General features: G+C 40.0%; 11 protein-coding genes across 13 annotated transcripts; 5 read left to right on the forward strand and 6 right to left on the reverse strand.

Moving 5' to 3' along the window:
* Window positions 1-19,591: 19,591 nt before the first annotated feature.
* Window positions 19,592-21,224, reverse strand: PDP2 (pyruvate dehydrogenase phosphatase catalytic subunit 2). The gene has a single exon (XM_009961322.2). The coding sequence runs from the start codon at window positions 21,194-21,196 to the stop codon at window positions 19,592-19,594; it is 1,605 nt and encodes a 534-aa protein (XP_009959624.1). The 5' UTR covers window positions 21,197-21,224.
* A 13,206-nt stretch (window positions 21,225-34,430) lies between these two features.
* CA7 (carbonic anhydrase 7) lies at window positions 34,431-43,540 on the reverse strand. Its single transcript, XM_009957270.2, has 7 exons — window positions 43,501-43,540; window positions 41,262-41,459; window positions 38,684-38,802; window positions 36,924-37,019; window positions 36,622-36,684; window positions 34,840-34,995; window positions 34,431-34,553 (listed from the first exon to the last, which is right to left on the reverse strand). Exons 1-7 carry the CDS (start codon window positions 43,538-43,540, stop codon window positions 34,431-34,433), a joined length of 795 nt encoding a protein of 264 aa, XP_009955572.1.
* Window positions 43,541-49,443: 5,903 nt separating this feature from the next.
* On the forward strand, window positions 49,444-64,597 carry NAE1 (NEDD8 activating enzyme E1 subunit 1). The gene is made up of 20 exons (XM_086469057.1): window positions 49,444-49,505; window positions 50,630-50,733; window positions 50,824-50,884; window positions 51,816-51,846; window positions 52,447-52,518; window positions 52,826-52,905; window positions 54,047-54,156; window positions 54,487-54,596; window positions 55,204-55,266; window positions 55,524-55,587; window positions 56,692-56,783; window positions 58,061-58,120; window positions 58,209-58,342; window positions 59,953-60,028; window positions 60,386-60,425; window positions 61,441-61,527; window positions 62,529-62,621; window positions 63,042-63,156; window positions 63,234-63,283; window positions 64,365-64,597. The coding sequence occupies exons 1-20, from the start codon at window positions 49,450-49,452 to the stop codon at window positions 64,472-64,474; spliced, it is 1,608 nt and encodes a 535-aa protein (XP_086325183.1). The 5' UTR covers window positions 49,444-49,449; the 3' UTR covers window positions 64,475-64,597.
* Window positions 64,598-66,946: 2,349 nt separating this feature from the next.
* On the forward strand, window positions 66,947-83,414 carry TERB1 (telomere repeat binding bouquet formation protein 1). Its single transcript, XM_086468829.1, is given in 17 exon segments — window positions 66,947-66,950; window positions 68,676-68,786; window positions 68,964-69,092; window positions 69,565-69,696; window positions 70,147-70,207; window positions 70,306-70,421; window positions 70,556-70,678; window positions 71,216-71,368; window positions 72,222-72,353; window positions 73,778-73,903; window positions 74,906-75,081; window positions 75,848-76,198; window positions 78,819-78,960; window positions 79,849-80,019; window positions 82,031-82,173; window positions 83,170-83,275; window positions 83,278-83,414. Coding segments are annotated over 17 exon segments (2,313 nt in total).
* A 3,109-nt stretch (window positions 83,415-86,523) lies between these two features.
* On the forward strand, window positions 86,524-113,678 carry DYNC1LI2 (dynein cytoplasmic 1 light intermediate chain 2). 3 transcript variants are annotated; one of them, XM_086468974.1, is made up of 13 exons: window positions 86,524-86,639; window positions 87,531-87,604; window positions 88,027-88,143; window positions 94,115-94,345; window positions 100,034-100,200; window positions 100,534-100,627; window positions 101,203-101,338; window positions 101,685-101,796; window positions 102,879-102,938; window positions 103,679-103,720; window positions 104,145-104,262; window positions 105,252-105,368; window positions 110,658-113,678. In XM_086468974.1, exons 1-13 carry the CDS (start codon window positions 86,545-86,547, stop codon window positions 110,762-110,764), a joined length of 1,470 nt encoding a protein of 489 aa, XP_086325100.1. In that variant the 5' UTR covers window positions 86,524-86,544; the 3' UTR covers window positions 110,765-113,678. The 3 variants fall into 3 exon arrangements, with proteins under 3 accessions (XP_086325100.1, XP_086325099.1, XP_086325098.1); XM_086468973.1 differs by lacking the exon at window positions 94,115-94,345 and having other exon boundaries at window positions 86,545-86,639; XM_086468972.1 differs by lacking the exon at window positions 88,027-88,143 and having other exon boundaries at window positions 86,545-86,639.
* Window positions 113,679-125,225: 11,547 nt separating this feature from the next.
* CMTM4 (CKLF like MARVEL transmembrane domain containing 4) lies at window positions 125,226-155,689 on the forward strand. The gene is made up of 4 exons (XM_086469410.1): window positions 125,226-125,411; window positions 143,402-143,578; window positions 154,478-154,576; window positions 155,516-155,689. The coding sequence occupies exons 1-4, from the start codon at window positions 125,226-125,228 to the stop codon at window positions 155,687-155,689; spliced, it is 636 nt and encodes a 211-aa protein (XP_086325536.1).
* A 14,464-nt stretch (window positions 155,690-170,153) lies between these two features.
* CMTM3 (CKLF like MARVEL transmembrane domain containing 3) lies at window positions 170,154-183,955 on the reverse strand. The gene is made up of 5 exons (XM_086469460.1): window positions 183,842-183,955; window positions 175,126-175,281; window positions 173,299-173,394; window positions 171,893-172,010; window positions 170,154-170,204 (listed from the first exon to the last, which is right to left on the reverse strand). Exons 1-5 carry the CDS (start codon window positions 183,953-183,955, stop codon window positions 170,176-170,178), a joined length of 513 nt encoding a protein of 170 aa, XP_086325586.1. The 3' UTR covers window positions 170,154-170,175.
* Window positions 183,956-184,776: 821 nt separating this feature from the next.
* Window positions 184,777-188,889, reverse strand: LOC147415017 (chemokine-like factor). Its single transcript, XM_086468977.1, has 4 exons — window positions 188,812-188,889; window positions 188,508-188,666; window positions 187,850-187,945; window positions 184,777-185,144 (listed from the first exon to the last, which is right to left on the reverse strand). Exons 1-4 carry the CDS (start codon window positions 188,878-188,880, stop codon window positions 185,040-185,042), a joined length of 429 nt encoding a protein of 142 aa, XP_086325103.1. The 5' UTR covers window positions 188,881-188,889; the 3' UTR covers window positions 184,777-185,039.
* A 169-nt stretch (window positions 188,890-189,058) lies between these two features.
* Window positions 189,059-203,661, forward strand: TK2 (thymidine kinase 2). The gene is made up of 10 exons (XM_086468975.1): window positions 189,059-189,215; window positions 190,105-190,142; window positions 190,960-191,034; window positions 192,438-192,491; window positions 194,005-194,094; window positions 195,591-195,664; window positions 201,053-201,141; window positions 201,450-201,529; window positions 202,795-202,875; window positions 203,262-203,661. The coding sequence occupies exons 1-10, from the start codon at window positions 189,059-189,061 to the stop codon at window positions 203,358-203,360; spliced, it is 837 nt and encodes a 278-aa protein (XP_086325101.1). The 3' UTR covers window positions 203,361-203,661.
* A 5,643-nt stretch (window positions 203,662-209,304) lies between these two features.
* On the reverse strand, window positions 209,305-215,496 carry LOC104343267 (uncharacterized). The gene is made up of 2 exons (XM_009947107.2): window positions 215,185-215,496; window positions 209,305-212,979 (listed from the first exon to the last, which is right to left on the reverse strand). Exons 1-2 carry the CDS (start codon window positions 215,494-215,496, stop codon window positions 211,474-211,476), a joined length of 1,818 nt encoding a protein of 605 aa, XP_009945409.2. The 3' UTR covers window positions 209,305-211,473.
* A 7,588-nt stretch (window positions 215,497-223,084) lies between these two features.
* BEAN1 (brain expressed associated with NEDD4 1) lies at window positions 223,085-270,293 on the reverse strand. Its single transcript, XM_009948284.2, has 4 exons — window positions 270,224-270,293; window positions 240,171-240,380; window positions 237,416-237,557; window positions 223,085-223,433 (listed from the first exon to the last, which is right to left on the reverse strand). The coding sequence occupies exons 1-4, from the start codon at window positions 270,246-270,248 to the stop codon at window positions 223,085-223,087; spliced, it is 726 nt and encodes a 241-aa protein (XP_009946586.2). The 5' UTR covers window positions 270,249-270,293.
* Window positions 270,294-287,666: the final 17,373 nt, after the last annotated feature.

A 287,666-nucleotide genomic window follows, 5' to 3' on the forward strand; every position in this document is an offset into this window, starting at 1 on the left:
TTTAGGGAGGCTTTCCTCATCCCCAGTTTGATGTGCTAGGTGGAAATGAGGACTCTGCTGACAGCAGGCCAGATGACTGATAAAATATACATCTAGCATTGAGTCAAATGCTCCACAACCCCAACATACACACTTGACAGAGACAGACATTTGTGTAATTAACATTTGGCAAGCGAGAGGCAGATAAGTACTCAGTAGGCGGTTTACCGAGAACAGAATAGTTCTAGTCATCTGTGCAATACATGCACCAGCTGTCAGTCAGAGCTGGGGGGTTTCTCTAGACTGACAGTCATGTGTATTCACTTTTTCTTAGCTCACAGAGGAAGAACCCTCCCTTTCCAGAATCAGACATAAATAGACTTTTCAGCAGATGTGAATGCAGTGTAGATTAGCAAATTTCTAAACACACAGAATAAGGATTGGGATCATAGTAAACTTCCCTAGTTTAAAGTATTTCTGTAGTCAGAGCTATGAAAGTCTAAAGAATCTGTACTAAAGAAAATAGATCCACTAGAAACACGTTTTTGGTACAAGTTCTCATTAAGCCTCCTTCCTTGTTTTCCCTTGTTGGAAATCAAGAGAAGTCCTGCAGGTGAAGCCCTCTCATAGCAAAGGGTGGAAAACCAGAACATTTTTACCTTTTCTTGAAGACTAGCATCTCTGAGTGCTGTACCTCTGCTCCTCTTACCTCCAGATTTCAACAGTAGATTTACTGCCTTTTTTCTGGAAGAGCTGTGATATTTTCACCATAAGGCAGACAATGCTCAGCATCATACTTCAAACAAGCTCTCTTGCCCACATGCTCTGAGTTGTGAGGCATCAAAGCAACCTGTTTGTTTCCTAAAGCAAAAATCTGGAAAGATGCCTTTGTTCCCAGACAGTGAGACTGCTTTCCTTTGATTAACACACAGAGTCTAGTAATTCTACCCACAATTGACAATGGTTCCTTCTTGTATTTAGATCAACTCCTCTGTTTCCTACATACACTCAGAAAAAAACCACAGCGTAAGGTGACTGATCTGGATCTGTCTTGCCTAAGTGGAACGGTAAAAAAGAATATATTCTTGCTCCTGAAACGCATTTGTTGAAGCATAGGCTGTCAGCCTATTAAATGCAGAACAGACACAAAAAATTATCCAAAATAGATAAATAAGTGATGCAATCACAAAAAGTTAGCCAAAATAGATAAGTGATGATATTGCATTTCATTTAGATTGTAGTGAAATGAGCTACCTACTTTGCTTTGCTGTGCAGTCACATGACTAAACCAGAACTGTTCTATTTCTCTTTAGATCAGTTTCTTAAGTATTCTAGCCAAATTTTGAGAGCCTAATTAAATTTGAACAGCTACTACTTCTACCCTTTTTTTTTTACCCCAATATTTGCATTGTAGACTCCAGTTCCAATACTGCTCCCTCTCTTAATACCCCATTTCCAGACAAATTTTGGGTATGGTTAGTCATAAGTGTGTCTCCATATCACAACACAACAATATGGTGTTGTAGTGCAAGACGTAGCTTTGCTACTACTGTAGAAATGCCAAAACTTGTGCGCAAACTAACTCTGGAGCCAGAATTCTGTTTGGACATATCCCATAGCTCAGGTATTAGCTACGTTAAAACTTGATACGACAAGTGCTGTTTCATACTGTGGGTATGATTCCATCTACTTGAGACTTTAAGAACTCTTTGGGAAGCTTGGTTAATAGTTCCAGCAGGGCACTGAAGCACTACTACTTTTATACTCAGAAGATAATTTTAGAATATCCATAGATCAAAAAAAAGTTCAGTCTTCAAGACTGAAGGTTGAAAGATACCTTTCAGTTTTTAAAAAGTATGGGAAGCTTTTACTGTGAAATTAGTTTAATAAAACAGTCTGTATTAACCACAGAGTCTATTCAAGTCGTCCTTGCTTTAAGAGGACCAGGTGCCTTTCTGTAAGATGGTTTATAGACTTGAGTAGAATTTCAGACATCTGTGGTAGCAGAGAATTTGTCTCTTCTCTTCAAAGGTGAAATCGGTGCAGACATGGGTAAGAAGAAATTCACACCAAAATGAAAGCATGCACTCTGCTCAGAGTCATTCTAGGTTTTATACCATCTCAGTGATTTTCAGTTACAATTTTGAAAACATACACAAGAAAAACTGTATGAAAATGGTTCATTGACAAATGTATCTTCCTACTATTGTCTGAAGTGGATAGAACTTTTAACTGGTACTTCTCCATGCATAGAGACCCCCCCAGTTCCAGAGTACAAATACATAGACTCAGCTAGAGTAAAGAAAAGCTCCAAGTGATGTGGATGTATAGCCGTTAGCAATAGAGATTACTGAAGCGTCCGAAAGCGTGTCGTCACTGGTCTTTTCAGAAAGACGTGCAAGTGAACTCAAAATAGCAGCCACAGACGATATTCCTCAGTTCACCAGTAAAACAGAGGTAATCCTGGGTACCATACAAAAGCCCTTACTAGAAAGTCAAATGCTTCAATGTGTGTCCTTAGCTGAGACTGTATCCCTGTTCCCCTGTCAAACCCAAAGTACCAAGTATAATTGGTCAGGCAGAGCAAGCAGTACAGTGTAGTTATTTGACAACTGTGTATTAAAACTAGTTCATATGCCTCCAGTTGTGTTTTTAACTGAAAACATGCCTTCTGAACGGTAAACAAATTATGTTCTATTTGTTCTATTCCCCTGTCTTTTTCTGGACAGCAGTTGGCTTGAAGCCGAGTTTTGAGTTAAGTATAATAAGAACAAAACAAAACCTATCATAGAATTAAGGTTTAAAATCCTTTGTACATTAGGTTAAAGGCAGTATTAGTGCATCTTAATACTTTGCCATTTCCAATGCCTTGTAAAAGATGAGATTACCTCATTAATCCTGTTGTGCTCCCTCTAAGGAGGTGAAACACTAGATAAAAGAACACAGAAATAAAGCAGTTGATAAGTGGTGTCTGATACTAGAGTATCAGAGCAAAGCTATGCGTACTGCCAAAGCATCTCAAAAAATACACATGAAAATTAGGGATCTTTACGTTCTGTATCTCTAAGCTAGACACAAACAATAAAAAAAGTTATTTTTGCCCAGTCTAAAGTATGGTAAAAACCAGTCATGTTTCATTCACTGCTGTAGTTGCTCTCTAACTTTGTCTGTAAACTGTCTGTAAACAATTCACAGTCCTTGGAGAAAACTGTGCCAAAAGAGAGCATTTTTTCCCCAATTCAAAGAAATATAACAATAAAAGATAGCTTAAAATATGTTTATATGTATAAACAGATATGAGCCCATTTTCTTTCCCACCCTCCTAATACTTCCATCTTGCCAGCAATTACTATTTCAGTAATGAAAGGTGAGACATCTTATATCAATTGGCTGTACCTATATTAAAAAATAAATGCATAGAGGTTTTGGGAAAAGCAAATCAAGTTAGAATTACATAGACTAGATTTTCATAGTTACTGTTAAATTGTGGGAACTCTGTAAAGTTGGAAAATGCTATATTCAGTCAGGGTTCCAGCAGTAGGAGGACAATACCGTGAAGAGACTCAGAAGTGGGTTTGGATGTTCAGAGGTCTTCAGCTGATTTCTGTTCATATAAATACAACTTTAGTCAGCCATATATACTGAACATAACTCATGGAAAAGTGTTGATTTTACAACCAAAAAAATGCCTTCACATGGAATGAATTTTTTCCTTAAGAAACTTGAATGATCATCATAGGAAAGAAATAACAAGGCCTGAAAGGTAAAAACACACGTGAAACAGAGTTGTCACCAGAATTGTAAAAAAAAACCCAAAACGTTATGAAAATCAAGTATCCCAAACGTTCACGAGGATATGAGGACTGAATGCCAGAGATGGAAGCTTCAGAGAGAACCTATGGAAGGTGACAGAGATAAAGCTTCCACACCGACGATAATGCTGGAAACCATCAATCCTTACCTGATACAAGTGGATTTTACTCAGCTAATTGAAGTCTTCTTCAGCTACTCAGTGGTACAAGAACAGAGATTTTTATATCTGAAGAGTGAGAGCAGAATCACATAGGTACATCAAAGAGTCATTGGCTTAAAGACTCCTCCATTTTCTACAAGTTCATGGTTAGCACCTTTTTAAGCTTGACTGTATGGACAGAAGTAGATCTTGACGACAGAGTATCCAAAAGCTTATAATGGATTTGCTTTCGCCCATAAAAACTCTGAGTTTTAACACTGTGTTTTCACACCCTCCCTTAAGAGGGAACAGTAATTTCCAACAATAATTTTTTAACAACAGGGAAAGCTTTCTGCCCCGGTGACCAGGACAAATCTGTTCTCACATATCTACTTTACAGTATCATTGGCATAAACTCCATCAGCTCAAAAGACAGTAACTTTTGCGAAGTTGCTCACAGCCTGTCTCAGCAGCCTCAGTCTCTGAAACAGACACATTCAGTAAGGGAGAACTGCTAGTTACTGCTTGCCGAAGACTAGCTGAAAGCTAAACAAAGCATTTTGCACCAAATTATAGGAATAATAAATGCTGAATGTCAGATTTGCTTTTACTATGACTTTTCTTATTATGAAAAAAAGTATCCCAAAACTAGTCAGTTTCTTTAATCTTGAAATGCCAAAGAACATTCACAATCTGGTGCCATTAGTTAGCTCAGCTCTCCCAGTAGCACGCTGGACCCCTGAAATTCTCAGGCAATTTAGTAAACTGTGCACTAACACATTAAAAACCAAACCAAACCAAAACACAGCCCCACAGAAAACAAAACACCTCACCATATGACTGCCAATCCAAGTCAGCCTCTATCTAGTGACCATTGATAAAGGGATTTGAAATGAGCACACTTTCAATAAGGAATAATCGAAATTTCTACTGTGCAGCAGCAGCATGTTTCAAATCCAGTTAGGGCACAAGTATCGAGTTTTTTCACAAGGTAAGATGAAACAAGTGTGGCCTTAAAGACTAACGGCACTGTATTGTCATGATTCAATCTGAATCGGTCTGCTCAAGTTATAGACAGTGGAACTTTAAAAATTAATACTTCATTTCATCTAAGCTGTTCCTGAATAATCCCTTTAACTTTAGAAAATGCCGATGGAAGTTCTGAGTTGCCTTTTTATAGAAAATTAAGGGTTTTCATCCCTTCCCTGAGGGAAAAAAAAAAAAAAGAAATAGAATTGCAGGGTTTATTTCCCTGTAATATTTTATTGACTACCTCCAAACATTCCAATTTTTATCCTGTGAAAATCAGTGTGACTGTTGTAAGAGTTGATCCAAAACCAGCAAATGAACCATCACAAGTCCACTGAGTGGACCATGACAACTGTCAAACGTATGAAACATTTCAGTGTAGCTAACCCAACAGAAAATCATTGCGTTTTTCATTTTAAAATGAAAACTAGAGTTCTATATGCTACTGAAAAAGCTGTGAATGCTTTTAAACACTTTTTTAAAGAAAAACTTTTTCATAAATTAAAAATCAACGCTTTAAATCACTTCCAGATAGAGATTGCACCAATGCTGTAGCTTGGCAGGTTGTAGGTTTTACAGACAAGCTATAAATCCTGCAAATAGACATCAATAATAGAAATAATTGCAGTCTTTATAAAGCAATAGGAACAATTATAATGCAATATAAAAACCTACTTCCACTATAACCACCAATGAATCAGATGCTCAGTAATGAATAAAGGTTGTGAATCATCATCTTTAAAAGATACAAGACTATGAAATGTAGCAGCTTCTTAAAATTTGCTCCCCAGCTTGTCTGTGTTAACGATTGCATGACCAGAGATGGTTAAGAAATAACTGGAGTTTTAGCTCAGTGAGCTAACCTCGATATTTGTCTGACAAGCACCGGCTCCAGTTGTTTTGGTATGGCTTTGAAATCAGCCAGCTCCCAAGGACACAGTCCTTCTTGTAGTACATCAGGAAAGTACTGTGCTCTCCCCCAGACTATACCACATCATACCTGTTGACAAGGCATTTTCTGGGACAATTCACTCATCCATCAATATCCAATTAAATGCAGTGTGAGTCAGACAGTAACATACTTATTGGCAGCTGATGACTAATAAGTCGGGTCAGCAGCTATATCTCTAACTACTTAGTGAAGTAATGGTGATTGGCAACTTTGATTAGAGACCATGACCGTGAGCACGGTATATATGTTTTAAGGATGTGTATTATTATATTTAATCCACTAACATAAGAAGGCGAGATACAGCATTAAGGCTTTCATATTGAATAATCCTTGTTTCATATTGCATGCTAATGTTTTGTATTTTATGATTTTTTTTTCCCCACTGTATCAAATACCGTTTTGCTGAGACTTGTCCTTATGTGAGGGAAGAATGTATCTAGTGCATATGCTTAAAAAAATTTCAGGCGATACATTATTTTTAACCTCGTTCTTTCCTAAGCATTGTACGCAATGTAAATGAACACACCCTTTGCAGGAAGGAACATAAGGTTTACAAATCCACAGAGGCCGAAGGAAAGAGACAAGCATGCAAGAAATACTTCAGTAATTTTTATGTGAGCATAGCAAATTTGTTTTTCAGGTCAGCACATGATTTTCTGTTACTTTGTTTTCCTTAATCATTCCTGGCTTACACTACCCTTAGTGTAATTAAGATCAGTAATTTAATCTGAAATTGAAATAGATTTTTTTTTAAAAGACAGTTTGTGCTTTCAACTGGGATCCTACATACAGAGCAAGTTCGCGGAAAGTGAGCATAGTAGGTCTGAACTGCGTATGCAGGTTTTTGCTACAGTCTCTGAGTCCTCTGAGCTTCACAAACACTAAAAAAAAATCTGCTTGGATAGACTGCCCATTCATACTTGTTCATGGAGCTTGGGATTTTTTTTAGTTTTTGAAGAAAGGACAAAAAAAATTGTAATCAGGCACAATTTAAAGAAGGATACAGTGATCTCTGAGCCTTGGTTTTCCTTAATCTGACTTCTGAACACACTAGTTACCTATTTTAATAGCTCTAGTTTTGCCACAAAATGCTTAGTCAAAGAAGGATACCTACACAGCTACATGAGAAACTTCCTGTTTTAGGGAAGTGAAAGAATGATTTTTAAAATAAGTGTCAAAAAACACAGGAGGAAAGACAGGCATCACTTTGAAGCTAGGTGTATTAACAATGCAAATGACAAGCACAAGAAAAAAGACAGGATTAATGCATTCATTCTTCTCATTCTTCTTGCCAGTTGAATTCAGATTAAGAGTATACGACTTCTCAATTTTTTTTTTTTTATTCATGCCTGTTCTTGCTTACTGGAAAATAAAAAGACTTCTTATAGTTATCTGTCCTTTACATAGAAGCACTTGCACAGACATTAAACAGCATGAGTTACGTGTTAGCCTTGCCTTTATGTCTAAGAACTGGCTTCAATCTAGATCACCACTTCATGTTACAGCCCTGTCCATGCCAGCAGTACTATGCTGTAGATAGCTGCTCCAGAGAAATAATGTGCATCCACAACTCAGCAAGCAGAGAATAGGGTGTACATACATATGCTAGACATGGTCCAGCTGCAGTCAGCTCTGACTATCCAAGCAAATTGTCCTCTTTTAGTGAGGCAAATCAATCCAGCAAAGTGCCAAATTACTACTATCTAGCGCTGGAGTTAGCTCAGGTACCTCTGCATTGTACTGCAGGCTCCACAGCATCACTGCGACTGGTCATGTATTCACGTTGCTGATGAGAGCGTGCCCCATACTCCATTAAATCCCATAAGCCATGCAAGCTGTGAATGCAGAGACTGACAATGCTTCATGTCTCCCTAAAAAAACCTGCACTGGGTAAGAAAAGGCAGCTTGTCAAGTCACAAACAAAAAACCTAACTGTAATTTCAGACACTGCGTGTTTCCTTCCCATTAGGTTTGTATGAGTGAGTTTACAAAAATATTTGCAGTTCTTTCTGTAAGTCCAGGAACCACCCTGATCACCCAAAAGACAGGTGAAAAAAACCAGTTGGGAAAATTAACCACCTGCCATGCCATTATTGATGCTTCTTTTCTTAATGCAGTATTGTAAACACAGCAAAGTCTTCTTAATCTTTCAGATACAAATGTTAAGTGTTGTTTTATTTCAAAAAAAGTGATTTGTAGTCAACACAATTTTTCAAAGTTAAAAGTGTCTTTTTAAATGGTCCACTGGAAAGACCAAATTCTTGGTATAACTAGATTAATTTTGCAGTTCTGGGTATGAACAGGAAAATACCTGATGTCAAAGACATTTATTATTCCCCACTCAGGAAGCGGGACTTCCTAAGACCTGTCTATGTCTGAGCTAAGAGCTGTGAACTAGCAGCAGGGGACAGCAGACTATCAGGATTCCCAGATTTTTTCTGCTCCTAAGATGATCTGATCTCAGCAAATTTTCACAGTTCTTCACCAGTTTCCTCTCTACCCTTTTTTACTTTTTAGGTATTTACAGTATATGTGCTTTCTTGTTCATTGCATATAGGGGACAGCAGGACAACCATGACAAGGGTCTCCAAGCTGCACGCTTCTGTACCAGTCACAAAGGGTTCTTAACAGCTGCTTTTCCCTGACTTTTAAATTATCAAAGCTATATGGTCTGCTGCCACTCAAAGATCCCATTCCATACCTGCATGTGTTTTATCTCCTTCCTATTTCACATGCCCTTTATTTAAAGCACAATGATTTAAAATATTTAAGTTAAAGAAAATCATGTCACCAGTTTCCTCTGTAAACTGTTGGATCTAGAGGCAACACATGGACTCACCAGGTTTCAGTATGCAGTAAAAAACCTAAAGTTAAGCTGTCCTATGAGGACAGTAGTAAACGGTGAGATAATGTAATTCTTAAATAGCAAATGTACGTATCGCACAAAAGTGACCTACAGCTCCTCCTCAGTTACTTGTTCTGTCTCAAGACACAGCAAGTTTTCTGGGTCTTCACCCTGCACAGTATGCTCTGTTTCTCAGTAAGGAAAGAGGAAGTAAAGACATTAGTTAGGATATTATTTCATGACAATAAAACTGACTTAGTTTGGCATCTAACCATATTTGAAGCCTGCCAGTAAGGGAAGAATTAGGGCAAAATCTCCATGTGTGCCCCAACACCGGAGTTTCAACTTCTGGAAGGCACTGTATGCCAGGCACTTATGCAGAGCAGAACGTGCACACTACAGTGTTCCCAGGGGACATATTTCTGGGCTGATGCAGTAAGCCTTTAGTCTTCCCTGACACTAGATAGTTTAGAGGATTCATGCATTTTCCATTAGTAATCCTACTTGAGATATTGAAAGTCATATATCCATAAATTTGCTTCAGCACGAAGTGTTGACAGAGGACACATATCTGCCTCTTACATATGAGGAAAATAGGCAGAGGTTAACAAGATTTTAATTTTATGTAAGCCTCACCTGAAGAAGATAGCTCAGAACAGAAGATAACAGAAGTCATTTGTTTATCCCACTGTAGACACTTCAGATATTTTCCTTAATATTAACTACCCTCGTTTTTTCTCCTTTCTCTCATTCCAGTATATGCTGCCTTGAATCTCTTTTCCAGATGGTTTGTATCACCCTTAACAGTAATATGAAAATAGCCCATTCGTAATTTAAAGATTCAGAAGCAATTAGCTAAGACTTTGCTTTCATTTCATCAGCTCAAAACTTCTGTGTATCAGATCACATTGATCCAGCTGAGATCCTAATGAGCTAGAATTTCTCATTTTGGCGGCCCCTAAATTCTATTTATAGAGTCATTTCCAACAATGAATTAATCTGTTCAGAAAACAAGGTCTGACTGTGCTCAAAAATAACTTATAATGAGCCATGTCAGCGAATACTAGATAAAGGTAGTGCTGAAAGAGGGAAATGAATACTTCAAGCTCATTTATGATTTATGAGTTCAGGGTTGAAATGGAAGTGGCACACAATAATAAACAATGGAAATACCTGTTGTTTGGCTAGTGAGGATGAATAGAACTTTGGGCTTGAATAGCTTATTAATAGGTTATTGATCTAACCACTTTCTGCTACAAAAAGAAGAGCAAAGGTTGAAAAATTGGTCAGCAATAAACAAAAATACACTCTATCAGCCACTAGACAAAATACTCTTGCATGGCCACGAGAATACAGATCTGTAACCATCAGCGTCATGGGTGTTGCACATCTAAAACTGCATCTCTTTTGCAGTTAGAATGTACACATCCAGGGGTTTCACACGCTTACTCCTTCCAAGTTTTTCAATTGGTTTTGGACCAAGTCCCAGGATGTTATGGTGGTGAAATCTTACGTGATCTCAAGGGAGAGCACGACAGTGAATTTTCTACTCCAGGCCAGGGAATCAAAAAACCTATGATTTTTAGACATGGACATTTGCTTACTTTCTCCTCTACCAGTTTCTTCCAGTGCCACAACTCAGAGGATAACGATCCTATTGACCAGTGCCTCAAGAGGTCTGACTTCAGAGGCAATGCCTACATCACTGGCATGTTTTGTTTTATTTCAACATCATCTTGAAAATCAGAGCCAGACTTCGACACGTTCCTAAGGAACGTTGTCAGAAACATGCAGTCATGCCTCTAAGTTCATGGGAAAGCTCTTGAAGCGGCTAAAATTCCATCTAGTCAAGTACAGAAAAACCTCTTTAGATAAAGATAAAGTCAATAAAAGAATCAATGCACATTCATGCCTATCCTTTCTCTTCACAGAGCATAAACCCCACAATTTCATATCACAGAAATATATTTCAAGAAGGAAGATCTTGTACTCATTACTATCTAGGACACTAGCTTGCCTACCGTTCTTGCTTTTCATCTGTAGACCAAATGATGGTTATAGATACACATATTTGTAATACATAAAGCTGCACAGATCAGTTGATCTGGTGAATACTACAACCCGTTTCAAATGTATTTAGTAATTTTGTTAAATTTTTATCTAGCTATGTAGGATCCCGCAACAATTTACATTTTTTTCAAAACAGTTGCAAAACACGACTTGAGGGAAACTGTTTCATTACAACTATTTTCCAGTTTTTAATAGAGAGGTATCAGCAATTAATCTGAGATTGTGCTGTCAACAGCATAAGTTAGCATTTTCCACCCAAGTGAGAAAAAAAGAATTATCACTTAGCTGGATTTCATTCAGTAGTATCTCTCCAAATTCTTATGTGAGCACACTCTTACCTTACATGGAAAGAAGAGAATCAGTATTGCGGGTGCTTCCCTTTTTCCATCAATACACATTGCCAGTTAATTTATTCTCAGCTCTCGTTCCCAAGACACAAAACTTCACAAGTAACAATTCTCTTGCCTGTTTGGTGCCGTAACACAAGTGTGCCAGTGTCCGAGGCATGAGGCCTTTAGGTACAGCTGCACCAACCCACACCTCTAAAGTTTTAAGGAAGTGTAAGGACACCCAGTTTTTATTTTGGTACAACATTGGCATTTGCAATAAGAACATAAAGTGCAGATTAACCTGTTGCTACATTTACTGGGCTTCATTCCCTCTGTTGCTCTAATTAAGCATTAGAACTTTACAATTCTTAACCACTTCACAAATGCGTAACAAAGTAGCAGAAAATTCTTGCACTAAACTGAAAAAGGATCTATTACATCCGTAACTGGAAAGTTTTTGAACTCTTTCAGCAACAGAAGTTTCACAGAGGATTGTTTTCATCAGGAGGATGAATAAAAGATGAGTTGGCAGGTGAATAAGGTAGAAATATTTATTACTAGTGTTCACTGAAAATAACACTAGAATGCCTCTAAAACCTGACTGGAAAAAAAAAAAAAACAAACCAACAAAAACTTGCATGCCAAAAAGGAAATGAAGATAACAGAGTATGCCTACTTTTATGTCAGGTGGTTGGAAAAACACTCAGAAATTGAAGTCCAAATGAATATGAAACCCCTTTTTATAATGTAGCTGTAAAAGGCCAATGTCGCACTGTTTTTGCAGTTTTTACAGAGGGTTCTACACTCTCTTCTGCATAATGTTGCCACAGAAACTTTCAACTATTGATTAGTGAGATGTGTTCTACTGTAGCCAAAGATTTCAAAGACACAGGGCTTACTATAAACAAAGTCATAATAAAAATAAATAAATAACCTTTTCAGCAGTGTTAGGCACATTGTTTGAAAGAGGATCAGGGTTGTTAGGGAATTTACTTTCTACTATTATTATGGTTTTAAAAATACAGCAATTACCTCTTATCCATAAATGCAGTTCTGAAAATGACAGGAAGGTCCTATGTACATGCCTTAGGAATTCACAGGGGATATCACAGCAAAGAAAACCACTGGCAAACAGCAAATTTCTTAATGCATAGCAACATGAAGAATTAGGGATGGACACATATCTTTTATTTGCTTTACATATGCTTGCAAACAGTAAGAGATAACTGTTTTGTTCCTTTCAAAGTAAGATGATGCAACATGAGCCCCAACCTTGGAAGATTTTAATCATGACCTAGTTTCTCTGAAAATCTAGCCAAATGACTAGATTTCACTTTTAATAGAGAGCACAGCAAAGATCTGGTTAGCGAATATATCAAGTGGGTTTGAGATCAGAACCTAGCCCAAGTCCATATGTGAAGCGAGTCTGTGGAGGAACAACTCTGTAACCCAAACACCCCAGCTTTACTCTGCCCCTCTACTACTCAGAATTTTAACCTTCCAGTTGAGTTGTATTGTCCAATTATTTTACTTTCATGGTAAGTATTTCAAAACAGAGACTCAAACTTATCTCAGGCTGAAGTTTGGGATTAAACAGAAGGTAAAGTTGGTCTATGAGGAGGATGCATTACTTTTGTCTGTGGTAACAAAGAGGACAAAGCAATCACGCTGTATCACCCAGCACTTCAGAGCTTTGTTATTTGCTGTACAATACTGCATTGCTGTAACAGCGCCAAACAGTTGAAAAAGCTTTTCTATAGGATTGTAAGATCACTCGCGTATGCACCTGGCTGAAAGCATGTCCTGTCACACTCTACAATTCCCTCACCTGCTGTCTGTGCAAGAAAGTCATGTCTCCCTTCTCACATTGCTCTAAAAAACCGCAATGTTGCCTCTTTTTCTTGAACCAGTTGCTCAGAACCATAAACAGAAAACAAAACACCATGGAGTAACAGGAAGAGGGGAGCGAAAGAGAGAAGTGGGGGGTGGAAAGAGCAACAGCAAGAATACATAAGATATGCAAGTTTTGATAAATTGCATCCAGAAGAAAGAACTGCAGATAAAGGGAAAAAAAAAAGTGGAGGAGGGCCAAAAAACCTCTACCACTAAACAAACTAAACACTGATTTATTTCTCAAACTCTCATCTTGCTCAAGAATCCCAGTTGACAACGAGGTTGAATCAAGATATTTCTGTTAACACCTAGACTGAACAGTAGATCTCCATCTCCTCACAGCAGCAAGCTCCTCCAGAAGCATTTCAATGGAATTTCCAGACTAGTTTTTCCAAACGAAAACAAATTAACCTAAGCCATAGCGTTGCTATTGGGCAGCTGTGGCCACCTGCAGCTTCTGAGCTGCATGACAGCCAGAGCTAGGCACTTGGTTAATGGTTGAGCAAAGGCTTCTTCAGCTTAGGAAGCATCTTCTCTTGTGCAATTGAAGGATCTTCAGGAAACTCAGACAGGTACCTCTTGGCTTCACGTTCATATTCGTGTACCTAGCACTGCCAGGACAAGGAGACTATTTTCCAGAAAGCTCAACTGTTTCAGGTACTTGAGCCATTCAAACTTGGTTTTGAGAAAGAATGAGCAAAAGTTGGACTAGCTTTAAGATTATCCAGTTCATAAGTTGCAAGTACTAACATATCACATAGAATTTTAAGATGTGTGTAGGTGATTGGTGGGAGGGGGTTTTACTCCATTTTTCAACAGCACCTGAAATTTACATTATGAACACATACATAATAGGCAAAGAGAGACAGAAGTCGTAACACAGCTCTCCTTTTGCAAAACTCAGATGACATCTTCTGGCCAACCTCGGTTCTGCAGGTATGAAATCAAAGTTATTCAGTAACGCACTGATATTGAAATCCTTTTTGTTAAGAAAAACACCACAGAACTGTGGAGCATGAAGTAGGGGTGTAAGAGTCACCTCAAAGCAACAAAGACCATTTCAGATAGCACGAAGAAAAGCACACTGAACACATATAGAAAAGAGCGTGCTGAAGGCTCCACCAGCAGAGCTCAGAACCCCCCTAAGATGACAGCTAATACACTTCCACAGCCTAAAGCCAGGAAGAACCATTTCTGCAGCCAGCATCTTTCGGCTGATTTGAGAGAAGGACGAAGTCAGTCTGAACTAACCAACCCACTCTGGAAGAAGTCCCTACAGGATTGGCTCCAAACTTTCAGCAGGGAGGCATGAGAAGTATGCTCTATGACCCACTTATCTGCCGCCTAGCATTCCAGTACCCTTTTAAGCATTGCTTGTTGACCACATTTTTCCCATCTGCATTGTTTCTAATTCAAAAAAATCTCGCCAGAAGGCAAAAAATTGTACTTTTTTCTCCCTTTAAGGGAAGTGCCCAGTTAAGTTTGCTTAACCCAAATAGAAACCATAATTACGCTTCCTTTCCACAATTGCTTGGCTCCCAGACATCCTTTTCCTTCAAGCTGTTAAAGAGCTTCAGTCAAAGCATTCTGAGAGCCTCCAATAGCACAGGCTCAAAGCAGCCAAAGTAGACGCCCCACCGCTTGTTAGCATGGTGCTGTAGTGCAGGCCAATGGGCTGTGAAGTCCCTGAGCAGTCATTAACTAATGCAGTAAGAAATGAGACTAACTCTTACCTGACCGACAACTGGAGAGATCCAACAGTAGCAGTTTGAGCCAGTTCTTCAAAAGAGTTAATAGAATTTCAAGTGTTTTATTTGACCATAATACCTCTTTGAAGGTTAACCTCTCCACAACAGATATAAAGAAAACCTTTTTTTTCATGTCACACTGTGCTTTTTAACCCCAAGAGAAACACATGCCTTGGATTCTTATTTTTCTACTTCCTACTGAAGTATTAAGCCTGTGGTAGTAAAGAGCACACATCAGCAGTGTGGCCAATAGCTATCTGACAAAACCATAAGGTGTGCACAGTTCTACTTCCAGTTCTCGGTACAATTATAACCCTGAACAGAGAACCTCTGACTAAAACAATGCCGAAAAACTCTTCCTCAAAGTTTAGACAAATACCTTCTTTTGGAAGAAAAAAAAAAAAAAAGAAAAAAAAGAAAAAAGAAAAAATGGGTCCCAAATAATTTTCTTCTCTCTTTACTCGCCTCCCCCCCCCGCCCCCCCCCCCCCCCAAAAAAAAAAAAAAAAAGAGAGACAAAACACTTGGAATTAATGGAAATAAAGTCAAACCTCAAAGACTAAGACATGAACACTTGCCTTGCTACCGGTCTATGTAACTCAAGGATTTAATCAATGTTTCTACAGATTTTGTATTTGCAGGGGTTTCTGCATTATTATTTTTAAGACAATTACAACACACACTCGATGTGAGTGTTACAATGACGTCTTAAACTGCTGATGAACACATATATGCATGATCCTATCAAAAGTTAAATTCATAGAACAGTTTGGAAGTGGCCTTAAAGGTCATCTTCTTCCAACCCCCCTGCCATGGGCAGGGACACCTTCCACTAGACCAGGTTGCTCCAAGCCCCATCCAGCCTGGCCTTGAACACTGCCAGGGAGGGGGCAGCCACAGCTTCTCTGGGCAGCCTGTGCCAGGGCCTCACCACCCTCACTCACAGTGAAGGATTTCTTCCTAAGACCTAATCTAAATCTACCCACTTTCAGTTTGAAACCATTACCCCTCATCCTATCACCACACTCCCTGATAAAGAGTCCCTCCCCATCTCTTCATATGGCAAGGCTGCTCTAAGGTCTATTGTAGATTGTCTACTGTAGATTGTCAAATTAACTAAAGCACAATTTGGGTATTTTGGCCAGTGAACTCGTGCTCCCTCTGCTGACTGGTTAATTTAGTGGAACTTCCACAGTATCAAGACGTCCTTCCTTTTATGCATTAACAATTTTTTCCGTTGTGGGAAAACTGCAGAGCTACAAACGCTAAATAAACTCACAACGCCTACTCAAACTATTTACTCTACAACCCCAGCTTGAATATTTGTGCTTTCTGACCTGGAATCTGACATCTTTTCTTATGAGCATTCAGCAGAAAGAGCCCCAGATTCCAGCACAGCAACCAAAACATTAAGTCTTTCATCCATTTAATAAAGATTAGTTTTAAGTGTGAAATCAGTATTTTTACCTACAAAAACAGTGGTCTCCCTCACTCTTTACAAAAAGGTTACCAAGAAAAAAAAAAAAAAGACCCACCAAGACTCCAGATACATTATGGAGTTTTGAATATTTAAATATAAATAAGCATCATAATTTAGGAACATGGACTAAGAGTTCTGGAGGAAAAAAAATAGTTGTATTTTTAACTCAAGGTTTAAGTTTTAGGGAATAAAATATTTTTATTTAGTATTTACATCAGTGCTTACCCTCAGATGTTTTACTTCAGTCATAATGCCCATAATACCACATTTCGAGACACAGAATTTGCGTGACTGTTTTTGACTATTGCTTCTCTGGACTGCTACAAACACAAAGAAAACAAACACCAAGCAGAACCAACCAACCTAAACCAAGCAGATTGCCTGTGAAGATGTTTGTTCCAACATGCTTTCAATATTGCAGGACTTGCATCTAAACATGCTATCAAACCTCCACATCATGGTGCTCGCAGGAGCAGATTAATGCATTTAGTTTGCTCATTTAAACGTTGTTGATTCTCCAAGTCACAAAATAATACTTTTATTAATGCCTATTAGCTGTGTCTGCAGCTAGAGATTAAAGAGTCTATGATCCAGTTCCAACAGGTAGAACCCTTACCTTCCTTACCACAAGTATGGACAAGTTGCTTTCACTAGCCTGCAACAAATTCCAGGGAACATGCTGTTAAATCCATGATTTGCATTTAAAAAAAAACCCCAAACCTCTAACCAGTTTAATGTTATCCTTTTCCACTGTAGGATAATTACAGCATTGCATGTTAAACTGAGCAAAACTAACAAGAAATTAGAAATAGTACCTTTCTTACTGTCAAACATGTTCCCCAAAACAATCATTATCAATTTGCAGTTACAACCACCTACACACAATAACGTATCCAGGAGCAACGCTTAGATGACATAGTGCCACAACGACTCTTTCAAAAGACAACCTAGATTTCACCACTGGGTGGAGAAAAGAACAAAACAGCTTATTTTTATTTTGTGACTATAAAATAGCTGGTTTGCTACATTAACTTTTGCAGTTGCAGGTTTGCCCCACATCAAGTTTTCTAGATTATCTTCATAAAAAATGTATCACTTCATATCAGCTCAAACAAGGCCAAGCCCCTTTGTTCCTCTAGCTACGCTAAGTAATTTCTCTATTAAGAGGTAGTCTAGAAACACATTCTTTTACTGCTTTGTGTCTAAATTTCAAGCAATGAAGCATGGAAGTACTCACACAGAAGTATTTGTAAGAGCAAATGGAAACAGCTCACTTAAAGCCAAAAGGGTTTAGGAATGCTGCTGAAGAGCTCTCCCCTCCTCACCCAATGGCCTTGTACATAGACCAGACCCCTCCCGAGGTTAACACAGCGCCTGACCTTCCCTGTTTGCCTTTTTCAGGCAGGTGAGATCCCTCTCCACAGTACCAACCTCAAGGAGGGCACACTTCAAAATAAGTTGGACCCAAGCAACACGAATTTCAGCGACCTCTGTAACATCTTGCACATACCTAAAGTCTTCCTGCAGTCCCTGTCACCAAGATCTAAGCATCAGGTTTCCTGAGGCAATCCTGTTTTGTTGATATCAAGGGGAACAGACTTACTCACTGTGTCTGAAAAACAGGGCTACCTGCCTCCAGGTTGAATTGCTGGACATACTCCAATACGTACCAGATGACAAAAAAAAGAGTAAATCAGATTTCCAGAACAGAGGGATTTTAGGACACATTCCGTGATTGCAATTGTAGCACTACAGGTCAATCATGAATAGTTAAAGGCATGAATATTTTTTAACTAGTTTTAGTTTCCTTCTAACCAATCTTCAAAACAGATCATTTAAATGTCTGAAAAAGCATTGAGAATTTTTATCTGGAGAAAACTGCTACCGGTTTATGTGCCAAGATTTATCTACTTGAGATCTTGAGAAAAATGTAAGTACTTTTTCATCTGCTAAACTGCAGAAGGATAATCCTTTTATTTTAAGTGAAATTCAGAAGAAAAAAAAAAAAAAGCAGTATTTTTATCTGCTCTGCTGCATCCACACGAGTTCTTACTCTGTAGCAACAGCAGTAAACAGTCCTATATTCCCAGTATGCACATTGTTGCAGGCAACAGCTACTGCTGTGCGTAAACAAGGAAAAGCCACTAGAGAACAGCATATGTAAAGCTTGAGAAAATACACCTAATTTGCAAGCTTGGATTGGCACTCTAGAAAGCACAACATAAAAAGAAAACCACTGTAAAATACACAAAAGTTCAGAGATTAGAACATACATTCATTAGAGAAAAGAACTCTCCACCTATGAGAAAAAGCTGATGCCCAAGGGCAAGAATAAGAGTAAAATAAATATTAAGCATGTTTTGGTGAAATATCAGCACTTATTTCTCTCTAAGTTAAATCCGAAGACAAAGGTGCTCCCTCTTTTGCTGTATTTACATTTAGATGAACTGTTGAACTTGCAGAGATGTCAAACTTTATTTAAATAACAGTTGCTGAATTTGACGCACAGCACTTCATAGATCAATACTTAATAAAAATGTATATTCTTTAAGCAAGTTAAACACTTAAATGCTTAAGTCTAGTACTGTTAATTCCTAAATGGGGAATTGTGAAGTCCTTCATGTGTGTTTGAGCTGTAAGTTGTCACAAAAATCCACACACAGAGTTAAGAGAATATGCATTTACACTTCAAAATAAACGTGGACGAAAACATGATTGTCTCCTAGATTGGGGGAAAAAAAAAATTAGGAAGAAAATGTCTGACAAACCCATGGCTCTTCCAACAGCCTTCTTGAGTGTCGTCTTCACATATACAAGGCAATTTTTTAAAGTATCTGACACTATTACATCAAATAAAGGTTTGGTAGTTTGTTTATTTATTTAATTCAATTACAGTGCTTCAGTAGGATGCTACTCATTTTCCACAAGAACAGAGCCTTTCTTACACTCCATGCAGCTACAGGTCCATCTCTCTATTCAATAGTACCAGTCTCCGTGAAATTTGTCTCATTTGCTCATTTGGAAAGTTTTACCAGTGGTTCCCATGGAATCAGAACTGGGTCGGCAATCTTTAGTTCAGTTACATTTCAGTCAACTTTTATCAAAACATTCTTCTTCAGCACATACAGACCTGGAAACCCAGGGAACTTTCACCACGCTTGCTTCTAGAAAGTTATTTTCAAGACTAGTAAGTAACAGAAAGATTTAGGAACTTCCAGACCATAACACTGGTAACAGCTTGACTGTCAGAGAAAACCAGTAATGGTTTCAGTACCAAAGCTGGCTAGTGGTATAGAACAGCAGCAGTGCAAGTCTCTATTCATTGTTTCTGTAGTAATTTTCAATTGTTTCTGAATTAAAATACACCACAGTAACTGTGATATCGTCTCTGTACATCCTCACAAGGTCTTCAGGCAGCGTCAGCATTGCAGCAAGTTTCTCTTGGTCCACCTCCCCATACTCATTACTTCCAATTGCATGCCTTATTAAATGAGTAGCTATGTTCTGGTCGAGTGAGGCAATGCCTCTGTTTTTCCTCTGAAGTAACAAGCTGTGCATATAACTCAAATTAACTGGTTTCTCAAAAGCCAGTTGCGGTTTCTGCACATTAAGCTCTGTAAGGTGTCCAGCAACAAGTTTTACAACCTTCTCATTACTTAGCATCTCCCACAGTCCATCCGAAGCAATAACTAGAAACTTATCCTTGCTTCTTAGTTTGTGGTATGTGACTTCAGGCTCTGCAGTTAAATAAGGGGGAGTATGGTAGTTTGGAGGAACATACTGATAAATATTTAAAGCCTCAACATCACAGCTATTCTCAAGAACGTTGTGTTGCAATTCTTTACTCCATTTTAATTGCACATCTCCAAAAGCTCTGGAGGGCATGAGAATCCCCAGTAATCTGTCATTCACAACTAGAGTTTTCTCCTCAGATCTCGGATGTTCTCTCTTCAGTCTTCTAATTTCAAATTCATCGAAGGCATTGTGGTCTCGGGTTAGAGGGAGAGTAGACCATGTTCCATCCTCTTCATGAACCCCTAAAATTGCTCTGCAATCACCGGTATTTGCAACGTGTAAGTGAACACCGTCAACATGAGCTACGCAGGCTGTTGCGCCAGAAAAAGCTACTTGAAGGGCAATATTTCTCATCAATTCGTTTTCCTGGGGAGCCTGAACTTCCAGCGATATGTCCGAGTCTAACCTTTTGAATGCACATATCATGGCTTCTTCTAAACCAAATCCTGCCTCGGTGTCTAGATCCAGTAAATGTTGCCAGTAAACCCGGAGGTTTTCAAAGTACTGTGAAGTTATTTCTCGATACTCTACATCATTTGGATGCTTGTGCCACTGCAGAATAGGCAGAACTGGTTTCATGCACTCCACAGCAAGCTCGATCTCTTCCAAGGTTTGCCGAGACATGAGAGAAACTGCTATATAATGAAGCAGTCTCTCACTTACCGCCTGAGCACACGCAGAACCTGCATGACCATCAAAGACTCCAAACATCATCCCTTTGGTCTGCAAACAAGTGGCTGCGCTTCTGCGGTCTTCAATAGGGGTGTTGGATGCCAATTGATTACTTTCAAACCTCAACACAGAATTCACATTTTTACCATTCAAATCCAGTATTTTATGGGATAATTCACCAGCTCTGAGTATATCATTGATCTGTGACGGAGACAACTGGAAAGAGAAATGTTCTTCTTCGGTGGAAGTGTGTCGGAATGCTTTTCTTAAGGAGAAAGTATTGTCTAAGCTGCAACTCCCAGCAGGGTAGAGACGTGTTTTGGAGAAAACAAGCTTCCATTTTATCTTGTTTCTATTTGGGATACAGATGGAGTACAAGCGTCCTTTTCCTTGTAAAACAGTGTTGCTTCTTGCTGAGCTTAAGATCCAGGACGATACAGTTCTTGACATCATAAGTCACTCCACAAACAGGAGCACCTTCCTTCAGTAACACAGAATGTCCTTACAGCCTGGAATGTAAGAATAGGAAAGGTATAAAATTTGGAAGGTTCACGAGAAGCTTTCTATGTAGCAATACAAAAGCAAGTCTAGAGCTCACAGAAACACTCAGAACTTTTTTCCAAAAGAGACCACTACAGACAGAGGCATTCTTAAAAGCAATACAAGTTCCATCACTTAATTATAATCTTAGGATATGACTTCCCCTCTCCAGTTAATGCATGAGAAATGCCTGGAAAATAAAAATAAGCTTGTTTTTCCTCACTGTGGCAAGGCTAAGAAGAAATTCCAACATTACAAGAAATGTTATCATAAACGGTACAGTGAAAAGCCTCATCTAACACAACACAGAACAAACTGATCCAACGAGTTAGAAAATAGGAACTTAAGTGACAATTGATGTGCAACTTTTAAAAGGCCTGCTGAAGTACAACTCTATTAATACACTAAATATCAAAACCAAGAGAATATCAGTACTCAAACCCTATGGAAAAACTAAAAGATGCAGCAAATTAATGATTTATATCAGTTGCCATGATCTTCACATCTAGAACAAGCTAGTCTACCTTTCCAATTCTGTTCCAGATTATAAGCTAGACTGTTCTTTTCTCTTTTTTTTACCTTATTTCTTAACCAGCCTTCATGCAGGTAGGATTTTCTGCGCAGCTGAAGGCAGATTCTACTGCTGGTTAATTAATGCACTTATCACATTGTGCACTTTGATACAGTGAAAGTTACAGCACAGGTATATTGACAACTTTTACAGGTTTACAATTTGGCTTGTTCATTTGGAGTGCAGTTAGAACAAGCAGCTGTGAAGAGCTCTGCTGACAAGAGCACTAAAACCTAGGGCACCTGAACAGCTGAAGTTCTTCAGTTGCATGGGGGGGGTGTGGGGGTGGGGTGGTGTCCATCATATTGTGTCCTACTTTAAATAAGGTATCCAAGCTGTGGGAAATTGCTAAGTACAACCAGATGCTTATTCCACAACAGAATTTTGCCCCATGGATTTCAAAAGCCAACTGATTAGTAGCACTACAAGTACAATTACTCCCAAAAGACCGTGCCAGCAGCCAGTTAGAACAATACAGTTTTCTGTGAGTTCAGAATCACTTTCAGGTGGCTTATAGCACCATGTGCTTTAGGTCCCAGGCCAAAGACACTACATACTACTGCAATATTGTTTTTTTTTAGCAGGGCACTTTGTGAGAAATAACAAGCAGCCAGCCCAGCCAGTTGCATGAAAATATTTCTAAGAAATCAGCAGGAGCTAAAAACAAACTTGAACTATTCTAAACAAAAGGCCTACTGATAGAACCCAAGGACTTCACTGAAATTCCATTTGGAAAACAAAAGCAACGTGTCACAAAACATTTCTGAACTGTACTGCCCATGCTTGACAGCAGAAAAGAGCAGACAAGCCATTCCAACAAGGGTCCCACCACTATAATTCTGGGGACCCTACAAGGACAGCCAAAGACACAGCATAATTTTATTGCTGATGTCAGGAGAACAGATGGAAAAGGCAATGCAGGTTCATTGCTGGAGGCTTGCCCACAGTCTCCTGGGACACAGGCATCTCCCAACACAACCAACACCTTTTGTTGTACTGCAGAAAGAACATAACCAATATGAAGCTAATAGGAAGACAGCTTCAAGATAACTCCAGCATCAGCTAAACCCAGCAAGCACCAACAGTGCAAGACAAGCTTTTGTGTTTGCCAGCTTTTCCCAGGCCATTCCCCATCCTATTTTTCCTCTTTTTTCCCCCCACCCTTCTAAGCCAAATGGGATTGAAACAGTGATGACTTTCACGTTCTTGACACAAAGAGATGATAGAAACAGTGTTTTAATCAACCTTACCCTGTTCGCATCAGCTGGCTGACAGACACAGTAAGGTGGTGGATTTTTTTCCTAGCAGCAGAGTTGCCTAATACTATTCAGATACGCGTTCGCCTAAGGTCAGGTGGCATCGATCAGTCCTGGAGCACGTTTCTGAACCACCCCTACTCACTGCCAGTAACTACAGTTGTCACAGCCTCAGGTTCCTGCCCAGCCGCAGTGTGCAGACTCCGCTGCTTCTGCCCAGGACACCCACCCGCACCCCTGAGCCACTCCAGCACAAGCCACGTTAAAACACACTAGGAGCGCTAATAAAAGCAATGTGCTAAAGCCCATTATGTAAGACCCAATTACATAAACCTCACACTCCCTGCATGGCACACCTACCACTTCGGCACCAAACGCGGCACTTCCTCATCAGGTCAATTAGCGTGGTCATTGAAACCCAAGCTGCCGCCACAGCACAGCCCACTTGCTGCTGGTAAGCCACCGTATGCACAGGGAGCTCACAGAAAAGCCCACTTTTTCCGATAAAATAACGGATATCCATTACATTTAGTTTCACAGCCCCTACAGGGCCCCCCACATACAGCTCCCCACAGCCCCCCACTCCCCTCACGCACGCTCCCGACACCGCCCACACACCCTCTACACACCCCCTGCACCAACCCCTACCCCAACACCGCCCCAGGCCCTACCCCGCACCGCCCCCTCACTGACCCCACACGCAGGCCCCCGCACTCCCCATCCCACACGCAAGCTCCCAGCCCCTACCCCCCACCCCCCACCCCCCCCCCGCCCCGCGGGCCCTTCCCCCGCAGAGCCGCCCCACAGCCTTCCTGCCCCCACGGCTCCATCCTCCAGCTGCCGCGAAGGCTGCCCCTTCAGCGGACTCCTCAAGTCAGGCCCGCGCCGCGCCCTCTGCCCCACGGCATCGCCCCCTGCCCGGCTCAGCCGGTGCCACGACAGAAGGGCCGGCGGCCGCCGCCCAGGCGAGCCCCCACGGCGCGGCGCTCCGCGGCGCGGCTCACCGGGAGGCGTCTGAAGGGCCGGTCTGGCGGCGGCAGCGCTTTCTTCCCCCCCCGCACCCGGCTCCGGCCGCTGCCCGCCCCCGCCCCGCGCCCGGGCGCACCCACCGCCCGCAGCAGCCGCCACGCGACCTCCGCCGCCTTGCAGGTTCCGGGCTCGCCGGCTCGGCGCGGGCGGGGGGCGCTGACTGACTGACAGCCCCACCGCCCAACCCGCACCTCCGACGCCGGAGCCGCCCTCGGCGCCCCGCCCCGAGTAACCGCCGCGCCGGAGGGCGGCGCGCGGGTTCCTGTCAGGACGCGGCGGGACGAGTGAAGCGCGCGGAGCCGGGCCCGGCCTCCCTCCCTCCCTCCCGCCCTCCCTCCCTCCCGCTCCTCCGCCATGTTCTCCTCGGCGGCAGCTCCTCCGCCGGCTGGCTCGGGCACCGCTGCGGAGCGGCGAGGTGCAGCTCGTTCCGGAGCTGCCGCCAGGCCCGGAGTGAGGGGGTCCCCGGGGCGCGGCCCGCAGCCTCCCGTCGCCTCCGCTGCCCGCGCTCGATCGGTAGCGCCGTGCCCTGGGCTGCCTCACGGCGCGGGCGGTGCCGAGGGAGGGCCCGCCAACCTGGCCCTGCACTTCTTGCTTTCCGGCGTGTTTTTAAGCAGGATAATAACGTGAGCAATAAAAGCAAGCAGATGAGATGTGTTGGCGAGGAGAAAGCATTAGCGAGATTCCCCCCCCCCCCCCCCCCCCCCCAATCAATAAAGTTCAAAAAAACGTTATTCTTTTGAGGGAGGGTCCTTAGGTTTTCTGTTTTGTTGTGGTTTTTTTTAAACACCACTTGCTCTCTAGTGCTGAGGCCACCAGCTGACTGGGCTCAAAAATCACAAAGCACTTTTGAAAATTAGGTTACGGAGAACAAAAATGAAGGGCTCATTTAGCAAGCTCCCTGGGGTTTTTTGTTTCCTATTCCTGCTTGTCTTGGTTAAAATTTCTACTGAGTGGTTTTATACTATGTAGCAAGACAAGGAATGGGCCCGAAGTGCACAGTGGTTAGTAAGTTGTTATAGCATGTTATGACTTGGTTACTAAGTAGTCCTTGCTTTAACCTGTAATAGTGATTTTGCAAAAAAAACAGACACAAGTCATAAGAGGCTTTGATATTACCAGTGCGTTTTTTATTCTCCTGGCTTCTCATACTAAAGCATTTTTTGTTTAAATAATGTGTTGCAGGTATCCTAGAAGAGATAAATATGTTGCCAGGTTATCTCAAGTGGAAGGATGTGCTATCATCTTCGTGAGTCAGCTTTCATTTTTTTCTTGTTTTTATTAATGAAATGAAACAGTTTCATGTCAAATGGAAGCCCAAACCAATAAAAAAAAAAAACCCAACAGGTCACCTTAAAGAAAACTTTCAGGATGATATTTTAACACACATTAAAAAACTATCTTAAGTTTGACATAATTTTTTGTCTGACAAATCAGCTGAACTGAAAGAGGTCGCTCACAGCATCCCGTATCTGTATCTCTCTGCTTTGCTCCTCTGCTTTGGTATACCAATTGGAGTTTCTGGGTATCAAGGTACCCTTCATTCTGACCTACCATTTTTTTTCAGCTTTTGTACCATTTACAACAGTGATAAAACCTCATACGGCAGCCTGGAAACTAGCTTGACTGCTCCGAGTTTCTTGTGTTTAACTGCTTCACTTCAGCTGAAAGCTATTACTTATTGCTCACATGTTCATGCAATAATTTCTTAAACTAATATGCATAAGATGAAGTGATTACGGAAATGTGTAGATGAAGGTGAAACAATTAATAGTCCTGCAGAAAGGTGTTGCCTTCATTCAATACTTTCTAAGCACAAGAAGGAACACTATGCTGAAGGCTTCTAAGAAACTTTGTGGTTTTCAGTGTTAATATCAGGCACTTGACAGGACAGGACTGGGCATTAAGTTGAATTGAGATTTAGATTCTGCTTTCGAGTGTTTAGTTATGCTAATGAACCAGAGTGACATATAGCTATAGTTTAAAAAAGTAGAAATGCTATTCTTTGATATGATTTGAGGAAAGAAACTGTATTGCTCAGGCTTGCAGTATTTTTGCCTTCAGGAATAACTAATTAAAATGGCAAATTTCTGTGGCAACAGTGGCTTGGTTGCCATAGCGCTCTATCTTGTAATTTGCATTGAAAAAAACACAACTTAAGTTTGTTTAAATAAAACTAAGGTTCGGGTTTTTCTTCCCTGTTTATAGCTGTGCTAACGTTTAGTAACAAATGTCCTGTGCCAGGAGAAAGATTTTACCAGTATTTATAAGCAAACGAGTCAAATTCCAGGGGCATTGTGTTAAGGTGCAGTGATAGGTTAAAATGTAGCAAATGCTATATTTAGATTTTTTCAAGGTATAATTTTATCTGTTGACTTGTACAGTCAGCAACTCTGATTTTCTTTGCAAATACACTATTGTGCTCATTTCTGTGTTGCTTGTTCAGGCCATGATCCAGCTCCTGTTAAAGTCAATGACAGTTTCATCAGACTTCAATAGGTTTCAGATAAAGCTAAATGTTTATTTGAGCCTGAAAGGTCAGTTTGAGAAAGGCCATTGCATGAAATAGGTTGCGATGAGGCCAATCAAGCACATGGCATCTTTACTTCTGATTTGAAGTTACTACTTCAGGAGTTGCTAAGTAGACAAATCCTGGCAGGTATTTGAGACAGGAGTACTTTGCTTAAGTTAGTTCAGCCAGTCTGTGTGTTCATATGAATGCAGAAGTGTGAGACTATGAAAGAGACTTAATTAGTTTCACTGTGTGTTGCAGCTGATCTAATGACTGGATGCTGTTTAGAGATGTCGTCCTATTCTCTCCCAGAACTCAGCTCTTCTGTCAGATTTAGCTATCACACGACCCTACAGCAAGTCAGGCTGTCATCAGATCCGATAAAATAATAATTTTTCAGGGGGCCTTGTGACCCAGTTTCCTTCAGGGTAATGTGGTCGTTATATTAAATGTAGGGAAATGTGGAGTGGGGAGGGACACTGCTGAATTGGGCACTGTCCCTCAGTTAGTTTGGATGGATGACACTTGAACTGTATCCTTAGGCTGCATGTTTCTGGGTATGGGGTACAAAGGATGGGAAGCTAGTGCTTCCTTCTTCTCCCGTGGTGTGTCTTAGCAAACTTTTGCTTATTGGAGAATTAGGGTTCCAAGACTGAAGGAAGGGAAGATGGATTTTTGGTAAGCACTTTGGGGGATTACCAAAATATTGACAAATTACTTTGTTTCTGCTTATATTGCATACTTCCCATTATATAAAGGGACTTGAAATAAGCTTGGGTTTACTGTTTCATAATCTTTTATGCCTTGATTTAACTTTACATTCTATGATGATCTTATTATTAAGGCAAAAATGACTGCTATTATTCATTATCTTAGCTATATTAAGTTTCTTAGCAAAGCATTAAAAATGATCTGAGGAGAAAAACTAACTCAAGATTAAATTACAATATATTCAAGATGCTGACACCATCACAGAAACAATTGCATTTGTTCTACTTCATCAATTCACAAAATCTGTTTATGAAGATGAAAGTAAGTAACTTTGTGCAGCCTTTGCAAAGCAGACATATTTTAGCAGTCTGGTCTGAATTTCAAACATTTGTTCCAAAATATTAATCAAGTATAATAGAAGATGCACAATCTTATATACCTGGAGTAGTTCAAGTAAGTTAATACAGAAGTACCTGAATTATTCAGTTGTAAGAGGGAATATTTGCACAGTGAAGATTTTCTTGCACAAAACTGGAGGTAGATGTCTGCAAAACTGATAAGACAAACTGGCTTCTTTGGAGAGAGTGTGGGGAGGTGTCCCACAGGTGGTAAAATTTGCTTGAGGGTTTTAACAGTTAGTATTCTTTGAAAAGAGCAGCAGCCAACTCAACTCTGGGAACATCTATGTTGCTGAAAGAATTCTAGTTAACTGAAGTCCAGATAATGGTGCTTCCACAGTAACTGGACTCCTAACAGCACTATATCACCCTTTCACTCTGAAAATCCAACACTGTCTAGAAGAACTGAAAAATTTAGGAGGCAAAAGACGTCATATATATGCATCACTTGGAAATGGCATATGAAAGTATACTTGTTATAGCTTTGACAGTTTGGGATCATGAGGTCTTTAGTTGAAATTAAGAAACAGCCAGAATGTGTCTAGGAGTTGGAAGAACAGCTGGTTTCTAATTTTTCGTGTCTTTTTATAAAAGGAGTCACATTCTGTGACTAACTGGACAGGGAAACTTGAAGTTTTCTGACTTTCCTTACACTGATACTGTACTATTTGGGGTTTCCTTTGTTGCCATGGAACATTACTTTTTTTTCTCTCCTTTGTTTGGGCAACTGGCTGTGGCTAATTTGGTGCAATATATACACCTTCCGCTTCCAGAAGCTGCAAAGGGATGCCCTTCAGTTAGTTACCACTGCCTTCACAGCAAGCGCTATGATGGATTACTTTCCGCTAATTGATCTTATGAAAGGCATGTAAACACTTTTTGTTATGGGGACACACGAAAAACAGAAAGAGCAAATAAGCCTGATGTTCCTAAGAAAGCAAGTTAAGAATTAGAATAATATTTCTAATTAATAACTAATCCTTTTCCAAAAAGCTGACTAGTAACAAACACAATTTGAATTCAAAGGAGTTTACTAGAAGTTTTCCTGAAATGGAGAGAAAGACTCAGTCTAGTGATACACATCAGAAAACAGCCATAGAGCTAAACCCTTTGGAAACTTATGAATGGCCTCGTGCAGAGGAAGGTAGGTCCTTTGAATGAATTGACTCTCTGGTCCACCTCAGAGAATACTGATTGATTGGAACTTGCCTTTGCGCAAAAAGCACAACAGTCTAGCTAACCAGCTTTTTGAAAGGAAACAAATACAACACCATTCCACGAAACACTTGGATACCTTCCTGCTGAGAGCCTTTAAAAATATCAGCTGTTTACTGTATGTATGTATTTTGCCCTGTGAATAGTGCCATATATTTCTTTTGCCGTATATCATATGTTGAATTTTCACAAAAGGCAAATTAGCACATTAGATGCAGAGATCTATTCTTATAAACAAACAAACAAAAAGAATTAGACTGGAAAAAAGTCTGTTAAAGCAATTGCATTTTCCTAGTTTGGTTACAGCAAATTCCAGTCTTTAATATTCTTATATAATCTAAAACAAATACTCAAATGCTAGGAAAGCAAACAAGCCGCAAGAAATGTTGATGAAAAGAGGTAAACACAACGAACAACTGTAGGAAAAAATGCCATTCCAACTCTCTGACTTCATTTAACCTCCACTGTTACAGCAGAGGCCAAGCAGCGTGTCTCTATGAGAAGCTGCAGGGGTTAAACTGAAGATCCAGATAAAGTTAATGTAATTGGACTGGTGCAAAGGCCTATCTGGTTGCTGTAATGGGATCTGAACTCCACATACATAATTTTTACCAGACGTTGCTTACAAACTGGTTCGAGTTAAACTGAAATACATGTTCAGTTAAGCTTCTATACTGCTCTTTACATTTCTTGGGGACAGTTTACAAGGGCAGGGAAGTCTTCTGGCTTGGTATGAAGTACTTATGTGTAGAAAAGTAATTATGTTCCTTTCCTCCCCCTCCTCCTTCCACCTTCTTCCCCTCCAACAGATGAAGAGGCTGAGCTGACCCCTGAATTGCTGCATTTAATATTCCAATATATTAATGTGAAATTAAATGAAATGACAGTTTGCATTACTATGTTGATGTTCACAACCTGGAGTGAGCACCTGAAATTTTACTAAAATTCAAACGTAACACAAGTATCAGTATAAATGGAACATCAGAGGTATAAACATTCTCTGCCTTACAGCCATGTAAATTGGGAATAGTTTGGTTAAAGTCAGTCAGGTTTCATCAGTATACTGCAGTTTCCTCAGGGTAAGTGAGAGAAAACTTGAGATGTCCACTCTTACAGGCAGCGTAGAGCAACATGCCTCAATACACTGTGTCTTTACTAAATGGCCACTTTTGCATGCAGAAGGAATTCAGAGAGGAAAACAGCTAACCTGAGGTATAAGAGAACTTCTCATTTTTTTCAGACTTATCTGCTTTTTTCCTGAAATACTCCCCTTTTTATCTTTCTGACCTTTGGACGCCACCAAAAGCATCATCTAGTGACAAGGTACCTTGCAACACTTTCCCCCTGATGTTTATATCTGGGTTAAATTACACTTGGCATGAAATTTATCATTATAAATCACCACTAGATCATATCAACTATATCACTGAAACTGCCTAAAATTTGCGGTGGATGGGGAAAAAAAACCCTGAGTTGAACCTTAACTATAGCTATTAAAGTTAAAAAGTTAAAGTTAAGATAGCATGAGGTTTACCAGGGAGAGTATATCTCCGCTCTATCAGCGAAAACAGGAACGAAAAATTGTAACTGATTTATTGAGTTTCTTGTGTAAGATTGATCGTTATCTGATAAAGGAGTTTCAAGGACTGTGTATGTAGAGCCAACACAGGGATTTCAGTTACACCCACCCATACCTTTAAAAATAATTGCTTATGAGTACATAAGCAATTATAAGTTACATTCTCTCATCTGTTATATTTTGACTGAATTTGCCTTAAAAATAGTTTTAAGCACTGTAGTACCAAATGGAAACAGCCAGCCACTAGATGGCATTTTCAGTCTAGCTTTTACAGCTGTGCAATTTCAGCCACTGTCCTAAATATAAAGCTTGTCATGTTCTCTCACGACAACTGTGATCCTGTTACGAGTTAAGCTACGTCTTGCTGGAGCAGTTAGATTCAACTGCTATTTTCCCTTCAATGTAGTTGGTAGAAGATAAGGATAGCACATGTTCTAGAATTGGAATGACCTTGATGGAGGAGCTTTGCGAGTAATGTTTGTGTGCAGAGGAAGACAGCTCAGAAGGAAAACTGAGAAAATTAAGTTTCTGCAAATCCTCAAAAAGTACCGAAGCAAAACACAGGTATTTGGCCCTATGAATTGCCTTTGAGGGGGGCATTTGTACCAGAGGAGCTAGCTAGAATACTGTTAGGAGTTCAGACAAGTAAACTGGTAATAGTGGCTTGATTCCTATGGTCTTACAAAATGTAGCACTTCTGAAATTGATGGTCACGTCTGTATGTGTAAGTACTAAAACATAGCTCTGATCAAAAGTGGAATTATTAAATGACAGAAGTTTGTATTGTTATAGTTAGTACCTTCTGAGAGTCTCAAAGCATGCTCTAAATATAGTACAGTCCTTGGATTTGATTATCTCACAGGTAACAAGATAAAATAATGTTAGTAAAAGAAATAAAGGAGTTCTTGGTATAAGGCTCTCAAATTAACTGTATTTCAACCAATACATTAACAAGTCAAGAATCTGTACAAGGGTTACAAATGAACATGGTTCCTTGTACCCCAAAATATTGTTACAAGGGGAGCTTTGCTAAATGAGAAAGAAGCATCAGTGAAACTCTTCACACTACCCCTTCTGAAAAATCACCCTTAGGTTGGTGATTTTATGTCTTTTGGTTGGGAACAATCAGTTTTATTGTTATTATTTTTGCTGTGTAACCCTGGTGGACTATATTTTCCATTGCAGGGAACAGATGGTACAGCAAAGCTTAATCTAACTGAATACTATACCTTCATCATACTGATTGCCTTATTCATTGAGTATACAGTGAAATTCACTATTGCATATAATGTTTGCTATTTCTCCTTACAGTTTGATTTTATAATCTCAAAATAAATGAAGTGCATTAAATTGTGGAATGTAGTTTATAGCTTTAAAACTATATAAAAATTAAATATTTGTGCTTTTTTATTGGATGACCAGGGTTTCAAGCAACAAAGAATATAAAAGGCTTCTTTTTGTATTTTGCTTCACCATGGTAAAAATAAATTATGTTCTTTAATTCAGTAACTAAAAAAAAAGAAGATAAAATTTATGTCTGAAGGAAGGTATAGTTCAGTTTCTCTCAGAAACTGAACACCTTGGAGGATGCAGCATTCAAAGCTCTTTACAGTAACTAAGCCTTTACAATAACCTTGTGAGCTAAACATTATCCTTCTGTTGTTCATGAGTAAACCGCCCTTAAAGAAGCTTAAGTACTGTGTTCAAGGTCACAGAATGGACACATGCTGTGGATAAATAAGCTTTTTATTATTTGGGCTATCAAATATGTAAGGTTCTTTCAAAAGACTTTTTACATCCTAAAATTAGTCTCTATGTAGATTTTAATATTAACAGGGACATAAGATTCATGTCAAAGATAATTTAACTCTGAGCAAGAAGTCATTCAAGATGCACAAAATATATCAGAATGGCTTAAGAGGATTAAGCTGAAGGAGAAACACTTAGTCCCAAAAGATGGAAAGAATTGTGATATAGACTAAAAATAGTTTTTAAACAGAAGTAGACTTTCTAAAACTTCAAAAAACCCCAGAAACTTGGGAGCAATAACTCTTATCTGTACTAAGATTATTGTACTATAGCACAATCAAGATTTGTACAAAATGGAAGGTAAACAATCAAAGTATTCCTTGATCTGAAATAGATGCATCAGTTGACGATATCAAACAGCATTTCTGTTAATGAAAGTCCAAGAAAAACTGTAAGCAGGGAGAGGGAGATCTATTCAAAATGAAGGATAAAGATGCACACTTGATTTTAAGGTCTCCTTTATTTCACTTGTTAAGGAAATTAAGATACATTAAATAGATTTTCTGCAATACCATTTTGCATTACTAGCAAAGTTACATTCATAATAGCTAAAAACATTGATTTTGTAATGATTTTCTGTTTCCTTTAGCATCTGTTATATAAGAATCTCACATCTAAAACAATGCTGAATTAGCCCTCACAACATCCCTGTGAGGTAGGTCAGTTACCCTCATTTTATATAAGAGAAAACTGAGGAACAGAAGGTTTTAGGTCAGTGTACCAGAAAAACTGTAGGAGTGTTAGGTCTAGAATTCTAGTCTTCGGTTCCTTGTACTGTGCTTCACATCTAGTGTCCCTCTCCTTTTCTGAAAGAGGAGAATAGACCATAGCAGCTGTTCTTTTCCCCCTTGCTTTCCTTTACATTGTACATCTTGAATGAATTCTCCATGTAAGCTGATGATAATTGATAAACATCAGCAATTTCTATTTGAACTATACAAATGAACTAGCACATTTGAAGCTCAGTATCTAACCGAAAACAGACTGTGGGTAGTTACAGATAACATCACTGTATCTAGCACTTGAGACACAAGCAGTAGTACTAACACGTGGCTTTCCTAAAGCCACTTTCTTTTGAAGAGGTGAAAGGACTCAGGACTGATGAACCTCATATCTGCAGGGAGTATCCCTGATAGACTGCCAGAATGAGGGGATGATTCGTGCAGCAATGCACATTCAGTGCAGTCAAGGTCTACCCATGTTAGGTCCCTAAAGTAAACAAAATATCTATTTTTAGGGCAGACAACGAAGGAGGTTGTATTGCAGAGCAAATTGCTTAACTGAGGTAGAATTTGAACAATTGAGAACAATAACACACATACCTGAATTGCTATAGATATTCTTTTCAACAAAACTGACAAGGGCGTTACAGTTACATATGCTGCATGGGCTAAAAAAGCAAATGTCTAAACCACACTGTGCAGTAAAATGGCCTGCTTTTAAATGCAGCATTTACATTGTAATTTTTAATTAGTTATAAAATAGCATCTTGGAACAGTAGCTTCAAAATATGAGTTTCCATACCAGTGCCTACTTGAGGTGAGTAAAGAACGTTTTTCTAGTGCTGCTCACGTGCACGGTATGTGTCAGACAGCAAAAATACAGTGAAAGCAATCTTTAAATTGGACAGAGCTTAGCAAATGCTAACGAGATCAGTAAGGAAAATTTAAGTCTAATTTATCCAAAATTCTTGACTACTGTTTCATTATATATTAAATGAGACAATTAGAAGTTGTGGCCATCAGTACTAGTAGATCACTACATAATTTCCCATTTTATATTAAGTGGGATTCTAATTTAATCTTCATTTTTAGAGTTTCAGGTCTTGGAGAACACTCTAGTTTACTCACTATCCCTTATATTAAAAATTCCTGGGTAAAAAGATACTATTTCTCAAAAGAAGGAGCAATTCAAATACAATATAAAATCAGAAGATTGTCCCCCTCCACGTAGAGTGTTCTTGGAAATGGCACTCATGTGCTCCATGAGTGACCTGAAAACAAGAATTTCTGTTTATAGTATCAGAGATGTGGAAGCTCTTGGATATCTCATGGCCATTATCAGTTTTCTTCAGGCCTTGAAGGAAGCTCGAACTACTCTCCCCTTAAGAGGCTGAGGGGGGCGAAAATTATTCACCATTTGGATCCTCTGGTCTTCCTCACTGGTGAAGAGGAGCATGCGGAATTTCTCCAGCTGTAAATTCAGGTGAAATAATTTACTGCTTAAGAGGGCAATCGGTATTAATATTCTTTAAAAAAAGACCAAGGGAAAGTATTCAGTACATTTTAATCTGTTAATAGAACTAGTTCAAGCAAAGATCCTAGAGAGTATTAACAGGAAAAAACAGAAGCCCTGATTATTGAACAGGCTGATTATTCACAGGCTAATGGTCTTTTAGCTCCATTGCAAAACAAAACAGTCACTGCCTGTTTATCCAGTGTTGAATCCTATAGGAACTGAGAGAGTATCAAAAGTTTACCTGTTTCTCAGAAATTCTGATAGGTTCTTTCAGTACTATCCATGTTACACTCTCATTAAGGGGTGGTGTTGTCAAAGACCCAAGGTATGTCCAATAATCTAGACTTAAAGGCAGGAGACATTTGGGGTTGAAGCTTCTAAATTGAGCTTTTGTTCCCTGGAAAAAAGATTGATACTGGAAATTTATCTTTTTACTTTTAAGTGCAGGTTTAAAAAACTTTTTGCAAGAAAAATGCTAAAGTAATATTAAAAAAGTAGGGGAAAGGAAAAATCTATAAAGGTTTTGTTGCCTTATAACAACTGTTATCCAAGAGTAGTATGGCAAGTATGCTTGCTGCTGCCTTACTGGACTTCAAGTTCTTGCCCCATTGCCTCTACCGAAGTTCAGCTCCTGTCACAAAAGGTCTAAAAAAAGTGTATTTTGTATATGGTGTTCAGTGTGAGCTATAGACAATATCAAGGCAGAACTCCTTGTCTCATTACTTGCTATTTCCTATGCTTCCCATCTATTTCAGTAGAAAATTTAAACTACGGAAAACTGGGCCCCAAACAGTCATTGTCTGCTAGGGCAAATATTGGTTTCAAAAATCAAATGTTCAAGTCTAAAATTAGAGGAAGGTAGATTAACCAAAAGATTAGTAGAAACAGAAGGAGGTGCTGCCCAAGTAGTGATTACCTTAACTACCACAGTCTAGGGCAAGATTTTTCTGCCTGTAGGAGTATCTGAAAGGTATGTAGTCACTCAGAAAGCACTGTCCAATTGTTTGCAAAATTGCTTATAAGGAACAGAATGAGCAGCTTATCCTCAGTGGCAAACTTGCAGACTTTCCATCACTACAACTCAGGGAAAACTATTTTTTCCTGCAGGTAGAAGAAATCACTGAAAGTAATTTTTAGTGTGTCTGCAGTCAACATGTTGCTGTGTAACTGCCTTCATTTCTTGTCTTTCACAAGGATATACAGAGGGCTGAGAAAATATGCCCACTCAAGTATTAGATATAGTTTATTTTGCATATTGGAACTTATTGCATGTTATAGAATGCATTAACCTCATGTAAATCCATAAAGGATAACATTTGTAGTTGTCTAATCAGTCTGTACTTGAGAAAGTGCAGTAGGTACCAGCCTTCTGCAAAGCTCTCAGATACATCTGGTTAAAGACCACCTTCAGGTATCGCTCTAAGATTAGACTAGCTCAGGACTTCATTAAGATTGATCCCTGACAGAGCTTTGCAGCAGAAGATAAACAGCCAGCTTTGACTTGTTCCAGGCTAGGATCAATGGAAAAGTATTATTCTGCTGAGTGTAAGAGCTGAGCCTGAAGGGTCGTGGAGCTTTTGATTTTAGATGTTCTGGAAAAGGTAGAATCTCCAAATGACCCATGGGGTCAGCATAGCCTTGGGAGGCACCTGAGATTGGGCAAAAAAGAGTGGTAAGACACTGGCACAGGCTGCCCAGAGAAGCTGTGGCTGCCCCCTCTCTGGCAGTGCTCAAGGCCAGGCTGGATGGGGCTTAGAGCAACCTGGTCTAGTGGAAGGTGTCCCTGCCCACGGCAGGGGTGTGGAACTAGATTATTTTTGAAGTCCCTTCCAACCCAAACTGTTCTATGATTCTATTCTAAATAAGATGAATGTCAGAGGGGAAGAGGAGAATACAATTATAGTGATGTTCCAACAACAAGATGATTTGTGGTGGATGATTTTCCATTTTTGTCTCAAACATGTAGATGAGCTTGATTTTTAAAGGATATCCCAGAAACAAATTTCAAGTACTTAAGACTTACTTTAAATTTTACCATGTACAAAGCATCAGTGAGTCTGTTCATATTGGCATGTTCTTTCCCAATCTAAAATAATGGAATAGACAGGTTAAATAAGAATGATAATTATGCTTTGAATAGGTGTTGTTTTCTTATTTGAATCTCAACATTGCCACTGAAGTAAGTTTAACAGCAATTTGCCATGAGTTACTGCTTCCAATAAGTCATCTGTATTCCTTAAGCACTTAAATATGTGGCTTGGTTCTCAAACACTTGACAGCATAATGCTTTTCATCATGTAAACATGCTATTTTTGTGATTCTTACCTCCAAGAAAACACCAACTACTGCCAAGCCATCTGGAGCTGCTGCTGCTTCTCCAAATGTCGCATATTTTCTAGCATTCCAGTGAACTAAGTGGAGCTTTAAAGAGAAATAACAAATAGTGAGAGAAGCCATGAACATAGGTTGTCTCACATTAACAGATAGTAAGTCGTTCATAACAGAATGTAGGTTTTGCTTCAAAAGCATCTTTTGAAAGATGAGCAAGTTCAATCTTTTGGACCAGTCCATAAGCATGGACAGACACTAAACAATTTCTTTACATCAGCCTGTATTGGGTTGGCATGGCAAGGTTTTGGTAGCAGGGTGCTACAGGGGTGGCTTCTGTGAGAAGCTGCTAGAAGCTTCCCCTGTGTCTGAGAGAGCCAACGCCAGCCAGCTCCAAGATGGACCCACCGCTGCCTAAGGCCAAGCCCATCAGTGGCGGTGGTAGCACTTCTGTGATAACACACTTAAGGAAGAAAAAAAAACAACTGTGCAACTGCAGCCAGAGAGGAGTGACAGTATGTGAGAGAAACAACCCTGCAGATGCCAAGGTCAGCAAAGGAGGAGGAAGTGCTCCAGGCACCAGAGCAGCCATTCCCCTGCAGCCCATGGTGAAGATCATGGTGAGGCAGGCTGGCCCCCTGCAGCCCATGGAGGTTAATGGTGGAGCAGATATCCACCTGCAGCCCGTGGAGGACCCCACACCAGAGCAGGTGGATGCCCAAAGGGGGCTGTGACCCCATGGGAAGCGCATGCTGGAACAGGCTCCTGGCAGGACCTGTGGACCCATGAGAGAGACAAGCCCACACTGGAGCAGGTTTGCTGTTGGGACTTGTGACCCTGCAGGAGACCCACACTGGAACAGTCAGTTCCTGAAGGACTGCAACCTGTGGAAGAGAACTATGCTGGAGCAGTCCATGAAGAACTGTAGCCCATGGGAAGGACTCACATTGGAGAAGTTCATGGAGGACTGTCTCCCATGCTGGAGCAGGGGAAGAGTATGAGGAGTCCTTTCCCTGAGGAGGAAGGAGCAGCAGAAACAAGGAGTGATGAACTGACCACAACCCCTATTCTGTGTCCCCTGTGCTGCTGGCAGGGACGAGGTAGAAAAATCAGGAATAAAGTTAAGCCTGGAAAGAAGGGAAGGTTAGGGTGCAGGTATGTTTAAGATTTATATTTATTTCTCATTATCCTACTCTGATTTGATTCGTAATAAATTAAATTCCTCCCAAGTCGAGTCTGTTTTGCCTATGACAGCAACTGATGAGTGATCTCCTTGTCTTATCTTGATCCACAAGCCTTTTGTTAATATTTTCTCTCCCTCCTCCAGTTGAGGAAGGGAGTTGTAGAGGGGCTTTGGCGGGCACCTGGTATCCAGCCAGGGTCAACCCACCACACAGCTGTAATTTGAAATAAATCAGGCATTAACCTGTGGCAAAACCTCCCAGGTATAGGCCTTCATTCCATGAAGCACTATGCTCCAGTACTCACTGGTAGACTTCTCTAGTATTTCGGATAGATTGTATAGGGATAGGCCTGCCTATCTTTGCAAGACTTTCTCAAGAGTCCCCAGATGAAGCCATTTCTAAGCTATGGATAGCACCAGCATGGTTGTTTCATTCTCATTAAAGTCTGTGCTGACCTAATCATGGTGAGTAACCAATCAGAATCCTAAGGGATATCCAGTCCCCATTGCAGGTGAAGTCATTTGTCAACAGCATTTGCATGAATTAATCCCATCTGTAAAAACACATCATTACCTCACAGGGAAAAGGTTTGCCATCAATTGTATGCTCCGATCCCTGGCTGTGCTTTGTACCCCAGTGAAAGTGGAACTGTTTTAGCCGAAATGGATTCTCAAAGGGACCACCACTGATTGCTAGGCAAAAAAAAAAAAAAAAAGAGGAAAAAGCTTAAGCATTCTGGCTTTTTTAGCTTCCTGTTGGTAAAAACTGAACACTGTTGGTACAATGATGCATCTCCCAGTTGCCAATATGAAAGAGATGCATCAACAAGACATTTAGAAGGGTTGGATTTCTTAATAGAAAGGATCTGAATTAATGTAAAAATTTAAATTGAAAGCATAGAGTGGCTACTTGTACAGAGTTTTGTAGCTTTTTTGAAGGAGTATGAGACATGACGATGTGGTAGCCATTGTTATGGTTATGACTTTCCTGTTAAACACAATAAATCCAAGTTGAATATTAAAAAATAAATTGCAGTTTGAAACACATACCTAAATATTTGACAGTGCTACTTGACATTTTGTGCAAAATAGTGTAGATACCTTGAGTATCAGGTAGACCATTCAGCTAAGTGTTTCCTCTTTAGAGTGTCCTTACTTTCAGTGGATATTCTGTATGCCGTTTCCTTTAAATACCTGATCCCATAAAAGGAGTAATGCAATGGCTTGTACTTTACATGACACCATTCAGAATCTCAAATCACTCTATAAAGGTGAGGACATGCTACAGAGAAACTTCATACATCATGTAGAAATGACACTTAACAGAAGACTGTTTAAGATGCTACCTGTAAGAGACACTAATAGCATCAGTAAACCTCCTGTAATTTTATATGACACTATATCAAATAAATTTTTCCTAGACATGAAAACCTAATCAAAGTCTTATATTAAGAAAATTAAAACTACATTTAGTATCTGTAAAGCACTTATATACCTCAGTGCAGTCCATAACATTTTATATGAAAAAATTAAAGCTGGGGCTTACAAAGTGCTACCACATGTGAATAGTTCCAGCTGACTTATGCAGTAAACTGGCCTTGCCAAAGCAAAGGTTTTAGCATTAATTAGGAACATAAATATCTCGTAATATGTTTTTCTGAACTTTGCAATGGAATGCATCACCTATCTCAAATATTATTTTAAGAAATCTAGCTATGATGGCTACTGCCTAAATTCTCTTGTGCCATTTATGCAGAGCTGTGAGTCACTATATTTCAACACAACTAAACACTTTAAACCACGTTTTCCACTTCTAGCAGTCTTCTTCCTTGAGTGTGTTATTAAAACAAGGCACATGCTTAGTGTAGAAAGGGTGGAGGTCTTCATTCCTGCATGTGCTCTGAGTCTGTACCTCTAAATGCAGATTAATAGATGATGTTCTTAAACTTCTAATGTTGGATAGAGTTCACTTGTGTAGATATAGTTCAGCTTAGAATTGCATGAAAGTAGTTAGCAAGCTCAGATAATACATCCAGATGTATTTTACAAATTCTCTTTGTAGGGTGACATGCTTAATCGATCTGTGTAGTAATATTTTTGGCAAACGCACATCCAATCTTCCTTTCAGATTCAGTGAAGATGCTTGAAAACCTGACCATTCAGTCGGGCAGTTTCTTAGATTCATTCCAGAAGAGAAATTTTAAGACAAAGTGGCTGGAATTTTAAACCCCAGCCCTTATTTCAAAGGGTTACCAGCAGACAAGTCACTTCACAGAAATATCTAGGATATCCTATTTAGCTAGAATCAATAAAACACACCCAAATGGAAGACAAAAATCAGCTGATAGGATTAAAAACTGTTTAGTGTGTCTTTTTGACATGCACTCTTCCCATTTATCAGCTACTTTATACTGCCCATTTGAATGCTCTTTGCTACCCCCCAGATGTAAAAGCAAGGTCTACCATGGAAGTAGAATTAACAGAAGTAGTCAATGACTTAGAGCATTTATATTCTCTGCCAAGAGCTAAGAGACAAGAATAATGTACAACTGCAGATTGTCTAACAAGATGCTACCAACTCAAAATTACCTGAAAATTTTATGATTTCTGAAGAAACCCAACTGCTATGAAGCAGGGAGGGAAGAAGAAAATAATGCAAAGTAACAGTGATTGGTCCAGCCACAACTTAGTGTAGTGACTATGGTTATGACTATGCTGTATGACCTGATCTCTGCTAATCCTCTTCTCTTCCCTACCCCTGTGGAAGGGAAGTGGGCAGTGAGCCAGACAGAACCGGCAGCAGTGTGCATACCTACTCTGCATGCTGGATGTGGTCTAGGAATGCATGGACTCCCTGCCTAGCAAACTGACAATCCCCACTTAAAAAGAAAACAGTGGGAACAAACTTCTGATTTTTCAGATGCAAGAGCTTTTCCTAATGCAGAGAAACTACCCTGCTGTGCAATATTGCATTGCTAGAGAAATTCAGACAAATGTCAGGCTCAAGAAATGTCAGCCACTCTGGTCATATGCCTTGCTCTAAACTGAAATTATACATCATATAAAATATACTATACAGGATGTACTTAATTGTTTCCCTCACTAAGTCACAAAATGGTATTCCAAGTTAATTGGCTGTGTGTTTGTCTCACCTGTCTTGTCATCAGTGTCTTCAAACTCAACCATAACTGAATGGCCATTGTTGGAGATGTTGAGAGATGTACATGATTCATAGGAGATAATAAGTGGCTTCAGATTAGGGTCATAAACAGCTCTTGCAGAAACTATATCAATAGGCGACTGTCGGTTTCCTTGGGCAATAGGATAAAATTTGTGCCACTCTGAAGGTCCTTCAAAGAAAAAAAAAAGGAAAGTACCATTATTTTCTTCCTACTATACACAAAATAATCATTACATGTTTTCATGAGCCTTGAAGTAAAGCTTGCTGAGCAGGAGTTACTTAAAAGTTTGGCATCTGAGAAGTTCACTTAAATTCTAAGCTGGTGTGGTTTTAATAGCACAAACAGGCTGCAACAAGGTGGGGGATTTGTACAAAACACTGAGGAAATCACAGCAGATCAATAGACAGCTGTATCTTCAGTTACATGTGCCACTAATTTTCTGTGGAGTTTGTAATTACATTGCAAAGGTATCTGAAAACCTTCCAAGGTGGGTGCAGGTGTAAACACACTTGCATGCACACATACACTCCCCCAAAAAAACAGCATTTAATTCTTCCTGGGAAAGACAGTGTAAAAGCTCCAGTGATTCAAATTAGATGCAGATGAGTCAATCTCTTAGCTACTGACTCTGCAGTTATTTTTAAAACCATTTTATGACTGCAGCAAATCTTTGAGAAGCTTCATTCTTCACTCATGCCCATTATGGCATCCCTCTACCCTCAGTGAAGGGTACAGTGTGATAATTAACATTTCTGGATTTCTGACCCAAATAGAGTGGGGAGGAAGACCAATTTAATAACACAGCTCTTCACTGCCAGAGCTGGAACATTCTTATGCTGTTTGAGATAACAAAACCTTATCTGTATCAAAGAATTTCTTACTCTTACAACTTTTTCTACTTCAGCATGGTAGTGCAAGAAGCAATAAAAATTCTTCTATTGCTTATGTTCATCAAGCATTAACAGTAATAATCTTGCTTTCAGATTCCCAAGAAGCATATTTTTAACAGTAGCATTCTCACATACTTTCACAAGTGGAAACTTTTTAAATCAAGCAGCACAGGTATTACCCTGCTTGAGTTTATATAACAAAAACAGTGATCTATTATACTCTTATTTGTCTTCAGCATTTTCTGAAAAGCTAATCTTAGAAAATAATATATTTTCTCAGCCTGCCTATAAAGCAGATTTAGGATTTAAATGCTGTTACACAAGCTTAGGCAATGTGATTTGTCTCTTACAAGCTTTGTAAGACTATACATGGCTTTATTACTATTACTATATACTATATCATGCCTATATGCCCAAACACATAACACTGTCTACTAGCACTAACCAGCTTCATTTAGCATTCAAACTTGCTCTTGTACTCACAGGAACTAAAATAATTGCTGTTAAGACAGAGACTGGCTCCTGAAGGTTATGCAAAAGAGCCTTGTGGACACTTAGCAGCTAAAATAATTGTCATCAAAAGAAAGGGACTCCAGAAAGTTATGCAAAAGACTGTCTTATTGGACAAGATCAGTCACTCATCCATCCTTCTCTGTAAAGGTTACAGGTGCTATGAAACACTATCGTAAGAACCTTTCAGTAGCTTCACATATCCTCTAACTCTGGTGACACACATTCTTGGAGGTGGGAAGCAAAGGAAGACAGCTAAATTAAAAACTGTCAAATCAGAAAGCACGAGTTGTTCTGTAAGAGATCTCCAATACCAATTTGTACAGTTTATCAATATTCTAGAAACATGTAACATATACCTTATTTAATTCACTTCTATAGAAGCCTGGATATCACATTTCAGCAACTGCACAAGATCAGAAGATCTATTACTGCTCTACTAAATCTTCTCTACTTAAAAGAATTGCTTTTGGAAAGGCATATGCAGTTAATCCTTTTCATAACAGCTTTTTGGAAAGGGACCCATCTGTAATATCTGCAGCCTGAAAAAACCCCACTCAGTACTGCTTCCCTCAGCCTAGGAACATCAATCACAGCAATGAAAGGCAGCAGGTGTAAGTTTGTGCATCTTTCGGTGACACTTTCTGGGTGCTATTTATTATCAATAAAGTAATTCATTACCTGCTGTATATACTTGAAGCTTGCAGACATCGAAATGCAGGCAGATCTGCAGGGCTCAGGCACCAGTTCTAGAAAGAAAACGAGTGGGGGAAGACAGAGAGATGCCGCACGGAAATGCTATCACCTACCGTCATCCTGCCCATATCCCCAACTGCGGTGGCCAGTCATTATAGGGGAGCTGCACCCTGCTCTGCTCTCAGCTCTGCTCGGGGCACTGCTGCTTACCTGCCTTTATAGCGGCTCACCGTGAGGTAGGGTCAGCCCCTTAAAGATACAGAGCAACCAAAGCAATTCCTGCAGGACAGGGAAAGCACCCGCCTTCCCCCTGCTCCCAACTTTTCTGCTCCTGCTCCCGCTCCTGCTCCTGCTCCCTCTATTCGCTAATTCAGCACGGGAGAAGGAAAATGTAAAACAGATAACTGAAGTGCCAGGACTTAGAGAGGAACCGAGACAGTCCAGGTGGCACGGGGATCAAATTTAGGAAAAAGGAGTAGTATTTTCCCACTCTACACCACAAGGAAACAAGAGCCATGATCTGCTCTGAGCATCAGGGCACAACAACGTGTGCAGATCGTGACGGGAACTGCCCTTCTCACTTTTATGTTCTGCAGGGGGAAACATCATCTAGTTACTGCCTCTCTTTTCTTAAACAGTCTTTCCAGCTGCAAAAAATGAATGACACTTCCACCTGATTTGTAATTAAAATTTCAGAATCAGTGCTTAGATGAGATGGAGAACATTCTCATCTCAGAAAAAGTTACTTGTGCTACTTTAAAACAAGGTAAAAATCACAGCAATTAAGGATAAATTGGCAATCTGATTTTTTTTTTCCCCTTTGTGACTCTAAAGAAACTTTCTAAAAAGACAAAAATAAAAGTGTGGTTATTAGGGAAAAGAACACAGCAGACCCTAGAAAAAGGACCTGATCTGTGAAGCCTCAGTCATCTGGTATGGTCTAGTAGTTGCCTGCGCCCTGCTAAACCCATGAAGAGGCTACAATAAGACACCAAATCTGCAGATGTAAAATGGCTTAAGACATCTTTGTGGTAAGAACAATGGCTCCTTGGTAGTAATTTTGTTAGATCTGAGGAAATGCCATCTGTTAAGGCTACATTTTATAAACATATTGATTTTCACAAAGATAATAGCATACAGAAATAGGGATTCTTCTATTATGCAATCAAGAAAATGGAAGAAAAAATCAATGAAATCATTTTATGCAACTTCCATGTGTGGTACTGCCTTGTAAGAATTATTTTCCTTTTTCAGGAGCTTTCCATAGGATCCAGCTATAAAACCTTTGAGAGTGGTAGGTGCGTAAAGGGTAGATTTCTCCAATGCTGAGCTAAAAGTGAAGTACTCGTGATTTCCACAAATTTCTCGTGGGCTTTGACTACATCTCAAAAGTGTCTGCTTAGCAGTGAATGACAGGAAGATGTAGTTCCATCCAGTACAGCAAAACATTTCAAGCTGCCTTAAAGAATAATCCTGTCTTCCTCAGTCTTCATACGTCCAGTTTTATTCTTCTTTGACAGTAGGGATGAGTGAACAGAGCAGCAGCCGAGGACAAATACATGGGTTCTTCTTCTGAACCTGTCACTATGTTGTGATACTGAAATAACAAACGCTTCAGTTTTCCCATTGCTATATATAGAATATATATATCCTTATGAGCTAATTTGAGCTTCTTTTATTAAAATTGCTACATAAGAACTAACCATTACGGTTAGAAAGCTCCAAGTAAGATTGGAATGCCAAACAGAAGTTGAACATATTAAGCTTTGCAGGTTTGAGGAATTCGGATTTTTGAATCTCTAAGGCAAATTGTGTCTGTGGTACAGATCTGGAGTCATTGGGAGGTATTCGCACAAGAGACTGCACCACTTGAGGCTGATGCTTTTGGTCTATATTACTGCATCACTGTGGAGGGGCAGAGCTGCATTTTAGGAGACGTGAAACGAAAGAATAGTTATTTGGTTCCAAGGTGAAGAGCTGAATGGCACTCTAAGTGTATTTGCTTAAGTAACTTGGCAATTATCTTTGCTGAGCATCCTTAATAATGGCGACATACATTTGAATGAGGTGTCATGTGCCTTCTTTATTTAATGCAGATGAGTGTGTCTGATGTGTCATTGCCTATTAACAAAAATATGGCAGAAATACAGTCAGTTTGGGTACAGGCTGCTCATTCTAGAGCCTTTGAAGTACGATAGGTAGGAGCAGATTAAATGTTAAAACATTCATCACTCCAGAGCTTGCCTACACCTCAGGTTCTTGAAAGAGTATCTTGTTTATCCAGGCAGCTCATCTCTCTTCTTACATTGCATTACTAATGCTTGCAGTTTCCACATGGGAGTTATACCAACGTGACATCTGCTCTTTATGTCTGCGTTAAAATAATTTATAATGAGCCCAGAAACTGCACAAAAATATTTCACACGGTAAATATAAACAGGAGGATGTACTGCCAACACTGAAAACTAAAAAGCAGAATAATTCCAGATTTATTTTTCATTTTTTAATATTTCGTTTCAAAAGTGACTACCTACACTTGTTGATTGACAACAGAAATTTCAAATTTTATATTCTCAAGTTTTTCTTTGCAAACGCAAAAACATGATGACTGTGTATTGAGATTCTCATGCACCCAGTGTAACTTCAGGAGCTGAAAATGGTAATCCTTCTCCCACAGCTACATCGTGAGATTCATGAGATTTCTCAGAGAAAGAACTCAACATTTATTTACTGGGAATCTCTTCCTGGCATAAAGGGCCTGGGGTCAGTGTTTGTGTTTGTCCTTAAGTAAAGAAGGTACTGGGAAGAAAATTACCATAAGGACATGCATAAAATTAAGAGACATTTTTGCTAGAGAAAAAACTTGAATGAAATATGGGCCAAGAGGGCCAAGAGGAAAGAAGAAATTTATTTGGGACATTCTTGGGAAAGTGAGGCAGAAAAGAGGAACTGCGTACCTGGCTGCCTAGGAGTTTCCCAGCCTTCACATGCCTTTTTTTATTATTACTTGTCTTTGAATTTTAAAGCTATACACACTTGGCTGCTTTACACCAGAAATGAGGATTACATTTTGGAACCAAGTCTGAAATAATAATTCTTATAATTTATCGTTTGTCCAGTTGAAACTGTGTAATTGTAGCAGATAACAAGAACAGAACGAGACTTTTGATTTCAGTGAACAGAACATCCCTACAAATATTGCAACAGTCACTGAAATTTCAACTGAAGCAAGGATTTACTGGGACAGAGCAAACACAAAGCCTGAGAAAAATGAACTTTGGGGGAGATACTGTATATGGGAAAACAAAAGAGGAAGCAGTATATTTTATTACAATGTCACCTGCAAGGTATAAAACAATAAATTATAGTTGCACTGTTGTATACTTCAGCAGATATATAGCAAATTAAATTTACTGAAGAGAAGCAGATTAAAAGGATAACAGAATACCCTTTTATGGGCTAACAAATCAGCTGGAACCATTCTAGGACCTCTCTTTTGTTGCTGAAATTTAGCGCCAGAGACACTGGCTGAAAGTTTTAAAGACATGAAAGATTTTCTCTATTTTTGTACAGTTTCACAGCACAACCTATATTGATCCTATACGGAAGGATTTTCATAACAGAAATACATAGATGCCACAAATTTCAGATTTTGTTCTCTCAGTACAAAATAGAAATAATTGTAAAACATACACCATCACTGCAAAATATATCTAACCTGATTCTTCTGAATGCAGATCATAGAATTATCATAGAATCATAGAACACCCGGTTGGGAGGGGCCTCAAGGATCATCTGGTCCAACCTTTCTCGGCAAAAACACGGTCTAGGCAAGAGGGCCCAGCAGCCTGTCCAGCTGAATCTTAAAAGCGTCCCATGCTGGGGAACCCACCACTTCCCTGGGGAGATTATTCCAATGGCTGACTTCCCATTGTGAAAAATTTTCCTCTTGTGTCCAATCGGAATCTCCCCAGGGGTAACTTGTACTCATTACCCCTCATCTTTTCTGTGTTACTCCTTCTAAAAGGGGAGTCTCCATCTTCTTTGTAGCCACCCTTTAAATACTGGAACACGGTGATAAGGTCTGCCCTAAGCCTTCTTTTCTCAAGGCTGAACAACCCAGTTCTCTCAGCCTTTCCTCACACAGCAGGCTTCTCAGTGCTTTGATCATCTTTGTGGCCCTTCTCTAGACCCTCTCCAGCCTGCCCACCCCTTTTTTGTATAGCAGGGACCAAAACTGAACACTTTATTCCAGGTGCAGCCTGACAAGCGCTGAGCAGAGTGGGATAATGACTTCTCTGTCTATGCTGGTGTTGCCCTTGTTGATGCAACCAGCACCCTGTTGGGTTGCTTTGCTGCTGCAGCACACTGTTCACTCATGGTGAGCTTGTTGTCCACCACGACCCCCAGGAATGCTTCCACAGAGCTGGTCTGCAGCCAGGTAGATCCCAGCCTGTGCTGCACTCCTAGATTATGTTTTCCCAGGTGCAAGACCTTACACTTGTCCTGGTTGAACTTCATAAGGTTCTTGTTAGCCCACTCTTCCAGGCCGTCCAGGTCTTCCTCCAGTGTCCACTTCCCCACTCAGTTTGGTATCATCAGCAAACTTCATCAGGGTACACTTGATCCCATCATCCAGGTCACTTATGAAGATATTAAACAGCATTTGGCCCAGTATCAATCCCTGAGGGACCAGACTTGTGACAGGTTTCCAGTTTGAAAAAGAGCTGCTTACCACTACCCTCTGGGCGTGGCCTGTCAGCCAACTCCCGACCCACTGCATGGACCACTTGTCTAGACCGTGATGCATCAGTTTCTCTAGGAGGAGGCTGTGGGGAACCGTATCAAAAGCCTTGGAAAAATCCAGATAGGCAACGTCCACCGCTCGCCCCACATCAGCCAAGCAGGTTGCTTTGTCATAGAAGGCGATCAGGTTTGTCAAGCACAATTTGCCCTCGGTGAATCTGCGCTGGCTTTTCCCCATCATGTGCTTCATTTGACTTGTGACAGTCCCCAGGAGGACTCATCCCATGACTTTCCCAGGGATTGAAACAAGACTGATAGGATTTAACTATTTTTTCCCGCTTTTCCCTCTCTGGTATGCTTCTCTTTCGGTTTTGAGTAGGCTCAGAAGCTCGCAGTTAAGCCAAGGGGGTCTCTTGCTTCACCTGCTTCCCTTACCGTTAAAGGGGATGAACTGTTTCTGTGCTCCCAGGAGAGCAGGGCTTGACTCAGACGGCTGTGAAATGCTTCAAAACTTCATACCAGAAAGTGGGCTGACAGATGAAGAGAAATACTCATTTTGAACATAAACTCTGGGAATGGCATCATATTTTTTGAAACGTACTCCTGAAGGGAACAGCATCCTGTGTTTCTATGCTCGTGACTCCCACCGACTTCAGCGTTCCCCAACAACTGCAAGCCCTGCCTTGCCAGCACAATCTCTTTCTACCGTTTTCCACACTGCCATCGCAAATTCCACTGAACAATGATGGCAGCTCTTCTCATATCCCTGCCGGATTTGGTAAAATCTCCGTGTCACACCTATTTACACCAGACTGAAGCAACGCCCGTGACTCCCCACAGGAGCCACGGGACGGACCCCGCAGCCCCGCCTAAGGTAACCCACGGCACCGGCCGGAAACCTCAGGCCCTCGGGTCCTATACTCGGGCCCAGCTGGCAGCACGCAGGCAGCCCCAGGACGCTTTTAGCGGAGCCGGCCGCGACGGAGGGCGAGGAGGCGCCCGTGTTCGAGCGCGCCGCGTGGGGCGCAGCCCGCAAGCACCGCGCGTCTCCCCAGGGACCACCCGGCCCAGGCAGGGGCCCGCAGCGCGGCGCCTGAGCCCCGCGGGCGCTCCCCGGCCCCGAGGAGGAGGAACGGCCGTAGCACCACCGGCCGCCGCTCCGCGGAGGCCGCCCGCTCCCCCGGGGACGCGCCTCCCCGGTCCCGCAGCCCCCCGCCTCCGCCTCCCGCCCCGGCGGCCCCACGGCGCGCTCCCACGGCCCCGCGCATGCGCCCGCCCGCGCCTGCGCAGCGCCCGCCGCGGGGGAGCGTGCGGCAATGGCGCAGGCGGGCAGGGCCAGCCTGAAGGAGCAGCGATACGACCGGCAGCTGAGGTAGCGCGGCGGGGGCTGCGGCGTACCCCGGCCCCGAGCTGCTGGCGGCCGCCCGGTGCTGCGCGGGGCCGCCGCCGTGCTGCCGGGGCGGAGAGCGGGCCGCCGCGGCGTCTGGTCCAGGCCTCTCGCTGCAGGCCGGGCCGCGGACCGCGCTCCCGCGGCTGTGGTTGCCCCTTCAAGCGACGGGCCGCCCCGCCGGGGGCTGCGCTTTGCGGGCAGGGCCGCTCGCCGCCGCCCGTTGAGTCCCCTGGCGGGCGGCAGCCGCCGGCTCCGGCCGCCCGGGCCGGGCCGTGCCCTGCGGGGCACGGGAGGAGCCCGTGGAGGGCAGGGGGCTGTGCCCGAAGTAGTCGGTCTGTTCTGGGCCGGTCGCTTACCGGGTTCGCCGAGCAGCTGTGTGAATGTTTGTGCCGGCATAGGGGAAAAAAGCAGAAAAGAGCATAGTGAAAATGAGTTGTGTTCGACCCAGCCGGTGTTTGGAGAACGGCTTGCATCCGTTTGGAAGTGTTAGTAGTAGTGACGATGCTTTGCGTGTCTCAGTAGCTTTTCTGCAGCTGAAGAGAGTAAAATTACGGCCCGTGTGGAATCATTGGGGCGTTTATGGCTGGGTACAGTCAAGTCCCGGTTTCGGCCTGAGTGTCATTTTATAGATGTCTTAAATACATCACCAAACTCATTAAGACTGATTCTGTCTGCTTGTAATTTTCACTGTCTTGTATTATAAAAAATATAAAAACATATTATTTATAATAAAGCTTGCTAAAAAGAGAACAGTCAGTTTTAGGATGAAATTGTGTAAGGAGTGTTTTGACCCATGCTGTTTTTAAAAAGTTAAATATGTTACCACAGAAGAAGGTGTGCGCATTCATACAGTGTAGAGTATAAAGATGGAGGATATTAAATGCCAGTGAAATTGGGTTGTTCTTTAGAAAGTTTCAAATTTGTCAGTAGCTTTTCTTAAAGAAAGCTTATTTTGGTTAGTGCTATTTAGCCCCTCTTACCAGTGAATGAGAAGTAGTATGCCAGCCTCCATTTGTGATTGGTTAATTTTTTTTCATTTCTTTGTGTTGAGTTTACAATCTGAAATGAAATAATTTCATGATGTTTTGGTTTCCATCCCAATATAGGTTGTGGGGTGACCACGGACAAGAAGCTTTAGAATCTGCCCATGTTTGTGTGATAAATGCAACAGCAACAGGAACCGAAATACTCAAAAACTTAGTGCTGCCAGGTAAGTAGCTATCTCTTCTGTGTTTTCTTTGTAATCTATCTGATAATTTTATAATGCCTAGTTAATCATGGTAATTTTTTTTCCCCCAAGGTATTGGTTCATTTACAATTGTTGATGGGAATCGGGTCTCTGGAGAAGATGTTGGAAATAAGTAGGTTTGTTACTAGTTTCTGATACAAATTGGGAAGGAATAGGGTTTCATTAGTTCTATCATTATACTCGTTAAGAAATCCTATAACATTCTTGGTAATTTTAAAAGCCTCTGTATGTTTCTCCAAGTCGTTTGTGGTTTTGGATATTTGTGACACATACAGCATGTGTCATCATTTTGATATTAGCTGCTAAATTTTATGTAGTTTTAGTTGCTGGTTTTGTTTCTTACAGGTGTATTTGCTTCACGTATCAAGTTTATAAAGACAAAGGCCTAATCAATATAAAAATATTTTAAAATAACTTGTTTTCTGTAATCTTGAGATATGACGATGCAAGATTTCTTTGTGTTTCAGCACAGCTAAATGTATTTTCTGTAATTTTGGTGATGAAAATAACTTACTGGTTTATCATTGTGAAACTGTGACTGATAGCCATTTATTAGCTTTCATAGCTTTGAAAGGCTGTATGTAGAAGGGGAAAGGGTAAGAAACTCTGCAAATCCTAAAAATAATTTGTTTACTAATTCTAGATCGCATTCTCTTATGGTTCAGGTAGATACCTACAAGTATCTCTCTCCTTACAGGGGTTATATAAGGGGAAAGGATATTCCGTTACATGAAGAAATGAGTACTAATGGGCCTTTAATTAGACCAGTGAAAAAGAATCTGCAGTGATCCTGGCTTCTAGAGGAGTTTGGTGTGTCTTTATTTTTCAGATTTGTGGCTCAGGCATTGAAAAGTTTCCTTAAGAAACTGATCATGAGGAAAATATAACAGTAGTGGGGAGAAAAAGAGCAGATTTAAGGGGGAACTTGGTTTGTTGTGTATGAGAGTCAGCAAAATATTCTGCACTACAAAATGTAGCTTTCATGTTGTTTTTATTCAAAATAAAACTTCTCATGTAAGTAATTTTTCTTGTCTCCTTTTCAGTTTCTTTCTACAGAAAAGCCATATTGGTCAGGTAAGGTGATAACAAATGTCACTTTAGGCGTATTAAAAGCATGAAAGTATTGAGTAAGTACTCAAATGTAGTATTATGAGTAATGTTAAAAACATGTATGCGTAGGTTAAAATCTCTATGCTTTGACAAAATTCCCCTTGCTTATTTTTTAGTTGCTCATAAGTGAGAAGATAAGCTCAATTCTGGCAAGCTTGAATGGAAAAAATGAACAGGATATGGTTAAGAAAACCTTTGGAAGGATAAGATGGAAGAGAATTGTGGTTGAAGGAGTAAAGCTAAGAGTAGGGAGGTGGATGGGGGAAAAAAATCACAAATGAGAGTACAAAAGGCATAGGTAACTCATGGAAATTAATAAATAGCTGTCGCATGATTCTTGCTTTTGAAATGGTATTACTGAAAATGGTCTCAAACAAGTGCCTGCTCTTAAGGGATTTATTTTTTTCTTCAGATACGCAAGGCTTGGAATAAGAAATCCTAGCTTATGAAGAAGTTTGGGGGTTTTTCCCTTTTTTATTTGAAGCACGTAACATATGTACTACTGATATACCATATAAATTACATTTCAAGAGATTAAACCTTGTTTTGATTGTTCTGAAACAGAATCGTGCCCAGAGTGCCACTGAGCTCTTGCAAGAGTTGAATAATGATGTTTCTGGAAACTTTGTTGAAGAGGTATGTTTTCCTAAATTAGCTGTATGTTTTTTGTTATACAGCGTGATAAAAGTCTGAAATAATAGCTGTGTGTTGTCTTTGTAATGTTGCAGTTTAAGTAGCTTCCTGATAAAACAATGTTTGAAGAAGACAATCTTAAGTTATTTTACAAAGACAATTTATGTATTTTAAACATTATTTTATAACTTCAGCATAATTTTATAGCTTTCATTTAACACTTTACATTGAATGTTGAACAGACTTGCTGTGTTCAGAAATTTTCACAGCATTTTCTGACATAGATTTTTTTTTTTTCCCTGCTATTTAGAGTCCAGAGCAACTTCTAGACAATGACCCTTCCTTTTTTAATCGGTTTAACTTGGTGGTTGCAACACAGCTACCAGAAAGGTAAAGAATCATCTACAGTTGTCTGTTTTCATTCGGCTGTAAAAGCAGGTTTCAACTGCAGGCATATTCTTGCAGGGAAACTTGTGCAAAACAGGACTCTCATTGTGAAGGAAGCTTGCAGTAAATGATGGCATTTTTCTGTGGACTTTTTTCTGTATTAATACATAGTTTAAAATAACTTTCAGGTCCATGCCTGACTCCTAGGTGCTGTGTCCAGGTGTATTTGTCAGTCAGGTACACTTTTTTTGTAGTGACAATTGTTTCTGGTCCAGAATTGCCATAGCAAGTGTTGTTCTTATATAAACCCTAACAGATAATAAGATCTGTGATACCTTTAGATTTTTGCAAATATATTTTATCCTTCATGTAGCGCTTTCCATTTTACCCATGGATGCAATTATATTGCACATATAAACCTCTGGTCCTTGGTTTTTTTTTTAACCTATTCCTGCTGAGAGGCCTCTTGCATGCTGCCTTCCGGTAAACAGTTCAGATGAAAAGTGACAGCTCTGAGTATTGAGAAACCTGTGGGAGAAGAGCGTGCTTCTGTTTTGGTAGACAGACTGCCTCCCCAGAGGCAAGAGGTTGCTGGATAGATGAATAGTTAAATCTTGTTTTTGTGAGACAGTGGCTGTTCATTCTTTATATATTTTCTCCTTCCCCCTGCTTACAGAGGAGCTAGAGATACTGCCTCTTGCAGAAATAAGAGCCAGCTTGCCTCTTTGACGTGGTGACTCCCTTGCAGACATTTGTGAATAGAGTATTTCTTAAGTGCTGTTCAAAAAACCTCTGATTGGAATCGCCCCTACTGGAAGTTTCGTTTTTGCAACACACAGATCTAATTCTTTTTTTTTTTTTTTTTTCTTTCACAACTCATTGACGTTTTTTGTTTGATTGATATTTCAAGCATTCGGGAGGATTGAGTTAAATATAAGTAAGCTAGTGGATAAATATTTTTTTAACCTAGTGTAAATTCACATATGAAATTAGTGACCCTATATGGCTTAGAATCATGATAATAATAGAGTTCTCTCATAGAAAACTTCTTTCACAAGTGACTTGTGCAGAGTTAAATTTATAGTTAACTGTTGTCCTCTTGTACATTTGAAAAAAAAAACCCAAGTGTTTTTTTTCCTTACAGTACGTTGCTGCGCTTGGCTGAGCTGCTCTGGAATTCTAACATTCCTCTGCTGGTCTGCAGGACTTATGGACTGGTTGGTTATATGAGAGTCATTATTAAAGAACATACAGGTTAGAGGGTTTTCTCAGATAAAGACTTTTCTAAAAGGTTTAAAGCTTCACTGTGTAATGTTGCAATTATTTTTTTTTTTTTATCTTATGATGTATTTAGTATTAGTTAAGTTTTACATAGTTTGCACTTCGTCACCAGGAGCATTCTTTGAGGATTGTCTAGAAATTATGGAGCAGAACAAATAGTAAAATTGGAGATTATCCTGACGTTAAAGTGAACTTACACAAACACTTATTTTGAGAATGAAGCAGTTAATCGAGCAGGTGATGCACTGCATTTTGAAGGCTGGACATAAAACTGTGAAATGCACTGTGTAATTTTTCTCACAGTTGTTGAATCTCATCCTGACAATATGTTAGAAGATCTGAGACTGGACAAGCCATTTCCAGAACTGAGGGAACATGTTCAGTCTTATGACTTGGACAACATGGACAAAAAGGTTGGTATGTGGTTTGCACGATGTGCTCTAAGACAGGTGCAGACAGAGAACAGGGATTCTGTGAAAATGACTCTTGGCAGATGACTTTTTTTTTTTTTTTTTTTTTGGTGCCGAGTCTCATCCAAGCAGAGGCAACTGTAGAATCAGTCACGAGGCACTATTTTTGGCCTCTGTCCCAAATATGACACTCTGTATTTAAGTCTTGAGCAATTGGGGGTCTTGGGAAGTAAGGAATATTTTTGGACAATTTGATCTTTTTTTTAGGTTGATTCCCTCTCAACCCCTCCTTCTTTATTTTTATTTTTATGATTATTTACTGCTGCAGAGCTTTGCAGTGTGGGTATTTGTGCATAATGTAAGTTCCACTCCAGAAAAATATTAGAGAACTTGGCTCAGCCACTCTTCTTCTAAGTAGAAGAATAATAGTTTAATGATTTGTTTTATAGTAATTAGAGAATGTTATTTCTGAATCAAACTGTAACATGTCCTGTGTTTTTACAATAGTGGAAGGAATGGTAGGAGTTTACATTTAAAATAGGTTTTTAATTTGTCTCCCGTTTTAATCTTTTCTCAACTTGACAAGGATTTCTCTGCTGTTCAATTACAGGACCATAGCCACACTCCATGGATTGTGATTGTAGCCAAGTATCTGACAAAATGGTTCAATGAGGTATATTGCAAAACTGGAGAAGTCATCAGTCTATTATTGTTATTGCTACTACTTTAGATACGTCTTTTCTAAACTAGATTATTATTTTGGCAATGTGTAACAAATAAAGAAAACAAGGTGGAATAATAAAATAATTTCTAATTGAAATACAAGTGAATGTATATGCACAATGGCAAACGAGACTTGAGCAGTCTGAGCACAATGAGGTTGGTAATAGATATTTTAAAGACAAAATGTTTTTGTGTTTTTAAATTTAGAAAAGTGAAGAGTTGCCTAAGAGTTACAAAGAAAAAGAAGCCTTCAGACAACTGATTCGGCAAGGTAATATATGTTCTAGGAGTCACTTACTCATACTGGCAGAAATATATAAAGCAGTATCTGAAAAATAATCAGAAGTTCTCAGGATTAAGTTATGAAAATCTGCTGGTGTACACAGTACGATTCTTCTGCTTAGTGATTGTTTTATATAGGTGGATCGTAAGAGCCCAGATTTGCTTATAACTGCAGTTCGGCAGTGTTTCTTACTGTTTGCTGTTTAAGATCAAGAGTCTGTTTTGATTTGGATGGGAGGAGAGGCCTTAAGAGAACACCATGTAAAAAATGTTGATGTTTAGCGTAGAAAATGTGACAAAGAGGAAAGCAAATGGCTTTTGACACTGAAGTTGTTATTAACTGCAAGTATTTGAATGGTCGGTTGACCCACGGGGATGTTGGTAATCATTGCAGCTTGAGAGAGAGAGAGAAAAGGGACTGTGCAGCAACTGAATACACTGTAAACAGTGTGTGAACAGAGCTCATTTTTGCAGATGTTTCAAATCTCGTACCTTTTGTGGGTGCTAAAAGTAAGGAGGCATTTTTAAGATCTAGAAATACGTTATCTTAAATGATTGTAGAATAAAATAAAAACAGTAACTGAATTTTTGGTATTTCTTCATTTGACGCTGGCCTTTTTGCAAATCACTGAGTGGTTTTGTCATCCCTATCCCCAGGCTGGGTGAGGGAACTGATCTGATCTGTAGTAATTACCTTTGGTTAAATTAGATTCTTAGTGGAGCCTGTTTCTTGGCCTGGCGTGCTGTGTGGCTTCATAAGTATTTGCCAAGTTTGAGCAAAAGAAACCCCCAACACAACATGACCGGGGACTGGAAAGAGAGTTGACTTAACTTTTTACCTCCATCTACATTAATGTAGTGATAATGAAACTTTACTTTCTTTCTCACACAAATAAACTGGTATTTTTGTGATAAGTAACTTCTGTTTAACGTCACAGGAAAATTAATCAAATGTTTTATCAGTATGTCTTCTTGCTAATTAATTTTTTATGCCACAAATACAACCAAAGCCAGTCTGTTCTGTTGGTAAGACCTGAATGATGAGATGTAATTCAGGGGATTGTGTATTTTTAATTTTTTTTTTTTCAATAAGGTATCTTAAAGAATGAAAATGGGACCCCAGAAGATGAGGAAAACTTTGAAGAAGCTGTAAAAAATGTGAACACAGCATTAAATACCACACAGGTAAAATTAACGCTTACATGGCAAAATTGAAGAAATTTCAACTACCTCATTTTTTCAGAACATATTATACACTTTTAGGACAGAAATTCCATTTTCAACATTTAGGTAAAATAGGATTAGTATAATTTTTAAAATTTAAATTATGTGTAGTAAAGTAGACCTAGACTAGGTGGCACTGTGATTTATGGAAATTCTTTTATTTCCTTGCTTATGCAAGGAGCTGCGTTTCCTTCCTGAAGACTTGAATTCGAATGAGTCAGTAACCAGAGTTCATTAGTAGTGTATTCCTGCCTTAGACTTTATCAGGTTTTCTTTTACAGATTAAACTTGGTACAGTTATAAAGAATTAGCGGTCACCAGTATGGATGATGTCTGATTTAGATACATTACTAGGAGAGAGACTCGGAAACATTTGTTGAAATCGTGCTGTACTGAAGCCGCTTGCTATAGTATTTATTCTGTATAGAAGTGTAGTGCTGCGAGGGACCTTTGACTCAGAAAAGTCGGTACTTTCCTCTTGAAGAAACACGTTACGAAATTGCTTTCATAAACTGATCAAGCTTAAAAACATTAGAAGTGAAGTTTTCGTTGTTTTCAAGTAATGTTGAAGTAGTAACTTTTGTGGTTTGGAATGGAGCTCTGATTTCCTTCATCTCTCATCTGTGGTAAGTTGCAAAAGCTGCATGAGGTAAAAGCACATTCTGGGATTCTCTCTAGATGGCACTCCATTTTTATTTGAGCTGTGCTGGTCCCTGCTTGGACAGTCACGTTAAATCTCCCAAGAAAGCAGAAGGTAAAACTTGGTGCTGCCATCTGAGCTGCTACAAGCTGTGTCCCAGGCTATTAGTGATTTATTTCAGCTTATCTGCCAAACCGAGCTGCAGCAGTGAAGGAGTCCGAGACTTTCACTGTTGCAGTGCCTCTGCACTTCCCCGGCCTTTTCAGTCTGTGCCTCTAGCAGGCAGGATGGGCAGCTGGGACTGGTAGTACCTTTTGCTGATGCCGCTACCAGGTTTTTTTAAAATCTTCCATGTAGAAGATGGAAATAAGGTGAGATTTTGTTTGTAACATTCATCTTGATCAGAAGCATGGGCCTTGTTCGCAGACGGTGCTGCTATTTGAAACATCTGAGAAGCAGTGCCTGTATAAGGTTCAGAAGAGATTTTGGTGTGAAACTCTGGAGTCACTTAGAGTTGGCTCACCTATGTGATGAGTGTTGAGATAATTCAGGAAATCAAAAGTCAAGTAAATACAGACCAAATTTGTTTTTTTCATAGATTCCAAGATGCATTGAAGAGATTTTTAGTGACGATTGCTGCATAAATCTCACAGAGCAGGTAATGAGTAATTAAGGATAAGACTTAAATGTAGAAAAAGCATCACAGATGTAATCTGTGTACATGACTGTCTCTTCTGTGTTTGCAGTCATCCTCCTTCTGGATTTTGGCTCGAGCTGTAAAGGAATTTGTGGCAAATGAGGGGCAAGGAAGCTTGCCTGTCCGGGGCACTATTCCTGATATGATAGCAGACTCGAATAAATTTATCAAATTGCAAAATGTGTAAGTAAACGATTTTTTTCTTTAATAGTTACTGATGGTAGTAAATGGTGATGACTTCAGGCTTCTCAAAGTGCATGAAGTCCTGTATTTAAAAAACCAAAGTGGTTATGTGGGACTGGGATGAGGAGGGGTGTGGGCAGCATGGCAGCCTGAGGCTATCTGCTCTGCTGCATTGATAGTATCTGCTGTTTGGAACCAGGGCCTAAGCCTTCAGGGCATCCCAGTTTGCTGAGGTTGGGTAGTAAGTGATCATTCTTAGTTTCAGATCAAGCAAAGACCTTCCTATAGACAGTAGATTCCCATAGCCCGGCTACTCCTGTCCAAACCAAACTGTTTCTTAAACACAGCCTTTGATTTTTTGCCTCAGTATGTATCTCGGTCTGGTTACAGAAGTTCTAGTTTCCTAGATATTCAATTGTAAATACTTAATTCTAATGCAAGCCCTTTGAAGGGATTGCTTGATAGGTGAGGAAGAGTGTGAATGAACGTTAACTGCAAATTCTAAAGAGCGTCAGTGTGGATCAAGATTTTACAAAGGCCGTGTTTGAATGCATGTAGCCGCAACATGAACTTACTGTTCCTGACCATCCTGGGCATGATGCAAATTGTCGGTCCAAAAAGAACTTCTTGCAGTGTTAGCACGTTTTCTTTGCAGTTGACTGCTTCTTCCTCCCTTTTTATCTTTAAACTGAAGGGATATCTTGCAGAAGACTGTTAAATTTACTGTCTGTGCACTTGTACTGTTGAATTGTTCAAATAGGGAAGTATTATTTCTAATAGATACTGATAATTTCTCCATAGATTCTGAAACACAACCTCTGCTGGAAAAGGATTGTGTGCCTGAATAGTGTTTACCAATCAAAATGAAATCTCTAATTTTAGAGTGCATTCCTCAGAACAAAGACAAATAACATTAAAAAGATGGATATAAAAATATAAGTCTGACTAAAATAATTGATTTGCTGTTGCTTCATAGAAGTTACTCTGTACAATGACAGTAAAACCAAGAGCTTGTATAATTATTTTGCTGAATGAAACGGTAATTGCTTGAATTTGCAGATACCCTGATTTGTAAATCCGAACTCTGTAAGCATCAGTCCTGAATTTCCAGATCGTTGTGTACTTCAATTCTCAATTACAATAAGCATTACAGGGTTTTAATTTGCAGATAGAGCAATTACAGTTCCTTAAAATGAGCTCTTACATTTTTTGTTAAATACTGTGTTGTTGGGATGTCTGCGTTGTCCTAGGTCTTAGCAGAACTAATACACTATGGCTACAAATACTAAAATACAGAAATTAATGAATGAAATATTAGAAGCCCAATGAAGGACATAAAGCTGTTTTTTGAAACTACATAATATTCTTCCTCTGACTGTTCGTAGTAATATTAATTTTAACTGGTCTCTAAGCCCCCTGTTTATTGAATGGCTCAGCCATACTGAACAGTCTCACAGGAGGTAATAAGTGCCTTCGTGGCCTTGAAGTAGCTCACTTCTGTTCATGTGGCTTGTGTTTTGTCTTTATAATGTAAACCAAAAGGAAATGGTATTCACTGTGAGGTTGATGGCTTTATGCTGTAGTTATTAAGACTTCTGTATTATTAACAGATACCGTGAAAAAGCAAAGAAGGATATTGCTGCTGTGGGTAACCATGCTGCTAAGTTGTTGCAATCCCTAGGCAAGGTAATTACAAATGTACAACCGTTCTGACAGGATAAAAACGCTTTTACCCTGATGTTCTGTACAGAAATAAGTCATAGGAGACAGATACAGAAAGAGAAGGCTTAATTACCTCGTTCTCTTCAAGTGGCTTAAGTGAGTTCTAATGAAAGTTAGTATCTGTGGGCTGTTTTATTTATCCCTTTTGGTTTGGTCATACGAAAGTAAAAGGTGTACAGGGATATATTATTTACAATTTAAGATTGCTGGTTATTTACAATTTAAGAATAACTGGTTATTTCACAATGAATATATGAATCTCTGAAAACATAAAATCTCTGGCCATTGTATGTACTGGAATGAGTTTATTCTCTCTTTCAGGCACCTGAATCTATTTCAGAGAGAGAATTAAAACTGCTTTGTGAGTATGCTTGAATTCTGTTGCTATATTCACACAAATGATCAATCAGTCAAGAACACTTGAATGATAGTATTAGTAATTGGTAACTCAATATTTGAATTTTTCAAATAAGTGCTTAGCCGTTAACATCCCTCATCTTCAGTGGAGGTAACAGATGTTCAGCATCTCTTAACAGTGAGTCTATAAAGGTTGGCTTTTAAAAGTTAAGATTTTTTGTCAGATCCAAACAACAGGTAGCGGCTGTTCCCTACTTGCTGTGATTAGTACTTAATCACTCTTGCCTATGATACTGACTTCAGAGAGCAAGCTCTGTAAACTTCTGGTAGTCTGAAAAGTAAAACCAGTGATGCAGTGAGCAGTACTGTTGATGGATTTTAGGTTTTGTCTGCTCTGGATGTATATCCACGTCCATGCAGCAGCCTGACTTAGTATCCCTGCACCTGGAAAATTTTCCTGTGAGCACTTAGCCAAGAGCACGCTGCCTCTGCGTTGATATAGTTGGGAGTTTTGAGAACCTTGGAGCTCCTAATTTTTGAGTGCTACGTAATTGCTGCACATTGGGGTGTTTCATAGCAATGATACTGGAGAGGAACCTTTCCCTCCTCATAGCTGTGGTGTTAGAATATTAGTTGAGAATACGTGAGACATCGGAAGATGGAGAGAACCCATGTTCATCTGCAGCATGGAAGAGGAAAACATGAAGTTGGATGGCTGTGATTGGTGAATTGCTGTAGAAGAGCTACACATGTTGAGAGCTGTCACATGAACGTGGCAAATCTGTTTAGATTCTAGAAGTAAATAAGCACAAGGTATTTCACTAAAATTTCATTTGTGATCATAGACCTAAATATGGTTTAATAGATTTTTATTACTGCAAGCTACCAGAAGAAACAGAAGAATGTTAAATTATATGAGAAATTTTAGTCTTTCGTGTTTAACACATTGGAGATGCAGACTTAGTAATTGGCGACGCATTCAAGTAGGTAACGCTCCCCTTTCTGCGCTCTCTCCTTAGGCAGCAACTCGGCTTTTCTCAGAGTGGTGCGATGTAGATCTCTGTCTGAAGAATACGGTCTAAACACTTTTAACAAGGATGAAATCAGTAAGTACTCCTTTTTGGCACATACTTTAGTTGCGTTTTCAACTTGAAATGGTTTTGTGACCAAGAATTGCGTGTTGCATGTTCTATTTCATGATGCCACTTTATAACTTGGCATCAACTGGAAGTATGTTTTGTCTAGAATCTGGAATTCAATTTGATTTTGAAAGTTCAAAAATGACCTACGGATAGATGCACGTTTCAGTTTTTTGTTGCAGATTTTATTTTTGATAGCACATAAAGAAAACATTGCTTTCTTCAGACTTTTCTGTACCTCAGTTATTTCTGACAGAGCTGGAAAGGTGCTTTCACCTGACCAAAGATATGGGAATAATTGTCTTGGCTCCTTTCAGCTTACCTTTTCAGTATGTAAACTAGCAAGCTCGTTATGTAATATTGCATTTCATTTTTTGAACCGGCGTAAATTAAAAAAAAAAAAAAGCTGGAAATAGTTTTTATCAAAGTTTGTTCAAGTTTATACAAGTCCTCTGTTTTGGTCAAAATGGATGTACAAAGAATACACATTTTGTGTATACATATGGTTTGTAATGTTTATAATTTAAGTGAAAGCTAATTAGTTGGTAATATGCAATGTGATTTAAGTAGTAGTTAGTATTTAGAAAGACTACTTAGCTGTATGTTAAGGAATTTAAGACCTACTTTATTATTACAGTGAAATACATGAAGCATGTATTTCAAATCCCAAAGTTATGACTAAGGAATATCCCATTCAGTGTTACAGCAGCTGTCAGAGTTGAAACGTGAATATCTTAACTGAATAGTTTATATCAAATACATACAATATGGTTTTGTTACACACTCTGCAGTCAAAATGCTGTGTATTTGACAGTTGACTCATTGAGATTCTCAGTTGCAGGTTGTTTTCATTAACTGCAGATTTTACAGTTTCACTGTGAATACACAATACTTGATTTTGAGTTATTCAAAACCTTTCTTTCTCCATTTCATCTCTACCAGCTAACCAGTTCTCTTGCTGTTTTCAGTTTCCCATATGGATAACCCAGACAGTGAAGTAGTGCTGTACTTGATGCTACGGGCTGTAGATCGATTTTACAAGCAGCATGGTAGATATCCAGGTATGTTAATACCAGAGTTGCTTAATGTCACCAAAAGAAATACAAAGATCCTATAGTTACTATAATACTAGTTACAAACTACAAATATAGCATTGGTTGTGGTTTCATTTCCATATTAATATAACTTCAAGAATGTGAAAATTAAAGTGAGACATTTTTCTCTTTGGGAACTTGAGGAATTTGTTTGAATTGATACCACTGAAATGAGTTGCGTGGATTATGAGTCGGTTCAGCTATGCAGTAATTTGTCATGATCTTGACTAGCAACAGAATATTCAGTTTTAATTAGTCTAGCGTTAATAATATGTTAATCGACTTAGAATCTTTTCAGAAAAATAAAAGGCGCTGCCATTTAAACCCATTAACTTTGAATATGGTGTTACAGTTCTGTGATGATGAAACAGTTAACTTATTTTCCAGGTGTCTACAACTATCAGGTAGAAGATGATATTGGAAAACTAAAATCATGCCTTACTGGTTTCTTACAAGAACATGGGTTGTCTGTGGTGGTAAAAGATGACTATGTTCATGAGTTGTAAGTATTATATATCTTAAGTGTCACTTTGTTGGTAAAACTGACCTGAAAATACTAACTGTTACTTTGCTGTCCAGTTGTCGCTATGGAGCTGCTGAGCCACATGCTGTTGCTGCCTTCATGGGAGGTAAGGGTGTCACTGTATTTCTGAGGTCCTTACAGACAAACTAGTCTGCTGTAGTACATACTTGAGTCAGAATCTCCACTGGTTTAATTACTTTGTGTTGTCGGAGCAAAGACTCTGATCACAGACTGTAGTCAAAGGTAGTATGAGAACAAAATCCTCCCTCTTCGTTCTCCAGATGGGACCTCCTGTGGTGTATAGAAGAAGTGGACACAGCAAGGGTTTAAAGTCAGTGAAACAAACTGAAGAAAGTTAGAAAATAATAAATTCTAGTAGCTTAAAAATTTGTTTAAAAATAAAATGCGTGAAAGAGGCTTTGAGTTTAAAACACAAAGGAAAGGAATAATTGGAGCAATATTAAAATGGACATAGTACACATCTTCCTTTAACACAATACACTCATGTTAAGTATCTGTTAAATATAAATAGCCTTGACTGCTTACCTTAATTCAACCTATGGGGATTATCACAACTAAATACATTTTAATGGATGCTCAAAATCGAGATATCAGTTAACTTGGCTTCTTTATTTGGCTTCATGTGGTGCTGAAGGTAATTAAATGTTAAATACTCTGTGGATGTAGGATTTTTTTCTGATTAAGTGAAACTTGGTATGTGCAGTGCTTTAGAAAAATATATAAAGATAACTTTTGAAGAAATTACAGAATATTTCATACTACAGGAGAACACAAAGGGATCACAGTGAAGTGACCCTTCAATTTATATGAAGTTTAACTCTACATAATTTTTTTCAATTGAACTTCTCAGTTTCATTTAGAGACATCACAACTTGCATGGGTCTGTCTGCTCAGACATTTTTGCTCTGTGTGTGTGTCTGTACATGGAGAGAGAAGGTATATACAGCAAAGTGTATGCAAAGCTGACTTTTGAAGTAACAGCTTTCTGAACTTCTTTTATACTGGGAATACTGAAAGGCATTTTTTCCTCCTAGGAGCTGTATCAGGTGCTTTTGAAATAATTCCAGTGTAGTGAGTTCTAGATAAATAACATTCTTTTACTGATTTTTAAGTATGACCTGCTACCTACCTTCTGTTTTATAAATTACTATTTTTTTCTTTTACAGGAGCTGCTGCACAGGAGGTTATCAAAGTCATTACAGGGCAGTTTGTAATTTTTAATAACACCTATATTTACAGTGGAATGTCACAGACTTCAGCGACATTCCAGCTGTAGGGTAATGATCTTGCGTTTGTTGCCACCAAGCGCTGCTGCTGTCCTGTAAATACAGTGATGTTCTGCCACTGACTGGACTGTTCTGTATTACCTGCGAATTAAAGTTTATTTGTAATGATTTTATCTTTTTTTTTTTTTTTTTTTTCCTGAGGACAAATAAAATCATACCAAATACTGAATTTTTTTTTTAAATCTAGAGTTTTCTGATTCATCTTTGAAAGAAAAAGGCAGCAGCTGTTCTTTGGCCCGGTAGGTTGTGTTTACAAATTGGCTTACCTGGTTTGCAGCAGAGCTGAATTTTTTCATAAAACCTGCTTTTCACATTGAGGGGGAAGGACTCGCGAAAGGCTAACGTAACTATGGTGGTCTGAGGAGCTAACTGGGAGGAGAGCTGAGGAAAGCTGTAGTACTTTCTCTTGAGTTCAGCAACATGAGAGAAAGGGAGCTTGTGCCTGAAAGCTTGGTGCTGTCAGCTGTATTCAGCCAGTAAAGCGTTCTTGCTGCTGCAGCCGCTGTGCCTGGCAACTCAGGTGAGGGCTAGCTGGGTTTTGGGGCGGTGTGGTAGTTCCAACGGGCAGGGTCTGGAAACTGGGCTGCGTTGAAAACCGAGTGATTTCCCCCACGCCCGGTTCGGACAGTGCTCGGAGCAGAGTAACGGGGATCTCCCGGTGCGCCAGCGCAGCCGCGTCTGGCGGCGCCTCCTGGCCCCGCTCCTCCGGCGCTGGTTGCGAGCGACCCCTGAGGGGGGCTGGGGCCGCGCGGCGGGGCGGGAAAGGCGCGCGGCTGAGGGCGGCCCGGCGGCGGCCCGCTCGCCTCAGGCCGGCGGGCAGGGCCCGGTACCGCGGTGGCGGCCCGGTGCCAGGGTGGCGGCCCCGCGCGGCAGGAGAGGCCCGCAGTCACCTCCGTGGCTGACTGGAACCGCTCCCGTTGCCGAACCGAGAGGTAGCTAATCTGTGCCCTACTTCCCGTCCTCTTGATATTCCCCACTCCTCCCAAAAGCGGGCGGAAGAATGCTTTTGCTGTTTCATCTTTAGACTGTTGGCCCTTTTTTTTTTTTTCTTTAAATCTTTTGTACATTCTTTCCTTTTTATATTTGGGATGATCTGGAGTACTTGTTAAGACTTCTACTTCAAAGTCGAGCTCTGATAATGAGCTATAAATCATACACAGCTCATTTGAGAGGGAGGAGGGATGGGATGAACGCTAAAATAGCACTGGAAGACTTCAAAGGTCTGTTACACTGAACAGTGTTTCTCAAAATTAATGGACGCATCCTCGGCTGCGGGTGTGAATTTTGATTTCAACAGGACACCAACAATCTGTATCTCTTCCAACGTGCAGGATTTGACCACTAGCTGTTAAAAAGGAAAAGCACCCCTGAGGCTGGCTGTTTGTATCCTGGTGTGGCTGCGCGGGGGCGAGTCTGGCAGCCCAGGCCTCGACTGACTGGGGACGTTCCCACCAGCCTCCATGTGAGCTCCCCAACCTCCCTTGTCCGTCTTTCTGGATGTTGAAGCTGTGTGCTCTAATGCTGCTGAACACACAGATGAATATATATGTACTCTTTTTCTTTTTTTTTTTTTAAGACGTTTTTTGAAGTTCGAAGGGATGTTACTGGGTTATTTTCCATAACTGATGAGAAGAGTTAATCTATTTTCTTCTATATGCAACATTTGCCAGAAGTCTCTTGCAGTAAATCCTGTTACTTGTCTTTTCATCTCTGCCCTGTGATGCAACAACAGAGTGGAGCTATTTGCTTTTTAATGTAAGCTGGCTTGTAAGTATTATTTAGTGTATCTTCTGTATGTTGCAAAAGAAGATAATCCAGTTAAGGTCAAGACATCTCTTTCTATAGCATTTTAAAAAACTTGTGCTTTTATATTAAGGGCTCTTCAAATAATGTAAATGTGTATTTAATTAAACTTTACTGAAATGAAATTAGCTCCAAAGTGAGCTCATTTTTACAGCTTTTCTTCTGTTAAGGAATATGTAGGTAGTTTTTGTTTTCTCTTAGGCTAGCAGGGTGGTATCGGTAGGGGCAGAAAGAGCTGAGGAAGACTTGAAAGCTTTCAGCTATTGTGGCAGAGTTAGATCTGCAAGAAAATTAAATGCATGTATGTTTTCACTTCTGAAAGGGTAAAGGAAGATGAACTCTAAACTTTCCTTCTCAAAACACGCATTTCACCGATGCTCCTGTAAGGATATGTATGGAGCGTTTGAACTGATGGAAGCAGCAAAGGAATGGGAACAACCATTAACTCTAAATGGAAAGCAGGGCTAGCCCTCTCCATTAAGATGACAGTGACGTTTCTTAGAGAATTTGCTCTACTTTGAGGGAGGGTAACTAATTCATTATTAAGCTGGATTTATCACTGGCTTAAAGATTCTGCCTGAGCTAAATAACTTTTGAGAGGTTGAAATAGGTTACTGTGATGCTTGCACCAACCTTTCTTTGTGTTTGGGACTTGGGCCATGGGTAAGGGACCATCTTTCTACTTCCAAGCCCGAATTTCACTTTGACTGCTGCTCAACTAACTCTCAGATGATGGCGTGTTAGGTTTGTGTGGAATCAATGCTGTGGGGTTTTCTGGTTTACATGGTTCATGTAATGTGGTAGTTTCTTTGGTGAACTCAAATAAATTCTTAGTTTAAGAAATAATGTCTCAGTTCATGTTCATTGTCTTTGGTTTTGATCAATACTGATCAAACAACATAGTTACAGTTTGGTGGCTCACTGGGTAGCAGGAGGAGGCTGAATGTTTAATAGTGGATGTCAGACACACTTGATCCTCCACAGAACATTACTTGATGGTCTTACGGCCAGTTGTTGTCTGATGACAAAGTTGGCGACCTGTTATAAGGAAATTTGTCACAGTGATATTTACTGTGATAAATGGCACAGAGCTAGGGTATGTTTTTTGTAACAGGGACGTTTTGGTGCCCCACAGTGGTAGCATGGAATCACCTGATTTCTGCAAAATGTTAACTTCCAAAACAACAACAGAGTAGTTACAAATGCAGTGTTACTATAAAATACTCTTTCCAAAGAAAATATTTGCCATGCAAAAGCATATGAAATTCTGTGTGTGTCAGACCATGGTGTAAAACCAGAAAGTTGGAGTGTATTTTAATAAAAATTATTTAATTTATGCTGCGTATGATATTATGAACACTGCTAATCTAAGTGGAAAAGAAAATATTTTTTCCTTGCCATTATAGAACAAGAACAGGATACAACCAAAAATGGAAAATCAAAAGGTGCAGAAAAAACAGTGTGGTAAGATACCTAACGTAATCTGTCATTTATTATCTGCATCAATTTTACAAAGTTTTGTTAGGCTGTGGTAGGTCCATCATGGGGTGGTCAGCTGTTGGGGAAATGTTCTTTTTCCTTGTTGCCAGCGATTTGGATTCTGTATTGGATAGCTAAAGGGCAAATCTAATGACAAACTTTCAAACAGTAACTAATACCACCACAGTGTCACCTTTTTTTGCTAATATTTACCCACATTGTTATGGTATTTTAACTTCAAGAAACTCAAAACCTTACAAGTGCTTAAAATACACAGTATCTACAGTTACTGTTGCAAATAATTATCAAATAAGTACTTTTATTATACCCAAAAGACTAAGAAACAGATTTTCAAAGTGGTTTACCTTCCTAGGGTTGTATGTAGGTGCCCAGGAAATGCTTTGTGTTACTAGCTTGCTAACCTAACAACCTTGAGCTGCTGTGGTAAGCGATGAAGTCTTCTGTAACTAAATCTCCTATAGGAAGCCTTGCGTTGTTGGATTCTTTCCCTAATCAGTCTGTAGATTTTCAATTGTATTTTCACTCTGAATATTTTCATGGTTCTATATTATTCACTAAAGACACTTAATGCACCTTGCAATTGCAAACGTAATGCTTAGTAATTTGTATCACATTTACTAATAGTTACTAGTAATTAAAGGCCAGTAATATTTAAGGAGGTTGTTACTTTAACAAAGGAAATCATGCTCAAATAACAAACTATGGAAAGGAATATTTTTAGGTTAAGTATGTTTGTTATTTATAGATGGATAGAAGTGGTGTAGCTCCATTTTTGCTCACTGTTTGGTTTTTTTAATTAATTTTTGGGCAGGTTTATTGTAATACTAAATAGATTAATAGAAAGAAAAGATAACAATTTACATGAAGGTTTTTTATGTTTGTTCTTAGATATGAAAACAGATCTGAACTTACTGCTTGAATGCCTTAAATATCAGATGGACTGCCCTGTATCTCAGAAAGAGGCTTTGATGACTATTTATTCAATTTGTCAACAGAACAGTAAGAAGTGTTTTTCCTTAGAAACCACACAATTTACATTAAGAAGCTGGTTGTCACTGTAAAAAAAAAAATCTAAATGATATAAGGCTTGAGAAGTTATAAAATCTTGGAAAGTTTTCATTTTAGAGAGAAACAAAAGCAGTTTAATTTTTGTTTTTTTTTTTTTTTCTGTTATAGGTGAAGCAAGTGAATATTTTCGAGAAATTGGTGGTTTGATGTTTATAAATGATCTTGCAAAGTCAAGTGTTCATTGCATAGTAAAGGAAGCAGCTCTATTTACATTAGGAGTTATAATAGAGAGTAATGGTAATAATAAGTAATATTATTTGTGTTTCCGGGTGAGTTATGATCCCATGTTATTACTTCAGCTTGTGCTTTGTCTCTGGTTTTTTTGGTCTCAAAATCTCAGATGACAAGATCATCAGCTCGAGTGAGGGGCAGTAAAGGTGCCACTGTTTCACTGTCCATCCCTAGATTTGGAGAAATCACTTGCTGATTTGTGTAAACAGCATGTCTTTATGCCACCAGACAGCTGTACTACTTCTCTTCCTCAGCAACAAGTGTTAAATGACTCATAGATTATTCCAAAGTTTGCCTAGGTCCTGGTTGGTTTAGAACTGACTGCGGGGGGAAGGCCTCAGTCACTTTATTGCCCTGTTTTGTCTCCACTCACCACATGTTGGATGCAACTGAGACTCTAGTTACTGTACTACAAAAATAATTTAGGATGATGAATGACTTGCTTTAGGACTTAATGGTTTTTATTTTCTGGTTTCAGTTTATTGTCAACAAACTTTGTGTACTTCTGCACTGTTCGAAGACCTCATTTTGTTTTTAATTAATAAGGATTCTGGTGTGAACTTGAAAAGAATGTCTGTTTATGTCATCTTGGTACTGGTTTCAAATAATAGTAAGTTGGGGTTTTTTTCTGTGTTATAACACCATTTTTTTTCCAGTTGTCAATCTGCAGTACAGAAATTTGGAACACTCAATAAGTAATGTTTTGGTAAAGTTAATTTATAAAGATGAATGGTTGCATGTTGCTGAACCTGAAGTATGCAAGTAGATCATAGATCACTGGGATTTCCTTAGATAGCAGAAAGTGGTTTAGATCTAAAAATGAATTTTATTTTTTTTTTTTTTAAATATAATGCAGAGTTTCTGACAATGTATAGAAAAAATAGATGTAGAAAGAAATGGAATGTTTTTGCCAATGTGTTGTTATGGTTTTGTATTTGGGTTTTTGGGGGATATATGCTTAGGAAATGGAAATAGAAAGTACATATGTAAATTAAACTTGACATTGGGATTTGTCTCAAGTGGCATGTCTCTTCAGAGTCTTGTCTGTGTTCTTTTTTAGAAAGTGGGCAAACCTATGTAAGAGATACAGGCTGCATTGGACTTCTGCTGCAGTTATTCAGGTAAACCAACAGTCGCAATTCAAACAGGGAAAATGATGGACTATTTCACGCTTACGTTTGCTTGACTGTTTTGGACTTGTTTGCATTGTTCTTAACAGAACAACTCTTTCCACATCTGAGATGAATATGTCAGATGAAAATACTAACCAGTGCTACCAGCTGTGGTCTTCAGTCTGCAGTACTCTCTGTGCCTGTGTTAACAATCCTCAGAATGGTAAGTGTTGCTGTTGAAATTGGGAAAAAAGTATTTCTACAAAGTGACAACAGGTTTTTTTTTTTCATTTTTACACTTCAACTGAAATTTCATATTACATTTTGATTTGGGGTTATTTGTTTTTACTTTTCCAGAAGATAATCAAAACATTTGCTGTTCAGTTTTTCCGTATGCCAAAGAGTGGCTTGAATATTGCACAGAGCCTGAGATAGTTCGTCCTATTTGTTCATTTGTTGGTCTCACAGTTGCAAATAACTGTAAGTGTAGCTCAAGCTTTAAATAGTTTTTCTTTTATAAAAGTAAGTTTAATTCAATAGTTAAATGTTTGATTTCTTTTTGTTGATTTCTACAAATTCATTTGCTATTCTTCCAACTTTTACTCTGAAAACTGTGTTCCACCATCTTTGCTTACACTGCATTGTGCTTAGGTCCACAAATAGCCACCGACTGGCAACATTTAGTAAGGTCAGTAGAAACCGTTTGGAACCTGTTTTGATTAAAAGTATTTTACAAATACAAGTCATTATTACATCTCTGAAAACAATGACTTAGGTAGAACTCAGGCCTAATGTTTGTTGGTTGTATGTGTGTATTAGGGCCATGTGTTTCCTGTAACTATTTTATAAGACAGTTACTGCGTTTCTCAAGATTAATGTGTATCCAACTTCAGTTCTGTTGTATGGGTGGAAATGTAATGATTAATACATGCACAGAAGGATTGTGATGACTGACAAAATGTGAAAACAATTGGCAACTTGTATTTTTTTACGACAATTTTTTTTTTTTCCACTAAGCGTATGTGCAGAAATATTTTGTTTCTATTGGAGGATTGGATACATTAGCTAAAGTTCTCGTCAAACTGATGCATGATTCCTGTGCGAGTCACTCAAGCACAAAACTTGCGGTAGTGGTAACAAAGACTCTGGATGCCTGCATTGCTAATGCCTGTGAGTGAAAAGACGGCTACCATTTTTTATATATGGTAATTTTAAAATCTGGTTTCAGTGGAAAAATGATACAAATGCTTGCCAAAAGGCAATTAAGTTATTATACATCCCAGGTTGTATTGCAGATTTTTAAAAATTCAAACGTGTATGTGGGGAATGATTCAGTTCATCTGAGGTGGGTTGTCCCAATGTGAGGTCTTTGTGTATTCCATCAGAAGATTTTGAGATACCTGTAAGCCTGATGAATCTGTGCTGTCAGCCATGATTATTATGCCTGACACTTCTGCCATAAATGCTTGCTAGCGGAAGTTCAAAAAAGTTTAAAAGCATGTACTGCACTAGTTTTGAGCCTAGTTTCAAAGAAGTTGGTGTGTGACGGGATTAGGTTTCAGCGTGTATGTATTAGCAGTGGTGTTCCCAGTTTCAGGAGGAGGTTGCCCTTTACCAGAATCATTCCTAGCTCTTCTTGTGGCAGATAGACTATGTGTCAGACCTTATTCTACTCTTTCTTGCTCTGTTCTGAAACTGATAAAGGATGTGGAGAAACTCAGCAGAGGCCTACAAAACTTGCACCTGGCAAAGCCCTTGTTTATCACATCTTCTGCCACATCTCTGTACAGCGCAGTCTGGGAGGAAGGGCAGTGTCAGATATGGGGAGCAGCACGGGCAGAATTACTGCACTAGGAAGGATGTGGTAATTGGAAGTGTTAAAAGGAAAGAGAGTTAAGAGAAGGACTGTGCAGGCCCAAGGCTTTTAGAGGTCTGAAGAGGTCCCCTGGACAACAGCATTTTATGCTTGGATGATTCCTTACTATATGGTTTACTTTGCTTCAAATTATTTTCAATATAATAGCTGCCACGGGTGTTATCTTGACGAAGTATCACACTGTGTCAGAGCTACTGAAGCTGCTGTCCAATGACGCTCTGGATACTGGAGAAAAAACTAGTATTATCCTAACAATTGGACACTGTACTGAAGTTTGTGGTAAGATTTTTTTTTTTTTTTCTTTTTTTCTTTCTGTCAGTTTCTACTAAATTCTCATACAGTAACTACTTCAGTGGTGGTGTTTCATCAAGACTGGAACATGAGGGCAAGATCTATTAAATGATGTAATAGTAACATTCATTAAAAATGTTTGCTATAATGTTCCATCTTTAAATTTTAAAACCTGTTGACAGATAGTATATTTAAGAGCTTCAAAAAAGTAGACTGTTATGCAAGGATTCAGAGCTGGGCTTAGGTATCACAGGGTATAATTCATCCAGACCTGAAAACTACTACAATACATACATACCAAATAACCCTTTTTGAGCTCTGTTTTAATGGCTCTTGATATCTACAGCTCCTGTCCAGTGTTTACATACCTATGAACTTCTTTAAAAGCAATATAACAGTATTATTTTTGAAATAACATAAGCAGTAGGTAACCCTGAAATGTTTTTGCTAGGCTCCTCGGGGCTTTCCCAAGTGAAAACAGAACACTTACATTGGTATTTTGTGGCAGTACAAGCAAACAGAATGGAAAGCTCTGCCATGCTGATCATTGTTTATTTATACTACTGTTTTTTCTTATGTATGTTCAGAAATGCAAGAAAAAGGGATTATGTTAAAAAATCCTGATTGTTTATCATCCTCTAAATGTCAATAACAAGTTCAATAATTAGTTCAGTAGGTCATAAATCTGGTATTTTAAGGCACTTTTTGATTAAGAATTAATTGAAACAAAGCTTAATGGAAAATGCCTTTCAAATAGAAATATGATTAAACCAACAGAATAAAAGTTTCTCATAAAGTGTCAACACTGACAAATAATCATATTTAATCTTTTGTTGATTCCTTTGTTTTATCAAGTTTAGATGACAAAGAACTATTTTTAGAAAGTTGTCATTTTTGTAAATACCTACTGCAAATGAGATCACTATAAAAAAGTTCAGCTAATTATATAATTAATGAGGAGGAACAAATTAGCCAAACCAGGATTAAACTACTAATTTTATTAATTTTGCTAATTACAAACATTAAGCTTTTGATATTTCTGCATCTCAAGGCTTACATAGATGTAACATACATACTTCAGGAGTGCATACCAGAGGAAAGGAAATACAGAAGCCATAATTCAAATATTTAGGTGAAAGTTAAATGAGTTTGGAGCTCTGTCATATAATTTGTCTCAGTCCTCCTTCAGTTTTCTTACAAGAACAAGCTCTAGTCAAACCATCCTGTGTGATCTAGAGCGCTCCTGCTGCAACCCCGGGAGTAGGTCATTATAGCAGGCTTGGATCCTTAATGAAAATCTCTCTTTTGGAATTTTTCTGAAAGTTACTAGTATTAGTTTCTAAAATTACTGTAAGATTAACTGTGTATGAGGCTGAAACCAACCTATTTTCCTTCACAATGTCCTGTTTTAGAAGAAAACCAGTGTGAACTGCTCCAGAACAATGGTCTTACACTTATGATTCAGGTATTAACTGAGTCTCAGGATGAGGAATTAAACAAAGCTGCTACTTTTGTGCTGCAAAACTGCAAACAAATGAGTAAGATTACTGTCTTTGCTTTAAAAATTACAGAGATTATTTCCATCTTTAAGTTCTGTTGACTTTCTAAATTATTGTAACTGTAGCAGCTCTGTAATTCTGTGTACAAGAGATGTTTGTTTTCTGCAGAGAAGTTGTGTATTTGCCACTGGGACTGATTGTGGCATTTAGGCAGAAAGAATAAAAGTAAGAATTCCGATGATGCTGCAATAATGCATTTGTGAAACCTATATAAGTATGGCCAGGCCAGTCCTCAAAGCTTTCCCATCTATAAATTACGTGCAAAATATTAACATTGACATTTAACATGCAATAGGCACTCTATGCTGGGCATGTACCATTGCATATAGAGACTAAACCAGTAGATAATGAAGCCTGAAACCACCATGACTACAATTATTCTGCAATATTAAAAAAATCTTGATCTTTATTTTTAAAGTAGAGTGTATTTTGAAATATCCTGTTTAGTTGTTGTGTTTTTTTTAATGACTGTATAATACTACCAATGAAACAGAAAGACACCTTGTCCTTTAATCTCTAAAGCATGGAAGGTATTGTGCAATTGATAATTATTAAAAAGCATGTATCTACATTTTTGTACTGAAAACATAACCAAGAGTTTTGTTTAAGATGGAGGAGGGGTGGTGAGTTTCAGTGTCCATTAATATGGAGTTTTTATTTGAGAGACGTGTACTGATAAACGATATATAGATTAAGGATTAAGTCCATGATAAAGTCATTTTTTAGAGCGCAGCATCATTGTGTAAACAGCTTATAGTGATAGTAATTGCAAGCTCACCTCTTGTAACTGCAATTTGTATTTGAAGTGTATTAATATTTATGTGTAAATTTAAATTAAGTTGTAAAAAAATTATTATTAAGAGGTTATATTTTGCATTACAGTATTGAACTGTCCCTCAGCATACTAAAGCATAATAAAAACTTATTAAGGTATTCACTGATAAAATTTGGAATATTAATATTGTTTTGTCTTTCATAAAGCTGAACAGTTGTCTCTGAAAATAAACAGTAATTCATTAAATGTGAACAATGCAGAAGAGCCGGATGTGCAAGTCAGAAGAAGAAGTCTACAAGACTACTGGAAGAAAGCAAAAGAAATTTTACACAGAATAAACTTCACTGAAAAAGAACATGATGAGGTTGGCCTGTTTACCAAAGTAGGATAAAACTAAGCAAATCTTTCCAGAGTTTAGGGAGAAATGGAAAGTAAACCCTTAAGATAACTTCAGTGTGAGCTAGAAAAGTAGGGAAAACATTGGATGTGTGTGAAACTGCAACCTGCAACTTTTACCGTTACTGTGTATCCTACAAAGTTAGAAATATGGAAGGCAATCGGAGAATGCAGGCACTTATATTCTTATGAAGCATTTTAGTTTATTATAAAACCAGATTTTCTACAAAATTGAGATCGTTTAGGTTGGAGAAGCAAGAGTTGGATTTATTTTTAATAGCAAATCACTTGAACCTATAATTTTAGTATTTGCATGCATGAAACGCCCATGATTGCACAGCTACAAAGGGATTAGATGATAATGGAAGATTGAACATAAACTGAAATTACAGTTGTTTCATATTTTCCTTTTGCTGTATAACTACTTGGTATCTCTGGGTGTGGAACAGCAAGTTTTTGAGTTATTTAGCTGGATCTTAAGTTAATTAAATCTTTTATTTCTTCAAGTGCCTTGTTTTAGTAGCAAATCCATTGCTCCAGTCTGGAATTATCACTTAATAACTACCCCTTCGACACCTTCAGCAGCAGTGCTGTCTTGTTGGCTCTCCACTCAGTCAGGGATTTTTGAAGCTTCTCTGGAATTTGCTTTACCTTCAAAGTTAGACTGGTCCGTCCTAGTTTATCTTGTTACTAGATTTATTTAATATTTTTATAGAGCTCATATAGTCACTAAGTAGTATTTTTCAATACAGGAAAGAGTGCAAGGAAGAGTATTTGTAGACAGATCAGAAGCCAATATTGAAGCATCAAAATACCATGAAGTGAATCCTGCTGATCCAAAAACTTACATAGAAAGAACACATAAAGAAGTACGTTGTCCACAGCTGACCTCTGAGTTGGATGATCAGGCTCTTGCTCCACCTGTACGTTCTTCTCGACTGAAAAATGAAGTAGTGAACACTGTGGATCCAGTAAATGCTTCTACTAGACAAAGTGAACAGAGTAATATTCCACATGCAGTTAATGAGCAGACAGACAGTGTACTTCAGAGTCACAGTATAAATGAAAAAACCGCTCGTGTAAAAAATCAGTCTGTTCTTCAAGTAAGGTAAGTGTGTTATACTTAAGCAGAAATAGTAGGTTGCTTTTCTTTAGTGATTTCCAAATTGAATGTCAGCCTTTTAGATTTTCTGGTTTTCTTCTCGTGAAAAGACATAGCCTTTTGGTGGCTCACTAGGGAATATTCTGTGGTGTTCTTGACATCACAGGTCCAAGGTTATAGACATTGTAGTAATAAAAGCTTCTGATCTTCTTCTCTGAATGGTAGGCTTCTGACAGATTGTGTAGAGAGCCTGTTACCGGCCGTGTTCTGATGCCCTCAACGTAATGAGGAAAAAGCATCCATAGTTTTTTGCCTCAAAATTCTCACTAGTTCGGTAGAACACGATTTGACCCATTGGTTTGGCTGAAACCATAAAGAATTCTCTAATAGGCACTTAGTAGGAAGATGGCGTTACAGAACTGCTCTGCAAAAATTGAAACTGGAGTGCCTACAAACTAGTGAAAAAAACTCCCCCCGGCCTTTCTCCCCTTGTACTCAATTGCTTCCCTGCATGGGAAGAGAAGGATACAGCCTTGTTTAGTCATTCACTGTTCTCTTGCTCGTTGCTCTCGCACAAATTCTTATTTTCCTCTTTTTTTTTTTTTTTCTTTTGCTTCTTGTGGTTATCTTTTCTAAACAAAAAAATAATTGTAGGCAACTTGCAAGGATAAATACAGATTCCATTATCTTAAATTTGTATCTGGAATATCCCTTGAGACAGGCAATGGCAGAGTATGAACAAAAATACATTTCTCCTTTTTTTGAGTTTCACATTTTTATTGTGCTTTTTTGATGTGGCTGGCTGGACTCTGCTTCTATGCAGTTTCCCTTCATGCATTATATTGTAACTTTGCAACTACCACAGAAATTATCAAAAACCTAGGATATTTTCCATGGTTCATTCAGGTAAATTTTGCTTTGCTACTGATTAGCATAATTTCACACAGCTGGTTTATTTGTTGTTCTGACCCCTGAAGCACAAAACTATTAAGTAATTAATTTTTTTGGGGGGGAAAAAGCTCTCTCCTTGCACATGTATTTGTGTGAAAACAGGAGTTACCCAAGCATAACCATGAATTTGGCTCCTTTCTCCTGCAGCATTGGGAGGAGGTAGTCAATGACAGAAAAATGCATGATCACCACATCACAGGAGCATGTTGGTTGCATAAAAGTTAATCAATGTAAGAAAAAAAGAAAATCAATTATTTCTTAGAGCAATTGCTACATCTGGTGAAGGCTACAGTATTTTGAAGACTTTGTGAAAGTTTTATGTGTACTATGTAATCTTTACGTGACTCAGAATTGCAAAGGGCTCTGGAAACCAGCATCTTTTGAAAGCTCTGCACTCCGAACGCTGGGACAGACACGCTGAACTGCACCGCAAGGAATGCTAATCACAGATCTCCCGTAACCAGGTTTCTAACCCACAGTGATTACACGCTGGATACTACAAGCCCAGTAACTTGGGATGATTAGAGTGATTTTTTGAGAGTTCTATCTTTTAAATATATAATGTGGTTTTTGCTTTGCTTTTGGAACGTGCGTATTAATTTACAGGTAAATGTATGTTGTGACGTTTTTTGGGGTTTTAATTTTTTTCACATTTTGATCTTCCCAGTGAACACTTATTTAAACAACCAGCAAAGACTGTTAAAAATATGAAACAAACATGCAGACCAGGTACAAATAGCTAAACATATTCCTTTCTTAGATAATTTTGTTCTCAATGAGATTTTGATTAGTTTTGTGCACGTTATTCACTACTTTTTATCAGATGTTATGTATCATTAGATGACAGGGTACATTATATATAATATCCGTTAATTGTTTCCATAGTTTTGGATTTTTATGTTGTATACTATTTTACCAGGAGAATATTTATTCTACTTTCCTTCTAATACATATTTTAGCTTTTAAAAATTGATTTTAACTATTCAAATGAATGTATCACAGATAAATGTTTTAAGTTTAGTCCGAATGCAATCTGTACTGAACAATGAAAGCCATTAACGCAAAAGGAGTAAGGATGCTGGTTTGGGGATGGAACCTACCTGTGTAGTGACTTTTATCTGAAGCTATTCCTGTATGTTGAACATGTGTTTAAGATAAATGTTTTTAAGATTTGCATTGATCTTCTTAGTCTGATACATTTATTTCAGAATTGGATCTATTCAATCAAATCTTTATTAATAATTTAGTTTACTGTTACTTTATGAAATTTATAATTATTCATTAGATTAGTATTTGCCAGAGTGGTAGCTTTCAGGTGACCAAGTTGATTTCCAGGTTATACCTGTTTAAACTGAGAATAAGTATTATTCCAGTATATCGCATTTTTCAGCATCTGATTCTGAATAGAAATAGAGTTTACAGGGCTTAATTAAGCAACGTAAGTTTACAGGGTTATTTTGCTATGTTCAAGTTGAAGTAAAATGCTTTGGGAGAGTGATGAAAAATCACTTAATTGTAGTTATTCTGGATTTACAAAAATGTAAATGTGATCCATTTAACTTCAGGAGTTTAATTTGGATTTTCTGCTGTTATGTAAATTAAACTTTAATAATCTACAAATAGAAAAGACAATTGAATATAGGTACATTGATGCATGATTACCATGGCAGAAGACAGACTGCATTTCCTTTGTGGTTTTTCTTTTCCTTCCTAATTTAGATCAACATTTATTCTACTCGGAGATAACCAAGGAAGAAAAAAGTACTTCAACTACATCTGCATCCCATAAAATGGCAGATTTAAGGTGTTTAGGTAAATGTTATCTTAGATCTTTCTTTCTTGAGTCCGTAACAGAAGCCTTAAAGAGTCAGCGATGCAGTAAGTGAACTGACATTACAGAGATTTTAACACATCTATTGGATTACCTATTATGTACTTCTTTGCTGCTGGTAGTCAGGATTTGTAAGTGGATTTGTAATCAACCCAACCAACCAACAACAACAACAAAACAAACCCCAAAAACCTTCACCAGAAGCGGGGGGGGGGGGGGGGGGAAGCACACAACCCACCTTTTAACATCGTTTAGGTGTATGAATCCAAGTTGTCAAACTAAATTGAACCTGAGCTTTAGCACTGCTTTATCTTAGGCAGGAATACTGCAGATACCAGTACCAGTGCCCTTCTTACAGTTCCTCACAGTGCAGAAGTTCTCCTTCAGCTGACGTAACTAACTGTGAGAACATCCAATAACTAAACCATAAATTACCCCAGGAATGTCCTCAAAAACAAACAGGAAGACTTCCTGTGAGGAAGTTCATACCTAAGCTAGACTTCTCATTTGTTCAGGTTGATACAGGTAACTGTTACAACACAGAGAAGGTTTCAAATTGTAGCAAAGGCATCTTTTATGTTTTGTCTCCTGGATAAATGTGCAAAGGGAACTGAGGCCCCTTTCTTCCCATCCCACTAATATTCTTACTTCTGGAGAGGATCCGTGCCTCATTTGGTACTTCTGGAGTTGAAGTGCAGTATAACTTAGTCCCATAGGTCATGTTGAAGCGTAACCTCTTTTGAGATGTGTATACTGGAAACTGGAGGTCAAATTGTGGATCATAGTGAGCAAAATAAAACACTGGACTCTGTGATGGCTTCTATAGCATTTGTGCTTGCTGTTTCTGCAATATCCTATTTTTTTTCCAGGTTGTGCAGCAGGAGGACTGCCCTTCAATAGTAAAACCTTTACCAAGATGTTGCAAAGTTGTCCATACCAGTGTGACCGTCACAAAGTCATTCTGGAAGCTGAAGAAAGATATAAAAAGGAACGCTGCAAATTGGCTGTTTGTAACAACAGTAGATATGCAACTCACAAGAGTAATTATTATTTTTTTTAGTTGTAACTATTGTTTTAAATCTTCTTCAATCTTCCTTAAAAATTCTGAACTTTTTTTGGTCTGATTCTGATTGTCCAGCTCTTGTAAACTCATTTAATTTGATTTACTGAGGATTTGTACTAAGATCAGAACTAGCCACTTCGTTTTTGATGATCTTGTGTATTTCTTGGCAGTGGTGATATATCCTCATTATAGGCTTTGATGAGACTCTGTCCCGTTTGCCAGTTAGTCAAGTACTAATAGAAGGGAATATATTAAGTTGAAATGTGTGAATGGATGTAGGACATCGTAACAAGGTCATTTCATTCTAACATTACATACTTATGGATGATAGGGGCTTATAATTCCTAATGAATTAAATAAAAACACATCCTGTATTTTTCTGGTTTTATGGAGCCATTTTGAAAATTAATCAGTTATTACTTACTGGCATTTGTACCGGTGTCCATCTTCTATTTTCCAGAAATACTGCTGACCCCAGTGAAGAAAGACAGACTGCATACAGAAATATCAACTTGTGGGAGCAAAAAGGATAGTTTCCAAAGTGAGGGCTTGGTTTGGAAATTAATGCAAAAAGCTTTTACTGACTAAGTAATTCTTTTGCAGGACTTACCATGGGAGGCTGTGGATAGCAAATTATGTGGGGTTTTTTTTTCTGTGGATTCTGTGAAAAATCTGTATGTTAATAGGCCAGAAAGTGCATATTCTATAATCAGGAAATGGTGTTGTGCACATGAGTTCACAACGAAGTTACCTCGCGCTTGCTTTGTATGTTCAAAGCTGACTGCTTTGAATCCTGTCAGGGTTACTTCCATGCCATCTGCTCTTTTTCAGTTTCGTGGCACTGATTTTTAAAATGGAGAGGTATAGGCAGGGTCAGGACGCAGTGCAGTTGCCTGTTCCTGGATTTGGCATCACCCTGTTATACAGTTAGAGCCGTGTTATCCTGTTACACCTGCTTCTCTGCCTGCTTGGAGCTCTGCTAAGGACTTGGGTCTCTGCGTGCTAAACAGCTAAAAGGGTCAACCGTAACGTATGCAACAATACTAGAGCAAGTAACTGAGAATTAAGTACAGGAGATCAGTTTACCTGTCCTATATTGTGAGGTGTTGAATAAGATGTTATTAACAAGGTAGAGATGGAAACATGACTGTAAGTTCCATTAGTTTCTGCAGTGCAGTTTAGGAACCCTGTATTTACATAAAATGGTATTTTTTTGTAATACACAACAACTGTCCATTTGTAAATAGCAGAGTACACCTCTTTTACACCATTTTATTCTGTAATATAGCAAAAAATTTAGTGGTTAAATTTTTTCCCCTTACTCTGCAGATACATATTTTTTACATAATTCACAAGGAATTTTCTTCAGAATGTGGTGTTTGTGGGTACATCCTGCAGAGCTCCAACTACAGTCATACATTACTACATTCATCAACTAGTAACCAATACTGATTCTCATGATTGATGACCAGAAATTTTCAAGTAGGCTGAAGCAGCTCTCTAAATCAGTACTTAAATTCTAAAACATTAATATTATTTTAAGAAACATTCCCTTTTGAAAAAACAGCCCACCCGTCTGGACTTCATTTTTAGTCTCCTATTTCCAAAAACCTTGTTTACATCATTATTTTAATTAATTATTTTTTGGTAAAATCTAGTAGATTGACTTTTAAGTTTTTTTCCCCCTTCCAGATTCAGAAAATAATTAACTTGTCTGTGATAGCTATGGAGGTATTTTAAAATTTAAAAACACCTCCAACTTTATTTTGTCTCAAGAGCCCATTACACTAATATATTACCTTTAGCAAGTAAACATTTTCTGAAGTAAATGGAATTTCCCAGTCTTTCTTCCAAGACCAGATAGTAGCATGGCTCAAAAAATGGTTCTCTTAAATTTGAATTCTTAAAACGTTACCTGTGTTTCCTGGTTTGGTTTGGTTTTGTTTTTAAGAAAGATGCATAATGTTTTACTGTTTGGATTTTTTAAGGTATTCTTTTGACTCCGATTAGAAAAAACAAATCTAATACTTCAAATAGAGATGGACATAGTAAAAATACTAGGTTGACTGATGACTATAACTTGATACCTACGTATGCAAACTGTGAGTATTACCAGAAAATTAATTCTGTTGTAAGTGTAACTGACTAGTTACAGGTTTTGCCTTCAGATCAGGGCATTGAGAAAAGCACCTGTGCTTGCTATTGGAGACAAGTGGCTAAGAATTTCAATAGGTACGTTCTTGTACCTTCAGTCATAGTATTATTGACATTTGATTTAATTCCTATTATTTGCTAGTTGTTTCCAATGCATAAATAATCTTCATGTATTAATGATGAGAAAAAGAGCTAATGAAAATTAGATATTACTAATAAAGCAACATTTACATATTAAAGTTCATCAGAAGAACTGTTCCTTTACAACACTATATTCAGTTTTACGGTAGATTTCAGTTAGTTCAAAGTAACTAAGAGATGGCCTTGTTCACCATTCCATAGCTTTCCAAAAAACCCAAGATGCTAACTGGAAGAGACGAACAGTCAAAGAAATGTGCAACCAGCAATGTCAGCACTTAAAAGAAAATTGCATATATTCACTTGACAAAGATGAGGTTAGTTATGCAAAGCCTGATCATACACTTGCGTATTTATACATGTCCAAATAAAATCACTATGACTTGCATAATTTCTTTTTAAGTCACCTTTAACAGGAGCCCAGTAGCAAAGTGAACCTTATTAAAAAGATATTTCTCTGTTGATTCTACTCCAGTCACACTGATTTATCCCTGAAATGAGTTAAGCATTTCTCAGCTGCCTTCTGAATAATGGGTATGGAGGTGTGCTTCTTCCTGCGCTAATGAAAATTTGTGGGGTATAGGAATAATAGAAACCCAAAGGAATAAACATACTAAAGGTATAAACTATGTAGGCATGACAGAAATGAAGGTAAAGGTGATGGAAAAATGCTGTATTTCAGTAAGTGGGTGACAGTGAAGAAACCTTGAAGATAACCTGGTTATCTTGACAAAGTGATCATTTCTTTAGAACGACTTAAGATCATATTGTCAGTAACAATGCATTACTTCCAAATGCAGAACCGTGTGTAAATTTACATAATTTTTAATTACACCAAAATAAATATTTGCAGAACAATGAAATATGTTCCCTGGACATGACCACAAGACCTTTAAAGAAAAGAAGAAGAACCCGAAAAGATTTCACGACTGAAGAAATTAACTGTCTTTTGATGGAGTAAAAAAAATGGGTAATCACTGGAATTCAATTTTGTGGTCTTACCCATTTCAGAAAGGACGGATAAGTGTTGATCTTTCCAAGAAATACTACAGGTTACAGTTGCAAGTAATCATACTTTGATTTTCTACTGATCATATATGCTGTCAGCTCAGTTTTCAGCTTTTGCATCTGAACAAACTTGCCAAGAAAAGAGACAGGCTGTCAGAATTTGTGACCCGTGGGACTGTGCTTTGTGTCAGTTCAGTGCTAGGTGCGCCAGGCGTTAGGGTGGTCTCCGATGTAATGCAATTGGGGCTTGTGCTTGGAGGGAGAGAACTAAACTGGGAAAATACTAGAGAACCTTTGAACTGTCCAGGAGCACATGACAGGATACAAAGAGGATAAGAATTTAAGCTAAAGACTCTAATGAATCCCTACGTTTATTAGGAAGTTGATCTTTTCTCTGTTCGGTCTCTTTTCTGATGATGGTTTGTGAAATTCTCTCTGGCAGGTTGCCCCACGTTCAGTATGTGCAGTCCTTACACAGAGATGCTGTCCGTGGGCGGGGTAGATGGCATTTCTGCTGGGCTTTGGGTAGTGCGGGAGTGCTTAGTGGGAAGCGTTTTTCTACTGAAATGTTTTCTAAAATTGTGCAGTTTTGTGTCAACGTTTGCCTTGATATTTTCCTTTTTATCTCCATTTATAGAGGCAAGAAAAAAACAAAGATCATCAATAACATGTTTCGAGAGTATTTTCGATTTTGTTGCAGAACGTTGAACAGGAGCATTTTTAACAGTGAGGTATTTTCACAACAATATGAGGCCTTGGAGACTTCAGATTGGCTTGGACTCGTGTTTTTCAGTGATAACATTCACTGACAGAGTTGTTATGCTTTGTAAATTTCAATTACATGTAACGATAAGTTTTGGTGTGTGGGTGGTTTTTTTTTTTTAAATAATGCTAACAATATTAGTAAAATTTATGGCTTTTTAAAAAATGATTTAACTTTCTTGAACATTTGATTTATGTGACATTTGATTTGGCTTTTTGTTTTAATTTTTTTTAATAATTTGCTTTATACCATTTGTAAGAAAAGGCTATATTGCTAAAAAAGGAGTATTTTGTCAGGAACTGGTAAGTGTTAATGTTATTGTGTCCAAATTTGTTTCCTCTTAATCAGAGAAATATTTCAAGCAGATAAAATATTTTGTCATATGTTTAATGTGCTGCATGTGCAGAAAAATACACCTATGACAGAAAACACCAAATGTATCATTAAACACTGCTGCATGTGTTAGGCAAATCTTATGTCAGTAGAGCAAGTAAATTGGAATAGAAAGCTTGTGGAAATGTCAGAACTTCTGGGTAGAAGATTTAGTGTGTGGTTCAGCTGCAATATTTCTTGACGGATATTAATGGCTGGGATAACATTCCTGGACCGTGTACATTAAATATTTCAATGTTGAAGTATGTAGAATGCAGGTACTGGCAAACTTTGGCTTCTGTTTACAGCTGGACATTTTTTGGTGTATTATTCAAGTGAGCAGAACCATCATTTCTGCTAATTACACAGGTTTTTATAGAAAGCTTTAGTGAAAGTCTTAGTAACTTGATTTTTCTGTGGTAGTGTTAATATTTAGTTTGTATTTTTTATCAATTGTGATAAAGGAATGATTAACCGATAGTTAATTTGTTATGGAAAAAGTTCAGTTCTCTTCTTAGAGCTAGGTTTTCACTGTGATGTAGCTTAAATGCTTAAAACAAGCAAGATAACTGAAGTGAAAGACTTTGAGTAAAGATGTCATGATATAATAAATAGCTCTTCTAATATTTTCAGCTGTTGCGATTTGGGTTTTGTGTTATTAAAATATCCAGGCATCTATAAAAGATGTCGTGGAATGGAGCTGTTCAAAGCGGCGTAGTTAAACATTGGCAGAGGTATTTGCAGACCATGAGCTGGAAGGGCTGCCGTGGAGTGGTACGCACCCCAAGGAGGTTGAGGTCTGTCGCACACCCTACGATTTTCCAGAGATTCAAAAGCTTGTCTGGACAAGCCGCTATTTCATCTGCTGACTGAGTGTGCATTAGTAATCCGTAGGGTTATGGCCTGAACACATTTCAAGTGGAGAAAATATGTAAGGCATAAATCTTTATTTGACACAAAGTTAGAATATCCCAATACTGACAATTTACCTAATCTTAGGTATAGTGTAGGTTGGAAAGGACCTCTGGAGTCCATGATCTAATCTCCTTCTTGGAGCTGGGCTCGCTTCAGAGTTAGTCAAGTTGCTCAGTGCCTTGGCAAGTTGTGAAAACCTTCCAGGATGAAATTCCCACAACCTCTTCTGAGGCTTCAGCTACTCTTGTAGCGCAAATTGCTGGAAAAGACATCATCCAAACATTCTTGTATAATCCAGAAGGGAAGAGTCATGGACTAGAAGCAAGCAGAAACCTGTTGTGTGAATCTGTACAAGCCAGTTACTCTTTTTCTTTCCTTTTGATTGACTGTATAATCTTGATAATCTTATTTTCTTGCATAAAATGCTTTGAAATCCACACATAACGGGCATCATGAAACTATAACTGCTTAAGAATAATTAATGTAATTTTCAGGCTGCTTAAGCTACCTAGCCTAGTGCTTTGAAAAGCTGACTTGACTGACAAAGCAGGAAGGGAAGCATGTTTACAGCAAAACCTGAACTTGCTTTGTAGTTCTAGTAGAAGAACCGAGATTAAGAACCCGGGTGGTAATTAAAGCTTGCTTTAGCAGGAGATCGCTTAGCCCATGTCGCCCGCACGGATGAATCAGCTCGTCCCCCACGCTACGCACGGCACGGCAGCGCAGCAGGGCCGCGCAGCACCTGGGGCCGGGGCCGTGCCAGCAGCTCGCTGACAGGTCGCGTTCCCGGACGGCGGCGGCTGCACGACCAGTTACCGGGGGCACCCGTCACCTACCGGCCGGGCCCCGCCGCAGGGAGCGGCGGCCAGCGCCTCGCCAGCACCGGGGGGCGCTGCCGGCGGCGGCCCCACCCGCCGCGGGAGGCACCGCCCAGGGCGGGGAGCGCTGCCGGGGCTGCCCGGGCGCCGCCTGATCGGAAAGCGGCGCGGCCGCGGCTGGGAGCGGCGGTGCGGCCGCGGGGGGCAGGGGGCGGCGGCGAGCCGCGGCGGGGCCGGCAGCGCGGGGCGCCCGCACGGGCGGGCCGGGGAGAGGGAGGAGCGGGGTCCTCGGCGGGCCCGGGTGAGGTCACTCTTTGTGGCTGCAGTTGGCAAGATGGCGCCGGTGCTGGTGGAGAAGAAGCTGCTGGGGCCGGACGGGCCCGGCGGCGCCGAGCTCCCCAGCGAGGAGGAGGAGGGGCAGAACCTCTGGTGAGCGCGGGGGTGTCGAGGGGGGCGCCTCCCGGGCCGCGGCACCGCGGCGGCGGAGGCGAGCGGCTGCTCTCGGGCGTTCCGTGCCTGTCACGGCGGGGTCTCCCTGCTCTGCCGAGCCGCCCCGGCCCTCCCGCGGCGGGCGTGAGCCCCCTGCCTCGGCCGGCCTGCGTGAAGCGTGCGCCCCGGGGCCGGGCCGGCGGTGGCGGTGGGCGCCGGCTGCGGGGCCGCGCTTGGGCCCCGCTGACAGGAGCGGCGGGTGGCGGCGCCGCGGCACGCAGCTGCCTGCGGCGGGGGCCGGCCCGCCCGGCGGCTGAGGCGCCGGGGCTGGTGAGGAATGCTGTCCTTCCCGGGTCGGGGGTGCTCCCGGCGGGCGTGGGGGGAGCCCCGCACCCGCCCGGAGACGGCCAGCGTCGCTGCGAGGGCGAGGGAGAGCAGGCGTGCGGAGCCGAGACGTTCGGCTCTGCGGGCCAGGCTCCAGCTCTTGTTTTACCGTTGCTTGTCTGCGAGTAACGTTCTTAAACGTACTAATAACGGCAGAAAACGCTGCGTATAAAATACAGTAATGCATTGTGGGAAGAGGTGGACGTCAGTTGAAAGCAATTTTTTGCAGTAATGTGGCCTCCTATAAGGGAGTAAAAATGTTACTGTACGTGTTTTAGAAATTCTGAAAGCTTTCCTCAAAAGGGTGGGATACTTTTGTTCTTTTAAAATGGATTTGGATCTTCAACTGTAACATCATATCTAGTTTGTAAATAGAATGAACGTAACTGGATTGGTCCGTGCTGATCTGCTGAGCTCATCAGTGCTGTCAAATGGGCAACGTGTGAGTTGTGTTTTGTGTGTGTGCATGCATATGTCAGTCTAACAAGAGTGATCCTGTTTTTCTAGGTCCTCAATACTCAGTGAAGTTTCTACCCGGTCAAGATCTAAATTGCCATCAGGCAAGAATATTCTTGTTTTTGGTAAGTAACATATGCAAGCATATGGGTGGTTGGAGTTTTTTGTAGAAACAAAGCACGTTTAAAACAACGATGTGAACAAACTGACACCTCTGTTAAAATTAGGTTATGTGATGTGATGTGATCTACGGTATTACTGTCTTCAGGCTGGTAGATTTATTTTCTTTATGGTTTACACTGTTAGACGTATAACATATTTAAGCAAATGGAATGTAACAGGGAATAACTTAAGTGCTTCATTCTTGTTATCATGGTATGAGCCAATGGATTTAGCTGCAATACTTGAAAGAAGACAACAAATGATCCAAAAATGTACAACGATACTTCTGATTACTTAAACATGTTTTGAAAAATCTTTTCTGTGAAGTTAAAATTAATTCTGAATGTCTTTTTTTTTTTTTTTCCTTGTAAAAACTTGCTGGCAGGTGATGATGGTTCAGGTAAAACCACACTTATGGCTAAAATACAGGGAGCAGAGCATGGCAAGAAAGGAAGAGGGCTGGAATACTTGTATCTAAATATTCACGATGAAGACAGGGATGGTAAGTTCATTTTATATGTAATCTCTGTAATTAAGTAGCTGACATGCTTTTTTAATAACTGTAGTTTCATCAGTGTATTTTGGGTTGTACCCAGGTCACTGGTTCCAGCACTGTTCTGTATGTTTTAGAAGCTATATCAGTTTCTTAAAAGTGAAATGCATTTTACATTCAGTGTACATTCTCCCTCTTGCCCTTCTTGCAGCTTGACCTCTGTGTGAGGAGAAAAAGTACACTTGAGCAGGTCTCGGGATCCATTTACTTTTAGGGTCGATACATTTGCTGATGTTGACTTACCAGCTACCAGCAGATGTATTGTCATTTGGTATGACTGCTTGGTAACTATAGAAAGTAAGTGATACATCTGTGAGAATTTAATTTTCAGTATGGATTTCTCGGGGTGGGGGCTGTGTGTGGAATTTTGGTTAACTATAACTGGGATGTTTTGTTAAGAGTTGAGTGAGTGAAGAACAGAACTTAAAGTCCAAATTAGTATTTCCTTTTGTCAGATCGGAGCTTGTCTCTTTGCCCCTTTCTGTTTGTTGTTGTTGATTGCTCTTCTCTGCTATGTGGGAGGGGGATGACGACAAGAGGCTGTTTAAAAGCAGATCTAATGCTCAGAATGCTATTTTTAGGAAGGTTAAGGACAGGAAGAGATGGAGAGTGAGTTCGTTATCCTTGCTCCTAAATCTGCCTCTGCTTGTCTCTTTTTGGGCAAACTGCTGGACCTCTTTGCATTAGTTACTGTCTTCAAAAATGGGGAATGACAGTCTTCCTATTCATGACTTCCTTTTGAGTTTTTGGTTCAGAAGAGGGAAGCAATGATGGTGGTTCATCCATATTCCTGAAAATAAATGAACTAGGAAGATCCTATAATGGTATTTTGGAAATGGAAATGTACTGAAGGCTTGCACGAGTGATTAAGTACCATATGTGACTCGTTGTTATGGAGATTGGTTCTGGGCTCACATGGCAGTAAACTGTCTTTGGATACTAAGTTAGGCATAATGAAAGGATGGGTACGTTGCCCGTGTCTTCAGTGGCTGCCTAATCTTGTAGTTCCTAAAAATCTTTTGTGCTGTAGTTTTAAGGGCTGAGCCATTCTTGGCTTCTTGAGGTTCTTGATGTAAGTGCTTTCTCACCATGCACAATCTTTAGTACTGCATAAATACTTAAGAGGGGAAAAACTCCTGCGATTAAGACAGCCTGTGACATCAGGCTTCTTGCAACATCAAAGGAGGTGGTGTTATAAGCAGAAAAATGTTTGGTGTGCTATTTTTCCTGGTGCTGTCTATCATACCTTAAGTATGTCCCTACTTTGGAAAAATTTTGGGGCTATGCCTAAGTATCTGGAAGTTATAAGTATTTAAGGTGATTAGGAGAAGCCTGTCATAAGAACTCAGGCAGCACTAGCTGGAAAAAAAAGACCTTTTTGACTGCCAGACTCAGCTGGAGAATTCAGGTCTTCATGCATCCCTCTAATGGATGTGTTAGGATCTAATAATACATGCCTCTTCCCTTTCTGTCTCATTAGTGTCATCAGCAAGCAAAATAAGTAGCAAAGTGGGTCAGGACCTCCCAGCAGGCAAAGATAATACTCTTCCTTCTCTAGGACAGGTTTGAGTTTGTTTCTTTAAACTCTGTGTGTGCTTTAGATGTGTGTAAGCTCCCATACAGATTTGGGAACAAAGCCTTTATAATTGACCCACAATTCTTGGAAACCATAAAGAAACTCAAGATAGGCATTCAGGAGCTGACTATCACATACTCATTTTTGAGGGTATCTGCTTTTTATTGTACTCCAACCTATTCAAGACTAGCAAACCACAAGGATTTCCTGGGGTGTCAAATCAACACTGGAAACTGAAACTGTGTAGTGGAGTGAGATCTTCTCAGCTTCTTTCCCAGGTGCTAGAAGATTTCTTTCCTGTCTTTGCCTTTTTCTTCTTCATTTCGGAAGAGTTTATTCTGTCCAGGAGAAATATTTTGGTCATAGTGCTGAGTCATTATCTACCTCCCACCTTCCTTTGGAAATCTTAAAGAAAATCTGTGTTGCTTCTTATCCCCACCCCCACCCGCCCCTTCCTCCTTTAAGGGGCTCCTCCTACATTTGAAGTAGGCTTACTCTAGATTGCTAGGTACATATCTTAGTTTACAGTTAATTTTGTCTTTTCCCCGTAAGATTAGATCAGTGATTAAATTGTTCTTTTTTTGGTAGGAAAGTTAAACAGATGCATAGAAAGCACCTTTCTTTTGAAGGACCCCCGTGGCTAATACAGGTGCCCACTAACTTTTTGGTTTTCACTGTTACCTGCTTGTTTCTTGGCAGTGGCTGATGCCTAGCTTGGATGGCAAGATGCGCATCACCACCGCGTTGGTAATGAGCAGGTCCAGTTCTGTTAGGTGTCAGTCGTTCAATGTAGCACGCAGTACTTTTCTCCCCAGGTCTCAGGATAACTTAGAGTAAGTCTGCTACTGAATCTCTACCTGAGAAATCTCCTTCCTAGGGTACTGTCCCAAATTCTGCCTAGGCTAATGCGTTTGTTCAGGAAGAGGTTTGGGGGTGCCCGAGAAGCAGTCCTGAGAGAGAGAGGATCCTCCTAGATCGTTAGCCCCAGGTACAATATCCTTGGAGCATATGGCTGCTTCTGCGTACATGACGCCGTAGTTCATCTGGATGAAAGCGCTTACAGCACTGGCTGTAGAGCTAACTGGGAATGTTACAGGACCTAGGAGCTCAGGCCCGAGAGTCCTCTGTTGGTGGAATTTCTCAGCGAGTGTGGCCAGTTTTAATTTGTTGCCTTTCTTTGTGCTGAGCAGAGGTTTTGTGTCGATGCTGGTTAGCCTGCTTTTGAGAGCTGAGAATTTTTGCTCGTAGGAGGGAGAAGAGAGGCTCTGCGTAATTTTCTAAAGGATGTGTATTTCTAGAGTAGCTTTCAGAGTCTTTTGCAGTGATGGGGCAGAGTTTAAGTGAGGGCGTGCAGCAAGACAGTGAGACAAACTACATCGACTGGTTTTCTAGCGGTACTGTATGGGTTAGCTGGCGATTACGAACACCATGGAGAACTTCCAGGTGAACTGCCTCAGATTACAAATGCAATACAGTTGTCTGGACTGCGCCAAATGTGCCAGTGAAGTAGAGCCATTCTGTTGCTGTGTTGTTACCTGTAACAAAACCAAGTAGTCTTGGTGTTTTGCCTCAGGTTTGGACTGGCCACAGTCATATCATATGCATATTCCAGTTGAACTGGTTGTTCCAGATTGAGCCGAGTGCTGCTGGTATTCTGGTTTCTAATGGGAAAATTGTCTTTTTGTCAACATCTTTAAAGTAATTCTCTTGAATATTATTTTTTCATTTTGCTTCTCTTCACAGCTTGTAATTACCACTGATACCTTTTGAATAAATGCAGGAGATGTAGTCGCAGTTCACAGAATCAACCATCTGCAGTAAAGTTCATCAAAGCTGGAAAATCTTTTTCATGGCTAAAGGGATAACGAAATACTGACAGGATTTAGAAATGTAGTTTTAGCAGCTATTGTAATTGTCTTTAATAAGTAGCACCTCCTTTTCCAACAGGATCTGGTGATTGTTTGCTCTGTTTTGGTGTCTCATGTCATAGCCACTGTGAAAGGCGCGGTTAACATTCACATCATATGACTAACGAGGAGCTTGATGTGGTGCTGACAACGTTGAATTTGCCATCAAGTCCTTGCCAAATTGTGAACAACTAGTACTGTATTTTTAAGTGTGTAGCAAATGTAAATCACAAGCCATGCCTCTTTACTGTAAGAAGAGAGGAAAACCTTTCATTTCATACAATGTTATTTCTTCCTTTTAAAGTACATTTTAATGTGAGGCTTCCAGTCTTCCTAGCAGATTGATTCTGTTTGAGTGATAGTTCCAACTGCATTCTCGTTCCCCTTCTATTCTAGTTCCAGTGTGTATTCTAGATATTAAGCAGAAACGAATCCTTAAGTAGGGCAAAGGTGTTTAGGAAGCAAAACCTTTGTAACCTTTAGATACTGGCTTAAAAAAGTGACTTGGAAGCAGTGAATTAAGATACCTGTCAATTTTTGTTACTTGCTGAGGTGTGAAAGACTTCTGTGATCAAAGCTCTCACTACAGCAGGATCTATGAAAATGCTGATGAGAGTTGTAAACTTTCATAGAGTATAGGTAGACTTAAGTTAGGTTTTTAAAACTTGCTTCCTTTCTGTTTTTTCAAACTTTTACCAGACTTTCCTTCTGTCCTTAGAGGTCTTCCAAGAGCTTTAGGTTTGTACATTCAGTGGTGTAAGAATCCTGTGTGATATCAGTGAGACGGTGTCCTGAAGTGGGGGGGAGTGAGGGAGGAAACAATGAATATGCAAAGGTGCATTTCTTAGATACACAGCGATTATCGTAACTGTTTACTGCAAAGGATGGATCTGAGATGTGCGGTTGGAAGAGGAAGGTCTTTAAGTTAAAAGTGTAACTGTTGGCCCATTTGCATGATGACTGATGTTTGGATGTCTTATGACAACCTAACTGTACTTAAGTAGGAGCATAACAAATGCTAAATGAAGACTGCCCTCGTATAGCATCATGATGTAATCTGTCTGTAACTTGGCTGTTCAGTAATTTCATCTAAGACCTGATGAGAAGGGTAGTGTGTGTACCTCTGTACTCTTTTCTCCTTCCAACTTCCTTGATGAAGTTTTTGCCCTTTTCTAGAGCCAGCGTTTTTGATCCTGATGGATTTTTTCCTAGAGTGAAGTTACAATAGCCACAGCAACTGGATTTGTTTTGTGAAGTTAAAAGATTTGAAGCACAGAGCAGGGAAATATAGTGAGGCAGAGTAATTATGAAGCTCAGTAGCTGTTTTGAAAATTTGGGCTCTGCAGTGATTGGTTTGTTGATGCATGTATTTCAGAATTCGTGTATCTTGAATGTGCTACCTGTGGAGACCCACTGTTCCCTCTGGGCAGCTGTAGTAGAATAAGGAATACTTTGGAAGAGGTGCTAGGAAGAGTCTAAAGGTAGAAACAAATGGCGTTGTTTCTTTTCAGGAGGAAGTTCTGAGGATAATGCAATTATTTTCTTTTTTTTTTTTTTTCTTTAATTTGGACAGAATTAGTTGTTCAGAGTACCTGGATGATACTCCAGTTTCAGTTTCTTCTGTTCTTGCCAAAGTTCAGGTTTGGGGTAGAACTTCTCATGCTAGCTGTCTGTCCCAGCTGATTCCCCCACCCCCCCGCCCCCCCCCCGCCTTGCATTTCAGCAAAAAATGTCCGGTTGCTATCAAAACACTATGGTGGGAGAAACACAAAAACTAAAATACCAAGTTGTTTGTCCAGTACTCATTTAGTAAGCAGCCTGCAAGTAGGAGCCAATGTTAAGTCAGTGTGAATTAAGAGCAGGTAGCACAACCTTAGAGTTCGGTAGGTTGTAATTTTATCCTGTGTCTGCTCCTCCTGCTGTGCTAGAAACGTAAGCTACTTATTGCTTGTATCTTATTTGCAGCTTATTTCTGTTGTGAGATGACTTTAGTATGTTAAACCAGCTTATGTGTCTGAAGGACACCTAAGGCTTCCCTGCTGGACTCAGCTACAACCACCCCCTTTTGAACTTGGGAGTTACGTGTGTGTCACATGTATTCTGGTTTTACTTGGAATATACATATTTCAAATTCAGGAGTGTTGTATGGTATCTAAAAACTGTTGTGTCAGCTGTCATTAGTAAAAGCCAAAAACCAGAAGTTATTTTTTTAAATTAAAAGATTCTGAACCAAGAAAAAAATCCTGTTGAATGAAATCATCTGCCGAGTAATGTAGACGTTCGCACATGCACCTGTCTTGAAAAGAAATAGGCAAGATCTGTTTGTAGCTGGGCTTTGGTCTTCTATTTAACAGTAGTGTACTTGTCTGTTTACTGGTAGACTAGCAAAGCAAAAAGTCGGCATCTGTTGAGTTACGACTGTACCTTTTCCTTTCAGATCACACTCGCTGTAATGTTTGGATTCTGGATGGAGACTTATACCATAAAGGGCTGTTGAAGTTTGCAGTTTCTGCAGAATCCCTGCAAGACACCATTGTAGTCTTTGTTGCAGATATGTCTAGACCTTGGACTGTTATGGAGTCTTTACAGAAATGGGCCAGTGTCTTGCAAGAACATATTGATAAGATGAAAATTCCTCCAGAAGAGATGAGAGACATGGAACAGAAGTGTAAGTCCTTGTGCATCCATACATTTCTGAGCTTTTTTTTTTTTTTCACTAGTTCTTGCAGCTTTCTTTTGTAATGATAAATTTCTTCAGGTTAGTGTTTTGAGAATGGCTTGGATAACAATTACTTTGAAGTTGTGATTTCAACTCTAATTCAGATAGACTGTATTGGGCTTTGAAACAACTCTTTCAGTTTTGCTGTGCTAACAAAACATAAGGTGAATTGGTCGTCTAAATCCCTTGCAATAATGAGGTTTTGATAATTTGATTTTTTTAAAAGGCCAGTTTTTAAAAGATAAATTCATACAGAGTCATTTTTAAAAATAGTGACAAAATTCAGTAACGAAGTGAGCTTTCTCTGGTTGAGTTTGTGTTTCAGTAGGTCTCTTTGCCGTTGTTTTCCGTGAGGCTCAGACTGTGATCCTGGTACATCTAATCGTCTGTCACTAAAGCCATTCCTGCCCTGTGACTTTAGGAACGTTGTATAAATTAACTGTCTTTCCTGGCATGTCTGTGGCAGGAAAGAATCTGGCACTGCCAAGCACTCATCTCTGCACTGTTGTTTCTTGCAGCTTCGCTTCTTTCCTAGTTTTGAATGTTTCTTGGGAGTTTTTTCTGCTTTCATATTGAATTACTCCAAAATAAATTCCTTCTGTGGAAAAGACCTTAGCAACATGCATTCCTTTTCAGCTGAAATATAGATTCAGACTGATCGTTCTTGGTTGCTGCTTTTGTTCTGCTTGTTGTTGCTGCTGTACTGGAGTGTTTAAACCATGCAAGTACTGTCTGGTAGCTTCCTTAGATTCACTTTAGGGAAGAGAGTAATCTCTTTGGCCTGGGAGCATTCAGATATATTTGTATAGCTGATTTCCTTTATGAATACTAAATACTACTTTTACAAAAGGCTTGTGCCTATAGCAGACTAGCTAGAGTTTAAATTTAGTGACTGAAACCATCTGGGTTTAATCCTCAGGTTATATTAAAAATTGTCAATTTTACTTTTTTTTAAGGGAAAATGCTTTTTTGTGGGTATGTGTGAAAGATTTTGGGGGGAATGAGAGATGGAAAGGCAGTTCTAGTCTCAAAATACAGCAGCAAATCTGATTTTCACTTTTCTGAGACACACCAAATTTTATTTTTTATTAATATTATTATATATTTATTATCCAAATAAATACGGAGTTTGTGCACTTAAATTCTGTTTTTGAAGAGAGAAGTGTTTTCAGCCTTCACTAAGAGTGTACTGTGTGGAGGCGCCAGTTACAGCTATGGCAAAGCTTTAGCACCGTGTTTGGGGAACTTAGAAGACATTCCCGTAGTATTGTCTTAGGGATTTCTAAGTTAAAGTACCACAGAAATTCGTAGTTTCTTCTTGCACTTTAATAGAATCGAGGGGAAAGGAAAATTTGTGAGCTGCTAATTCACACGCTTGCAGGACTCTGCTGCCATCCTATGGCTGAGCGGTGAACCTCGGGCCAGTGTCAGCATGCAGGTGAAACAGGGGCCTTCATGTCTCCACTCCCAACTTCCATCTCACTCCTTTTCTCAGTCACTGTGTAGAACACTTGTGTCATCTCAGGTACTTGTCTTCTGACTTCCTGCAGACTGTCCTTAAGACCAGGTCCATGCTCAAAACTTTGGCCACCGTAGCTTAACAGCAAATTGTGCTAAAAGAAATTCCTGTTACACCTGTGGCTGTATTAGTGTAACTGCTTAGACAATATAGAGTCTGAATAATGCCTTGTGACTACAGTCCATTAATAAAGCTACACCAGCAAAGTTTTCCGTACTAAAATCCCACTGCAAATGCTTCCCGAGATAAGCTGCCACTTAGAAAATGGAGAATCACTGTGTTGCAAGAGGCTGGAGATGAACAAAACGGGGATGATAAAGCCGTCTGCAAAGCAGGCAGTTGAAACGTAGGAACAGGGTGCAGAGAGAAGAGACGTGCTAAATTCATTCCAGTAAAGCCCCGCTGCAGCATAACACCACGTGGGTATAGATGTGTCTTGACTTCAGCTTGCAGAACCGTATTCCCTTACACTTGCTTCTAGATACTAGCTGGGGCGTGTGGGCCAGGCTGAACGTCCACAGTGCTTTGCCTGGCTGTTACACTCAGTACCAGTAACCAGTACTTACCGTTGACCCTGGGGAAACGTTTTCTAGTATTACCCCATTAGCACCCATTTAAAGTGCTGCTAGGTGATTCTTTCTCCATGACTAAGATCTTATTACCAGCTTCCAGAAATCCTTTTGTTAGCTCACCATTCTCAATGGAATTGAACTTTGGAATGCTTGTCTTTGCTTTCAAGGTTTCCATGGCCTTTCTCCACCCAGCCTTTTGTCTTGTGTTTGCTGTTTGAGATACTGAGTCTTGGCTTTACTGGGTGGATGATGCTAGGCTCCATCTGGTATAGGAGAAGCTTTCCTTTTGTGTTCAAGAGCTTCCAGAATGGGAGGCAGGACACACATATGGAAGCAACAGGCTGCTTTGAAAGAAATTGAATTATTCAGAGTATATCAAGACCATTGTTTGTCTGTACTCCTATCACTGAGCTGCTCTAGAAATTCCTTGCTAAAAGCTTGGCTAGTGTGGATTCAGATAAGTAATGTCAGTTCAAATGTTCTATTTTAATTCAGGCTCAATTATGATAAATCATTGTTTAAATAATACACATTTGAATAATTATTTCAGGGAAGATCTAAATTTTGCCTCCCTGTTTATGACAGCAAAGCAGAAAAGAAGATTGTCAAGAATCAAGAAATGCAGAAAGGAAGTATACTGGTAAAATGGCTATTATATTAATGTCCTCTGGAGCATTTGAAGCTAAAGACTTGAAACACAATAACATATTTTTCTGAAAATTAAGTGTCCCATTTAAGCTGAATCCGTTTCAGGCTCTCTGGTATTTGGGCACATGATGAACTTTGTCCATTAAAAGTTTGAGAGTGGAGATCAAGTAAGAAATAGATATGAGAGGTAAGGAAAAAGTATTATATTGCTGTGTGACAAAGAAACTTTAACTGAATTGAGCTGCTTTATTAGCTGCTTAGAATGCAGTTTGTTCATAAGAGGTAGTCTGAGAGCACCTGTGATACAAGTTTACTTGGATTTAACGAGTAAATTTTGAATGGGAATGGGGGTTGAATGAGAGTGTTTGAAAAGTGTTTAAAAGCCTATCACTAACAGGCACTTAAACCACTTTAATTCAGAAGCAAATGTATCTGTGTTCAGGATAGGGTAGTTAGAAGTTCTTAGTATAGCTTTTACCTTCTTCTAACCCTAGTAGTTACTTGTTCAGCAGATGCTTATGTTAACTGAAGCTGAGTGTTTTTGTAGCATTTCACAGTCTCTGGTCAGGGATTGATGCCAGACCATGTGCATTATTAACAGTCTGCAACAACAGTTCATCTCCACAGGGAAGATTTTTTCCTCTCTCCGTGCGTGGATCAACCAGAGTGAGATACGGCCTTGTTGATCACTGGTCTGGGATGCAGTGCGTTTGGTGCTGCTTACTCCTAGGGAGAGGGAGGAGTTGGGAATCTCAGCTCTCTAGATTGTGGTCTTCATTCCCATTCAGCAGAAATTCATGAGGATGTGCCATCAGATTTCTGAAGTTTCTGTGTTGCATTTGCTATTCTTTATATTAGTAAAATTCTTGGGATATCTAGAATAATGATTTGTATTGTGTTGTCGGAGTTTTAATGTTTTCAAGAGTTTTTTCTTTCCCTAATTTGAGGGGCTTTATACTAATAGATATGTCAGTAAAGAAAAGATTTTTCTGCTTTGATATGAACGAAACGTAGGAAACTAGTATTGTCTGATTATAATGCTGTAGTAAATTGAAAGCAGTATTGTCAAATATTCTTTTACATCTGATTAAGTCAGAGAGGCTTATCTGAATGATTGTAGTGGATATAAATGGTATTCTTTTAACTGCTGTAATACACTTGTCTTCAATAGGGTTTTTTTCTATTCTGAGCTAGTAAGAGTCTGAGTAATTAAATAAATACTTTTTAAAAACCCTCTTCTAGTTAAATGCTCTGGAATTAATTTGCTTTCTGTGACATAGACAGTAAACATATTTAATGTGCAGAATCTATGATGGAATTTTGATTTCCAGTTGCTGAATATGAACAGTGCTTGAGGAAAGCAGCTCTTTGAAAGCATTGTTGTTTCCTCTCCACCAGAAGGCACTGTCTCCCCAAGTTTAAAAGCAGCTGTGTTCAAATTTTTTTTTTATTTTCCTGGACCTTGGCATATATTGAATAGGTGATTGGAAGTCTTATCTGTATTTAATGTAGATTTTTTCTAAGCTTTTCTCTTGTTTTCCACAAGAATGCATCAATTTATAATTCAAATAAAAATTGTAGATTGTGCAGCTTTGAACAGAAGTGTTTTTCTGATTTGTTCTTCCTTCCACATGCCCATTCCATTACAGGAATGGTTCCTATTTTTGAGAAGGTCCATTGACTTCATTTTGCAAGGTTTGTATTATAAACTTTTCTGAGGTTTTACCACTTCCTAAACCTCAGAAGTATCAGATGACCTGCAGTACAGTTGCGGTTCCTTCCCTGTCACATGGATGGATGTACTGAACAACACTCTCTTTGTGACTGTGCTGGAGATTGGGAGCTTTTTTGAAGAGCTTTCCTTACTGTGTGTACAGTCAGCCTGCTCCCACTGTTTCTAAAATAAAAGACACCTTCATAAGAGTAAATCACGGAGCTTTGCTTGCCTCTTTCCTGGAGGCTCCTCGTGGCTGAGCGAGGAGGAGGCTTCAGGTGGGATTGACATGTGAGGGAGAGCCCTGGGCCTTCGGGAAGTGCTGTGCCTGGGAACAGATGCATCCAGCAGGCAGACTTATCTGCTGTGTGGCTTTCATCCTGAAAAAAGACATAAAAGCTGTTAAGTTTCAGCCCAGTTTTGATAAAGCGTGCTTGGGGTCACAGTGCGCTTCCAAAATGGTGTTAATACTATTTCTTAGGCACTTCAGTAGTTGATTGTATTCAGTATTATTGGAACACTCTTCATTGCCATAAAATTGAAGCATTGAAAACACAGAAAGCATCTAGTGTCCTCTGGACTCCATTGTAGTTTTCCAGAATATAACTGGGTCTCTTCAGATAACATTTAGAAGTCCTTGAGTCTGTATTTCTGCAGGGTTTTTTTTTTTTATATTTCTAGCATTGGACTCGTGCAACAGAAATGGAGAGCAATAGAAACTTAAATTGAGTAACAGTTTATAAGGAAGAGTGGCCGTTTCAGCTTGGTGTTTCTATGTCCATTTACATTTTTGCCATGCTTTCTTCCAAAACTAGGTACAAATTGCCCTGAATATAGGCCATGTTGCTAAAGTACATTTATGTTTTCTGTTTTCAGCTCCCCTATAATGAAATGCATCGAGTTGAGGAATGTGCATTTGTGCATACTATAGCTCTTGCAGCTAGTTTTGATTATTTGTAATGGCTCCAAATTGCACTTGATTGAGCTTGCCATATATTTTGGTGGAGGAGGATTGTTGTGTCTGAAGGGGCAACAAGGCTTAAGCTTGTGTTTTGTTCTCGTATAGTGCCTCATTATAAAAGGAAAAAGAAAATTGAGATTTCTAGTTAGTTATAGATTAATTATGGTTTAAAAAGAATAACTAGTTCCTTTGTTATACCTTAAGAAGATCTCTCTCTTAATAGTTATAAAGGAGTTTCAAGAGTATGTAGAACCTGAAGAAGGCTACCAAGGATCACCGCAGAGAAGAGGCCCTTCTTCTGGCCAAGAGGATGAACATGTTTCTTTGCCACTTGGAGAAAATGTGCTGACTCACAACCTTGGTATTCCTGTGCTGGTAGTTTGTACAAAAGTGAGTTTCTGGTTCTGTTTGCTACTATGGAAAAGTTTAGTTACTTTTCTTTTAGAAGGCATGCTTTATACAGATGTGCATAATGAATTCTGATTAATAGTGAAGGGAATTATTTTAAAAGTAAGCTTCTGCCATCAGTGTCAATTTTTAATTTTGCAGAAGGGTAGTAACCTTCTCAATCGTATGTTAATTACTTTTATCATTTGATTTATTGGTGGCATTTTAAAACCAAAGGCTCAAAGTAAATTTGGTGTATGTGTAATATTGAGGAAGATATTTTAGGATGTGCTGGGATTAAATGCCTGGTTTTTTGTTTTTCTCCCTTTATTCCAGTGCGATGCCGTGAGTGTACTAGAGAAGGAGCATGATTACAGAGAAGAACACTTCGACTTCATTCAATCACACATTCGTAGATTCTGCTTACAGTGTATCCTTTCCTGCGCTGAAGGGATTTGCTGTAATCTGGAAGCAAGAAAATAACTTTTTTGTGTTGAATTGCACACAAAGTTAATCTGAGAAATTTCACTTCAAGATTGCTTGGTATTTAGTTATTTACTGTGTAGCATTTGTTGTTTTGAAAATGTTGAGAGATGTATAAAAACTTCTTACAGTTTTTAAATTGCACATCAGATTTGGAGCTTTTGTTCGCTTTCACAGGATTTGTCTTGCATTTTGTGGGGTGGTTTTTCTTGGTTTTCCCCTCAGAACTTGTAATTTCCATGTCAACCTGAGATCTCAGCTGTCTTAAGTTTTTGACTTTTTCAAAGTTAAGTGCCTGGGAGGGTAGGTAACTTTTGTGTATGTCAAAGAAAAGTATCATGAGTCTTCTCCTGTTACACCCCCCTCCTTTCCCTGAATACTAAATGGCTGTAGCTTTTGCCTTGAACTACTTCTCAAAATTAGGTCTAGTAAGTGTATATCCATTAGGAGCTCCTGTTTTGAAATTCTTACTATAATTTTAACAACTATGTCTTAGGTAATTTTCCTTAAATAAATAATCAGATGGGGCTGCCTTGATTTATACATCAGTTAAGGAGGAAAAGAACCTTGATCTGTTGTATAAGTACATTGTACATAAAACATATGGTTTTCAGTTTACCACACCTGCCTTAGTGGTAGAAAAGGATGCAGTTTTTATGTAAGTTAGTTGTATAAGCAGCATGGTTTCAAATTGTTTTCTGTTAAGCACTACACTTAATATAACATATATATATATAAAAATAACTTTAATGGTTTGTGTCATTCAAAAGTTTAGTATGTGAGTCTTTTGAAATCCTGAATTAAAAAAACAGCTTAGTGTATGTTGCTTGGGTTACTTGACTGAGAGCATACCATTCCAAGCTTTTAGTATCTTTGGAATTTAGCTGAGAATTAGGACTGACCTATAGAAAAATTGCCTTATTCGGGTAGAAGACAGTAGATAAATGGTCTATGTAGAAGTGCTTTTTGTGACTGAGAAGGCAAAGCTTTCCTTCTTTTTATAGACCTGCCGGTTGGGACAATGAAAAGAAAATTGCCATTTTACATGAAAACTTCACAACAGTGAAACCAGAAGATGCATATGAGGACTTCATTGTAAAACCTCCTGTAAGAAAGGTAAAAAGGGGTAAACTCTTCCCTGCCCCACCACAAATAAGTGCAGTTTGCTTGAATGACTGCTAACTATTGATATTGAGGAACTCCAAATCTAAATAAAATTTTTTTTTGTATCCAAATGTGTGAAATATCAGGCTTTCATTTTCCAGTTGTTTAAAATAGTGCAAGCAAACATAGAAATCATTCACCTTGGTGAATGAAGGGCAGTCCAAAAGTAACCATTTCACATGAACCTTTTTGCATGTGTGGGGCAAAAATGCTTTTCAAAAATAGAGAATATTGTTGTAGGACTTCAACAATTTGCATATATACACACATGGCATTGAGGTTACCATGTAAAGGCGAATCTTGTAAAACAAGGCAGTATATCACTATTGCATTGCATACAGTTAATGACAGATTTCTTCATGTAAGGCAAGAACAGTAAATAATCCATATAAATTCTGTATATTGCTGATTTTGTGAGTATAGGCACAAAGGAAATAGTATATGTATAAAATGGATAATATGGAAAATTGTAAAATGGAATTGAATTCTGGTCTGTGTTGGAAAGCTGCTTTTACAACTTTCTCACTTAATGTGTATTTGGAAAGTATTTGAAAAAGGGAAGAGCTGTTTGAAGCTTTCATGTAAGGGAAGGGTTTAATCCTGGCACCTATAGGAAATAGTCATTGCCTAATAGCAGTGTTATGACTGATAAGAGCTAGTGTAGTGCTTTTGGGGGCTGAGGGATTGCCTGTGGTGTCTTACGGAGTAAGGTAGTCTCAGGTCTTTGAAGAGATGCTGATGAGATTAATAGCTAAACTTAAAAAGATGAATATGGCTACTTGCCAAGTACTCATCTTTCTAGGAGAATGCTCATGGGCTGGCATCAATGCTAGTCTACTCCATTCACTTACAATTTTTTTTAATGACAACTTTTTTGATGTTACTACTCTTTTAAACGTGAAAGAAGCATGTTTTTTTTTTAAAAAAAGAAAAGAATAGTATTAAAGATTTGCCTCTTCTTTTGATCAACAACACAAAAACAGTTACAGTAATTGCAGTTTTTACTTCTAATAATGAAATATTTTGTTCAACAGTTAGTGCATGATAAAGAGCTGGCAGCAGAAGATGAACAAGTATTTCTGATGAAGCAGCAGGTAAGAATGGAAGAATGAAAATAAGTCCTTAAATAAGATTTCACTTTAAGCTCTCCATTGTTAATGCCTTCAGTTTTTCATTCCTCATTTAAATCACTAGATAGCCACTTTTCAGCTTTGCAAATTCAGATGTAATTATGAAACAAGACTTTTTCTTATTTTAGCAAATACGAGTAGAATATACGGGCACTTATCTTGGTGACCTGAAAGGGAAAGATGCTGAGCATGGAAATAATTTACGTTTCAAAGGAGAAGAGCAAGAAGATAATTTAAAATTGTACAACATAGATGTATTAATCTGCAAAATAGAAATACTTTTAAAACAACATCTTAGCATTGCTGTTTTCTTACAGCCAGAGGCTTGAAAGGCTTCAAGGTGTCAAATTTAGCTATGCTGTATCTTGTTATTTTCTTTACTGCTCTATTATTTAAAAAACCTAATAATACTTTCCTGTAGAATTGACTATAAATATCGTATAGGTTACAGACTTGAGTACTCGTCTATGGTTCTGGCTTATAGTTCTGGAACGGCTATGTAAGACAAAAGGACTGAAGCTTATTTACTCATTTTAACTCTGTCCTCTAGTGGTAAAGGCTGGAAGTATATAAATATCAAAGAGGAAGCCTGTAAATATCAGGAAAAAAAATCAAACAAATTAATGGTTAGTCAGCTTCACTGTCTTTTATTCCTTTATATTTGCTGAAATATATTTAATATTCTTCATATGTTGTTTTTGCAGTCATTCCTTGCCAAACAGCCAGCAACGCCTACAAGAGCATCAGTAAGTAGGTCCAAGAGAAGAGTAGGAGGTGTTTTGTTTCCTTCTAGGGAAGCTGAAGAGGTTCATTTGTAAATATAAATGTAAAACACATGGTCTGCCCTAACTACAGGAAGTAAATTAAAAAAAAAAAAAAAAAGGCAATATTTTAAAATGTTGCTTACAAATTACTTCATTCTAATTCACTGTGGAAACATAGAAATATTTGATGGTTATTGAACTGAAGATTCATTTTTTCTTTTAGTGGAGGCACATGCCCAAAATAACTGGTGCTGCTTTGTTTGGGGTGTTTTTTCACCAGTGTGTGTACACTACAGTGCTAATATAAAGGTTTAAAAAGTAATTTGTATGTAATGTTACATTTGATTTATATAACTAATCCATTTAATTTCTTCCCTGATTTGTGTGATTTGGATTTTTTTTAAAGGAATCTCCTGCAAGAGGCCCTGCAGGTTCCCCAAGAACTCAAGGCAGAGCTGGTCCCGCCAATGTACCCAGTGCCTCACCAATCACATCAGTTAAGAAACCAGATCCAAATATTAAAAGTATGAATAAGCATTTTACTGTTTTTTATCATGTGTTATTACACTTTAAAAAAAAATCCTCTTTTGTAGAAAAATTTTGGAATTTATTAACTAATGGTGTAGTTAGTTTAAGAACAAGAATGAATTTATGACATAGCTTCAGGTTTGATTTTCTTCTTTTTGTCATTCATATGACTTGAAGTAGAGATCTGTTATTGCCAAGCAGTCAGAGTTCAAAACCATTATTTCCTTAAGTTGCCTAAATGAATTTATTATGCATCAGGTGGATTATTTGCATGGGGACTTCTTTAAAATACACACAGTTTTATACCTCGTATCATCACTTCCTCTGGAATCCACAATGCAACCTGTTATAAGCCCTCTCTAGAATGTAATTTTCTATAGTACATGAAGTAGCTTGGAAGGTACACCCATTCCCCTCCCTCAGCCCTAAGATGGAGCTCCACGTTGTTGAGTGGTTTCTTTCCTCTCTGTGCATTCAGAAAGTTGGTAGGGTTTTTAATTATGCACTGTGGTGCCACACCTCACTTACAGTGGAGAAAACATTCATGCGGTTCTGGATCTTGTCTCGTTGCTGTATATCCAAGTTCTGATTTATGAAAAGTAGAATGGCATGAAAGACTGCACTAAAACGTCTGTGTGGTTTGTTAATGGACTTGGAAATCTCTGAATTGCACATCCATCCTTAATACTTTTGTTTCTTGGCTTCTACGCTTACAAAAAAACAAAAGCATACAAATATTTAGATTAAAATTTTGTGACCACCCCATTCCAGGACAGCAGTAATGTGCTTTCAGTCATCTCTGATTTTGCTAAAGAATGTAGAGGACTAGTGTCTTTAAATTGAGGAAAGAGAGACTCTCATATTTGACGTTTATTTCCTTGATTGGTAGGAGAGTTATGTATGTATATGAAAAATAACTTCTATCATTTACCAGCAATAACTCTTCTGTGATATATATATATATATATATTTGTTTTTTATTTAGATAATGCTGCAAGTGAAGGTGTCTTGGCTAGTTTTTTTAACAGTCTCTTGAGCAAAAAGACTGGCTCTCCTGGGAGTCCTGGTGCTGGAGGAGTGCAAAGTACAGCCAAGAAATCAGGTATTGGACTTGTTGTTACAGGCCGTTCTGCATATTTTTAGTATTTTATTTGGCCCACATTGGTTTAACTGCGTGTTATCTTTTAAAGTGAAGTGCCAGAGCTTGACAGATGACAGTGCCAAAACGTGCAGTCTTTAAAAAAGACCTAAACTACTGCAACTTCACAACTCCAAGGCTTTTATTAAGCCTGCTGTAACGTGATTCTTCGAGTGACGTTTTACTGCTGGGATATAAATAACATTTGAGTCTTGGTCATATTCAGAAAGTGCTAATTTATTTTTTACTTTAGAATTCCTTCCTTTATTGACACTTAACTGTTGCTTGAAGGAAATGCAGTTTATTGCATTTGGACTGAAGTTTCCACTCAAACTATTTAAGTCTGTCAGGAGTTCAAGTTTAAATGAGTTACTTCTTATGACAGCTTGAAGTTATTATCTCATTAATTATTTAGTATTTTATTGTGATCCAACACAGCTGATCATGTGGATTCATTCTGTCTGTGTGCCTGTGACTGCGTTGTATGAGATATTTGCTGATAAGTGATTGCACTAGTTTAGATGAAAATAAAAGAAACCTGTCAGAATACTTGGTACCTATGCAAAACTCAGTGTTGTGAAACACCTGGGCGTTCCACACGGTATTAGAAATTTACTGCTTTGATTATTTAACTGTTTCTTTCTGTTATTGGCATTCCCATCACACATTCAGGAGCTTTCCTTCCAGAAGTAATTGCACTACTGAATTATTGATAGATATTCTACCTCTGATCCCAGACTTGTGAAGTCATGTAAAATATAATGGTGATGCCAAACCCACGGTTTCTGATGCTTAGAGGAGAGTGTAAGGCCCAGACATTCTGAACTGGAAAAGAAAAATATTTGATGCTAGTCACAACGATGATATTGCTAGTAAGAGAACCAGAGCAGTTGTTGGAGTGTGGGTATTTGAACTGAAACTGTCCCTGGAGAGGGGAAGTAAGGATTTTTATTTTTATTTTAATTGGGAAGGGTTTTATATGACATTCCATGCTCCTAAAGCTCAAAAATGGTTAGAAATTGACTTAATGGCAAGTCAGTATTTTGTTTTGTTTTGTGGGTTTTTTTGGTTTAGCATGATAAATTCTGTAATTTATCTTTATTAAATTTATTTATTATAAAGATAACAATAAAATAATTATTTGTATTATATATTATTTGCATAATATGATATTAGCTACACTGTGAAAATATTTAATTAATTCTTTCCTAATCCGGAATGAAGTTAAACACTGAAAGGTGTCCCCTGCTTCGTCAAGTGCAGCCTCGTGCTATTACTGACCACAATGTCAAATTAACTTTTTATAGAAATAGGACTAGAAATAATTTTTAGGGATTATTTCATCCATGCTCTTCATCTAAGGCAGAATCAGTTAGGGAGTTCCTGGTTAGTGATTAAAAAGCGAACAAGCTCTGAAATAAAAGATGTAATGTCATCTCTCCAGGAAGCCTATTGTAATACTTAATTTCTTAGTTATTTTTTCTCTTGTACAGTCAGTATTTCTTAATCCCAGTATTATTTGTCTTGTTCGAATAGAGAGAGAGAGATCACTGTAGCCCTTTTGTCTTTGCAGCAGTCTTCTGCATATTTGAAAGCTATTACCCTTTTGCCCGTGACTTTTGTCTGGGCTACAAAAATACACTTCTGTGGGCCTTTCCTCACAGGACAGTGTTTTTATGGCTCTGATAATTCTTACTGTTGTCCTTCAGACACTCTAGTCAGATGACCTGTTTCTTTTGGTGCTCAGAAATGAATGCAGGACATCAGACGAGGCTTTGACTGCCCTAAGTAGGGGTTACTTGATCTGTGTTACGTATTGTGCTTCTGTTTAGACATCTCGATGTGATGCTAGGTGTTTTGCATCTGTATGATGTTGATCGGGATTTGTTGTAACAATACAGCCAGTTCAATACAATTTCTGCCTCCTAGTAGGAGGTTTTTTTAGTTTGTATCAAATTACCTTAGTATTTCAAAAGGTCATACAGTTGCTTAATCGGTGTTTTCCATTCTGTTATTATGCACCACTTTGATAATTTATATAAATAACTTTTTATCTCCAATCCTGTCTTTCAAAATCCTTTGTAGTCCCTTCAAGCAGGCTTGCCTACAGATCTGGTATCTTCAACAATTGGACAGGGTAGACTGCTGAATAAAAATATTGACTAGTACTGTGGATTACTAAGGGGTAATTTTATGAATTACAATACATGCATTTTTCTGAACTATGAAGTCTATTCTTTCTAGTTTATTTATATGAAGGTTAGGTGAGTTGTGATATTGGCCACTTCTGCTTTCCCCAGGGGACTGTTACCCTCTCATAGAAGGAGATTTGGTTGGCTTGGCACAACTTGTTGGTAACAGATCTGTTTTGATTGTTGTGCTGGTAGGCTGTTTGTAAGCACCTAAAACATAATTGCAATTTCTGGAAAAATACTAGAGTGAAAACTACCTAGTCTGTAGTGGGCTCTAGTCATTCCTCTTTCAGTGTTCTAGAACATTGTGTGCCTTTCAGGAGTTTTCAAAGATAACAAATGGCTCTGTGTACCTTTTTTTTTTTCCCTTGTGTCAGCATTAACTTCTAATTTAAATAGATCATTTCTCTCCTGAAACATCTAGAGACAGTGGTCATACGTCCTTTCTTAACTTTCTTGTTTTGTTAGACTAAATTAAAAAGTTTTCTTCTAGACTTCTGTTAGAGGTTGAGCTCTTCATTCGTTCCCATCATTGGCTTATCTTTTCTTGAACGTGAGTGGTTACAATTGTATGCAGCACTGCAGATGTAGCTCATTGTAGTGCCTGGTACAGCAGTGCTCTTTCTTCGGTGGAAGTGCTTCTCCTGAGTGATCTCAAGATCACAGTTGGCTTTTCTTGGCAACTCATACTCATTCCCTGACTTTTGGAACAGAACAATCGGCTTTCACTCACAAGAGAATATGACTGTTCCTTGTCAGCTGATGTGCTCACGTCATATTCAGCCAATATAAGATTAAACTTTCCTGAGAAGGTAAAGGCTCCTAACATGGGTATCTAAAAAGCTCTTCTTGAGTTTATAAGGTAGCTGGTGATAACAAAGAAGATTACTTGCTCTTTTGTGGAAGAGTTGAGAATATCTTGGAGAAAGTGTTACTTACAGCAGCATCCTCTGTGTGAGTAAATGTGCTAAAATGATCTTTGCAGGCATTTTAATTGTCTAATCTAAACTGTGTAAAGAGCCCTAAGTTTTCAGAAGGTTGACAGTAAAAATATTTAGCTTTAAAGAGACCATCTGTTTCTCCCACAGCTATGAATATCCTGTGGTTGAAATGTTGAGATTCTGTCACAGGATGAGGGAGACATTGTGGATCTCAGCCTACTGGTCAGCCTAATTGATTAATTGGTTTCTGCTATGTTAACTCTTACTCTCTCATCTGGGCAGATGCTGCAATGTCATGCCCATTTTTCACGCTGTGTAATTCCTCACCCATCTTATTTGCCTTCATGTTTCTGGAGTGTCTTTCTTCCGCATGTGTAGACTGTGATATTTCAAAGAACTTCAGTTGGTGGTTTCTGTGGTGGATTATTTCTCTTTGCATGGACTTCTAGACTTAAGCAGTTATTTCATATATATTCACAAGAAGATTCTTGCAGATTCTAAGATTTACCTTCACCCTTCTATTCCTGTGCAATAGATAAAGAACTAGGGTTCCCTGCTCTCGCTCTAATCTAGAAAGTAGGTTACATATGATTGTATAGAACACATCTAATTGACTAACGGCGTTACTGGCCTTGACAGTATTTTTGTAGGGAAACTGAAAGCAAGTATCAATTTAATTTATAATGGAGGGGAAATTTTTACTTTCTCCCATACAGCTCCTTGTATTTCTTCTCCTTTGAAAGATGCTCACCTACGGTGGTGGGAAAAGGGAGTATGTGTAAACCTACATATCACTGAATAGCTCAGCAATGTTTTTGCTATCCAGTGAGGTAGTTGCAGGAGACAACTGCTTGATATTATTTTGGAGGCTTAAGGATCCAGTTCATCTAGCATAAAAAAAACCCACAGTTTTTGTTTAGACCTACTTTTGTTTGAGCAAGAATTTTGTGTGGGTTTTATTGTTTTAGGTTTTTTAAACTCCAAGGTACCATTAGTCTACATGTAAAGTGTTTTGTATTGTTAAGTTATATTACAGTTAATGTACTAATTTTTAAATTTTGTTTAAATACTTCTGCTTTGAATAGATGCTATTAAGAGTACTGTGGCTTATGACTAAAACCTTTATAGTGATTAAAGGTAACCTTTTAACTTGGTTGTCTTTGGGAAAAAAACACTTAAATCTCTAACAGTCAAATCTTGCGTTCTTAATGTTTTCAGCATGTACCCTGGAAAAAATCCACCTAATATTTCACACACATTTGAGCTGGAAAACAGATGCTTGTTAAATTCTTTGGCTATGTCAGGAAGCTGTACATGGTTATATAATCTACTTCTTGTCTAAAAATACAGCTTTTTAATCTTAAATGCTTGTATGCTCTAAGCATTAGAATATATTGTTCCAATTTCAGCAATTAATTTGTGGGTTTATAATTTTCAGAATGAGAATTAAACTGATGGTTCAGTTAGAGAATTGTTAAAAAGTTCTGAGTCTAATATAAAAATGTAAGATACGCCTCTCCATGAAATACTTCAGTGTGTCTGTTTCCAATTGAAGAAGTCCTTTGAAATGACTGCTCTGAGATATTACATGAATATGCAATTCATGTCCCCTTTTTTAAGGGAAGCATTGTCTGCAGACATAAAAGAGTTCTTCCTGTTTGCTGTGTTTTAATATTAAAACACAGCAAATATGTGACCAACCAAATGTGATTTTTGTAGCAGGTGTCCTACATACCTTGGAAACCTTGTGGTTAAAATCTGTGTTTAAACTGCTTGCTCTCGATACTAATAATAGAATTGTGTACAGTTGATTTTTATAGAAACTTCTAAATGTGGTTGTTTTTAAAATGTTGGTTGCTGTAAGATATATCACAGATATTTTTGTGCTTTATGCTGCAGCGTTTTATCTCTTTAAGGTGAATCAAACCTTAGTATTCATTGGTCTTTACATAGACGTTACCTTGCATTGTGTCAGGCCCTGAATTCTTGGGTAGGTGGCAAAATAATGAGAAACTAAATAATATATTGTCATATAAAAGTGATCTTATGAATACTTGCACTCTATTGGTTAAAACATTTCATTGAAATTAGATCTCTAACTTTGTCCTTTTTCGTTTTAGGACAAAAAACAGTTTTGACAAACGTTCAAGAGGAATTGGATAGGATGACTCGCAAGCCAGACTCTATGGTAACAACAAACTCTCCTCCAACAGAGAACGAAGCTTGATAGCGTATAAAAAATTGCATATGTAAATGACCAAATAACTATGTATATTGATCTGATAAGACCAGGAATTTTCTGCTATGGCAGATGCTATCAGTTTTCTTGGGGCAGGGGAAATGAGCTTACTACATCATTGCCTTGTCCCAGTAAAAAGTGCACATTCAGGAAGTTTGCATATAAAATCCCTCTGTATAAGATAACCATTTAGAGTTTATATAGGGCAATTCTTTTGGTTTTGGAGGTAAGCAGGTGCAGCTGCATTTCCTGTTGTGAAGAACATAGAGAAGCAAAATGGAGAATTCTTACTAAAATACTACTACTGACTGCACACAAGGCAAGAAAGAGAAACGAACTCCTATTTCAGAGTTACTGGAATTGGCTACTTGTATGTTTGCAAATGCGTTATATTCTTGGAAAGGTGGTGGTGATGGTGGTGGTGTAACAGAGCATTAATGAGGTGAAAGAAGCCTAGGTAGGGAGTGGAGCCCTAAATGGGGAAGCAGATTTGGGACAGTGAGAAACTAGAATGTTGGATTGACTGGAGAGGAGCAATGTTGTTAAATCCTGTGTTTCACATAGGGTAAATAATCACTGTTTTAAAAAGACTACTTTACATTGGAGAATTCCAGGCCAAACACTAAGCATCATGGGAATTTATTCTTGTTATAAATCTTGTTTTAGTTTTTAAAAAGAAGTCTAAGAGTGTGGATGCCCTTTCTGGTGTAGCTGACAAAGGGAGAAATTATAACTTGTTTAGATCCAAGTGCCTGGCACAGTGTGTGATGTGTCTTTAGAAGGTGCTTGAACTTATTGTGCACTGTAGTACAAACAGTCACTGTTTGGTTTTATTTTAAAATCAGTAGTTTGGCAATTTGTATTTAATTTTAAATCCTGTTTTCTGATAGCTTCTGCCTTTTTTTATGCCAAGAGGCTAGCCTATGAAGAATGGTGGGTGACGTATCATTTTCCCATAATGAAATGTGCTACAGAACATTCTCAGTATTTTTTTTTCTTACTTTTTGTAACTAAATATTAGCTACCAAGCTAAAATTGATTCCTGCCTTACACCTGTGGAAGTTTTTAAAAGAAACTTTCAAGGCCCTAGTTCCAGCCACATCTGCTGCAGGTGCAGCCAACTCCAATTCTGAAGGTAATCTAAAAAGTATGAATGTGTACATGATGAACATACTCAGTAACTTGTTCTGTATTTTCTTTAATGTAGCATTTCATTTGGAAAGATGGGTTGTGGTTGTCCCCGTTGCTGTAACGGAGCTCTGTCCGTGGTCACATAAAACCATCATTCTGTAAAAGCAAACAAAACTGCTACGGTTATTGAAATGGCACTTTGATTTTATATATGGTATGCTTGTTTTACATGTACACACTACCGTAAATTAAAAATACCAAGCATATTCTGTGCTCTAATGCTGAAGGGAAAAACCACAATTTGAATTATGCAGAGTTTACTTTTTATTGATATGAACTTGTTGTACTAAATCTGATGTCTGGATATAACTTCCCTAATATATATTGTTACTTAAATACACAGAATTAGATTGACCACTAACACAGTACTGGATGTTAACTTCAAATCCTATGTTACATCAAGAGGCTGTTCTTGTAAGTCTGTCTAAACATTACCTAGAAAGCTAAGAGTATTTACTTGCCTCTTTGACAAACATTAACGTATGTTATTTGTGCCAGTTTTTTTGTTGAAAATACTATATTTTTCTTCATTTTTTACTTTTTTTTTTTAAATAAACGGTATGACCTGAAGTTACACAGTTGTCTAGATAACAGATTAAGACTGTGGATGGCTGATGGGTAATGTGTATGTACTTCCTGGTGCAGTGGGTGCCAGTTGCAAGTTACCACACCGGAAGAAGTAATTACACACTGTCCTCCTGACACTGAGAATTCAGATTAGAGACTAAAACATCAAAAACTCAACAGGAAAATTGAAAAAGTGTGTGATCGTAATGGGATATAGTTTGAAAACCTCAGTCTGAAACTGCATTTTTTTTGGTCATCTAACCTGATAAGCACTTTCTCTAGCAAAATGGCTAAAACTTAAAATTGAAGTACTTTTCCAGTTCTATAAAAATGTTAAATATACTAAAATGGATTGAAACTGATAATGTATGATAACTTAACCAGCTTTGCAGAAAGATGCTTCTGACAAAACAGAAACAGATTTCCGGTTTCTAATTGCAAGTGAATGCTCCTAGTTTATTGACAGAAAGTTGTAAGTAATGTAGCATCCTGTGGTTGCCAAAGTCTGTCAACTTTGGCGAGCTGCACAGTTGTTATTCTGGTGTCTTCAAGCATTGGAACCAAAGGCCAAATTGCAAACAGCCTTTACATTTTCAAGTGAAACTTCATTTTATTTGCAGATACACTTGTATGGTAGACTGTTTAAACTGTTATATGACTATATTTATATGCATTATAGTGACTGCATCTACTGTTCACGTTTAAACTAAGAAAACAAAAGATCAAAGCATTCAACTTGAAGCAAATGGAAAAGTTTAAAGATTGGCCCTCCATAAAAATGTTGTGGTTATGCTGCTTGATTTTAAGTTTGCACTTTTTTTATTGGCATTTTAAAAAACTGTTTAAACTGAACAGAATTTCGTATTTTATTTAATTTAACTACGTTGAAAGTGACTGCTCTGTACATCATGAACTTAACAATATACATGCTGTAAATGAAAGTTCACTGTCCTGTATACTAAGTTTATTGGGTTTTTTTCCAACTTACAATTAGGACTGCAAATGTATGAAACAAACCTTAGTCCAGTTGTATGGCTTTAACCAGGTGCAGTATGCAGTCATGTGGAATCTTGCTTTCTAGTGCTGGCAAAATGAGGACGTCTTTAATTACTGGCTTCAATAAACACGAATCCAGACTGCTTTATGCTGTGCTGCTTTGTTGTTGTTTTTAAGATCCCCCTTCTAGAGCGGTTTCTGCAGGAGCAGAATATTGGTGAGTTCTGTGAACAGGAGAAGTAAGTTGGCTTGTACAGTGGTGGACCGTAAGGACAACTTCCTTCTTAGGAGTTCTTGTACCAGCCTTTGCTAATGCAACCCCTCTCTGGAGTTTAGAGCATGCACCTTGTGTAAGTAAAGCAAAGTTGTAAGTTAGCTACCTTTGCAGAGAGGTGTGCTTGCGATAGTTTACACATAAACTGTTACGTCAGCAAAGTAATATATTTCCTGAGAATGGGGAAACAGTTGTATATTTTCCCAGGTTAAGATGTATAGCTTCTGATAGATTTTGTGGAATACTGTATCCAAGGAGAGCACTGGTCCTAAATTTGCAGGATTAAAATCCAGGTCATGAGAAGTTTAAGGAGTAAATTGCCTGAGTGGTACAAATGCCTCTTCTCTGCCAATAGCAAACCTAAGTTTTATCCCTTCGGTGGGTGTAACAAGTTCTTCCTAGTAAGCATAGAAAGAGTAGACTGATTTAATTAGGATTCTACTTGTTTACTTGTTACTTTAACTGGATGCCTATATATTCCCCTGCATAGACTGAAGTTTTAGTTATTAATGTTTCTTGAGTCACCCTGCCTCTGAAATATAAATCAACTAAGCTTTTGTTTTCTAAAATACAGTCTTTCTAGAAGTGAGTTCTTATAAGGCCATGAAACAATTTTCATTTTAGAATTTCTATAATGCTTTATGCTTTAATGGGTTCATTAATGTGAAGAATTAGTTTTAGTCCTTTAAGGTGGGATTTAGAAAATATTTTTGAATATATTAAGAGAATTATCTGTTACGTTAATTTGGGATGTACTGAAGTTGAAAGTGACTTTTTTCAGAAAGACTGTAACAGGGCATCAAAATGGAAGAATACCTTCGTAACTCTTATGTTTACTTTGCTGTTGTTCAATTCTAATTTTTTTTTTGAAAGCAAAATGTCTCCAAATTTAAAAATAATTGGGATAATAAGGTTTTGGTGTGGGAGACATCTTGCTGGACGCTCTAAGCTACTCTTGCAAGATGAGTCTTTCACTGCCTGTACTGTTCCAGCTGGTGGTGTTAACCCCTCTGGCTTCACAGCCATGGCAGGATTTTGTTAGGGAATGAACTTCTCAGATTAGAACCTTTGCTTGAATAAAATAATCAGGTTTTGAGCCTTTGTAGTTCAAATACGTACAAGGGAAAGGCTGTAGATTATTAGGTTGTTACTGATGGCCTAAACCAGACTCTGGTTGTCTGGGTCTGTATGTAGACCTGCATGGAATATTTAAATTGAATATTTAGTACGAAAAGCAGAACTTGTCTGTTATTTGATCTTTTTTAATTAAAAAAAAAAAAAATTATGTTCATAGGGTAGAGGCAGTTTAATTCCAAAAGAACGTTTTGGCTGGAATTCACTTTCCCCTTCAAGGAAGCATTGACATAAAACTTACAGCTTGTTCTACTACAGCCTTCATAATAACTACTTACTTCTCTGATCCACTGAGATTGTGTGGAGAAGATAATGTAAGCACAAATGATTAAGAAAGCCAACAGTCTGAACGAATGCTTTGGGACACGACGTGGCTCTGGTTTCACAAATATTGGAGATTCTGCAGTCAAATGTAACTGTAGCTTATAAACCACCATTCCATGCAACGGGAGTTACAGAAGTGCAGGTGAGGGCAGAATCTGATCTAGCATGCTTTCGTTTCTCTGGAAAGGTGAAACGAAGTAAGCTCTGACTTGCACATCTACATCAATGCCTCTTGAAATTCGTATGCTTAAAAAAAACTCTAGGAAGTTAATTTTCTCAAATGAAGTGCTTTACATGTGGTAGTATAAATGTGTTACAACGCTTCAAAATCATGCCTGTCTCCATAAATCTTAAGAATAGGGCACCTAAATGTGCTTTAAACTATCTTTAAAAAGTGATTAGTAGTATTAGCACCACAGAGATTTCTTTTGCTAAATAGAGCAATGCACCTAAGAGCGTGGTGCTGACATTATTAGAAATGACTGATGCGAAAGATTTGACTTGTCAGTGTAAGTTGATATGTAGCGCTGTTGCCCTCTGAAATAGCTATGTAATCACTTTGGTTATGTTCAGTATTCATAGTCAGAGACTTCGAGTTAGAGAGGTTATATTGAAACCACACTAACAGTTACATGGAAGAGGTCTGTAAGATAATGTTGTAAACAAGGGAAGCAGTTAAGTTTCTCTGTTGCCTTTGTTTGCAGTCTTACTGTGTGGTAGAATCAACATTGCTAGTTGTAACCTCTTGCCAGAAGAAAAAGATCCTTGACCTCCCCTCTCCCTTGACAATTAATTATCATTATGTTTTGCTGAAGGTTTCTGGAGATGAATGTTCCAAGTCCAGAAGGTGGCAGACCTAGGATCAATGCCTGTCAGTAATGCTGCTTAACGTGCCACTGCAAGATCCTATGATGTGTGGCTTGTGATGTTCCCTTAATAATTCTTGTTTGGCAAATTTAGTGGTTTCTAGGCTAAGTATCTTTCAAAGTGAATTGCTGATTTTTTTTCCCCAAACAAAAGCAGTTTCATTCAGTTCTAAGAATTTTGTTAATATGAGTTAAGCTTTTTTCTTTCTAATTTTGAGTTGTCTTAATTAAGACACTCTGGTTCCTTTCTTTCAGAACAAAAGCTGAAATAGCAGTGTCCAGCACTAAAAGAAAACAGTTGCATCTGTGCACAAGAGAGCTGAATTAGGTTGCACAAGCTGCCTTTGAAAAGTGTTTGATTTTTCAGTATGAATATTCACTAATGAAACTGTTGGTACTTGTTTGTATGTAACACTCAGTGTAACTTTGACGCATGTAAAAATGTCATCCTTGTCTCAGACTTGCCAAATGCTTAAAACCAAAAAAAATCCTTCAAAATATGCCAGAAACGTGGTTGCAACTAGAAGGTGCTAGGAATAGTCTTGCATGAATATTCACAAGAATGTGCAGTGAAATATTGAAGTCCTTGAGAAAAGGAACATGCAATTGTAAATCTCTGGCACTCAGCTTACCAGATTGACAGCATTCCAAAAACCAGTGACTTCCTTTCAGAGAGGGAATTAAATGACAGCATAGACCACTGAACAGATAATGCATGGAGGTGGCTGCTGAAGCTTGGACCAGATAACTGTACATATCGTTCACTGGACTTAGAGTCTGAGGGAGTAGAGGACAGAGTGCTCTACTCTGTCACTGGCATGTGTTGGCCCAAATGACCAGCTGCAATTTTTGTCTTGCCCTATGTTGCCCATTTCCCTCTGTGAAAGAGCCCAGCCAAGTTTTTGGTCTGACACCAGCCTTTTGACTGTCCTGCAAGGCAGTCTGGGATAGCCTGAGCCAGGTACAGCGAAGTCACAACATGGTCACAGTGCAAACAGGAATAGTGGGCACACGTTGCAGGAGGGTAATGCACGTCTCTGTCTGAACACACACTTAACGCATGTTTTGGTTGCAGAGCAAGCTTGGATGTTGCGCTCAGGTTTAACTGACCAGATTGGTCAGGTAGGTCTTAAATGGTAGGATAAAAGTGGAGATGAGTGCTACTTGCTGTGGTTGGTTGATAAAAACTGTTTTACATTGATGATAAATCACTAAGTACTATCAAATTAAACCCTCTCTTTTCCAGAGGAATTAAATTATTATCCATGAAGGACTTGGTATACTGACTGCTTTGGAGGTTATTAGAAAGTGCAGATGTTCAAAGTTTTCAGGTGGTCTCAAAGACTTAAAAGTACTGTGCCTGTAGGCAGAGAGGGAGAGGTAGGGAAAAAAATCATTTTATTAAAGATCAGTCACTGACTGCACAGAAAAATCTTGTAAATCCAAAACAAAGGCAAAAGCTACGGGGAGAGCTCTTGGTGCTTCCAACCAAACCCAGAACTGGATTTTTCTAGCTTAGTTGTGGAGGTCAGCAAGAGAATGATAGAGACTTCCATCATCTGTGCTGTAACCTCACTGCATGATTCAACTCACAAATGCTCAACAGCTGTCAACTGACAATATCCTTTGGTAATAATTGTTAGTTCCTGTTGTAGTGGGCTGGGTTTGAAATAAACAAGTGGTATATTAGCGTTTGATTATACGTAAGAGATTTGTATTATTGAATTAATACTGAAATTTGTATATGTTCTAAACCTGAATTGTTACGCACAGGTTTATTTTCCCGTGAAAAGCACAGATGCCTGAGAAAAACACTGGATTGTCAGCAGGCAACTGTTTAACTAGCTGTATTATGTTTTGACTTGATACCTTGCAATGCTGTTTTGCTGGGCTGAGAAACTGCCAGTGAAATTGGCAGGATCTGAAATACTTCAAATTTAGCAAAAGCCTGTTGAAATCTCTCAGTCACCCTTTAGCTGAACAGAAGTACAACACAACTATTAAGAGAAGGCTGTCATATTTAAAATATTTTTTATCACAGTCTCCTCTGGTTTTGCATTTGTGCTCTGTCCTGCTCTACTCCCTCTTCAAAAATAACACAAGTCTTTTGGTCAGCTTCAGTAATGAGGCAGATCTTGCAGATAGCTGACTTAGTACCAGTTGCATGAAAATTAGTGGCTTGGTGCAGACAATAAATCCAAAGACTTCCTCTGCCTTAGGTAGGGATTGCCAAGTAAGTTTGGCTAGTTCGTAGGCGAGACAGGCCAAACAAAAATTCATCAGTCTGCACACATGGAACCTGGCACAGCACTTGCTTCCTTTTGCTCAAGCAGTAGTTTGAGGACATAAATAGGAGCTAAGCCTGCTGTGTGTGAAAAGGGACCCTCGGGAGGGTGCTGGGCCATTGGGCTCAGTGGGAGGGGTGAGGTGGGGAAGGTAGGAAGAGAAGACATAAGTCTGCAAGGAATCAGGATTTATTAGTTCCGCTATGTATGGCTTTGTAGAGTTTGGGCCATATCCCTGCCTTGTGTTTATGGCCAGTGATGGAAGACTTGAAATTATTTTTCCTGTTTCAAAACTGAAAGAAATAAATAAAGAAAAAAAAAAAGCGCCAAAATTCCCTTGCATGTAAGTGACCTGTGTAACTAAAGAAATACTCTGCAAGGGAATGAGCCAAATTAACTGAATACAAAGTTTGGTCCTATGGAAGAATTAAGTGATGTTGGTAAAAAAGGAATATTCTTTGAACTGTTGTCATATTAGCTGACATTAGCAATACACTGCAGTTTAGCTGAGAGTAAAACGAATTCAGAAGGATAATTTAAAAATGAACGTTTAACATTTGCAGTTCCCCACCAGAAGTGCAGGGACTGATTGGTTTGGTTACGTAACAACAAACACAGTGTTAAAGCAGTTGAGGTCAGTTGTTTTCGCTGGCCCATTTCATCCATGGAAAGAAAGAATGTAGTAAGTGTACTTCATTTTTTTTTTTTTTTTAAGCTTGCTAAGGGACCTTTAAAACTTTGCTTATAAAACATGGTTTATACAAGTTTTTCATCCACCCTTTCAGCTTCCCACCTCCTCAAAAAATAAAAATCATCTCTTTCCCTCCAAAGGGCTGCTGTACCCTACACCCTCCATCTCTTGCTATAAAAACACTGGGTAACACAGGGGCAGCATGACCATGCCCACACAGTCAGAGGGAACTAGTGTTTTCTGACCTTTTATTCTAGGCCTGTGTGGTTTTATGGTATAATTGGAAGAAGACTACCTTTTTTCCTTGGTTCAGGGCATTTTTTCCTCTGTTCCCTGAATAAATGTAGTGCCATGGATAAAATAAACACTGCTGTCAGTCTCTTTGCATATTTTTCAGTGTGCTTCATTATACAGGATTCTTTCAAAAAGAAATAAAACCCACAGTCTTGGCTGGTTCCCAGCACCATTAAAGGTCTACTGGCACTTTTCTTAAGAATATGAGGTTTTGCTTCTATTTTTTATAGAAATTAATTTCACCTCCCTGCTATGTAGAATGTCGGCTGCCCTGCAGCCCAGCTGTGGCTGCAAGGTAACCCCTCTCTGGCACTTGCAGATTGCAGATGTCCTTTAAGATTTTGGAGGTGAAGGGAGTCAGTGACTACTTCATCACGGATGAAGGCAGGGGGAAAAAACCCAAACTTGGACCAGTAGACAATACTGAAGGAGAGGTCAATCTCTAATCCTGGAGTAAAAAAAAAAAAAAAAAAAAAAAAGGTGCTCTATGAATGGCTCATTGTTGATAGCATAGAAAGTTGTGTTCATAGGTCTGCAAAGTAAGGGTCTAACTGATTTTATTGGCAATGTTGCCCTTCTTGGTTTTGTTTTATGGGGGATTTTTTCTTTTGGTTGGTTTGTTTTTGAAGGGGAAATGATGGTGAAATTCCAGGAGTGACACACTTTTACCCGTCCCCTTAAGATCTGAAGCCAACCCCACACAGCTCCTTGGGCCAGGTCCTGTGATTTCCAGCAGCCACTGCCTTCTGGTCCCACTGAGAGACCTGACAGCTGCCCCATGGTGCTCATAATTGGAGGACGCTTTCACACAAGCGTATGAGGCCCGTAGGGCCTTCCAGGGCAGCTCTGTTTAGTTTCCAAAGCATAAGGGCTGGAATGCAGGTGAAGGGGTTGAAAGTATGCATGGGCTAATGTTGTACTATAACTGCAGCACAGGAATAGGGGTCAATAACACCGTCTGTTACTAGAGCTGCTCTTTTTTAACCAGACGAAAAGCCAAGTGAGTCACTCGCTGTGCTGTGTCAGTATGTGCCTAAAGCGCCCTCACCAAACCATCAGATTTGAGAAGTAGGCACTGTGCTATCAGCCTGGATGTTCAGTGGAAGAAGCTTTTATAGGTTGCCTTTCAAATCAGTTTCTTTCTGTTCTCCTCTCTGCTTCTTTTGGTGCTTTCATCAGTTGATGCGATTGTGTTTGGACTCCTAGCTGAGGAATTTGGTTCTTGCTATTGTTCCTGAGGTGCCTTTATGCTGAGTGGTCTTGCCCTGGGAGGTTGCACAGTGCTACTTCAGCTGTGGTTGGACACGGTGAAGGAGGAATCATCGCACCATTCAGCAGGAGTTACTTTCTACCTGTTAGAGATAACTGACCACATGACTCATCACCATTCTATCCGTTTTTTTCTTCTGCTTAAAGTCCATGTCAGAACTTGCAACTTTTTCATGTTGTATTAATTCCTAACTCTGACTCAGCAAAATTATTTGTCTGCTTCCCATGCTGCTCATGGCTACAGAATCAAAGTGTGCATGCCACACTCCCACACTGTGAAAACGGACAATTTACTGAACTAAGGCACTTAAAACTACCAGATGTTTTCCTAAAGCAAGTTCTTTATTTGCTTATTAGGGTGGGGTGGGGTTTGGGTTTTTTTTTCCCCCAACTAAAAAGTTAAGAAAAAGCTTCAGTGTTTTTTTATATTGAGAAATTCAAGAGGAAAAAAGCCTCTCTGATGCCAGAGTTAAACTCTAATCACTGCTCAGCTCTCTTGGAATTTGGCAGCATACCAGTGCTCTTTCCCTTTGGTAGGTCATGTGGAAATACCAGAGCATTTTCTTAAAGAACCTCTCAGCTCTTTTCAGGTACTTGCATAGATGTAACTTTCCTGTTAGGATTCTAATTCCTTTCACACTCTTAACTACGTTTAAGCACCATTCGTAGTAAGCACCATTCAGATCTACAAAATTTTATGTACATACATTAAAATACTTTAAAGTGTGTTAATACTACATAAATGCAGCTTTAAAAATCTGGTTGTAAGTTGATATTCCTATTCAGTTGCAATAGAATCACACGCTTTAATCTTGAAAATAAATGTGCTTAATGAACCCACAAGAAGTTCACAAGTTTATTAAAGGCCGTTTATTAAAGGCTGTATGAATAGCTGAGATGAAAATTGAGAAATGAGGATTGTTTTTTTCAGTTTGATCAGTAACAATATTCAAGATTCTCGTTCCACTGCCTTTTACACCTACATCACCAGTTGGTTTTAATTTATCACCACTGTCCTGGAGATATTTTCTGACGGGGAATTTTAAATTCTGTCAAAGCTGGCTGAACCATGTAAAAATACAGATCTTTGATCATTTAACTATAGTGTCTATGAATAGCATACTTGGATGTCCTCCCCTCTGTGCTGTTTCTTCCTTGTTTTCACTATTTTATCTGGATATGAAGTCCTCTGATGAATTCCATGATCTGATTAGCTTGATACTATGGTGGTGTCTTCAGTGCTGACCATTGACCTGGTTCCCCGTTTTCCTAGTCTTGGTATGCAGCCACACAACGAAATGGCAGGCTGTGCTTGAAAAGCTTATGAACTTGTAAAAACAAAGTTACCTGAAAGCAATGTGATCTGCCTTGGATGAATGCAATGACCTTTTTACTGGATCAGTACTTTTATTTACATATTGAACGTAGACATTTTTTTCCTTCAAGTGCTACAGAGCAGGCTGAAAAGGTGCCGTATCAAGCAAGAATGTGTGTAAAGGATTCCTTTGTTAAATGTTGGCAGCAACCACACAAGCCCTTGCCAAGTCTGTCCAGCCCACCCACCCGTCCAGGAGGATGCCAGAAAATCCCCCAGTATGGCTTGGTATTGGCACTGTGCCATTTGTAGCAAGGGGGACACTGGCTGTGCAGACCACGGTGCCGAAAGGGGCACCATGGCTGTGGATGGTGATGCTGATACCCTGCTGCCGTAGGAGCTGCCTGGAATGTCTGAAACCACGGTCAGGGACGCTGTCAACACCCTCGCTGAAAACATGCCTCACGATTGTTCAAATAACGCTTTGGATAGAGCAGAGAGAACTCTTACTGTGCTTTCACTACGTAGGCAATTAGCTCACTAAAGAACAGAGGGGTTTCGGTGTGTCTGTACTTTGTGTCATTCTCAAGATGCTCTAATGATTTTAAATACATTTAAACTTTACATCATTCACTGTATAGGAAAAACTAAGCTATTAAGAAGTTTGCTGAAGGCTGTGCAGGAGGCAGTGGCTATGCCAAGAACCAGAATCAAGATCTCTTATCGCCTCGCCTTTTTCTTAAATCACCCAACCATTTCTCCCTTTGTCCTTCATTTGCCTCCTGCAATACCACCTTCTGATTCTCCTTCAACATACTGATGTGTTTTGGTTAGAACTGCAAAAGTTTCATCAAAATAATGTTCATTGGTTGTTTCAAAAGTATTTTCATTATTTTGTGCGGGACAGTTTTCTAGAACCACCACAGCAGTCCCTCAAAACAAACGTTAAATGTCTCTGTAGGTAAGTGTGGAAATCCTGGGTTCCTGAAACAGCTGTGGAGCCTTAAGTTAAAAAGAGTCCACAGAAGCGCTCAGAAGTGCCAACCACCTACCCATGATATTTCCTGCAAGAAAAGGAGCTTTGCGAGACTTCTGATTTCCCTGGAGTTATACAAGAACTGAAATAAGAAGCTGTAAAAACCTATTAGTCCATCATGGCCAGCCCTGTGCCAATGCAGGATTTTCCCCTTACATTTAGGGTTTTGTAGTGTTAGGCTAGTTTCATGAGACGCAAGCAACAGAGTTTCCATCCTTCTCTATGCCTTGCTTATGGTTTTTTTGTAATTTTTTTTCTTTTCCTGCCATTTGCCCTTCACCAAAGGGCAGTGTTTTTATTTTCTTAAGCATGTCTCCTAAGTACTCGTCTTGTTTGAGAATATCAGCTTCTTCCTGCACCAGGGTGTACCAGAGAAGCTATGAAAAGACTTCTGTTGGCTGTATACTGTCAATGGTCTCCAGTTAACCAAGCAAGGACTGTTAATGGTAGACAAAACCCCAACTCCTCCTCCATCCAGGGTTCCTGGTGTGCTCTCTGAGTCTGTCTCTTTGGCCTGAATTCTTAGGGTCTACTTAGACAGAGGACAGAGAAAAGAAGAAAATCTCTGAAACTAAAAATCATGTGGTATTTGGCAGAACATTCTAAAAGAAAAAGGATTAAAGGGGCTTCAGGAGAAATGAAAGGGAGAGATGAAGCAAAACACAACAATAACTGGACAGGAAATCACAAGGCTGATAATCTATAGCATTCATAGAAAACAGAAAAACTGTGGTGGTAAGAAAGACTCTTGGAGGCGAGAGGAAGATGCTAGAAAAAAATAGTACATGTAGAAGTCCTGTATTAGTAACGTGAAAAAAGAGCAGATGGTTTAGACTGTCAGTGACAAGAACAAGAGTAGGGATGTGACTGATAAAGATGGCAGATCACAGGATGCAGCGCTGAACACCTTGAATTTCAGCTTGGTCTGTGGTACGCAGCAGTCCGGCTGCCTCCGTGTTAAAAAACACTTCTTCGGCTGCATATGATACACCTGTATTTGCCAGATTATGTTGCAATTTCTTCTTATTTATGTGACACAGCAAAAGAAAAAGTGTCTCCAAAAAGTGATTCAGAGCTTGTCAAAAGTAAATGTTTACTTGGAAAACTCTGCTATTTAAAATCACACTTCAGAATGTTTCTGCCATTCGCAGAACACCCTGAAGGTTTCCAGTACTCGAACTACTGCGAGTACCGTGTCGTAACAGCTTGGAAGTGCGATTCTGAGCAGCGTGAACTGCGTCATGTACCTCGAAGGATTAGCTCCAAGGTGTGAGCACAATTTAAGATGTCAGTGTCGTTGGCTTTCTCCGTGTCAGCATCGACATCAGTGCATTTTAAACCCCCAAAGTCAAGAAGCCGTTAACGCGATACACCGCCAAAGCCTCCAGAACGCCCGAAACCGCCCGGAGACAACACCAGCCACCCCCAAACGACCCCCGCCGCGCCAGGTGACCCGCCGGCCCCCGGCGAGGCTCGGCGCCGGCCGCGGGGCAGGGCAGACGCCGGCGGGCCGGGGGCAGGTGCCTGCCCCTCCCCTGCCCGACGGCTCCGCGGGCGGCGGGCGGGCCGTCCCGGGGGCGGGGACGCGGCCGGGGGCAGGTGCCGGCCGCGGGGGCGGGGCGGGCGGACGGCCGAGGGCCGGTGGAGGCACCGCCCGGCCGCGGCGCGCCCTCCGGGGCGGGCTCTCTCCGCCCTTTCCGCTGAGCGCAGGGGGAGGAGCGGCGGCGGCGGCGGTTGCAGCGTCCCCGCTCGGAGCTGAGCTGCCCTGCTGGGACCGGGGGAGGGAGCGAGCTGCGGGGTGGCCGCGCCGCCGGAGGGGCTGAGGGAGCCCCGGTGGTCTCGTCCCAGCCAGGGCCCGGGCCGGGCGCACCGCGGTGGCCCCGGGCACGGCGGCTGCCCGCGCCCCTGTGTGGGGCCAGGGCGCCCCCGAGCGGCGGGGCGCTGAGCGGCGCTGAGGGCTGCCCGCGCGCCGCCGCTCTCCTCCTCCTTCTCCCTCTACTCCCGCGCGGGGCCGGAGCCGGGGCCGGGGCTGAGGCGGCGGCCGCCGGGCCGAGGCACAGCACGATGCTGCCGTCGCTCCCCCCGCGCCGCTCCGCCTGACGGGGGACGGGGACAGCCATGCAGCCGGCGCTCCGCTAGGCGAGCGCGGCACAGCTCGGGCCGGAGCTCCGCCGCCAGCCCCTCAGCAGAGCGGCGGCACCGGCACCATGAGGAACGGCGATGACCTGGAGGGCTTCGACGGCGAGGCGTCCAGCACCTCCATGATCTCGGGGGCCAGCAGTCCCTACCAGCCCACCACGGAGCCCGTCAGCCAGCGCCGCGGGCTGGGCGGCCTCCGCTGCGACCTGGACTACCTGCGGGGCACCTTCGGCAGGATCAAGCTGGCCGAGGTGGTAGGTACCGCCGGCGGGGAGCGGGCCCGCGGCCGCCCGCGCTCGGGAGAGCCCCCCCGTATCCGCCCCGGTGGGCTTCTTCCCCCGTAGCGGTGCGGCGGGGGAGCGGAGGAAGGCGCCCTCGTCCTGCTGGCCCGGCGGCGAGGTGCGTACCTGCGGGCGCGGCGCCTGGCGGCGGCCCAACCGTCCTCCATTTCAGGCGGCCGGGAAGCCCGGAGCGGGCCGGGAGCCGCCGCAGCCGGGCCGGGAGCGCCGTGTCACCCGCCGCTGCCGGGCTTTCTCACCTCCGCTGGGTGTGGGGGGGAGACTGGGAGCGGCGGGAGCTGCCCTCCCGGCTGCTGCCGTGCCGCCCCGTTGCCGTCCCCGGCCGCTGGAGGGAACGCTGCTGGGTTTGGGGGTGCTGGAGGTACGGGCGGGCTTGCTCCCGTCAGGTGGTGCGGCTTCCCCTCGCAGCGGGAAACGGCCCGGCTTAGGCCTCCATTACGGTGGGTGCTGCAGGGGTCTTTAGTTGTGCCGGCTGATTTTAGTAAAAGGTTTTGCCTCCGTGTGTATGCCAGGGCCTGCCCTTGCCCTCAGGTCACCGCCGTATTAAAAGAACTCCACCGCTACAGGTTTTGTATAGGTTAAAGAACGGGGGCGAACTTCTCGGTGCATAAATACTTCAGTGTAAATATTAAATCTCACGTTGGTGAGAGGTGTTGGAGCGGCGTGGCTGTGGCTGGAGGCACGGCCGGTCCTGGCCAGGCCGGGCTGCCCCGGCCGGAGCGCTGCCTGCCCCGGTGTCCCCGGGCTGCCCCGCCAGGCGTGGCGTGCGTGTGTCGTGGTCCTGTGCCCATGGGTGAGAGCCGCATGGTGGGTGGGAGCTACCTAACGTGTCTAGGTGAGGGGCTGCAGGCGTGGGTTGTCCCTGGGGGTCGAGTTGAGTGCCTGCAAAGTACTCCCGTGCTTGCCTTTAACGGGCTGAAGTTAAGCTCACAGAGTAAAGGAAAAGAAATCCTGGAAACCCGCCCCCCCAGCCCCCCTCCCTCAACCCCAGGTTTTTCCGTTCTGAAATAAAATGTAAGCTGTATTTGTGTATTTTGAACAGTTAAACTGTTTAGTTTGACGGAGTCCGCGCGGGTCTTGGAACAGCACAGCAGCTGAAGGTGTAATTACACCTAAGTGTTTGGTCAGTTTTTGTCTGTTGATGAGGCTGATGTTTGTCTTCATCTGATCTGCTCTCAAAGTCACTTTGATATTAATGTTTTTAAATCAACAAATGTGTTTTTAAGGATATGTTAAAGTAAGTGTATTATGAAAATGGCAGTAAGCTTGAAATAAATTTTTAAGTAGTTTCTTATAGGGTACTACAAATTGTTTTCCCTTAAAATGGGTGAGTTCTTTGAGGACTGTGATGGCAGCAACATTTTAATATTTCAGCATTTAAAACGAGTGCTGCTTAGTACAAGACAAAGCTTGCACGTACAGGTTTCATGTAAAATACATTAAAAGTATCCTAGGTTCAACAATGATACAAGTTTATAGATGATTGCAGTGATCAATCTATGATCATTTTTTATGAATACCCAGTAAAATCCAGGATTTGGAAGTGTAATTTGTTTTCTTCTCATCTCCTTGGAGCAGAATCTGTGGTCTGCAACTGGTAGCAATGAGCGTGTCACCCGAGTACTCTAACAACAAGAAATAGCTGCATTTGCCTTATGTGTTCTCAGGACTGAAGCCAAAGAATCTGTCATCACTGTGCAACATCTACCTGTCTTTGAACTGTTAAAAACTGTCCGTGTGGTAGAAATCCTGGGGTGGTGCTGCCTAATACGCTGAAATAATCTGCCCTCGGGATTTTTGTTTCTGTTCCTACTGCTGATCCTTTCTATAGTGCACTAATAACTGTGGCAAGTCATGTTAAAAGCTTGTAATTAAAGTGAATGATAGTGATTGTGAGTAAGTGAATCCTTTATTATTAAACTCTGATTTGTTTGGAACAAGTTACAAAGTTACACCTCTTAATTTTTTAAGTCTTATAAAAAAGACAGATTGGGGGGGGGGGAACAATGTTCTGCTGGAGTTACAGATAGGGGAGTTCTCTTGTCTGTTGAACAAAGATGTTGCTACTTCCAGTACATCGTTAGGAAGACGTATGTGTGCAGATTAGTATCTCCAGAAGAACTGAGTAATGTTTTGTGCCTTTTTAATAAGAGTGGTCTGAGCTATTGTGCATGGTTCCTATGGAGTGTCGGAAGTATAGGGTGGAAGCCTATGTACCATCTTGACACATCTGGTTTCTGCACGATTGTACTCAAAAGAAGCTCTGTCTAGTTCATGGCAACGACTGGAGAGCAGACTACCGAATTTTGCAAACCAAAGGGAAAAGGGAAATTGAGCAGTTTTGGAAAAGAAAGAAAAGACATACCTTCCACAGTGCACTTAATTTCTTATTTGCCAAGTTGTAATTATTTTAATTACAATGTTTAGTTATACCTTTACAAAAATACTGTGGGAACTAAAATGTATCAAAGTCAATAGTATAGAACTCTAGCTCTTAAAAATGAGGAATCCCCTTTATTGCACACAAGAAAACCTAAAAAAAAAAAGAACCCCCCCCCCCCAAACACACAAAAAACCAAGTGTTGGTTAAGATAAAAGGTCTCTAAATATATTCTAGTGAAAAGGATGCTACAGGAAAGATTACAATGCATGTGCTTCATTTAGCATCAGGATTTGTCTTAAAATACATATGTAATTGCCAGACAAATTATCAGCTCTGCACAAACGTTGTTTTTTCTAATCATCAGTTGAAGGACTTTCCGCAAATTGGTTCTTAATGCTGTATATGAAGGATAACTGTTGGGTATTGTGGCTTAAATGGCTTTTTTTTTTTCAAATGCTCATTTCTGATTGTCAAAAGCAGAAGGGACAGAGACTGGGGAAAAAAAAAAAAAACAACAAACAAGTCACTGAAAACAGGTGATTGTAGGGCTCTATTATTTTGTTGTAATTTGTCTTTATTGATTCAAAACATTGTTACAGGAGTTGGTACAAGATGGAAAGCAGTATGATGTTTTAGGCATATGGAGTAATTTAAGTGCTGCTGGAGGGGAGAATAGTTTTAACTCACATTTATTAATATTTCAAGAGAATATGCCCTAAAATGCCCTTTAAAGGGGCACTGACATACTGGGTTATGATAATGATTCACATATAGTATTGTGCAGCTTATTTCTGAGTCTTATTTTGGCTTTCTTTCCCTTGACTCTCAGAAAAGCATTATGGTTTTTTGTTAATTTTAAATTTGGTATGCAAACTTAAGAAAACTGTATTTTACTATTTAGGGCTTCTTATTAATATTTAAGGCTAAGCTGAACAGTTATGTAGTACATACGTGTGCCTGCTAATGGTCAGTAATATTCAGTATGAAGAATAGTGAGGAAGTAGTAAAAAGGATCCATATGGAACAACTTGCTGTTGAACTGATTTTCCTCTTTTTGAGAGTTAGGTAGGTGAGCTTTTCAGAAAGTAGCTCTTTTGCCTGTATCTTATTGTTCTGTGGGAATAGTTGCGTGTGTGTTTATTTGGGTCTGTGAGGCAGCATCTGCTGTGACTGAGGCTGGAGCTGTAAGCCTCTTAAAGAAGAAGCTTGAAGGAAGGTGGTGAGTGTTGGACTGTGTCAGGAAAAGAGTTTTCAGGGCTGCTGGGGTGGCTGAGAGACCTGATAGACTGTCATCAGGCAGATTGGAAGTAAATAGTGTGAAGGGAAATGAGTGGCGGTGGGAAGACTTAAAGTAGTATGGAGCTCTCAGGTTTGATTTGGTGCCTTTTTCTTTTTTTAAAAAAAAAATGAGGGTTTGAACTTGAAATGGAAATCAGGGAGAAGCCAGTACGCTTGTGTACTAACCAAAGAAATGTTTTTCCTTTGGGGAAGTTGAAATCTAGGTGGAAATTGTCTTGGCTGACTTTCCAGCCTTTAGATTGAGCAGTACCTTGCCATACGGCACATTGAGAGATTAGATAGCTGTCCTTGGAGGATAGAGCAGAAAAGCTCTTTAGAGTTTATTTTCATTACTTTCTGGCATGGTTTAATGTTTCTCATGCTTTTGGGGGCTTTAATATTTCCCATGGAGATTGTTGTACAGTAATCAAATATATCCCTGGAAAACTTTCCTATGGACAACCTCAAGTGATTTGTTTCACTTCAGTACTTCTTCCCCAGTCCCTTGAGAGTCTCTCATTTTTCTTTGTGTGGTTGCTGAAGGATATGTGAGGAATCAGGAGGAGCCCATTGCTGTCATCCAGAAGAGATGGGCTGGTTAGCAGGTACCACCTCTTTGCTGGAAATTGTTTCACTTTAGGTTGCCTGCTCTCCCTCCCACCCTCCCTGCTTTATTTTTCTCTTCAGCTTTTCTAGATGCATGATGATTTTTCCTTGATTGTTATAATTCTGCACCTTCAAGGATCTTACTATGATTAAAGTTGGGAAGAAACATATTTCCCACTGAAATTCCCATGATGAATCATGACTGCCTGGTGTATACTGCTTGATTTCTTTGGGAACTGTAGCTCCAGGTGAGCTGTTCATCAAGCCGCCAGGTGAGTTATGAGGAAACCAGGCAGGATCCTGTTGGGAGCCTCATTGGTTCTCACTGGGATCCTGCCAGGTTTTCCCAGGCACTTACTTGATTTAAAATAACTTATGTCACCTTTAACAGTTGGGACAATTGATGTGAAGAATTGTGCCTGGCCAGTTCTTGTGACACTGGCAGTAGATAGGAATAGCTCAGCTGGAGCAGTGAGATCACAGAGCCACCTTCTGATGGAAGTAGCAAGTGTCAGAAGATCCTTACCATGTGCTAGCTTAAAAGAGGATGGCATTTGTGGTGGTTAGTGATGGCCTTTGTGGCTCAGATAGCCCTAGACTTTCTTTTCTTCATTTGTCTGTTCCAAGTGCTACAAAAATCCATCAGAGTCTCCTTTTAAAGAAGATAATACTTCTGCTTGGGAGGTCTCTGAGCTACAAGCTGCTGATGAGTGTATTGGGAAGTATCACTGCATGCTTGCTCTCGTCTTGTTCTCTATAGCATATGCTGTTGCCCGTCAGTGAAGGCAAGATTTTGAGCTAAATGAAATCTGCTGGGAATAGCAGTTCATATGTTCACAATTTTCAGAATAAAAAGTTCCGTCTTCATTGGTGGAGAGTAGTTGAACGTTGGAAAAAGTTGTTTTGTGGCTTACTGTCATTCTATATTCCCAGATCCAGAAACTGGTTAAGGCCAGGACTACAGTAAAATTCTTTGCTATCAAGATCTATTGCAATGAAGAAAAGAAAATTTGAAAAGCCTGTAATACATGCCTACATGGGTAATAAGACTATCGAGAATTCTCATTGTTAATTATATTAAAAAAAGTTGCAGTAATAATGTTTATGTTCCATGGAGTAAGCTAATTGCTAACTATTAGTATCCCATGGAAAACTATTATGAAGTGTTCAGTAATCTCATATTTAATTATTGCTGCCTTCTTGTGCCTTCAGCTCAGCATCTCATTCTGATCACTTCTGGAGGGGACAGTCTGGTGTGTCACATCTTATGGCATGTCTAACTCTTCCCCACTCCTTTCTCCCTGGGTCTCTGCAGTGCTCCTGTGCAGCTGCACAGCAGTGTGATTCCTGATCTGCTTTGTTTATGGGTTGTTAGAGCGGGGAGCCATGTGCTTTACAGGCAGTTGTCATTCTGTAAATCGTAGAAGTTACCAGTTGGCCACTAAATGCAATGTGAATAAATAGAGATTTTTTTCACATCAGTTATTGTAAAGTTTGGCTTTATGTAAATGGGGTGTTAACTAAGCTATGGAAAATTAGACTGTACCTAATAGAGGTCAGTAGATGACGTTCTTTGCATGGTAAGGTCATTCTTCAGTGTCATCGGTCATTGGTCCTGAGGTAAAGCATTCAGTGGTCTTGGTGAGAAGCAGAGCACTGCAGGAGATATCTGAGCTTTCTAAGGCAGCTTTGGTGTCACAGGCAGCCCTGTACCTGACTGTTTTTTCCGTAAGTGATAGTTTCACCCTAAAGTTAGCTTTTGTTCATTTGTTCTGCACTTTGGAGGTATAGAAACCTTCCTTATTTGTGGTGCGAACTTAATTTAGCAAATTTATAGCCATTTGTTCTTGCATTAACATGGCCGCTTTCCATAACTACTCCTTACTCCTTCGTGCACTTCGAAACAGCTGTCTGCACTTGGCCAGCCTTCATCTTGCTGCACAAGGCAAGACAAAATTGTTTTGGACTCTGCTCGTAAGAGGGGATCTCTGGTCTTGGGACTGTGGGGCAGCCCTTCCTTGCACCACTATCTGACTGACTATAGTTAACCTTTGAAGTGTGTCTTACCAGGGTGTATGATGACATGTTGCTTTTCAAGCCTCTGCTGGAGATACCTCTCCTGTTGTGTCCTAGGATTGCATTGGTAATTTATAGTGTTTCTGTGCTTAACTGTATCTTCCATCGTTTATTCTCTTATAATTTCCAAACAATAAGTGTGCGTTTATGTAAGAAATCCTTGTGACTTTGTGTGTTGTATATTGAGCTTTGATTCTCAGTGGTATTTGTAGCTGCCTGTTCAGAAGATGTTAAGTATGACAGCAGCTACTGGTGATCTTTGGCATTTGGTCTTAGAAAAAGACTGTCATAATACCGTGTTCAAAGGATCAAATTTGTAGTACGCAGCTATGCTTAGAAATCCTCTTTATGTAAACCATGTCTCTTCAGTGTCTCTGCTACTCTTGATTTCTCTTTGGAAAGTTTTCTCTTTAAAGGTTGTAGATCTGCATTGCCGTGTGGTGATGCTTTTATACTGACATTTACCATAGAAGGAAGAATGATGAGATAACTCTGTTTAGCTTTGCTTTTTATTGTTTCTGTGTGCCAACTAAAGACAAGACTCTGCTTCTCTTCCCACAGAAAGGTGAATGGGTTTTGGTCTCTTTCACGATCTCTCTCAACTGCTGTCTGGCCATGGGCTGGTGTCCTACTGTCAGTAAAACTCCAAATTCCTGTTACAAATTCATCTCTAAGATGGTGGATAGTTTTAAATTCTGCTTTCAGAAGGAATTACTATAATCTCTGTAATAACTATGCTATATTTTTTTCCTCCCATTATGAACCTGTATAATAGTAGTAGATACGCTATACTAGTTGTAGATGCTACAGTAAGAAATGTAGTTCTAATGGTATTATCGTTTGGAAAGCTACCTTCTTTTCTTGTAATCGTTCTGGTAATGTCTTTTGTTGTCGAGCCTCCCTAGTCATTTAATTATCATTTTGAGATAAGACAAGGAGGACTAGAAACCAAACTGAGAAACCCATACAGCACGCAACAGCATGAATCAGTAGTGCAGTCTTACAGTGACAGGTCTCAAACATTGTTTTGTTTAGTAGATGTCGAGGATGAAATCTGCACTCACGCTGCAGCATGTTACTAGAATGGCATAATGCCTGAAATGTGTTTTCAGGTAAGCAGAGTAACTTTCAGTGTTTTAATCTGACTGCGTGCAAATTAAACTTGGAACTATAACTCCAAGTTTCACATTTCTGACTATTTGATTTAATTAATTGTAATTAAGGCCTTAGCTTGTGGAAGAATATGGTGCATTTTTACACAAATGTCTTCAGCATTGCCTGCAGTTAACTTTTTTTTTTAGTATGTACCTTGATATTCAGGTATAGATGCTTGAATAATGTCTTAACGAGACACTTCTTTACATTTTCTTTAGCTTATATTTATGTTCACAAAGTGTTCTGCTTGCAAGTGTTTGTGATAGTTCCCTTCAGTACAGTATAGCTTAGGAGCACAGCAACCATGTGCCCAGTATGTACAAATATGTCCTGTGCTTAGAGCTGGAGTTGCATACAGTGATACTTCTGCTGTAACTGTCACTTCAGCTAAACGATGTTATTTTCAGATGCTATAAATCTGCCAGTGATACAACACTACCCGTAACAGTTCTGGCAAATTTTTGTGACATTATTTTGTGGATCAACTACAAGCATTTCTATATTAGTAATTTTCTGTACTTTTGTACATTTTAAACTGAAATGTTCATGCAAGAAAGCACAGGCATGATTGTGAATATTATTAAATACTTAAGTTCTGCAAGCAAAATTATTTTCATGCTAGGAACTGATTTTGCCACTTGACTGTTGTGAATAAATGAATTAGTTGTTTGATAGTATACTCTTCTAAAAGAAACTAATTGTTGCATTTAATGCTTGGAAACTTTTTATCTGATGTAGATGAAACCTTTTCTTAAACGTTGGGATCTTTTAATTTTGTATGATGTTATCACTTAGTAACATTTTTAAAGTATTTTGGAAAAAGTGCTCTTCCAGAATTATAGGATAGTCTTCTAAGTCTTTGGGATGTTCAGTATGTTTAGTTCATGGTGGCAGTACAGTAAGAGTCGTGACCGAGAAGGCGAAGGCATTGTTGCCAGAGTCTTAGGGCTTTTGTGTTGTTAACAACATTTTATAGTCTTCTGCTTGCAGCGTGCCAAGTTTGTTTGCAGTCTTTAGGCAGATCTGTTCTTGAGTTATAAAATCACAAGTAGGTGGATTTGCAGTTATGCAATGAAAGTTTGTGGGCTCTTTTCTATTTTGGATGAGATACTACTGTATAACGCTTTTAAGACAGTCTAAACAGCAAGACAGGCTTGAAGGTTTCATGCATTCCCCAGTACAGCTGGCAGAGCTCTTTAATGTTCTGGCCTACATCTATTTTTTTAGTGTTCTGTTTTACCAGTATGTCTAGACTCTTTTTGCCTTTTAAGGCATGGCATCTAAGGGGGCCTTCAGATTGCAATCTTGGGAACGTTGGGATTGCAAGGACATTTTGCACCATTTCCTTTAAACAAAAACAACCCCCCAAAACTTTAATGGATTCCTTAGGGCTGCTTTAAGTTCTTGCTTGTTTTCTCATTAAAATTCCTTTCTTGTTTTAGTATTTGTGGGATGTTTGATGTTTACTCATAATTGGGATTAAATGGAGTTTTAAAGGATACAGACTGATTCTGATAGTCTTAAAATAGAACTTTCACTTTTAAAAATAGCCTAACAGGCTAGTTAAACAGGAGACTGTGCAGATCAAATACTTGACAAATTTTATGACTACACCTTTACTTCTTAAAATCAATTAATTTATCCTGCTATTTGTTACTGATTTACAGTACTGTGTTTTAATATTGTTTCGACTAGCCAGGTTTCCAACACAGGTTGGCCTATGAATGTGAATAGGAACACAAAGCCAGGTTGAAAGTGTTGATTTTTCTCTTTTTTTTTTTTTTTTTTTAAGAGCTGAGTAGAGAATTCTCATAAGTGAAGCAATAGCCAAATTTTTTTTACTTTGTTTAAAAATCATACAAACACAGTCTCCGTAACTTGCTGTGTTCAGCAGAGAACGTGTGTGTGTACCATACACGACATGGTGTGCAGCCTGAAGACAAAAACAGGGTAACGTATTTATCCATTCTGTTTAAATAGCAAAGATAGGATAAGTTATGAGTTCTTACAGCTTGACTTAATAGAAAATACTCGGAGATGGACTGGAGAGGACACTGTAGTTTTATTAGGAAGGTAGTTGTATTTTAATTGGGTGCAAGTAAATAAGACGAACTTGCAGTCAGGTCTGCAAATTCCATGAAGTGTAGGAACAAGCAGCTTTTTACAGGTGTCAGAATAACAGTGGATGAGATACCGATGGAGATGGGGCCGAGAGTGGGGGTTGTGAGGTGACTCTTCCAGTCCCAATGGGGTGCACCCCTACTGCCAGAAGGCCATGATGTGATGTGAGGGGCCACCTGGGCAGAGACCTTGCTCTTAGAGGGAGAAAGGGGAGGTGGTGGCAGCCACGGCCATGTCTGATGCTGCAGCACTGACACCTCTAGCATGAGCCGCATGGGACTTGTGCAAACCAGGGCTTTGCAATGGTCTGCAAGTTCAATTATTAGTTCAGATGCTAAAATGGATTTGCTTTGAGGACAATATAAATGTATGGTGAAAAAATAAATCTTAGATTATTTAGCAGTAAGAGGAAGAACCGTGTTTGGTTTTCCTTTTGAAAAACCCCCAAATATAAAATATTTCTGTAAAATATTATTCATTTAATAGTATTTGAACTGGAATTTATCTAGCAGATAAGAATGTTTGTTGTATAGGTGTGACCAGGCAATAAGCAAACACTGTCCTAATGCATAGTTAGCAGGAAATAAGTCACTATTTCAGGTCTACAGCTTTTTTTTTTCATTCTAGACTCCTTATGATGAAGTTCACATTTAAAATTGATGCATTTCTATTTTAGCCAGTTGAGAATCTTTTCTGTTTGCCTTAGTTCAGTCCAGTTAACTATTTTTAGTCTATTTAGAATGTCTTAGTTTTGATGTGTTTAATGTTTCAAAACAACTATTGTTCTGTTGTTAATATTGAGTATTGATTACCCTTGTTCTTAAATATGACTCTTTCTCATGATATGCCATCAAAATGTTTCTGGCCTCAGAAATATGTTCTAGATTTAGAATTGGTCTTTTGCCTAAGTTGAGAAAGGGAAGTCAGCAGTAGCTGAATCTTTCAAGGATTGTAGAAAACTGCTGGAGGTGGCAAAAGATCAGCTGATTTAATAAAGATTCCACAATATTTAATGTGCTGAAGTCTTGCCACATTATGTCTAGAAGTGAACTAAGAAATAATGAAAACTTAAGGATTTCAACTACATGTAAAACCCTAGAGGTGCAGTGAAGATCTGAAATTGTAATATTCTGATACTATTTCTGTCACTGCCACCAAAACCATATCAGAGTTGAATTCAAAGGTCTGGTTGAGTCCCTCTGGATTTGTTCAGTGTTTGAGTTTGTGCCATTAGAGCACAATTTGGTTTATCCAGGGTGCTGAATCACTGGTGCTTCTTAAGCTTCCCTCTCTGGTAAGCATCGTTTTCCTACATTTTCTGTCTTGTAAGAAAAGTTTAATACTCATTTGTGATTTAAGGCTCCTTGCAGTCCAATTATGAGTTAATAACACGTTTCTTTTAGTCTTAAGGATGCAGACTAGGAACAGAGGCTGGAAATCAGTCATTCTTCTGCTTAGGGTAAAAGATGGTTTCCTGCTGGAGAAGCAGGACTGTGTTTAAGCCATATGATCCCAAATATTTGTATCTGTGCCAGCTGTTTTAGATGTGGGAAATGCATGTGCTTTGCAAGGAATGAGACCCACTTGGTTTCATACATTAAGTTGGGACTGCTGGGCCAAGTAAATGAGAACAATAAATCTAGATTTTAATTCAGGAAAGTTTAATGTCTTCAGTTACTTTAAGTGGTGTAAAAGCAATTTATTTCTTCTCTATTTTGTGCATATATATTCTGCTGTACCATTAATTTAAACAGTCTGGATGTAAAAATGTCTTGGTGGTGTGACATTCTTACTAAAATTCTGTGGGTTTTTTTCAGGCAGAAAAAATGCTGGCCATTTTGTGGTTTTTTGGAAATCATGCGTAATTATGTCATTTAACCACACAATAAGGCTTTCTGTGGTAATGTTTTAGATAAACAGGAAAACTCTTTTTTTTTACTTTGTTTTCATTGCAGAACTGTCTTTTTTATTTTTAGTGCAAAGTTGTTTGATTATTTTCTTCAAAAATAAAACACAATGTGTTCTGACAGGAAAAATACACCATTAGTAACCTCCTAAAAGCTCTCTTTCGGCATTGGTGCCTGTCGTAGCACATTTTCTCCATTTTGGGGAAATACAGTGTTTCATGTCTGATGTGCCTGTGTTGCCAAGAAAGTGATGTAAATATAAGACATTTACATAGCCCTAAGGCAGATGATTTCTTCATTAAGGGCCCTTCTCCAGGGGAACTTACAGGAAAGTTGAGATGAATACAATAATGGTAGGAGGCGAATGTGGCTACAGTAAAGGACATTGGATCCTGGTATAGAGGCTCTCTTTCAGGAGTTAAATGGCCCTAAATTGTGGTTGCTTCATCCCCTTCCAGTGAGGGGCTGCTTTACTCTGAATGGAGCCTTTCTGTGGGGGTTCAGTGCTGTTTAATAGAAGTGCAATAGCCTTGCACTGTACATAAGTTATCTTAGCGGTCTAAGTGTCCCAAACTATAAAATTGGGTAACAGTTTGCCAGTTTATTCAAGATAAAAAGCGAAAAAAAATCGTTATTGGAAAATACATCTCACATTTAATCCTCTACTTGGAGATTTTTTTCTTCTGCCTTTGCTTTATGTAGCGGTGGGGGGTGATAAGGGATGAAGGGCAGGGGGATGTTTGTTCCATCACAGTTAGAGCTGTATTGCACACATTGGGCTACAAGTCTGGGCAGATCCAGACCTTTTCTCAGCTTACCCTGAAGCTCATTCTTGTTGACCTGCTTTGTTGACCAGACTCTTGTATCTTTGTTCAAGAAAAGGGTGGTATTGCAGGTGGCCTAGGATGCCTCTGCATGGACCTGAGCATCCAGTAGAATAAGCAGATGTTCCTTCCCATCATGACAAAGTTGCGTATCAACACAGTATCCACTGTATTTGACTTCAGTAAGAGTGGAAATAGAAGGGAAAGCAAAAGCCACTGTTAAAAAAGAGAAAGATAGAAATAAGAGCTAGACAAATCTTAGGGCATTGGAGGAATTAGGGTGGAATAGAAAACTCTCCAAAGTACTCAGTGCAGAGAAAAACAGATTAAAATGTTTGTTTCGTCCATCAGAGGAAACTTTCTCTATTGACTCCTCCCAAGAAAGCTGTAGCTGAGTCATTTATGGAAGAGAGCGGTAATTCATCTGAGAGATGATCACCACCATGTTCAACTTCTCGTTTTTCCTTAGTAAACCAACCTTGAAACTTCTGCTTGTGTAAAAACTTGTCAAAACTTGTCACCCTAAACCACAAGAAGAGGCATGACTCGAAAGTGAGGGTTGCCTACTGTGTTGGACAAATGGCAGTGTGCATTTTGTTGGCTGAGACCTGTGCTCTGATACAATGATGCGTTTTGGTGTGAGTTTTTTTTTTTAGCTAGTTCTGTAACTGCACTCATGGGAGGCAGCCCTCCATGACTTCTCCAACATGAGTCTTCCCACGGGTTCAGTTCTTCATGAATCCAGCATGGGTCTCCTCCATGGTGTGCAGCCCTTCAGGAACCAACCCCCCCTCACGGGGTCTCTGGCAGCAAACCTGCCCAGCGTGGGCTTCTCTCTCTCCATGGGCCACAGGTCCTGCCAGGAGCCTGCTCCGGTGTAGGCTTCCCACGGGGTCACAGCTTCCTTCAGGCATCCACCTACTCCGACGTGAGGGCCCTCCACGGGGTGTAGGCAGTCATCTGCTCCACCGCCCATGGGCTGCAGGGGGACAGCCTGCCTCACCATGGTCTTCACCACAGGCCACAGAGGAATCGCTGCTCCGGCACCTGGAGCATCTCCTCCCCCCCTTCTTCACTGACCTTGGTGTCTGCAGGATGTTTCTCTCACATATTCTCACTCCTTTCACTCGCAGCAATTACTGCTGCGCAACAACTGTTTCACTCTCTTAAATACGTTATCACAGAGGCGAAAAATGCTGTCGCTGATGGGCTCGGCCTTGGCCAGCAGCGGGTCCGTCTTAAAGCCGGCTGGCGTTGGCTGTATCTGACATAGGGGAAACTTCTAGCAGCTTTGTACAGAAGCCACCCCTGTAACCCCCCCGCTACCAAAACTTTGCCACGCAGACCCGTTACACAGACGCAGGCCTAGATAGATCCTGTTTCCTGGCTTTCCAGTGTAGTGTTGGTGACTTGTGTTGCAGAGCAAAAACAAGGCTTTAGCAGCTGGTGAGTGAGGGTTTTTCTTTGCTGCAGCTTTGCACCTCGGTCCCCTGGGGCAGTGTGAGTCTATGCACCCTCAAATGGTGTTGGGATGGAGCATGGAGGCTTCCCAGGAGGGCTGGAGGGTCTTTGTCCTTCCTCGCTCTTCCCAACAGAGTGTGTATAGCCAAGGTGGTAAGGCAAGGCACCAGTTTTATCTTGGATGTGTGGTGTGGCAGACGGAAGAGCGTAGAAGCTCTGGAGAAGTGACTTTTTAAGAAGATGTTATGATAGTTATAGAGCCCTGTGAGAGAACAGGAGAAAATGGTTAGCACTAAACCTTCACTGAAGTCCCTCAGAAAATAAGCTGGGTAGCTGAGATCAAGACTAACTTTAGGTCTGTCTGCAGTGGGAGGCTCTGGGGCCATGCCTATGATCACAGCAATCTATGGCAATGTCAGTCAATTGGTGTTCTGGGTGTTAAAATTGTACTAATTCACTACGTAAATTATATAGCATGTCTCTCAAATTATTTCATAAATTAAAAAATGCAGAGAAATGGAAGCATTTTTCTTACAATGTTAACATGTTGGTTTTTTTAAATGAACTTGATCACTGGATGAACCATGGCCTTTGGCAAGCTGCTTTGGCTCACGTTGCAACATTTACACAATACTTTTAAGAAATGTAGCTGAGTAGATCATGGGTTTGATTCTATAAAGTATTTAATTTCCATTTCATGTGTTCAGAGTAGTTTGGTTTCTTTTATTAAAAATAAAATTAGATTAATCTCTGAGTGGAATGGCCAGTGAAAGCATCACTACCACTAGGGTGGTTTTGTAGAAGATTCACATTACTTGTAATTCATTGGAAGGATGCTTCTGGCAAGTTTATAAATGTGTAGGAGGACAAGATTACCCTGATGTTTCAAAGAGAAAATATTTCATATTAAAGACTGAGATTTATATTGTGTTTATGAAAAGGAAAGTTTCTGTATGGGTATAGCTTTTTCTCATGTGGTGATTAATTAAGATTTATTTTTTTTGTCATAGCATTTATTGTGAGACAAATAATGGTCAGTTAACAGGAAGGTATTATCTGTAGCACTGGCAGGATGGATCATCTTTGAGAAGGATGAAATATGTTTTTATTGCAAGAAAAATAGTAACACATTTAGTTGGACTATTACTTGAAGTACAAAAGTGTTACAAATAAATTGTATGCCTGGGAGTGTTCTCCCTTCTCTGTCCCCCCAACCAGCAAGTGTTCAGGTGTCCCGATCCACTCTGTGATAATATTCCTGTTAATAGTCAGTTACTGTGCATGTTTCCAAAACATAGCCTCTGCTTTGTGGCCAGAATCTCCATTGTAAATGGAAGCAGTTGAGGTTTTCTCCCAGCCTTTCTAATAAACGTATCAATAGACTTGGGCTGCCACAACCCAGACCACTGTACGCTAATGCCGCTGCACATTACTTAGACTGATGGCACATCTTTACTTGCATTTGAAATGGTTTGGGTTGGGTCAAACCTAAGTGTACACAACTAACTTTTTTTTTTTTCCTTATAGGGGTGTGTCACAGGTAAATGTACCTTATAATCTCTTAAGGGATAAAATGGAGTGTTAAGGTAGAATTGCTCTGAAGTTTGTTAATTATTAATGCTGAGCTTGGGAGTATATAAGTAACACGTGATGATTAGAATTCATTGCTCCAAGTGCCTCTTCAGTACATAATTTATTTCTAATGCTATATGCAAGGAACTCTTTCATCTTTTTTGAGCTTTGACTGCTCAGATGGGTACGTTAGCCTGGAAGAAGGCTATCATTATGGAGAAGAGTCAGAGTAAGATTTTTATCAGCAAAACAGCAGAGACTCCATATGCCAAGTAGCAGTTGCCCAGTGTAGTGACTGGTGTGCCAGAGGTTTTTGGCTCCTTCAGCCTAATCTTGGTGGCACAATACAGAGCTGTTCATAATTTTAGAAAATGAACATAATATAGTTTGCCCTTGTGCTACAGTATTTCTAGAGATTAATGCAGAACCATTTCTTTTAAAAGAATAACAATTTTAGAAGTGTCGTCATAGATCAAAAACAGTGGCAACTTAATTATATTGGAACATCTAAAAATTGAAGCTTTGCCAGCTAACATTTAATGTTAATACTTGATATTGATCCTGCTTGAAATGGCTAAGACTTTTTTTAGAGCTTGTTTTTTTTTAGATTATATTCAATATTATCCTCTGTTGTGAGGCTTGTGTTCACAGAAAAGTTGGACTTCATTACAAGCTAATACTGTAAAACAAAGCTGTGTTCTGGACAGTATGTTTTTGTGTGTGTCATTGCCGAAATCAGAGTTTGATTCTGGTTTTCTGAATGTTCCATTTCACCACATATTCTTTTTTGCTTTTTTTTTTTTTTTCCCCAAAGCAATTCAATGTGAAAGATAAAATCTGAAGTTAAGCGTTTAGTCACTGAGTATCCATTCAGAATTTGTTCGATGTGAATTGGCCTGCTCTATTAGCTGGCAAAAATTAGTATGCTCTCTTAAAGAGAACGTGCTAAGCAAGCTGTGAGAGTCTTTCTACCCAAGCATGAATTTTTTGGTTAAAACAGTTTTCCTTTGTTTTAATCCATTTTTAAACTTAAATTAGCTACTGTATTTTGAAGTACGTGGCAAATGAAGCATGCGGTGTATTGTCCTTTACTTAGAATTACTGCTGATGTTAGTGACAAAACGGTAACTTCTTTCAAAATCCTTTTTCTTCATTTTGCTAGTTTTCTTATAAGAGGTAAAGACAAATTAATGGATGAAGCATAAAAAGTGCTAGAAAAGTGTATCTGCAAAACATTATTGAAATTGGCAAAGAAGGATTTAGCAGAAGTTGGTTTGTATTGTGGCTTCTGTCAGTCTTTTAAACTTAGGTTTTGTTTCTGCAAAACCTTCAAATTATGGAATATTTAGCTCTGAGGAGGCTATCTTCCTGCGTTCTTCATCCTCAAATTGAAGTGACTTGCTATGGTCTCATTAGAATTTTGCAGCAGAGCAAAAAAGTTAATTCTTTCTGGAAAATGTAAGTGTGTGGGTGGGGGGATTATTGTCTTGAAGACAAAGCAAAACACTCTTAAGGCCTTCCTTGCTTGACATGGAAAATTAAAAACCAAACAAACAACAAAACAAAAGTGTTCATGCAACTGTTTTTCTTTTACCAGTTATATTTAAAGAGGAATCAGTTTGAAACATAGACGTACATATGTAAGTTGTATACTCTGTGGTAGCTAATCAGTGGTATGTAATGGTATCTAAGTGGTATCTATCAGTGGTAGCTAATACTGGTGTATGGTTTTTATATATTTTAGTTTTGTCCATTGGGCAGATTTTTTTAAGTATCGTGAGTTTCATTGTTTTATCCTAAATAGTAAATGAAACTCTTGTCTTGCAAAAGTCTGCATTTGTGTTGTCTATCAAGATATCTTCTGAATTTAGTGTGACTTAACCATTATCCTGGTTAGATGTATGTGTTTGCAGCACTAGGAGTTTTTCCCTCATCTATTTTCCTTCATCTGCTTGTTTTATGAGGGAATTATAAAGTGTGTTTTTATATGAACTATAGCATATTGATGATAAAAACCATAAAAAAGGCAGGCATTTTTGGAGGCTGGTAGAGGTCCTGGATCTATTCTGTTTTGAATTGATTTAGATCTCAAGTTGGTAGCAAATATTAAATAGTAGCTTTATTGAAATGTCTTTTACAGTCACACTATATTAATACTACATAATTGAGCTTGAGGTTGGCCCAATAGAAGGCATTCCATTTTCAAGTTTTGGAATAGCATATCATGAGTGAAAAATGAAATAAGGTGTTTTGAGGTGCCATTTGTGTATTAAGCCAATGGCCTGAAGCAATTTCGTGCCTTTCTGGGTGTCTTAAGTAATTTTGATGTTAGACTCCTTCTACTTTTGTTAAGATACAATTTGTTGAACAGGAGATATCCAGAAAATCTTGCATTAATTTGCTTTTGTTTTTGCTCTTTAGACAGTGCCCTGTTATAAACTAAAATCACACATTCCTGAGTGTAAACTGATCATGTTCCCAATGGAAATTTCAGGAATATTTGTGGCTACTTTCAAAATGTGGAAATCTATTTATATTTTTTCCACTTGTTTTTCTTCCTAGGTTTTGGCACTGATTGCATTCATCTGCATAGAGACCATCATGGAATGCTCCCCATGCGAAGGCCTTTATTTCTTCGAGTTTGTGAGCTGTAGTGCATTGGTGGTTACTGGAGTTCTGTTGCTTATGTTCAGTCTAAATCTTCACACAAGAATACCGCAGATCAACTGGAATCTTACTGTAAGTTCATACAAATCGTCACTCTGTTAAAAATAGCTGCAAATCTGTTTTTAAATTTGGTCTTTGAACTTTACTTTCTGCTGTTGTTTAAGATTGTGTATGAGTGTTCTTGATGGTAAGTAAAGTATACATTTTACTTATATTTATTTTGAACGCTAACAGCAGAACGAGCTTTGAAATATAGTGAGATTAAACTACGTTAAATAGAACTAAAATTATCTTCTGGTAGATTCTCTTTGGAAAGAAAAACTTCTTGCTAATGCCAGTGATTACTGTTTGTGGATGAAGTGGATAAAAAAAATGCAGCCTGTAGTTACTTAGCTTTGACAGATGCTATATTTACAGTAGCCTGTTGTTCTCCTAATCTGTTTTTTTATTACTAGAACAGCCGTGCTACGTATATTTTCTTATACAGTTTAATACAATTATTGTGTAGTAGTGTACAAAATTGTGCTTTCTGTGAAAATCAAGTGTTTTGAATTGCTTACACACATAACTGTTCAATGTTGACTGGCAGTGCTTAATTTGCTCTTAAATATGAGGAGTTTTAGGAAGAGAACTGCTGGCAGTGCACATTCCTTTTGTACAAGTCTCTATTTCCATGCTGTATTATGAGTTAAACTTTCAGATTGGGTTGCATAAACACAGGTCACAAAACCAACATGTTAAGTCACTAGCAAAAGATCTGTCAGCTTCGAGGACACTATTTATAACTTCTTTGGACAGTACAGATACATATGTGTGTATGTTCTGTTTTATTTTATAACAGTAATTTTGTAAGTACTGTTGGAGACCAGTCCCAGAGGTTTTTAGGCTTCTGTGTGATTTTTTTTTGTTGTTGTTGTTGTTTTAAATGTAATTTGTTAATGTTGCAATTTGCATGTTTGCAGTAACTCTTTATAAGCCTAAATGACTTGTCTAAAATGAGACTGGAATGTGGAATTAGATGATCATTTGTACCCTGGGGATGCATGGTCTTTTGAGGAACTCTTCCTAAGAGTACTTGGTAGATAGATTAGATGGACTGAGAACTGTGACTGGTAACTGTAGGTGGGGGAGATCCACATAGCTTGCAAAACAAAACCAGTGGAACCACTGGAATGTTACTGGGTTGTCTTGCCTTTACTCCTTTTGTCTCTGCCAGTATTGTCACCACTTATGTTTGTGGCAAGCTGAAAAGCAGCAGCTGCAGAGAGAAGGTACTCTCTCTGTTGCCAGCTTCGTTATTTAGTGATCATCACAATAGCTTGACAGCCGAAAACAGCAATTGAAGACCAACTCTTTATACAACACAGTTCTGCACATGCTAGTGGGATGTACAAGAGCGTGATAACAAGTGTGTAGCAGTGCATGTGTCATGTAAACTACATGATGGTTTTGCTGGTGTGATACGTGTGGTTTCACAGTGAGTACTAGATCTAGCTTATGTTCAAAGTAAGTTTGACCCAGACTTTTTATCAAGAGACCAGAGTGGTATGCATGGTGTCGATGACTGAGCTGAAGTTGTGTCTCTGACAGAGTCAGTTAATGACTTTGCATACCCTGGGTTCTGTGTGCCTATACCTTTTGTTCTCTTGTTGAGCCCTGCGCACACTTTTACTGCCTACCAAAACCCTTTGACAATATGTTGAACATATGTAAGTACAGAAGCCTAAATACAGCTCTCTGCCTCCCTGCCCCCCCCCCCCCAATAACACAGTAAATACCAGTGTGTAACTGGTAGGTCCTTTCAGCCACTTTGACTTAGGTGTTTGAACGACAAGAATTGCTGCTTTGAGTGCAGTGTTACTTGCCTCTGCGTAGCACTCTGTCAAGAGATCTTTAGAGGAAAGAGGGCTTAAAAATCCAGCCAGTTGTGGTGTGGTCTTTTGTTTGTTTTGGTTGGTTGTTTTTTTTAAAAGCGAAGTATTTTGGGTTTTAGGGCAATGGTTACACTCTGAACCTTTTATCCAAACAGCATGGAGCAACATGACATGGTCAGAGTTCAACCTGAAAGGCAGGTGGAATATTCCTCAAATGCTTTTTCTTTAGTTCATATTGCCAGATCAACACAGTAGAAGTAAATTGTCATGATCTCACGAGTCTCATTCTTTTAATTATGTCCTGAAGATGAAATGCTTCTTCCATCATTATACCAAAGATCTCTAACAGAAGTGAAAAGAGAACTGGAAGCTTCTGACTTCTGTTAACTGATAGGACCATCCTTCTTCCTGGTATTGCTTACTGATTTTAACAATCATTAGTCTGATGGGACTGTTACTCTGAGAGTAGTGTGGGAGTATCTTCGTTACTCATATAGCTGTAGTCTGCTGTTGCATGTATAGAGAGAGATCAAAGGCTGCTGATAAAAAAACCAAAACCAAACCCTATGGGAGATTACTTTGGAAAAGTTAGTAGGAAATTTAAGAATGTGGAGTTGTGGTTGAATGTTTTTTTGGCTTATTTTGGCATTTTATTCTTTACAGTTTAGGTGTATATTCATACATTATTTGCCTCTTTCAATATTTGGTACTTTCCAATGTTTTGATGGTTATTTTGGTAATTTTGCAGTCTCTGTATATGACACAGTTGTCACAGGAGTTGCTTCTTAAACAACAGGCTTTCACACTCCTGAATGCTTTAGGAGGAAGTCACTCCTGCTTATGTATAAATTCATTAATATACATGCTTTAACCCCCCCGACTTTGTAATGGGTATTTCCCTTGTGAAAAGTCTGAGACTTTGCTTGTAGAACCTGTGAGAGAAATAGAGGCTGTTACACTGCTTGAAAGAATTTGGTAGTCTTAAATTTAGGAAGAAGCCTTTCTTTAAACACGACATCGCACAAACTTCGTAGGAACCGTTTGAAACCATCTGCTTTCAAATGATCCTGGGTATTAGAAAGTACTGGGCTATCAGCTGCTCTTGTCCAATACAGGATTGTTTCCTTTAGTACTTCATTAAAATTAGTCTTCTTTCTCATGTGTTGTGGATATTGTCTGATGTCCCCTATTCCTGGTTGGAATGAAAATGTGGATGGGTATATACTAGCATCTAACAGATAGCAAATTGGCAAATTTTTTTTTCATATATATTTTTAGCCATTTGAGGAAAAGAGCTCTGCTTTGATCCTAATTAGAGACTTGCCAATCATTTTCACATTTTCCTGAGATAAACATGAAAGAAACATGGAGATGGTGAGGCCGGAAAAGAGCCTTGCCTGGGTGTGTTGGAGACAGGTAAGTCTGTTACAGTAAGATGAAAGAACACTCGCTTGTCTGTATTGCGCAGCACTATCAATATTATGCAAAAATGCAAAAGCTGGGGAACCTGTCAGTGGAAATTTCCATTTCCTTTATGTTTCACAGCTCAAAGGGAGTCTATTCTGCAAGGAAACTAGCAAGTGGCGTAGGGGAATGAAGAGCACACCACAGCAGAGATTCCTGCTTAACTGATGAGCTGCTGCTTTGAAATGTTTGTTTTCAGACTTAGCTAATAACTGAATGTTTGCTATAATTTTGTGTTTGGCTAAATTATCCTTTTTTTAATTCATTTGAATCTCATGTGATCTACAGGGAGAGCTTAAGATCTTGCAGCCAAACTGTGTGCGTGACATGGCCCCCTGGAAGTAGGGACAGGGTACGCAAGTTAACAGGAGTGTTTGTAGTAACTTTGGTGTTCTGGTGAATTTGCATGTGGTTTGCCAGGCTTTCTGACACCACTGCCACTGCAGAGTGGATCCACTGTAATGCTGCAGTACCTTTTTTTCGGGGCGAACAACTGAGATGACTTTGGGAGTGGGAGAAGCAAATAGCTGAGACTACTGGAATTTGACAGTGTCTCTTGGATGAGTGTCTGTATGATGAGAGAAATCAGAGTCATTACGGATGTAAATAATTGCATAATCAGCCAGCAGAATGGACTATTTATGTCTGTGTGTAGGGGGGGAAAAATCTTCCAATAGATTTTGACCATTGATTTTAAAAAAAAAATTTTTTTTTTTATTTTAAACATCCAGTGCAGCTCTGGTACTGTGTTTCATGTGTGTGTGCAGTTCTGAATGCAGAGTTTTTCAGCCTAGAGCAACGTCAAAGATGAGGCACAGAACTGAGCATAGCACAAACATTAGAGTTCCACTGGGCTTGTTAGCCTGGACTCAGTCTCAGGGAAGCACTGCTACAGGGAGGAAACTTGAGGAGTCAGGTGTGTGTCTCAGAAGACATAGATCAGTGGTTGTATTTTGTGCTGCCTGAAAACTTATTTCATCATCTTTGCAGGGCTGGGTTTTTTTTTCAGTTGTTGCAGCAATGAAAGCTTGTGTGCAAGCAACTGACACTTGAAGTAGTTGCAGAAAATTTGATGCAGTGCCAGAATGACAAACCGTCTTATGCTAGCCTTGCTGTGAAGAGTTTAGTTACAAAGCTGTAGTTCAAAGGCCTTCACAGGGCAATCATAATTTTTTTTTTTCAATTTTTTTTCCTCCCCTCTGTTTTGAAAAAAAAATTTGTTTTTCTTTGGCTTGCTTAGCTGTTGAATGAGAAATTAAATAAGTCATCCTTCAATTCTATGTTTGCTGCTGTCAAAATAGCAATACCTATTAAGGATAAAAATGAGTATTTTATAAACTTCAAAAAAAATCAGAATTAATTTCCTCTGGGTTAGTGTTTTTCGTGGACAGTTCTCATTTGTTGCAGCATGATGTAAACAATGCATTATTCTGTAAGAAATAAAGCACAAATTTTAAATATGAGAAATATTATGTGGTTTGGTAGTTACTGCTAGTAAGGTCTGTTGCTTTATGACAGTAACTGGTGGCCCTTTCTGTGTGTAGGACTGCTTATTGGAAAAACGCATAGGGAAAGCAGTGAGGAGCAGCTAAGAAAGAATTGAGAGGTGATTTTCAAGAAACCAAAATGAAATGGGGATTGTAGAAGCATTCATTCAGGAATGTTTTGTCATTTGCAGCAGAGTTACTACATATAACAGAGCTTGTATTCCAACTCAAAAATAGTTAGAAATAAGAATAAAATCATATGAATCTTGGTTTTGAGGCTACTTCATCATAGCTTGTCCCTGACCTTTTGGAGAGCTGGCTAAGGTTTTTGAAAGTCACTTGTGTTAATTCAGGGTTTTTTTACATACTTTGCTTGAGATGTTGGAAGTAGAACTGGCAAGTGCCAGACCCCTGGGACCAGATTGAAGTGGCTGAACAGGAGAAGCTGCAGATGAATGCTAGTGACCTTTGGGGGCTGCTGTATGTGACATGGGACCCACGGGGACCTTCAGCCCTGCTCAGGGGCTAGGCAGCATAGCCCTACACTGTGAGATGGGCACTAAGATACCTCTGCACAGTATGAATCCAGCCCTCTGGGTCACTAACATACTTCTGAAACTGTTGGTCACAGACTGTTTTATCAAGGGGAAGCAATGCTTATGTGAATCTTGGAGTAGCATAAGCTAGTGTTTGAATAAAGGCTCCCATACCTGTGTAAGCCTAAATAAATGATAAAAAAAGAGATGGGAATTAATGCTTATACAGTTTGGTTCTTTCTACCTAGGACTTTTGCTTGAGAAACCATGTTTCCCTTTTTAACTGTGGTGCAAAAAATACTCATACAGTGTCTAATAATATGATTAGAGTAAAATTACGGGAGTTTGACCAGAGGTGTTTGGTTTAAAGGACTGACTGATATGTTTGTAAGCTTCAAATTGATAGCTTCATATAGAAACAAGAGGAAAAGTTCCCAAACCTTGCAAGTAAAATACTAGTTGGAGGAAAAAATAGGGGCGTTGTAAAAAAAAAAAAAAAAAAAAAAAAAATCAGTAACTGCACTCCCCTTCCCTTCCCCACCAACTGAAAAATAAACCACCAAACTCCAAACAGAGCTAAAAGGAAATGTTACTTTGAGCACTCTTTTTTTGTGGAAAATAAACTGGACAGCATCAGGTCACTAACTCTTGTCACCTTTTGTGACAAAGTCAAGCTGATGAAATGTGCAGGCTTCTTTTCCAGATTACATTTATTTATCTACTTTAAACTCCATCTAAATGTAAACTTCTGAATTTCAGAAAGCAAATGACAAAAGCAACCACTGGTATAAAGGTCATATTTTTGTTCATACAAATTACGATTGCAATATGGCACTAAATAGTACCTGGTCACTTGTGCAGCTTCTTACTTCACCATGAAAGACAGGATGGTAAGGCAGTGCATGTATTTTGATTGAATGCGTCTTAGAAGTTTGCATGTGTAAAGTCATGGAGAGCAATGGATAAAGGCACGTGGATGTTACTGATGCCTCTGGGGTCAGAGCCAGCTCCTGGTAATGTACCAGACTGGAGGACTAAACAGTAGCTTTCGAAGTTACTAAACAGAAGCTTCAGGAGTTACTTAATGGGAGTTTTCCGGTCTATTAACAGACCTCTCATTCATAGCGCCAATTCAGCTTTTCCATCCTCATTAATCCAGGAACCGTACCTGCCCAAACCCTTAAAAGTGGAAAATTGTAGGATGCTGTCCACTTTTCTAGAGTTTCCCACCTTTACAGCAGAATCAGCAGAACAAAAGCCTCGTCCTTTTTAGTATAAAATGCTATCTTGGCATAAACCCATCGTCATCCACAAGTTCAGATGCCTCCTCTGCCTTATGCTCCTTCTGAGTGGAACAGATAGCTGGGCATGGCAGTAGCAAAAACATGTCCTTGGATACTCTCCTTTGGACTATTGGACCATTGGTGACTGAATTTGCAAATAACTAGCAAGTGACCAGAAGTCAGTCCTTCATTTTAAATCATTTTGAAAAGGAGAAAGGGAGCGGCAGCAGTCTAGAGTGGATTTTATTCAGCTCATAGATTTTATTCTCTGTTATGGATGGCAGCTTTGTACAGTATTTTATGGCACAGCATACTGTCTCATGAGGTTGCTGTAATTTCAGCAGAAATTCTTCTATCTGTGTGATGTGGTTTTTACTTTGTCTATAAATATAATAGCAAGAACTTCAGCTACATCATGGCCAGATTTGAAATGGCTCATCTTTTTTCAATTAGTTTATTCTTTTTATTGTCACGATTATTCATTTTCTCTTACGTGGAAAAAAGCTGCATTATTTTAGGGAGTGTCCTTTACTTCTCAAATTCTTCCTGTAGTTCATTCTCTTTTGTTTCTGCTCTGACTTAGTTCAAAACCATTGTATTTTTTTCTTTTCTTATCTTTCTGCTTTAAGTAGTATGTACCAAATTTTGGATTAAAAACCTCCACTGATATTTGCATCTGTGATGTTACCATTATATAGCTGTATGACAATGTTATTGATAAATGTCATTGCTCCTTAAGCTCCAAACAATCAGCTCTTTGGATACGAAAGATTGTGTTAGTTTTAGCTTAAGTAATCAGCCTTACTGTATGAATGTGAATCAATTATTAATTGCATTATAAGGTTTTGACCTAAACAGGGAAAATGGAGTTGCAGAAACGAATAAATTGGAGCCTCAAGATGGAATAAATTTTTAGATTTGAATTGTTAGATTCTTTGCAAGGACAAACTTGATGTTCTGTGTAAAGAATACAATTTAAAAAATGCCAGTGACGATGACAAAGTCTCTAATGCACTTAAGTCTTTGATATCCTGGAAAAATCATGACAAAGGCACCAGTGGTCTAATTTCAGCAGTATTTAATGTTCTGCAGTATCTCAAACTACTTACAAGAAGCCTTCAAGGCAGTTTATAGCATGGAGATAGATGATAATGTCTGTCATGTTGTGGATAGGTCTAGCTATCTTGCTTGTACTATTCTCCTTTGGAAAGATGATCAAGCTGACGGATTCAAAAAGTCAGAGATCAGTGGGATTAATAAGCACATCTGACCCCATAAATCATAGAGCATTATGTGTCATCCACTTAGTCTTTAAGTATGGTGCTAAGGAAGTACAAAATGTGTGTCTGAAAAAACACAATCTGGATTATAAGTGTAAAGGTGGAATATTAGGTTTGTTCTGATGGTTGGCTCCCTTACAATTAAAACTTACTTCATTTTGAATAGATTTTTGTCTTAACTTTGCAGATGTTAATTTTGTTGTACTATTAATTTTATTGTGCTTTTCTATGTTAAACTTTTAAAACCTCAGTTTTTTTATTATTTGAACATTGGAGTCCTCAAGTATACACTCAATCTTTTTAATATTCGAAGCAGTTTAGGTTCTTTGATTCATACTGTGAGAAATTTTCTCATCCTTTCAAATAACTTCTGTGGCTCTTCTCTGTGCCTTGTCCAATTTTTCAACATACTTTTAAAAATGTGGCTACCGGAACAGGATGCAGCATTCCAGTGTCCCTTGCAAAGGTAAGATTAACACCTTCCGCCTATCGTGTCCATATGTCCAAAGTAATGTATAAGTGCTTTTTCTCCCTTTTTTTTTTTGTCATGGCATCACATCTTGAGATGCTTACCTACTGTAATTACTAAGTTCTTCCAAGTTATTTCTTTTAGGATTTCGTCTCTGTCATGTAGGTCGTTCCTGTTGGTGGCAAATGTACTCTGGTATTAAAATACACAACTTGACCTTGGGTTTAATGATTTTTTTTTTTTAATTATTTAGGAGCATAGCTGCCCTCTCCTTAGTATTTAGTTTCAGCATTCTTGGTGACATACATATGTTTACTCTAGAGACTTGATGAAAATGTTGAATACTGTTGTCTGGTACCTGTTGTCACGTATAGGGAGACTTCCCCTCTAGTGAGAAAAGGTTTGTGCAGATGAGAACCACAGCTCTTATTGGCAACCCCAGAAGCACAGCTGGAGCTGCAAAACTCCAACTATCCTTCTCTCCATCTTTGAGAAATTGTGACATGCCATTTATTTTCTAATACCTCTATTTCTTAACTTAATCTCTGCAAAACAAGAAGTTATGTAATTAAAACTGCAATAATGATTTAAAAAAAATCCCAATTTTGTTTGCTGTAAGTACTAGATGACATCTGTTTTGGTAACCTTGAACAGAGATAAAAAGTATCTCTAATTACACACTGGCAGGTGAAAAGATGGTAGGAGTTTGAGACCCACAATTCGCTTTTGTTTCCTTACTATTTGGCAAGACAGTTTGGGTCTTACTGGGCTCATGAAAGCTGAACATGTCAGTGGAAATAGCAATGAGCAATGGAAGCCTCGGATTTCTTGGGAAGGTCCCTCTTTTAGATGAGAGTCAGGCAACAGTGAGACATCATACAATTTATCCCCAGGTACGCTTAATTTTGATAACCAGCTGTTGCTGAGTCAGTACCTTTAGAATAGATAGTTTTCCCTGTGAACCACACAGCACCAGAAACTTTTGTTTTTACATTACTTTCTAAGCATTCTCCAATCATGGCTAGGAAAACAGATGTTTTTAGGGGTGGTTGGATGACGATGGCCTTTCCAAAGTTTTTGTGCTATGTAGCTGGAGCATAGTCGTGGGATTCATACCCAGGGAATAAGTTTAGATATCTTCAGTTTTCTAAGCCTAACTTCTTACGGCACTTCACAAGATGCGCTTTGGGGAAAAGTAAAGTAAAATTTAAAAAACTTCTACTCATAGCAAGTGGAGGAACAGGAACAGGAATTGAGCCTGGTTTATGTGTGAAAGAAGAGACGGGTAGAACAAGAGTGGTGATGGAGTTTTTTAATGGTGGGAGTTGTCATGGTCAGTGGTTTTGTTGTTTGTTGTTTTTTTTTTTTTTCTTTAACTCAAAACTATAAGTTGCACAGAAAACTTGTCTGCAGGTTTTCTTTCCATCACTTTTTACTGTGATAGTATTAACCTTTCACTGATTTCTTGTTCCTTCAGGATTTGTATGGAAATGCTATTCCCCGATTCCTCCACACCCCTCCTTGCTCCCTGACTTCACCTATTCGTTCAGTTATGATCGTCTGTTATGTCTTACATCTCTGTAGTGTATATATAGTGCAGTGTACATACATACTGTGTTGTAAAAAAAAATTTAAAGATGCCCTGAGTAACATACTGAACAGCCAGTCCCTAATGAATCTAGCACTTTCTTTCTTCTATTATTTCAAAGTCCCAACTTTTGACTTTTTTTTCCCCTCAAGTCTGATCAGATAGTCTTGTATTGACGTAATTGTTTTTGTGCTAATAGCTGCCATTCAGAATTCTTACTTGTGTTCCAGTGATATGTTAATGACCCTGCTTTATGTAAGGCATGGCAGCATAATCATCTGAACACTGACATACGCAGCATAACTGAATTGCATGTTGCGTGCCATTTTTCTGTGCTTGGAGCAAAGCAAGACTTTTCCCTGAACGCAGGTACCCCTGGGGTGTTGCTGTGCGTATGTTCTAAAATGTCTACTTGAAACATCAATTTTACGCAATAAGTACATAAAAATATGTGTATTCTTACAATACAGGCAGCTGTTATTTATAGAAATAGCATAGGGTGTGTAGTTTTCTACAATGAAGGCCTTAAAGAATTTGTAGAAAAATTCATTACTCTTTCCTGGGCAGTGCATGGAGCACTGTTGTGATGTGAAAGGCAATAAGAGGTTCCTGGAGTGCTAAAGTGATATTCAGGTTACTTCGGCATCGGCTGAGGTAGAACATCTTTACTCATTGTTTATGCTGACAGTACTTTTCTAATAAACCCAGTAGTAATTGAGGTAATGCATCGAGAATCTGCACTGGTGCTTTATGTGTACGTGCTGTTTGACTTTGGTTGACAGACTAATGCGCACACATGCTAAGTTTCCTGTATAATAATCTTTTGTGTAAGCGATAAACTTTTGTGTAATAATCTTTTGTCTGAGTGATAAACTGTATAGAAAGTGGGAAAGTATTGCTATAGTTCTTGTTCTAACCTTCTTCTGTTTCATCACTTAAAAGCAAGCAAAGAATCATTGTTTAGTAATGCTAATGAATTTATTTTTTTAGGATCTGGTCAACACTGGACTCAGCACTTTCTTCTTTTTCATTGCCTCTGTAGTACTTGCTGCTTTAAACCATAAAACTGGAGCAGAAATTGCTGCTGTGGTAAGAATTTGAACTTCTTTATCTATGACTCTTATCTTCTATTAAAACTAATAATAACTTTTCTCTTGTGTTCATTGAATACTCCTGTTGCCTTTGCCATCACCATTTTCTTCTGATTTTACAGCTGGCTATAAGCTAATTCTGATTTTAAAAGTATGGATGTCCTTAGAGTTGTTTGTCTTAAGGCTTGAGGCAAAAACAAACGGAAAAATGGCTTGCAGAGAACACTCTTAAGAGTTGAACTTGCCTTGCTTCTTTCTCTGTAGCTAACTTAGATGATACTGCTCTATATTGCAAGCCTACAGAAAAGATAGAGCCAAAAATTCACAAGAAGTTGGAGCTGCTTACACATAATTTGCTGAATTCTTCTTGCTCATTACAGATAATTTTTATTCTGTGGAGTGAGTGTAGTAGTACTTCAAGATTTTAAATCTAGAACAGTGAGGTCAAGCAAATTGATTTTGTGCTTGAGTTGGAACTTTTTTTTCTTTTTTCTTTCAAACCTGGACATTGAAAATCATACAACAGTTCTGCAGAAGCATACAGGAAGAACTGCAGATTAGGTCCTTCTCCAGGCTGATGGTCTGGACTGATCATCTGTTCTCTTGTCATTCATTCACTGTTATGGGCGTCCTGAGGAATGAACTGATGGATGAAGAGCTGTATTCCTCTTTACAAGAGGTTCTTCCATTGAAGTTACATTGCAGGATTTAACTGTCATGTTTGCAGACAGAGAACTTTGTTTGCCGGGATCATTTATCTTAGTCACTTTTGCAGGTTCTCTAGGTCATTGAAGAAGAAAAACATCAATTTGACGGGCCATGATGATATGTCAGTGCAAATAAAGTAGAAAACTAAGCTTCTGAGGAATTTGTTGTGAAACTACTGTTGTTCTTGTTTTCAAAAATTGTCTTTGACAATTCTTTCTACTTCTTGTAGATATTTGGTTTCTTGGCAATGGCAGTGTATGCTGTGAACACATATTTAGCTATTAAAAAGTGGCGAATGAACAGCAGACAACAAAATAGTCGACAGACCAGTGATTACATACGTGCTCGGACAGAATCCAGAGAAGTAGACCATCGCCCTGAGATTCAGCGTCTGGATGCATGAAAGCGACATTCAAATGGGACTGCAAAGGGAAAAGAAGTGCTTAAGTCCCTCATGGAATAAAGGGTTTTTTCTTTATTTAAGGAAGAAAAGGAAGATCAGATGGTGGCAAAGAATGCCCAGCCCTGTGTATGTGCAGAGATGCATTGAGTCAGAAGCTGTTGTCGTGAAGGCAGTAGCTGTTGGTCATTCAAAAGCAAGATCTGTTTAAGATGTTCACATATATATACACATATATTATATAGTTTATATAATATATAATATATATATGTTTTGAAGTATGTTATTGTTTTGGATTAACTGCACAAACTTTCCTTCCTTCTCCCAAGTGCAAGCTCTGAATATACATGTTCTGCCACTGTTTCTTTGTCTGTCATAGACACTAAGACCACCACTACATTGGTTGGTTAATATAGGAAAGAAATCCACCAAAAGTAAATTTAATACACGCAAAGTGAGGACAAATAGCAATAACTTTAGCCATGTATCGTGTCCAACAAAGTTTCTGTATCCATCCTCACGCAGCCTTGGCAGTGCAGCTCAGTTCTCATCTGCAAGATCTCCTGCAGTTTTGCTGTTAGTGCACTTATGTAGCTGAAATGGACAACCATTTCACATTTTTTTATTTGATGGATATAGCGTTGAGGTAGTTACCCTATGGGTTACTCTGAAATTGCCGTATTCAGTTCATGCATGACCTTGGCCAGATCTGTTGTGTGCAAAGTTAGCATGTTTACTGACTGGTCACCATAATGCATCAAGTGCAAGCATGTGGTTTTTTGGTAATGTTGGGATGCATTCTGTTTTTCATTCTAAAATGGGAAAATAAATATGCTTGGGAGGCAGGGTGGAGAAAAGGGGATTGAGGGGCACGGTAGAGAAAGAAGGGGGTGTCGTCCAATAGACTTGCATTCCAGTCATGACTTGCTGCTTCTTTTTTTTTTAAGGTTCAACCTTTCTGAGAAGCCTAAGTTAAGCAAAAACTAGCAAAAAATCATGATGTGCTTCTAAAGTGTTTCTAAGTTTGCAATATTGTGATTCATGTAAGATAAATATTTTTGGTTTTGGAAGGTTGGTTGTTTCTCCTCAAATTAAAACTGTTGGTACTAGGTAAAACATTTTCTAAAATTTTCTTTTTATTGGGTGTTTCTGCAATTTTTTTTCCCCTAATATTTCTTTGGAAAATGAGTTTAGATAATTGGAGGATAATATGGTTGTATTGATTTGTTTAGAGATAGTTTTACCTAGACGAAGTTTTCTTATTTTAATTGTACTTCCAGTGAAGAGAAGGCCATTTACTCAAAGCTCAAATTCTGCAGTAATCAGTTAGACAGTATCATAATGTTATTAGGAAGATGTCCCTTGATATTTTTCTGATTTTTTTGATTGGTGTTTTTAATCTGATGTAATCCATTATTTGGCATATGCATGCCTGCATGTTACATTAAGGAAATGTATGGGGGAGAAGATCCCTAGAGATTAATTTCTTTCTGCTGCAAGTTGATGAAATCTTTGAAGTTAGCAAACTGTATGCCATGTATGCCTGAATTAATCTCACATTTGACTTGAACACTTTTTGCATTGTGTTCTTCTTAGCTGTACTCTTAAGCGGATGAATGCAGTTAACCGGTGTCTTCAGAACAAATGGCAATACATTGTAGATAGGTCACTTTTAAACATGAAAAACAGGTTATACCAAACAGAAGATCAATAGAAGTGCCTAGGCTTTTTTCATACTGGAGGGAACTGGGTTAGTGACAGGTGTGGTCCTAATGCTGCAATGTTTGAATCGAGCAACAGGAATTATTTTGATGTGTGAGAAACTGATGACAAAACTGATGTCTTTTCATTTACAATTTACTGGTGTCTACAGTGCATTTCACCTTGGCTAAGATGGAGATTAAAATTCACAAAGAGTTACTAATGAGGTTAAAGAAAATTTGCATTTTCTTTAGTAACTGGTAAACCATTACTGGTTTAGTAACATTTTATTGTGTTTCATTGAAAGTTAATGCCAGAGGGAACACCAGTTTAAAAGAAGATGGAACCGTATAAGCCAACCTCTAGTGTTGGATTTGGACATTTTATTGAGGTGGTGTCTTGCCAGGATTACTGTGCATTTCCTGAAGAGTAAATGACAGCTCCATGTTCAGTGTGAAATAACGAAGTTTGTTATTGCCCGTACAGTTGTTACAGCCCTGCTGTTTTTCAGCACTCTGCCTAGTATTTGCAAAATTTGCGAGGAGAGTTTGTTGATAATGTCAATTATTAAAAGAACCTTTTAAAAAGTAGCACAAGCATACCTAGACTGGAATTGTAAACTGGCACTAAAGCAGTTTGTATAAAGATGGTAAAAAATAAGTAAACCCCAAAAAACCCCCAAACACACAAAAAAAGCCCCAACCCTCCTCCTCAGATACAGAATATTGTCCTCAAAGATTCATGCTTTTAGAGTGGAACTCTTATCTGAAATCAAGAATCAGAAGTTAGGTGATGCATAGCAAAGGCTTTTCATTAGGAGTGTGTCCTGTTTGCTGGTTAGTGACAAGGACTGAAATGGTGTGTACGTAAGAGAATGCCCCCCTGATCCTCTCCTGTACTCCCTGTGCTGATTCTGGTTTTTCAGCAGTGTGGGAGGTCTTGTAAGTTTATGAATTTGGTATCTTTCAAGTCCTCACACCTTTCCTTACCTAGAAAAAGGATAACTTCAGCAAGCTTCTTCCAGAGTGAGATCATGAAAAGCTCTTGTTATCTTTTAGCTGGAATGACAAATGCAGAATGATACAGTAATACTTCTAATACAGTGTAATACTTCATGTACTATACCATACCTGAAGGACCTTGAGTGCTTTTACATGTGAAATAAGTTTTCTTGAGCTGAGAAGAGTATGTCATTATTTATTAATTACATCATGACTTGAGCTTAGCACAGCTTTCAGGATAGAATTCAAAAAGACTATTAATTTAAAAAAATCTGATACACTTTGTAATACAGAAAAAACAAATTTAAATTTGTAATGTCCTTGTTTTGGGGACCAAATATGATTTTAGTATTGTACAGTATATACTTTCGAAAAATCTAAGTTAAGCATTTATTACTCTACAGAGACATTATTTACTATGTGGATAATTTAGAAGGGAAATAAAGTAGCTGTGAGAGACAACTAAACTTGAAGCATTAACATCATATGATATATACATGGTTGATTCTCACACACATGCACACACACACACTTAATATACGTTGTATTGAAGAGGTGGTAATATTTTAAGACTGTTATCCAAACTGCAGTTGTCATAAAAAAAGCTCTGAAGGAAGAGAATAGGGTAGAAAGTTTATTTTTTTTTTAATTTGCTTAGAAAAGTGACATCAAATTGTTTCTCCCAGCCAGTTAGTCTTGCTTGCAATTACTCAGCATATAAGGATAATTTCTTGTAGTCCTTAAGAGTGCTGTTTAGCTTCATAAAGGGACTCAAAACCCACTGTAAATCAAACTAAATTAAAGCTAAACATTGAACCTTGTAGGAGTGGGATGCTTGAAACGAATCGTTCTGATTAGTCCTCTTTCGTTAATCTAAGCCCTCGGATATGCAATCTCCATGTATTACTGCACGTAGAACTGACAGTAAATTTTGCAACCTATGTACAGACATCAAAAGATTAATTAAAGCATAAGATACAATTGGAGCAACAGCATAACTATTGTATAGTGTTGTAAGAATCTGTTTTCCTTTTAATGCTATGTATGCTCAGTTTTGTCAGCCTTAGTTGATCATACATTCTTGTAATGGTGTGCAAATTGCCTGGAATAGAAGTTTCTGAAACCATAATTAAGAACAGATTTGACAGTTTTCTCGCTTCTTGGTAAAGTTGAGTCCTTCTTACTCTCCACTTGTTCCTTTCATTTCGTATATTCATGCCTCATCTATTTTACATTTTAATATTTAATTTGTGTTAAACCTTCTTCATTGATCTGTATGGTGTCCGCTTCAATATAAGGAAGACAGAATACTGCGTAAAATGCCCTTTTGCTTAAGTATGGTACTCTCCCCTTATATGAAAGCTTATGGTGTTTGGGCTGGATGTGCCATGGGGAAACTTTATTCTTTCCCCTAGGACTTTGGAAGCTAGTTGGCATGCTGCATGTGCTTCTGTGACAGCTTTCTGGTAGGAGCCATGTGCATAGAGGTTGAGAGGATTAGAGATTAATCTACCTCTGCCCTTTTTTAGAGACAAGGTACTAACTCCAGAGGTTTGATGCCTATATTTTAGTCTGTGCTATTCATCGTGGGCTTTGTATTCAGAAGCATGGCATCAGTAACAAGCTGTGCCTTGGAAGCAGCTTCTCATCTTTTGCTTATAAGATCTCTTATGTGTGAATTTAAATAAAATCAATGACGTGGGGTGCTTCTTCATAGGCTTTGTCACGTGTTTCACTGCGCAGCTCATGACACAGTCTGTAATTTTGTCTGGGTTTATTTCATGTTGATTGTAGAAAGAGGGGAAAACTGGGAAAAGTATCCAATCATCCCTAAGATAATGCTATTTTGCCTTTTTTTTTTTTTATGTTTCCCTGTGTTTTATTTTGTACCATATGATGATTGCCCCTTCCTAACACAGCAGACTTACTGGTTCTTAAAAGTGCTATGGAACACAGCAGGAGAATTGATCTGCCACAAGCTGCATGCAGACTGTTATAAGTGAATTAACCACTAGCTTTCCATGAACTTTAAGGTCCATAAACAAATTTGATATTTGTTGCCTTTGTGCTATTCTGGGGATGTGCAGGCACAGCAAATACTTATCTAATACGTGGTTTATTAACAAACCCTTCCCCCGCCCCTCTTCCTTAGTCCTTGTTCTATATGTTATTTTCTTGTCTCATGACAACTTTGTAAACATTCCTACTTGTTCTCTTTTGTGGAAAAAAACCCAATAAACCAACCAACCAAAAAATCCACAAAACCAAACCAAAACTGAACCCAGCAACCCAAAATAAACAGAGTAATGTTTTTAGGGCATAATTTTAAAAGCCCCAAACTTTATAGCAATTCAAATAATGTAGAAAATAATATCCCCTCTCCTACTGAGATGAGATACTGAACAACTTTGTACATAAAAATCGGAGCATAAAGAACAGGTCTTACACTGAAAGCTCTGGAGCAAAATACCTTCAGCAGCTGTTTAGGATAAATAAAGGCAGGCACAATCTGATCATGAATTTGAGATGTGATAAAGGGTGAGAAGAAGAGAGAAACTCAAACTTGATGCTTAATGATCCAGTGATTTCAAAATTATATGTGAACATTAATAACCCCCAACTGCAGAAGGGAAGATTGCTTCTGCACTTCATAGCACAGGAGAGAGAGACACCTTGAATCAGTAGTAAAAGCAGGTGTAGAAGTGTTTCTGTGTTCCTAACTCGGGGGGCCATGCTGGCTGCGTAATGCAGTTGGAGAGATTCTACATCAATGTTGTTAATGATGCATGTTGAAACCTGAGGTATGTTGACAAATTGGTAACTTCTGCTCAGCTGAAGTGTAGTAGTTGGTTCACAGAGTCCTGTGGGACGTAGAGGATTGCATCAGAATGGCTATGTGGGTCTACAAGAAAGGATAATTTTAGACTAATTTCTCCTCAGTCCCACTGAAAGGAGTAAAGCCGTCATGTAGAATTTCTGAAAATTGCATACTTGGTTCTTGTTTATAGCATAAAATAATGGATTGGTTGGAGGGCAAACGAAGCTCAAAAAGACTGTGCAGTTAGAGATGTCATGTGTATGAATTTTAGTGGCAACAAAATAAAAATTTAAAAATGAAACTGAAATAGGTACAAAACCCAGCAGAATGTTTGAAAATACTTTATAGAAATTATGCTATATTCCTCTCTTTAACAGAGGGAGTTGGTTAAAAATGAGTTTATATAGATACTCAGGAAATCTTTGAATGCCACTTCAGAGTTTTCCTGGTACATTGTTTTCCCTGTTAGCCACTTGGCCACCTGGATAGAACTGCTTGACAGTGCAGAGTGGTGCTGTCCAACCTGAAAGGGTTTCTTTGTTGTTTTGGTCTTATTTTTGCATTGTCTTTTTTTTAAAGCTGTCTGTAATTTTACCATTTGTATTCTAAAAATAATCTTTAAAAAAATTGCTTACACTGTGATTTATGATAGCCTTTAATTTAGAGTATACAACACAATCTAATTTTCTTTTGGGATATGCAGCTTTCAGAAGTGTTCTTATATATGCCCAGAAATGAAAGTTGTCTATTTATCATGAGAATGTGATTAGATAAAGTTACCTATCCAGAATCCCAGTGCCACTCTTTTGGATGTACTGGATGGATGAGTTAGTGAAATTGCCTTTTAATCTCTATGGGTTAATAAATATTTTTTTATAACTAGCCACAGATATTCCTTTTTAAATTATACTTGGCAAACAGAAGATATTTAATTTTATATACAATATACATAGTTACCTTGATTGACATATTTATAACATAGAGCTTTGTGTTTACTATGAAGGTTTTATCTGTATACCATGGACTAGGTGGGTAAAATTTTAAAAAGCCAGTTAGCATATATGGAAGCTATCTTCATGAATTCAGAATGAGGACATAAGAGCATTTAAAAAAGCAATAGCCAGATTGTATTAACAGAGTATCTGGGTTTTTTCTTACTCTTTCTTTGGGGCTGGTCCCTACAGCTATTTTAATAACAACTGGATGTGAGTAACAGAATGAAATATGACCATCTGGCTCTTCTGACTGTCATGGACTGTTGTCTAGAAAATGGGAAATTTCAGGGTATTGTATTTGTTTTGCTTTGGACAGATGTCTCAATAGATATATTTAATTAAAACCTTCATGTGTTTGAAAGAAAATACCCTCTCAACTAGGCTGATTTATCACTTTTGGAAACCTTTTAATCCCAAAAGTATTATTGTCTAAATATTTTTAGTAATGTTACATTTATCCTGTTGTCTACAGGTTAAAGTGATTCTGGCTAGCACCCTTTTATTGTAACAGTTGCTACCTTCATTTTTCTACTGTTTATACTTTAGTCTTGAATGTTTACCGGTTTCTACTTGTTGGATATTGTGGAGGGAGAGTGTATCTTAGCACTACAGTTCATCCAGCTTTAACTCATACATCACAGTTCTGGAGTAAGAAGATTTTTGATTTATATATTGCGGCCAATTTATTGCATTTTAAAATTATTTCTATGCTTAAGACACAACATTTATGACATAATATAACGAATGACGTAGCTAATCATTATATCTGTCTAGACTTACTCTTTTCTGTGTTAGTGTAATTTTGAAACTATATGTATATGTTGAAGTTTGTAAGGGTTCAGGAACCCACAATAAAATAGTAAAGTATGTATTTATTTCTCATTATAATGCTCAATTTTGATTTGAAAGTGGACACTTTGTATGTCTTTTCACAGAATTGTAAACAAATACCGAAAAACTGCTTCACCTAGGGTGCCTTCCATGTGTGGTAACACTTGTCATTCACAAAAATAGAGATGTACATTTATTAAACCTGTAAACACTATTTTTGTAATATGAGTCACTAACGCATCTCTGGCTTCACTGTGCTTTGTTTCCAGTAACACCAGTTACATGGCTACTGCAGTCATTGACTTCCCTTTGTGCACTAAATGGTAAATCTGATCTCGTGGCAAATCAAAAGATTGTATCACTTTTGCCCTGCTCTGCCTTCAGCTGCTACCTGAAAGATGGAGATAAAGCACATTGCTGACGTGAGCTAGAAGGCACTCCAAGTTTCTTTCCTTGAGACTTGTGTCAAGAGATGCTCAGTGTGGGACATCTGTATCCTCGGTGCTGATTCTGGGTCCTGTAGAAAAACATGGCAGGCATAATATAAACATTCCGGTTCTAGCTTATAACTTGTGATTGATGGAGTCCGAGGAAGGAGCATCCAGGCCTGACTGAAAGACTTTATCCTTCGGGGGTATAAGTCCTGTGCTGACAGATTTGTAATTGTGAACAGCTCAGAGGTATTAGTTGAAATAGTGGGTTAGAATTCCATCTTGGGCTGCGCAAAGGGGATGCACTTTTCCTTTTATCATATGAGCACAAGTCTGCTGTGTAATACCCTTGGTATTTTGCTTTTGAACTAAGAAAATTTGTCGTGTTTTGCCAAGGAAAATCTTGCAAACATACTCTGTGTGAATGCAGAACCTGACTGTTGTCCTTACTCAGGCAAAATTCCCCATTGACATAGGGGACTGCAGATCAGGTACCCATTTATCACCAAATCCTGATTGAGGATTTGAAGAACATTACAAATTAGCAAATGTTCATATAGAGACAATTTACAGCCTTGAAGCAATTTCACATTATTTTCGTAAGTGTTCTTGAATTTGTCGCACTGCACACAAGGCCAGCTGATAGAATAGATGTTTTCCGTAGCCGTACCTACCAGCTGTGGTCACAGTCTTCTCAGTGTTGACAGGTGTAACTTACAGGTGTAAGTGTAGCATCTTCCAGCTCTGTATGCGAGTTGTGCTGTTAATGCTTGACCAATTTCAAAGGCAAGGTAACTCTACAAGAAAATGTAACCCCCAACTTGTTCTTACACCAGTAGTAATTTTTCAGTATGTTGTGTGCTTCTTTTCTGTCGGTGTTCATGCTAAACAAAAAACAAGCTGAAGAACTGTAATGTCTTGCAATACGGAAAGCAGTCTTGTTTTTAAAATCCATACTGTTATAGCATAATTTAAATGGTGTATTTATCAGTTTTAAATGTCATTTTGCTTTTCCAGTCTTTTGTATATGGGCACGATAGTTTTTGTAAATTTTTTTTTTTTAATTTAGTTGCCTTTCTGTCTCTTTCTTTCCGATATTTGAAGATTTGAGCTCTACGGATTTTCATGGTACTCTTCTGATCATGTCTTCATAGTGGTAAAAGTCTGTATTTTTGTATGTAGGGAAAATGGTAGTTTTCTAACACTTATCTTGATCAATATAGTATGGAATCATTTGTGAAGGCCTTCCTGTTTAATAAATGGACTTATTAAAATACTAAAACATTGTCCTCATCTGTAAAAGCAACATATAAACAAACTCAGTATAGCAAATGTCATGGTTGAATAGTTGATAATTCAGTAAGTGCAGTTGCTAAATGCACTACCTATGCAAGACAATGGCATAGGGATTAAATATCAGACAAACCAACTCTGAGGGGTGGGGGGTTTTTTGTGACTATGTCTCTGACAAGACAAACTTCATAAATGCAGGAGTTAATGAAAAACTGTGTATAAGCAGTCCTTGATGAGAGATTATATGTAGCAGAAAGCACACGGACTGCTTTATTGCTAGAGTGGTTGTGGTGGGATTGCTCTTGTGGAAGTCTCTCCATCTGGTACACCGTAATGGGCCAAAATGCTGTATCTGTGGTTTGCAGCTTCACGTTCTGGACTGAAAAGGTGTTTTGGGGGCTGAAATGCCAGAGTGAGTGGATAATACTCTGCCACGTCATGGACTGTAGGTTGCAAGTCCTGCCTTGATGCAGTTGGGATTTTTGGAGTCCAGGCGCTTTAGGTGCGAGATGAAAGCACAGAGTTAGTAGGGTAAGAACTGCAGAAGCGCACAGATGGTTGAAGGAGTGTTGTGGAAAGATTTGGAAATATGGATGATGCTCTTAAAATACTGACTGGGGAGGTGGACAGAGGGGGTGGGTACAACTGAGCTTTTACAGAAGGATTCCCTAAGGAGAGTCATGTGCTTGTACAGCTTTTCTGCTACAAGGTGGGCCAGTTCATTTTGCCTGTGTGGGGCTGTCAGCAGCAGTAGGACTCTTCCATCAGTTGTGGTGTTGCATCCATTGGACCTGCTTAGAGATCAGGCCTTAATGTGATGATGCTGTTTAAGAAAACAAAGAGTTAAAGTGCTGGACTTAATGCCATGTTGCTGCTGCGGTTGTTGTCCGTGGTATTCCTTGGTCAAGAGAAGCTTTGTTAGCTGTCGAATTAAAAAAAAAAAAAAAGTTTATTCTGCCTAACTTAAATACTGAATCTTCCTTCAGTCTCCTGGGAAGACTATAATTGATTTCCTATTTAATGGATCAGGCTAACGAAATGTGATGGACAATATCCAAAATAAATAAAATCAAAGCACAAGTATTACCTGGCCAAAATTACATTGGAATTGCTGTTTTCTTTTTTGAGGAAATAGATTGAAAAATTGAGGGTTTTTCTTAAAAAATATTTTTTTTAAAAAAAAAATTACATTTAAATTTTCTGGGTTGCATTGTTTTACCTTCTGACCTAGAAGTTTTACAAAACATTCAGAAGGAGGAATCTGTGTTGCAGTGTGGTTTTTTTGGTGCAGCCCTGTTTATCTGGAAGAAAACCAAGAGATGTTGTCTCTATTCTGACTTGTAAACCAATATTCCATGCAAATAGGTGTCTCAAGTATCTTGTAATAAGATTTATATTCTCAGTGCTTGTCTAAATTTCTTCTGCTTCCTTGATGTATTGTCTCTCTGTCTCCATGCTCAAAAAAAGATTAAGGGATGGCTAGGTGGAGCTGCTTTTTGTATTTTTACATATGCATGGTGGTAAGTATATTGCTCCTCAGGGGCAGTTTGTGTCCTGGTCTTTGGAATGAAGCCACTTAATTTTATTATTTCTAACCTCTGATGAGGTTGATTACAAGCTGCCTGCTATGAGATTTAGCCTGGCCTAGTAGCAATATATTATGTTGTTCTCATTTATTTATGCATTTAAGAAGTGCAGGTGTCAGAAACATGCACTGTTAGTGGTTGGTTTCAAGTATATGCTCACTTACTGGTACCAGATGCTGGTCTCCTAGCAGGAGAAGATGGAGCTATAAAATGCAGGCTTAGAAATTTGCACAATGAGCGCTTACCAGAAGTGTAAGAATGAAAAAATCTACTTGCTATGTAGAGCATTAAATTGTCTTCTGCTTTCCAACCCACCAGGCTGGTGGAAACATTCTTCTCAAATAGCATGCCGAGATACACTACTTTTCACTTAATGTTGTGGAGATTACTTTGTCAGTTGGAAATTTAAGACTTCCAGATCTTTGAACGGTATCAGGTGAAAAGCAAAATTAAGTGGAGTAATGGACAGAGTGTTAAAAGGGCAGCCGAGCCTCTCATTTCAGTCAGAATCTAAAAAGGCTGCTTGGAAAGGTCTTTTGAATTCCTTAACATCACCTGTCCAAAATCACTGCACAAGACTGAACAAATCTTCCACAGATGAGTATAAAAGCTTTTTGATAGGAGAAGGTGGGAGACCTTCAAACAGGGTGACAGCTGTATGAAGTCATTTGTCTGTGAAGCCAGCTGATCATTTTTCCTTTCTGTTAGTGGCTTTGATTCACAGTATTTAGATCATAAGACCTCTTGCATTGTTTCTGCATAATTTGTTCCATGCTTGGTATTGGAAACTCTCATCGCTGCTGCTGAGTGCTGTTCAACAAGCACAGGAACTCAAAATGAGAATAGTTGTGCTCTAGTTGTGATGAAGGCGTCTATTAGCGTTTATGAGTTTTGGGAATGGCTCCTCTTTGGAACAAGAATATATTATGACCAAAAAGAGGTGTTTGATTATGACCCTGCTGGTACCCCAAAATAAGAACTCCAGTAAGGCCTCCATGCTGCAGGTGTAGTGTTATGCTTGTGTCATGAATCCTGATGGCAGAGAAACCAGTGCTCCTGCTATTTTGATCTTGTCAGTTGAGGAAAAACAAACATAAAAGCCAAAAAACCAAGCAGACTTTTCCTCTGCCCTACACCAGACTCTGAGCTTAGTGCAGTATTAGTGGCAGGAGATGAACAAAAGACAGAGTCAGGCCCCCACTCAAATCAGAATTTGCTTTAAAGTAATTATTTTTAATTGAATTCTCCTTTCATTAATTGAATTCTGAAATTATATTCATAAAATACAGAACTGTATTTTATTTGTGTCATGGGAACAGATCTTTTTAAATAAATGGCTTGAATATTACACCAGTGTTTGATGCTAGGAGAAAAAGCAGGAGAGCCTGCTTAGAAGTAAATGAAATCAACTACTTGAATGTTAAAACCAAAATTCTCTGGACAGGTAATTCACTGCATGCCTGCTAAAGTAGTCCTGAAGCAACTAATGAGCAATTTTGTTTGCCTCTTCTGTTGATTTTAGGAGTATTTCAATGTGAAAAAATAACTAGAAAACCTTAGCAGATTTTAGGCTATAACACGTCTGTGAAGGGTAAACCCAAAGGGGATTGTTGTTTACAACTTTATTAGTTGCCATGTAAGAGCACTGTGTCTCCCATGTGTACTAAATACACTGCAGCTAATCCTTAGTTAAATTCTTTCATGCTTATGCGCTAAAGATGAAGTTTCTCCTTGCAAGACGTGTCAACATGAGCGATTGGTCTCCAGTGCTGGCTCTGTGCTCTTGTCTGCTTCCCCAGCACACAGCCTCCTGCCTGACGGAGTTTCTTGAAACACCGTTACTCTCGCTGGCCGGAGGCAAGGCAGTAAAACCAGATCTTAAAATAAGTAAAGACACCCAACACTTGTATTAAAAGAGGTTTAATCTAGCATGGTTTCTAAATATTAACCATGACATGCAGTACGCTTTTTTAATTAAAAGAGAAATACAAACCAATTGAATATAAAAATGAGTCCTGGTCTCCTGACGTCACAGTGCGTGTCAGTAAAATATGACAACAGAAAAGAAAGAAACGTGGAATTTCATACAGGAAAAGGTCCAAAGAGCTCTTTCTCATAAAAGGAAAGATGATTTGTCACATTTAGAAGCAACCATTTGTTTTGTTTTTATTCCCTCAGTGGTCTGGAAACAGGAGATATAGGAGCTGCCTCTTAGACAACTCTGAATGTGGCCAGTGCCCTCCCAAGCACCTGCTCGCTGTTAGGTACCGTGTTTCTGCCTGTTAGCAGCCAGCTGCTAGCAGGGAATTGGAACCCAAGCAGTAATTTTGTTCCAAAGGAAATCTGCCTTTATTGTTTTATCCCTGTTTTTCATTTACTCTGTTAGTACCATCTGCTCTCATTTTAATTACTCTTAAGGCCACCTGTTCTGGTACTAGATTCATTTTTTTTTAATGTATACAGGTTTCTTTGAAATAGACCTGTCTGATGCCATGTGTAAGGAGCATGCCATGCTTTTTCCAAGAAGAATGTGTTGATGGTTGGACACAAATATTTCAAGGTAGGTTGTGCTACCCATGAAAACACCTTCTTGTAAATTCAGAAGGCTTTTCCCCCAGAATACTAGGCCACAAGATAAATCATGGAATTCCAGGGGAAAAAAAAAAAACAAACCAAAACAAAAAGACCCCAAACAACCCCACCCACCCCGCAAAAAAAAAAAAGGCGGGGGTGTGTGTCTGGGAAAACAAATTTCATTGCAGACATTCTTTAGTCTGGAGGTTAGTTTTTTGCCTTTTCACAGTGGGAAGGATGTATTGCCCTCGCGGGGTCCAGGTAATCCTGAGTTTTACAGAAACAGTTGGCTGTTTTGTGAACCCAGCAGACTAAGTCCAGTGCTGCTTCTCACAGGAGGACCAGTGTTTGCAACACAGAGCATGAGATCAGACAGTGGTATCTTGTGCACAAATATTTGCAGGCTTCAATAGGTAGATACTGTTGGATGGTACTTGGCAAGCCTTCCTTATCTGGATGCGCAAACACATACAAGGGATTCCACACAAATGGTAGAAAGGGGGCTGGTAAGATGATGCCTCATCTGTTCTGCCTCATATCTGTGGTGAAACTGCAGAAGATGGGATGTGACCCCATACAAGCACCTTAAAAAAGTGATATTGAATGTTTGATGAGCCAGCTACCCTGTGGCACAATTATACTTTGAGGTTTGTTCTTGCTGCAGATTTCCAGTTGTTATTTTCTCTTGTCAAAGATAGGTAGTAGATATAATGTATTGAAACCCAACAGGTTAACTATAATCTGTGCCTTCAGTGCTTGAGATAGTGGAACATTCAGACTTCAGATAAAGAAATACTGTTAGTTAATCAAGAAAAATACAAATAAAGCAGAGGCATTCCAAGCCTCTTCTTTGGCACCGCAAAAAGTATAAAAGCTATAAGTGTTAAAAGATTTTGAATTAAGAAAGCATATTAAAAGCTCCGCTTACACGTTTAAAATACTATGTTCCCGTTTACTCAGTACACTGTAGTGCTGACTAAGGAGGGGCAACGGAGAACTGAGACATGTTGTTTGGATACAGACCTATGTGGCAGGTTGAACGACTGTAAAATCTGTAGTTCTGAAAGACTGTCTAATGGCATTGGGAATAGTCTCCTTTCCACATCACTGCCCTGCCTGTGCTTCGGTGATTCCATAAACAGTGAGATGAAAGAGGATACAGAAGCTGAAATAAGGGAGATATTTCACTTGGCAGTGCATTCAGCAAAGAGGAAAGTGCTTGATCATTTTTCCTTCACACTTGGTTGGTGTTCAGTTCTTCAGTCAGAGTCTGAATCGGAGTCCTCATCTGAAACTTAAAACAAGGAACAACAGTGAAAATGAAAACTGGAAATCTCAACGTCAGCTTTAGCTCCTGCTGAGAGAGATATGCTGCTCTTCAGCAGGTGTCTGCTTCAAAGAATGCGGCATATTTAGGAAAAGGCTTGTAAAATGACAGTTCTTACTAACATGATGGACCTTTAAATGGTGTTTCAAAGGACTTGAGAAACGCTGCCGAGAGGCACGCAGACCACTACAACGTAGATAACAGTTCAGATGAAAGAAGTTGCAGAGAGATTGCTGTTAGCATGACCACCAAGAGGAAGTCTGCTGAAGACACGCTTCCTGTACTAGAATACTGCAGTTTGCTGTGGGTCACAGTTACGCTCTGCCAGTTAAACCTATCTGCTCTGCCAGCAGCTTTAAGATGTTAGGAAATCCCGATAGGCCTGTAGAGGTACAGTTTGCCCAAGCTCAAGACTCTGCTTGTGAGGAAGCAAGGGATTTCTGGCCTCAGCAGTTGAAAGCCCCAGTGTGAATATGAGTTTGGGGCTGGAGGAACAGTGCTGCAGGGCAAAGCCCTTCTTGCATGGTCAGATTATCAACACAAAGCTGCATGACTGCATATTTGTAAGTTTATATATTTCTCTATTCATCTCCAGGGAAATCAGATCTAATCTTTAGCCTAATTTTGTACCCTTGTCACCTGATCTTCAGGTCAGTTCAGTTTGTAGGGATAAACAGTCTTTAGTCTTAACAGTCTGTTTCCTATGATCTGTTCCTTTAATTCTTTTCTTTGTCTCTCTTTTTGGCCTAAAGCTTGCAAAATATCTAAGAGTCAACTAAAATACCTAGAAAAGACTGTTAGCGTTACTATATACCGTATAGGATTCTGTACGAGTCTTGGGTGTTTGTTTTTGAAGGGTTTTGTGGGTTTGGGTTTTGTAGGGGGTCTTTTGCGGGGGGGTTGGGATTTTTTGTTTGTTTTTATGTGCGGAGTGCTCTCTTTCATCTGTGTGGGTGCAATGAGTAGTATCACAGGGGCACGATGCCTGATTTGGGCAGAATAGCTACCTGTGTCCTGACTTGACTTGGAATGGGTTTGAACTCCCAACAACGGGTCCCTCTTCTGATCTTTGTCTAAGTGGATCTGTCTGATTTGAGGTAGACTGCACCTCGTACATTAGAATGACATTTGATGACAACCTTGTTAATTTTATGCTGTGTGGCCCTTGGATTTCAAGGCCATTTGTCCACATGCCCCATGACCCTGAATAAGAGGTAACCATGATAAAGACCTGATAAAGAGAAAAGCACTATTAGACATAAAAGATGGATGTTAATTATTAAGTTATCAAAAAAAAAGGTAGATAAGTTTGTTTGGTTTTCAATACATTTTGATGGGAGGAATAATGTTCGTGCTGCACAATAATTTCTATAATTGGATCTGGGGCCTTTCAAAGTTAGATGGCACAAAACTCTGAGAAACTTCACATTCCTGGCTTGCTAGTTATCTTTATAAATCACTGAAATTCCAGTAGTTGTGTTTTAAGACTAAGCAGCTTCATAATTCAGCATAGTTGTGGCATACAAAACCAAGGTAGCCAAGAATGGAAACTGTTCTTAGTGAGTGCTCTTGCTCCCTTGTGAAGGTGAAACGGAGAAGAAAATCTCACGTTACGTGCTCGTATAACTAAAACAGGGAATTTTACCTACCTTCTGACTTGCGCCCTTCAGGGGAATCAGAAGTGCCTTGCTTGAGAAAAGTAACCAGGTCATTGAAGGTTGTGTAGAAATCAATGGCGTACACTATTGTGGCTATAAATCCAAACACCTGAAATGGCAAAATAATACTCTCTTTGAACAACAAGTCACATCCATCAGTGACAAACCAAAATAAGCCTGAAAGTCACAAGAGAAATTCTCAAAGAAGACTTGGGCTTGATTTTTTTTTTTTTTTTTTTGGCCTGTGCTTTTCTAAAAAGACATAGAAGGGAAATGTCTCGTGAGTCATTGGCATCAACCCAATGATAGCTAATTTGGGAGACTGAGTAGTGATCCCTGCAGTTGCTCTATCAGATGTGTCCTGAGCCCTTCCCCAGGCTACACCCCTCTCTGGCTGTGAGCACATTCTGAGCATCAGCACAGCCCTGTGCCAGAAGCTACAGGAGAATATAACCTGCACCTCCACCATCCCCGGGCATCTCTTTGCCCCCAAAATCACCTCGATTTCTCTGGGAGTCATTTTTATAGGTTTGCAAGGAGACATATCTATTGCAGAGTGAACTAGATTGAGGTAAAATGATTCTGGAGTTACCTATTTAGTGTCAAAGAAGCGGCAATGTGGCAGGAATAGGCTGGGTTTCAGTCTGAGAAGGTAGGGTAAATGCTATGTTGCATTGCTCCATGTCTGAACAGAGTGACAAAGATTAAAACAAGGTCTTTGTTTTGAAATTGTGTATGACTTGGGAAGGCTAGGTAAGGGTTGCTGGCTAACACTACGGGGTATTGTTCTTCCCTATCTTTTAAAATCATTATGCAAATGTTATTTATGTTGCATACATTATTGATGCTTTGAGTCAAGCTGCAGATGGAAAGGCTGTATCTTATTTCTGAACACAAAATGCTGACGATGAAGGCTTTCTCCTGGGCAGTCCATATATTGAACGTGAAATGACACTGCTCCTGTTTCAACTCATCCAAGTAAAATCAAGCAGTAGAGGCAGGAGGTTGAAATGACTTAATTTAGACTGCCCTTAGTAGTTATAGGTTTGATTTTTTTATTATTATTATTCCCTCCATTCAAGGATCTTGATCCTCTTTGCAGGAACAGAGAAGTTTATCTTCCCTGTACAGCTGGTGAAATTAAAAAGCAGAATAAATGCCTTCTCAAAGTAGTACAGGTAAGATTGAGCAGAACTTGGGATGAAAAAACTATTCATCAATTCAAACCCTGGTTTTCTAAATAACTGACCATTTCTTCCTTGCTTTAGGCAAATCTAATTCTCAGTTAATTGAAGAAACTTCTGCTACTTCCAATGGAGTAAAAATTGCATTGTTTCCCAAGTACGTCCATACACAATTCACCAAAATACTTAAGTGGAAAGCTCACATCTACTTACTCCTGCTGCTTTAGATGCTCCATCGTTGTATTTTGAGACAGCCGCAATTGAAATGGCAAAGTAAATAATGGCAGCAGTGACGCACCGCAAGAAATCCTGTAAAATAAGCAATGTTGCATTCTCAGATTAGTCATGTAATTCCAACACACAAACTCTTCTAAAAACGATTTCAGAAATGACCACTAAAAACCTTTGTTGGTGCATCACTGGAATTGCCTCATGCGGGGGTGTGACTACAGCCTGGTAGCGGATGAATTGTTCATCTGGGAAATATATTTAAATGAGAGATGACCAAAATCTTTGCATAAGCTGCTGCTCTTACAATGTTGGTATAAATCCTACTTTTAACATGCTCATGGCAGGCAGATGTTTCTTCAGGCTGAGGAGGGCTGTCTTTCGGTGACGTTTAACTTGGAGCGCAGCGAGGGCTCTAACGGAAGAATTGTTTGAAATGCCTTAAAAAGTCTCATCTTTAAGCAGAACTCCTGCGGTACCAAAGGCTCTGGAGGAGCGTACCAGCTCCTGTGGGGAACAGGCATGTGCTTGTTTCTATATAGGAGTAGGCTTGTCTGCAGGAACTCATTTAGGAACTAACCACTTTATTTAGTATTTAAAACTGATTTGTGCTTGTAACTCCAACAGCTAGTCTGAAGTGAACGTACCCATTGTTATCACGAAATACGTGCTTCTGTGGCTGAGGCTGTAGCTCTGCAGGGCAGGGGCCATGCCCTACAATACAAGCAGCGATGTGCCGGAGCAACAGTGTCTCTGAACTGTATATTAAATAAACAGCTGTGATTCCCAGGGCACGTATAAACCACGTGAGCTGGAGTAATGGTGTCTTGACCTCTGTTCACAATTAGATCTTCAGCCTTTTCAGAACGGGTGGATGAGTAAGATACTGTCTCCAAACACAACTCCTAGAAGAAACTTGACTCTTCTGAAGTCAGGACAAGGTCATTTATCTACGTTCTGTGGCTGGAGTGTATTATAGTAATGGACACAATAAACATACAAAAATGGGAAGATGATGGAACTGAGATTACCAACTGAAAACCATACATTGTCACAGTCAGTGTCACTGCTATTGTTTTATCCACCATATGCCTTGCTAATGTTATTTTTATACATTCAGAGCTCTAATTCACATCTCACTATGAAGAACCGTTGCTAGAATGTACCAAAAGAGAATCCAGATCGATTAGATTAGCATTTTTTGAAGTATTTGTACTGCTAGACAAATGCTCCCTTTCCAATGTATGTTCGAAGCAACAGAGACATCCAGTGGCCACTGTGCACTAATCGCCGGCGGCTGCGAACCTGCCAGTGAACAGCCAGTGGCTTCCTCTGTGTGAACGAGCATCGGCCGCAAGAGCTGCGGGGCTTCCCCCCCGTAACAACAGTAGCTGTCACTTTGGATGTGCGTATGGCTCTGCATTGTAGTCAAGTATATGCATTACCATATAGCAAGCCTCAGTTTCCCCGTTTGTAAGGGTGGCAATATTAAGGTGTCCCCAGCAGCAGTCAGTTACTTAGGCTGATGTTGCCTGCTTCCAAAGATCCAGCCCTAAGCCATTTGCCTGGAATCAGGTATAAATTCTGTGCTTTAATAAAGCCATGCTTTCTGTCAGCACCAAGAAAGCTACAGTATGTAGCATAGCATAGTTTAAAGAGTGCTTTGGGACCTTTCGAATGAGAGGCAGTACAGACAAGTTTCTAATAAAGGGGTGAAGTTGTTAATAGTCAGCTTAAACTCCCACAGAGTTCCTCATACTCATGCTATACTGTACAATTAAATCTGTGTTTTATATTGCACATTTCACTTACCGTCAAATGCCAGTAGAGTCCTTTAAACTTCTCATTAAGTTTGGAGGCATAGGCAAAAAAAAGAAACAATGCCAGCAGAAACTCTAGGAGTGGTGCCATCATGAAAGAGGCAGCTAGAGATGCAATATAGCAGATAAAGATGATAAATGACAGCACCTAGAGTAAAGGGAAAACTCTAGTTATTCATATGGAATAGCAGAGCCTCAGGCAGCTGAGCAGCTTTGAAGCGTTATTCTCCCTGCGTGTTTCTGGCAGTGCTGCTGCTGATAGTGTATCTTGCTTCCTACTTACTTTTTTTTTTTCTTGAGCCAAATGAATTTTCTTGTTTAGCGTGGGATAAATCTAAAGTCACGGTGTTTATTTCAATGTGCGTGAAATCGACTTTCTGGAGAGCTTGGTGGATTTGCATCTCTCCAAGTCAGTAATTTGCTCTGGATTGTAAACAGTTCTGACAGCGTAATTCTGAAAATAGAGTGAGGCATTGCCAAGCAAACAGAGCTTTAAGCTTTCAACTGTGACAGTTCTCATCTGAAACCCAAATCATTACTCAGATAGCCCAAAGTAACTCGGCGTTTATAATCTTCTCAGCATTGAAAGAAGAAAAAAAAAAAGTCTGCTGTTGACGGATAGAAAAGCACTGAGAATTAATTATTCTGTGACTTCTGGAAGTCTCTGGTTCTAGTTTTCCAGTGTAGACAGCTGTTTTAGAGAGTAGTAGGACAGATAATAGATCTGGTTTATCTCCATGATGGTTTGTAACTCTACAAAATAATAAAAACGGCATTTTGTTTTCCCATTCAACTAAAATAAGTTTAGAATATAGTTTATGGCTCAAAATGGGAAGTTTCACAATGGGAAAATGGCTAAAGAAAATGCATTTTCACTTAAACCGGACAGTACCAAAGTGCTGTGCTACGCTTCTGGACTTTCAGCTACTGTATTTGTGACAGTGGGAGGTTAAGGTAAACATGAAGAAACTTAAAATTTTCAAATGAGGCACTGGGAGGTGGTCACCTCCAAGAAGAGGCTCCAGCCCTACTGCTCTGCTACCTTGTGTAGTAACGGGTTGCTGTTTTCCTCAAATTAGCTTAAAATTTAAAAGTAGCTAGTGTACTGAATAAAACATTTTCTACAAGTGAGTGTTATGTGCTAGTTTACACCTGAGCTGCTCTATTCGGCTTTTCCTCTTGGAGACAAATCTCTGCCTTAGCAATGCTCAGAGATGCTTTTGGTCAACGTAGCAGTAAGTACTGAGTGAGCACGAGATTACAAGGATTTTTTGAACTTCGAAGTTCTGAATTGGGACACTGACATTCACACTCATATAATACTGAAAATACATGTCTTATTTTCCCCCAGATGGCATGTCTGAAGGCAGATGTGGCTTCTTGAAAAGCGTAAATGTTTAGGCTGTGATAATCAATGCAGTTGCCTCTCTAAATTTCAGATCTATGGATTTCTTTGCTTGCTGCTATCATGTGGTCCTGGGAACCACCTGTAACTAAAAAAAAAAATTTAAAAAAATTCCTATACCTGAATTATAAGGCTCCTATAATGAATTATTAACTAATTCATTATTCCTATGAGAGGTCAGTCAATCCTCAAATACATATATCAAAAAAGCCCATTTAGGATTAGGGGGCAACTAAGCAGTTCAACCCTGTTGAAATAGCTTCTTAAATTAATTAATTAACAGGCCTTTATTCTAAGCCTGTTTGGGGAGGAAAGAAGTCAGTTCTTGACCAGGATGATGATAGCTGGAGTGTATTGTTTTGATGCATTAGGACTGGGTGGTGAAGTTTGAGAGGATGTGACATTTTTAGTAACATACTATATTTATCTTAAAATGCCTATGCATTGTTCTTGTTTCATTGGGTTGTAAGAAACTGATCTGGTATAGTATGATAAGAGTTCATTTCTGCATCGAGGCCTGTTACCTGTTAATATTTACACTATTTGTTGTTATTTATCCTATTGTTATTGGCTTTCTGCTTACATAGCCTCTTTGCAGGTTTTTCTAGAGTTTTCGTATAGCAGAGGGAACTCATTCACCTTATCTTATCCTTAATGTGGTATTTTATTTCTGTGAATGAAAAGTGTAAGTACTGACTGAGGAGAAGTGGATATAACAGAACTTGAAAAGTACTAAGAGGAGAGAGGACTTCTTCCTGTCACACTGCCTATTCCCTTCCCACCCCCATGGAATAAAAACAGAAAGGACTGGTCTTTGTGCATCTGCTTCACTCGCAGTTTCATGTCTTCTTGATTTAGAAGAGCATGTAGCTAGGACATTTTTTTCTTTTTTTCATCTGGTTAAAAGAAAAAAATCTCTTTTTCTGGCTAAAGGAAAGTGTGTGATAGCTGAGATGTAGAGACAGAGAAGTACGCAGGGATGAACAGCAGCAGGGAGATGTGTTTGGGATAGGTCCCAGCAACCAACTCCCTTTCAACAGCGGAACATTAGACCTGAACTAAACTTGGTGGATCTCTTATAAAAGGATTAAGTGCAGTGTTAAACAATACATCATACTACAGCAGCGGCGGGAGGTAGAGAGGCAAATTTCAGACATGTAAGTTGATGATGCACAGTAGAAATCCCTTTGATCTCAATTCTGTTTGATACAGGGACTCCTGTGCTCCCTCTGTCTTTAGACAGTTTTTTCTGTCGGAAGCGTTAACTGGTGGGTGAAATGAAGAGCCTTTGTGGCCTTATGGTAATTTGTGTACATTGAGGTTCCTGCTGTCTTCCCCTCACCCTGATGGCCCTGGGCAGGTCCGCGTGGTTTGGAACGCCGTGCAGTGCCCAAGACCCTGCTGCCACACGGCCTGGGATGCAAACAGACTTCTTTTGGGGCCAGGGCATGCCAAGGGGCTCCTGCTTCAGTGTGCTGGTGTACCGGCGGGATGCCTGACTGGCTGCAAGGTACGTTGCTGAAGAGACAAAAGGATCAGTCTGAGCATTTCAGCTTTCTAATTTGGTCTGAGCCGGAGAAGCTTGCATCTGGAGAAATATAGTTGTCCATTTTAAAATCTAGTTAACAAGGCAGTTACTTGCTCAAACAAACCTCTTCAAGAAGTCCCTTGATTTCAATGGATTATTGATGATAATAGTATAAAAGGGAAAGAATCTGACATGAAGTGTGGTAATTGCACTTCAGTTAAGTATCTTTCGTCATCTTGGAGCCATTCAGAGACTGAAAAGGCCCAAGGTAGATTTTATGTGAAATATGCACCTATAAAATAGTGGACCAGTTTGTGAGAATTGAAAGGTTGAAAGATGGTAGTTTTAGATGCTACAGCCTTCCTTGGGGCAAGGCTGGAAAGAGAGGCAGGCAGACATGAGAGAGAGCAAGAGGAACAAAAGGGAGGAGGTGCCTGAAGGCTCGGTGAGGTGCTACAGCCTGTTCTTTGGTTTTCTTTTTTTCTGTCTCCCTGGTGGCTGTTGCAGCCCTGAAATGGATTTTACTGCAACATCTACTTGGTAACTTTGGGACAGCCCTGCTGGACCCCACAAAGCTGTTGGCTTTTGACAGGTTTCTCATTTCTGTTTGTTTAGAGCTCATTTTCCTTTGACAGGTGGAGTGCATGGGCTCCCGAGCAATGTTGGATATTACCTATTACTGTCTTTTCTGAATTAGAAAAGTGAGTAGGTATCTTATTACCTTGTCTGACCATTTAGTTGCAGTGCCACTAACTGAAGCATTTGATTTCTTCAAAAATTTGGTAATTTAAAAAATATACCTCTCCTCCCACAATACAAACATTGATGTGCCTGTCTCTATCCAGAAATAAGGAACACCTACTTACTTTTCCAGGCCTCATGTCTTTGGGACAAACAATCTGGCACACTGGAAGTTACACACAAACTCAAAAGCAACCTTCAGCCTGACCCCTCTAAAGACCATCAAATGATCCACTGCACATCACACTTGTTCTGCACCTTTCTTCCTGAAGCTGCGTGTTTAAAAGTGATTTCAGAGAAAGGTCAAGCAATGGGATCTTGTCATTCTTCTAACAGCTCTGTGTCTATACTAAAAAAAAAAAAGACAGAGAGGAAGTTGGTGAGGTTCAATGCAGTTGCAAGTTCATTTCTACCACTTTCAGTCTCAGAAAGCACTGCTGCTTCTGGGAGGAAAAAAAAAAGGTAGGTTTTATCAGTTTTGTCCATTTGTATTTACATGGGGTGTTTCTTTTTCCCTTGGGATTGCATCCTCGGCACTGATAGCAGCGAGGAGCCTGACTTCTTCCTGCACTGCTGTTGAAAGGTTAGTGTGATTGTTTTATGGAGGAGGAATGTCTGGATACAGAAACCTGTAGCATGGCAAAGCACAGAACAGGATCCTTTTTCATAGTCTGGCAGTGGTAAGATTATAAAAAATCCTGGCAAAAAAAGAAGGCTGATTTTTCACTCAGCACCTTTTTTTGTGGGAATGGGAATGTACATAAAAGAGAAAGAACTATTACATATTACTGCTTCTTTTTTAAAGGAATTGTGTTTCAAAGAGTAATTTGCTCCCATGTAATTATTGCTTGTGTTGCTGGGCTTCTTAAACTGGCCAGGCATTATGAAGCTGTACTTTATCACAGAACCAGCTTGCAATGTAAGGTATAAAAAATAATTAGTTACAATGGTTGGAGAGCACTGTGCTCCTTAAGGGAGGGAAGGCTGCTGAAGTGCCGAGCTCACAGCACAGCGCGAAGGTGTTTGTTTCCTCCGTGCAGGGAGAACAGACCCACTGCAGCCCGTTGGGGCCGATGCGGATGCCAGGAAGCAGCTAACGTCCTTGCAGGCTGCTGCACACGCCCCGGTGCCCTACGCTCACCGCTCCATGTGGGCAAATGCCTGCTCCTCATTTCCCCTCCACAGGAAAGAAGAGGTTTGCTTCAACAGTTTTAAAAGTGACTAGCGGTGATCTCTCTTGGACGAGAGTGGATTTTGTTACTGTTAATTGGCAGAGAGAGAAAGTAGATTGCTTAGTGGTCTCTGCTACTCAGTCACTTCTGCGTTGTACCTGTCACGGAGGTGAAGTTCTTGGTTCCCCCAGAATTATCTGCAAGGGTCACCTTCTGGCTACAGACCCAGAGAAAGGCACAGGGGTCTTCTTCAAAGGAGGCCTTACACAGAGCAGCTGGAAGTTTCAGTTACGAAGGTCAGTTCAGAGAAGACTGAAAAGACAGAAGACAGACAGGAAAAGAGAAGAAAAACAGGCACAATGATTTCTACATCCTTTGTGTCACCACAAAGGTGACATCACCTTATACAGGACAACCTTGCATATTCATACTACATTTTTATTAAAAAAATAGGTAGAGCCACTGAAGCCACAGGAGGTGCAAATTAAAGGAGTCACCATGACAAACACAGAAGCTTCACTGAAATAGGCTGGGTGAGCAGCAGAATGCACAAATGTGGATCTTGCCCGGACAAACTCTAGTGGCTGTTAAATGGTTCCAGCATAGGACAGAGGAAACTGAAAAATGCATCTCTTAAGGGGGGAAACGAGCACGGATGACACGATGACCTTCAAAACAGCAACTTCCTAACTTTCCACTTAGGAAAAATGAGTAGCTTAAGAAGAGCTAAAATATATGGAAGAAATAACGGTATGGGGAGAGAACAGAAAGAGAAAGGAGAAAAAAAATTAACCTGGGAGATAAAGAATGGTGATTAGAAAGTGGGGGAGCAAGACAGAATAAATGAGATGAGGAGAGACAGCAAAGCTCATACATGTACTTGATGTTACTGCTTCATTGTGGCTGTGTAGCTAAAAACCTGATAAGGCAGGAAGATGAAAAGGAAAAGGGGGGTGGTGGTGTAAAATTTGAGATTATAATTAAGCTCCTAGCAGTAATCAGCTTCATCACCAGCCTAACTTGCAGCCGCGCTGCGCTCCCACCGCTCCAGCTGCAGCTGCCTGTGCAACCCTCCCTGCTGCGCCCTGGGCTGCGCAGCGGGCACCGGTGCTCCCGGCGGGCACCAGCGCTCCCAGCCACCCCCAGCAGCGCGAAAGAAGGGACCAGGCAGGCGTGAGCCTGGCAGCTGTCTTAATTTAAGAAGTCTGAGTCAGTCCGCTATAATTTATGAGTCGATCATTTGCCAGCTGCTTCTACTGGGCAAAACAAGACTTTTTAATGAGGTTACTTCCACCAAGTGCACAACGGTCGCTGGGCTGAGGGAATTTGCTGAAGCCAACTCCTGTTCCCTTTCTGCCACAGACCGAAAAAGAGAAGTATAACCGTCTACCCCAGCCAAGATATGTTTGCAAGTTGCTGCTTTGCCTCGGCGGTAATACATTTTTCAGTATATGGTTTTTGAATGTTGAAAAAACTGACTTGGCATTTCCTGTAGCTGAACAGAGGAGGTCTGATCTACCTGCAGAGATGCCAGGATTTGCAAGACTTGAAAGACAGAGAAATAAAGCGTGTTTCTCGTGACTTGCCAAGCTGCCGAATAATAATGTGACAGAGGTATTCGGTAACGATAATGAGAACCGCATTTTGTTTCTGAACAAAAGATGTTATTCAAAATCTGCATCCCATGAATATTATTTACATACATTTATGCAGAACCCAACCCCACCCCACATTAGTACTGTGTCAAAGAGGAAAAATCAAACATGCAAGACAAGAAATACAAAGCTAAAGATGAAACACAGATTTAAACTATGATAGATTAAACTTGGACTCATCTTCAATTATTCAGCACTGCATTTCTCTAATTGTGTACAAACTGAAGTTATTCTGGGGCCTGTGTTGTCTTCAAGGATTTCTTTTGGCAAAGCTGAGACAACTGGAGAGAAACTAGTGCTGCCTCCTCTGCCAGGGAACGGCATCCTAAGCACGTGGGCTGGCCTGCAAGGAGCATGGAGAGCCTCGCTGCAGCTTCGGCAGATGGGATTTTAGAGCTGCCTTCAGCAAATCCCTGTTTTGTCAAGACAGAGGAGTTTTTATTACTCCAAGGAGGCATAATCAGTACTTCTCCATGACAACAAAAGGGTGAGTCTGATCCTGTGACCGAAACAGTATTCCTCGAATAGGTCATCATGCAGAGATGTTAAAAAGCCAGGCTCTCTGAAAGGCATCATTGACCAGCTGTAAGCTTGTACAGGAGATTCCGGTGTATGTTACAGTACGTAACAAAAACACGTGCCAAAGGAGCAAAGTTAGTTGGGCTTTGGTATCTTCTAAATGCGTGGTTTTGTAAACGACAGATGCTGTTAGGAGTGACGGGGGGTACCTGGAATTTTTACAGCATTTTTGGTAGAGCTGATACAGCCCGTGGCCTGCTGCTCCCTAGTCTGAGGCTTGTGTTCCCCACCAGAGAACTCATCCTCATGTTCCAGTAAATGGTTTTTCCTCTCAAAGCCAGCCCCGTACCTCCGGGCGGTTGCCCATGCTGTCTGCCACCAGGCAGTGCCCACCTCACAGGGCTGGCAGAGAGGGGCTGGCCAGGGAGCCTGGCAGCGCTGCCGCCTCCTGCCCGTTCCTTCCCTTTGCCCTGCTTGCATCTCCTTGTTTCCTTCTCTGACCTAGCACAGAGGATAGCCAGAGACACTTTACACATCTGAACGGTGCCCCACATCCCTGACTACTAGTTTGAGCTGTCTCGATATTTGACTACCTGCTGCCAAACCTCCAGCTAAAATTACAGACAACTTAAGTGTTTAAATTTCTCATTATTTCTAGTATAAATGATATTGAAGGTCTAATTTCAATCAACAAACTTTCTCTTAAAATTAACTTTCAATTACTACCCATGGGGGTAAGTTTTCTTGTTCCCTACCAAGTGGCTACTGTTTCTGTCAGGCTTTAAGCCTTTACAAGTAAAATATCATAAAGCATTACACCAAAAATCGAAGGACTCTAATTACCACCAGCCCCGATCTCAGAACTTGGACCTAAAGGAAAAACCACAGTGTAGCTCTGGGGGAGCCGTGTTCCCATCACCGGACTGAGCTTGTTTCTAACGCGATTTGGTACTTCCACGTTAAGGTAACTGGCTCCGTAGCAGTGAGCAAGTGTGTCCCTCTGTGAGGTCAGGGACAAACGTGGCTTTCGGAGCGCTCAGGACGAAAGCCGAGAGATCGTGGTCCCCTGTATGATGCCACACACCATAAATTGATGAGTTAGATCTTTCTGGACGTGCTCGGGACAAGCTGTCTGGGTAACCATGCCTCCCCCGTGGCACTGGGAGATAATGCAGATTTGGTCAGCAGCGGCCACTGGGGTCACACCGCAAACGGGTCAAAACGAAATCAAAGCCCTTTTTAACTGTACGGAGGTTCCTGCCCCAGGGGAACACATTTAGGGCGCCGGGAGCTTCACGGGACAAGCATCTTGGTGCCCTGGCGGGCTCTGCCTGAACACAGCCGGCTCAGCCTTCAGCCCCCGTGTCGGTACGGCCGTTCCCCCGCCTCCCCCCGCAGTTGTGCCGGCCCTCGGCCACCACCGCGCCGCAGCAGGGCCACACGAACGGCACCGCCGTAGCTCTTGTGTCCGGCTCGGCCGCGCGGCGACCCCCTCCCCTTCGCGCCGCCCCCGACTCTGCCGGTAACCGGCACGGTGCGAGGGGGCGCGCCCGGAGCCCCCGCCCGCCCCAGGAGCTCTGTCCCCGGGCCGGGGGGCTGCCGGCCGGCCCCGGCCACCGCCCCAAACCCGTGCGAGCCCCCCCCGCCCCCCGGGGTGCTGCTCCTCCCGGGGCTGCCCCCGCCCTTACCGACTCGGCGAGGAGGAGCTGCCCCTTGCGGGAGCAGAGGAACTCCCGGGGGGGCAGGAGGGAGCGCAGCCCCGGCGGCGGCGCGGAGGGGCCGGCGGGCTCGGGCTCCTCCATGGCTGCGAGCGGCTCCGCCGGCCGCGGGCTGGCGCGGAGCGCGGGCGGCTCGGGAGGCGCCGCGGCTGGGTCGGGTTGGGTTGGGTTTTGTTGGGGTGGTGTTTTGTTTTTTTTTTTTTTTTTGAAGGAGGGAAGCGGAAATCGTGACACTGCGGAAACGTGAAAAAAAGTTTCAGCATCCCCAAACCTGGGGGGTGGCGGCCGAGCGCTCGGGGCGGCTCTGAGGGGCGGCGGGAGGGGGCTCCGCCGGCTGCCCCGCGGCCCGGCCCGGCCCCCGAGCCCGCGGCGGCGGCAGAGGGGGGTCCCGCAGGCCCCACCCAAGCCGGCCCCGGCCCACGGCGGGGCTGCGGGGCCCGGGCAGCCGCGGGGCGGTCGGGGGCGGCGGCTGCGCTCGCTCCCAGCCCCGCCGCGGGCAGGGGGATCGGCCTGGGGGCTCCCGCCCGGCGCGGCGGGGCCCGGCCGCAGCGGCCGCTCTCAGGGGCCGCCAGCCCTCCGCCGGGGCTGAGCGACGGACTCGGCTGGACCTGCGATCGGCCTTGCGCTGCGGTGCCGTCGTGGTGGCGTTACGCCGGGGAGGCACCGTGGTTATTTCCAGCGCTATTCTGAACACAAAAATGAGAATTCGGGGATGAAAACGCCTCAGCGATGAGGCATTCACATGGCGTGAGGCGGTCCTCGGCCAGGAGGGTGATCTGTGGAATGAGGAGCAGAGTCAGGGGGAAAAAAAGTCTCCTAAAGATGTGCACTGGTACCTTAAATCATGTAATTTTTACTATAAGTGCACTCAATAAGTAAGTAATGTTGAATAATGCACTTACAGGTATTTGCTTTTTCTTTTTATTACAGAAAAAGGGCAATTACAAAAATTTTCATAGAGGTGAAAATAATTAAGTTTAGAAAAAGATCAATGTTCTGTGAAATTGCAACACTGAAACAACAGCTGTAAATGTAAGACAGGAACAATACTTGCAAAAATATACATAAAGGCACAGGAAATTCAAAGGCACATGAAAATACAAATTATTTAAAAGAAAACAGTGAAACAGTCATCAATGGAGAAGCTGCTCTTTCACTAAAATGGTAATTATTTTGCAGGAGTATTCCTTCCTCTCTGTCCACCAAGGCTAATCTTCTGGAAGAGAAGAACCGCGTCGGCAACACAGAGAACGAGCAACACAAGACCAAACACCTATAGAAACGACAATAACATTAGTTTCCCCACAGAATCTCTATCTTTTCTCGTACTGACTCATCCACCGTTCCTCTGAGCAGCAGTAAACACGTCTTCCTTACTTGCCTCTGGCCTTCTAAATACCTGCGTGGCCTGAGACAGCCGATAAATAATATCCATATTTAAATCCCATCAGCCTTTCTATAGCAGCCTACACTCCGGCCTTGTTTCATGTTTGTGTGAAGCCTTGGCAGCGATGTGTTCTCTTTGAAAGCTGAGCTACTGCTGCATTATGCCAGACACGGCTTTCATCCTAAATGAAAACCCTTCTGTCTCTTTAAGGACTGCCTAATTAATAGTATTGGCCTGGAGAAAAGTCAACGTTTGTAGAAACAAGCTTGGCAGGAAAAAATAGTGCTCTCCTCTGCAGCTCTGAACGGGAAACACACTGCAAATTGAAGAAAATGTACGTAAGTATTTAAAAAACCCACAACTTCAGGCAGGAACTGGAAAAATGTGTTTGCAAAACAGCCGCCGAGTTGGCCTGCTCAGCTCTTGCCCTTCAGCCCAGCCCCACACGCACACCAGTTTTTTGGTGCAGGCTTTGAAATGGAACGGTCTGCTCCGTGGGAGTAATGCCGAGGCAAGCCTTCCAGGAGGGCGCAGCTCAGGCGCCCCAGGAGGACAGGCCTAGGGGCAGCTCTGTGTCTCCCGACACGGAAGATGTCCTACGTCCTGCCCAAAACATTTTCCGAGGTACCTGCTTAGTCTCCTGCTTCCAAATTAACTTTAATTCCTGTTAATTCCCAACTGAGCATATAAACTATATTCCAGCACAGATGGTCACGTCTGCTGAAAGTCTCCTTTTTTGCGTGGGATGTCAGTGCCAGCAAAGACACCAGCTCTGCTCTCCACCTCACTGTCTCTTAAGCTGATGTGGAAAAATTCCTGTGGCATGTTCTGGGTCTCTTTTGGTTGCCTGGCACATTTTAGCTTATCTTGTGCTTCAGGAGACTTACCTACTTCCAAAACTGAGGGTTTTTTCCCCCCCTTATTGTTTACTGATGTTAATTAGTTTTCATTTGAATTAAAAATACTGGTTGCTTAAACTATTAAGCTGCTTTGATCTTAAGTACAAAAAAATCTTACAATCATAATACAAAAACCCCTTTTCAGCTGCTCTGAGTTCTCAGTTTGTGTCAGGAAAAAGAATACACTCATTGGGAGGGGGGTACCAGCACGTCTGTTAAAAAGTTTCAACTCTTTTTAGCAGGATTGTAGGCATTTCTTCTTCAATAGTGCAACCAAACTGGGCAGTTCTAAAAGAGCTGCGGATTGACAGATGGACCGCACGGTGGATAAGGAATTGGCTGGAAGGTCGCACTCAAGGAGTTGCAATTGATGGCTCGATGTCTGAGTGGGGACCAGTGACAAGCAGCGTTCCTCAGGGATTGGTACTGGGACCAGTGCTATCTAACATCTTTGTTGGCGACACGGACAGTGGGATTGAGTGCACCCTCAGCAAGTTTGCCGATGACACCAAGCTGTGTGGTGCAGTTGACACACTGGAGGGAAGGGAGGCCATCCAGAGGGATCTTGACAGGCTGGAGAGGTGGGCCCAGGCCAACCTCATGAAGTTCAACAAGGCCAAGTGCAAGGTCCTGCACCTGGCTCAGGGCAATCCCAAGCACAGATACAGGCTGGGTGGTGAGTGGATGGAGAGCAGCCCTGCGGAGAAGGACTTGGGGTGCTGGTGGGTGAAAAACTAAGCATGAGCCAGCAGTGTGCGCTCACAGCCCAGAAAGCCCATGGCATCCTGGGCTGCATCAAGAGAAGCGTGGCCAGCAGGGCGAGGGAGGGGATTCTGCCCCTCTACTCTGCTCTGGTGAGACCCCACCTGCAGTGCTGCATCCACCTCTGGGGCCCCCAGCACAAGCTGATGAAGTGAGTCCAGAAGAGGGCTGCCAAGATGGTCAGAGGTCTGGAACACCTCTCCTACAAGGACTGGCTGAGAGAGTTGGGGTTGTTCAGCCTGGAGACGAGAAGGGTCCGGGAAGACCTTATAGACTTCAGGCCTTCCAGTACCCGAGGGGCGCCTACAGCAAAGGTGGGGAGGGACTCTTTACAAGGGCCTGCAGTGATAGGACGAGGGGTAACGGTTGGAAGCTGGGAGAGGGCAGGTTTAGACTAGATATAAAGAAGAAATTCTTTACTGTGAGGGTGGTGAGGCACTGGCACAGGCTGCCCAGAGATGCTGTGGCTGCCCCCTCCCTGGCAGTGTTCAAGGCCAGGCTGGATGGGGCTTGGAGCAACCTGGTCTAGTGGAAGGTGTCCCTGCTCATGGCTGGGGGGTTGGAACTGGATGATCTTTAAGGTCCCTTCCAACCCAAACCGTTCTATGATCCCATGATTTTCCTATCTGGAATTTCAAGCTATGGAAGCAAATGCAGGTTACTCCAATTTGTTAAACTCCGGGAGTTGTCAGTATTAGTACTTCTCTGTAGTAATTCCTAAGTCTAGTAACATCTTTAAATTACTAGTGATTTGCAGATTATTTTTTTGGTGAGATACATTGAGTGTGTATTCGCTTTTGTTTGTGACTTCCACCTACGTTCTTCCACACCAGAGTTATTTTCACAGTCTTACCACAGTGTAAGAATACCAAGAGGTTCACATCACGTGTACTGTAAGAACTGAAATTCGTTAATAATTTTCCCACTTACTCCTCCAGCCAGCGTCCCATTGTTGGTCTTGATTATTACTGCAAACAGGCACACAATGAGGAGGAACACGGCTGCAATCACCGAGTTGAAAAGGTCCTAAAACAGCCAGTGGAAGCAAAGTATTTATTCTCAAATAGAAGGGAAATGGCTCCCGATGTTCTATGAATCATTACCAATTGCTGGTTTACTGTGAAAATTGAATTATTACGCTAATGTCCACGTAAGATCGACAGTGACACCCAGTGGTTTGATGTTAAAAAGAGCGTTTGCGATAAAACTTCCTCATTTCACCCTTGGTTTTTCTGGCAGCCAAATTTATGCAACTCGGCTACGCCTGACAGACTGAAGCTGCAATCAAATTTAAAAAAGGGAGGCAAGAGGCGAAGTCATTAACACCTCAGTGAAAGCGCGTGTTTGACCCGTGACGGGCAAGAGGAGAAGCACGGCGTGACGCGGCCAGGCGGCCGCTGCGGGCGCAGGCCGGCGGTGCGGGGGCCGCCGCAGACGCGCCCCCGCGGTCGGCTCCGCCCGGGCATGCGGGTCACCGCGCACGGACCGTCCTGGGACCCCAGAGACACGCAGCGGAGCCGGCTGGCAGCGGCCCCTCCGCGCGGGCCGTCCCGGCGCGGGTGCCGCCCCCCGGGCAGCCCGTACTCACGGCCAGCGGCCAGAACAGCCAGCGCATCTTCTCGTCCAGCTTCAGCAGGTACAGCAGGAAGAACAGCGCCGTGATCGCCCCCTCCATGGCGGCCAGCGCCGTGTACGCCCCGCGGGAGTGGGAGGCCGCGAAGCAAAGGAACGTCACGAACGCCACCAGCTGAAGGGACAGACGGAGCGACGGAGGGTCAGCGCCGCGCCGCTCCCCGCCCGCCCCTCCGGGCCGCCCGCCGCCGCCGCCGCCTCGGGAGCGAGGGGCCCCGCCGCGCCCCGCCCCGCCCCGCTCCGCTCCCCTCAGGGCCTACCGCGCGGGCGAGCTTCAGGGCGCCCCGCGGGGAGCGCGGGAAGGCGCTGTCCACCGCTACCACCGCCATGGCGGCGGACCGGGCCGGGGCGGGGCGGGGCGGGGCGGGCCGCGCCGCCCTGGGCGGTGGCCGCGCTGTGCTCGGGCCGGCCCCGCCCCGGAGCTCCCCCGGCGGCGGAAGTGAGCGCGCAGCGGGCGGAAGCGGGCCGGGGCGGGGCCGGCCGGGCCGGTGGCGGCGGGGATGGGCCATGTGGCGGCTGGGTGCGGCCTGGGCGCGGCCCGTGGCGCTGCGCGGGGCTCGGAGCCGGCGGAGCTCGCGGAGCGGGGTGGCCGGAGCTGCGGCGGGTTCCTCGGCGGGCGGCCTGGCGCTGCGCTCCCGGCCCGGCCCGAGCGGCGGAGGCGGCTGTAAGCCCGCAGGCGGCGGGTGGCGGTGGTGCGGTGCGCAGGCCCGGGCGGCGGCGGCGGGGAGGCCGCTGGAGAGGGAGGGGCGAGGGCCGTGCCGTGCCGGCCGCCCCCCCTCGTGCGCGTCCCTGGCTCGCCGCTGCCCCGACGGCAAACGGGATGCGGCGCGGGGGGAAGCCGGGAGCGCTGCTCGGTCCGGTTGTGAACCCTGCGCAGGGATTATTGGTGCGAGGAGCCAGCCGGGCTCTCGGCAGGGCAGCAGCAGGGCCCTCCTTGCCCGCCTCTCTCCGGCCTGAGCAGAGCTGCCTTTCCCCATGTCCTGTACGTCGTGGCCCTGATAATCCCTGGGGTCCCGCGCTGGCAGTGCCGGGCTCCCGAAACTGGTTTTGTGTTCGGTTTTGTTCAAGGTCTGCTAATCCTACCATTGCTTGCAGAAGTTTTATATATACGCAGCTTTGGAATGTAAGGTGCCTTAAGTTCCTTGTCCTGGAGGTGTCCTAAAATCATCCCCACCCAGCTTTGTCGCTAGGCTTGCGAAGGCAGTGGGTGTCGCACCATGAGTGGCCTTTCCAAAACTGATTTTCCCTCAATGTAAACTAACTGAGGAGCAGTAAAACCTGCTGAAAGGCTGTAGGTGCTCGCCACTTGACTCTTTGTAATGTCAATGACAACGGAGAACTTAAGCCACAACTGTGTTGGCATATGCCACAGCCTGTCTATTATGTGACCCAATGATTACCTGAAACCTTAAAGATTGATAATTTACCAAATGTTTGTATTAAGTAATAAAGAACCCAAAAACTTCATGGAGGGGCTTGCATTAAGATGCTCGGTATAACTAAGTTACGAACATTTCCTTCTTGGTTGTAACTCCTACTTATTTCCATTCCAGATAAACATCTGCTAAAAGAAGATGATAGAAAGACAGTTGTAAGTATTTGCATTTTGTCCAGAATACGTTGTCAAGCGTGCAACCTCAGTTACAATCTGAGCGTACATGTATGGGCAGCCATTGGGCGTGATGTCCAGGTGGTGGGTCTGTAACTGGGTCTTACTGGGTGCAAACCTACACTTATCTAGTTCTGTAAATCACAGTAAAGTCATGAGGGATTTGTGCAAATGTGTGGTATTGTGTAGGGACGAGCGTCAGTTCGGGGTCAGTGTTACATTGGAGTTCCCCAACACAACCCTGCTGGTGAGGTTTGGGTTTTTTTGTTTGGAATCGAATTACTTTATTTTAAGACAGCTGAAACAAAGTTCTCTTGGTTTGTTTTAATTGTGCAGCTTCCTGTAAGTAAAAAAGTAATGCATCTTACAGTTTAAACTGTCTGTTTAATGGATACTGAAATTACTACTTCTGTTGGCATTTACTTTAAGTTGAAGTCTCTGAGGTGAGCTGTGGCAGACAGTGTGGAGGAGCAGCAGTCCAGCAGGTGACCCTTGGAAACTCCTGGGGCCGTGGGAAGGGGCTGGGACGCTGGAAGCACGGGCAGGCAGCTGACCGCGGGGTACCAGGCTGCCCCTTGCCGGGTGAAGAGACAGATGGTATATGTACGCCAGGGAGAGAAAATGCGGTGGGCTGCGGGGAGTCATAAACCCCGGACTGATCCCTGATGTCTTCCTCTAAAACAATCTGTTTACGTTGTAAGGGCATAGTGTGCTTGAGGTGGAAGGAGCGTATTTCTACATATGCCGTTGGTTACTATGCGACAGCACGGTGTTTAAAGGTGGTACTGTTTTTCCTCAGATATGTATCGAGGGGAACATTGCAAGTGGAAAAACAACCTGCCTGGATTATTTTGCACAAACTACCAGCATTGAGGTACTGGATGTACATTTCTTTGTCTTCCTTTACGTCATCAAGCAGTTGCTTGTCTCAACAAAATTGACGGTTAACTGAGAACTGTTGTCCTGTCTTGGGCTAATGAGAAGGGAGCAGCAGGCTGTGAGCCAGTGCACTTACTGGGGCACCTCTGCCTGCCCAGCTATTTATAGTCAAATTGTAGAAGAGAAATGTCGGTCGTATGTAGCGTAGTACTGGATGTCAAAATACCAGTGAAACCTCTGGAGTGGAGTTTGTACCTCTGTAAAGTAACAGCAACCCACATGCATTGGGCATGTTTGGGCATGCTTGTTTGCTGTTCCATGTCACTTAAATCTTAGATATGTCTTGTAATAACCAAAGTAAAGTCAAGGAAGTGATGTTGTAAACATACTGATGTCATGTAACTGAAATCCCAGTAAATGGATGGCCTTTTTAAAAATTAAAACTCTTAGAATAGTTTCTGGAGATTTCTTAGACTGCTGTGGTATTTGATTTGATATTGCTTAGAACAAGGTTAGGGGAAGGGCGGGCTTGCTGTATTTTGGACAAGATCAAGATCACACCTCAGTGAGCAAGTGCTTTTGGGTGCCTCAGATAGTAATACTTTTCCCGGCAGACCCGGGAACACATCTTAGGATTCCTCACAGAAATGCTGGGTTGCCAGGTGTTATTTGGTAATTTGACAGGAATGATCCTTTTGGAGTAAATAGTTGTTAAGCCAAAGGATACCAAACTTTACTTTGCATATAGTGCAGCATTTCTGAAAAAGGCAGTTAGCTTCCCAGGCTTATCAGATTCTCTTAGGCCTGGCTCTACAGGATTGTTGGAGTTTTAGACCCTGTTTGAACGAGATAAGTCTCTTGTGATTTTACCTGTTCAGGGTAGGAGCTTTTCTGATTACTTTCATAAAAGTTTTGAATACGTTTTGTTTGTTAGATCACAAAAATAAGATGAAAAGTAATATGATAGCAGTCTGATCCTCTTTTCCTTTGCTGGCAAGTGTTACTCTCCAAGAAATTAATTTGTGAGGGAACGAGCAGATCATTGACATGCAATCAGTACTCAGCTAAACCATTCTTTTCCTTACATGGTACTGGTTTTGACTCAGAAAAGAGAAATTATATCCAGGCTCGTTAGGAAATCAATCCAGTGTTTTATTTTGGCGGTTTGATAATGCTAGAAAGATGTTGTATAATGATATTTCTCTATTTTTAGCAGTGTTCGTTATTACCTTTTGTATTACAGGATTCAGTGCTGGTTTTTTGAAGAGGGATGGGCTTTCCAATACAAGTCCTGACTTACTGAATGAGTATTCATTAAAAATAGTTGTAGACTTGTAGGATCAGTTAAGGATTTTGAATCTGAAACACGTTTAACATGGAGTAATTCTTTTTAACAAGGTTTTGACAGAACCAGTGACTAAGTGGAGGAATGTTCGTGGTCATAATATCCTGGTAAGTGGCAGAAATTATTTGTACAATTACAATTATTGTTCTTCTAGAAAGAAGTCTTCTAGGACTTCTTACCAATGGCAAAATGGTTACGAAAGGTGCGGTCGTAATCTCATACAGCAAAAAATAAAGCTCCATGATGCAAAAGATCTTTTACTGTGATTGAGACATGCATGTAATAGAAACACTGCATATAAAATGTGTTTTTTGGCAAGGACTGGGTCTTTTATTGCGTGTGAGCTAAAGAAATTCACAAAGGTAAGCCCTGAGTGTGACAGTTGTTCCTAAATATGCCTATTTCAAAGAAGGAGAGAACATCACTCAGTGAGGGGTGGATCTGGTCGGTTAATAGTGTTTGATTGCTGAAGATAAGGAAAATTCAGTCCTGTGAGGTGTTGAGAGCTTCTGTTGTCTGTCGGGTAGTCACTGTTTCTTGCAACTGTTCCCCACAAGTATGTCCCTTTGGCACAGCTGTGCTCGGAGACAGCAGTCAGGGCTCTGACTATGTCTGCAGATACACTTGTGCTGAGATGGGGAAGTGGTTTCTGATGTCAGTCTTCCCTGCTTGCACAATCACCTCCGTTGCAGATATCTCATTGCTGGCTGAGATGGGTATCTGTGCTCAAGCTCATGTGGAATTTGCTGTCAACACAGTGCTGCGGGTACACCCCAAACTACACGTGCCCAAACGTGTATTTGATACCATTACTGCTAGCATAGGTCCTGTGAAAAAGTAAATTCTCCTGCTAGGAGTGGCTGATGCTTTACGTCCTCATTAACAGCGATCTGTGCACTTCAGCATACTTCCTCATTTTGATCTTGGGCACTTTTCTTGAGAAAAGGATGAGGTCAGAACTGTGGACTGAAGCCATGCTGCTGACTTAAAGCTTGTCACCTCAGCAAATAGACACTGAACGGTGTTTTATTTTGGGTCAGACTTTTCTCTGCTTTGCAAGATAGGCTGTTGCTTGTAAGCATATGTGTGTGTGTGTGGAATTGCAGCAATTGGAGAGTGGAAGATCTGAGAACTCCTTGGGGGATCCTTTGGGAAGAACAGTCATCTGTGTTAAAAGACACCTTTTGTGAGGCCCAGACCATACCTGTTGGAACCATATATGCATTTCTGGATGGACTGGGTATACTGAGAGTCCATCGGTGCACAAAAATAGAGGAGCAGATACGTTTTTTTAATTACCAAACATATTTGAACTGTCTCAAATGAGCTGTGCCTTGGTCCTGACTGTTCCAGGTGCAGAGTAACTAATTCCTGTTGACTTAAGCGAGCATTCCAAGTGCCCCGCTTAGTGTCTCTAAGGACCAGGACTGTAATTCTTACCTCTGCATTGTGGAGAGCAAATGATCACTTAATTCTTGTCAAGCCTGCTGTCAGCTGTTTTAGTGCACTTCTTTTAACAGTTCTGTTGTAGTGCAAAAGCTTACTAAATACCCAACTTCACTTCTTTTGCATTTGACTAACAAAGATGTCTGTCTGTCTCACTTCCATTTCTAACCCCAGGGCTTAATGTACCAAGATGCATCAAGATGGGGGATAACGTTACAGACTTACGTACAGCTTACAATGTTGGAGCAGCATACCAGACCAATGGTAAATAAGAGTATTTTTCTTTTAATTTAAAAAATAATTAGATGCGGTTATGAATAGTAAATATTTTTAACCTTCTATCCAAAAGTTAAGATGCCGTTTGCATTCTTTCTTTGTTCCTCAGTGAGTATGAATTTTTGTGGTACAAAGGTATTGGTGATATGCTCAACACGTGCTCCAGGGGCAAAACATCTGCCTCCTACCTGCTCAGAACTTTTATTTCCCCAAAGTAATACTGCTTTTTTTTTTCACCACCCTTAGGAGCTAGACTTGCACAAATCTCTTTGTCATCGCACATCGGGACTTAACTGTAATTAGTGTCTATATAAATTTTGCTATTTCAAATATTTGGCAAACGTTAAATAATCTTAAAGACAGTGTTAATATTCATGCTACTGCTCCATGCTGTCTAGCACAAATTTAGCCATTGCTTCTTGTGATTTTTCCGAAATACTTCCACTGAAATTTTCTATTCCTTTTTTCAGATGGTTTGCATCCTTTTTTTCTTGTAATTTTTTCTTTTTCTGTATTGATTCACACTCTACCTTTTTATCAAGATCTGTTAATTTCTCTTTCCTTCCAACACCTTCCATTACATTCTGTGCTAAATCTCCCATTCCCTGATTACAAGATCTGATCTTGGGTGGCACGCTTGTAGCTTAATGATTGTTCTTCCATTATGTTGTCTGAGTTTGTGTCACGACAAACTTTCAGAAGTACCACGTACGGGAGTGATACCGCCCATGTCGTCATTAACTTTTTGGAGGAGGTGGTTTTCCAAGATGACAAAAATCTCATTCTGTTGCAGAAGAAGTTCATTCAAAAGTTCCTGAGGGTTGCCCTGCATTTCAGTCTGAGCTTTGCTGTCATTTGCCATTTGAGCCTTGCTGGAGTGATTGTCGCTTCCATGGTCATTAACGTGCAGAATGCCTGGTTGGAAAGAGCTCTGCCAGGGTCGCGAGAGTGTCAGAGAATCTCACTTCTCCGAAGTGAAGTGCTGTTTGAACACCTGCAAGACTGGCTAAGGCCGGTGCTTTCTCTGTTGTAATTATGTCTTTAAAAAGTTCTGTTTCCTTGTTAGAATTTTTCTGATGTCAGGCCTGTGCTGTTGGCACAGGAACACACCTGAAGGTGGCAACAATTCAGGCAGCAATAGTTCCTGTTGCTCTGCAAATCCGAAGTGGATTGCTGCTTTTTGTACCCTTAGTTAACTTCAGCTGCTCGGTTGAATGCTTTGCAGTTACCTTTGAAACTTCTGTATGAGTAGCAAATGAGTTATGCAGGTGTTCAATAATGCAGTGACCATAAGTAAGATTAGGAATACTTGTTTTTTGTGGTTCCACCCTCACAGTAAATTTGTTTATCACAAGATCTGGAAGAACAGGAAAATGTTATGTATCTCATAATGTAAAGGACATGGTGTACGATATGAGCTTGAAAAGGAACAAACATGCTGAAAAATGTAAACTAGTCAGTGACTGTCAAGTTTTATTTTGTAGATTTCCCCCATAAGAATGATGGAGCGATCCATTCACAGTGCAAAATACATTTTTGTAGAAAATTTGTATCGAAGGTATGGTATATGGTTTTCTACTTTACTTTCTGGCTTTATTACATTAAAAAAAAAAGATAAATAATGAACTGATGATTTCTTTGGTAATTTGCATCTAAGTGGTCTGTGAAATCTGTCAGTTCTGTGTTGGAGTGGCAGTATGGGACGTGCTGCCCACTAGTAGAATAAAACCCGTAGGACATGGGCCAGGCGAGAGCCTTCTTCAGAAGTGCTCTTGTGTACTTAGAACATTGTATTATTGAGAACACCGTTTATTGAAGTTATCTGCTCTCCAGCTGAATACAAAAATCTTGCTTAAAGCAAACACGTACTGAACAGGTCAGAAATCATGCAGACATAAAGAATATCACTGTAGGAGGGAGGGAACGAGATAGTGTTGCCCAACCTAGCATCCAGGGTGGGCATTTCTTGCAAGCAGGACCTTGAGTGCCAAGTGTTCGAACTCGAGTCACACGCTATTGCTCAGAATCAGGATTCACAGGATCAAAATACGCCGCAAGCCTTGGTAGGCTAGTGAGTAATGAAAGAACAAGAGCTGTTCTTTAACATCTTGAAATGTCACTTTCTGAATCAGGTCCCCACCCCGAGGTGTGCTTGGGCCAGAGGTGGAGCAGTCTAGTCTAACGCGGGTTATTTTGTTCTGGGGGATAAGACTGTGCTCTGAAATAGAAGACACATTCATGACCTGGCCGGTGTGGAAGTCGCCCAGCCCACACTAACTAAAACAGTGCAGTGATCAGCACTGATTTGGGGCTTTGCTTGTTGGGGTTGTTTTTTGTTGTTTAGGATGCTGACCTTCTGTTGGGAAGCATATGTAACAGATTTCTGTTTTAATGGATTTTTCAGTGGTCTGAAGGGACAAAACCAGTTTCTTTTCCCTGTCGGCAGGGAGAATGGCTGCATGCCACAAGATGGCATCCATGCTACGTAAGATCCTAGTCTGCTGCTGGAACTGCTTTGAAAGTTGAGAGAGACGCAGTAAGATGCAAGGCAAATGGAAAGAGAGGTTTTTTATCCCAGTCTGTATACAATGGAAATGTACTGGAATGTCTTTCTCGTTTTTAATTCCTAACTTTTTTGTTTTTTCCCCTCATAATAGACAAAGTGCTTTGTCCCAAAGACTGAGAACTTTGTTGCTATGAGGCTAAGTCTCCTTGTGTTAACACTATGTATTAATTTTGTAGTAACATTTTTAAGGGAATCTAAAATGTTTTGTGGCTTCAGCACTTTTTAGTGTTGGACAGAAGGCACTTGCTTTGTTTTGTTACAGCAAGCTAGAAGCCAGCTGGTGCTACCAATAGCAAACCAAAATATGTTATAAGGGTATGTAAGAAGGTTGTAAATAAAACAAGGAAAAACTTGGGCTACATGAAAACAGCCATTTTGAGTCACATTAAAAAATTAAGTAAATCTGCCCTCCCTCATGTCCTGTCTCCCGTGGTGGCCAAAAGAGTCAAAGAACAGGGTAAGCATTTATGATAATGTCTGAGTTTAGGGACTTCCTTATTCAGCAGTTGTTTGTCTGTATTTAGTAACCCACAGGGAATTTCTTTTCCATGAACCTGTCTGGTTTCCTCCTAAGCTCGTGTAAACCTTTAGTTTCCAGGACGTCCTACGGCAAGCAGTTCTGTAGCATTACTCCATGTTGTTTGATCACTGCCCTATCCTACATGTTGTAGTTCTTTGAAGATCACCTAGACTTGTCTCAAAAACTAATCCTGAACTTCTGTGTACAGGAAAGAAGACTGTGTATAAGGAAAGACAGGATGGTAATGGGAATAAGGAAACGGTAGTAACCACAACTTCAATTTCAGAGTTCTGAAAGCATGTGAAATCTCACACTGGGAGAAAGTATTGTAACGGAGAGGCAGTACCCCTGTGACTTAAAACAACTGCTGTAGAGCAAATGATGAAGGACAGAATAATTAAAGCTTTGGACAACAATGTAAAGTCAGGGACCCACAACAGATCGTGTTAGACTAATCCAGAATTGTGTGTTGTCACGTTTCCCCCCACGCCCTGAACAAAGGCTTTCTCATCCATCTGTAGTTACGTATTTATCAAGGAAGTTTTGGGAGACTTTCATGAATGATTATTTGTAAGTGCAGAAGCTGGCGTTGTAATGTGATCAGAAATCCCGTGGAAGGGACATATGGAAAAGGGACGTATCGGGCTGGATCAGCCTTTGGATTGATGCTTTGGTACAAAGGGGGAGAGTATGTTAATAAATTCTATCCGTCAGTTGAACTGACAACAGAAATTTCAGCTATGAGATGAAAGACTGTAAGTTGAGAAGCAGAAATATCTCCCTATGTCTTTTTATATATTTATAGATAAATAAAAATTGATCACAAAATAATGCTAGTATTGTGTAGCCCAGAGAAGAGTAAATGTGACTGTTGGAAGTGTACTTAGAACATTGTATTATTGAGAACAAGCAAAGGGCTTCCAGGAGGGAGATGGAAATATCGGTGCAAAAGTACACAGCTTTTATGAGAGCTTTTTAATGTTACTTTTTACACTTCTAACTGCTTGCTCATGATCTATGAACTAAAACTGAAACAGGTGTGAAGCTGAGGTACTGGCATGATCAAAAGCATGGAAAGCCTGTTTAAAGAGACAAAACCAGCTTGACATATTTGTATTAAAAAGTTGGCAGAATACACATGTCACCTATGGGCATACCGGGTGCAGCCACAAAAAATGGGAGTTACTGGAATTGCAAGACTATAAGAACAAAAGCATAATTAGATACAAAAAGGCTGTGGATACATTAAGGGCTAAAAATCAGAAGATGGTGTCTTAGCCATCAGAGGAACAAAGAGAAAATACAAACTTTACACCTGATACTTTTATGTAGAAGGATAATAGTGCCCTGTGGGAGGGTAAAGGCCTTATAAGTTAAAACGATTGCTTCCCATGCTGTGGTGGTTTTGTTCAACTGCTGCATGAAAATTTAAAAAATCATTCTGTAACTAAACGGACTTTGCAAAGGAAAATTCCTTTGTATCCTGCAGAGGCTTTTCCTTTCCTCGTTACCTTTTCCTAGAGGAATCTCCTGTCTCTGCAGGGGTGTGATCCTAATTCTTGTGTAGGTTAGTCAACATGCAAAAATCACGCAGAGAACATGGGAGAGGTTGCCTGTTGTAGAAATTGAATTATGCCTGTCTGATGGAAGGTCTGGAAAACAAAACTGAACAGATACATCTTTAAATTTTGCTGGAAATGTTATAAAAAAACCCCAACCCTCAGGCTTAAGCTATTCAACAGGTATCTTTAGTGGGATTGTTAAATAGCTGTATGGAAGGCATTTCCCCATTAAAAGTATGTAAAAATGAAATAAAACTTTTTTATTCAAAATAAGACTCAGACTGAATGGGGTAAGCATGCTGCAAAGAGCAGAGGTTATTTTCTTTTCTGTAAGAGAAGGTACTGCTTAAGGTCCCAGTCTTAAAGATGGAGAAGAATCCCTTGTTATCTCTAGTCTACACAAGCTCTTCTCCTTTACGAGAACGATTAGTTTAAGCAAGGGATGAAGAGCTGTGGGAATATCAGGAATACCAGCTCTTTGATCCACTGTCACTCAGTATTTGTGTTTTGGCTTTGCAGGCTTTTTCCCAGGGAGAGAAAATAGAGTAAGATTTATGATGATGACGGAATGCTTAAATGGTGAGCAATTGCTGTGAGCCTCTCCGGCGTGCAGAGACGTGCATGGGTGTCCAGGTTCTTACTGCCGTGGCACACCTGAGTTAGCAATGAAGGACACGCTCGTGTTAGGTGTAAAACTGTAGAAGAATTGTAAATGTGTGCACGTGAGTATGCATGATACGTTGTAGGGTAAGCACTAGCAATTCACGTTGTCCCATTGGAATTTGTAGTTAGTTAGGCTATAAAGCTCGTTCCTTTCATGTTTAACTTGTGCAGTAAAAACTTTACTTGGTAGGAGTCAAATGTCAGCAGACTTTGGAAATGGAAACACCCTTTTGTGCCTTTTACATTTCCTGTATCTTTATGGAACTTGAGCCTGATCCAGAATCCAGGGGACTCCAGTGACACAGGGAAGGCAAAGGCATGTTGTCTGCAGTGCACAGTTGACCTGGATGTATCTGTCCTTTAGGGCAAGAATAGTGGGACTTTTTCTTATTCCTAATTCCTTTCCATTTTCCCTATGTGTCTTGGAGAACAGTAGCAGAATCAGTATTTGGCTTATGTATATGCCTGCTACCCAGAAATGAATATGCTTGATACATTAGAATAGCAGTGAGTTGTGCTATCCCATTTCTTGGGTGCTTTGGGAGGCGAGATATTCAGCTGGATGGCAGATAAAGGAGGGAGGTGGTGCGAATACGGGTTTTGCTTTCTTGCATACTTAAGTGGAAGTATCTTTCTGGATTATCTTTACTCAGTTTTGCCAGTGATCAAAGCATGTTGCCAGGAGAATGGTTTAGAAATCTGTGGAATCTTTTTCTTCAGCACTGTTTAAAATGTTGCAACTGGTCTTAATCATTCCGTTGGAGAGGACCAAAGCCTCTCAACCCCATCTCTTTTTATGTTTCTATTGCAGAGGCATTTAGGAAAGGGTGTGGAGTCTGTGTTACTATCACCAATTTTGAAGACAGAATAATGTAAAACTAGTAATATTTGGCTATTAGGGATATGATGATAACTGAAAATTCCGATACTAGTAAAAACATAGTATGTGATTCTTAATATGTCCTGTATGGACTCCCTTTCAAAACATGACTTGTTTGATATTTTATTATTCTTACTGAGATCACTTTGGGACAGTTGTCTCCAATATTGGCTGTGCTCTCTGAATACAGAGTTCAAATTAAGCATGCTGAATATTTCAGTACTCTCCACAAATACTTCTTGCACTGGGAGTAAATTTTATTACCTTGTTTTTTCAGTGCTCTTTACTATGGCTTCTGTAATGAATTGTCAGTGCTGCTTAGTAAATCAAGCCTCTCTGGTGACATGCACTGCAGTAGTTCAGATGTGTTTGAAATGATCCTGGTACAAAGAACTTGAGCAATAAATATCACTGACACTGATTTGTTGTTATTGTGTAAATGTCAACGTGGTAATGTTTTTCTTCTTAGTCACCAAGTAATTATTTCTTAACGGTAGTGGGAAAAATAATTAATGTTTGTAACTGTTAATAATAGAAACTTCATGTTACTAAGTACTTTTTTAAATAAAATTGGTCTTTCTATTGTATAAACAATGCTTTATGAGGCCTTCAGTTTGGCTGGGCATAATGTTGGTGTTTTCATTTCACATATGCTGGAGTAAATTGGGAGTAATTCTAGTCAGGTGAAAAAAATATGAGTTTAGAATTGATCTGTGCATGCTGTTCAGTGAGTGACGACTTTTATGTTTATTCAGTGGAAAAATGCCAGAGGTGGATTATGTTGTCCTAACTGAATGGTTTGACTGGATCCAGAACAACACTGATGTTTCGGTTGATTTGATAGGTAAAATTTTGATGGGATCTGGAGGGGCATGTTTGTGGGTGGGTTTCCTTATTGGGAGAAAAAATAATTCTTGTTTCTTGGGTCATAAATAATCACATCATTCAATAGAATAGTGATTGCAGTGTGTATCATCAGGTAGCATGAATTTGTGGCTGGTTCATGGAATGATTAACAGTAGTGCCAAAGGGGAGGTTCAGTGGTGGTACCCAAGTCAGGATTCTTTCCTTCTGTAGTTTGTGAAGTAAGTTTCTTCTTTGCTTTTAAAGTTGATCCCTGAACAGAACTATTATAATTTTTTGTTATGACAGTTTATCTGCAGACTTCTCCTGAAGTTTGTTATGAGAGGTTAAAGAGAAGATGCAGAGAAGAGGAAAAGATAATTCCTCTGGTAAGGAGTTCCTTCCGTATATGTGGTTACAATGAGCTTTAAAACCATAATGATTTCAGTCTAAATACTAAAATCATATCCTGAGTTATTGCCAAAATGTGGTACAGCTGTTTCCACCGCAAACTAAAACTTCAGTACTTAATTTTGATTTATTTTTAAAAAACAATCTGTCATGCACACTGACTTTCCCAAGTGGTATGTTGTAGTGATCAGTGTACTGTAGCTGACTGTTTACGTGGAGTATTAATCAGCTGTTAATCTTCTCCGGGATGTAAAAAGGCAATTGTTTTGTATCTTGAAACAGCATAAAAGCACCCAGCTGAAGCACAGATACCTGTGCATGCAGGTGCTGGAGATTTATGTGGGTGCTTTCTGTTGTCTGCTATTACCAGGATGTTTGTGTGTGAAAAGTGTTTCTGCTCGTTTCTGAAAAGAAGCAACTTCTTGAAAATTGTTAGCATGGGAATCTGCTTAAAAATAAACTGTAGTAATTAAATGATCACTTTCTGTATCACAGTTTACAGAATGGCCCTTCATTAAACAAGTTTTCTCCTAAAAAAAGCATAACCAGAAATAAATGTAGTTACAGAAGACATACTGTATACTGCAAAGGAATCTCTAGTGTTGGGTAGTTCAGTGGAAGCATTGTTGGTTGAAGATAAATGCAAAGAGCAGAACTTTGGGCCATGGAGAATAATCCTCACTATAATGGATTTGAAGAGACATTGTGTTACTTTGCAGCTCTGCTGAAGGGTGGAGGGGAGCAATTATGAATGAAAAATGTAAAGTGGTCTCCATGAAAAAACAACCTAATAGTTGATGACAGGCAGAAGTGCCTTGAGAGGAAATTGGGTCAGAGTTAGAAGAAAACAAACTGGGAATTTTAGGAAAATGTATTGACACAGAAAGTGCCTTCAATATGTATTCTTTGCAGTCTTGCCCTTTTTGTCCTTACTTTGTTGTATTTTTCTCTGTAAAGTCTTGAGCCACATTATACCTATGGGAGAGAAACATGGTTCTCGATCTTAAAAGAAGCTGAGAGCCCTGTGCTCCTGTAAGCTGTGCCTTTGAGGTTCTTCATGGAGCAAAACCCTATACTGGGAATTAATTTTTCTCAGAAACCTTCTGATGCTTTTTATTTTTATTAGTGGAAATATTTGATGCTGGCTTTTATATGGAGTTCTTAACTACATATGAAATGTATAAAAATTGCAATGTGTGTTTCATCCCTGGGCATGTATGTTATTTGAATGCCTCTCTTCTAGGAATATTTAGAAGCTATTCATCAGCTCTATGAAGAGTGGCTCATTAAGCGTACGCTGTTTGAAGTTTCCTGCCCAGTGCTTGTGAGTATTATTTTAGTTATAACCAATTAAGCATATGGAGGATGGTGCTTTTCAAATATTGATTGTTATTTAGTAGTAAAAGTAAATAAATCTGCTTTTTGAATAATCTTTGGAGAAGGAAAACCTCAGAAAATTGTTTACAGCTATCCATAGTGTATAGCATAAAAGACTAGTCTTTGTCTCTTTGGTGGAGTTTGAGGGTCTGTTCGCTGTGATTGTAGGATCAGACATGTAGCTTTTCAATGAATGCCAAATTCTGAACAGAAAGCTAATTGGACAGATCTCTAGGAATATATTGGTTTTGGCTTCAGTTGTAGTTCTAGTTTGCTCAAAAGCAACCAAGTTTTATCGTGTCAATTATTTCTAGTGTTCATGTTCTTTTCAAGGTTATTGGAGCTGACCATGACATGCAGAAGATGATAGAAAAGTATGAAGAAAACCGAGACCAAATACTAAACCCGTATAATATGCAACACCATTTATAGAAGTCTGCTGTTGTTGTATTTTTAAAAACATGTTTATGAAGTCTGATTTGGGTGCGATTTCGAGTATTTTTTTATATTTCTAAATATAATGGTTTTTGCTTTTGAATTATGCTTCGTGTAGAATGTTGTGGACTTACTGCTATGAAATGTTCAGATACAAGTCATAGACAGAATATAAGCTAATTCCGTTTTGTGTTTTTAGGTTTTCCATCAGCTTTAGTGTGTCAGTTCTATTCAGCTAAAATACGTATTTCTCCCATTTCCCACTTCACTGCTGTTCCCTATAAGTAACCTAAGTTTCTCCCCCCCCCCCCCAAGACAACCTTATTTTTGTAATTTGAAATAAATAGTTCCATACAAAAGATGGGATGTCCTTTTTTATTATTAGAGGAAGCAAATGAAGGGCATCAAGTTACAGTAGCTTTGTTAAGCAGGTCTTACCATGTTGAAATAGGGGGGTCTTACTCTAACCCTGCCTACACTAGTGTGGTTTCATTGAATTCAGTCAGTTTCTTCTGCTTTACATGAAATCACAATATAGCTGTAGTGCTGAAGATAGCTATGCACTAGTATACTCCCACTGAATTCAGTGGCAAAAAAAGAATTAACAGTTTTTGTAAGTGATTGCAGAATGGCTCTGAGGCTTATTTTTAAGCTAGGTTTTAAAAAGGGATTATTTCTCTCTAGTGTTCATGAAATCACCAGCCCTGCTATGGCTGAGTTGAGGACTCGGGAAAATACAGGGTGCACAGAACTTGTTTGTTGTTTCTTTCAAAAGGTAATAAAAAGCCCTAGAAATAATTGCTTTCTTAATTGTTTTGGATTCTTTGATTGTACTTTTAAAAATAAAAATACAGATGGTTCTTTGGGTTTATATCTTGTTCAGTTTATTGTGACTTATGTGTATTTGGGAGAGTAGAGAAAAATAGTGGCGATTTCATTCTGGCACTTGTTATGTAAAGTGTTGAGTTGCCCTTAATTTCTGCTTTATGCTCTGAGTGTTTCTTCAAGATGATCCTTTTAATGACTGTTTTCATGTTACTTTTTCTGTTTAATTTGAGGGAAATGATTCCTGAAGTACAGTATATAGTTTTTCCATAATGGTTTTGGTTAGTTTAATTGGAGCAAGCAAGGTTAACGGTGCTTTAAAACTCACTTATATCAACAGAGCGAGCATCTGTCATGGCCTTGTAGTGAATGCTCCTAAAAATGGCTCGCGTCCAAGACTTCAGTTAGTACTTTGATCACTTATTACACACATCTGTCTGTAACCTGTTGGAGGATATACATTTTCAGTTACTTGGCTTTTCCATGTTCCACCTGATTTTGAACAATATCTGATGGTACTACTTTTGGAGATCACTTCAATGCTTTGATTTTGTAGTTTTGTGGTAGCTGGTTCCGTGGTATGCCTAAAAATCATTGTTTATATTGAAATGACTGCACTGTTTTCCTCATTGGGAAATGCTGTTCATTTCTTGTTATTTCCATCTGGCAGGTTATTTTTTTTCCAAGTCAGTACAACCTAATGACCAATGCACTGAGACAGCATTTCTTAGTGAAGTACTAAATTAGTATACTAAAGCTTGTGAACCCAGTTTTGCTGTTCTATTTTTCTATTGTAAATCCTTAGAATTCTAGCTTAAAAATAAGATTTTTGTGTGTTGAGTAATTATCTTACTTATCGAAGCTTATTTGTAGGGGGATAGTAGTCATTCTTGAAACCTTCTATTAAACTTCAAAATCTTTTCTTCTAGTAAGAGACCAAAAGAACTATTGCTTTGGAAATAGATCTATAAATTTGAAGTTCAGTCATCTGCAGTTTGTTGTAAATTCTAATTTCATTATGGGTTCTAGAAGCCAAGGATGTATATTTTGCACACAGTCCAGAAAATATCACTTAATTGTTTTATACAAAGAATCTCACTGTTACCTTTTTGCTTTTGAAAGAAATTTATGCTTTTTGGTCAGATGGTTCCCCTCCTTTATTATATCAAAACAGTAGTTTGGAGGGGGGTTGTTGATATTTATAATTATATAAATGTTTCCTTTATATTTCATTATAAGTTATTAAAAATGACAGATGCAATGGCTACAAAGAGCATGTTTATTTTATGTTTTGCTATCTATTAATTTTCATGTCTAGATTTTTCATGTACAGGAAGGTTGGGGTATTTAATGAAAACTGGGAACAAAAACAGGTTGCTTGTTATTGTCATAAATGTAAAATGCTTGCAGTCTGCTATAGATGTGTAGATAAAAATATTGCTGTAATAATAAATAGCTGTTTTTAAGCCTGGAATTAATTTGCTTTTTTTCTTGAAATCTCTCAATTTATAAGGGGAGGGAAAAAGGGGCAATTGGCATTAGTCTGTTACGTATGTTGTTTCTCTTATGACTGTTTAAGAAGCTGTGATTGGGTAGCAAGTTGTGAAATACCAGAGAAAGTACTCGTTTCTGTAGGCAGAGTGAACGTTAGTACCAGTGGAATGGATAATATAGCTGCCACTTCTCTTGGCTTGTAAGATTTGGTTTGTAAGTTGGATGTAGCCTGTACATGTAGACTGAACCATACATAACTAGTTTTGCATACATTTTGGCTATTCTGGAGTATATTGTAGGAATATGTGAGTAAAAATAATGTGGATTTTAATTACTACTGGCACTATGACTTCCATATCTAAACTGCAGTATGTGTGAAAAGTGATTATCTCCTTCTGTATTGCCTTTTCTTTATTACATACTTAGTCTGAACGGACTATGTCTTCTGCAGACTTTGGTACTTACTTTGTCCTGTTCAAGGTGTCTTAGCAAATCAGCAAGATCTGGGGGCAGCATATAAATTGACTTCAAGTAAGACAGAGAGACTGGCAAAAATGAAAACATTTAATAGTTGCATTCTCTTAGCCTGGCCTTTTGTGTACTTTCTTCTAGCACGGGAAGCATGTTCAGGAGATCTTCCTTGTTTGATTAACTATTTCAGAAGTGACTGTCCAAAACTGTAGGTCTTAAGAAACCTTGAAAATGGTTTTCACCGGTGTAATTAGCACAGCAAACATAATCCAGCATCTCTCTTCAGTGCACTTCAGCCTGCAGAGACACTAGGAAGGGCTGGGTATTCTGCCATCAGTTGCTATTAAAATTCAGACCCGAAGCTCTCTTGTCCCTCTTCTGAATAATGGCTCTCCTACCAAGTTACTGTCCTGGTTCATGACTTGGAGAATCCACTCCTTCCTGTAGTGTATGGAGTTTTAAGTAAACATTGTGCATTTCTAAAGCAGGATAAAGTCAGGTGAGAATTATGGTGGTGGTTTTCCCTCCTGCCAGCATTTGAGGGCGCTGACAGAAAGTTGTGAGCTTTTTTTGAAAAGTTTAGTTTCAGAACAAACCCCAGCAGTTGGTAGATTAATTCCTACATAAGAGAAACGTAGTCTTCTGTCTAGTCCAGATCAATTTTCTAATTGATTGTTTATCCTTTTTTAAGAGGCTGGCGTGTGATAATTATTTGTGCTGTATCAGGATCAGGGCACCATTTTGCTAAGTGTTGTGTAAACACGCACCTACAGAGTGATCTCTGCCTGAACACAGACAGAGGTTGGATAAGGAGTGACAGAATAGAGGAGCTCTGTTTGTTACCTGACTATTGCATACATACTACTTGACTTTATTTTTATGCCAGAAGGCTTTGGGTTGAATCCTCTGCTCCACCCTAGAGCCTGGTAACAGTGATACATTCCTCCCGCGCATACACCGCAGAAGTACTGAGCTGTTAGGACTTCCACTGTGAGTATGCTGCTCTGCAGATGTCACTGTATTCCATCCCAATCCTAATTTCAGTTTTTTACTATTTAATGCTGTGAAAAAGAGCCTTGTAGGATTTAATTGGCTCCCTCATTTAGAGAGCTGTGCCAGTTAATTTCCAACGGGGTGGGCCCTTTAGCTGTGGTGGTGAGTTACTGGTGGTTATTCTCCCAGTGTTTAGGTACAAGTAAGGTAAAAAATGTTAAAGCTGTGTTTCAGAAATTGTCTTTGGTGAGACAGCTCTCAACAATGATCATCTTCATCAGTGCTTTGCAAGCCCTTGCCAGCCCTTCCCAGGTATGCTTTGTTCGTGTCTCAGGGAATGGTTGTTTTTAAGACCATTGTTTGTAATTCTGAAGTGTAATTTTTTTAAATTCATTTAGTGTTTGCATGCTTTCCAGCTGGGTGGTTTTTGTGGTGGGTGTGGTTTTTTTTTTTGTCTAACACTGAACTTTGGTTTTCATTCCTGGCTTCAAAACCAAGTTTGTTCTACAACCAAGCTATGCCTCTTGAGCACCTTAACTCCAGACAGGGCAAGAGTGTCTGTGCGATACAAATGTTAAGGGGGAAAATGACTATTGCAAGAGACCCAGCAGGGAGAGGTGGTGCGAGTGAGTATCATGCAGGTACCAGGTCTGCTGCCTGAGCACTGTCTGCACTGCTCAAGAGAGAATTTCTCTAATGCAAGGCCTGGGGGGGCTGAGCCATTCAAAGTGTTTGTGTGTAGAATATAAATTTGGGAACAGAATTGGACTTGTGTCTCTGTGACGGAAAAACATCCAATCAGTCTGTAAATCCCCATTCAATTCACAGAAGATCAGGACCAGCGGCAGCACAATGAAAGCTGACAGCTTACCAGAGGACATGCACACATTTTACAAACACAAACCACCTTCCTTTCTAAAGGGGCCCAGGCAGCCCTCTTGCTGGCTAGCTGCGCTGCTTGAATGGTTGTTCTTACTTAAGTTAATTAGCCAAGGAGAGGTGCAGTGGTTACTACCAACAGGAGGGCACTGGCAGATGGGGTCAGAAATCTTGTGGTCCCTTTTGTCTGTCACTCTTCTTGGGATTGACTGCATTTACAACTAGGATTTTAAACCCAATTCCACCTTATTCATTTGGAAGCAGTTGCACAAAGGACTGCCGCTTACAGCCTGTTAAATATGACTTTTATTTCAGCTGCTTTTCAAATCCTGTCTATTTACAAGCATCTTTAACTGTAAAGCAGTTGTCTCTTGAGACCCTGTAAATTTGCAAATACAAAAGTAGTTTCTAGTACAAGACCTCAAAACCCTACCATTTGTACAGGAAAAGAAGTTAAAGGTGTTCTTGCAGCAACAGCAAACTCAAATGAAAATATCCAGAAGACTTTACATGGGTAGTAGCTCTCGTACAAAGGCAGACAGAACACTTACTAGTCCTGGCCAATCTGCCATAAAGAAGAAATTCTTCCTCAATCCGGATACTCGAACATTAGCAAAAAGTAGATTCTCATGGCCATAGAATATGGCCATTTTATATTTAATAAATTTTGTGCAGTTCAACCGTTTTATTTGGTGGGCACTGTTCATCATTACTATCTTCACCAGTATTCCTGTGGTGAACCGTGGTGCACTGTTAGCAAAGTTTAGGGCCATGCTTCCTCTCTTCTGAAAGACCCTCTCTATATTTTGTTTTTGTGTTCCCCATGTGAGGTTGTTCATAAGCTCCTGGACATGAAAGATGCTGGTCCAAACCTCTGCTCAAACAGGAGGAAAGTGACAATCTAGGTCTCCTCTAAGCCAGGTACCATAAAGACAGAAGCCATTGCACACAGGCCCATCAGGGGAAGTTTTAAGGACTTGAGTGTTTCTCACAGTAGATGTTAACAAGTTTAATGAAGGCCAGCAGTATGGTATTAATACAGTTAGATGCCCAATATGGTGTCTTTTCAAGCGGTAGTCTTTAGTTTTCTTTTGCATTGGTTTTTCATGTGTAAGTTCTGTTACTTTTCCTTGCATGGCTACAGTAAGGATAAAAATGGGATGTTAGGTATATGAATCCTGTAGTACTTCTGGTCATCTGAATACTTAGGAGTCATCTTCACTTGTGATAAGAGTTTTTTGTAGTTTTAAATAAGAGTTCCTGAATAATTGACACAATATGAGATTTAAACCACATAATTTTAATAACCCCCACAGGGGGAAAATATAGCTTATAAAAACCAAAATGGTTAGGAAGAACAGATAGGTACTTGAAAGAAGAGCAAGGAGGTTGTGGTGGGTTGACCCAGCCAGCAGCTAAGCACCTGCACAGCTGCTTGCTCCCCCCTTCCCCAGCAGGACAGGGGACAACATGAAGAGCAAAATCAACGGAACTTTTGGGTTGACATAAAAGTGAAGGAAAGAGGGGAGGAAAAAAAACATGTGATGCAACGGCAGTAACTCACCACCTCCCAGAAGCAGACCCATACCCAGCCAGTCTCTGAGCAGTGGCCACCTGGGTAGAAAAAGCCCCCCACCTTCTGCTACCCCAGTTTTATTGTTGAGCATGATGTTATATGGTATGGTATATCTCTTTGGCCAGTTCAGGTCAGCTGTCCCAGCTGTGTCCTCTCCCAGCTACTCATTGGGGGTGGGGGGTATAGTTAGAAAAAGTGAAAAATGTGCAAGCACTGCCCAGCGATAGCCAAAACACTGGTGTATTACCAACAAGTCTAGCTGCAAATCCCAAACACACCACCCGAGGGGCAGCTACTAAGAAAGTTACCTCAATCCTAGCCAGACCCAGTACAGAAGTATTAATTTGTGCATGCAGTTTCTCCCAAGCTGCAGGCAGTCCTGTCACCTGATGTTGGCTTTGTCCAAGTTTTATTCCTCCTACACTGTGGGAATCAGGTGATGACACAACTTCAACAATTAGTCGTTCAAAAAAGCAGATCTTTACGTCTTCGCTGCTGATGTTTTTCTAGTGTAATCTATTTGTTCCTCTTTGAATTTTTGGGGATAAATTGTAAACAATTTATACTAAATTAATTTCAGCTAATATTTTACCTATACATGAAACAGCAAAACATTCTTAGCATTGAAGTGCTACTGGAAAAGTTACCTGAAGCAGCATTAAACTGTCTTTCTTGGTAAGAAGTGTATGAAGAAGCATTGAAGATTGTGCTGAAATACAGTAACAGTGACTGTGTGCTTTTCTAAATTAAATTAATTGTTGTGTATGACAGAAGTTCTCAATGCTGGGACTCTAGTTTACAGCTGATCTAACGATACTGCTCCCTCTCCTTCTCAGCACAATGCTTTTCATTTTCACACAGCACTCCCACCTATAGGCTACCCCTTATCCTCCTTCTAATGCTCACTGGGACCCTTCGCTGAACTGATTTTTTCCTGCCACTAAAATGGCAGAGAACGGCAGGGGGTTTTTTCCCCCTTCATTTTAGTGAGATGAACTGGCTTACAGAAAAGTCCAGTGAACGCCAGAGCTGGTGCAGTTAAGTGGCAGGAACAGGGGCGAAGGAAACTGCAGCAGTAGCTGGATCTCCCTCTTCTGATAGCAGTGAACGACTGCAATGCTCGGTGCTTCTCTTGAAGTTTGTGGTGGTAGCCACAAGAAATTTTGGTAACAAGTGGAGACAGGTATAAAACCTGTTCAGGTTATTGCCTCTGTAAGATCTAAACTGTTACTCCTAATGCAAAAATAAAACAAAAAGTGTTCACGGGGTTGTTTCCTTCTTTAAACTTAAAGGAATGTTATCAAACTTTCTAAACTTATTTTCAACTGAAAACAAGAGCAAGATTAGCTCTGAGCTAATTACATAGGAATGTAATGAGTTAACAGAAGTACACTGCAGTATAGCATTTGTAAAGCTATAAAGTTGGGCCTCCCAGCTTAGAAACATTTACTTGTTTCTGTTACTGTACAGTGTGCTATACTCCAAGAATACTCCTGTCAGCAAAAAAAACCCAAACAAAAACCAACCAAACAAAAAAGGTAGAAAGTAGAAGTATGCTTAACTGAAGAAACCTGTCTGGCATTAAGTACAGACAGAAGGAATCTGGCTAATGAATTAAATGGATTTAAATTTATGTAAGTTGCTTATGCTTTAGAAAGGTGGCCATTCAGGTTTGACTGCCAAAAGTTCCAGATGAGAAGGAGCCATTAAGATTTTGCTCAGTTACTTCCCTTTTTTACTGTCCAAAAGGGGTGTATTTTTTTTTTCCTTAAAGTGTTTTGACAAAGCTAATCATCTCCTTGAAAAGATGATCAAGGCCACAAGTGAGGGGAAAAAAAATCCAGGCAGATTGCAAATAAAGCACTGGTAGAATCAAGTGTGATGGCATAACATTCCTTGGTCAGTTTTATCAATAATGACATAAGGCTCCTGGATTTCATTTACTTTTGAATTATAGTTCTCCAGCTTCATGTCACTGGATTTGAGAGAGTCACATTCAGGCTGCAAGAGGTTCCTTCTGCCCTGTGCGCTGGTACTTCTTAAGCGTGAAGACCGAACATCAATACTTTGTGGTGGAATGTAGGTGAGGTTAGGAGGCTCTCTAATGTGTCTGAAGCACTCGGCAGCTGTATGTGCACTAGAAGTATCCATTAATAGTCTCTTGCTACCCGAACCAGCCGTGGGATCCTCCATGTTCCCAGTAGTACCGCACAGATCTGAAGATGGCTCAATACGGGCAGCTGATCTGTTCTGCATCTCAGCATTAGTCAGATATGTATGTTTTATTTTGGAATGATTAAATTCTCTTACGTGTCTGTCACTTGTACTCGCATATGATACTGACTCAGGTTGGCCAGTTTCCTCTACTGGATACATAAGGTCTTCCTGAGTGTCCTTGATTTGTAATTTTGTGAAGGTTAAAGACAGCTCACAAACATCCTCTTCCCTAGGGACACTGCAGCTTTGGACAGATGCAATGTCCTTGTACGACAGAGATTTCAGCTCATTGGGTTCATCTGCAGGGTCTGGGTCTATGCAATTTATAGCATCATTAATTTCTGCTTCAATTGATTCTTCGGGCACTTCTTGAGCTTTGTACTCCTCCAAAGTGTTTTTGCTGTCACAAGAGCTGTCAGCAAATATTGCAAAGGCTGGCGGACCGCTTGCTCCTGGTGAGAGTGGCACAGGCCTGATCTCATTTGCAGTTGACTCTGCAGTGACTGCCAAAACACATTCTTCACTTAGCCTGGCTCTTGGCTTTTTTTCAAAAGCTTTTGGAGAAAGATTCTCACTGAAAATAGGTGTTTGTCTTATGACAATGTCACTATATTTGATCAAGAAGTCCTCACTGTCTGAGCATTTGCCCGGAAAATGTACGGTGTTAATGACTTGCCTTTGGTGTTCCTGAAGCCTGTTAGTGGATTGAGTACCTGCTAACTGAGGCACTTTGTCTTTGATCTTCACATTCCCAGCAGCTTCAAAGGATATATCACTATTAGCTGAAGACTTCTGTTGAGTAGCAAGGCACAAAGATGTCTCACTGTTTTCTTTATTTTCTGGATTTTCAGCGTCTTCTCTCTGGGGTGTCTCATCTTTGTCCTTATCTCCATGATGCTGGTGCATTTTTGTTCTCTTCTGTAAAGTCTTCTCCAAATTGCCATGTTTTTCTTCATTTGTCATTTCGAGGATGGTTTCACACTCAATTCTTGCCAGGAATATTTCAAATGCAGTCTGCTTTGTTTCCTCATTGTTTCTTTTTTTGACAAGTGAAAACTCTGTTGCTGTTGTTGCAACGTAACCTATTTTCTCCAGTACTGTTTTTACAATGTCATCTGGGAGCACAGATTGAATATAGTAGACAAAATTACCGGTGAATGTCTGAAACAGAATGCAACATTGAAAAACAGATGAACACGGAGGGGGGTGGGGTGGAGGGAAGCGTGAAAGACTTCCTAAAAACCAAAAGTACTTCAAAAATTACTTAAATCTTTTAAAAAACTATGTTCTTAAAAGTCTGAATTTTGAATCGAAGTGAATGAGGCTTTTCTAACAGCATTAGTTTGTCAGCCTCTCAAGCATTACAGCTTTGCTACACCACATTAATTTCAGTGAAGTTATGCCAATTTAAACCTGCTGAGATACTGGCTAAGAGCATCAATATTCAAAAAGGAAAAGAGTAAGAAAACCATTTTAGTCAAATTAGAGAAACTCAGAAATAAGTCTTATATGCTCTACTGAAGAACAGAAGATTTTTAAACAAATGAAGATTCATAGAATAAATCACTGAGGTCTAATCTTTTCCTAAAGAAACAGACATGATGCACTCACTGTTAATTGTATTTCGTAATTGGTGACAAGACTGTAACATTTTCTTTTTCCATGTTTCAGACTCCCGCTGTAACTTTACTGTCCTCAAATTAAGTTGCCATTTCTCTGAAAGCATCTTTTTGAAGGGAGACTATTCTAGCAGAAATATTGCAAAACCACACTCTTTTTGCACAAGCTGTCGGCAAAACATGACTTGAATAAAATGCTGCTGCTGTTCAACAACTTAAAACATCGTTCAACATTTGCTCGGTTTTGGAGCTACCCCAGGTGTGAGGCCTAGTTTGTCAACTGGAAGTGGGTTTTGGTTTTGTCTGAACGCTACGATAAGAGAGACTGCGTTGACCTAAGCATGACCAACTCCAGGCATGTCAGAACAGAATGGAGGTAGGACTTCAAAGCCAAGACTTCCAGAATTGGGGTACCTTATTTTCAGGCTGCCTAGCTTGAGACTGACTTACCTACTTCCTAGGGCCGAGACCTAAGCATTGGTCTCAGAAGCATAAGCTTGGGGGAGAACACAACTGACCCTCAAAGAGGCCGTAGTATAATGTAGGACTGAGCCTCAGTCCATTCTCGGATAAATTTGTCAACAGTGCCTTTCAATCCCCAGGGTTCTGTTCCTTCTAGAAGGGATGTAAGGAGCAGGCACTGCAGGGGGTGGTGGTGGTGTATGGGGGGTTGTGATATCAGAGCAGGTGAGAGGCAGGAAATGTGAACTAGCATTCCACATATGACCAGTAACTTTTTATCAAACCTGTGTGTACACAAGATACTGGTTGTTCTACAATTTGTGCCTTGCAGTAGAATTATTTCAGGCCTTCAGCACACTGTCTTGCACTTGGGATCACCCACAGTGGTCCTCAAAGTTTGATTTCAATGAAGCCTAGGATTCTTGTGTTACAAAAAGTAACACTAAAGTAGACATGACTATTTTATGCTCTGCCCTGTTTTGGGAAGATGAATGAGGAGAATATGAATCTACAGCTTTTTGAGAATCTGTAGATGGGACCTACGGGCAGAAAGAAGGAAAAGAAATGGTTTTTCCTCACCAGCACCTGTTGCTGTAGGAAGGGAAATAAGTTTCCATCTTGGATGTCAAGGGATTTTGTTTAAGTAGATTTTGCATGGGTTGAGGATTGCTGTCTCTTTTTGGGCAATGAGATGTGTTCAGTGTGCTAGCGAAGCAGGGTAACCTTGACCACCTTGCTGCAAAAAGCAACAGCATTTCCTCTTTTGAAGAGGGGTTTCCTACCCATTTCACCAGCTGCAGTCACCAGAGCTAGGACAGGTGGTATAATCGCTGGCCCACTGAGACACTAACCCACCTAGCCTTTGGCAAAAGTGGCAAACAATGCTAAAAAGTATCCCCTCCTTATAGGCAAATCAAGGTTAAAACTCAGAGTAATGAGAGTCTAAGCATTTCATTGTATCTTTTTACTTCCCTACTGTCTCACAGTAACCGAAGGTCTGTTTCCAAACCCTTGAACTACTCAGTACTCCCGGGAAGGCCCTGAAGGCCCGGCCTCGGCGAGGACAAGGCCTACAAAGGCCAACGAACACCTCGCACCGCTCAGGGCACCCCTAACCCGCTCAAAATGGGCTCCTAAGTGGCCGGGGAGCGGGCGCCGCTGCCGTGCCTCCCGCGCCACAGGCCCGAGAAGAGGCCTCGAAACCCCGCGGCCGCCAGGCCCCCAGGCCGGACGAGCGCCCGGGGCTGGCGGCGCCCCCTGCCCAAGCACCGCGGCGCTTCCCTACCTTCAGTGACCTGATCTCCTTCCGCCACGGCGAGAGGAGCAGGTTGACGCAGAGCAGCTCCAGCACCTCCAGCGACTTGAGCAGGTCGCGGAGGACGCTGCCGCCCCGCTCGCCCCGGGCCCGCTGGCACCGCTCCGCCACGCTGCACACATCCACGGCGCCGCGCGGCCGCAGGCCCAGCAGCCGTCGCGCCCTCGCCTTCAGGGAGGACTCGTCGCACACCGCCAGCTCCCCCTCCGCCCCTCGGGCCGCGTAGTAGGCCAGGTAGTCCCGCAACACCTCCTCCTCAGCCGCCGCCACAGGCTCCTTCATGGCGGCGCCAGACCGGCCGGGCCGCCCGCCCGCTGGCGCTGCCCCCGCCCGGCCGCGGCGCCGCTCGGTCCGCCATTGGCCACTCCGCCGGCGCGCCGGGCGGTCAGTGGTGTCCCGCCACGTCAGTCAGAGCGGGGGGGGGGGGCGGGCGCCCCGGCGAACTGAAAGCGAAAGGCGGGAGGGTGGAGGGGGCGGTGCCGCGCGGGGTCGTCGCCTCAGCACGGGCGTGTGGCGGCGTGAGGGCGGCCGCACTGAGGTACGGTGTCTCCCGTCCCGCCCGGCGGCTCTGGCAGAGCTGTGTACCGGCCACCCCGAGCCCTGCTCTGCCCGCCCCCGTGGCCCCGGCTGCTCTCCTGGCCGGCCACGAGCCCCCGAGCGCGGTGTCTGCTGGGGGAGCCGAGGCTATGTGCTCCAGGGCTGGCGTTGGGGCAACCTCCACCCTCACGGTAATTGTGCTGTGGGGTGAAGCGAGGCCATCTGTAAAGCAGCACGTTCCTTGTGCCTGTTTTGTTATTCTTCTTGTGTGTTGCCTCTGAATTCCTAGACTAGGATTGGGTAATGATCAGCTGAAAGAGATTTCTGGCTTGCACTATGGTGGCTGAAGAGTTTCCTGGCACGGGTTTGAGAGGGAGGTTGGGTCCAGCAGCTGGAGAACAAACCTGACTTTCATCTGGATGATTGTGCTAATCTTGATTTTTGGAATCTGAATTTGAGAGCCGTTTCCTATAGCTGCTATGATGTGCATCTGTGTGATTTCATAAATTGGTGCTGGCATTGGCCTCCCGTGATCTTAATTTTTGTTGTAGACCAGCTGGGCTGGTATCTTCAGTCGTGTGTCCACTGATTTGACTTGCTGCAAGTGTGAATTTGACTTGATGTTTTTTTAATGGCTCATCTTATTATAGGTTGTCTTTGTTACATGATAGGTTTTAAAATGAGTATTTGTCTCACTTAACCACTGGGAATGTATGGCTTTTCCTGATTAAGGGAAATCTCAGACTTACTTGACCACAGTCTTATTTCTTTTCTTGTGGAAAGTGGCTGTGTGGTGTCACAAGCAAACTGGTTTTCTTCCTGACTTTCTAGGCAAGAGGGCTTTCCAAAAGCATGTGCTTTTGATTGTCATTCCAAGTGAAATGTCATTAGGAAACTCTTTTGTAGAATTTGTGTATGGATAATTGCTATGTAAAAAATGCTGATGTAGTCAAGAGGGAATGGGGGGACAAATCCCCATACTGCCACCACATGTTAAAATGAGGCCATCTGGCCATCTGTTGCAATGTCTTGAGTTTCCTCCCCCACCATATGTGCAGGCATACACAGACAAGCTTGGCTCTGCTCTTAGCAGGGTGCCTGCAGGCAGCTCAGCTCGCTTCTTGCCATATGCAGAAATTTATTGACCCAAATGAGAGGGCTGGGTTTCATGTTTCTGCACACCCGCTCCCATGGGGGTGGGATTGGACTCTTTAAGCTTTGCAGTTCTTGCTAGCATATAGAACAGCCGTGTTTTGTTAAAGCGTGGTGCGTTTTAGTAGAACGATACAGGGAATCTCGCTTCATTGCTGGTTGAGTGTTTCACTTTCCAATAAAGTGCATTTGCATAGTATGGTAAATACTGAGTTGTCTCATCTATCTAGCTGTCACTGTGGTGTTATTCTCTGAATTAGTTTCCTAGTACAGCCTCCAAGAATGGGATTTACTTTCTGTGTTTTCAAGGTCCTAATACTTTAAAAACCTGTTCCCTAACAGGGAAGCCTGATCACTTCCCTGGCATGTGTGTGTGATACCAATTCCATCACTGCCAACAGGGCAGAGTACTCGCCCATGACCCATGTGTCTGAAAGTCCCGTCCCAATTCCCTGTGCTATGAGGTCTCCTTGCTCCTCCTTCTTCAATGAGATTTTGAAATGTTTTGCAAAGAAGTTTTGCTCTCTTCTGGGTGTATTAATTTTATTACTGATTTCAGTCTTTTGCAGAAATATAAAATCTTGCTAAGAGCAAAGCTGTGACAAAATAATCTTAAGTTTTACAGAGTTCTGCTGCTGCTTCATTGACATTTGAATTTAAATTTTTAAAAAAATGTCTCTCCATTGTGTGAATGTATTAGGTTCATTTGCAGTGTTACAGAAGACAGAATTGATCAAAAAGATTTTTTTTTTTTTAAATTTTTTTTTTTTTTTAAAGACTACAGCAAGGCAAAAGCCTGATCCTTAGTCCTAGGAGAGAAGAGGAATTTGGTAGAAAGGAATGGCCACTTCCAGCTGTGCATGCAAACTGTTGCTGTTTCTCTGGAGTTCAGGCTGTATACCTGACAAACATGAATGGACCACCATGGATGCTTAAAATTTAACTTTGTGCCTCTGCTGGCCATGGAAGCTGTTTTGCTTGTTACTTTTTCTGGCTTTAATGAAAGTGAGAATATATATGCATATGGGCCTGTCTGAAATCCAAGCTGTGAATTTATTATATGCTTATGAGTTCAGTAGCCAGTGTTCAAGCATACATTACTGTGAACTGAGGAAAAGGGAAATGAATATGGACTTTGCAGCTGGGAAGAACTTTTAATACATGAGATGCTGTTGGGGATTCAGAAAACACGGATTTAGTTTCTGATCTGTCTACAATTCCCACTTCACGTGTAGCACATCACTTCAGTGGAGCTAGAGCTGGAGGTGCTTGGATGTCATTGTGGTGATGAGTATTTTCACTGAAAGCTTTTTGCTGTGACAACAGTATGGTGCTAGAAATCATGTAGTTCTCAGTGGGTTACTAATGTGCTCTGGGCTAAGAGAATCCTCTTTTCCAGCGGGTATCTGCAGAACATCTAGGGTTTGGAGAGCTGCTAATATTAAGTGACAAAAGTACAACTGCTAATTCCCGGGCCGTGAAGCAACGTCAGACAGTGATAAAGAGAGGAGATGGAAAACTCCACTAGGAGAGGGCTGAAACTTGGCTTTTCCATTCCCAGTAATATGTGGAATCTTTCTTTCTCTACAATGTATAAAACATTAATTCTACATTTCCTCTCAATTCTAACATCTTATTTCTATACAGCAATGGGGAACAGCTTTCTATTCTCTGTCATGCAAAGAAAAATAATAACCAGGCCTTTTAACTTTCTTGTTCCTTTTCTCTAGGCAGTCAGGTTTGTCAGCCTCCTTGACTTGTAGAGCCTCAGCCTGGACTTGGTTTCCTAACAGAGCAGTAGTGAGCGGAGAACTATTTTGAATGTTTTAAGGATAATAGTGCTGTTATATTCCCAGGCTGTTGTTGTCTTATTTTCTTCCTTTTTCTTGGTAGCATGACAGTATTGGCTCATAGTTAGCCCATATTTGTCTCAGTCTAATTCTCAGACGTTCTCCTGCAGTCTAACAAGTTAATCTGTGTTGTGTGTGAATTTGAGCCTATGTTTCTCAAGTGCAGGGATTGTATTTGTGTTTACTGAATTGCATCTTGTTCTTTCCAGGTTGTTTCTCTGTCTCTTCAAATTCCAGTCTTGCTCTCCTACATACTCCTGCCTCTCCTAGTTTAATGTAATTTGCTGATTTTAATGGGTCCATTCTCTCTCAAAGCTCTGAAATCCAGCAACACTCAGTATTTTCATTAGGACGTAAGTGATTCCACCTGATGCCTTCTTTCAAACACAGAGCAATTGCTAAACACTCTCTTGTATGATGATTATAATTTTAATTTATGGAAGTCTGGTTATAATTTTATGTAGAAATTATTTATCTAGTTTAAGGATGGGAATGATTTGTCAGCCTATACCATGACCAGTTAGATCAGTTTGATGTGGTTTCCATTCAGGAAATATGCTATCACTCACCTTGCTGTGTTAAAAAACTATCTGTTTTGAGTATTTCTGGGAAGATTGGTATGTTATTCCTGGCTTTTTTCTTTTTCCTTGGTGGCTTGTTGCCATTTTCCATTCTCCTGACCTTCACAATTTTCAGAGGTACCTATGAATGTGTTTGTAAGGGTTTCTAATGCTTCTTGAAATGCCTGAGTATTTCAAGGTCAACAATTTTCACTGCAGCAGTATTGCAGACTCTTCCCTTCTGGCTCTTGCTGAGCTGGGCTGATCCTGTCTGGGCGCACACCGACTCGTCCCCCTGAGCAGGAGAAACCTGACTGCTCCGATGACTGCTTATTCCTGTGATGTCTGACAAATGCAAAATCCAAATGTAAGTGGCTGAACCATGACGTTGCTTAGTTGCCTGATTAACAGGAAGCTAAAGGCTGTGGGTTGTCCCAAAATGATACCGATGCAATAAAAAGCACAGAAGCTGTATCGAATACATGTATGTTCTTTACTAAAAGTTTTGTGTAAACATCAGTATACTAAAAATCGAAGCAAAAGAGATGACTACAGAAATACAGTATTGTTATCACATAGCAAGAAACAGCATGTCCAAACAATTTTATTTCTCATATTAATCATCTAATAAATGAAAGGCCTGTTTTAGGACTAGCATTAAAGTTATGTGGAAGTTTAGGATAAAGTCTGATAGGAGGATATGAATGTCTTAAAAGGAGCATCAGGAGACACTCTGTCAATTTTGCTGAGATTTATTTGGGGTCTTAAATATTCTCCAAGAAATGAAAGCATGTTCTTATTGCATCATTAGAAGAAACGTCAACACTGTTCCAGTAGTAGCAGTGGAAGCTGTTAGAGTAGCTTTAGAGCTACAGACTTCTCTTTCTAGTATTGTCTGTTTGCAGAGGTATATGGGTTGGATTTATAAGCTTTTTCCCCCCCGACTTTGTTGGGTATCACCTAGTTAAAAAGACTAAGAAGAGTAGGAAATTCTAAGCCACTCTTGCAAGTGATTGTGGTAAAGTATCACTGAAGGTAGCATACTCTACTTTTAATTCACAGCTTGTTTTTTAAAGATACTTGTTTATAATGAATGGCATAACCTATGCGTTTAGTGGTAACTTAGAAAAATGCTACAGTATGGAAGTGTATGTTTTGGTTGGCTTCCATACCTGTATGACAAAGACGCTGGGATTATTTTGATGGGTAAGTCCTTCATTATGAGCTCTGTGTGGCATGGTAACTACATGACTTGACTTTATAAAGCGATCTACCACAAGAGGGAGTAGACAGCTATTTGTAAGTAATGCTGCTTCATACAATCCAGATCACAATGCTAAGGATGAGTAACTGTTATCAACTGAAGAAAGACTTCGATTAGTTTTCTATAATCTTAGTAATGCATTTCTATCATGAAGTAAAATATAAGTTACCATTTTCATCAGAGGCCTACTTAAAATAAGTTTATGTTTTAAACAACAGAGAGAAAGTTAGGGGAAGGGCATGAAATCTCTGTCAGCTTAAAAGCCAGGCAGGTTGAAAGGATTTCCCAAAATGCACAGAACATGTAAGCACCTGTAACAGAGCAGAGGCTTGCCTGCCAGATGTGAAAAGTCTTCTGTGCTTGTCTGCAGAGAAACCTTCAGGTTTGCAATGTTACAGGTAAAGGAGAGACTCACTTTCAAGGGGGAAGAAAAATAAAAAATCACATTTGCCTTCTAATATTTTTTCTTGATTTCCCCTTCTACCTCCCCAACAACGGCCTGAAGTAAGCAGGGTCTGGTCCCAGTGACTTACCCTATTCTAGGCAGGTCTCCAAGACCTGCAGGAAGACACAGCATGTCCTATTCTGCATAAACAAACCTCTGTGCTTTCCTTCAATTTCTGTTTTCCTGCCAATAAAACGGACTGGTACGTTTCTATGTGGGTTTTCATTTCTGGCCCCTAATAGATGGTGTAGAGTTTTGCCTCTCTTATTGCAGGGTACTTAGCATACCATAAAACTGTTCACACTAGTACTCTATACAGAGAAATAGTTCTGTCTGTTAAAAACACAAACGTGAAATATAGCCTACATTCTGGTAGTGTCTGCCAGCAGTTTTGCAATGCAAAATTGTGAATTTTTGTTGTTTTGGGTATAATATACCCAGAATACTGAAAATCTTGCTGAATTGCAAAAGAATTCTGTTATTTTAGCAAAATACATATTTACTCTCATCCACTTAGCAAAAAATGCATACTTACCTTATCTCATCATGTGCATATGACTCAGTAATGGTATAATTTATACAGCAGTAAGAACCATATAATTACTTCCCATCTAAGTATTAATTATAATTGTGTCAATCTTTGGAGTGTTGAATGATGATTACAGTTGAAAATTATTTAGTATTTACAGAAAATCTAAGTGCAATTTTAATAATTCGGATGATGCTTCCTTTTAAACACAGTTATACATTTACTATACTCATTTTTACATATCCTTCAGTGGGGGTAGTAAACTGAAGTCCATTTCATCAGTGTGAAATTTTTTTTTTTTTTTTCAGTGAAAATACCTCTAAAAGGTTTAGTGGAGATAAGCCTCCGATAACTCTGTTGACTAGTACTGGCTGAAGATGTAGTTTGGTCCTTGTGTGGAGAGAGGGTGTTTCTGTACCATGCAAGATTAAACTCTCATACCTGCAGTTTACCTCTGCTGCTCCTGCTAGGGTGCATCTCCAACTTGTGTGCATTTGTCATATGAATGTGTGAGAAGCCCAGGCCTATGAACAAAGGCTGGATTTGTGGGTAGCAAAATTTCAGTGGTAAGGATCATGCCCAATAAAAGTGGTTTCTGCACAAAGTGAGGTTCTCTGTTACTGTGCGTGCCAAGTCCAGCATCTATTATTTGCATCACACTAATGCCATTACTAGAGGTCAAGGTCCTTTGTAACACTACAGGCTCCTTACTAAAGAAAGAGCTGAGTTAGTGTGTGGAAATGCAGTCATGCGTGGGAATTGGCATGAAGCATCTTCTGGGATTCCAGAGACTGCCCTTCCCTCGGCTACAGCAAGTGCCCGTGAAGGGCAGGCAGCTCCCAGGCCTGCCCACAGCTGCCGTACAGCTTCCGCAGGTAACACCAATTGGTCTTTGGGGATCCACTGCCACCTCTCCATCACTCGCCGCTGGTTTCTTTAGAGGAAGACTTACAGCAGGGTTTGCAATGGCCAGTACCAGGCTTTCCAAAGCAAAAATGTGACTGTCAAAATATTATTCTCCTTTTTCTTTTGCTCCTATATGGTACTGACAGTCATGTTTTGCAGGCAGTGTTCTGCCTCTGTCTACTGAAACATGTATTTAGACAACGGATTATTTGTTGCCAAGATGCTGAATGAAATGCACGAGTGACACCTACAAAGACAACAAAATGCTGCTCTTCCATCTGCTCTAAAACATGCAAAGTATCATAAAATCAAGAAGTAGCCTTGGCTGGATAACATGTATCTACATAAGAGTGGCTGGTTTCAATGTGTTTTGAAATGCTTCAAAAAGGTCAGAAGCACTGCTTGTCACTGCTGCTCTTTTATGCTGTGTGATGTCATGGAACACTTTGAAGCACAAAGAGGGAAGTTTAGGTAAACTTTCAAAATTCACTGTAAAAAATAAAATCCCATTGCATCCCTGTTTAAAGATATAAAATAGGTAAAACTTTCAGAGGTTTTATTCTTCCATTTACATGTTTTTGTTGTTCTGAGTTCTCTGGAAGAATTGAAGGAAAGAGCCAATTTTCTTCACATGATTTGGTTCAGAAGGGTCTGATAGTCAGTGGAAGAATTTTTCAGTACTTCCATTGGAACAAGTGGGATGGGGGTATTCTGTTCACACACCACCGTCTCGTACAGGGGAGCAGCCTCTAGGGTGAGAGATGACAAAGAGATGGATGAAATGGGCTGCTGCAAGTCCTGCAGCCTGACTGCATAATTGGCAGCCTGTCCTGTAGTCCCAGATGCTGCTTCCTCTTCCAGGCTGATGTTTATACACGTTTCGTTTCTTTGACAAGGGTCCATAAGAGAATAAGGGGGGGGATCGTCTGTGGGGATATATATTTGTGTTGCTCCTGGCCCCACACATTCATCGTAGCTGAAAGAAAAAAAAGAATTTTTCATTAGATTCCTGTGAAAAATGGCACAGTACGGTATTTTCAGCATAACAGGGGCAGGTAAAGTGAGAAGAAAAGGATCGTCTAGTGTTTTGTTCCTCAGCCCACATCCTTGCTTACCCTGCCATGTGAGATACTTGAGAGCATAATACTTAAAAGCACATCTCCAAATACCTAAAGATGATCCCAGAGGTCTCTGAAAGTTCAGACCCCATCCTCCTGTGTGAAAGTAACGTGTGGCAGCACCATTCAGCTGAGGTGCCTGGGGCTAAGCCCAGCTCCTTACAGCCGGTTACACCGAAGCGGGAGGAATAACGCTGCCAGCTTGCACGAAGCTGCACGTGCTGCACTACTTGTCATAGGCGCAACGCGGTGGGGGTTCATTCCTGCTCTTAACGGCTTGTAAGTCGCTTTGCTGGAAAACGGCTGGGGAAAAAGGAGGTGGCGTTGCCATTTTACAGTTATGAAATAAGGTACAGAGAGCTTTCGATGGAGACCAGAGTAGAGTATCACATCAAATGCTGTCCTGACTCGCAGGTCTCTGATGCCCAGCCAGCAGTTACACGCGGTGGGTTGTCTGGGTTGCAGATCTGTGCTGGCAGGGGCAGAAAGATTTCTTGCTGAGGTTCAGAGCTGTGATGAATGATCTTGACAGACTCATGCTGGTCATTCTGAGACTTGGCAGGCTCCCCGTCATGTTCCTCCCAAAAAGGAGGAATGCAGACAGATTTGTGGGATTTCCGTGAGGAGCCAGCTCGGGTCTATCCAGGCTTTGTAGTTCTGTCTGCGTCACCAAGCTAGAGCCAGGGGAAGCTATTACCTCCTCAGTCCACACTGCTCAGTGCTTGCTGTCCTGGTGTGAATGCAGACAGGCACCTGAGATTGGAGCTTGGACTCCTCGTGGGCCTCCCTAGGCTGCTGGGTAAAGAGCCTGGACAGACCAGCGTGTCTTTGTGCTCATGTTTTCCCATATTCTGTGTGGCAGGAAGGGGATGGGAACGGACAGAGTGGACATGAGTGGGCTCTGTGTCTTTGTACCATGCTGTGCTGGCACTGCTCAACCCTCTGAGCCTAAGGGCTCTGCAGAGATTGGCACTGTGGCCCCAAGGAGGCCTGAACCAGAACAGGTAAATCTGGTCTGTTATCTCGGTGGTCCACTGTCTCGATATCCTAGCATCACCTGTTTGTCCACAAACTAAGCTGACTCCACTTCTGCTATCAAACCAGCCTAGGTCTAGTGGTATGAAGGAAGGCTGTGTTTTCCTGGCTTACTGGCTACAACCAAAAGTGAGGAAGAGTCATAACGTCATGATCTTAATGTTAGGCCTGCTTTGTCTATGGCTGCCCTGTTTTAACTGTTTCAGGATCATTTGAAATCCAATTCTGAAGGAGGGAATATTTCCTGTAAAAAAAAAAAACCCTTCGCCTACACAGTTAACCCGAAAAACAGTTCTGCTGGAGCCAGAAAAATTAAGAACCCATTTCCTCAACCATGCTAACTGGAGAGCTATTAAGATCTAGGATATTTCCTGAAACTTAGGATATTTAGCATATGTCTTCCCAGTAGACTGCAGGCAGTCATTCTGCCCCCTGTAATTGCATTACTGCCAGGCTAAACCTAAGCTAATAAACCCTACTTGTAGATTATAAGTGGCTTGCAGCAGAGCAGCTTGCATTGGTTAGAGTGAACGCAAGTCTGCTGCAATCAACCATGGAGGCCCTGCCTTAGAAAAATACTTGGTTCTGCTGCACTCATTCACACCTTTCCCTTGGAACACTCCTAATGATTTTGATGGTATTGTTCTAGTCTGGGTGATTGAAGTGGGTTTTGGGGAAGGGAAAGGTAAGAAAGTGAAATCTTAGTACTAAGTTATTAAATAACTCAAATATCCACAGGTGTTTCTATTTTTACCTCCCTTTTATCTTACTTTTATATTCATGAAGACAATGGTTTTAAATTCAGGCTAGAAAAATTTCAATTTCCCCATCAGAAAGAATGGTATTTAGAAACATAATGCTGTTATAACACTGAATAGGGCTGCTAGATACTTCAGAAACAAGTCCTAGCCTGTAGGAGGTTGAATTGTTTTTGTATAGCATGTGGAAAAGATTTCAGTCCAGCCCCTGCTAAGCCAAATGAAGCTTTCAAGAATACCTGATATTCTTTGAAAAGTTCTTAGACCTCAGTCAGAGATCAAGGACCTGATGTCCTCAACTCCTCACGAGCTCAGTGGGAGTAAAGGAAGAGCCACTCTTTGCAGGATTACTTACTATGAGCTGCATCTTTACTTAATTTAAATTTTGCTGACCCAAAGCCCAATGAATTTATTTAAAATCTTTCCACAGATTTTGACTGACTTAATCAGGCTAATGAAGAGCACCTACTGGGTCCTGTTACCATAGTAAGAGTTTCAGTTTTGAAAAGCACACAGAAATGTGAGTTTCAAAGTGGAAAATTCTGAATCCTCTTGCTGAGACACAAAAGGGAAGAAGCTTCTCTGTCTCCTGATTCTGGGCCCAGGCCCAGTGCAAGAGAAATCTGCTACTGACCTAAAGGAGAAATGGGTACAGTATGAACCTCTGTTTACTGTTGTTATCTGATCACTGGCATTTTTTCCTTTGGATTTGATTTAATGTCTTTCATGGACCATAGCTCAGCTTTGTAGAACTAAAATGTCTGGTGGGATAAACAGGAAAATGATCTTTTGTGAAGGAGACTTTTAAGCATCACGACAAATGGGTAGCAAATTACAGTATTCAAGACATAGCATTTTAGTGTTTAGTTCCAAATATCAATATATTAGTGTTAGGGCACTTTTTCTTCATAAATATGACAGATAAAAAATAATCCACTCTTTTTCTTCAAACTCCAATGCAAGTAATGTTCCCCCCCTCATTCCTGGCAATTAAGATCACACTTTAAAAATTGAATAGGGCAGTAAAGAACACATGCCAGATCTTCAATGAGATAACTTTTTGGCACCTTCACAGCTGTACCTGCAGATTGTTGTGGCCAAGGAGGCAACTACAAACCATTCAAAGACCTTTTTTTTTTTTTTAAAATAAGTTCTTGTATTTCATTAGCAATTTATGATCTTGATACTCATTTTCCTGTATTCTCTTCTAAGTGTGGTACCTTTTCTTGTGATGCTGACACTGCAACCAGCTATTGCTATGATACTAGTAGTGAACGCTACAGATAAGGTTCCTAGCATTTTCTGTTGAAGATAGAAAGGAGACGAATTAAGGTCATACAAGCAGCTTTAACTTTGTATTTTTTTCCCTAGCTTCCAAGTGTTCTGTGGTTGTTTTGGTTTGGGTTTTTTTGTTTGTTTGGGCTTTTTGTGTGTGTGTGGTTTTTTGTTTGTTTGTTTTCCTTTCCTCTGTTTAACAGCCTCAGTAATTTGCCCGTGCTTTTAGAGTGCTGTTATAGGAGTATTCCTGTAATATAACTGAATTATCAACACTACAAGCATGAATTTTATTCTGCAGTCTCTCTTTCAAAGAGACTATAATATGTAAACTTATACATCTTTAACAGATTTTTTTTTTTTACTAGAGTATTCTAAACAAGTATTATAAGAAGTAATACACAGTTCCACAGGTATCAACTGTCCATGTATGTTGGTGGATGGAAAATCATTCCTCGAAAGATTTAAAGGATTACTTATAAAAAAATGTATTAACTATCATTTTTTGCAGTTGATATATGTATTGATGTGAGTGATACCGGATTAAATATTTACTGTTGTCTTAAAGTAAAGCTTCATGTCTGAGGAGGAGAGGTGAATGGACTCTTGCATTTTATTGCAGTGAGGTGTGTATCACAAACTAAGTGGTACAGTGAAGTTGTCCTGCAGTGTGAGGCCTGCGCCTTTTGATAGAGCTTTTAGGTTTCTTTCTTTTCACTTGCAAACAGCACAAACTAGAATAGAATGAAGGAGCTGCTTTCTCATGAGTGAGTATGGAGACCCCGATACCAGAGAGGCCAAGAGGTACTAGGTAATGATGGCTACCACTAAAAAGAACCAGTGCATCCGTAACAATCAGTAATGATGATTCCTAATATTAAAATTATACTGTTACATGCAAGTCACTTAAGTATCGTAACTAATGCTGCTGATTTCATCTAAGCCGGCAGCTGTAAAGCTCAGTGATGTGTAAAGCTGTGGTTTCAACATGAGGCAATGTCTGTGTCATTGAAAGGAAGTGTCCCCCTGCCCTGTTGCATACTCCCACTGTGTTTCTTACACTGCCTCCTCCAAACCACAATACCCAGTCTGGAGGTAAATAGGCAAAAAAGGTTGTGTGTGTGTGGGGGGGTTTATATGTGTGGGATTTTTTGGAGGTTTTTGTTGGTTTGTTTTGGTTGGGGTGTTGTTTTTATTTTGTGTGTGTGTGTTTTTTCTGGGCCAGATTTCTACTGATTTAGCTACCCAAGTTGGAAGCTCACAGCGTAGTCAGGTGGGCATCGATGCAACACAAGGGAAGTGGAAGTGTAAGAGATGGAGGAAGTGGGCTAGGTCTTAGACCACAGCTCACAGGCAGAACTTCTTAGCCATATCATAGAAGTGCAATCTCAGTAACTGCTAAGGGAATGACACCTACATGTATATATATGTATCTATAAATATGTTTTGCAACTGAAAGTGCAAGAGCATGCACCTTGCATGACTTAAGTGGAAAACCAAATATACTTGCTAGTCTCTTGCAAAAAATACAATGATAGTTATGTTTTATCTGAGATTCAGTTCTGTGAAGTTACTGTACATGTAAAAAGTAGCTGATGCTTGAAGTTCAGTACAGCAGTCACAGGAAAACCCTTTTAGACAAGAAAGCAAATGTTTTTGAAAAGTATTATGTTACCATAACTTAATAGTGGACCACACGAACTCAATTACACTGTATCTCATGAATATCATGCGTCTCTCTTTCAGCTGTGAAAAAAATCTGTGGTTAGTACTTGTGATGAATTTGCTTTAATCCATTATTTTAAAAATTATATTATCTTAAGGTTCAGTGTACCTTACAGTCAGTCATGAGAAGGAAGGGGTTACTGACCATGAAATGTGCTGTTGTCTACGTTATTTTTGGCTTTGTTTCTTGTCAGAATAACTCCATTGTCATTGTAGACTACGCTATTGAGTTTTTAAGGGATAATTATACTAGGAAAGGCAAGAAGGGCTGACGTCTGTTAACATCATCTTACTGCATGTAAATGTGACCTGCAAAGAGAAGAATGTTGCTTAAAAAATACAGCAGCTCTTCAAGCTGACCTTGTTGACTCAGAATGTTGGGGGGGAAATAACTTCATGAATTTGTCAGGTCTCCTTGCAATAAATATTAGGATAGATTTGTTGCTAAGGAAACCCAAAAGAGCTTATTTAACTAGCTGTCATTCATAAATTATGACCTACTCTCTGGGGAAAGAAGAAGGTTCTACTTACAGAATTTTTTAAGATGCAAACAATAGCTAGTGGAAAAAAAAGGCAAATCTGGGGAATGAAGAATTCTTTGTGAAATAGATGTCTTTTTGTTTACTTCATTCATTTGTTATACGCTATGACTCTACTAAAATTGCTCCTGTTGCATTGTTTCCATTTTGCTGATGACCTACTGTGATCTGTTAATAACAGTAAACAGAATCACTAAACCTGGAAAATACATGTGCTGACAGGTCTAAGCTATGATGTTGTTACCTAATAAAGAAAAGCTGAAATTACAACAAATATACTGTAACTCTCTAAAAGGAGGATCAAAGGAAAAAAATGATGATGTATTTGATAACCATGTAAGTAATTCATTTGATGATACTGCCTCTGATTGTGCAATCTACTAACAGCTGGGTCTGTAGGACAGTTGCTTGGAAATCTGTCAGTGTTTCCTTTGAGGTGTTTTTTTTTTAGAATACGTATATGCTTTGGTGATGTATAACTAACATGAAGAAATGTATCACTTCTGGCAGAACTGCTCTTATTGTGACATATGTCACAAGACAGGATATTTTTCTGGTTTATTTTTGATACTGACAGTGAGATATTAGGTGCATTTACTGACTATATTTTGATTTTTCTTTTGCATGCTTTGTCAGTGATTTATTAAGCATTAGTTTACTATTTTCATATAATAGAATCCATTCCATGTTACTGATTTTCTCAGTCATTCATTTAGCTTGATTCTTGAACAGTGACTTAGAATGAAGACCCAAACCATCTTTTTTAATAAAGAACCATCCCAAACTGTTGGGGCCTAGTATTTAGGAGAATGATAGTGCAAGAATAAGCAAATGTAGTGAAGTGGCACCTCCTCCTATGCAGTTTCAGTCCTCCTAGTTATCGTGTTAGTATGAAATCAAAATCCATCTGTCTCGGCCTGGATATTACATGAGAATTTTTCACTATGGCTGATCCCAAATTACAGTGGGTGAGGGGTAAGTAACAAACATGTAACGCCTAGAGATAACAGCCCACAGTGTCAGCCAAGACAGGACCCTGAAGGAACGATCCAATGCTCTGTAAAATCACTGGAGTATTTTCTGGGAATGTTTTGTCACATATGTTTGTAACATGGCTATTTAAACAAGCGGGAGACTCCTCTTACTGTACTCTAGAGGAGCCTTTCTCTTTTTATTATCTGTAGAGTAACGCTGATTTCCTAACTTAATTGACTTTTAAGCTCACAGAGGTGTGGTAAATGCACCTCCACGGTGCCTGCCCGTGGTCTTGGAGTAGGTAACCATGAATAAATAACTCTGTTATTTTCTATTTTAATGTTTTTAAGTAGTAAAAAATGTAACCCAAGGTACTGTTCAAGGAAACATCTAAGGCTTAAGTAGCTTAACCCTTGAAGAGACAGGAAACTTGGAATTATTTTTTATTCTGCCTTTTTTCTGTTCATAGTTATTTCTGGAATTTCTCATTCCCCACAACTACAATAGGACTGTTTGTGTTAATAAGCACTGAAAGTCTGGATCTTTATTCTGCACTATGTGTCAAAATAATCTTGAGCAAGTTGTGACTATTTGATGAATAAACATTCCAGATGAAAAATGAAATTAGATGTAAACAGTCTTTTCATGAGAACATATACCAGACAGCATTTGAAACTGATATAATACAGTTTCAACATAATTGTGCAGCTTTAAACAATTAAAATAAAAGTTTGAAGTAAAACAAGTCATTCTGTGATGAAGATTTTAAATGATACATTTCAGCCTGGCATTAATTTTATATATAATAAGAACCACTTGATTTTAAGCAGCATTTAGTCTCTAGATTTCTGTAACCATTATACAGTAAATGACAGTGAAGCTATGGGCACTAGTTGAGTACTAATAAGTTAAGACAAATTTATTTCAAAATAATCTCTTGTAGTCTCCCAAGCCAAGGAGTTCCACAAACAGGGTTCTAAACAATACCAATTATTTCATGTCAGCAGGAAGCTTAGCAACTGGTAATATTTGAGGAAGTTTGCCATGTGACATGTTTTAGAATCATATTCCTAGAATAGGCTTTGCTTTAATTATTCTATGAATTAATTCTGAGCAGGTGAAGGAAATGCTGACTGCAGTATGCAACAGAAAGGCTAACTACTGGGAAATCAGAAAAAAATACTTTTTTTTTTTCAGTACTGTTATCAATGACTTAACAGCTTTAAGTTGTGATTGATCTGCATGGCGCAATAAATTTCTGGTTAGAAATACTTGGTGCCCCTCTTTTATCAGGTTTTTCTGCTTTTACTGCTGCAGGGTTGGAGGGGTTTTTTTTTTATATGCAGCAATAGTTTGTTTGCACTTCTAGAGTGAAACTGGGACAGGTGTAGAGAAAGGCTGGTCAGACGATACAGCGTCCTAACAGATATTTTTGCTGACAGAAAGTGAAGAGAACTTTGTGCCTTAGCCTCACAACATGCAGGCTGAGGTGTGAGAAGAATTTTGGCTACAAAAATAAGAAGCAAGTAAAGAGAAAGGCATGGATACTTAGAGGAATGGAAATGCCACAAAAATAAACTATCCTAAAATAACTGTAAACAAATTTAAGCTGGAAATAAGAAGGCTGCCATGATAATTAGGAATTAGGTCTGTCCTTGGGTATTCTGGCATGCGTATAATGGGGACAAAATGTCCTTGCAAACTCTGTTATGGAACAGGTAAATTTCTATTAAAAAAGATTACTTGCAGCAGCAGGGGTGGGACTGGGTAACTGCAGAAGATCCTTTCAAGCCTATGTTCCTCTGACTGAAAGGCCTTCCTGAAGGATGATCTGTTAGTAGAAAATAGCAAGATGAAGGCAGCTTGAGGGAAAACCTGTCCATATAGCAGATACAACTTGATGGCGCTGCTGCTGGTGTGGTGGCATTTGCATTAGCTGGGAACCTCACTAGGGCAGGGCTCTGTTTAGAGATATACCAGAGACATTTAAAATACTAGTCTGGATAAACTTGTTGGGATCTCACTTGCAGGCTGTGATATCTCAAGGGCTGGCTTAATGTCAGGCACTAAGGCTCCCTGTGCTTACTAGATGGGCTGTGAAATGTGGGTGTAACGTAAAAATCCCTTCACAGCAGAGAGCAACTAACTAATCAAAAAGCAATTAACTTGTTTCTCTATCTAACGTTAATTAGGAATAGCACTAGGATGTGAAGGGAGGGGCTTTCGAGGGTCTAGTTGCTCAGAATTTGGAGTTGAAAGAATTGAGAATTTTATCTCATGTCATGATTTCCAGTGGGTTTAAAGTTCTCATATTTCCAGTGGTATTTTTTATTTTACTAACTGAAAATCTCAGTGATGGTATTGAAGTGAGATCTGAACTTAACCACAAATGTCCATCTCCTGCTTTGCCAACTGTCATTGTAATGGGCCAAAAGCTACTTACCTTGCATGCTTGCAGGAAAAGTGGCCTTGGCAAAGCAATACCACGCTACATATCAAGTTTTTAACGTTAGTTTCCTGCAAGCCTAGTTCTGTCTTTCAAGAAAATCTAGGAAGCTGGTTCAAGCCTTCTTCCCCCTGATACAGCTAACTTGCTTCCTCAGAAGTGGGGGATGGAAAAGAATGTCTTAGAAAAGAAAGTACCTTAAGTAGTTTGGTTTTTTAGTTTTCATATTTAGAGAGAAATTAGAGTCTGTCTTTAAGGCATGAGCGCTTCCTTTTGCCACTTTAAAGTAATTTTTGAATGGATTTGCCCACTTAAACAATGCAAACTGAACATGGGTATTAAGAGTACCGGAATTTATCAAGCCTAAACAAGACCATTTTCTCTAGAATTGCTCCTATATGATGAGGCAAGATGACCAGGTGAGGTAGAGTGAGCACACAAGCGAAAAAAACCCCAATGTGTTCTAATATGAATACTAGGATAATGGGTGAATAACACATTTTTATCATAGTGCACCCTGCAGGACACATTTCAATGTGAAATACAGAGAGGACTTTTGTGCCTTCCATTAAAACTATTCCTGAAGCTAAATCCCTCCATCTCAGTCAAGAGTCATTCCTCAATGATCTGTATCAGACAGTCATGAGTCACAGATGAAAAAAGTGATAAACTTGGTTGCCTAAAGCTCTGTACATACCATTAATATCCAATCACTAAGAAGTGATAAAGCACTTAGTTGAGTGGGGTGAAATGCATTTCCTCTGGCCAAAAGGTGAAAAGTTGATAAAATTCCTTTCATGCAGGGTACCTCAAATCCCCTCATTGTTAAGAGTTTTAGAGACTCTCATGAAGAAAATGCAATTGTTTTTAATTTACTTGGTCATTGATTGGTACTGTACTTCGAGCCATTTAAAACATGCAAGCTCAAATTATTTTAAAACAGCTTTCTTATTATGTATATGTAAAAAGATAATTAGGAAAGCTCACTATTAAGTGAGTGTGTTACAATGAACTCCGGGCACAGTGAACATGATAAAGAGCTTGTGATTTCTGTCTATAAAGGTATTACCCACACAGTGTCAACAGCATGTGTCTGGGATATGTAAAATGACAACTACAGCCATCTTGATCAAACTCTGGAAGCCCTTGTTGATTAAAGGTCTGCTGCCTGCCATATAATTCCAAATAATACTCTTGATTTCTTTTTTATTTGATTCTTCTTAAAAGTTTAAAGAATCTAAAAATTCCATTAGATGATTTTACTTATACCATCACAGTGAATGTTGAACAAATTGGCAAATATTTGATTTACAGGCTTTCCAGTATTTCTTTCAAAGTCTTATTTACTATGATGATAGTTAAGCTGTGGCAGGGAGGTTGTTCTTATATTTCATTCTGGTTGAATTTGTTCAAGTTTCCAGTTTGGAAGGAGAAGAATTCTGTGGTTTAGAATTGTTGCTAGATCACCTGGATCATCTTTCTCAGATGACCAAAGTTTCTTAGAAGCAAATACTTTGCCATCTCTGGTCTCACACAGACTATGAAACATTAACTTAATATCCAGCACTGCTGCAAGTATCTGTACGTGTTAGACATAGGCTCTAAAATACAAACCCTCAGTATCTTGAAACTGCCTAGTTCATACTCACTGGTTTTATATTTCCCTTCTACACCTCACGTAAAATCAATCTGACAGATGCTAACAAACACAGATCTGAGATTCGTTAGAAAGTCATTAATTATCCTAAAGGGATGTTTATGGATAGCAGCACTGTATTACTTTGGGCTGTCAAGACAAATTGACCAAATGGCTTCTTTGTAACCATGCTGCAACTATGGCAGGCTAATGACAAATCTGCTATTCCTCTAAATCTAATGTAAGAAAATGGTTAGTGGAAGCGTCCATGGTGGCAATCAAATTGAGTCTCAAATATAATTTGTGATTTCAATATCAAAGCAATTAAATTATTAACATCCCATGGCATTTTAAATAAATTAACTTTCCAATTAAAGTTTTTATATAAATAGTATCTTGTATTGGACTTTCAAACGGGGAGTCAAGAGCGGGCAGTCCTGGACAGTTAGCTCTCCCTCTGCCATAGAAATGGGTACCCTGACTCTGTTTCATCAGCCCTCCCCTAAAGTTCCTTTTCCACTCATTTAATGGTTTAAAGCCCAACTATAAAATCTAACGAAAACATTTGAGACTGATTATAAGCACCCCCTTGGCCAAACAGAGGTGGTGTGCTTTCTACTGAAATAATTTCACAAAGCATGGTTTTAGCAAAAACGGTATGTTCAAGAATACTCAGCTCCACAGCACCTAGTATGCAGCGATGCAATGCTGTTGCCTCTTGCAGGCTGTATTAGAACAATGTGGTTAAATGAAGCTGATGCCTTGATGCCTGCTTGTGGCAGCAGGACACTAGTTTTCACTCACTGAATTCTTTCACTTCAAATACATGTTGAGAGCTATTTACCAACGCAGTTGCTTTCCTTGCTGCTCTTAATTTCTGTTCTGTTTATGATATGGTTGCATTATTAGCTTTTGGGCATGCTAGTTTGGCTTTAAATTACATCTTGCACTGCATGAATTAGAAGGAGGAATGGCATTAATTTAGCCAGTGCCACATCTCAGTAAACCTACTCGTCAAAACATTATCATATGTAACAAGATTCATCCCAGAGAGTTAATATTTTAAATGCACAAGGTCAAGCATGTCTTGTTTATGCTTTAAGGCCGTGTCTGACAGTCAGTTTTCCTGCTGTTGGCACCCTTCAGTCCAAATAAATCTCCACGCTCTACTAATTAGAAAACATATACTTCAGCGTTGTGCCATGGAGGAGAGTGTAAAGGTAGATACACAGAAATTTTTCAGGCTCTTGCATAATGCAGTGTATTCATACAATGCTTCCGAACCAATGCTTTTCTGAACAGAAAGTTACAATGGACTATATAATGTATTAATAGTAAGTTTAAATGTCTCTCTATGTAGCTTTGCTTGCAGCCATCTGCTAAGCTCTACTTTCCCTGAAGTTTTCTCCAAGTTGTGTTGCTAAGATATAAAACAGTAAGATTTTGATGATTTGCCAAAGCTACTTTTTCTAAAATATTTAACTATGGTAGCAGTGAGAAAATAGCAAAACGGTTAAAAATAATCTTTACTTTTGAGCTGTGATGCAGAACTGCAATTAACGGGATGATCTCCTTATGTACACAGAGTCAGATCTTGGGCCCCTCAAGGGGTGCAGTCCACTCAGCCCAGAGGGAATCCTGAGGAGGCAGTAGTTGGGCTCCTTTATGGCACTCTGATCCTAGTACTGATGTCCCAGAACAGTTTCTTAGAACAAGGTAGGACGAAGTAGCTGGAGAAATTACAGGAAAGCACAGATCATCTAGTGCTATCCTGTATCACTCATGTATCTCCTTCCAAACGGAGAACTCCATAGAGGTGGAATATCCTTATTTGGGCCTGTTTCAAACTGGAAATGGAAGAACCTTTGGTATAATCTTACGAGACCTGTTTGCTAAAGAAATATGTTCTCAGAGTTTGTTCACAGGAGTCTGAGCTTGTTCTCAGAAATCTGGCCAACTGCCCACTCAACTGTTGCTTGGGTGTCAGCTGGCTGGCTTTTATTAGTAAAGACCCGTGGGTGTGGGTCCAAAAACCAGTCTAAATTTTTAAGTGGATTTATATGAAGTTCTACAAATTTAGATGCCAGGCTCAGAATAATTTTTCACATGTAAGCTTTCTGCTAAAATATTTACGCCATCTCTAAAAGCCCATTTATTATATAGTATGACTTTGTAATACATAAAGGGCTGCTTGTAGAACATGCATAGAATAGAAAAAGCAAAGATCTACATATCGTATATTCATACTACTGACTTGCTCTGTATTGCGTATGGATACAAGCAGTCAGAAAAGGGCTGGTCTTTATATCTGTTTAACTCAAACCAGAACCTGCTTTAAAAGGAAGAAAAGAAAAGAAGAAAGGAAAAAAAAAAAGGGGGGGGGACACAGCTGTTCAACCATTGTTTGCTGTTTGTAAGACACAGCACTACAGAAAGCCTAAAGTGGTGTTCTGTTTCAAACGGTTTCTGTTGGTTCATTGGAGGGAGTAACTGAATTCCTCCATTTATTAACCTCAAGGTGCATGAGGCACACAGAGGAGATACAGATGGCCTAAAGTGCAACTCTAGTCACTCGTGATGGCTGTTCTTACATCCTGTGAATGCAAGCACACAAATATGGAAGGAGCTGCTATATAATTTCTGGAATAACTGTCTTTGGAATGAGCCTCTCCTAGTGATGTTACCTTCCCAGGCAATTAGAAAGGATGCCCTTCTCCAAAGATGCTACTACAGTCCAGGCAACTATGGCTCTCCATAGTGGGTTTGGGTTAAACAGCTAAATTGTTCATCCTCCTTCACAGATTACTGCTCTAAAATGAACAATCCCAAACAATTTTCTGCCTGTTCTAAATGAGGAGGTTAAGCACAATTACTAGGTGTGTCAGAAAGGTATGTTTTCTCCATTTCTGCTTTCTGATAGTCTACCGGGGTTAAGAAAGCTGAGAAGTGAGACTTGCTGAAAAATACGGAAAGATTTAAAGGTTTCTTGCACTTCTCCTTTTTTTTCTCTCCCCACTCCCCCTTTCATATTTTCTGTTTACTCTGATCTGAGCAGTCTCAAGGTCAGTAATAAAAATAACCTGAAAGTTCTTGAAAAAAGTATAAATTTTTCTTCTGGAAGTGAAACTTTGACTTGTAAAGTAATTTCTTTCAAAGAAAGATATTAATAAGTAATTTTACTTGCATTTTGCATTAGTATGCCATGAATATGATAAATTTTAATGTGAACATTAGTAAATGAGAATTGTCTGTACACATGCTTTTATTTAGTAAAGATATATTCAGCTAAGGAAGACTTGAGCTTATACTCAAACTAAATAAAGTCTGTCTGTATTTAGTTTGTGTGACCTGCATTTTTGTAGTGGGTATAGGTCTAGCACTTTAATTTTCTTCTTTAACAGGCTTTGCAAGTACAGGACTATAACAGTCAGAATCTTAGAAAAGTGCTTACCGTGGAGGTGAATCAGGATACATGACGTTGACCTGAGAAAGTGTATCCAGATAGGAACCAAAATCAAAAGCTGGGGGAAACTCCTCCATGCAGGTGGATCTCAGCTCTCCAAAAGAGCCACCATAAGAGAAGCCATCTGGAGCTGGAAAACAAGCAATTAATACTTGCTGCTCTTTTCCTCTGTGGTGGATTCTCTGAGACAGTATCACTGTTTAGAACACTGCCATAAATCAGAAAAGAAAATCTATCTGAGGCAGAGGAATTGCTGGTATTGTGCAGCAATCAGGTTTCACAGGACACTTTTATTCCTTTAAGAGCAAGTTAGCATCATCTGTAGGTGAACTGTGGTGTTTCAGGGTATGGCACAGGGACTATACATTTAGTGCTGCCCTACAAGATGCAAATGTCTAAAACTTTTCATGTGCTTCAAAGGTTGAAAAGGAGTGTCGGTTCTGCTGTATGCAGCTTCAAACATTAGCAGGATTGCTGAAGCTCCCAGGAGTTGCATATATTGAAACCTTGGCAGTGAAGGTTTTTAAAAGGAGGCTTAGGTGTTTGATTGTAGGTATCTGTCTTGAGAAAATGCTTTTCTCAATAAAACACTCACAAAAAGGGGGAAAACTGGAAAATAGTAGAGAAAATCATCCTGCTGCCTGCTCCAGGGCTTTCTTAATGCTTTCATGCAAGAGCTTCATAGCTCCACAAATACCGAAAAGTCAGTGCTATTTTCTGCCTTAGAGGATAGTTAGCTAATGATCAGCATTCCAGGGTACATTTCCCTAAGAACGTCCCAAATCGTGGAAATGCAGCAATCTCTGCTCCCCTGCACCCTGCGGTCTTCTTCCAAATAAAGTGATCCCTCCTTTTCACTCAATGCATTAAAACTGTATCTGGAAAGAAGAGCCAGCTTCTAAAGTGACATGGAAGTAGTGTCTCTCTCAACAGAGGGTAAAGGGCAGGGCTCACTTGAACTGCCTGCTCCTCCTCCTGGCAAGTTTCATCTCTGCCAACATATTCTCGAGGAATTTACCAGGACTAACCCAGTCTATCATCCTCTGTGCTTTCCTTTTGCTTGGTAAGTGAAGGAAGCCAACTTCACAGTAACTCCCGCTGCTCCCATGCTGGCTGGTGGAAGCATGCTGAGATATTAGGACGGCATGTGCTAATGTAAAATTTTCACTTGGGTAGACTGGCACAATTTAGTTTAAGATTATTCTTTTGAATGTCTCTGAAAATATCACCATGCTTTTCTTTTTCCATTTCTCTAGCTTTGTTATTTCTAATAAGCAGTTTGAAAATTGTCCTTTATGTTTTCGCCTGGCTTCAGGGTTTTAAAGGAGCTGAAATTAACATAGCAGTAGCAATTGAATCTTAATGGTCAGTATTTTATCATGCCAAAATACTGTTGTTCATGGGTAAAACAGTAATTCCAATTCAGGTTTAAGTATTTAATCTCAAATGTAGCTGCTAAAAAGTAGGAAAAATAGATTTTTACAATAACAGTAGACATTAGTTTTCTGGATTTTTTTTTTTTTTCCTTTTTCCCTCTGTATGTTACCATGGGAGTTTACATTTCACTTCTTTTGGAATCTAAAATTTATTCCCCAAACATAGATGTTATTCATTTATCTGGATAAATGTTTCTGGAAAAGCCAAAAATAATTATTCCTGGCTCCAGGTGGACAAAATGATTGTAGGAAACGTGTTTCTTTTAGACACGAAACTTCCTGGTCCAAATAATTAAATGAAGTCCAATTGACTTCAGTGGATACTTGATCTACCTCAGTGAAATCAAGATTTGAGCCAATGCATTTTGATGTGGCTCACTCTTACCTTTTCTGTATAAAGAAAAAACCTCAATGACATGTAAAGAACTGGACTCTCATAACAAACTGCAGATACAGGAGCCTAACCATAGATGACATAATTGTTGGTGCTCTGCTCAATTCATCTACCCATCTATCGTTTGAATTTTTACTAGCTTAAGACTTACAACGTAAATTTTTGTTAACTGTTTTTTCCTTAAATATAGAAATAATCAGATTCTGTCATTTCCTTGACAAAATGGCTTTTAACTTCTGGTCAGCAACCCCCAAACTGGCCAAAAATATAATTCTGAAATTCTTTTAAAGTACAGGGCTTTTTATCAGGGGGTAGGGGGATAGGAATTGGCACTTTTTTTGATAGCAAACCAGTCTCTTTAATGATGACAGTTGTGATGACACTGATGTAATCGATGACATCATTAATGATGACGACAGTTGTAATGACATCTTGATGCCCTGTTGTTCTGTTTATATCCAGTTATTAGCTTTTGTGGTCAGAAACGTAGTAATTGCCCAGCCGCTGTAGGCCAGTGCACACTGCAGAAGTGAAAACATTCCTGGCTTTCCAACAAACAGAAATTACATTACATGCTATACCAAGGCAATAATGGGATATGAAAATAAACTATCAGGTGTTTAGTGGTGGAGAAGAAATCTTATACTGTATCAAGAGAAAATAAGCTGGTTAAGAAATGCTGTTGGCATTGGCCTTGTTTATGTTACCTGTTCACTACGGAGCTTGTACTATGTGAATTCAGTGCCAGCACAAAGATGCTATTAAACTACAAATCTGCCTGTGACCTACTTATCCTATTTTTTAAATTTTATTTTCTTTTTTATCCCTTGCACAGTGGCCAGATGTTTTTTGCTGCCTATAGCACCAGATATTATACAGTTAAGCATTATCTTTCTATAACTAGCTATCTTACCATAAACAGCATCTCTCCTCAGATGTGGGTGCCTTAACCGTCCGTCCTTTCGCAGACTGCCAACAATGATTGTAACACAGGACAGAAACAGCACAAGGCCGATTACTACTCCAGCCACCAGAAGGGGTGAAACAAGTAAACTGGTATCATTTCCGTTTTCACCGTAGCTGGGGAATTCACTGGTTGGGCTGCTCTGATTCAAGTGAACTTCTGTACAGCAGAGAGAGAAAGAATGTGTCAGTTGCGAAAAAGAGACATTTACAAAGTGTGGTTATACAGATGCCAAAACTAAGGGCTTTCAGAGCCCTAACAGACAGCGTGAGACACATCCACTGTACAAACTCATGCTCGTATGGACAACTTATTTATTACACTGATTTCTGGAGCTGTTAGTAACTGACTCTGGGGGAGTCACTCGGCAATTGTTTCCGTGTTATTGGGGAATATCCTGCTGGAGTCAATGATGTATATTGCATAATTTTAATTGCTTATTCCTGCAAAGATTCTTTGCATCATCAATTGATTGATGCTGAAAGAAATTCAGTGCACAAGGAGGAATGTAAAAACCCAAAAATTTGCGCTCCAGGCAGAACAGAGGAATTGCATATTGTTACTAGGTGTGAAAAGACTCCAAGGTTTGCAGAGAAAGTTTTGGGCAAGAGTGAAACAGAGGGGCACGCTTTTGTAGCATAGGGCATGCTTTGGTTTGTGGGATGTGTCAGCATCCCAAGAAACTGATTTGAAGCAGAGCAGGGAAGAGACTCATTCAGAGCACGTTTCTTAGTTGAGGCACTGGATTTTCATCAAAGGCATGGCTTTTTATTAGGCAGAAGCTCAGGAAATATGGCGTCCTCTTGGCCTTAACATCTCACCAATTGTTGAAATAAAAAGCCATCATAATCAGCACTTAAAATCTACTCATTAAAACCATGAAAGTAAATAAACTTAATTCATTGCCCTTTGGGCTCCCCTGTATGTTGAAACAGTAACCCAAGGATGGTGCCAAGCCTGTGCTTTAGTTCAGGCTTTCTTAGTGTTTGAACTGGCTACATGGCTTGCAGAGAGGTTAGCTTTGGTGCAACCCTTCTCGTTTCATCCTCCCTAGTTTGGCCTGGTACTGTGTAAGGAAGGAGCTGTGTCACGGGCAGGCATACCTCACCCTACAACAGTGTGGAAGCATTGTGGTGCAGTAAGTACGCTCTGCGCTTCACCACGCCACAGCAGACTGAGCTGAGCTCTATCTGGCTTGTGCGCCTTTCTTCCAGGCAAGCAGTTCTACACAGCAACATTACTACTCTTACTTCCACCCCAGTCTGATTTTTCAGTCAAAATGCACTTACGGTATGTGGCAAAAAACTATAGCTGCTTTACCCTGCTAAAAAAAAAAAAAAAAAAAAAATCTAGATGTATTAAAGTTCAATAATAAATCTGCTTAAGGGAGAAAAATGGAAAATACAGGAATATACCCAACTATGAAAAGTCAGAATTTATTCCCAAGTCAAATATCCTTTCGAGACAAGCTAAAGAGAGAGTATCAAAAGTTAAACAGTAAGTTTCTCTAGAGAATCAACCAGTGACATATGATTATACGTGTGAATTAATTGCCCACAGATGTATTTATGGGGGATTGTACTGCCAATGGAGGGGAGGTAGGTGTTAGAAATGACGGGAAGAAGGATTCAAGATTTCAGCAGATAGAATCCCTGCATTAAGTAAAATGCTCCGTAAGTTTATTTGTGGACAGAAGTCTGGGCATGCAGTAAAGGTAACCAAATTTGGGCCTAGGTCTTGAAAACAGGTTGCAATAAGCACCCATTTTCCTATCCTTAATCCACATCTTATTAAAAAAACCCCAAACCACCCCCCACCACCACAAAGACACTTCCCCAAATTAAAACGAAATCTTCTATTAGTGTTTCAAGATCAGATTATGTACCAAGTAAACCAGAATTTTATTGATGCAAGAAATTATTTGAGATACATATATACCAAGACTAGCTTTCAAATATGGCATGGATATATTTTTGTATCTGGCTATATGATAGTTGAACAGATAAATAATTTGTTTCCTACAGAAACTAAGGCTACCAAAATTTTGCTCTTTTGAATGTTCAGTAAAGTAAATATGTACTTTTGGAAGTGCAAGTGCTTTTTACATGGATAGATGTTAGCAGATAGTTTTCTGCAATGTTTTCCCCACTCTTTTCCTTTGGGATTCACCACTTAGTGTCTTGCAGTCACAATAAGCTTAAAAAGAAGATGATGGCTTCAAGCCAGTGTATATTATCATTGGCTAACGCTTGACATTGAGAGAACTGACTAGAAATATAAAAAACCTCAGGAATTAGCATGTAGTAGGGGTTTTGTTAATTTTTTAGAAGCACTTGACTGTTGGCTGAGAATCTTTATAAGCAATTAAGATAGACAGCCAAGAAATGTGCTGAGCTTTTACGAAGCATTTTATGCCAAAAGAGAAAACTGAATTTTCTGAAAAGTAAACTGATTCTGTAGCACTAAATCAAAAGCGTATGGAAAACTGTCCTACTTAATACTCTTGATGCAAAGAGGTTTTGGGTATGGGATGTGTTTGAGGGGTAGATTCTGCTGATCTTATGGCCCTTGCACTAGTACTAATCTTCCTCAAAGTTTACAAAATTCTGATCTTGTTTCTTATTTGTACAGGTGTTTTTAACTATCTCTGTTAGTAACATGTCCAACAAGTGTGTACTCCTGCTGGCTTTCCATAGCCTTGTTTATACAGATTTTTGCAAATTTCGTCTTTGAAAGATACAAATATCACAGCAGTGCCAGTTAATTCCCTGCAATTATGATTTAAACTTGACACCTGAACTGAAAGTACTGGAGGATAATTTATTGGTAATTTTGGCTGACTGGCAAAGATAAAAGGGAAGAATCAACTTCACTGCCATCATGATAACATGAGCCTGGGGTGTGAGGTTGCTCCATGCACTATTAGGCTTGTGTTCTTCAAGCAGAAGTCACATAGTACTGAAACTGGAGTTGGTGATAAACTTCCTGTCACATTCAGTGGGAAAGAGAAGAGGCCACAGTGAGTGCTTTGGGATCTTTTGAAACTTGGACAGCTTCTAAATGATCCGTTTAACAGGAAGGTGCTGTCTAAAGAGAAGAAGAGTAGACTAGATTTTTTAAATTTTCTTTTTTTTGAGTTGTGTATGGAAGCCAGCTGGTATCATAACACATTGACTATTTCGGAGATTCCTGTGGTGCCACCCAGTGCGAGCACTAATATTTGATCCTATTTTGTTTTAGACAAATTTAACAGGTTAGCAGTATAGATAATAGAAAGTACTCACTCTTATACTCTCCGGTTGCAATTTAGGTGTTATTTTTCACCTCAAGACAGCCCATTTATCTAGCACTCTCTCAGGACTTCCTCAGCTGTTCCAAATCTTGTCTATTTTATCTCTTGTTTCTCACCATTGTGAATCTTTGTCTTTTTTTTTTATGCTTCTAAACTAATTGAACCCAGTCTCTGGTAAAGACAAGATATATTGCAATATTGCTTTTATTAGAAAGAATGAATAACTCCCCTTAACCTACCTCTTAAAACAATATGCAGTCGATAAATTTCTCTTATGAATTATTTTCAATTTGATACTGTAAGTCTAGTCCTCCAGACTTTACAGACTGGATTACTACTATGGGAACTGCTCAGGTGACTAACAAATACAGAATGAGATGCTATGTTGATATGAATGCTTTGGGTTTAAATTTTTTTTGGGCAAAAGATGTTTACATTACTTTTGGCAAAGGCATGTCTTATAAATTTTTCTCCTCTTATCCAAATACATCTTCTTTTGATAAACTATACATTTCTGTATGTAAAAATGCTATTTTTTTTCTCTTAGAATGGAAGTATCTGGAAATTTATGTAAAGCCCATAAATGTAACAGCAGTAGCAGAGTGCTAACTTTTTTTTTGAGGCAAGTTGTATTTTTTTCCATGAAACCATATGAATACAATACAATACAAGGGGGATATATGGCTGAGCGAACACTAGATCTATAATGACAGTACTAGTGGAAAATTACCCACGCTATCCATTCAGTGTTAGACAATAAATTATCAATCTGCAAAATCCCCTAAATATCACATTATATTATTTTACCCAGTGCTCCTGCATCTCAACAGACCAACTTGTAAAGTAACGCCACATAACTGAAGGAGGTGTAGTACAACGTGACTTTTTTGGCATATGTTGTGCTTTCTCCTCCTCATTAACCTGCCTTTGACAGGACACTTCTTATACCTTTCTAACTTGGCAGTAAGTAATGTTGACGTTTCAGCTGGGTCAGATCCTGTCAGAGTGAAATGTCTTGGTGAGCAGCTGCGTCACAGGAGCTTGGTGCATCCAAGATAGAGCCCTTTATTAGGAGTGGCTTCTGTCTTCTCCATGACTTTTACCTGCTTGTATCTCAGATGAGACAGAAGGGAAGCACTACATATAAACGAAAATCACTTCTCTCCATACTGAAACAGTTGTGGGGGTTTTGTTTGGTAGTTGTTTCCTTTGTTTTGTTTTATTTTTTCTGAAGGTACATCAGCTCTAGTGAAGCCACAATGGTCTCTGTAATTGATAGGGCTTTCTTTGTTCCCTTTAAAAATTAGAGATGATTTTAAGCCTGGCTCTTACTAAGACAACTAAAGCTCTTCCCCGGTTTAAAATTTATCATCTTAATAAAGATGATAATTCATGTTAATCACTGGTGGAGAGGATGAGACATGGCGTAGTTTTGTTTCCCAGACTGAGATGTGCACGAACACTCATGAAGAAGTGCTGATGTGCTATACTGGAAGGATTTCAGGTGCAGGATCATACTCCTCTACATTCCTGCCAGCCTTAGTTAAGCCTTGCCTGAGGACAGAATGGGCTTAGTGATTACTCGCTGAACTAAAGCTGAAGCACAGTGACAGAACAATGTTGTATTACATGTACGCCCTGGGTTAGTACAAGTTGTTTGGGGTTGATGATCTAGCACCTCCTATTACCTTTAAATGTGCTGTATTAACAAAGTGTACAGGACTGGCAATGAGTAGAAGGAAGCTCAGTATAGGACAGTGCATATTATGCTTTGATTTTTAAATAATCACAACAAAGTGTCTCAAACACCAAAGCAATTTAAACCATGTTTCTGATACCCTTATTTTTTTAATCCCTGGTTGGGACAGTGTTGGAATATGCAGTCTCTTTATCAAGGGAGGAGTCTGACAGATGGCAAGGAGGAGTTGAGAGGTCCCAGTGAGGTACACAGATAAACTAAATTAGTGGAATTGATGAAGATTTTGTTGATTGTGCCTTTATGAACGCTTCAAAGATGATTTAGTCTGGCCAAGAGTGACCAATTGGATTCTGCACTTGCTGCTGTACTGTGAAATATGCCTCTGGCTGCAGCTGCTATCAGGCTGCTGTCACACTGCTTATTTCTGTAGCTCCCAGGCAGGCATTCACAAAATGAGTAAGGTAGACGCATTACGAAAACAAGCTGAAAAAGGTTTTGGATCACAGGCATCAGCTTTGTACAGAGCATCACTGTAGCAAGGGAGAGAGGGATATTATTCTAGTCATTGAATGCAAAGGCCTCATAGGACCTAAATTGAAAAAAAAAAAAAAAAGGGGGCAGGGGGCAGTCTCTGTTGAATTCAAAGCTATCTCATCTGGATCCTGAGGAAGGCTGGAACCTCTCACTTAAGTTAGATAAATGCCAGAATGGCATCTGCTTATGGGACTTACCTTGGTTATCCCAAGTATGCATCTGGAGTGGCTTCAGATTGAAATCTGGCCTGTATTTGATTTACATTTGTACTTTGTCCAACTCTTACTTTTGTGCAATCAACCTGCCAGTTGGAGTGGCAATTTAACAAGTTTTGCTTTTATTTTTTTAACCTTTCCAATTCCTAGGTGTAGTGAAAGTATTAAAAAAATTTCAATAATGCCATAAGGAAAAGCTTACGAGAACAGGTCAGCTCTGTCAGACATGATACTGAAATCAGCACATTTTCCATGGAGAACTTTGGATGGATCTATGCTTTCTTCCGACTCCCTGGTTAAGAGTCCCAGTTAATGATAAAACTGGAACCAAATACTCTCTCCCCATTATAGAAAACAGGAAAATACTGTGCTTTTTACTAATTCTGACCAGTTTGGATAGGGAAGAAACTAGGTATGTTCTCCTCAAATAGCTTCTTGCAATCTACTCTTTGTCTTCTCGCAAGACTACCTTCTGTGCTTCTGGTGAAAGATTAATCTTGGCACACCTATTGTTGAGTGCTCCATCATGTAATATCTACAGCAGCTGTGATGGCAGCTTATTAAGGTAGGAATAACTAAGGAATAACTAAGGACCCAGAAACACTTAAAAACTGAGTAAGTACAGGGAGTTTGTAGCTATCATTAAAGTATGGAAAATGGAAAATTGGTCCCTGAAGAAAGGGTTTTGTAGGTCTGGCTATGGCAGTGGCTTGTGTCAAGTGTAATGAATTGGGTGGCACTGCCTTGACATTCGAATGCATTGAATGTTTGCGTTCTTGCCCTCCAAAGCAGCTACACGCTAGTGCAGACTGTCACGCTACAATGCAAACTCACATCTGTGTGTTTTTAACACCAAAAGAATAAAACCACTCAGCTCACCGCTTATACTCACTCAGCTGTGGGAACACTCTGCATCAGATTCTTCCGAGAGATACAGGAAGCAGGTAAGAGCTGCTACCTTAGTATGTTTAAATAGTGTTTAAAAGCAACTGATGATGATGCTAAGAACAGGCAAGGCTATTGGTCCTTTTGCATTTATCTTGTAGCAAAGTTGAGCAACTGAGGGTAAGACTAGAATAATCTGGGAAATGTCCTCCCTATAAATCAGTTTTACAAGAGCCATACAAACAGTATGGGGAAAGGAATTTTCAGTTCAGGAGGTCCAGGAGCATATTTAATCCTCTCACACTGCTTGCCTCTGCTACCTACAGCCTAGGGGCCAGTCATGTGTTGTCCTCCTGTTCTGTATGCTTTTCTGATTTGCACACATAAAATTAAACGGCCTCTTAAGCTACAATTGATATTCAATAATAGCCATATAGGCATTGCTTCAAACTTTTACCTTAATGTGCTTGTAAAGGGCATTGTCTGGTGTACATATTCATAGGTTAAAGATTGGTCGATCTAGTTTAGCTCATGTGTATTGCAGCTCAAACTTTCATCCACCTACTGCTTATGAGAGCCCATTAACTTCTGCTTGATGGTAGCTTGTCTTCTGGATGGTACTTCATAGTTATTTGACAAAGATGATAAATAAATGTTTGCTGTCAGTTGCTGCAACTGTAACATTTAAACAGTTCCCAAAATCAGATTACATTAATTATTTTTTTTTTAAATTTGAGGTAAAAATCTTTCTATAAAAATGATTAACTAGTCTTGCCTGATTATTGCTACTGTGGGAGATGCTTCAGCTTAATCCAAAGCCATATGAATGACATTAACCAGGCAGGATCCACAAATTTAGACTAAGTTTCTCTGCAGCTCACATTGCCTCTTTGATCTTTCTCACTGCATATATATGTTCTAATCATAATTAAAAATTTTCACTGATTAATAGTAAAAATTCAAAACCTTATTCAGACATGAGACTGTGTGATCGGGACATTTCAGTTTTATCTGATGCACTCAGCTTAGAGTGAATTTGGAGCACACTTACAGGTACAAAAGCTGCCTATGACCTTGAGAAGCTCATCCAAGGCAGAAAGGGTGGCCTTTCCTCTGAGATATCTAACTCTGCCTTTTTATCATGTCTGCTGGCTATCAGATAATGACTTTTCTCTTCTTGCATTGACATCCTTATTATAGAGCCAGAATGAATAAGATTGGATCACCAGCAGCCTGCAAATTGAGAATGTCAGAAGCAAAGAGAATGTGGCTGCAAAAGGGCTCAGAAAATAAATCTTTTCAGATGCTGTGGCTTTAGGGTATTATGTTGATGTCACAGCAGCATGTATAGGTGCTGTTTCAAATTAACAGGAAAAATCTTCCAATTTTCAGATCCGTGGTCTATTTTATCAACATGATAAATACCACTGCAGTGAAACAAATCATTCTGGAAGTGTAACAGCCCACTTTGTGATGGACAATATATTTCTTCCCCTATTTTCTCATATACAAACAACTTTGAACTAATACAATTTTATAAGCAGAAGATGAACCTATTACTTTTTTTCAGAAGCTCTGTATTAGGACTTGGAAATAAGTATGATGAGAATCCTATTTTACCCATTAAAGTAAAGTTACCTTCATAAGCTCAGATCCAGCTTAGGTTGGTAGTGACTTCACTGGGGCAAAGGCAATAATTTTTTTTATTGTGAGAAACTCTGGTATTTTGGCAGATCAGCTTCTCATATAGAATTTGGGGAAAAAAATGTAGCAATATAGTAATTTTTATTCTGAGAGGGAAAGGTTTGAAAAAATGTAATTGGTAAATAATTCTGTATTTTACCTCAGCAGTCTGTCTGCTTGAACTGTGATCTAGGTGTCTCATGTCTTCTATTTAGGAGGCTAAGCTCTATCTGAACTATATCTAATGTGACCTAAAGAGGTAGCTATAGGGCAGATGGCAGCTCAGGGAAGATGTAGCCCAGACAGGAAATGAAATCTATATTGGGGGGGGAAAAAAACCCAAAGAGAAAATTTTCCACAGAAAAGTTGCATCCTTTACAAACTACCTCCACAGAGAAAATGAGAAGGCAGTGATTAAATTCCTGCTAGCTCCAACAGCAACAACTTGTGAGCAGATGACTTGTGTTCTGTTGCCTGTTATATGCATTTATAGGTCTGTAAATCAGCTATCCACTTCTGATTATTATTAAATTGGCTCATATTTATGAGACTTCTTAAATTATGAAGTTTTGTATTTTCCTTGTGTTGCACTGAACTATTCAATTGGCTCTATTACCAGCATCTTTCAGTAACCATTAACCTGCTCACATGATTTGAAACTCTGGAAAAGAGCTAATAAAGATGATATCTGTAACAAAATTCTGAGATTGAACAACTAAATGAGCTTCAGGAATCATATCCAGCTTACATATAGCTCAAACACTCCTAGCATTCTTGTGGCTATGTGCTGCTTCTTATTTAAGACTTTTCCTATCAAAATAATCCTATTTCTTTTTCCATCCTCATCTTGAATCTTCAATAGTAGTAATCTACTAAAAAAATACGTAAAGGAATGACTGGTGTTAACTAGCTAGAGCGGTATTTCAGTTGTCATTATTTTCTAAGCAGGAAGGTAAGGAACTGGGTGCTGAGAGAAACCTGTGAACAAATGCTGGAATCCAAACATATTTAAGAAGTGATATTATATGTGGTATATCTCAGTCCATCTTTCAAAGTGACTTGAATTTTTTAAAATCAGTAAATTTTTTTTGCAGTGTTGCTATGCATTTGCATATGAATTATGGTGTTGATGTCACGGAGCATACAAAGCCTATAGTATGACTTACATTATCATTTGTATCTATAAAAGCTACATCAGTATCTGCCTGGGTAAATCAAGGAGTTTTCTCTTACCATTAAGAAGTGATTTCATTCCCTCAGATTTTGGCTGAATAGGGCTAGGACTTCTGCTTAGACAGCTGCAGGAATGTCAATAATAGCAAACCAGATATTGATTCTTGGGACGATTTCAATCACCTGGTTTCTTTGTTGTTAAAGGAGCCACCAAAATTCAAGGACACTGAAAGATCTACAGAAATTAAATTGCTCAAATATTACTGTTTGAAAAACAGGGTGGTGGCGGGGAATCCCTTTCTTTAAAATCCCTGTTGCTTACTATAGAAGATCCATTTGGGTAGAGGATTGGTAAATGGGGGTACAGGACTTGTCATGCAGCCAACCACATTCCATATACATATGCTGTGCAGTGCCTAGGGGCTGCTTGGTACACCTCCTGTATTCTGCCTTCTGACGTATTCATCTTTGGCTGGCAGAACCGAGTCAGGCTTAAAGAGGAGAGAGGACTCACACCACTGAAGGGCTGGAAAAAGTAACTTCCCCCCCAGCTGATAGGCAGTGGTGTTTCTCCTAGAGTAGCGTAACATTCTGCTGCCTTGCATATATAGCCTATTTTATAGGTTCCACATAATTCCTTCTTATAAACAGTATGATGTTGGTTGCTCTTCCATTTGAGATGGTGGAGGAAGGACTTTAAAAACAAACACCACATCCCCCCAAACCAAGTGTAGCCTTTAAGAAAGTATGTTTATTAGCCTTTCTGTATAAACTGCAGTGTGTATATGGGTGTATTTTAAACGTAACATGTAGTTTCCACTTCAAGGCTGCTTTCAGCATAGGGTAAACAATGATAGCTGCTAGAGATGAGGTAGCTACACCTTCCTACCTGCTGGGAAGCTGGAAGAGGACCTGGGTTGTTCCCCAAAGAGAAGACATATGCTAAGAAGGACTGATATTTACAGATGCCCTGAGAAACATCTGTGTATCCTGCATCATTTTCCCTCCAGGCAATCAGAAGTCAAGGCTGTGAGTATTTCTCCCTGTTCTTAAAACTAAGCTATTTATTATTTTCAAGAGGATTTTTAAAAAAAGAATGTATTTCTAAAGGAAAAAGAACTTTCAGTGTGCATTGTTCTGCATTGCTACTGAATGAGATTGAGTGAGAATAATAATAGAAAGATGCAGAATAAGGCTAGAACAAGAACTTTGGCTTTTTCTGAGAGCACGCTGTTTCTTAGATTAGACTCTATTGAAATAATTATACGTTATGGGAAAGTAGCTTAAATTTTGAATTACAAAGGTTTTATAAAGACCTTTAATGAACAGTATTGCATGTAGGTTAGAACCTTAGTGATGCCCACAGAGCACCCTTGACAATGTCTTAACCTGGAATACTGACTGTTTTTAAGGCCAGCTAGTTTTTGTGGCCTTCTGAACAAAAGGGACCAATAAATGGTTCAGTCCCAGAAAATAAGAGTGCCCTGCAGGGGTGGTTCTAATAAGATTACCTAAATGAAAGCTCTTTTAGGGACACTGCCTGGAACAGGGAGAGAGAAATACCACCCAGCTTCCACCTTCTTGCAGTACCAGTGTTCACATCAAAGAGATGTGCTTTGCATGGTTAGTGTAATGTTAAAGGTCACTAACTGTTCTTGTGACTTCATCTCTGGACGCAATTTCCTATTTCGTACGATCTTCCTTTGACTGTTAACCCACCACTGCAGCACAAATTGACCCTTGATTGTTTCCTGAGTCCTGCTGTTAACTCCTAACATGCCTGTATGCAAACCATCCTACCTCTCTTACTTCTATTAATATTCATAGTGGAAATGTGTCTGTTAAATTGTTCCCATTCACCCACTGGAGGAAAAAAAAGAATTTTTGAAAAAAGCTATGGTATTCTTGGTGGAGAAACTAGTATCTAGGCTGATGTAAAATCCTCTTCTGTTCCCTTTCAAGTGCATGGACAAATATATGGAGGAAAATATAAACAACTTTGTAATAGAAAAAGGAAGTTATTTCTGCCCCTGGTTACCTAATCACACATGACTGGAAAGGGATTTTCATCTACATACTTGCTAACAGCAAGGACTTTTACAATTGTTGATTATCAAATTAAAAAAAGAATCACAAAACCCCCCCCTTCAGTTTCCTCTTATCTGACTTAATTATTCATTTTAACAATATGCTGGCAGACAAGAGTTATGTTGTTAGGCTCCTAATGAGGCCAAGAGGATTCACATGGTGTGGCCAGTTAAGGTGTTTCTATTTACATTAACTAAACATATTTCTTCCCTACCAAAAAGGTATATATTGCATTATAGTTTGCGATACAGGAGAACTCAGAATTTCCTTCAATATGAGGGCGATGTAAAGAGTTCATATTAGAAGAATTTATCACCATCTTGGAGAGACTGCTAAACTTAGATATGTAAATTGTATGCACCTGCTCTTATGTGGACTAATATTTGCATGAGATAGCTGGATACACTGCTGCTTCAATTCTAGTGTGGATATATGAACATCTTCAGTTTCTTATGTGTGAACAATCAGATTAAAAGATATGTAAAGATTAAAAGCAAATTGAAATGTTATATTCTTTGCATTAGTAGACAATGATTTTTTTTTTGGGGTGAAGAAACTGACAGCATGAAAATAGCTCTTATTTTATACGATGCAGTAGAAATACGTGTGAGCTGGAGAAAAGTCAATGTTATTCTGAAAAAGGCTTATTCATGAAGGAGATGCAGCACTGAAAGTAATAAAAGGGGGGAAATGGTGCTTCAGGGTTACTAGAGAAATATCAAAAATCCTAGCAAAATACAATGAGATATGTGTCAGCTGTGCTGGACACTATCTTCATAGTGACCTTGCCATTAAAGACTTGGGGAAAATCCCTTCCAACAGCAGTAGAGTCACAGAGCGTTGAACAGCAGTAAAAGCTTAGTCCTTTCCTGTGAAAACACGCTACGGCTTTTGGAGGAGACCAAGTAACAACAACCATGACTGAACCCCAGGGCTGGAATTCACATTTTACCCCAGTGATCTCCACAGGTCACCTGTCCAAAGTCTGGTGAAACACACGGCTGAAATCTGAGGCGTCCACCAAAGATTACGAGTCTGCACGAGCGTTAGCTGAATGAGTGAACTAAGTGAATGCTAAGACAATATGGAAGCCTTGAACTTCAATTGCTTAAAGCAAGAGCAACGCAAAGGCTGATTAATTTGTTGAAACTGAACAAAAATAAGCTTAGAAAAGGTGGTAATTTTCTCTTTAAAGCTCTTTTGGTTTAATGTAAGCATGAACTCCTGACAGTTATCATAACTGGAAAGTGAAATATGTAAAAAGTAGAGATGAGCCTCATATTAAAAAGCCAACAGTAAGTTTTTGATCTGCCGTAGAGAGAAGATGTAAACTCAGAATTACCCTATTGCCTCAAAGCAATTTTGCAACATTATGGAACCTTGGAGTAGCAGGTGAATAGCTATTTCTCAGAATTTAAAAAATCATGGACTTCACAGCAAATCCTAAACGTAATTGTACTGGCAAAATGCCCAGTTAGAATGGCAATGGAAAGTGGATACTTTTTTGATTGTTTTGATTTTTTTTTTTTTTTAATCTGAAGTGCCCACTGTCCTGAAACTTGAGGAAAAACATTAAATGGGAAAGGTTTGAAATCTCTGCATGAATCAAATAGTTCCTTTAAGTCCTCATTCTTGTCTTGTGCAATCATAAGGTATCTTCTGAGGGGTCTTAATCAAGAGTGGTGGGGGTGGCTTGAAACTGTACTACAGTGATATGTTGTTCACGACTTGGAGAGGGGAGAGGTCCTGCCTTCCATTGTAAATTGGTAAGGGAATGCAGTTTGAAGGTAGGTGTGGTTTTTTGGTTTGGTGGTTTGTGTGGGTTGGTTTTTTTGTGTGTGTTTTTGGTTTGAGGGGGTTTTTGTTTGTTTTTTTTTTTCAGCTACTGGACATAAAGGGACAAATTGTAATTCTTTACCAAGGAAGCTATGAATGCTATGCAAAAATAAAATCCTGTTTGAACTCCTGCCTTCTTCTAGATAGCTTCTGCATTGGTATTGATTTGAGAAATGTGCTAGAAATGTCAACTAACCACTATGCTTTATGATGGAGATACACCTACAGCTTTATAATGTTCAGCCTGCCTGTGCATGTTGTCCTACTACAATTTGTTCTGAAAGCTGTACTAAATACCATGTAGTACAGCGACTTTCACTTTAGATCCTCTGATCTCCCTTGTGCTGACAGCATATGATACAAGAAATATGCTGTCTGGATTATTAAAATAATTGATGTATTCATATTTACTATGTCACTTGTTAATACTATCTTGTTAAGTCCTTCTGGGGATGAGATCACAGATTTTTCGAACTAGCAGCTACTGCATAGTTTCCTAAAATAACAGACTTTAGGGTTGGGCCAAGGAAGACAGGGTTGATGATAAAAACAGATGGCCTCATTGCTAACAATATACCTGAGCTTGCAAGCACTGAATGCTTGTGAAGGTGTGGGCAACCTTGTTGATTCAGGAAGTGCTAAGACTGTTCAGAGAGCTTTTTGGTTCTAAAAGGAAAGTCACTGCTCCTGTTCATCTCCTATGTTACTTGGAGATAAACCCTGCCTGTGAAGAAAGATTAGAGATAGCCTAATAACGCGTATGTTTGTTCCTCATGTTGCCCTTTATCAGTGTTTGATTACCTAAAAAACTCTGCAAAGAGAAACAAATACATTATCAACCTTAGAAAATCACTGTGACTGAGATAGGAAGTACTGAACAATGTATAATGCATTAATTTACAATATTTCTCAAGCTGATTACTGACTGTATGAATTACAGTTCCATTTCCTGTGCTTAATTTAGCACAAGATTTCTTTTTTTTTTTTTTTTTTACTCTCTCACTGACTATGAGGTAGATATCATTGATGAAGCATTAGTACCCTGTAATTTCTTTTGCATTACTACGCCTCTATCCAAACAAGTATTCATCACCACCAGTTCCTGAATCATTATAAGAGGAATCAATACAGTGTCCATTCATATTATCTTGTGCCCTGGCTCAGTTATCTGCTTATCTCTCGGTTATTCCCAAACATGAAATCACGAAGAAGCAGACACTTCACTGAGGTAGGATTCCAAACGAGCAGGATGTCAGTAACGTGTGCTGGGGGAATGCTGTCTTCTTCAAAACTGCACTCATACTAGTTTTACATGTGCAGGTTTAATGTACGTGCATAATGATCATGGTATGAGATTGGATTAATTATTCATCCATGCAAGCACCTGTAAGTTAAGAACATAACTATAACAATTATTTGCAAGCTTATTGAATTAGATTTGAAATATACTTTTTGTTACCGTATTTTTTTCCATGAAGTTTTTATTTTTATCCACTGGAATTTTGGCAAATTGTTTCTGATCTTAGTAATCTTTTTTTTTTGTAAACTCTAAAAGCAATTTTAAGCAGAGAAATCTTCAGAGACCATTTGTACAGTTGTTCCATTAAGCTTTGTCCAAATAAAAATACATTCAACTTATTTTCCTAGTAGTTAACACTGAAGAGCCAACAAAAACAGTAACACCTCTTCCTCCTGCTCCAGCACCTTGTCCCTGCTCCTTGCACAGAACAGCTTGTTTAGGGTGGACAGTAAAAAGATGCAGCAAGTTCAGTCACTAGCCTGTTCAGTTAGGTCAAAGATGGGGTTAAAAGGATTAGTTGCCTTATCACAAAAAGCAGTCCTGGCTGCAGTGTGCAATCTGGGGCTCAGAGGCCTGGGGAGAGAGGAACAGGTCACAGCCATGGGCCGCATGGAACATTTGTATGGAACCTCTTTCTGTGGTAGGGATGTGGTGACATTTGTGATGGATGTCTTTGAATTAATGGAATATTTCACTAGTCTTATTTACTCTATAAACACTGTCCTTTGAATTCTCACTCAAGATAATTTAATATGAATACATCAAACCCATGTGTCTGTCTCCTACAAATGTGTATGTACATATATTATCACAACTAGGTGCTGTGCTGTGATCCCAAATCAAGATTAATATGAAATCAGTTTGCCTAATGTCAGCCTTAATCTTAGCTTTCACTCATCCTTTAATAAAAAGCTCTTCTCACTCTTGTTGGCAATTTCTACTGATAAAATTAGGCTTTTTTCACTACAGCTTAGCAGACTGGAGCAAGGTTTTCATGTTTCCATAAAGTGGTAGGAGAGATACTGACTTTAAGGAATGGTATATTTCCATTTGGTGAATGCCAGTTTGCGTGTCCTTTATAACTGTGTAGGAGACAGAGGCCGCAGGCTTCTCACCCGTCCCTGCCCTTCTGACTTGGATGAAACAACTGCTAAAGGGAGTGGACCGAGAGCAGAACTATCCCCACATGACTCTGATGCTGCAGGTGCCCATTTTTCTAAGTAACATGTGGCAGGGCACGGTGGATCCCTATATAACAGGTCACATGGCTTTTGGTGGGTTACAGAAGGAAATCTGTGGACTTATTTTGCATTGCGTTAGCTCCCTGTTAGGATAAACTAGTGCCCTACACAGGGGAGAGGATGTGGTGCTTGCTGGACTTTGCAGTGCAACGGACAGCTACATGACTGGAAATCTGCTGATATTGCAAACATAGTTTTTTCTGTCCTGGTAGAAAAGATGATGTATCAGGAACTTGGCATCTGAAGTCTAAATGCTGGCTCCCTTTTCAAAGGGAAGGCGTGGTATTAGTGCTAGAGTGGCATGTTACCAATACCAAATTGTTAGAATGTTAGCATCTCTTGTGAGGCAAGTCAATTGCTCAAGCACCAAACAATAAATGTGTGCAATTTCAGCACATGGAGACTGTGACCCCCGGTTTTGGCTTGTTCAGTCATGGAATCCCATGCTGACCTCCATTAGTACAAGTATGATCCAACTGTGTCAGAAGAACACTTTATTGTGGGCCTACTGGAAAGGGCCAGCAGTGTTCAAATTGCATTGCTGTCTTCTGAGAACAGCTGGCTGCACTCAGGCTGGGCATTGACACACCAATGCACTTGAGTAGAGTGGTGCTTTAACTGAATGTGTTTCATAAGTCAACAACCAAAAGGGCAATACCTTAACTCTGCTCTTCCTTGAATTGACTTGTGATTTAAATTAAACCAAACTGACACTTTCTGCGGCACATGATCTGTCTTATGTTCTGTGTTAAGTCACGTTCTAATTCTGCACATTTTTTCTGTGCTTTCCATGACCTGTGGAAGAGGGATGAATTATCAGCACACTGTTTCTTTAAGATGAGCGATTCTAATGAATATTGCATGGGTTATGTGAAGATAGAAAATAGGAAGAGACTTGCTATGGAAACACAGTTGGTTTGTTTTTTTTTCCTTGATGCCTTCATATCTTCTGCAGTGGGGATTACTGTGCTATTTATTCTTTAAGGTGAAAGTATGGCATTTATATCTGTTAGATTTTTTTCACATTTTGCTTTTGATTCTTTAAAAAGTGGTAAATGCAAGTAACATTCCTGTACTATCTTTGTGTATTTTATTTTTATCCTGATGATATTTTCTTTCTCTAGACAACAAAAATGAAGATGTATTTTATCTGTCTCGTTCATGCATTTTTATCATCAGGGAAATTTTCTGTCCTTCTTGTTAACTCTTGTTTCATGGAGTATTTCCAGAATGGGGTTTCTGTAGTACTTTGTGAAGCCCCTGCTGACTGCTGTCTCCAGCATAGTAGCATTTCGTCATGGGGCAAAAAAACATTTGGAGCCCAACAAAAGCTTGTGGACTGACCTCACTGTATCCTACTGAAGTGATGTCTTGTCTTTTCATTGACTGACCTCTTTGTTTCTGTACCAATTACGTACTTCTATGTGTTTCTGCTGTACTATATCATATACTATATTTCTAGTATGGAGAATCAGGATTCCTGGAGCAAAGTATGTGTGAAAAAGAGCTAGCTGACAAGCAGAGGGATACACACTTTATTCTCTGGGTATTAAACTAGTTTCAAGAAAGAGACATGCATCTCTGCACTGCTGACACTGAGCCAACAGTTTCTGTCTGAGAGGAGGAGAGAGAACAATGGTATTTGTAATCCCCTGCTAAATGCAAATAAGTTCTGTGTCTCTTCTGGAGATTGCTTCCCTGAGTCAGTGGAGTTAATTTACATTTTGGTGACATCTACAAGAATTTTGCCAACACAGCTTATTACTGCAAACATTATGTCAGTTCTGACATTTCTCTTTCCTGGGAGAATCCCCAGAATGGCTGTTTTTGTTCTTAGTAGCAGACTTGTGGCTTCACTAGCAGAGGCACACAGAAAGCAATGCCAGCCTTAGCTATTCCGGTCCCTCATCTGGTAGAGCACCGTTCCCTGAGTAAAGCCACCACAACTTTTTATGATCACTGTGTGAATAAAAACCTTCCCCACAACAATTTTATTCTGGAAGCAGAATTGCCACCCTGACCTTGCTCCTAGAGCAGACACAGGATTGGTCCCCAGGCCTTGTTTCTAGAGCAGATGCACAAACAAGTATGTTGACACAACCCAGGAGAGCCGTGCTGCGGTAGCGGGGCTCACCTACGAACACCAAGCAAATCTAACTCCCAAACAGACACATAATTCAACTTCAAATTAATCCAGCGCTCCTGGGGCCAGACAACTGAATCCATGGAAAACAAAGGCTATCCCTGAAATTCCACTGGAAGTTGTTATAAAAGGATGCTTAATTCCCAGCAAAGAATCCTTTTTCCCATGTAACTGTTATGGCAAGTGCAGCGTTACAAAGATGGTGAAGGACTTAGTAGCACTTTAGGCTAGAAACATCATCTAAGTTAGACCCTGAACTCTTCAGTCTTCCTTTCACATATCACTGGTTTGTGCAGTTCTTTGGCTCTCCCACGCAGAAGGACTGAGGGGATTACTTCTGCTTCTGTCCTCAGAGGAGGATGTCATCAGGGTTTCACTCATTTATAAACATCATTTACTAGTTCTGTGAATTACTGTTGTTTATGAGAGTCTCCAATGATGCTTAGTGAGATAGATCAGGAGAATATTTTGTTGACTACAATTACAGTGTTTTTTTTTTTCTATCCCGCTTATGTATTCATATATAATATGCATTTATTTGCCACTTTTCCCTCTGGAACAAGGCCTGGCAGCTATAAACACTTCTCTTGCAACGTAATGATATGAACAAGCCTCTTCTGTTAGCCACTCAGATGAAACCAACTAAATTATTTCAGTCATGACTTAAGGGACATTTGAATTTAGGATTTCAAGGAGGCTTTATGCCCCCTGGCCCTGCTGACTGTTTTCTATTTGCTCTGTATTTTTCACCTTATTCTCAATTCTACTACACATAACGTTTCCCACTAACTCATGTTTCATAAAGCTAATGTGCCAAAAAGCTGGATTCTGCCATTTGTTTATAAAGAGACTGTGGACAAAGTTAGGCGTCAATTCAGGAAAGCGCTTATGTGCATACTTCCCGCACTGTAAATGCATTCTTGATTTTATGCATACAAAATTTTCCAATTCAGGGAGCACCAAGATGCATGTTCAAAAACCATCACTGTTTTACATATTTACATTGTGGAAACAGTATTTGCCTAGCTGATAGGCTCTTTTTCTTGTCTTGTTGTTTTGAAAGTTTGTACAGAAGTGTTAAAAATTACTGAAATGTTTTAAAATAGCTTTTTCTGAAATTCAGAGACTTCATATCACAGATGAAGGAAAAGGCACATCAGGATAACTCTTCAACTAGATTAGTCTTTTTGTCTGTGTTTGTGGGTTTACGAAGCAGCCTTCGGCAGACTGCCTTGACAGAAAAATGCAACCATACAAAGAAATATATTTCAAAATATAACAATAATACTGTTTGTTTCCAACTATGAAACTGAACTAGTCATTCTTTATATCCAATCAGATAATTTAGTATTATTAACTCTACCTTGAAAACAGCTGTATTTAGCAGATTTGAGCATTTTCCAGGTTCATGGGGCAAGGGGGGTCACTGTCAGAATGACTGTCCCATTTCAGGCAGACTTGGCATTGGTATCTTTGCTTGATAGTACCTTTCTTAAGGCTGCTGATTTCCATTAGTCATCGCTAATGTCTTTAGCCAGGAGACAAAGGGTGCCAGAGCCATGCAGGCTTGCCTTTTACGTTTACTGTATGCTAGAGTTCTATGCTTAGTTGTTATTTTCTAAACCCTCTATTCTTTTTAGCTATGTGCTTATGAAAAGATAAGTTGTCAAATTAAAGATCCATGATACAGATAAAAGTTCTGTTCTAATTAACAGTTATTTGAGGGCTATTTCAATTATGTCCATTGTTCATTTCTGCTTATGAAAGTTGGTAATGTGTGAGTAGGATTTATATATCACGCAAGATTAACAAATACTGACCCTCAGCAGGCAATACAATATTCATTAAAAAAAACTTAGTATCAGCAAATAAAAGAAAAAAATATGCTGAATAAACATAACAGCACTGGAAGAAGCAGTCTTTCAAATTAATCCTTAGGTAGGATAAATAAAAGTTGTAAGAGAGGAGGATATTGTTGTCATTAGTTTTGATAACCCAGACTAAGATAGTACATTAAATTTATAAAAAAGTCCAGCAACAGCATTTTTGTATGCAATAGGCTACATATTGTTGTAGCAGGGAAAGAGTAGCTACTAATTTCCACAGCAATCTAAATTCTCCTAATAAAACAGAAATAAATTTCATGAATGCTCCAAAGAACTGAAATCTAACTGGAGGACAAAGCATCTTCTTGTGACTAAGCAAGCAAAGAAGAAATAAGAGTAACAAGGAGCAGCAGAACTTAATTACATGATAAAGATCATTTAAACTATCATTACAACAAACAATTTGATGTCTTAAGAAGCCTGAATTAGTCAGTACATTTTAAGAACTGATTTACTAAGAAGTCCCCAAATTAGATACAGACAGGGTGGGTTTCTTTTCTTTTTCCCCCTCCCTTTATCTTTTTTGGGGATGCTGAAGTCTTTTTCTCAATAGAGAAGGTTGTATTATAAAAATATTCCTGAATATAGGGAGTATCGTTCTGTTGTTTTATGAGTGCTAGAGTGCCTAAAATAGAGCAATATTCAAAGCTGACAAGTACAGTTATGTACATTTGCTAGGTGAAGAAGTGAAGTTAAAGGAAGATGAAATGACTTCTCAAGAAGAAATTGGCAGACACAGACAGACCGGGTCTCTTCAGTTCAGAGTTCTTTCCTGTAAGACAGTGCCTCCAACATGCCTTCCATTTGTGTTTCCTTCAGTGCTCGCTAAAACGAGGTTTTCCTATCTATTTCAGTGGTGCATAACAGTATGACGCAGATTAAGAGCAAGTGTTCACCCATTTTGGAACTTCACTTTGGAGTTTGTTTTAGGAATCAATGCTTTCTAGCTCTTCCATTTGGGCAATAAGAAGAGACTGGATGCACCTACAGGGTAGGTTGAATCTCTATGAAATCACCCACCTGAGTACCTGTGCGTCTGCACTGATCACCTAGGGTCCATATACCTTCCCTGAAACTGTTTGCAAGAACTATGGGAAGCCTGGATACAAATTTGCATGGAGATTGTGATATGATAAATCCCTTTTCTTCAGTTGGAATAACTTTGAAAGGATGTCTAATGACCTTGGAATAAATGGAAACAAAAGAATGCATCCATTAGGTTAAAATTTGGTATTTAAAATGACTGTTGTCACTCAATTATCTCAAGCTCTGTTACATTCATGTAATAGTTGTTTACATACAGTACCGTGCCTCCCTTGGAATCTGCTTTTCTGACAAGAACTGTCCAAAATCAGTTTGGATAGTATTCAAATATACTTTCCTCAACAGTCTCATGACAAGATTATGTTAACCATCCTTGTTGACTCTAGGCAGGATTATCTAGAGAGAACTTCCCATAGGCAGGATTACCTACATGACTTTATGTAAAGCTGCACAGAGAGTGATGGAGATTATTCATCCAAATGGCCTGTGGTATTTGGTAGAAAGGCAATCTGTAGGATTATCTGTGTAGATGCAGCCTTCAGAACAAACATAAACCTGGCTCCTGTTAATATGAGCCTTAAGTAAAGTCTTCACGGCAGAGTTATTTTAAGGTTTTGAGCAGGGTTTAATTACGTTAGTAATAAAAAGAGAAGTATCAAGTTACATAAAAGACAATTTATTTGTTAGAAAAGACTCCAGTCACGTAACCCTTGGAAGTGGGAGCAATGATTGCAAAGGTTATGGCTATCTTTGGCTTCAGTGGGGCAAATTCTTTGGTTCCTTTTAAAATGTATGTTTAAATCTAAAGCAGGCTTTTAGCCTTTAATACTACTTTCTCATGATTTCAGGAAAGTCTCTAGATAGATAATACAGCCTTAAAAAAAAAAAAAAAGCACATAGGTAATCTGAGACACTAAAAGATAGCTAAAATATTTGTATGTGTGTAAACTTACATGCTAAATGGTTGGCCGGAAGACTGGAAAAAGAGTAGGTGAAGGCAACCACATCGTAAGTGCTACAGGTCAACACTGTGTTGCTGAGTGGATTTTCTGAGAAACGTATGGTTAACCCTTGAGCAAAGATTATACATCTGATTTCCTCTTACGGCAAGGGAAATATTAGCTTGTTTTCTCAACTGGAACAAATCCATGCATTGCTTCTCAGGGCAGCTTCCCTTGAGTACATGCAGCACAATGCTTTTGTTAAGACTTAGCAGCAGTTCTACTTCTAATTCAAGAGGATTTAACAGTGAAAAATCACCGTCAGTCAGCTTAAGAAAAGAGCACAAGAAAGAGAAAGGGGCGGAAAGAGAGAGGAAGAAAGATACAAGAATGCATTTTTTCATGTGGTGATTCTGGTTGACTGATACAGGAAGGAATAGGCCAATATATTCATACTTGAAATACATTTTAAATAGTTCATGTTCTTTCCCATTGGGCTGAATTTCATGGTAGCTGCACATTAAATGAAATACTTTTATGTCAGTGTTTTGCTGCTTAAATGCTAAAATTAAGCTCTCAGAGTAAGCTATGGAAGTAACTATTTTGTCTCTGAAAGCCAAGATAACTACGGAGGGTAAAAATTAACTGAATTGTGGGGACTTACAATCCTGCAATATGAAATTAATTCCCATTTTACTTTTTTGTTCTACATTAAGGCGCCTCTTTTACAGAGCTGTGTTTATATATGTGTATGCACACATAACCTGTTGGTAAGCATATACTGTTAGTTGTGTAAGAATCACTTCTGTGAATGCGCACACAGAGTTTATCAAGCTGTTGTTGATTACTGTGATGCCATAGACAGCCTTTTAGGAGTATCAGAGCTATGGCTCAACACACTGACTGGTACTGCTATCCTTTACTAGTACTACCATAATGCCTAGAAGACATGGTTAGGAAACTGGATGTGTGAAGTGCTACAGAAAGAACAAAGGTTGTTTCCTCTCAGAAGAACTTACCCTGCATTCTTCTTGTTTGATTCGCCACTTGTTGAGGCTTTTCCTGGCAGAACTAGACTATGGTTTGCAGCAATAGCATGGCCGTTTTCTGTCTTGTAGCAATATGCTAAATGTATGATGGAAATCTCTCCGGCAATATAGCCTCACTGGAAAGTCTGCTCTTACTCTCAGTAGATACTGTGGATGTTGGTTTTGAGGACCCAAGATTTTCCTGATTCCCTTCCCTTCCCTGAAAATTCACGTTACTATGGATAGCTGCAAAGCTTTTCCTGGCCATGCCTAGGTCTGAAAGGATGTGTAAAATACTATAGCCTGTCTTTCCTTTATAACCACCTTCTGTGTGTAAGCCCTCTAGAATCTTTCTCACTGTCTCAAATAGGAAACGTTTAACGTCTCTGACATTTGCTCCTAACTGGACAAGTAATGATATCAAGAGTTCCAGTGTGACTGGACTGCCCACGATAGTGGCAGATATCCTCAAAATACGATGTCCTCGTTATTGTCTTACAGCAGTGGGCCACAAGAGATTTCAGTGAGCTACATGATTGTAAAATGGGTGCACTTACGATGTGGTTGCCTTCACCTACTCTTTTTCCAGTCTTCCGGCCAACCATTTAGCATGTAAGTTTACACACATACAAATATTTTAGCTATCTTTTAGTGTCTCAGATTACCTATGTGCTTTTTTTTTTTTTAAGGCTGTATTATCTATCTAGAGACTTTCCTGAAATCATGAGAAAGTAGTATTAAAGGCTAAAAGCCTGCTTTAGATTTAAACATACATTTTAAAAGGAACCAAAGAATTTGCCCCACTGAAGCCAATGGGACAGTTCAGAAAGAGCTGTCCATTTTGTTTTTCCCCATTCCTAGGTATTTATTTCTGAACTCCTTTCTTAGCATCTCTTTTTCCTTTGCCCTTCTTATTTCTGAGATCCTGTTTACCTGCACAGCTGATACAAAGCAATCTCTTATTCTAAATGAGTACTGAGACCACATGGTAATGGTTACTGGTACAGGGAGCCCCCATTATAGATGCACTTTTATCTGATTTTATAAATGCTAGAACAAAAGGTTCTCATTTTATTCCCTCCCAATGCCTAAGTATGTGAATCGAGAATATTAGGTTAGGCATTAATGACACATTGGGCAGGAGGTGATTTGAAAGTCATTTCCCCTTCACTCTATCATTAGTCTGCTTCCGTGATTGATGTAGTGCCAGTGTTTTAAGAAGCAGATCTCACGCACTCCCCTTAGCTACTGACAAATCCAAAATGCCCTGGAGTGAATGTACATGTATAGTGAGCATACATAACAGACTGAGGAACTTGGCCATTTATTTATCTGCTTAAAGAAAAAAAGGCTTTCTCAGACAAAAAAAAGAAAACTGTTGGACAAATAAACTTCCAATGGGTATACTATCAAAAAGCTTTTGTTTTTAAACCTGCACAAAGCACAACCTTCCATGCTATTGTGTTCTATAATCTGAAGTTATGTGTTTGTTTAAAGGCCTAATTGCTCACAATTTAAACTAGCAAGAGCTGCTAGTTTAAACCTAAGTATCGTCAGAGAGGACCTAGCCCAGTCCAAAGCAAAAAACCCACCATGCTTCTGTGATGTGTTTTTAAGAACTCTAGTGTGGACAGGAATGATTGACCAGTTTTCAGATTGATGGGATAATTTTCTTGGGGCAATAGGAAAGACATCCCTTCCTTTTACTTTGGTGGCTATATTTTATCCCAGTTCTTCCAAGTGACTGTTCTATTATATTAATTGATAGCTGAGACTGTTTTATTCCAGCTTTGCCAAATGAAGTTGCATGTGATCAGCTTCCCTGAGAATCCGTGTATAGCTAGTCCACCAAAAATTCTGTGGATTCAAAAGCTGATGACAGACTTGCCTGTAAGCAGAAACAACTAAGTCCTGACTGTAGGTATTTACTGGGGAGTGAACTGTGCTGCTTTTCAGAAGCACCTGAAAAGGTTCACATTTTCCAGTTTGATGCATGTTGATGTATGTTTGAAAGTAAAATTATTGTACAGATTTTTCAATGTGGTTCCAAAAGATCTGTGTGTTCTTTATGGTATATGTGCTGGGTGATCACTAGTTGTTGTATCGAAACAGTACTATTGCTGCTGTTTCAGCTTTACTAAAAGGTATCTTGGGTTTCTAGAAAGCCAGAAGTGCGGGAAGGAAGTGGAACAAAATTAAAATATAAAGAGTAAACCAATATAACACAGTAAAGCATGTTATCAGCATTGAAAGTCTTTTTGGACTTTGATAAACATTCCATATAATGGATTTAAGAAACAGACCTCTCCACACTGTGTGACAGTATCAGCAGCTGCTTGGCAATGTAATTAATTGATCCTATCACAGAAGTGCTTTGCTAATTACATGGAAAACAGTCTTGTGAGTACTCAGATGGTTCATTTGCTGTCCTGTTGACTGCTGTGCAATACGTTTGTATGTTCGGCCCATCCATTAGAAGCAGAGATTGTGATCCAAACAGCATTTATGGACACTTCCCTCTATATATAGTACAATATGTGGACCTCCCGTACTCAGGAATTTTTAGGCTCAGGAAGTAATCTCAAGTCTACTTTCTCAGGGCCAAGCTTTCAACAAGCTACGCTTCAACCAGAGCAGACGCTTGCAAAGATACGACCATCTTCTCTAGGACAGTTTTCCTCCTTTTGCTAGGAGTTACTCTCCCCATAATTCTTGTTCACAGAAAACTACCTAATAAGGTGCTGGCAATATCCAAGAAGCTGATTCAACTCCTCTATTTAAATAGAAAGCTATCCTTCCTAGCCAGTGGTTCTCTTTAGCACAAACTAGGGAGCAATCATTTTAAGCACTCCATCACTGGTTGATGAGGGTGATTCCTTCTAGTTAGTGGATGGAGGCGAGCAACTGTCATGGCATGATCTTTAACTGACAGAGCTTGATCTGGAGAAAAGAGCTGATCTACAGCTGCAGGATACAAATGCCAGGTGAAGAACTGTACCCTGTGGACTATCCTCTCAAATCTTAGTGAGATTTAACACTAAATGCTGCTTAAGCTTTTCACTGCCCTCTGCCTTATTTCAGGCTACAGCATAAAATCATTGATGATAAAAATGCTACCCCAACAACAACTTACTTTAAGCAACAGAAAGGGATTTAAATCCCAGCATATAATGATTTTTAATTTCTATAACTAATAACTTTGATAAGGGCTGTTTTCACAGACAACTCAAAAGTTGGAATACGGCTTTATTCTGTTACATTTTTAATGCTGAAATTATTCATTGGTAACATGATAAAAATGGAAATTTTAACCTGTCTATATACTAGTTTTACATGATGATTTATGACAATAATTATAAACTTCCACCCCAATGGAAACTCACTTCAAAACATCTGCTTAGCATCCATTGAGGCATTTTTAGCCAAGGAACACCATATTGCATGGCAGAACAATATATGACTATATATAGACTGTATGACTATAGCTTTTGTTTGGGTTAAAAAAAGCCCAGACAACAGCTGTCTTTTTCGTCCTCCTTTCCAGTTAATTCATCAAAACTACAGGTAGTAACAGGCTCTATTGCACACTAGTAATGACACTGCTGAAAACCAGCGTTTTGACTCAGAAAATATTACGTCAGCTTTTGTCCTTGAAGAAACAAATTTAGCAGAAGGTAAAAATTTTCACTGGGAATTTGTGTGTGTGAGTGTTGGGGAATGCAGATCTGGCCTCTCAACATATGCGGGGACATAATGGCCGTACATTTTTTTACTAGTGATAGTTTGATAGCTGTAGCTCTATAGTATGCTATACTTGCCTGTTGTTAAAAAACAAGTTTAAGTGACTTAATGCCACTTAATAAAAAGGTTTTTAGTTTGTTGGCATAATCATATGAAAGTAAATTCTACTATTTTTATATATACAAAAATAATTTTCAATTAAAAAAAATTACAACCTCCATGTCTTTGAAAACAACAAAATAAGAAAACATTCTTTCGTGATAGATCTATTTGCACTTTTAATCACCTTCCCTAAACAGCTTTACAAATTGTCCAAGGACACACAAAGTAAGTAATGGGTAAGTTACATGATTGAGACAAGCTTTAAAGATGTCTATTACTAGTGCTTTAACAGAAAAACATGCAATAAGGGAACTACACTTCCTTCTTGGTACCTGTTTTTTTTATTATGTATGGGTTTCATATGAAGAAGATTAAGTTTTCTTTAGCCAAAATAAAAAGAACATTAAATTTCTGAATGGAGATGCCACTAACTGTAAAGTAAACGTAACAAGTATAAGATGAGAAATAATAGTGATAACTAATATGTAAAAGCCTGATATTTTTATTCATGCTTTATGGCTCAAATGTGTAGTACTTTAAATGACCATTGCCTTCAGTGGGCATCACAGGTTCTTGGATCCTGCCAGGGAATTCTAAAATGTATTAGGATGAAACAGACCGAATGAACGAAAGTATTTTCTAACCTATGGGATAAATGTTAGTATCACAAAAGTAGAAAGGTAGAAATAAGAACAAGAAATAATTCAAGTGGAGTGCCTCTATCTTGCACAAATATAGAAAGGAAAAGAATAAAGATGATACATATTTTTATATAAACACCCCCCTCATATACATATTATACAATGTTACCTTAATAGATTAGTCACAAGGGGATTTTTTTTTTTTTATACACAAATACTTTTTTCATGTGCTCTTTAGCCATGCATTCAGACATGACTTCCTGATACGAGTGCTAACTGCGTATGGAAATCTGTCAGCTTTTGAATTCCACCTAGCTCTCTCACTGCCTTGTCCTTTATTACTAGGTAGCAGTGTTTTCTGGACAGTATGAGACTGAAGGAAATGGTACACCAGATCTAATTGCATAGTCGTTCTGTGTAGATTTTCTGTTCCTGCTGATCTTCTAACAGGTCTTCCTGTTACTCAGCAAAACCAGCACATGATAGGAGGTGATTTGGCGCTCATCTTGTCTGAAACACTTCGGTATCTCTGAAGTATATATGAAGTGACAGATGTTAGTGCCTTGCTGGATGACACTCTGCTCTCAGGTTCATCTGTGAACAGCAAATCAGTCTTTCCATGGAAAAATAATGAATTTTTCCTCTAGGCGATTTCTGATTTGTGTGCGCTTCTGTAACCATTGCAAATGATCTGTTGGCTTTGTGTTTTTGAGCTCTTAACTACTGTAATGTGTTCAGAGCAAACGTGTGACTATTTGGCTCTGTTTTGTCAGCTATCTTTGTTGTAGTTTTTTTCTTATTAGCACTGAATTGGCAGCTTTGCATTTAGAAAAAATACGTATTTACATATATTAAAAACAGTTTGTTGCCACTCACTACTTACTTTATGCACACCTTTATAGAAGGGCAGAAAATAATGCATGCTTATGTGCCATGTAAGTTGCTGAAACGTTTTCATGCAATCCAGGCAAGATGCAAGATCATGAAAACTGATGTGTTCCTATTAAATCTTCCACAACCACACCCAGTATGTTTCCTCAGAGGAAAAAACCAAACCACATGTCTAGTTCTAATCTCTGCTGATTAGATTAGGAATTAAGAGTATAAGAACCTGAGGTCTTGCCTAAATTCAGTTTTTGGGTGTCCTCCCATGCATGTTAACTGTAGCCCTTCTGAATTCTCAATTATAAACTCATAATCATAATCAATTATAAACTCGTCATTTCATGCTCCATGGATCTGACCTGAATCCTGCTCTACTTAATGGACTGTGATCAATTCTACAGAGTGCTTGTGTTGCATGAGTGCTTAACGCCACTGTAAAGCCAGGTAGTGGGTTGTGACAAGCACAGATCTGTAGACTAAACAGTTGCTGTTAAGGGCCTGCTGCTACACTATGCATGTTTCAGAAGGTTTTACTTTGGATTAGCTCTATCTTGCCTCCATGCATCTGAAAGCCCATTAGAGGACGGAGTGTACTAGCCTCACTCCCAAAACTCATTTTTTGTTTACTTTCATCTGAAGTGTATTGCCAGTAGCTGTCAATCTGCTTTCCCTGTTGTAACTTCTGGTCTTTTTGCAAAATTGTGGCTACATTCTGTGTACAATGGTGTGTTAACTAAAAACCCCAAGTCTGCAAATATTTCTGTCCAGTAATTAGTGACAGCAGTATGTGATCCATCCTATTTGTACTATGTACAACAGAGGCCTAAAAATAATTTGCCCTCTTACATGTTGCCAGTTACAAAATGGATATGTTAACGGGAAGGTTTTGGAGTTAAAACTCTAGCTTGAAATTATCAAGTAAACATCACCAGCAAAAAGTAGGAACAGAAAAAGCTGAGATGGTTACATCACCAAATTTGCTAGTAAACAGCAGTTGCCGAGATTACAACGCGCTTCTGTTCATCAGAAATCCTCCAACTCATCTTTCAACTTAGTTGCAACAAATCTGGTTCTAAAACAAACGGCTAAAACTTTCTGCACTGTTTACAAAAGTTAACCCTATGACTCCTTTAAATACACTGGCTATCTCTGTCTTGACAGTAATTCTTACCTCTCCCCTGCTCAAGTATTATTTTAATCATCTGGCAGTTTGTTTGTTTATTACGTTAATGTTTCTGAATGCAGACTGCCTGGCCAGCAGTCACTGCTCTGCAGAGCTGCCAGTGTCTAATTGTTTCCGGCAACGGCGACTGCCTTTTTTTAGGCTTCCCCCCCTCCACCTGGCATTGCAGAGCAGCAGCCTTCACAATACATTAGCTTAATGCATTTTGAGCTCAACCAAATCTTCCATTCCCTCTACTGCTGATACCTGTCTACCACTCTACTTGAAATCAGCATGCAGTATAAATGATGTCGACATATGAATAAATAAATCTCTAAATATCCATATCCGTACAGCAGCAAAACCAGATCAAATGTTATTATACCAGAATAATATATTGCTACAAACACTGATTCAGTGAGCATATGGATTCACATTCACAGGACGTTGTGTCATGATTTAGGAAAGTGGAGGGTAACTCACTTGAGCATGTTAGTTTGATGGACATGTAGTCTCTGCCACAGTCCTTCTTATAGTGACAGCGCAGCCAGTTTAAGAGACAGAGTCCGTCACCACACTGCAGTTCTTCTTTTTTACAGGGCAGAACACTCTGTTCATCTGAAAGGAGGAGAAACAATAGATGACTGTGTAACAAGCAACTCCTTCCTGAGCAACAAAGCCACATGTCTACTGAAAGTCAATCTTCCTGCTTTCAAAAGCCCTGGGTTGGTGAAAACACTCTCTCCCCTGTCACAAGTAAAAAAGGGCTCAGACTCAAGTATTTTCTGTACTGTTGTTGCTGATCATTTAAATAGTGTTTGAGACAGATGAGGTCTAGGTGAAGCATACCAAAGAAATCACAAGGGCACCATGTCTCTGAGGCACCTAGCCTTCTGACTGACTTACGTGCTTTAACATCCAGAACAAAACAACCCATCTTTGCCCCAGCTTAACACACCGAATGGATAAATGAGGGCAAAAAAAAAAAGAGAGATCTGCTATCTTGCATAAACCTGAAGGACCGGATTAAGGGCTTCTTAGCTGTAAGTATAACTCTCCCACAATCCCTTTCCAGTTTGATAATTAAAGGTAGAAACTCAGTCTGATAGAGTGGGGAAGGATTTTTTTGAATAATCTTAATAAAGCCTTGGGTAAATTTATGGAGACATAAACTCAGGTTTGTTTTGCAGAGACATTAAATCCTATAAAGTAAGGTCCGCAGCTCTGTGTGAAGCCAAATCTTTGACTGGCTCCTCAGTTGAAAATTGAAGCCACTTCCTAGAACTACTGTTGATTCTTGGGGGCTGAGTAGAAAACGGAATCGCTCATCTCTGCCAAAGGAAGGGGGGAAAAAAAGAGTAATTTTATCTTGTCCTTTGATAGCTTACTATGGATCCTTTCATCTTTACGCATACACACACAAATGAACAGAAATTTCCTGCTGTCAAAGGAGAGACAATACCAGCCTAAGCCCTGTAACTTAAGAAAAGCCATGCTAATGGCTTTTCTAATTCTAGTAACAGAGTTTCAAGCCATGCTGATATTCACCTGTACAAAACGTATTTGCACAAGAAATGGGAGTGCTGGTGGGAGTGTCATCACTTGTCATATCTGAACAGGCTCATCTGTTCCTAGTCCAAAAGTTCTGTGGGTATGCCTGAGGAGAGAGTGCTCACTGCAAATGCAACCCCAGCAAGCAACAGGTGTTTAGCTTTCCCTGGCTACTCAAAATAGCTGTTCTGTTTAATGTCCATAAACGTTCAAACAGCAGCTGCATGACACAAAACTTAAAAAGGAGCTGGGCAATCTCCATGCAAGGAAGGGTATGCCTTTTTTTTTTTTTTTTTAGGCATATTAACTGCACAATATAAAGTATCACCGGGAATGCCAGTGACAAGCCACACCATCTAAAACACATGAGCAAATAATTGAAAAAGGAGCTTGTTATGTAAATGTATTCCAGTTTGTCAGGTTAAAAACATACTATACTGTTACATACTATAATAATTATATTATTATTATTACCAATAATAATATAATATATAATAACATTATACATACTATACTGTTAAAATACTGTAAGGAACAAACAAATCCATGGAGATCAGGAAGTCAGAAAAATATCCAGGAAAAGAGGGGAAAAAACCTCTATTCAAAGAAGGTGTTGGGGTTGTTTTTCTGCATTTCACCAGTAGCGCTATTGAAAGTGGTCTTGTTTTGATGGCAGATAAAAGGAAACTATTTTCTGAGTGAGCGAATGGATACACTGACATGATTTAGTTGCACAGTTTTGCAGGGCCTTCCAATAATAAGAGAGAGAAGTAAAATAGAAAAGAGTTCATTAATGACAGAATAAATAGTTTTTAAGTTTGACAAGGAAGACCTTTGTGCAGAAAGACTCTTTGGAAATCAGCTTTAAATTTCATTAGAGTACTACAGCTGTATTTAGGTTACTTTAGGTGAGCAATCTAAAACATTCTAAATACAGGCAAATAAAAGCTCAAGCCCAACTTGAAAAACGCTAGCTCTTGAAAGTGAAGGCACAGAGGGCTAGTGAGCATATCAGTACCCAACAGAAGACAGGCAATTCTGCTACAACATTTTTTTTCCCTCAAATATTTTTAATTTGGAGCCTTTTTGTCATCCTTCATAGCTGCAAAGTCATGCAGTTTGGAGTAATTGTTCATGATTTCCAGTTCTCCACACAGCTGCTCCAGTGGAAGATGTCAGTACCCCTAAATGCATTTATAAATATCACCAGCACTGACAACATACTGTTATAGTAAATCTTAGATTGTATGCTTGTACCTGACAGCTCTGCAATCTAGACGCCAATAATGAGATCATATTGTTTTGTGCTTTCAGAACATCTTGCCATACGTTTCCCAAATGGCTACTGTATTTCTGGTAGGCATCTTGAACAATTTTGTGGTAAAATGGCATAGAATTCCCAGCAATTACAGTTGTGGGGATTCCTGTCTGTTTGTTTGTTTTTAAGAGTTAAAATATTATAGAAGAAACAGCTAAAGCAGTAATTACTTCATGGTACCAAATGTAGTCATTGTGTAAATGGGAACAACTTCTGTTTACTTTAGACTGGTTACACAGTCATTGCAACTATCTAAAAGGAATTAATCTACAAGAACATGATGCAAAAGGAAAAAAATAATATATTAGCAAATTTATTAGAGTAACTGGTCCTGGTATGCATCTCACATATTTATATCTTTCATAAAGTCTGTTTAGTTCGTAATCTAGTTTAAAGTTGCCCTATTTTTTTTAAACTTCTTTCAACTTGCTCCATTCTATACCCTTTCTTGTTCATTGTTCCTGTTTTTACTAGTTCAATGCAATTCTCCTCTATCGCTGGCTACGATTTCACCATTTTTTGGATGTAAGAAAGTTTTCTACAGTTCCTGCAACGTAAAATTCCTGTTTTACTTTTCACTGCTTTACTGGCTTTTCTTTAAAGATAAATGCCTCTTCTCTCTCACCCAGAACGTATACTATGCTTTCTGTTTCTGCTAGTTGTTGTTGAACAGTGTAAGTCACTTTGGTATATGGTCTTGATGAAAATGCTAGAAAACCACTGCAATGTTTTATTATCTTCAGGGAGAAGCATTAAAATTGTAAGCTATAAGAAACTATATGGGCAGATCCAATCTTTTTTGATGGAAAAGCAGTGGGGGGCAATGATGGTTTAAAAAAAAAAAAAAGGGTGTGCAAACCCATCCCATAAAGCTTTTTTTTCCCAGATGTAGCAAGAGCAAATTATGTCTTTCATGATTCCAGATGATACAAATCTTCCATCTAGTCTCAATGGAAGCTGCAAAGTAAGTAAAAAACCATGAAGACTATAAATATGCAAATGCTTTTTTGAGGAAGAAACTGAGGCACAGGCCTATGATCATGCAGCAGGCAGGGACAGAGGTAGGCATCACATTCATTGTGGTACTGACTGAACAAATAACAATGTTTAAGTTCTATGCAATGAAAATTCTTTTGAAACAGGTAGTTTGATTTGTGAGAAAATGCATTACTTTCCAAGATGATGTTTCTGTCTCAGTATAGGCCAGCACAAAGTATTTTGTCTTTAAAGTATGTTTTACCCCAAGGCAAAATTGACTTGAAAACAATTTTTAGTACAAATGACAGGGAGCTAACAAAGTCTCTTTTGGAGGAGCACCTCCCAGTTCTAAGCCCATGTGTTCCCAACTGGAGTGTGCCAGGCAATGACATGTTGATGGTTTTCAAGGTTTGTATTCTAAATCAGCATGTATTTGAATGAATTTATGAAGTGAAAATTAGTATTTTAAGAACACAGAACATCAAAATGATTGTATCAAATTTAGGTTAAGGTGCAATATTATATAAATGTGATGCATAAAATTAATCCATAAGTTGAAAATTAACCTGCACCCTTGAAATACACATAATAGTTTACAGATACTGAATCCAAATTTGTTATTTTCCTATGTTAGTAGTACCACAAATTTAATTCAAATGACCATTGAATTATACATCCGTTGAAGTGGGTATGCACTTCTTGCATCAACCACCAAGCCTGATAATGCCCTGATCATCCATCAGCAGGAACTATTCTCTGCAACGTTATCCTTTGCACTCCATAAAACTCACAGTCCTCATTCTTGCCTGCAGCCTGGCTTTGAAACCTTTGTAGCCAGCTGTGGGAAGATAATCATGGTGAAGAAGGATCCTCCAGTGACACAGAGACAATTTAACAACTCTTGAACTTGGCAAGAGGATAAGAGAATAAACAACACATGGCACATGTTAGTTTGATGCTTAATGCTCTACTGTGCTTATATGATTAAGACGAGCATGACACAGAAACCTGTGCAAAACACAATATAAGGAAGAGAGATTCTTATCTCTCGGGTGACTTGTGCCCCTCAATTCCTCAGTATTTTTGCACTGATGGCAACTAAAGAAATTTACAATAACCTTAAATCAGAGGACAGACTCAAGATGTCATTTCTAATCTATTAAGGTACCTTGATACTATCTTTAGCCCTGCATTTTACCATGTTGTCCTTGGCTGTATTTCGGAATCATAGTTTTACAGGTTTGAAAATCTGGGAAAAAGTTCTTATTTCTACCTCATAGATGCTCCAGCACTCCTAAAGCATGATCTTGTGTCACCAACTTCAGGAAAATTTCCAATTTACAGCTTGCTTCATTCAGTAGAAATGTTTTTGTTTTTTTTTTTAATCAGAAGCACAGAATTGTACCACTAAACATAGCTTTTATTCTATTTTAGACTTCTATCAGGTTTTTAGACTTCTTTTAGGTTGGCTGATGGGATCGAGTTGCAAAAGTACAGTTTCTGCTCATGTTTCCATTTAGGACTGTGCTGTTCTAAAAGCAAAATCTTTTCTAAAAAGGTGTCTATGTATACAAAATCTTTGTTGGTGGTATTCTGATTTTGTGTTCTCCCTCTACATTGTGACAGTTTCTCATTGGAACTGATGCTAGGAAATGTACTATACAGCATGTACCCCAGCACAATAGCATGAATATGTTGTAACTGCTTTTTCAATCTATTATTGAATGTCCAATATTCTTTCTGAAGGAACATCTGATTTCACAAAAGTGTTTAGTGTGAGGAGCGTGATTATTAGCGTAGTTACCATATGCTTCAGATGATGTATAAAAGTAATCCCAAATAGCTACATAGCTACTCTTTGTTGCTCCTCTTTGCAGTGTGTGTGTTCTTTCTCTAGCACCAAGTTTCAGGCCAAAAGGAGAAATCACTTTGGATTCACGTTCCTCTCCCGATGTGTCTCTGAGGCAGAGTTATAATTACAATACCAAATGACTAGATATCATTTGGCTACTTGTCAACGTGGCACCTGCAATAAACCAGGAGTGTTAATTTGTCATTTGGGGTTTTTATTGTCTGTTCAAGTCTGCAGGGTTTTGCTTGCTGAACAGGGAATGAGGATGGCATAGTAGGCTGCCTAATCACCGCACCTTTAGAGGCAAGTTTCAGAGCAATACATTAAGATGACAACAAGGAAACATGGTTTACAAATTTCTAAAAATGCTAGTCTCTTCTGTTCTGCATTGGGCTTTCTATGACCTACTTTTTAAATAAAGTCTTGTACTTCTTGCCAGTTGTTTGGCTCAATGACTTGCATAGTGTGTGTGTTTGGAGAGTGAAAATGGCCATTACGTACCTCAGTTGTGCAACTTGTAAATAATCATAAATGGGGAGCATTTAGCCCAAAATATTGAACTCTGCTAATAAGAAGAGACGGTTAAGTGTGGATTAGAAGCAAAGTTCAATACACGGTTGTTCTAGTAAGAACTAGTCTTGCCACTGTGACTTGCCATCTGCTGGGTGCTCTGCCATGTATTGTATTACTCTCTACCCGAGAGGATCTAGGATCTCTTTTGTAAAGCTCATCTCTTTAAGATCCTGAGTCCTTGCTCTAGTAATCCCTGATTTAACCTGTTCTGTAAACTGGGGCCTGTTTTCAATGTTTAAAAATTGGTAGCAGCCTACTAAATAATTTAGAGTGACTAAGAAAGCTGTTCTACTAACTGAAGTGTTTAACTTTCTGATGCAAAATATGTCATTTCTATATATCTCTTGGGTTCCCCAGTGGAAGGGAGACCCACCTGTATTCATGATCTAAGTAGAAAAACATTACAGGCCAGTAGTTACTTTTCTGTCCTAAGTGAGTGGGAATGGAAAGTTGAGGTTAAGTGTAACTTCAGAATACTTCTGTCAGGTCTGAGCCTGATGAACGACAGGTTGTGGACAATTAATTCAACTACATAAAATAATCATATGAAAAAGTAAAAGCACAATAAATGTTCTGGAAATTGTCTTGCAGCAAGTCTTCCTTCAACCCCTAGAACAAAGACAGATATGCGATGGGACAAAGATGGAAAAATAGATGCTGCAAGAGACAATAGCTAGTGCGGTATCTTGTTAGCAAGAGTCAGTGCCAAGTAACGGACAGATACCAATCCAGGAGCCAGGAGAGCCTTGCTTTCTCCTTAAATTGCTATGTAATCTAAAGCAATTAATTTTTCTGCCAACCTTTTTTTTTTATCTTCCCACCTTTTGTGTTATCCATACACCTGCAATCTGGAAGGACAAGGCCAGTTACTTTGTGCAAGACCTAGTGCGATAAGGCTTTGGTCTTAGCTGGGTCTTTTAAGTAGAAGTAATCCTGTAACAATTTTGCAGCTAATTCAAAATAAAGCTAGGATGCTGAAAACCTGGAAAGACCAGATGCTTACAGAGCTGCTGTAAACCAAAACTAAAAACGATTAATTGCCAATAGGAGATATTCAAAAGTAAAAAACAAATATTAAAACCTGCATGTATTTCACAATTTTTTTTTTATAATGCTTCTAATGAAGAAAGAAAACAATTGCTGAAAGGAAAATCCTCATTTTAATGATAGAAGTAAAGGGATTAACACGCTTGCAACTGAAAACAGCAATTAAAAGATAAGAAACTTAGAATTAGAGGCCAAAGAAACAAAGTGTCATAGAAGCACTATTTGCATTAAGAATAGACAGTGATCAAGTGGCTTTGGCTAGAATGTCCTCCAGTGAATTATCTTCACACAGGTCCTTGAAGACTGTAGGTGTCTCAATGTCATATAATGTCATTATTTTTAAAAAACAGTCTGAGGGATTTCAGGAGGTTCTAGCAAGATATCTGTTAAATTTTGAAGCTAAAATCACTGTTTGCATAAATGCTGTCAAAGCCTTATTTGTCAAAGCCAAAACTAAATTGCTTCCTTCTGCCACTCTGAATTTGAGGCCAAATTTTCAAAGCATCTGAAGATAGAGACTCTAAGTAGGCTTTACAAAAGCTCTAAATTAATTAGGTGTCCACCTCTCCTTGAAAGATGCTTCGCATAAAGGCATCTACTGCATTTTTAGATGCTTGAACATTTAGCTCAAATACAATCATTATATAACAATGAAATGTCAGACTGCAAGAGTTAATAGGGCTCAGCACCTCTAAAACATACCTTCACCGCTACTCTTCTCCAACAGGTTTTGCAGTATGGCTGCTTGTACCAGTTTGATAGTTTCAAAAACTATAGTATCATTTCTGTTTATTTGAAGGGAGCAGTGTTGGACTCTGTATTTTTGCATAGTAGTTGCATAGGAATGAATTCTAATCTATTATTCTTTCCACCAAAAAAAAAAAAATCAGGGATGGGAGGTAGGAGTCAGGAGAAGCTGCTGAAACGAAAGCATTAAGTCAGTAGTTACAGCAGAAATGAATGATTTGGAGTTGTCAGCCTACATCCTTGTAAATGAGGATGAGAAATTGTTAGGCTTGGAGAGAAATTGACACCTTCCTAGTGCAGATTCCAGTCTAATAAATGAAAAGGCAAAAAAATCATTCTTGATGTAACTGTGATGATTTCAAGCCATCATAAAATAAATTGATGGCAGAAAGATACTGAGCTGGATATGACTTATTAAGGGAGAGCAACAAAGAATTCTGAGGTGTAGTTCTGGAGGCATTTGAACATCGTTCCTTTCTGCCCAGCTGGAGTCACTAAAGCCTAAAGTGCAATGTGGAAAACTGTAGGGAAAGGTGGGTGCCTTCAGAGAACATCCACACTTTGAGAAAAAAAGTCAGTGAAGGAAAATAAAGAGCACACTCCGCTGTGTGTTTAGAGAAGAGGGGGCACGTAGACTGTGTGTTTCCCTCACTGCCTGGCATCACAGATATACATGGTTTCTGGCATTCTCTGTTAGAGAAGAGAGAGACTGGAAATGGGTAGTAGATGTTGGTGCTTTGCTCACTGACTCTTCTCCAGACACCCCACAGGTGCAAGGGAAAATACTGCTGCGGGGTGCAGAAGTCTTGGTGCAGATCTGTCAGTCTGTCTCAAACTTCCTGACGTAATGTACTCTCTCCAGGACACCAGCTCACAGCAAAGCTTTCATGCACAGGCTGGAAGCAATCTATTGTCTTTCTGCATGTCTCAAATATAGTGCAGCCAACAGAACCACTGTAAGATACGTGCACAGACCCAAAATCACCCAGTTTCTTTACCTGTTTGAACCGAGCCACTGGGCTCCATCTGTGCATGTCAATGTGAAGTTACATTCATTGAGTACTGGCCTCTTGACAATTGTGTTAAACTGGCCGAGTTCAGAGACCATTCTGGGAAAAATACAGGATTTGCCATCAAGAACAAGAGCTACAGACTCCTTAGTCTGTAGCAGTGGAGAGAGCATTTTATTCTTGCTGTGTAAAGAAAGATTTCCTTGTTTATGAGCAGAAGTTCAACCTTCCACTGTCATCCTGGGGTCTCAGAGCACAGCTAGCAGTGCTGTAGTCAATGACAACACAGCAGGCAGCCAGCTGTGCTGTTACTGCGTGTGAGCCGAATGCTGAAGGACAGCATCCAAAGAGCCTACTCAAGGGCCTACTGGTTTTAGGACCATGATCTTCTGCACTTTTTCTTTGTAGCAAGTATGTCCCTGTACCTGGCTTAGGTGGGTTTTCAGGCAGAAAGAGGAGAATGCCACAGCAGGAACACTTTTCTTCCTTCTTGATTTTGTGAGATAATTCTGTTTAGTAAGACTAAGTGCATAAGTTCTATAAAGGTTATAATACAGGAGTCTTAACGCTGGATTTTAAAAAGCTGTCTGCCTATTTTATAGTTATGTTTTTCCCGATTCATGCATCCAAATGAACGTTTTGCGTACCTCTGGACATACCTTGTGCTCTCAGATATAAAGCAGAGACATAGTTCAATAAGGTTATCGTAAAGATTTACTAGTATTTAACTACACAGTCAGTTATTAGTTGCAAAATAACTATTTTTTTATAATAGCTGATATGTATTGCCAATCTGGATAACTGATTGAAAAATCAGTTGATTTGTTTGCTTTTACCTGTGCTTAAAATCCATTTCTTCAGAGATGAATCTCCCAGCTGCTGGGGAGGAGGTGGAGGAAGCAGCGGCATGCAGAAAGGGAAGGCAGTTTGGGTAGAACTGTTTGTCTGCCTTTTTACTTCTCTGACAGTTTTGGGCCCCTTTATTTAAGTACTAGAAACAGTGGCTGAGGTTCATGACTGCTGATTAATAATGATTTATACTCATTGTCATCAATATCTTCTAGAGATAACGTTGGCTTTTCACTTTAAAAAACAAACACACCCGACCAAAAGCTAAAAACACTTCGCAAAGAAAATCCAATGTTTCTCTCAGAAACAAACATCTAAAGCAACAAAGCTAATAGCAAATTTTATTTCTCATCAGAAACGCTGGAACTGTCAACCTGCCTTGGTACTGTGTGCTCAAAGTCACATAGCTCCATTCCTGAGTATAAACTTGCCTGGACTTGACTTTACCTGGACGAGAGCAGAATTCTTGAGGCACAGCTGACTCTGTATGAGAAAAGCTGCAGTCCTGCTCCTGGGCCTTTGCGTTTGCTTAGGAAATTCAGTGTTGGGAGAGCAAACAGGTCTAGTACCTGGCACATATGAATCCTGTACAGCTGAAGAATCCTCTATGTAGTCTCCTTCCTGTAGTACACAGTAACAGCCTGGCATAACACCCGTCTTTTTCCATGTTCACTATAAAGGTGTAACACAAGCCACAGTTTGATTTGGTTTTTTGTTGGGTTTTTTTTTGGCTAATGCCCACCTGGTATTGTATTACTATTATCTGTTATTGTCAGTAGAATATTTCAGTCCAGGCACTGCAGTAATTACAGGGTAACCCTTGCACAGAAGGCCAGAGCACTGGGCCTGGCTGAACTGTATTGAGTTAAGGCCAAAGGAAAACAAAAATAATGTCTTAAGAATATTTAGTTTTGAAGAGACGTAGGCACCCATTTGGAAATTAGGGCAATACTCAAGACTACTCTGCACTATGCTTGCTGCAACAGTTCTATTACTAAACTCCACTAATCTAAAGTTAATGCAATACAAAACTGTCTCGCCATGAAGACGAAGTCTCTCTGGGAGGGGCAATGGCAGGGCAAAATCTGAGCTTAAGGGTCAAGGAATATGAAGTGGAGAATAAATAAGAAATTATGTTATTCTGATATAAATCCCTAAACTAAACATATACTGGCTACATACGTAATGAAGCGCAACGAAACGTCATTTCATGCATAATATAAACCAAACAGTTCTGTGCAAAAATAATCTAAATACTATGTTTGTGATATTAACCTGTAACAACAAAAGCACATTACAGGTAGTTTTTTGCCAAGTCTACAGGGAATTCACTGATAAATGAGCAGACTGACACATGTAGCTATACTAACGTAAGCATTTATGTTTTCCTGTCATTTTTGTATTGCTATTATGTATTTTCTATGACTTAGGTGATGCCAGTTGGTCATCTATTAGGTAGCCAGAGGGCGAACAATTTTCATCAGTGGCTACTAATTTTGCACTTGGTCTCGAGCCAAACTTTAACATGTTTTTTCTAGGAGTTTAGGGGATTATCAGGCAATCTGAAAGATAACACTTTGCATTTACTTGGTTTTGCACTGTCTTCAGCATTATCAACCGACTCTGCTCCTAGTTACCAAGTTATCTTAGGGTTAGATCCGATGAAAACCTAGCATTGACAGAAGCTGGTCTTGACACTATGCGTAATTTCTCCAAGCTGGTAGGTTATGGCAGCAAACATTAAGCTTGGTCATATTTCTAGTCTGTGAATGACAGCAGCTGCCTTTGTTGTTCCTTTACGTGTGTTCCAAAGTAAATAAATTTTTGCCTCTTCTTTCTTTAAACTTCATGTTTAATCATATGATTTCTCACCCATGATGGGCATCTTAGCTTGAAAGTTGCTACCGATGTCATAATCTATTTACATTTCAGCATGGCTTCTCTTGAGCTGAAGCACTTGCTCTAAGAGACATCTTGATTGTTTTAATTGTTGCGTGTATATTTTTATCATTGTGCATTCTTACATCTAAGAGATTGCACATGCTACTTTGATTCCCTGCATACATGTGGTTTTCTGCTGAAACAGGACCAGTGACATGAGCAGAACTGGCTCCTATAATGTTTTATTTCCTTTTCAAAAAACTTTCACGTAATAATTAAAAAGTCAGTCATAAAAAGGAGAGTGGAAGCAAGTCAAATGCCAGGAATTGTTTTATTTCAATGATTGGAAATAATTTTTAGCCACATTTATTTCACTAGCGAGTGCCAAAATGATATAAATTTTGACTGATGTCAGTGTGCTCAATTTGTAAATCCGTTTTAGCAGATATGTGCTAATTTGTTGTTGCTGAAAAGGAGAATTTTCTTTTTTTTAAAAAAAAAGGAAATACTGAAGTACTTGTACCCGATACTAGATACTCTATTTCAGGCAATTCTCTCACTCATTTTGGTGAGTTTTGTCTGTATAAAGATCACAAGGGTTAAGTCCATTTCTGTTAACTCAGTTGTCTTCTTAGTCTGGAAGCTATTTGCTTTTTAATGGATTGATGTTTATTTGCTAGAGGACTTTAAATATAATATTCCTACAGCTGTACATGACTGCAAGGCATGCCATTAATGCAGTTAAAGAAAAAAAAAAAGAAAGACTACTTACAGAGATTGGAATAATTGCTGCCTATTCCAATACGGATGGAGCTTCCAGAGACGAGAGGAAGATGGAAGAAAAGAACTAAGGAGGGAAAAATGGAAAAAAAAGATCCTTAATAGCAGTTTGTTTTTGTTTGGCAACCAGATGTTAGTTGAAGACACATTGTGTTGCTAATGTGCACCCACTCTCTCTGGGGCAAGATTACATGTTTCAGACTCCGAATACATGCACTGCTGTGGCTTGAATGGGGGTGAAAAAACCAAACAAGTCATTGCTTTCCACTTCCAAGAATCACTCCAATTCAGGAAATGATACTATATATGACTTTAATGCCTCTTGGATTCAAAAACCCATGCATAAACAACAATTTGTTACATAAATATGCTAATTATTTGTGTTAAGTCATTCACCAGTCGCTGAAACAGGTACCTACCATTGTAAAACAAAATAACTGTTTCCTAATTTGTTTAAATGCATCTTGAATATGTTAGGCGTGTGTGTGTGTCAAACTGGGTTGGAATAAATTTATTCTAAAATTCGAGACACATACTCCCCCTATGCATTTAAGCTTTAATATTTATAACTTGCACTTCAAAGATTTAGACTTGCGGGCAACAAAATGCACACGAGTAAAAGGTGCCCTAAATAACAAAACGTTGGGATTTCTTAAAAGATGGGCTGCCCTGCCTCTGCAGTCGCACACCAACACGAGCTCCCGATGCCGGTCGGGTGTAACAGCGCACTCGCACGGTGTTTTGCCGGGGCTGTATTGACAGCCAGAGGAAGCACGCCGGCCCCGGCGCCCTGTGCCACGGGGATGGTCTCGGCTCCTACCCCTCCGGCCGCCACCGGGTCGCGGATCCTCCTCCGCGGCTTCTCCCGCCGAAGCTCGCGTGTGCCGCCGCAGCCGCGCCCCGGCTCAGCGCCCCGGGGGGGGGCACAGCCCGGCGGGGGCTGCTCTCTCCTTTTCGGGAGGGGGTGCCGGAGCAACACAAAGTTTCGCGGACGCCCTCCCCCGCCGCGGCACGCCGCCGCCCGCCCCGCGGCGCCCCCCGGGGCTGAGTGCTGCCCGGCCGCGGGCCGCCCCCTGCCCCGCCGGGCCCCCCGCTGCCGCCCGCGGCAGGGGCGGGCGCCCGGCGCGGCTCCCGCCGCTTCGGCCCGCCTTACCCCAGAAGACAGCGGCGGCCGTTGTCTCCATGCGCCTCCGCCGCGGCTCCCCGGCGGCTGGCGGGCGGCGAGGCGGGCGCAGCCGCCGCCGGGAGACGCGCCCCGCCGCCTCCTCCTGCGCGCGGGGCCGGAGCGGCGGCGGCGGCGGCTGGACGGAGCCGGCGCCCATGGGCGGAGGGCGGGGGGAGGCGGGTGACCTCCGCCCCGCGGGGGCCGGCCGGAGCTCCCCCTCCCCTGCCCTGCCTCCAGCCGCGGCGGGGCGGCCGCGGAGCCGGGGCGGCGCGGCGGGGGGCGGGCGGCGGCCCGGCCTGAGGGGAGCGGGGCCCCCGGGGTGCAGGGGGGCCGTCCGGCCTGGGGGGAGCGGGGCCCGGAGGCGGCGGGGCCGGCGCAGGCCGCACGGCGGGCCGGGCCGCCCGCGGGGGGCTGGGGGCTGCACATACGTGGGGGCTTGGCTCGGCCCGGGGGGCTCCTCAGCTCCCGGGGCCTGGAGTAACCCCGGCTCCGCTCCTTCCCCTCCCTTCTGCAGCCCCTGGGGAAAGGGACGGAAAGTGTTAGGGACGCTGCGGGGATTTGCTGCTGGATAAGGAGCTGTAGGCGGATAACGGCTCTGGAAAGCCGAGTCCAGCCCAGCACTTTGGCTAAAAGGGAGGGGACTGCCTGGGAATAAACCCGCGGGGATGGACGGGATTATCTGAGCAGTGCAGAGGAAATAATTCGCTGTGGTTGGATGGGGGCCAGGAGAAGAATGTAGTCCAAGTAAGAGCTAAAACCACTTTACAGTAGTAAGATATACTTGTTACCAGGCATCTTGGAAACGTTTCTCGTTGTGCATGATAAATGCCCTAGTGCTAGAGACGGAGAAAACAGGGTTGCAGCGGGTACTGAAGCATATGAGCTTTCGTAATTGGTTGTTTACCCCTAAGAAAAGCACATTATTAGCTGCTTAGGTAAAGAATGCAAGAAATAAGGCCTTTTTTGGCATGTCTTGTCAGCAGTTTGGATTTTTTTAGGAACCAAGTTACGTTGAGAGTTTCTCTCTCCTGTGCGTGTGTTAGCCCTGCAGGCACTTGCAGAGTGGTCCCACTGATACTGCTTGTGAGTGAGGGACATAGAAATGGATGCTCCACGAGTATGTAGGCAGCCGCCTTTACTTCCCTGCCCCCGGGTGGCTTTGTAGTCCAGAGAGCAAGTTCTCTTGCATTGGAACAACTTCACCATCAATATCTAGGCTGTTTAATTTCTCTTTGGTTCAGTAGTGATGGATTCAGAGTTGTGATGAAGTCTGGGGTGGATGTAAATCTTGTGAACTCCCTGCTCTTTCTGTAAAAAGTTTCCTGCTGTCATTGATGACTTTTTTTCTTTTCTTTTTAAATCCAGGCAAGCATGAAGCGAGTCTTAAGGCAGTTGAAATGAAGGTTTACTGGAAATTTACAAGTATGTTTTGCTATGATCCAGAGGTACCTACATCTTTTGCCAAAACTGTAGTACCTTGGTTCTTAATTAATGCATCTCTACCCTAAAATCCCTCAAAATGGTGCCGCAAAAGTTATCTTGTGATTAATTTCTTCAGCCCCTCAGAATATTTGACTCCTTGAAAGACTCCTTCCCTATCATTTCAATAAATGGAAACTGTATGGCTTCATTTTAGGGCTTTTTGTGTTTAGTTATTGCATGAAGGTGTGAATCTATATATGCATCAGAAGAACTGATTTTCTGTGTTGTTTTTTTGGATATGTGCCCCCTTGGCCTCATTCTTTAAGTGAAGAGTCATGCACATGTGTAATGCTGTACTTAAGGATATTATAATATTTTCTCCACCTTAAATTTCAGGAATTTCTAACATTTAGCACTTCTGCAAATTTTGGCGATGGCATCTTTCCCAAATGACAACTTACATATAGCCATAGTATCAGTATAAACTTTAATCCTGACAGACTTGGGGTCTTGTGTTTGACTGAAAAATCTACGCTTAGACAATTACATAAGCTGACAAACTGTGGAAAATATAGAGGCCTTAGTGACTGACTGTGAATGCAGGGGAATTGCTTAGTGTTTGGCAATTCTGAAAAAAAATCCCTATCTCGGCCTGGCTTTAGACCCCTTTCTGTGACAATCTTGTCCTTTATCTCCAGTAGGAGTTGCAGTTGCTTCTGAGACAGAGCATGTTTGTTTCTGGATCAGACAACACAATGTCCAACCTATGGTCATCAAAGCCTGCAGAGATACCGTCACAATAACTTTCTTATCACCTCGCGGTACACAGCACGGTCATGTTGAATCTACTTAAATGTGTGGGTTTTGCTCACCCCACTAATTTCCAAATATGCAGCATGTGAGTGGGGAGTCGAGGCAGTTTTTTACCCTTTTATCCTGTGTGGTTTTCAGCTCTTAGGGATTCTTGTTTTTCTCCTTCAGTTGTGCACCTGAATGAGACCTGGATATGTTGTGGAATTCAGGCCAGACTCTCCTGTGCACACCAGTGCAGTACCTCCAGTACCTCAGCAGTGATGTGTTGTGCCAGAGTGATATTATGGGTAGTTTATATTGTTATTTGTTTCTTTTTGTTGCATCTGCTTTTCTGTTTTGGTAAAATAGATTTGTATTAAAGAAGATTTCCACGAATAAACTATTTATTACATAGAAGTTTGCTTATGGTCTGTATTTGGGAGAGCTGGAACAAAAATGAAAAATATTCAGAATTTCTGCTGCTCAAATCTATTTACATTGGGTTAGCTTGTCTTTCTCGTAACATCACAAATCAAAGAGGACCAAAGCAGTGCCTGTCTCTGGTGGTTTATGGCGTGTATTTCCATTCTGTCACTTTTTCAAGGAAGATTTTTCCTAGACTTTAGGAATGGGGAGCAGGACTGACTGGGAGCTCAAGTATATTTAGGTAAGGTTCAGAATGGCATTCCTTGTGGACGGAACTGCCATCCTCAGTGGGTGTTTCCCAATTTAATGATAAGGGAAAGTCAGTGAGAAACCCTTGCTGAAGACAGATAATTTTATTCTTGGATGATTTTACATTTTCTTCGATCTAGGGACTTCATTATAGAACCGTTAGTACAGTCTGCTGAAGCGACAGGCTTCCTCTACTCATCTTACCATCTCCTGTGGTTTCATTTGAGATTCTTGGAGCTCAGTGCTGAACTGTTCCTTAAGTGTGGTAGCTGCTATGCTATCCATGTGGACTTCTGACAGCCAATTTTTATAAGGCAAAATAAATTTTCTTACTATAATGAGATCTCTTTTTGACTGAGAATTTTTTTGTATTAGTAACGAGGCATTTGGGGGATACTCTTCCTCACATTGTTTTAATGAAAAAGGTGGTCATGAAATAAATGTCAGCTGGATTATGCAATTAGTCATAGATAAAATGCCTCAGGATGAGCAAAATTGATTAATCCTTGTTTATGAGAACAGGATGGTTGTTTCTGTGTAGAAAGTTTTGTGCTTTGTCAGTGGTAATAGCATTGATCTAGGAGCCGTGAGATTTCATCAGTGCTAGCTGCTGTAGGAGTCTCATCACCAAATGTATGCAGATATATTTGCCCTCACATTACTTGGCCAGGTCTTACACCAGCTTAGGTAGCCCAGCCCCTGTGCTAGACCAGCAGTGCCAGAAGTCCTGGGCGTTCCCAGTGCTCTGCCATTTCTGGGCAAGCTGATTACACCAGGCCCTTGGACTAAGCTAATACCTTGCTGGGAGTTTCCACTCTGTGGTTGACCAGGCTGTATAAAACGGTGCTTGCTGCTAAAAACAAAAAAGGTCAGGAAAAGAGAGCCTGGAATTTGATAGGAAGCATCTCATGTTTTCACAGCTCGCTGTGTTCTGGAATGTAATGAATCCTTTGAAGGAAGACTTTTCAAATTATTCTCTTTTGAAAAAACCCCAGATGTTCATTCTGCTTTCTCAAAAATTTACTTAAAATATGACAAAAGACAGTCATTTTTGCATGGGGAGTATTAATGCCTAACTTTTATTTTCAACTTAATTTTTTGAAAGTGTTTTTCAGATATTTTTAACATCATTTTCCATTAAAGAATGGAGCAGCGGTACAAACTTGGTATTTGTAGGCATAAATTTATGCACTAAGTATTTTTTGCTGTCCTTGCTCCCATCACTCAGTTGAAGACCTTTCCCATTGATCTCGCAGAGCTCTGGAACAGCGTCGGTTGAAAGGGGC

The sequence above is a fragment of the Leptosomus discolor genome, chromosome 8 (assembly GCF_034619465.1).
Source record: "Leptosomus discolor isolate bLepDis1 chromosome 8, bLepDis1.hap2, whole genome shotgun sequence".
Classification (NCBI taxonomy): Eukaryota; Metazoa; Chordata; class Aves; order Leptosomiformes; family Leptosomidae; genus Leptosomus; species Leptosomus discolor.

Excerpts from the sequence above, each read along its gene's own strand:
- NAE1 (XM_086469057.1), top strand. The coding sequence starts at position 49,450 with ATGGCGCAGGCGGGCAGGGCCAGCCTGAAGGAGCAGCGATACGACCGG. Across the intron at positions 52,906-54,046 it reads GCAACACAGCTACCAGAAAG|TACGTTGCTGCGCTTGGCTG; the intron begins GTAAAGAATCAT and ends TTTTCCTTACAG. Across the intron at positions 55,588-56,691 it reads CAGACAACTGATTCGGCAAG|GTATCTTAAAGAATGAAAAT; the intron begins GTAATATATGTT and ends TTTTTCAATAAG.
- TK2 (XM_086468975.1), top strand. The coding sequence starts at position 189,059 with ATGTGGCGGCTGGGTGCGGCCTGGGCGCGGCCCGTGGCGCTGCGCGGG. Across the intron at positions 201,530-202,794 it reads AGGAAAAGATAATTCCTCTG|GAATATTTAGAAGCTATTCA; the intron begins GTAAGGAGTTCC and ends CCTCTCTTCTAG. Across the intron at positions 202,876-203,261 it reads AAGTTTCCTGCCCAGTGCTT|GTTATTGGAGCTGACCATGA; the intron begins GTGAGTATTATT and ends GTTCTTTTCAAG.
- PDP2 (XM_009961322.2), bottom strand. The coding sequence starts at position 21,196 with ATGATGTCAAGAACTGTATCGTCCTGGATCTTAAGCTCAGCAAGAAGC.
- BEAN1 (XM_009948284.2), bottom strand. The coding sequence starts at position 270,248 with ATGTCCATCAAACTAACATGCTCAA. Across the intron at positions 240,381-270,223 it reads CATCAAACTAACATGCTCAA|AAGTTCACTTGAATCAGAGC; the intron begins GTGAGTTACCCT and ends TCTGCTGTACAG. Across the intron at positions 237,558-240,170 it reads GAGGAGAGATGCTGTTTATG|CTCCAGATGGCTTCTCTTAT; the intron begins GTAAGATAGCTA and ends CTTGTTTTCCAG.
- DYNC1LI2 (XM_086468974.1), top strand. The coding sequence starts at position 86,545 with ATGGCGCCGGTGCTGGTGGAGAAGAAGCTGCTGGGGCCGGACGGGCCC. Across the intron at positions 86,640-87,530 it reads GAGGAGGGGCAGAACCTCTG|GTCCTCAATACTCAGTGAAG; the intron begins GTGAGCGCGGGG and ends CTGTTTTTCTAG. Across the intron at positions 103,721-104,144 it reads CAACGCCTACAAGAGCATCA|GAATCTCCTGCAAGAGGCCC; the intron begins GTAAGTAGGTCC and ends TTTTTTTTAAAG.
- CMTM3 (XM_086469460.1), bottom strand. The coding sequence starts at position 183,955 with ATGGAGGAGCCCGAGCCCGCCGGCCCCTCCGCGCCGCCGCCGGGGCTG. Across the intron at positions 173,395-175,125 it reads GACTCTACTGGCATTTGACG|GATTTCTTGCGGTGCGTCAC; the intron begins GTAAGTGAAATG and ends CTTATTTTACAG. Across the intron at positions 170,205-171,892 it reads TGAAGGGCGCAAGTCAGAAG|ATGAGGACTCCGATTCAGAC; the intron begins GTAGGTAAAATT and ends TTTAAGTTTCAG.
- LOC147415017 (XM_086468977.1), bottom strand. The coding sequence starts at position 188,880 with ATGGCGGTGGTAGCGGTGGACAGCGCCTTCCCGCGCTCCCCGCGGGGC. Across the intron at positions 187,946-188,507 it reads GGCTGTTCTGGCCGCTGGCC|GACCTTTTCAACTCGGTGAT; the intron begins GTGAGTACGGGC and ends TGGCTGTTTTAG. Across the intron at positions 185,145-187,849 it reads ATGGGACGCTGGCTGGAGGA|GTGTTTGGTCTTGTGTTGCT; the intron begins GTAAGTGGGAAA and ends TCGTTTCTATAG.
- CA7 (XM_009957270.2), bottom strand. The coding sequence starts at position 43,540 with ATGACTGGCCACCGCAGTTGGGGATATGGGCAGGATGACG. Across the intron at positions 36,685-36,923 it reads TAGTTGGTGTTTTCTTGGAG|ATTGGGAAAGAACATGCCAA; the intron begins GTAAGAATCACA and ends CCATTATTTTAG. Across the intron at positions 34,996-36,621 it reads TGTACATGGTAAAATTTAAA|GGAACAAAAGCTCAATTTAG; the intron begins GTAAGTCTTAAG and ends TCTTTTTTCCAG.
- CMTM4 (XM_086469410.1), top strand. The coding sequence starts at position 125,226 with ATGAGGAACGGCGATGACCTGGAGGGCTTCGACGGCGAGGCGTCCAGC. Across the intron at positions 125,412-143,401 it reads GGATCAAGCTGGCCGAGGTG|GTTTTGGCACTGATTGCATT; the intron begins GTAGGTACCGCC and ends TTTTCTTCCTAG. Across the intron at positions 154,577-155,515 it reads GAGCAGAAATTGCTGCTGTG|ATATTTGGTTTCTTGGCAAT; the intron begins GTAAGAATTTGA and ends TACTTCTTGTAG.
- LOC104343267 (XM_009947107.2), bottom strand. The coding sequence starts at position 215,496 with ATGAAGGAGCCTGTGGCGGCGGCTGAGGAGGAGGTGTTGCGGGACTAC. Across the intron at positions 212,980-215,184 it reads AGGAGATCAGGTCACTGAAG|ACATTCACCGGTAATTTTGT; the intron begins GTAGGGAAGCGC and ends ATTCTGTTTCAG.